The 288,358-nt window shown below is 39.5% G+C and overlaps 4 protein-coding genes across 10 annotated transcripts in view; 2 read left to right on the forward strand and 2 right to left on the reverse strand.

Moving 5' to 3' along the window:
• The first annotated feature begins 5,964 nt into the window (after nt 1-5,964).
• On the forward strand, nt 5,965-20,997 carry LOC127419239 (glutathione synthetase-like). 2 transcript variants are annotated; one of them, XM_051660491.1, is made up of 13 exons: nt 5,965-6,164; nt 11,567-11,705; nt 12,855-13,000; nt 13,126-13,201; nt 13,386-13,525; nt 13,738-13,854; nt 14,141-14,221; nt 15,673-15,750; nt 15,894-15,963; nt 16,281-16,475; nt 17,346-17,427; nt 17,509-17,698; nt 19,586-20,997. In XM_051660491.1, the coding sequence occupies exons 2-13, from the start codon at nt 11,577-11,579 to the stop codon at nt 19,707-19,709; spliced, it is 1,428 nt and encodes a 475-aa protein (XP_051516451.1). In that variant the 5' UTR covers nt 5,965-6,164; nt 11,567-11,576; the 3' UTR covers nt 19,710-20,997. The 2 variants fall into 2 exon arrangements, with proteins under 2 accessions (XP_051516451.1, XP_051516452.1); XM_051660492.1 differs by lacking the exon at nt 5,965-6,164 and having other exon boundaries at nt 11,574-11,705; nt 12,895-13,000.
• LOC127419236 (zinc finger protein 704-like) lies at nt 20,342-129,807 on the reverse strand. Of its 4 annotated transcripts, XM_051660479.1 has the most exons (10): nt 129,346-129,807; nt 125,433-125,659; nt 62,331-62,431; nt 59,046-59,102; nt 56,640-56,875; nt 34,954-35,054; nt 32,713-32,968; nt 31,165-31,272; nt 27,032-27,150; nt 20,342-26,594 (listed from the first exon to the last, which is right to left on the reverse strand). In XM_051660479.1, the coding sequence occupies exons 1-10, from the start codon at nt 129,595-129,597 to the stop codon at nt 26,483-26,485; spliced, it is 1,569 nt and encodes a 522-aa protein (XP_051516439.1). In that variant the 5' UTR covers nt 129,598-129,807; the 3' UTR covers nt 20,342-26,482. The 4 variants fall into 4 exon arrangements, 3 of the variants coding, with proteins under 3 accessions (XP_051516439.1, XP_051516440.1, XP_051516441.1); XM_051660480.1 differs by lacking the exon at nt 59,046-59,102; XM_051660481.1 differs by lacking the exon at nt 31,165-31,272.
• A 9,429-nt stretch (nt 129,808-139,236) lies between these two features.
• On the reverse strand, nt 139,237-166,700 carry LOC127419369 (uncharacterized). The gene is made up of 8 exons (XM_051660723.1): nt 166,590-166,700; nt 165,476-165,642; nt 160,361-160,415; nt 160,184-160,271; nt 156,465-157,000; nt 147,218-147,337; nt 139,520-139,983; nt 139,237-139,270 (listed from the first exon to the last, which is right to left on the reverse strand). Exons 1-8 carry the CDS (start codon nt 166,698-166,700, stop codon nt 139,237-139,239), a joined length of 1,575 nt encoding a protein of 524 aa, XP_051516683.1.
• A 46,318-nt stretch (nt 166,701-213,018) lies between these two features.
• Nucleotides 213,019-288,358, forward strand: part of LOC127419246 (sodium/potassium-transporting ATPase subunit beta-1-interacting protein 3-like) — an 84,454-nt gene continuing 9,114 nt past the window's right edge. Inside the window, exons 1-5 of one of the 3 annotated variants that reach the window (XM_051660508.1) lie at nt 213,020-213,342; nt 241,880-242,017; nt 246,132-246,212; nt 261,477-261,674; nt 274,498-274,558. In XM_051660508.1, coding sequence (XP_051516468.1) covers nt 213,289-213,342; nt 241,880-242,017; nt 246,132-246,212; nt 261,477-261,674; nt 274,498-274,558 — 532 coding nt within the window. In that variant the 5' untranslated portion in view covers nt 213,020-213,288. Of the gene's footprint in view, nt 213,343-241,879; nt 242,018-246,131; nt 246,213-261,476; nt 261,675-274,497; nt 274,559-288,358 lie in introns of all 3 variants that reach the window. The other 2 variants (XM_051660506.1, XM_051660507.1) reach the window with 2 other exon arrangements.

Genomic DNA, 288,358 nt, shown 5'->3' on the forward strand with positions numbered 1-288,358 from the left:
CTGTTCAAGGAGGCAGTCATAGTGAAAAACAATAAATACGCAAGAAGAACTGCAGTTCCACGAGAGTCTTTCTTCTTTGTCCGTGTTTCTGTCGATGTTCATGACAATATTGCCACCCTCGGACTGCTACATTTTATTCAGGTTTGACAAGATCGTAAAATCCATTTTTTCTTCCTTTTTGAAAGCATTAACTTGGTTATGTTATGGGGAAAGTTATTAAACTTGGCTTGAAGGTTATTTCCGTGTTTAAATGTATTAATCTCAATTACGGTATGGATTAGTATTGGCTTTGCTTAGCAGTGGGTATGCACAATTTTGGTGTGTATCATATCACGTTTATAATGTCTTAGAAAAAAAAGATGAGATGCATGTACTACTGGTGCAAAATGTATATTTGAACTGCACACCCTCATAAACCAGTTTTAGATCTTTTTATCTGAAAAGCATCACCATCTAATTAACATCTGCTTAACATCTTAAAAAGATAAGATTTATAAACAATCTAAATCATACATTTCTTAAAGACATGATGAATGTCTTATTGACATCCGAGAGAGGAAACGTCTTATAGATGTATTGCAGATGAGCACAAAAATACGTCTTCCAGATGTAAACACACACATCAAATAGATGTTTGGGTGATGTATGTGTGCTATCAGGATGCTCTTTGTTTATCAGATGTTAATTAGAATATTATGCTTTCCAGATGAAACACTCTTAAACAGACATTTTGGAGATCCACATGTGCTATCTGGGATGTACATCTCCGAGATCTCTGTTTAAGAGTGTTTCATCTGAAAAGCATCGCATTCTAATTAACGTCTGATAAACATCTTAAATAGATCAGATATATAAACCAGATATAGAAATCTAAATCATAAATATTTCAAAGATATCAGCTGAATGTCTTATTAACATCCTAGACATACTTACTGACACACGTCCCAGATAGCACATGTACATCTCCGAGATGTTCTTCCAACCTACAGACAGAAATTAAAATCTGCTAAGCCTGTATTAAGGACTGTAAAGAGATGGACCAACAAAGCAGAGCTGGAACTACAAGCCTTCTTTGAATGCACTGATTGGAGTGTTTTTGAGGCTGCAGCCACAGAGCTGGATGAGCTCACAGATACTGTTACATCATATATCAGTTTCTGTGAGGATATGTGCATTCCTACTAGGACTTATTTAACATTTAACAACGACAAACCATGGTTTACAGTGGAACTCAGGCAGCTTCGTCAGGCCAAAGAGGATGCTTACAGAGTTGGGGATAAAGTCTTGTACAATCAGGCCAGAAACACACTGAATAAGGGAATTAGAGTGGCTAAAAGAAGATACTCTGAGAAGCTGAAAAACAAGTTTTCAGCTAACGACTCTGCATCAGTGTGGAGTGGCATGAAACAACTTACGAATTACAGGACTCCTACCCCCAACCCTGTAGGGAACCAACAACTGGCTGACGACCTTAATGTGTTCTACTGCAGATTTGAAAGGCCCAATCTCACACCCCACACCCACTCTGACCTTTACTTCACACAAACACCAACACCTCCTGCAACCCCCCTCCTCCCCCCTCCTGCTACTCAACCTGCACTTAAGATCTGTGAAGATGATGTGAGCTGCTTCGAAAACAAAGGATAAAGAAAGCACAGGGCCCAGATGGCATTTCACCTGCATATCTTAGATCCTGTGCTAACCAGCTGGCCCCCATCTTCACACAGATCTTCAACAGATCACTGAAGCAGTGTGAAGTCCCATGCTGCTTCAATTGTTCCACTATCATCCCCATCCCAAAGAAACCAAAAATCACAGGACTTAATGACTACAGACCTGTTGCCCTGACATCTGTGGTCATGAAGTCATTTGAGAGACTGGTGTTGGCCCACCTGAAGGACATCACTGGACCCTTTATAGATCCCCTTCAATTTGCTTATCGAGCAAACAGTTCTGTGGATGATGCAGTCAACATGGGATTGCATCATATCCTGCAACATCTGGACAGACCAGGGACATATGCAAGGATCCTTTTTGTGGACTTCAGTTTGGCTTTCAACACCATCATCCCAGCTATTCTCCGGACTAAATTACACCAACTCTTTGTTCTCACATCTATCTGTCAGTGGATTACCAGCTTTCTGACAGGCAGGCAGCAGCTTGTGAGACAGGGGACATTTACTTCCAGCACCCGTCCAATCAGCACTGGTGCCTCCTAGGGATGTGTGCTCTCTCCACTACTCTTCTCCCTCTACACCAACGACTGCATTGCCAAGGACCCCTCAGTCAAGCTCCTGAAGTTTGCAGACGACACCACTGTCATCGGCCTCATCTGAGATGACGATGAGTCTGCATAAAGAAGGGAGGTTAAACAGCTGGCTGTCTGGTGCAGTCAAAACAACCTGGAGCTGAACACGCTCAAAACAGTGGAGATGATAGTGGACTTTAGGAGGAACACCCCAACACTGACCCCCCTCACCATTCTAAACAGCACTGTGGCAGCAGTGGAGTCATTCAGGTTCCTGGGCACTACCATCTCACAGGACCTGAAGTGGGAGACCCACATTGACTCTATTGCGAAAAAGGCCCAGCAGAGGTTGTACTTCCTTTGCCAGTTGAGGAAGTTCAACCTGACACAGGCGCTGCTGAAACAGTTCTACTCAGCGGTGATCGAGTCTGTCCTCTGCACTTCAGTAACTGTCTGGTTTGGTTCAGCTACAAAATCAGACATCAGAAGATTACAAAGGACAGTTCAGACTGCTGAGAGGATTATTGGTTGCCCCCTGCCCCCCCTTCAAGAACTATACACTTCCAGAGTGAGGAAAAAGGCTGGAAAAATCACTCTGGACCCCACTCACCCTGCCCACTACCTTTTTGAACTGTTGCCTTCTGGCCGACGCTTCAGAGCTCTGAGTACCAGAACCGTCAGGCACATGAACAGTTTTTTCCCCCAGGCTATCCATCTCATGAACAGTTAAAACTGCCCCATTGAGCAATAATTAATGTGCAATACACAGCTTAGTCTTTTTATATTATCCAACACATCCTACTTCTTCTGCCGCCATTACATTCCCTTGCACTGTATATAACCAGTTTGTATTTAGATTTGCACTACGTATGTGTATGTGTGTGTGTATGTATGTATATGTATGTATATATATATATTCATATATGTGTATATGTGTGTGTGTGTGTGTGTATGAATGTGTGTAAGTATATGTATGTATGTATGTGTGCATGTATGTATGTGTGTGAATATATATATATATATATATATATATATATATATATATATATATATATATATATATATGTATATGTGTGTGTGTGTGTGTGTGTGTGTGTGTGTGTGTGTGTGTGTGTGTGTATATATTTATTGTCTATTGTGTATTCTATATATACTTTTTTCTTTTCAATATCTATTTTTTGTTCAATTTTAATTATTTTTTAAAAGTCTTGTTGCTGTTTTTGTATTGTTGTGTACTGGAAGCTGCTGTCACCAAAACAAATTCCTTGTATGTGTAAGCATACTTGGCAATAAAGCTCATTCTGATTCTAATTCTGATTCTGATTTAGACCTTTTCTTCTGGAAAGCATCACAATCTAATTAACATTTGCCAAACATCTTAAAAAGATCAGATTTACAAACACTCTAAGTCATAAACGTATCAAAGACATCTGCTGAATGTCTTATTGATATCCAAGAGAATACGTTTTGTAGACATATTGCAGATGAGCAAACAACCTAAAAAATTACATCTTCCTGATGTAAACACACACATCAAATAGACATCTGGGTGATGTACGTGTCCTATCAGGGGTCTTATAGACATACTGCAGATGAGCAAACAACGTAAAAAAAGACATCTTCAAGATGTAAACAAACACACCCAATAGACGCCTGAGTGATGTAGCCCATATGTGCAATCAGGGATCACTGTTTGATCACCATCATCTTGATAGCACACATGCATCACCCAGACGTGGGTTTTTGAAGTATATGTTTACATCTGGAAGACATATTTTTTCATGTTGTTTGCTCATCTGCAATACATCAATAAGACATTCAGCAGATGTCTTTGATACGTTTATGATTTAGAATGTTTGAAAAACTGATCTTTTTAATATGTTTAGCAGATAAAAGGACTAAAACAGACATCTCGGAGATGTACATGTGCTATCTGGGTATTTATTACCATTACTGTCCACTCTTTCTTTCTTTTGTGTAAAACAACCCAATAAAGTACTTTGAAAATGACATTTGAGAGCAAGAGGGAGTCACTTATAATGACTTATTGTGAAAAACAACTGGGATCTACTGAATAAAAATGACTCTTCATGTATGAATGCAAATGTGGGTCAAAAAAGACCCAGGTGGGATCTATGGATGCTTCTATTTTATATTAAACAACTTATTTTTTCAACGAAAATTTACAATAGCCTAATGATATTTTTTTTTAGTCATTCAAACGTTTAAATAGTTAGACATATTTTTTATTTAAATCTGAAGAGTTTCAGACACATTGACTTTTGGGTGACAGTGCAAAAAAAAAAAAAAAAAAAAAGCCTGTATAACAGAAATATGGGCACTTTCCTTGTTTGGTGGTAAAATATTAAATGTCTTAACAACCCTACCCACAAAAACACAAGCATATAAATACAATGGACTAAGATAAAATGTATATATATATATATAAATTAGCGATGAACTTTGCTATTCTAGTGATGCTATTCTTCTCACCACAATTGTACAGAGGTGTTATCTGAGTTACCGTAAACCTTTTGTGCTCTTTATTGCCATATGACACTATATTTATATATTACTCTTTGTAGCAAAATGTGTTGTTCGGAGCCCAGATAGCACACATACAGTACATCTCTGAGATGTCTGTTTTAGATATTTTCATCTGGAAAGCATCACAATCTAAATAACATCTTCTAAACATCTTAAAAAGATCAGATTTACAAACATGCTAAATCATAAACGTCTCAAAGATGTCTTTGACATCTGCTGAATGTCTTATGGACATCCGAGACTTATTGACAAACATCTTTTATTGCAGATGAGCAAACAACCTAAAAAATACGTCTTCCAGATGGAAACACACACATCAAATAGACGTTTGAGTGATGTAGCCTATGTGTGCAATCAGGGAATGGTGAGGTGTACTGAAAAAATAAAATTTGTAGGTTCAAATACACCAAGAAGTCGTCCAGTAACTAAGACCATAGTGCCTTTGACATGAACTAGGCATGTAACCTCAGGTTGCTCCTTGGGGACTGTCCCTGTAATAGCTATTATGTCAAGCACTTTGGATATAAGCATCAGCCGAATGACAACTACATACATATATACACATAAATATAAACGTGAACATGGTATTAAACATATTTTTAATTACACAACAAATGGAAACTGAAAACAATCAGTGTATTGTTCAATGCATTTAACTGAATCGCATTGGAAACACATATGGGTTGATTAGGACCCACATATGCATTCTAGGGGTAGTGATGCAAATTCTCTTATAATTTTAAAAATATTCAACTAAATGTTAAAAAGTCACTTCACAAGATAGAAGAAACCTTAATTGAGGAATACATGGAGTTTCAGATCATAAGACCACATAATGTAAAAATAAATAAATAAATAAAAACACATTATGCTCTAAAATCTAGACGCTGGTTCATTTTTGACTCCACATAAATGCATCAGACTGAAAACATGTGGGCGATGAAGAGGCGGTGCATCATAAAACCAACACTTCATGATGATTCTGCAGTTTCTCTAGGTCTCAATACAGTGGATATTATTTAATGTTAGCGTTAGGTGAACGTGTAATATTTTATTCAATTATTGTAAAGTAACTACTTATTAAATAGATTTAAATGGATATATTTACACGAATTAAACTTTTTTATGACTGAACCAAAGCACACAATGAGCCCTAGAGCGCTCCCTGTAGACTGTGCCTGCAGCGCACATGGATCGTGTCGTCAGCAGCTTCCTGCTCAGTGGTTGGACACCGGTAATGTATTTAAACATCGCACGTGTCGGTCAGCACGAGTGAAACTACTTCAGTCAAGCCTTGACGCAGAAATCGGACAAGAACAAGAATCTCCATTGCCAAAGGAAAAGTGATTATAAAAGCCATTTGCATCAGGTATGTCATAACTCGATAACTCATTCGGCAGCTACATTATCTAGTGCTTATGTCGTAAACACAGTACTTTCTGTAAATCACTGTACGGATAAGCCAGCGCATGCAATGTGACGTGTTTCGTTTGGAAGGCTGCATCATCCGGAGGTCGCATTTGTCGGCTGCATACGTCATCAAGGCTGTCTCGTTTCAGAAAAGGGAGTAGGACACTTGGAATGCAGCCTTCGAATGTGACCTTCATTCACGGGAATTCGGAGGATGCATGAGGTTTATCTTTCGTGGGCACTCACAACCCACAATGCTTTGCTTCAGCGGAAATGAACATCATTTGACTAAAATAAATGACGCCAATTTGCCCGTAAATATGATGTTCAAATGCAAGTAATGTTAATTCCCAAGTTGAAGTACCTCAGTAGACGGGTGCAGAACAGTGGCGTAGCCAAGGGTGGAGGACCACCCATAATATTAGAGATTATTATTTGACATCAAATATATATTTATAAAATAGTAAAAAAAAAAATGCATACATTCTGATTTCTGAAAATGTGAAAGATCTGTTGTTGTTAAGGAAAATTTGGTAAAAAAAAAAAAAAAAAGTACATCCCATACATTTTTATTGAGGCGCTCCCAAAAGTAATTTCCTGGCTACGCCCTTGGTGCAGAGTATATAATATGTATAATTATATTAATATATAATTAAAATAAAGTATTAGACTAAAAGGACACCTGTAAAATCTATTTTCTTTTCTCTTTACATCATTATAACTCTCCTAAAATGTACCTCATACATTCCCTTCTAAAGGGACTTTATTCCCTTCTCACTCACAGCGCTCACACTTGTTAAAGAGTGGCGTGCTGTCATAGCAACCATGTTACATTCCGTTTCCGTTTGTCCTACGAAGGCAGTCTCGTTTAAACGAGACTTGTTTAAAGGAGGACTCTCGGTATACTGCAGCCTTCAAAGGATGCATCCTAGCTAGAACGCAGCCTTTGAAATGAGACACAGCAATCGAGATTAGTGGCCGACCGATATGGGTTTTTAATGGCCGATGCCGATATCCAGAGAGCAGGGTGGCCGATACAATGCCTATATATCACACAATTTAATATAGTAAATAACATAAACATAAAATTGCTAAAAAAAAAAATTGGAACTCTTATATAGCACTATATTTACTCAATTTCACACTAAACTTTTTAACTTGTATAAAAAGAATCTAAAAAAATAATATTGTATTTAAAATGGTAGATAGCAGTTTCTTCTGATTTCTGTTTAGTCATCAAATTTAGTAAGCACAAGAAGAAATTGTTAATTTATTAGGAAGAAGGAAATAACAGTAGTCCAGCAACCATGGATGGTATGTCCACGTTAGAAGTCGCATTTACTAAAAAAATACAGAATTAAACCAATTGTGCATAGTGTTTAAGACATTTACTTATAGCACACTTGATGCGCTTTTACTTTGAAGTTGCACCAGAGATTATTTAGCAGAGATGGGCCACTTCTATTAAAATGAATGGGAGAAATTTGAACACCCAATGGTCCACGGATGTAGAAAGGAAGTCCTGCCTTACAGGTAAAAGAGCCAATCACCTTTTAGATACAGACATCACCTGTCAATCAACTCGAGAACGCGCATGCGCCTTTGCTATACGAGACAGGAAAATTGCGTTTTTTAGCGTAATCTGAGGTAAAGAAGCACCATTTATGAAACCAGCGTTGTCAGATTTTACTACTGATTTGAAATATGCTCTTTGATTATAATCTTGACCAACCATTTCTGAGATTTCGGTTTTTCCCATTCAAGTAGATAGCAGCTGCACTTTCATGACCTGAAATAGTCTCCTGAGAGCGTTCCAAACATGGCCGACAGTGAACTTACTTGCTAGAAAGACTAGTTGCACTCACGCGCTCATGCGAATGCACAACATTAAAACCACCTGCCTAATGTGTAGGTTCCCCTTGTGCTGCCAAAACATTCTGAGATTATATTTTCTCACCACAATTGTACAGAGCGGTTATCTGAGTTACCGTAGACTTTGTCAGTTCGAACCAGTCTGGCCATTCTCTGTTCAGTGTTTCTCACAGTATTTTGTGAGACTGTGGTGGATGGCCCTCGGGGGGTCTGGGGGCATGCTCCCCCATAAGAAAATTGTGTACATCTTAAAGTTAAATGCATCAGTCTGTTGCACTTTGAGGGCAAAATTAAGAGGCTAGATCTATGAAGAACGTTGTGCTCTTGTAAACAATTTTGTGCTATAGTAGTAATTTAATCATTAACACATTGGTTGTATAGATATGAATGGTGATGACACGGCAAAAAAGTCACACCCACAAGGCATAAATGAGACCGAGTTTAACTCAGTTCACAAATGGTCAAAACACAAAATCGACTAGGGCATACATTTGAGCTATCAAAGAAATGAAGCAAAAGTGGTTACCTTTGTAATAGCGTTAACGTTAGATCAGGGCTTGACATAAAGCATTGTCATGTGCTTGTGCTCCGGACAAGTAAATTGATCATTCACAAAAAAGTTACTTGTCCGGAGAGAAAAAAGGACATTTAAGTTACATGCTCAAGTAACATGTTAAAGTTTCTGTTGTATGTTTCCTAAAATTACAACTAATGACCATCCTAATAGTATACCTATGTAATCAACTTAATTCTCTGCAACAGAAATGTAAACTGCACTGTGTAGAGAGGAGGCTATTGTCATATGATAATTATTTTGTTATTTATGATAGTCAAATAAAGAAAAGCCTCCATCACCATCATTAACTGCAGAGGGGTGCTCACACTTCAATGGAATGAGATTTAATTTTTCATCATGTTATTGTAACAAGATCTACCATGTACAATAAACGCTATACATTATCACAATACTAAAATTTCAGTAGTCGGTAGTGAAATTTGACGATTCTCAGTACCAGCTTCAAAACCACAACAAATAATAATACTAACTAATATGTTAATTATGGAAGAATGGTTTCTAGTTCTTAAGTAATTATTCAAGACTAGTAAACAGTCAGTAATAAAATAACAATAAAAAACAGTAAATAGATTAAAAATAATAGAAAAAAAAATACAAATTAAGAAAATTCAGTGCTTTTTTTTTAACAGCTTTAAAAGGTTTTAACAGCAATATCAAGTATTCAAGTAAACATTCAGAATGAAATGCAACATAAAACTACTACTGGTCTTCACTGTATGATTATAATACATTTATACTTTTTAAAGCTACTAAAGTTACTCAGTCAAGAGCAGTGAGTTTTCTTGTTATGGATGTTTGATTATTATAATGACACTACACTAGACGACAGCAGGTCTATTAGCTTACATTTACACTTACAAGTCCGACATTTTAATACAAATCTGCTTTTTTCTCCGCTGTTTACGTTCACTTTAGACATCACTCTCTGTGTTTACATGAATACCTCACCAAGATGGGCATTTTAATATTTTAAAATAGGATGGGATATTTTAAAATATTTAAAAATGAAATATTATATTCAGCATTCTCAGATAACAATTTTTTCTTCTGCATTATAGCTGCTAAAGTAAATGTACATTGTTTTAAAGGAGTTTTAGATATTTATATTGGAAAACAAGCAAAAACAAAAACAAATCAAAAAATGAATTTTGTTGCAGTGTATAATGTGGTGAAGACTACCCTCTCTCACCTTTCTATTCACTTCAATCCATCTTTAACTCACAAAAAAACAAACTGTCTTATTAATAATGCTGCATACTGTCAATGTTCTTCACGATAAGAAACACACCGTGACACATGTATTATGATTCAATACATCGCGAGCCATCTCATTTTCATCTAGATGCAAGGATTGCCACTGTGTATGGTGTTACCGATTTTACTCGGTACAAGGGGGAAATATTATGAATGGAACTTCCAATATCAATACATTAATAGCTTAACGAATAGAATAGCCTTAAATAAAGAATGGTTGCCTAATGAAGAGTTTGCTAGCCATGATAAATGAACCTAAATAACGCATTGAAAGCCAGACATTCTTTACCAACATGTCAAATTACACAGGCAGCAGAGTACACGCACTGACAGAAGACGTTTAATTGAAGGTAGCGAATATAATGTGCATGGTGGGTAACTGTAAGACGTCTCGGATTCAGAATGACACAAGAAATGCTGTTAGACACAGACACGCACTTGAAGAAACACATTTTATTATATTTAAGGACAGATGACATAAAAGATGTCTATGCGTATGTATGACATGCTGTTTGTTCAGAGGCATGCAGTCTCGTGAAACGTGCGTATGTAAAGTGTTCGCAGTCTTTTTGTTTCAGACTTCTGAATTTTTTTTTGCAAGAATAGTATGCCAGTTTCGGTGTTTGTACTTCTTTACATGACCTGTTTCTTTATTATTTGAACTTTAATAAAGGATGCATATATATATATATATATAAAATGGAAATATTTTTGGTTTAATTGTTTCAATAAATGAATTTTAATTTTTCAAAATCAAAATTGTCCAGTAGATGTGAAGTGCATGCCGACACAATCACTGTTAAAACTAGACATGATTTGTGTGCCAGTAGATGAAAATGATTAATAATTCTTGCATTCTCTATAATTTAAGAGCGTTCGTCCAAATTATGACAAGAATCACATTTTCCACGTATGTCACTGTCTTAGAAGCATGTCACTGTCATAGAAATATGTTTTATGTCTGACAGTCATCAAGGACGCAGTTAATGCACGAGCGTAATTTTAATTTTAATTAACTGCATACAGTCCATCTACACTATCAACTTCTTATGAATGTGATGTCTTGGTTTTTATTGTTTGATAGGGTATGTAATATATAATAGGACACAACTGGTGAAAACCGGAGAAAAACCTCAGATTTAAATTGTACTTGACCCAGCCCATTAGCGCTTTGTGCGCGCTATTTCGCCAAGCCCACTTGCACCTAGACTTGGCTTAATTTCATGGCCATGCGCACTGACTTTGTGCTTATGACTTATGTCATAGCGCTGTGATTAACGGTAGCCCTCTTAAAATAGGGCCCGTTGTGTTTGTTAACATTAGTTAACTAAAAGTATTGTTTATTGTTAGTTATGTTAAATAATGTAAAACACTTATAATAGTGCTTAATGTTTATTTCAACATATGCAAATGTATTATGTTAAAAGTTGTATAAGTTACAGTATCTTTACTTAATGAAAAATGAACAAACTTGAACAAAGAATGATCATTCATATTTTGATTAACCAAGATTAGTGCTGTAAAAATTAATCATTGCTAGTTCATGATACCTAATATACTCACTAATGTTAACGAATAGAATCTTATGGTAAAGTGTTGCAGAATTTTTGTTGACATGAAGCATAGGTTGACCGCTATGTGCTTCATTCTGATTCTAGATTTTCTGCAATGTCTGCAATACGAGAGGAGGTCCTGAGAGATGAAAATTTGATCAGAAGTCTAGAGGAGATAGCAAAAGACACGGCTCTTTTACATGGGGTGTTGATGCGGACCAAAGAAACTCCAAACTCTCCTGAAGTAAGAGCACCATCACTGTTTTCATGTGGCCAGATGAAATGTTTATATAACTCATTCAAGGTTGTAGAAAAGTAGTAGCACTGTTCATCCAAGCCATGAAACCCACAGAGAGTAGTTTTGCTTTTATGATAGGTAGAAGATTGGGGAAGTGACTTCAAATTAGAGGTCGACCGATAGTGGATTTTGCCGATACCGATAATTAAGGTGGTGGAAAAGGCTGATAACTGATTAATCGGCCGATACTAGTTTTAAAAATCGATTAATAGAATGTTAAAAATAAGTATTTCCTTCTATTACGGGCACAAACATAGATGCTATAAGAGTCCAAAATAAACAAAATCACCAAAGCAGTTTATTGTTCAACCAAAATCCCAATAATAACCAGAAAAAAATGAAGATTTGGTGAATAACACGGGACTTTTAACAGTAATCATGCCAGAAACGAATTGGAGACTCTTATTTTGAAATGACAGACTTGGGCTCGTTACAGTGCAATATAGTTTAATAGGCTATTTACCAAATTATTATTTTTTCTTTTTTTTCTTTTTTTTAATGTAGCCTGTAAATTCACCAGGTTTTTGTGTTTGCATATTTCACCAGATGAGGAATAAGGTGTATTATTACTCACAAGATATGCTGAACAAGCTGCATAGTATAAAACATAAGAAACACATTGTATGCGCTAACAGAGCACATTTCCATATAGTTAAATTTTTCTTTAGTGGCATAGATATTTGCAGATAACCGATAGAGTTCCTTAAAAACAACTATCGGCACCGGTTTATCGGTAAAACCGATATATCCATCTACTTCTGATTCATGGTGTACATTTCAGTACACGTGTGACTTAAGTTATCTATCTTTGAACTAGACTCATAGATAGCCATTATTGCATGCCAACAAAACTGATTTCAAAGAAGTATCACACTGGAAATGTATCCGGCATCTAGTCACAGAGGTGCGGTTAATTCACAGTCATGTCTGGAATTCTGTCGCTCTTGTGGCCATGTTTTGTTTCTGGATTAAAGCGTGTCTGTTCTGCCTCGTTGAGTAAACTCTGACCAAAGACTGTCAGCTCAAAGAATCAGGAATGACCGAAGTGTTCTGGAGGTGTATATGCATGTAAAATAAATTTATGTTTGTTCACAGTTGGTGAGTTATGCACCGTTCACATTGTTCCCCACTCCAGTGCCTACAGCACTCTTTTATCAAGCACTGGCAGTTCAAACACATTTTAACCGGTTGGTGGACCGGGTCAGCCAGAATCCAACCTTTCTAGAGGACACTCTGGCCAGGTACTGTATGATCGAACTTAATTGAGTGTCTTATTGCTTTTTGCCTTATTTAGTACATTTTAAATTAAATCTTTAGTAATAATTATGGTGCTCTGATTTAAATACATGCTACTTTGCTTCAACAGCACCATCAAAGTTGACGATTTTACAGCCAGACTTTTCAGTATATACAAACAAGTTCATCAGGAATGTCAATCCCAGGTATAATGATTCACCAGCCATTTGTTGATTAAATGAAATAAAATGCCATGTTAGCACATATTCTATTCTAAGTTGTAACAGACCACTTCTTTTCCATAAATGTTTTTATAAATGTAGCATTAATGCTATTGTAAAATAATTTCAAGTCTTTTTCATTTAAACTATGGTTCATATCTTCCCCAAGCCAATAGTTCTGGGTCTAAATCGTTCAGACTACATGTTGGACCAGAATCCAGATGGTGGGACATCTTTAAAGCAGATTGAAATCAACACTATTGCTGCCAGTTTCGGCGGTCTTGCTTCACGGACACCAGATGTGCATCGGTAAGTGTGTGACCAAAATGGTAAACAAAACAAGTTCCAAACTTTGAGGCCTGAAACCATCTGGTGGAGAGTTTGCATTAAAAAAAAAAAACAAAACAAAAAAAACACTTGCTCTTATTCTGTTTTCCATTTCATGGATTCATCATTCAGTGCCTTCAGGCTGTGCATAATGTAAAGGTAAATGACACAGTGCTGTTTCTTATTCCTGTAAGGCACATTCTGAAGGTTGCAAACCTGTTAGATGAGTGTGATCATATTCTTGACAACAACCCAGCAGCGGGTCTGGCGAGAGGTTTGGCAAAAGCCTGGGAGCTCTATGGATCTGAGAGGTGTGTTTAAACATGTATTGTTCTGATGGTGCCATGTCAAGAAATACAGGAGTGCCAAATAGTGGGGTGGGGGGCACTGTATGCTCTTTTCTTAGGGAAGATATCAAAACAGTCAGCTGATGATCATTTAGGAACTCAAGCTCTTAAGATATATTATTTAAAAGGTCTTCTCAAAATGATTGACATGGTGAATGCTGTAGTCATTGATGCTTTATCATTGTTTACATGATGACATGAAATGGTTAAGTGGCCATTGTCCTCATGTCTGTTGTATTGTGAATTACAGGGCAGTGGTTATGTTTCTGGTTGAGGACATCCAGAGGAATATTTATGACCATCGATATGTAGAAAATGAGTTGTGGAAGAAGTAAGTGGTCAAATGGTTTTGCTATAGTCAACACTTGTTTTAAAGGAATAGTTCACCAAAAAATGAATTCTCAAATGAAGAACTCAAATGAAAAACACAAATGAAGATTCTTAGAAGAATATTTCAGCTCTGTAGGTCCATACAATGCAAGTGAATGGTGATCAGACCTTTGTAGCTCCAAAAATCATATAAGGAAACAGAGAAGTAATCCATAAGACTCCAGTGTTTAAATCCATATCTTCAGAAGTGATATAATAGGTGTGGGTGAGAAACAGAACAATATTTAAGTAATTTTTTTACTCAAAATCTCCACTTTCACTTTCAGATGTGAAAGTGAATCCAAACGGGCACCACATGTGACTTTCAAAAGGACCCCACACCTATTATATTGCTTCTGAAGATATGGATTTAACCACTGGAGTCTTATGGATTACTTCTATGTTTTCTTTGTGATTTTTGGAGCTTCAAAGGTCTGATCACCAATAACTTGCATTGTATGGACATACAGATCTGAAATATTCTTCTAAAAATCTTCATCTGTGTTCTGCTGAAGAAAGAAAGTCATACACATCTGGGATGGAATGAGGGTGAGTAAATGATGAGAGCATTTTCATTTTTGGGTGAACTATCCCTTTAACACAAATTCTCAAGATTGAGAATTTGTTTCCCAACTACCCTTACCCAGCCATTATATGTATAACTAGGACTATAATATTAAGAACTATATCAGATGTTAAAAAAAATAAAAAATAAAAAATACCCCTACATTTGTCATTATTTTCTTTTGTGGCATTTTTGCCCCGAGCCCCCTTAATTTGTTATACTGGTGAAAAGTAATCTCATTACTAATTACTTTTAATTTACATTTCAAAACCCTTTTCAAGAAAGTTTTTCCAGCTCAACGAGTTCAAAATATTGTCAGTATTTCCTCCTCGTCCATTGTCGCACTCCCTTCACCTAGCACAGAAATGCAAACAGTTGTACATATGAACATAATTCATATTTTAAATGTAATATACATGAATAATCTTATTTTAGAAAGGTGTAACCCTAGTTATGTACTTAAAATGGGTTACACTACTTTTTGACTTGCTGTAATTAGATTACAGTAACAAATTACTATGTTATCAATTAACACCCAACACTTGTTGTGAAACAGCCTATTATTACACATTGTTAGTGCTGTTCTACTTATTTATAGTAATACTGTATATAATAAATGTAACATGGACTCTGTAATTCAAAGTTACAGTTTCTTATTAATGACTTTGTGAACTTACTACATAAGAACATTCAGGAGAAGTTTTACTACACTGGGAGGGTGTTGCTTAAAAAAAAAAAAGTGTTCTTGAATTAGCCAGTCATAATTATTGGCAAAAATGGTCAATTTGGTTGCCTTGTGATGATTTTTCAGGGACTGAAGTGATGGTCTGTGCTCTTTATATATACAGCAATATTCCTGTTGTAAGAAGACGGTTTGAAGATGTTTGTAGAACTGGATCACTGGACCAGCAGAAGAGGCTCTTTGTGCAAGTGTTTATGGCTCAATATCACAAATATTTCTAACATTTCTTGTCTTAGGTTGCACATTAAAATTTGTGTTGTGGAGATTATTGGGTAGCATGTGTCCCTCTATAATCTGTTTTTTTTTTTTTTTTTTTTTTATCTGTAGAAATGGGCAGGAGATCGCCATTGTTTACTTCCGTAATGGATACATGCCCCAAAACTACACATCAGAGCAGGTGAGGGCACTGCTTTATTTTTCATGGGTTTAAATGCTTTTATATAAACACTATAAATTAACTAAGACCATCTCAAATGTTTGCAGCATCAGCATCACGTCATTTCAAATATATATGGCTGTTGCAGTTTACCGTACAAAGCTGATGTCGCACAGTTACACTGAGGAATTTTCCTCCAGTCGTACTTGTTCTAAACATGGTGGCAGCAGAAGTCATGTGACCCACGACTATTCGGCACCCAACGTGTGGATCAGTGGCTTAGTTGATCTATCAGGGTTCAACCCCTAATATTGGCTAATGTTTATTGGCTGTTTCAGAGCTGGGAGGCACGGCTGATGATGGAGCGCTCTCTGGCTGTGAAGTGTCCAGACATCAGCACACATCTTGCTGGCACGAAGAAGGTACAGCAGGAGTTGGCCCGGCCAGGGGTTCTGGAGCGCTTCTTCCCTGATGAGTCTGAAACAGTTGCTCAGATTAGGGCCACGTTTGCTGGACTATACACCTTGGACAAGGTAAAGGAATAACATCTGGGGTGCTCAGTCCTGCTTGTGAAGATGTACCATCCAGCTAAGTGTAGCTCCAACTCTTTCAGGTTCAGGTTTTGGAAGTAGCGTTGGAGCTACACTTTGCAGAAAACTTCAGAAGCAGGATGTTAATAATTATTAAAGGAATAGTTCACCCAAAAATGAAAATTTTCCCATCATTCACTCACCCTCATGCCATCCCAGATGTGTACGACTTTCTTTCATCTGCTGAACTCAAATGAAGATTTTTAGAAGAATATTTCAGCTCTGTAGGTCCACACAGTGCAGTAAAAAAGCTCCAAAAATCACATAAGTCAGTATACAAGTAATCCATATGACTCCAGTTGTTAAATGAATATCTTCAGAAGAGATATGATGGTGTGGGTGAAAGAGAGAACAATATTTAAGTCCTTTTTTACTATGAATCTACACTTTTACTTTCACATTCTTCTTGTGTTTTTGTTGATTCACATTCTTCATGCATAGTGGCCCCTACCTGGCAGGGAGAAGAATTTCAAGCAAAAACTGACTTAAATATTGATCTGTTTCTCACCCACACATCATATCTCTCCTGAAAATATGGATTTAAACTCTGGAGTCTTATGGATTACTTTGTTTCCTTTGTGATTTTTGGAGCTACAACAGTCTGGCCACCATTCACTTACATTGTGAGGACCTACAGAGCTGAAATATTCTTCTAAAAATCTTCATTTTTGTTTTGCAGAAGAAAGAAAGTCATACACATCTGGGATGGTATGAGGGTGAGTAAATGATGAGAGAATTTTCATTTTTGGGTGAACTATTCCTTTAACAGTATTTTTGGAACTGATTTTGAAAGGTGTACCTGTCTTTCCACAGGGAGAAGAAGGTGATAAAACGGTGGCAATGGCTTTGGCCAATCCTGATCAATATGTGCTTAAGCCTCAGAGGGAGGGAGGTGGTGAGTAACCACTCAATTCCTGTGTGCACACACTCACACACATGTTGATCTTGCTCTCATTGGTCTCCTGCTGTACCACAGGTAACAACATTTATGGAAAGGAGATCTGTGAGGTACTGGAGAACACGAAGAGCTCCAGTGAGAGAACAGCCTACATCCTGATGGACAAGATCCAGCCTCGCCCCGTGCAGAACTACCTGCTCAGACCAGGAGCTCCTCTGAAACTGAACTCCTGCCTCAGTGAACTGGGTGTGTTTGGAGCGTACGTCAGGTGGGATATTCAATATTTGCAACTTAAAAAAAGGTTTACTCCCACAGCAGTAAGCGTTTGATGTTGTTTTGAAGAGGTGTGCTGTGCTACTGTAAATGTTTACCGCTTAGGAAGGAATTAAAGGAATAGTTCACCTGAAAAGGAACATTGTCATCATTACTCACCTTCAAGTTGTTCCAAACCTATATGACTGTGGAACACAAAAGGAGGGCTTATGAAGAATTTTCAAGCTGATCTTTTCCATACAGTGTGCGCAGGCAGTCAAGCTCCAAGAAAGACAAAGCACCATAAAAGTAGTCCATCTGACTTGTGTGCTCTATTCCAAATCATCTTACCATATGATGATAAAGCCATAAATGTTTTTGTTTTGTTTTTTGCTTAAGGAACAGAACAAAATTTAAGTTGTAAAAGGAATGTTCCAGGTTAAATACAAGTTAAACTCAATCGACAGCATTTGTGGTGGCATGTTGATTACCACAAAAATACTTTGATTCGTTACAATGTTTTGTAAACGAAATAAAGGCACTTGCAACGGAAGTCAGTGGGGGCAGTCCAGAAACATTAAATTACACACCGTTTTAAAAGTTTAGCCGCAAGATATAAACATTATACTGTACATGTTAACATGATTTTGGTCTGAGAAAATCTCTTTTCTACATGATATTAGTGTGATAAAATGGCTTGCAGGGTTTACCGGCATTGTCGTCATGGCCACAAAGTACAGTGTAACTTCACACTGATATTAAGGTTAGAATTAGAAAGCATGTTGTTAATATGTTAACATGTTTACGTCTTGTGGCTATACATTTGAAACTGTGTATTTTAACATTTGTGGACTGGCCCCATTGACTTCCATTGTAAGTGACTTACTGCAACTGCGATTTTTGCTTTTTTTTTATAAATGAGGGAAGAGTCAATTATTTGTTGTGGTAATCAATATTATGCCACAAATGCTGTCGATTCAGCTTAACTTGTATTGAACATTCCTATAATCACTATTCTGAAAATCTTGCCGTCATAGCTCTCAAAACTCATTACATATATTTAAACTTGCCACATTGCGATTGATTACATGCAACAACCAATACCGTTTGCCGTCATTCACTGCAACCCTGCTGGAGCCAAGATTTTCAGTGAATAACAACTAAAAATTGTGTCTTCCTCGAACAAAACTATAACTCGTGAGACGCATAGACTATTTTAAAGGAATAGATGACCTAAAAATGAAAATTCTCATCATTCACCTTCATGCCATCCCAGATGTGTATGACTTTCTTTCTCCTGCAGAACACAAAGATTTTTAAAGAATATCTCAGCTTTGTAGGTCCATTCAGTGCAAGTGAATGGTGACCAAAACTTTGAAGCTCCAAAAAGCACATAAAATCAGTATTAAAGTAATCCATAAAACTCCAGTGGATAAATCCATATCTTCTGAAGCAATCTAATCGGTTCTGGGTGAAAAACAGACCAAAATATGACTTTTTTTTTTCTTTTTTTTTACTGTACATACTTTACTTGATATCAGCAGTCTCTAGCCATGATCGTGATTTCGAGCTCGATTACACTTTCATTGTATGGCAAAGAGTGTGAACATTTTCCAAAACATTTCCTTTTTGAATTCCATGCAAGAAAGAAAGTCACAAAGGTTTGGAACGACATGACTGAGTAAATGATGACAGAATTGTTTATTTTTGGTGAAATATTTATTTTTAATAAAGCTCATACCACTGTAGTTTGCCATTTGTAGGATAGATAATTTTTAGTAGTCCTCCAACAAAGCTTTAGGTTGTATTTTACCTTTTCATAACAATTGCTACACATTCACTCCATTTGTAAATCATCTGCAAATCATGGTAACCTTTCCCTACTTCTCAAACTCGCACACAGGAAAGGCAATGACATGGTGTTTAATGAATGTGTGGGCCATCTGCTGAGGACCAAGAGCTCTGAGCATGCTGATGGGGGCGTGGCTGCAGGAGTAGCAGTACTGGATAATCCACTACTGGTCTGAACTGTACCACCCTCTAGTGGTCAGGAGGAGAATTCACACAGTAGAGACTGGGAAGCTTCATCCCCACAAGATCCCCTTTCTGGATGGCTGTTTTATTAAAGATTCTGTGTGTTCAGCATCTCCATCACGTGCGGTAGAGCACTTTTACATGCAGTGAAGTCAAACTGACTACAGAACAGAAGTGCATATTTTTCCTGTAAATGTATTATACCTAATTTAAGAGCAAATCTATTCCAGCATGACATAAGTAGCTATTACTCATGTGAAAAATTTGTAAAAGTTTTTTTTTTTTTTTTCTGTTAATTTATTTTATAACACATTAATAAAGCACACTGGTAACATTTCAATGGACAACAACGCTGACATCAGTTTCCAAGGCCAAACATAATGAGACTACTCTTGTCACATTTATCTGTCTGTAAATTAGTTTCAAGCTGTTTGTGCTGTTTTAGAATGACCAAAGCTTAGCGCAAATGTAAGCGTTACATGAATTATATGAAAAAGTGAAAACAGTGTCAAGTTGTGGGGCCGATTCATGGATTTAGCTCTACTGGAAATGCTCTTTAGATCATTTTAGATAATAACCCTTTTGCAGAGATGCAAAGACTAAAAAAAAAAAATGTAATCAAACATGTCGTTCTGAAATCCACTTTTATTTAAATCACATTACAGCCAAAGAAACCAAACTCTCATCACGGCCCAAGTAAACACCACAAACACCTCCATCCTCTCAGGCATTCATGCAACTCTGGAAACATAATGTCAACCTCTGAAAAACAATTTAGTACAAAGATGACACAAGACATGCATCAAATATCAACCGATGAGGAACAATGGAGAAAGAAAGGAAATATACAGTCAAAAAAGGAGCTTGACAAAACTTCAAGACCTAAATGGTAAAAGAAACACAAAAAGGGAGAAATAGTTGTTTTGAAAAATCCTGCACTGAAACAGTTACGTAGGAGAATCTTAAAATGGTCTTGATTACTGTGAAAATCCTTTTTAAATTTTTATTAACACAAACATTTGAAAGTGTTGAGAGTTTTTAAAGGTTTCTTGTGTGGTTAGCTTAATGTCCTTGGCAAGAACCAACAGGCAGTCAGAAAAGTTAGAATAACAGGAAACAGATTGATAAAGGCTCAGACGAATGTAAAATCATCTATCGGAATGTGCAGGGCAGAATGACATCATGATCCACATAGTAACATCCATCCAACCTTACAACAGTACATACGTCATGATGTACAGACTCACTTACAGACAGATATTTCTGATCAATGAAATCATATCAATGCAAGGCAGATTTAAAGCACGTCAACTGAAAATGAGAACTAAAAGGAAAAACAAAACACTGAGTGGTTCTAGCTACTTGATATGCAAGAAAAAAAAAAAAAATGGACAGAAGTTCATGTAAGACAAGCAATAACAAAAACCAACAGCCGTGACAGATTACAGGCAGATTATTTTGTTTTGTAGATTTTACATTCATTGTTGCTTCTTTTCCCCATTTACCCTCAGTCTGAAATATACAATGAATATATACATGTTTTATTCACTACAGACTCTCAATTCAAAAACAAAAAAGGCAATCTTTCAATTTCCTTTTATGGTTTCCATTTTATATCGTCTATAAAGTTGGCAAAGAAGCCAAAAAAGTGATTGTTTTTGTGACTCCACGCTCAAAACGGACACTACAGAACTTATTTAAAATGTCACTGCCTGACTCATTAGATTTTTGATGGTTAAAGGGATAGTCCACCTAAAAATGTCAATTCTCTCATCATTTACTCTCTCACCCTCATGTTCAAACCTGTATGACTTCTTTCTAGGGATGTTCCAATTTTCATAATCAACCTGTCGGTCAGTTGTTTGAATGACTAGTCTGCGTTAAGGATAGTAATGTATAATTAGTCTCCGTTATGTTCACGTGACCCCGATCAGACATGTTTCGGAATGATATATGGATGCTAAGCACAGCACTTTAACATGGTAATGGATATTCCACAAAAATATAGGCTAAGTAACAATAACATCTTATTGCACAAAACTATCAAAGAGAAGAAATAAGAAAGGCTCCGCTTATGCTCATCCTGAACGCAGAATGACGCGCTTCAATGTAAACAGAGCACTTGGGAGTCTCAGGATGATCCTCGCTGCACATTCAAAAGTGCAGAACTGCAAGATAATATTGCGGGTGAGCAGTTTAAACTTTTTATTTTAGCAGAGTCAGAAGACTTAAATCTCTTGAAAGCACATTACAAATACAGCAGAGGATTTAACGTCCAACAGTGATCGTCTTGTAATGTATTGTTGATACAGAGCTTGGATGGCTGAAACAGCAGTGGTGCATAAATGGACTGAAGTTGAAGCATTAAAAGGAATATTACGGGTTCAATAAAAGTTAAGATCAATCGACAGCATTTGTGGCATAATGTTGATTACCACAAAAATGTATTTAGACTCATCCCTCCTTTTAAAAAAGGAAATATCTGGGTTAGTGAGACACTTACAATGAAATTGTACAACATACAATGAATACAAATGATTTGCTTGTAAAAATGATTTTAGTGGATAAAATCACTTACGAACCTTTTCTGTGTAAAGTTATAGCCTATTTTACATCTTCGTTGCCATGATGATATTATGCTGTAAACCCTAAAACGACTGTAAAAATGATGATTTAAACAACTTTACAGCTCAAAGAATGCATGAGTTTTATCAGAAGAATGAAAGTAAGTGCTTTTATAAAATTATAAGCTTCACATTTCTGCCTTAAAACCCTCCAAAATTTGGCACCATTCACTTCCATTGTAAGTGCCTCAGTGTAACCTCGAAATTCAGGTTTTTTTTTTTTTTTTTTTTTTTTTTAAAGCAGGGGCGAGTCAAAATTTTTTTTGTGGTAATCAACATTATGCCACAAATGCTGCTGATTGAGCTTAACTTGTTCTGAACCTAGAATATTCCTTTAAGAAGCTAAACTTCTTACAGAAGGTTTCACTCTGCTGACTATTATTCACTTTTAAGCGCAGCAACCTATAATCACGGAAAAAAAAAAAATGCTCTTCAATATGTTGAGTCTCTTAATTAATTTGAGAATTGTGTCTCCCATTAAAGCAAACACCAATAAAAATATTAATGTTAGTAGTTGATCCCACTAATCAACTAGTCAGTTGTTGGACAACTAGTTGATTAGTCGACCACCGTGGCATATCCCTACTTCCTTACTTAGAACATAATGTTCCATTTGTTAACATTAATTTATGCATTACAAACAAGGAACAATATTTTTAAACCGCATTTATTAATTGTTGTTTGTGTTAATTGATAAAAAACACAATTGATCTGTCTTAGTTCATGTTGCATTAACTAATGTTAACAGCACTGACAGCCATTCATTTTCATTGCATCTTTTTTTCATACAATGAAAGGAATGGTGACTGAGGCTTAAGTACATTCTGCCTAACATCTCTCAAAGCTAAGTAAATGATGACCAAACTTTCATTTTTGGGTGAACTTTTCCCTTTAAATCCAAAATCTACCCATGACTTGTTCCCTATGGAGAAAAAAAGACAATGTTTTATATGGGAAAACTAGACAAGTCATCAAAAAACCAAGTCAGCGACATTCCCAAGAATCAAAGGAGCCTAAATGATTGTCACCGATTTAAGCCTGCAGTCAAATTGCTGAGGACAAAAAGCTCCCTGATGTGTTCTGCAAGGCCCAAACTAGCACAACACCATAAAGTACCGCCAAGTAAGCTTATAGTTGGGAGGTCTGCGAAAAGACCTCATCCCTGACCCAATGACAATTGAAAACGATGGCGGTCACCATACGACCATTAAGCATTTTCTTTTAAAAACTTCAATTTCTCTGTATAAAAATGGTACATAAAAATATACGTTTTGTGCAGTACAAGTTAGTGCAATTAAATGTTTTCCCTCTTGTTCTTCTCATTGGCACTTACTGAAGGTTATGATCATGAGAGGGACACTCTTTCTTTTCTGACCACTGGAAAAGAGAAGACAAAGCTGCTCTAAGCTGTAATTGGACAATATGCCTTGACATTTGGTCATTTGGCATTATGCACCAGCCCAATTGTTTCTTTGATATCCATGATTTATAAAAAGCTTTTTGAGAGAGTGCTACACACATTTTTTTGGGAGCTACACTTATTGATTGTTTTGTTTGGTCTGAAAAGGTAAACTAACATTATCTCTTCATACCTGCAAGGTGGAATAAAATTGTCAAATTTTCATTTTTGTGTGAACTATCGCTTTAATGTTCTCCAGCCTTAATGATCACATTCACGTATACAGCCCATATAGGCCTAGATGACACAAGTGTTATCAAGGGAAACAGCTCAGAGCTGGCTTTGGGGACAGAAAGCACAGTGTATACATGAAGACATCATATGATCACCTCGATATGAAGAGAAAGCGAAAGACTAACACAGTGGAAGACATGGCACAATCTACATTCACACACGTCTACATGTTGTCAGAGTAAGCATTTCCTTGTAAGCCTGCAAATAATATGTACATATGCATTGTAGCCATATGTTGTATAAGAAACACACTACTCCTTTGGAAGCACAGCATGGCCCAGATTAACCACACCGACTCTGCAAAAGCTACAAGTACAAGTTATGCATCTGTACAAAAAACACTAGTTTTAAGGTACTATTTAAGTGGATCATATGAAACTGGGATGTCCTGTTCTAGCTTAGTTATCCAGACACAAAAGGCTAGGGTGTACTTCGTTTTTCCGCGTGCCGTCACATCTCGCGAACAGTTGCACGTCCTAGTATAGTCAATTGAGCTAGAGCGAAACAGCTGCATTTGACGCATGTGCACTTTGTGATATTCTTTTGTACAGATGATGCGCACAGTGTAAGCAAGGCTTAGGGCCCAAACATACTACACACAAGTACGCAAACATAGACACGAGCGCTTTGCCAGCACGTGGTCCCGTTATACATACATTACGTGCGCTCTTGCGTTGCTCTGGTGGTTACAAACCTCGGACCACAATGGGGCGAAATAGTTTTTTAGGCAGCACGAAACCGGATGTGGTGGAGTCAACATGTTGACAGTTGAGGAGTGTGCTTTTGTATTTGCTGAAAAGATGACAGAAAAATATGTTTGTATAATCTAATTTGTTCGGCAAGACTCTACTCAAATTGCTGCTCTGCTATGACAGTTGTTGATTGAAAAAAGAAAATCCGCTGTAGCGCCCCTTGCGGCAACACTGAGAATAGAGCGCGTACTTGTGTTAGGTTATGAATTGTGCTCTGACACATTTCACAACGCAACGACACGTGAAATCATGCTTGCGTAGCAAGATGCGTCTGTGTTCATGTACTTGCGTAGAGTATGTTTGGGCCTTTAGAGTTGCCAACGGTCTTGTATTAGACAGGATGTGCCATATTTTGGTCAGAATTACGACGTCCTGTACGAGACGCAAGGATTATCTTCTCCCCACCCCCTTGTATTGAAGGCATCGTGATCTGTATTGAAGAGAAAAAAAATGGGTAGACTTCGCTTTTCTGTGTGCCTTTACGTTTCACGCACGGTCACGAGTTCTCCATGCGCAAACAACGCACACAGGCACAAGTACGCAAGGCGGACTGTGTGGATGAGGGTTTTAGAAGCACGCAGAAAACCAAAGTATCCTTTTAACACTATGTCCTATTGGGCTAACTGACTTCTCTAAACAGCAGATTGTCTTTGTTAAATTTTAACGTGAACTCATGAAAGTCGCTGTAAAATGTTGGCCAACTGAAGAGCCTGCAATTAAATGAATACTGCGGACTGATAGGAATAAACCTCATAGCTTATAAAGAAGCATGCAGTTGATCTGTGAGGGACAGAGGATTTGTTTTTCTGGTGCTTTAGTGCAGAGAGGCCATTTTACATTCCTGCACTACAACTATTCATGCTGAAGTACACAGCGGGCTCTCTCTAAAAGGCTCATTCTTGTTTAGAGGTATTAGGAGACGAAAAATCTAGCAAAGAGTGTTGAAATAACTAAACCAAAGGTGCGAGAATGCATTACGCAATTCCTAATAAGAAGCAGCAATGCTAAACTGTATTCTGCTTTAACAAAATAGAAAATCTAATTATTTTCATGGCTGTTAAAAAGTGCTTATAGGCAAGATAAAGCGTCCAGAAACAGTTTGAACAGGTGCCAAGTTAGACTGTTTGATTTAAGTTTAAATGATGTGAAAGGCCAGGTTTCTTTTTTAACTGCTTTTGAATTTGAGTCGCTGAATAAGTGTCACCAAAATTGGTTAACTGTTCAAAAATACTCTTCAAAAAATAGCTTACAGAGTTTGATAACAGTAAAAACTGCCACGTATAAAGTCTGTCACAATTAAACTCATGGAAAATGTTCAGCTACTGTATTCCAAAGAACACACGCACAATGTGAAAGTATAATAAACTGTAAAATCAGCTTAGGAAGTCTTGTGTCTTTTTGCCTTAATATAACAATAAAGCAAAAGCCAATATGCGTTTTTTTCTGAAAACTTTTTCACTTTTTTGATTTTTTTTTCTTCAGTTTTTCTGCACAAAATCTCAGTGTTCCACTATGGAAGCTGCAGGAAAAGAGCCCCCTCTTGTGGCCTGGAGAAAACAGTGACTTCTAATTGGCCACACCTCTCCGAGTCAGCTCTTAATGAAATGTCCATTCTGAGAGCATGGAGGAGTTTATCAGTTGTCAGTCCATGGAACAGACAACAGAAGAGCACATTTTGATGGAGTAACAACTAAAGCTCAGTCAGTGAAACGCTGGCAGGCCTTCTTCCAGCGACATGCTGTGCACCACAAATCTCTTTTCTCCATGCCATAGACCTTTCTGCACTTCTTCGCTTCACCACGGGGTTTCCTGGGGAAATATTTGACACATTTTAAACCAGTGTCAGAATTTTTTTAATTTTTTTATTAAGGGGCAATATTGAGGGTAGCATAATAAAAATGATAACATTACAAATGTGCATTAAATTATTACCAAAAAAATATTTTAAATTGGAATTTATTTATTTATTTTTCCTAGATTTACTATGCTAAATTAAGGCATAAATGCATCATCACAGTCTGTGAAAGGGGTCCATACAGATATCTCACAGCTACAGGTCACTTCGGTATCCAAAACATGTGGTTTAGTGTAATATATGACATGTTAGAGAAATTCACCACAGTGCTGTTTTTGCCCCCACTTTTTAGTCATTTTTTAGTTGCATTTTTCTCCAAGCCTTGGTAAATTCAAAAGCATCATGCATCACTCTTCCATTACGTCCCCAGACATGTGAACACACAGGATACCTGATTCCATTGGTGGGTTTGGAAGTGGAGGTGCTGATGTTCGTTTTGCTGACAGTGGTGTGGTTAACAGGTTGTCTCTTCTCACCGATGCTAACAGTGCGGATTTGAGTCATCGGGCCCTGCAAAGGTATTTCATGTTAAACGTGACCTAACTCAATAAAAGCCCAACCAAATATACAGGTTAAGCCATGCTAAGCCATTGCTAGCAATTCACATGTTTCAGTCATCTTTTCTTTCTTTTTATGCTGTCTCAAAGAAAAGATGAATGTAATTTTAATTTATTTTCATCACTGATGTATCATGTAAAATGACATGAATGTATCAGCTGGCTAGCAAAAAGAAAATACACAAAATTATTTACTGCCCTCAAGTTGTCGCTCATTGTTTTTTCCCCTATGAGAATCTTAACACAAATCTTCATGAATCCTAACGCTGACAAAAACATATTGTATGGAAGTATTGGAAAAGTTCATATTGAAAAAGTAACAGCATATGAACAACATAAGGGTGAGTAAATAACCTGACAAGGACATACTCAAAATAAAATCTCCTAAAAGTAGACTCTTAGGAGATGATATGGAGATTATATGAAATTATTTAGAAAATCTTAAATTGATGGTTAATTATTACCTAATAATATTTGCATTAAAAATATATGAGTGTAACACATCAATGGAAAGGAGGAGGCGAGAACCGGCTTGACAATATAAATAATATTTAATGATTAACTAAAACAAAAGCACAAACACACAGGTGTCGGACAGCTGTCCATAACTCTCTCTCTCTGACACATTGCCGTCTCCGGTCAGCCTTATCCCTCTCGGGCTTAATCAGCCTTATTAGGGGCCCGGTGTGCGGAATCACGACCCGGCCCCGCCCTCCGCCCTGCTACATTCCTCCCTCGTTCTCTCAGGCCGGGGAGCCCCCGGCATGACGTACATCCCCCCTCCTCTTTCCCCGGGGGGGGCGTGCTATCCGCCCCGTCTGCCGGCAGGTCATCCCCGCCTACCTGGATGAGGGAGGGGACAAGGGGAGGGAAACAATAACAAAAAAAAAAACATGGTACATACACACCTTAACGGTGCCGGTACCAACTTAAGTTAATATAAATAATATTTAAAAAGAGAGGGAAAGGCCAACACGGCGCAGCAGCGGAAGAGAGAGAGGAGAGAGAGAGAGAGAAAAAAAACCAAACATTTTACTCACCGGTTCTCTGATACGCCATAGCTTGGTCCTCAGCCACTCCTCCACCCTCTCGTGGATGACAGCTGCGCCTCCCCAGGCGGATTGGAGGCAGTCCTCCGGCCCCTGGCGGACGGAACACCCCGCCGTGTTTTTGGTGGACGAAAGGGGTCTCCCCCGCCCCTGGCAGCGGTTCTCCCACCCCAGGCGGTCAGCCAGGAGCCCCTCCCCGCTCGCGGTCGGCGGTCTCAGACCCCGCCGCGTTTCAGCGGCTGGTAGGGGTCTCCTCCGCCCCTGGCAGTGGCCCTGACCGCTCCAGGCGGTCGGTTAGGAGCCCCTCCTTCCCTCGCGGTCGGCGGCTGTTCCTCCACTCTCAGGCGGCCGGGCGACTCCGTCCCCCGGTGGATGGCCACGGCTGCTCCGTTGAGGTGGATGGTAGTGGCAAGGACTCTACTACGGCGCATCCCTCCTCCTTCCCGGGTTTCGGCACCAGTGTAACACATCAATGGAAAGGAGGAGGCGAGAACCGGCTTGACAATATAAATAATATTTAATGATTAACTAAAACAAAAGCACAAACACACAGGTGTCGGACAGCTGTCCGTAACTCTCTCTCTGACACATTGCCGTCTCTGGTCGGCCTTATCCCTCTCGGGCTTAATCAGCCTTATTAGGGGCCCGGTGTGCGGAATCACGACCCGGCCCCGCCCTCAGCCCTGCTGCAATGACACTGTCCTTTCCAAAACCTAAAAACTCAGTGGAAGCCAGAAGTCACAGGTGTAATGTTGTAGTTCTAATCTGATGGGTGATAACGCTCTACTTTGTGTTTTATAGATCATTATCTGAGACAATGTCAAGTGAATTTTCTAAAAAGCTACTTCAAAAGACTGTCAGATTACCACATTCATTAAATTCGTCTACAATATACACACATTCAGCCTTTGTCTTGCGCCTGATATGCTGAAAACTACTCTGTTAATGTTTTCACATTCACAATTATGAATGTCCTGTATCTTGTACTGTAATTACATATTTTCAATTCAAAATGGGCAATTTGGCCAAATGGTGAATATAGTTTGCACCCTTGGAAATTACTGTCAGTCGGTACAACATTTCAATCATAAAACAGTGGGCAAATATTGCATGTTTAGTTAGATAATTTCACCTTACATGACACAAACACTCTTAACATGAACACTTGCTGATGCGTGGCGCTGGAATAATCCACGAGATTCCCGTTTAGCTTCTTAAACTTGAGTCCCGCCTTCATCGATTTGATTGGCTATTTCAAATGACATTGACTAGCGGTGTTAGACTACTGAGCACGCTAAAACATAACACTTTTTTTAAACCATTATGTTGTTCCTGCACCAACTTATTGACAATTAGACAGCGGTGCATAATGTATTGTTGCAGAACAGCAACAAGGATTTCAATTATTGCGGGGGGGCAAACACAATGTGGCCATATATGATTATTGGAGGGGACTTGTCCCCCTCAGTGTATATTGTGGTTATGGTAATATATTTCTTATCAGCTGTTTTTTTGTCTGCCAGGTGTAGCTCTGGTAGTAAGGACTAAATATGGGCCTGGTTTGGCAAATATTGAATTTAAATATTGTACAATATTATTTAAGGCGGTTAAGTAACAGTAATCTATCTTCTCTACAGTACAATTTAATGTTTTGATACCTGATTTTGCATGTATAATTCTAGATTTGAGCCTTTAAGGGATAGTTCACCCAAAAATGAAAATTCTCTCATCATTTACTCACCCTCATGATATCTGAGGTGTTAATGACTTTATTTTTTCACAAGAACACATTTGAAGAAAAACAGAAAAGTATCTCAGTTCAGTGGGTCCTTAAAATGCAAGTGGATGGTGATCAGACTTTTGAAGCTCTAAAAATCACAGACAGTCAGCATAAACATCATCGATAAGACTCCAGCTGTTAATGTCTTGTAAAGCGACATGATCGCTTTTGGTGCGAAAAAGATCAACATATAAGTACTTTTTAACTATAATCCAACGCTTCCTATAAGCTTCACGAGAGGGCTGAGTTTATGTGGTCTCTCGTGTGACGTATTCACGTTGGCATATTATGTACGTAATCTCCCGTTCTTCTCTCGGTTGAGATATCCAGGATGAGCACACAAACGCTGCTCACCTGAAGTACGATTTAGAGTTAAAAAACTTACATTTTGATCTTTTTCACACCAAAAGCGATCATATCACTTTAGAAGACATTAATTTAACAGCTGGACTTGTATCAATGATGTTTATGCTGACTGTCTGTGATTTTTGGAGCATCAAAAGAGAAATCACCACTTGCATTTTAAGGACCTACAGAGCTAAGTACCTTCATGTTTTTCAAATACTATTTCGCTTGAAATCAAAGTTTATAATGGTGCAATTCACCTCAGAGCTGGTTGGTTTGGTTCACGGCTTAGAATGCTTTTATGAAGGCTTTTCTGAAATCCCTATTGAAAATATGAATGGAAATAATACCAAAACGGCTGAAAAAGTGGGCAGGCACTGATGTGCACTATTGTCTTTCTAAAACTTTTCATAAACAACACATACAACATTATAGACCTATAGATTATCTATTGATAGATAATATCGTCTAATAACAATATATGCTCGAAACTAGTTTAGATTTAAAGATGTCTTTTTGAAAGGTAAAATAACTCTGCAGTCTCTATCACTGTCAATTTGTAAGAGGTTTAATGGCTATTTTCTGTCAAGTGTTTTGCTAAAGGATCTGAAACAGGAAACCAGAAGCCATGCATGTGCAACTTCTGAAAAGACCCCAGCAGACAGAGAAAGACAAAAGCAACTCAAAGATCAAGGCTTACAGGATGACTCCTCTGTGAACTTTATATCAGTGAGATCTGCATATTTTAGAAGGTGACAAACATTGAATGAAGAAAGAAAGAAAGACATCTCACCGGTGGGCCTTTAAATATGACAGGGGGTGACTGCCAGGATACACTAATCCTGTCCTCACTGTGAGGCAGCTCAGAGGGCATGCTGGGAATGCTGACAGGGTTTGTAGCCTGAAAAACAGTGTGTGTGTGTGTGTGTGTATAAGAGGCCATATTAGCAAAGCCACGCAAAGAGAGAAAAAGAGAAAACAGTGTAAAGCACAACCACACCCCATTGATTTTCCTATTAGCAAAGAAGAGCTGTCCCAAAAACTAAATCCTGAGAAGCCAGTGGGTGCAAAAGCATTAGAAATAAGGTTAAAACAGACTGTGTCAGCAGCGAAGGGAAAATTATCTATTGAACCTGGTCCTGAAATCAGGTCTTTTCCCAACCTCTTAAGTCAAGGGTACATTGCATTAACCCGTAAAACATAAAAAAATAAAATGGATTCCAGCCATTAAACAGACATATGTGTATGCAGTGGTCTAGGCAGGATATTTAACAGGTCAAATAGATCAATCTTTGCCTGTTTTAGAGATTCCAGAAAGGAATTTGGGAAAAGGATGTTCTAGAAACTCAAAAAAGCCACATAGGACAAGGAATTTGGGCCGCTTTTTTAATCATTAATTGTATTACTTTACTTGATTTTATTACCCAGCTTAATTATTTGCTTAAAGTGGTCATGCCATGAGGAATCAAATGTTCCTTGCTCTTTTGACACATAAGAGGTGATTTACTGTAAAAGCACACTTTTAGTTTCAGAACTCAAATCTTCCTCACTGCAAAAAGAGCATTTGTTGAAACCAAGCTTCCAAAATGACTTCTTCTCTACTTCCTCCTTATTGTGATGTCACACAGTGGTAGACATTTGCATCTGACCACCTCTGACCACAACAACACATCATCAACGCCTACTTTACCTTATCACTTCTGTAGCCCCGCCCAATAGTGGTGAGCAGTGAGAGAGCAGGTCAGTCAAGAGCAGAGAGCCAATCATAACAGTGGGCGTTTACTGTCAAGTCTTAAAGGGGAAGAAGCACCAAAACCGAGTGTTTCTGACAGAGGGTCAGAATGAGGGTGGAAAATTATCATGTTTTAGTTTTTGTGCAAAAAACTATACAGATATTTTAAGTGAACCTCAAGGAATATATTAAAATAATATAAAAGGCATGTCATGACCCCTTTAACTAAGTTCCTAAATTTTTGGTGAATCAGTACTTTTTGTAGCTTTTTTTTTTTATATATATAAAGCTTTGTTGACCTGAAGGAGAGAGGAGTCTTAAATTGCATTAATGACTAATTAAGGGTCTTATGTGGGGAATTTGAATGAATATGATGTTTCTGAAGTAAATACACACATGCACCCAAACAGAATTATAAAGCCCTGCTGGAGGGAGTCACTGGAGACTTCATCACAAATCAAATATCTCTAAACAATAATATAATATGAGTGTTCCACTGTTTGCAGATGTAATTAGCTGACCAGAGACTGTGTTTGAGAATGAATAAGTATTGTATAAGACTGTGACCTGGACTGTTTTCAAGAATAGGGTTAATGTTCAGATAGTTACCTGGTAAGCGTGGTCAGTGCGGATGTGGCACAGTGCCGACGGTGCTGACTGGCTGAGAGGGGTGTGGATCATGTGAGCAGGCTCGGATCGAGAAGCATCACAGGTCAGGACAGGGAAAACAGGGGGCGGCCCGGATGAAGTGGGTGAGGTGGGTGTGAGGCTGGACAGCCCCTCCGAAAGTGTGTCCATGTTCACCTCAATTTCAGAGTAGTAAAAATCCTCCTCACCATCACTGTAGTCAGAGTCTCCATTTCGCCTGAAAACGCACACACACGTTTTTTGAGAAGTGATATTTTTTATTTGGGGGAATCTCAAAGTAAATTTAATGCAATTTTTTTTTTTTATCAAATTCTCTTTACTGTAATATGAAAGAATAAAGTGTCTATATATAAACTGTTAAGTATTTATACATCATGGTATTATTTAATGTACTGGCTTTAACTTATGCTGATTTTTTTTTTTTTTTAAATCATTGTGTCCACATTGGATGATTTCAACTGTTGTATTACAGTAATGAGATTGTTTTCTATTGCGGTAATGAGAATTTCGGAGAAAATGTGCTTAACTGTCACCAAAATAATGCCACAATGCAAAAAAATAAAAATAAAATATCAACCTTTCATTTCTTGACAGGGTTACAGTACTGAGAATATGTTTTTTTTCTCTTTCTCTATAACAGTAATGAGAATTTGTGGGAAAATGTGCTTAATTGTTACAAAAATAATGTCATTTTTTTTATTACATTTTGTAATAAGTAATATGATCTGGACATTTCTTTTTTTTTATTTTTATTTAATTTGATCCCCTTTTCTCCCCAATTCCCACTACTTAGTAGGTCCTCGTGGTGGCGTGATTACTCACCTCAATTCGGGTGGTGGAGGACAAGTCTCAGTTGCCTCCGCTTCTGAGACAGTCAATCTGTGCATCTTATCATGTGGCTTGCTGTGCATGACACCGTGGAGACTCACAGCATGTGGAGGCTCATGCTACTCTCCGCGATCCACACACAACTTACCACGTGCCCCATTGAGAGCGAGAAACACTAATTGCGACCACGAGGAGGTTACCCCATGTGACTCTACCTCCCTAGCAACCGGGCCAATTTGGTTGTTTAGGAGACCAGGCTGGTGTCACTCAGCACGCCCTGGATTCGAACTTGCGACTCCAGGGGTGGTGGTCAGCGTCAATACTCGCTGAGCTACCCAGCCCCCCCAACCTGGACATTTCTTGACAGTTTTACAGTAATGAGAATTATATTTTTTCTGTATTACGGTAATGAAAATCTAGGGGGAAATGTGTTAAATCATCATGAAAATAATGTCACATTGCAAAAAATGTTAATGGTTCTACAAAAAGGATTTTCTTCATGTAAATAAGAAATATGACTGACATTTCTTGACAGTTTTCATGAAATTCTCCCATTTAGATGAAAAATGCAGTGCGAGGCTAAATATAACTATTCCCAACTGCTCTAGATGACATTAACCACTACTATATACATTTCATATAATATACTGTATATATATATATATATATATATATAATATTTATATTATACTACTATATATTTATTCTGTATTTATACTACAATATATATACACATAACCCTATACAAAGACAGCCTAGCATTATGTATGTGGAATGAATTACCACAAAATAAATTCAGCACGATTAGCAACCAGAAACTTCATCTCTTACAGATCACCAAACAGCCACCAGAGGGCAGCAGTGCCAACATCATAACTGAATATTAAATGTGCACAGTAAGGTCAGGTAGCAACAAGAGGCTATAAAAACACTCTTACTACAGCCATCAGAATGTGATTCCCTCTCTGCCTCCTGTTATGGTGCTCAGTAAGGGAACAGTACACTAGAGATGTCCCATCTTTAGAGGCTGACAATGACAAACTGCACCCTGCAGATGAATCAACATTTTTGCCATTTCAAAATCAGCACTACTTTGCTTTAAAAGTTAAAGGAATATTCCAGGTTTACACAGAAGTTAAGCAGAAACTTTTTCCCACTCATACCTCAGTTTCATTAAACAAACAACTTACAATGGAAATCTATGGGGCAACTTTAACCTTATGGTATCTGTCTCCTTTTCCAGTGTTTTCTTGCTTTTAAATAGCCACCTGGATGAACATTTGGATGGCACACTTGCCCACCTGTTTCTGGCGTGTTTTGTCTGGAGGACAAATGTGTCAACCTGTCCCTGGTGTTGGTGTGATTGACACTTACCCCAGGTGGACGGTGCGGATGTGACGCTGGATCCCTGAGGAGGTGCTGAGGACTTTTTCACAGTTCTTCCACAGACACTTAAACATCACCTTTATGGAGTTCTGGAACAAACAAACAAAACCAGATCTGAAGGAAATACCACTGGTTGTAGGCAGCAAAATATTGTTGTGAAAGTTGAAGATAAGTTTAGATGAAACGCAAACAGTTGCGCTGATTGGATAAGACAGTAAGGATGGTAATAAAGGTGTTTATGCAGGGAGGGTAGAGTCACGTTGGGTTAACCTCCTCGTGGTCGCTATAATGTGTGGTTCTCGCTCTAGGTGGGGTGCGTGGTGAGTTGTGCGTGGATGCCGCGGAGAATAGCGTGAAGCCTCCACATGTGCTATGTCTCCGCGGTAACGCGCTCAACAAGCCACGTGATAAGATGCGCGGACTGACAGTCTCAGATGCGGAGGCAACTGAGATTCGTCCTCCGCCATCCGGATTGAGGCGAGTCACTACGCCACCATGAGGAAAGCGCATTGGGAATTGGGCATTCCAAATAGGGGAGGATAAATATACAAAAACTAAAAATATCTAACACAACAGGTCTGCAATTATCTATAGAGCAAAAAATAAAAAATTGTATTTAAGCTGATGTGTGCAATATTTAAAACAAAACTCTTGTATCCCAGTTTAATAAGCAGAATCTATATGCAGAAACGTTATAAATAAGCCTTTTGTAGGTTGATTTCACCTAAACGTGTAATACTGTATAGCAATCAAATTACTCTGTTTGTTTGAGCGGCCCATCCAGCCCGACACGTAACATTGGCCTGACCAATCATGTGAGCTTCGGGTGGGACTATCTGTTTGTACAACCAATGGAGGACACATATGGAGGGCCAAGTCTGCCATTATTATAAATAAATAAATAAATAAATAGATACAGTATATATTTGCTAATAAATGTAAAAAAGTGTACATATACGTAAATGGATAAATCAATTTTCAGTATGATATAAAGAGATCTGCTTTATTTGCAGACAAGAATTCCCTACAGTCCAGGACTGCCCCAAAGGCACCAAAGCTTTTCAATGCTGCAAAGAAACAACTATGAAAGCACTTCAAAAAGCTAATGAAGCTGCCAGGTGAGAGCATATGTCTCATGTGTGGGAGAATCACACCTCCTGCACTGTATTCATGCTGTTCTTTCACTAAAACTCATATGTGTCTTCACATCTACGAGTGATTAAAGCAATGAATCACTTTCTCACACTGTTTTTGTTCTTTAAATCTGTGTTTAGTAATAGCTGAGAGTTTTCAATAGTGTGAGTAAATTACCTTTAGTAGTGCTTGGTAAGACAATTCATCATCATGAATGATACCTCAAATTGTGTGACTTGTTGAGAAGTGTACTATTACTAACCTGGTCTCATAGAATTGTATTATTTTGTGCAAAATCATTTTTAGGTGGCTCGTGGTACGTATTATGGCAGTTTTACTGGTGAAATAATCTCTAGAGCCCTTAAAAAAACAGCTGTATTCCCTTTTAGTCTCTTTCACACAAATCAGGAGTAAAAAGGGCAGATTATCAGTTCATAAACACTTAGTTTTTGCCCTGTTCCTCACACAATCCTATCTAATGACATCTAAAACTTTTACTACGATATGATATATTTTAACATTTGCATTACATAACCAACTACATTGACAAGCTTGTTTGAGTGCGATAAAATTGCACGGTAGCTCAACTGATAGAGTGTTGCACTTGTGATGCAAAGGATTGGGGTACGAGTCCTGGAAAGCATGTTGAAAAGTGTCATTGAAGCACCACAAAATGATGTGGTTGCTCTAGTAATTGCACTTTTCATCAACATTTGCTTTTTATGACACTATCACTTAATTTAAGTTTAAGGATTAATGTAGGAAGATAGGTTTTGTTAGGTTTAAAACTCGATAGAGAATAAACCTTAAAGGAGTATTCAAGGTTCAATACAAGTTAAGGTCAATCAACAGCAATTGTGGCATAATGCTAATCACCACAAAAATCAGTTTAGACTGGTCCCTCCTTTTCTTTAAAAAAAGCCAATGTGTAAATGTCAAAATTCTCACTGTTTCAAAAGTAAAGCCACAAGACATAAACAATAAGCATGTAAACATGATTTTAGTATGATAAAATCACTTACTAACCTTTTCTGTGTAAAGTTATAGACAATTTTACAACTTGACGATGTAATATCAACAAATCCTAAAACCCTAAAACGACTGTAAAAATGACAATTTAAACAACTTTACAGCTCAAATAATACATGAGCTTTAATAGAAGAATGAATGTAAGTGCTTTTATAAAATTATAAGCTTAACATTTCTGCCTTGAAACCCTCCAAAAATGATCTCCATTCACTTCCATTGTAAGTATCTCAATGTAACCTCCAGTTTTGCTTTTTATTAAAGAAAAGGAGGGACAAGAACTAGACTTGCACTAAAGGACGGACTTGAGCTATGGAACTAGAATATCATAGAGACTTCAGGGTGGACTTCTGACATGGCCAGTCAGCAACCACCAAGAACAACCCAGCAACCACCTAGCAACCACACAGCTGCATGCTAAAATCCACTGAGAACACCTTAGCAACAGTATAGCATAACATTTCATGTAATATCATATTTGGTAACATAATCTTATAGTTCAGAGAGAGAGAGAGTGCAGCTTGACAGAATGACTGATTAAACAGTGGGCCAAGCTTATTCATCATCATCATCAATATCATCATTATCATCGTAATTATCCACATTATTTCTGATAAACCCAACATAATTTTAATTTGTGAGAAAAAATTAGCACATTAACTCTGAAACTAAAACATGCCTGGACCTGTTCATTGCTGCCATTACAGAGAATGAGGGTGTGTGTGTCTCCTACTACACACACACACACACACACACACACACACACAACAAAACAAAACAAGCAAGTACTCGCAGCTGTTCTCAAGACTGATAATATTAACCCTTACCAGACATATCCTCAGATTACAAAAACCTGCAAAACATTTCCTGTGCTTTACAAAAAAACAAACAAACAAGCAAAAAACTTTCATTCCCTATCTGTCACTCACTCGACATTGTGTCGATGTAGTGACACTAGGGGTCACTCTTGGGAGCCCCAAACTAAAAGAACTGCACGAGGGTAGTTCTGACCTGGATTTGATGCAGGAACTGCGCTCCGCGACCGAAATCCCTCTCCGGGTGACAAAGGTCACAGTGCAGTCTCTCGGGCAGGCGATGTCCACCCTGGTGGTCCAGGAGTGCCACCTTTGGCTCAACTTGGTCGAGATGGGAGAAGCAGACAAGGCACGGTTCCTTGACACCCCCATTTCCCAGGTTGGCCTGTTTGGCGATGCCGTCGAGGACTTTGCCTAGCAGTTCTCGGCGGTGAAGAAGCAGACGGAGGTTTTACAACATATCCTGCCCCGGCACGGCTTAAGACCCCGGACCCTGTCTGCTCGTCGCCAAGGGCGTCCTCCTGCAGCAACAACACCGGCTCCGCCTTCTTCAATCTTCTGGACCTCTGGAATCTCCACGTCTGGCCCTTGGAAGGGACGTGAAGGACTTAAGTGGCCTACCGCCCGCGGTGGTAGACACGATCACTCAGGCTAGGGCTCCCTCTTCGAGGCGCCTGTATGCCTTGAAGTGGCGTCTGTTCGCTAAATGCTGTTCTTCCTGACTGGAAGACCCTCAGAGATGCGCAGTCAGATCGGTGCTTTCCTTCCTGCAGCAGAGGTTGGAGGGGAGGCTGTCCCCCTCCACCTTGAAGGTGTATGTAGCCGCTATTTCGGCTCATCACGATGCAGTAGATGGTAAGTACTTGGGGAATCACGACTTGATCATCAGGTTCCTGAGTGGCGCTAGGAGGTTGAACCCCTCTAGACCGTGCCTCGTTCCCCCGTGGGACCTCTCTGTAGTCGTTCAGGGTCTAAGGGGAGCTCCCTTTGAGCCCTTGGAGTCAGCTGAGCTTAAGGCACTCTCTTTCAAGACTGCCCTCCTGACTGCGCTCACTTCCATCAAGAGGGTAGGGGACCTGCAAGCGTTCTCTGTCAGCGATTCGTGCCTGGAGTTCAGTCCGGGTTACTCTCATGTGATCCTGAGACCCCGACCGGGCTATATGCCCAAGGTTCCCATGACCCCTTTTAGGGATCAGGTGGTGAACCTGCGAGCCCAGCCCCAGGAGGAGGCAGACCCAGCCTTGGCATTGCTGTGTCCGGTGCGAGCTTTACGCATCTATTTGGATCGCACGCAGAGCTTTAGAAGCTCCAAGTAGCACTTTATCTGCTTTGGTGGACAGCGGAAAGGAAGCGCTGTCTCCAAACAGAGGATCGCCCACTGGGTCATTCACGCCATCGCTATGGCATATCAAGCTCAGGACGTGCCACCCCCTGCGGGGTTACGAGCCCACTCTACCAGGAGTGTGGAGGCCTCCTGGGCAGACATCTGCAGATCAGTGGGCTGGGCAACACCCAACACCTTTGCAAGGTTCTACAATCTCCGGGTTGAGTCGGTTTCATCCTGTGTAGTGGCAGGCACAAGCACGTAAGTTCCGGGACAGCTGGCCAGGTGTACCGCTTGCGCATAGCGCCTTTCCCCTCCTTTGAGGGGAAGACGTGCGCTCTTGACTCCCAGTAGTGTTCACAGACTGTGATCCCTGGATGACTTCCTCCTTAGCCCTGTGGCAGTTGATTTTGCGGAGAAACTCGCTGCCGGCTCAGTATGTGTGCTGGTAAGGGCCTGTACTGAGGTAGGTGCTCCGCATGCGGTGGTTCCCCATAGGTAACCCTATGTGTTATATCTTCCGTAAAATTGTTTCCCTCTTGGTAAACTACGTCTTCCTTGAGCAGAGGGCCCTCTGCTCCGGTCGCCATGCTTGTAGAAACTCCTCCCCCCTTGGGTAGGACCTACCATGCGACTCTCCACATGACGTACTTCCGACAAGACTCGGTAAGACCATGTGATGTATTTCCACTTGAAGTACCCCCCCCCCCTTTTTGGGCGGGGTGTGGTCTCCGCGGTGTCTTCCCCTTGGGAGTGACACCCCCCCTGATGTAGACACTTAGGGCTCCCGGTCAGTTAACAAATTCCACTCTTTTTGGGGAGAAAAGAGAAGGAAAAGAGGCCTCAGCAGTCAACTTGTTCCTGAAGGACTGTTTGATGCTCATAAAGAGCTCATAAAGAGCGTTGGGGGAGGTTACATAATGGCCTGGTGCGCTGGCTACGAGGCACACAGCAGTCTGCCCGTCACACACCGCCACTTCACGTAACATCGTTCAGTTAGTTGTGGCGTTTTGTATAGGGACCCGTAGTGTCACTACATCGACACAATATCGAGTGAGTGACAGATAGGGAATGTCATGGTTACTTTCGTAACCTCCGTTCCCTGATGGAGGGAACGAGACATTGTGTCCCTCTTGCCACAACGCTGAACTACCCGCTGAAATGGCCGGGACCTGGTCTCGGTTCCTCAGCACAAAACCTGAATGAGTGGTTGCATACCAGCTCCTTTTATACCCGTATGTCCGGGGGAGTGGCATGCAAATTCCACTCACCAATTCTCATTGGCCTTTTTTAAAAAAAGCAGAGGTGTTTGGGGCTCCCAAGAGTGACCCCTAGTGTCACTACATCGACACAACGTCTCGTTCCCTCCATCAGGGAACGGAGGTGATGAAAGTAACCATGACGTTCTTTTTTTCTAGTTACTTCATGAATGGATAATTTATATTATTCTCCCTTTCTTCAAGTTTTCATTTTTTTTTTTTTTAAATTGTGACTTCAGAAATGATTTCTTTGAATAAATGACTTATCACCAATTTTCTATTTTTCCATTTTGGTGTCTCACAATTTGTGAGGTGGACTGTACCAATAGCATTTAAGAAATCTTAAGACACAAAACATTCTTAAGAAGCAAATTCTTCTTAAAGGAATATTCCGGGTTCAACACAAGTTAAGCTCAATCCACAACATTTGTGGCATAATGTTGATTACCACAAAAAATAATGTTGACTTGTCCCTCCTTTTCTTAAAAAACAAACAAAAATGGAGGTTACAGTGAGGCAATTACAATGGAAGTGAATGGGGCCAATTTTTGGAGGGTTTAAAGGTAGAAATGTGAATCTTATAATTTTATAAAAGCACTTACATTAATTCTTCTGTTAAACTCATGTATTATTTGAGCTGTAAAGTTGTTTAAATCGTCGTTTCTACAGTCATTTTAGGGTTTGTTGATATTACATCATCATGGCAACAAAGTTGTAAAATTGGCTATAACTTTTCACAGAAAAGGTTCGTAAAGCTGCTTTTCCACCATCGGGCCGAACGGTTCTGAGGATGGAACCGAACAGTTACAGTAGGGCTGTTAAGTTGGCATAGAAACTTTAAATACTTTCAAAATTCTAATTAAATTTGAATTTTAAAGTCAGCTGATTTTTAAATTGACGTTTTTTTTCCTTAGTCCACAAGAGGGTGCATTGAATACATAAACCATACAGCACCATGTTATATTACTGCAAAGAACAGAGAACTTTTTAGCGTTCAATCTGAAGTAATCGTTATTGCTTGGCACACAACCAAAAGTCGAATGCACAGTTTTAGCATTCTAATTTTGTTTTTGTTTTCTTAAATTTGACGAATATTCGAATTTCAAATTTTAATTTGACAGCCCTAGGTTACAGTAGTATTTCCACTGGAGCACGGTTCGGTACAGCACGATTATAAACCATTTTCGGCCTGGATAGCTAACCGTACTCGACCGTTCTCAACAGTGCTGGTGGAATGCCTTTAGTATGTGGCGACTCGTTTAGTATATGTTCATGATTTTTTTATGATGGTTTAACTAGTATTGTAGCCTACATTTATTTTTCGACATGCCTTTTTCATCAGGGAAGTAGATTACTCGCTCATTTAAACTCAAAATACATCAATACATTCTTACATACTATTTTCATGTAAAAATTATACAACCCCAATTCCGAAAAAGTTGGGACAGTATGAAAAATGCTAATTAAAAACAAAAAGGAGTGATTTGATAATTATATTCACCCTTTGCTATATTGAAAACACCACAACTACACATTATATGATGTTTTACCTTGTGGATTTCATTGTTTTCTGAAAATGTACAGTAATTTCTCATCAGATGATTGCAACATGCTCCAAAAAAGTTGGGTCAGTCGAGTGTTTACCACTGTGAAACATCACCATTTCTTCTAATAACACTTATTAAGCATGTGGGCACTAAAGACACAAGTTTGTTAAGTTTAGAAAGTGTAATTTTCCCCCATTCATCCATAATGCATGTCTTCAGCTGCACAATTGCACGGGGTCTTCGTTGCCATATTGTGCGCTTCATAATGCGCCACACATTCTCACTTGGAGATGGTCAGGACTGCAGGCAGGCCAATCTAGCACCCGCACTATGATTTGAAATTACTGTATATTTACAAAAAACAATGATGGTCACTATTCAGAATGTATTCAGAATGTATAGTAATTTGTTAAAAAATGTCCTTTTTCGCTAGTCTGGGAACCTTTACTTTTCTGTGTGTTTGTTTCCGGTGCTAAACAAAATCCCTCAGCAAATGATGGAAAACATCTCGCCTTTTCCTCTTTACTTTCCTTTTTACGACATGGTCCGTGTCTTTGCTGTTTGTTAGCAGAGTAAAACCAGGGGAAAAAAGCAGTCTTAAAAACTGGAATATGCGATCATCCTCACCTCTTAATCAGGGCTGATTGTGAATAGTGAATTTCTACAATGGCATCAGTAACTGAAAACTATTGATTTTAAATGATGCTGCTTCCACACTGCTAGGTGTCATTTCCATTCTGTTAGGTTCCATTCTGTTAATTTTCTTGATATTGTGAAAAAAATCAAGTTATAATCAATACATTTTAAGTTCCTGAGCTTTACCAGAGCATATATTTGAAAGTCTAGTATGCCCCTCTACAAAAAACACAGGCATATTCAGAAATTTAAAGAGTTTAAAAGGTACTGCAGAAGAGAAATGGCCCTTCTATCAAAGCATTAATTAAATTAACTCGACAACTATTAACCAAACTGACTCATGACTGATGACGCAGGGCTAGGAAGTGTTCATTTCCATCTGCCTTTATGAAGAGTTAGCATTCTCATTTTATATTTCACCCAGCTGCTCAACATTTGGTTTGGATCGGTTCATGGGACAATTATTTTTTCTCTCCCTTATTCACAGAGGTTTTTATTGGCTGTGAAAGGACATTTAGGCCCCTGGTGAACTGAATAATATAAGGAGTAGCCAGCGCTGTTGCTTAAGACAAGCACTAACAGTATGGGACACATCCATCTGATTTACAGAGGAGATGTCATCGTACACACAGAGGAGAAACACACTGTGGCTCCGCTGATATAAGGAATACATATCAGCCAACAATAAGCACAAAATGATTTAATTTGAGCACCGTCAGGAAATAAACAACTCCAGGATCTACTATTGGAGGAAATGCAGCCTATTCTTTCCTTAACAGGCTTCAAAGTCAAAAAGACGCAAAGTTATATATTCGAAATAAATGCATAATTCTATTTGCAGGTGGCATTGCCTGACTTAAAGACATCCAAGACAACTATGACTACATCCACATTGATCCAGATAGCCTAAATTCGAAAACTGTGTTTTTGTTTTGAAATGGTCTCCACACCCATCGCCATTTTCAAACATTTTCCAAAAGTTGCTCGTCCACACTGAAATGTCCGAAAAGCCTTAAATCCCCTTACTGCATGTGTGAGAAAAAGAACAGAAAACCCCACCCCCGCAAGAAGCATGGTCTGAAACGCAATTGTCCTTGTGTTCCACCACCGGACAGCAATTCCGAGTAAACTTTCCATCGCCTTTGAAGGAATGCAATGTGAAGGTTGTACAAAGGAACAATTCTCTTTAACAATGCTTTCAAAGTGGATAGCACACACAGCAACACTTTGAGGAATTGTTACACAGGCCTTACCATACAACGACCCAAAAACACAAAAAAATAGTACTATAAAAGTAGTCCATATGACTCATGCGCTATATTCCAAGTCTTCTGAAGTCATATGTCCATGTTGAGATTCAAAAGTTGCGCATTATTTCTCATATGTACTGTAACCAATCATGATGGTTTTTGAATTCTGGCAAGATTGGCAAGATAAGCAGTGAATAATGTATAGATGCTCCAATCTATTGGCCACCGATCAGTATCTGCCGATATTTACGTCCTATGACTCGGTGATCAGTAATTTGGCCAATCGCATAAAACAATCGCTTATGTCTCAAAAGATGCGTGAATACTTTAAGACTTCAGCCGCACTGTCATGGCATCACGGAGTGTGGGCAATACTGGTATAGTATTGTACAACAACAAACTTGATTCAGCAGTTAAGAACGATGCAGTGGGAGTAGCACCTGTAGAGTCCAGAAACATCTCTGCTTTCCTTTCATCTCTTGCCCTCATGAGATGAAGGCTTCACGCCATCCACCACGGCAACCACGCTCAACTCACCACGCGCCCCACCGAGAACGAACCACATTATAGCGATAACGAGAAGGTTACCCCATGTGACTCTACCCTCCCTAGCAACCGGGCAAATTTGTTTGCTTAGGAAACCTGGATGGAGTCACTCAGCACACCTTGGGATTCGAACTAGCAAACTCCAGGGGTGGTAGCCAGTGTCTTTTACCACTGATCTACCCAGGCCCTATGACAGAGATCTTGATAAAAGGTGAAATGATCGGGATCAGTAACGGCCAATCAGGTGACAAGAAGATCGGTGATCGGTATCGGCTGTAAAAATCCAGATTGGAGCATCCCTAAAATAGTGTCTTAAATTTCAGTGTGTTCTGCACACAAAGCTATCATATGTCTTCAGAAGACATGGAATATAGAACACAAGCAGACATGGACTACTTGTATGATGCTTTTTTGGTGGGGGTTTTGTCCTTTTTTGAGCTTCACAGCTGTGGTCACTATTTTGTTTTACAGCATGAGCTCTATAAATAAAATATTATACAAAAATGTATCCTTCTGAAAAAATAACAGCATATGGGTTCGGAAGGACATGAGGCTAAGTAAATTATGTCAGAATTTTCATTTTTGGGGTAAACTATCCCTTTAAACTCTGATATGACTAAGAAAGTTTGATTGTATTTCTGTCATGTACTTGCCAAATTATTTCTCTGTTCAGTATCTGAAATTGCGAAATCAGTGCATTGTGAAACATTTAGTAAAAGAAAAAAAAATGGGCTGAATAAACACTTTCCATTTTTTCAAAATGAAGAAGAATCTCACGATAAGATCTTATGACAAGCTCCATGTATACAGTATGTTACACTTGAGAGTTTTGTGAAAAACTTTTGTTATAGTGTGTGTAGCACTTTGTGAATAGGATAGGCTAAAGTATGTCTGTAATGGAAATCTCCCCATTTCTACCCACCTACGCACACATGCTCACACACAAACCCTCTGCCTCTCCCCATTAAAAAAAGGTGATCGGGTAGAAGGGCTAATGGCTTCCTGACACTGAAACCACATTCATGATCTGGAGTGATTCCATGCTTGTCAAAAAAAAAAAAAAAAAAAAAAAACAGTCAAGAAAAGCAGAGGAGACAATGAAAGTGAGAAAGAAAACATTCCATCACTTTGAGGGTGACAAGACTCACTGTGCCAGAGCCAAGCTGGTATATTTAATGGAGCTCTTAAGTTACTGAATGAGCATGTTTACAATCACTGACTCATTAAAGGTAAAGACTCAATATGTGGCCTCAAAGTAGCTGCTGGGACTGTACACTTCAGTAAACAGGAACACTGTTTGTAGGGGCTTAGCATGTTTTATAACTAATTCATACTGTGTCAGTACTGGGGGCAAGCTTGTACATTTATAGTGTATACTGCTGTCTGTTTTAAATGGAGGATTTAGGGTCTTTTTTAATATACAGGTTGTAACCAGGCGGAACGTGATAAAGCAACAAGCAGTAAAAATCTTTTCCACTGTAATCTGAGATTCCCCCCCAACCAGCCGCGAACGGGACAAGCGATAGTGTTTATAATACTGCACCATCACTCTTAATAGCCCCACCACTGTGAACAGTTGCTAAGGTGTTAGGTGTGTTTTCTGTACATCGCTATGTGGTTGCTAATATGTCTTTAGTGTTTTTAGTGTGTTGCTATGCATTTCCTAAAGTGTGTTTTTAGTGCATTGCTATGCGGTTGCTAAGACATTATGAGTGTTATAGTGCATTGCTATACAGTTGCTAAGGTGTAATGAGTGTTTAGAGCATTGCTATATGGTTGCTACGGTGTTATGAGTGTTTTAGAGCATTGCTATATGGTTGCTAGGGCATTATGAGTGTTTCAGTGCATTGCTATACAGTTGCTAAGGTGTTATGAGTGATTTATAGCATTGCTATATGGTTGCTAAGATGTTTTGAGTGTTTTAGAGCATTGCTATCCAGTTGCTAAGGTGTTATGTGTATTTTAGGGCATTGCTATGCGGTTGCTATGGTGTTAAGAGTGTTTTAGGGCATTGCTATATGGTTGCTAAGGTGTTATGAGTGTTTTAGAGCATTGCTATACAGTTGCTAAGGTGTTAAGAGTGTTTTAGAGCATTGCTATACAGTTGCTAAGGTGTTATGAGTGTTGTAGAGCATTGCTATATGGTTGCTAAGGTGTAATGAGTGTTTTAGAGCATTGTTATACAGCTGCTAAGGTGTTATGAGTGTTTTAGGGCATTGCTATATGGTTGCTAAGGTGTTATGAGTGTTTTAGAGCATTGCTATACAGTTGCTAAGGTGTTATGTGTGTTTTAGAGCATTGCTATACAGTTGCTAAGGTGTTATGAGTGTTGTAGAGCATTGCTATATGGTTGCTAAGGTGTAATGAGTGTTTTAGAGCATTGTTATACAGCTGCTAAGGTGTTATGAGTGTTTTAGGGCATTGCTATATGGTTGCTAAGGTGTTATGAGTGTTTTAGAGCATTGCTATACAGTTGCTAAGGTGTTATGTGTGTTTTAGAGCATTGCTATACAGTTGCTAAGGTGTTATGAGTGTTGTAGAGCATTGCTATATGGTTGCTAAGGTGTAATGAGTGTTTTAGAGCATTGTTATACAGCTGCTAAGGTGTTATGAGTGTTTTAGGGCATTGCTATATGGTTGCTAAGGTGTTATGAGTGTTTTAGAGCATTGCTATACAGTTGCTAAGGTGTTATGTGTGTTTTAGAGCATTGCTATATGGTTGCTAAGGTGTTATGAGTGTTTTAGAGGCAGAAACTGAAACAGGAAGCACCCACCCTCAGAACGACCCAGTGCTTGTCGGACCAATCAGACTCTACGCTACAAGACTGTTTTGATCACGCGGACTGGGAGATGTTCCGGTCCGCTTCTGATGATGACATCGAGCTTTACGCTGATAGCGTAACATGTTTAATCAGAAAGTGCGTAGAGGATGTTGTTCCGACCAAAACAATACGGATCTACCCCAACCAGAAACCTTGGATTAATAGCGATGTTCGAGCGGCACTTGATGCGCAGACCTCCGCTTTTAATTCCGGGAACGCGGAGGAGCTGAAACAAGCCAGTTATGCCCTCCGCAAAACTATCAGAGCAGCAAAATGCCAGTACAGGAACAAGATTGAAGGACAGTTTAACACCACCAACTCTAGAAGCATGTGGCACAGAATTAATATCATCACGGACTTTAAAGGGAATAAAAACTCCGCCGTGAACACCGCTGCCTCTCTCCCGGATGAGCTAAATACATTTTATGCTCGATTCGAGGGAAATAACACCGCCCTCGTGGAGAGAGCTCTCACGGCCGAAACTAAGAGGTTAGTTCACTCTCTGTCTCTGTAACGGATGTAACCCGATCCTTCCGACGGTTGAATATCCGTAAAGCCGCAGGTCCAGACGGCATTCCAGGCCGCATAATCAGAGCGTGCGTGAACCAACTGGCTGGTGTTTTTACGGACATTTTCAACCTTTCCCTTTCCTTGTCTGTGGTCCCCACATGCTTCAAAACGTCCACCATTGTGCCTGTACCAAAGCAATCCAAAATCACTTGCTTAAATGACTGGCGTCCTGTTGCTCTGATCCCCATCATCAGCAAATGCTTTGAGAGACTAATCAGAGATTACATCTGCTCTGTGCTGCCTCCCTCACTGGACCCATTGCAGTTTGCTTATCGCAACAACCGCTCCACTGATGATGCCATTGCATCTACACTACACACTGCTCTCTCCCACCTGGAAAAAAGGAACACTTATGTGAGAATGCTGTTTGTAGACTACAGCTCAGCATTCAACACCATAGTGCCCTCCGAGCTTGATGTGAAACTCCGGGCTCTAGGCTTAAACAGCTCGCTGTGCAGCTGGATCCTGGACTTCCTGTCAAGCAGACATCAGGTGGTTAGAATGGGCAGTAACATCTCCTCATCACTGACCCTCAACACTGGAGCCCCACAGCTGTGTTCTCTGCCCACTCCTATATTCCCTGTACACACATGACTGTGTGGCAACACATAGCTCCTTTGCCATCAAGTTTGCTGATGATACGACGGTGGTAGGTCTGATCACTGACAATGATGAAACAGCCTACAGAGAGGAGGTGCACACTCTGACACACTGGTGTCAGGAGCACAACCTCTCCCTCAACGTCAGCAAGACAAAGGAGCTTGTGGTGGACTTCAGGAGAAGAGAAGGAGAACACAGCCCCATCACCATCAATGGAGCACCAGTGGAGAGAGTCAGCAGCTTCAAGTTCCTCAGTGTCCACATCACTGAGGAACTCACATGGTCTGTCCACACTGAGGCCGTTGTGAAGAAGGCTCCTCTGCACCTCTTCTTCCTGAGATGGCTGAGGAAGTTTGGAATGAACCACCACATCCTCACACGGTTCTACACCAGCACTGTAGAGAGCATCCTGACTGGCTGCATCTCCGCCTCGTACGGCAATAGCACCACCCACAACTGCAAAGCCCTGCAAAGGGTGGTGCGAACTGCCAGACACATCATCGGAGGTGAGCTTCCCTCCCTCCAGGACATATATACCAGGCGGTGTGTGAAAAAAGCTCGGAGGATCATCAGAGACTCCAGCCACCCAAGCCATGGGCAGGCGGTATCGCAGCATCAGGACCCGCACCAGCCGACTTCATGACATCTTCTTCCCCCAAGCAATCAGACTTTTGAACTCTTGATCTCTCACGATCAAATACATCAGCACTGCACTTTATTACTCTTATTATCTCACACTGGACTGTCATAAATTATATTCTCTCTTAACAACATATTGGCAACTGACTATCAACCGACAGCCTGAATGTCAATACAGTACAATACAACCTACTGTACATTTTATATATACTATATATAATATCTTTTATTGTATAATGTGTATTCTATATTGTGTGTATTTTATACCGTACATTGTATGTTATTATTTGTATATTGTGTTATATGTAATTATGTGTATATTAGATTTTAAATTGTGTTGTGTAAATCTGATATATGTCTCATCACTGTCATGACTGCTATGTTGCTCGGAACTGCACCCATTTTCACACACTATTGCACTTGTGTATATGGCTGTTTGACAATAAAAGTGATCTGATTTGATCTGATTTGGGTTATGAGTGTTTTAGAGTATTGCTATATGGTTGCTAAGGTGTTATGAGTGTTTTAGGGCATTGCTATATGGTTGATAAGGTGTTATGAGTGTTTTAGAGCATTGCTATGTGGTTGCTAATGTGTTATGAGTTTTTTAGAGCATTGCTATATGGTTGCTAAGGTGTTAAGAGCGTTTTAGAGCATTGCAATACTGTTGCTAAGGTTTTATGAGGGTTTTAGAGCATTGCTATCTGGTTGCTAAAGTGTTGAGTGTTTTAGTCCATTGGTATACGGTTGCTAAGGTGTTAGGTGTGTTTTTAGTACATTACTATGCGGTTGCTGAGGTGTTATTGTTGCTAAGGTGTTATGACTGTTTTAGAGCATTGTTATACAGTTGCTAAGGAGATATGAGTGTTTTAGAGCATTGCTATACAGTTTCTAAGGTGTTATGAGTGATTTAGAGCATTGCTATACGGTTGCTAAGGTGTTATGAGTGTTTTAGAACATTGCTATTGTAGGGCTTTACTGGTGGTTTAGATCAGTGTTACTATCAGAAATAATTAATACTTATTTCTGTAGTTATTAATTAATATTTAAATTAATCAATTGAATCTAACTCATTAAAACCTCATATGGGGCTCCAGTAAATGTAGTGTGCTACGTTTAGGAGCAAGTTTGGTTATTAGCAATAATTAATAATTATCAAAGATAGTTATTAATTATTAAAATCAATAGAACATTGATGAGAATCAATGTTAGCTTTTTAATCCTTTAAATCAACAGTTATCAAAGATAATTATTAAAAGTTAAGATCGATGAAACATTAATTAAAATTATTAAGTGACAGCCCTAAAGCCGACTTCGCGATAGTGGGAGAGAAAGCAGCTGTGTTCATCACTCAGAGACGCGGTTTTACGAGCGGGGCTCGTAAAAGTCCTGCGTTATTTGACTCTAATGGATGAACTCAGTTTCTGTCTCACCCGCGATGGTGAAATTGCACAATCCAATTTGGTTGGACCACAATACAGCAAAACAAATTTGTGATAATTAATACCCTGAGTATTAATAATGAGCGGACATGGCGATCCGTAAACTGTACAAGCAAAAACCTTGAAACACAAGAATAACACGCTATAATATTCTATCTCTGCCCAGACGTAAACCTCTTACTTGTATCGCATGAGGACACAGGTAGAATGTGTTTTCCTCCGTCCTTTAACTTTGACCCGGTTCCTTGAGGCTCGGGTGATGACGGGAGGCTGTTTCCTCGCTCTGTCGGTGGGCGGTACGGCTGTTGATTGTCGGCGGGCGGTACGGCTGTTGATTCTCGGCGGGCTGGCGGAGAACTCAGAAATGTCGACTTAATTGAAGATGGAAGAGAAATCTTTAATCTCTTCACTTCTGTAGGCAAACGGATGAAGATGCAAATTGCTCGGCGGTCTCCTTCGGATCCGTTAGAGTGTTTGGTTGAACACAGAGTAATCTCAACTCGTCCAGTGAGATGGAGATTGTATGGCTACAGTTTCAGGTCGGACATTACTTCCTTGTGCCATGAGGTTGCACCTGAGAGCAGCAAAGAGCTACGTCTATATTCGGTGAACAAAGTCGCTGGAAGTGAATTCTGGAAGCATTTCAGAATTATTTCAACTCCTGATGATGTCATGTTTGAGGGACTTTCTGTTGTGTGCCTCATCCAATAGGAGTTGAGAGTTCGATCCTTTAGTGAGCAAGGCTTCATGGATTTGTAGTCTGTTTTGGACTCCCTTTGTTTGATTTTGGTGCGATTTTTATCAGTAAAATTTACGACTTGGAAGGTGGGGCTTGAGTTATGTTTTTATGACTGTTAGGCCTGCCTTTGTCTTCCATCTGAATACATGAGGCCCAACACTATCTGGTTGCTAAAGTGTTGAGTGTTTTAGTCCATTGGTATATGGTTGCTAAAGTGTTAGGTGTGTTTTTAGTACATTGCTATGCTTTGCTAAGGTGTTATGAGTGTTTTAGAGCATTGCTATATTGATGCTAAGGTGTTATGAATGTTTAGAGCATTGCTATGAGGTTGCTAAGGTGTTTTGACTGTTTTAGAGCATTGTTATATGGTTGCTAAGGAGATATGACTGTTTTAGAGCATTGCTATTCGGTTGCTAAGGTGCTAGGAGTGTTATTAGTGAATTGATATGTGGTTGCTAAGGTGTTATGAGTGTTTAAGTGCATTGCTATACAGTTGCTAAGGAGTTTGGTGTGTTTTATTGCATTTAACAATAAAATGTGGTTGCTAATGTGTTGAGTGTTTTAGTCCATTAGTATAAGGTTGCTAAGGTGTTTTGTTGCAGAGTTGTTATGAGTTTTTTTTACTGCGTAACTATGTGTCGATGTAGTGACACTAGGGGTTCGCTCTTGAGAGCCCCAATCACCTTTGCTTTATTCAGAAAAGGCCACTGAAAATTGGCGAGTGGAATTTGTATGCCACTCTCTGCCCCAGACATACGGGTATAAAAGGAGATTGTGTGCATCACTCATTCAGACTTGTTCTTCGGAGCCGAACGCATGTAATTTATATATAATTAATAATTTTCTTTATTTATCACACATTATACATTTTGCACATATACGGTGAAATTCTTCTTTTTCACATATCCCAGTTAGGCTGGGGTCAGAGTGCAGGGTCAGCCATGATACGGCGCCCCTGGAGCAGATAGGGTTAAGGGCCTTGCTCAAGGGCCCAACAGTGGCATCTTGGCGGTGCTGGGGCTTGAACCCCCGACCTTCTGATCAGTAACCCAGAGCCTTAACCGCTGAGCTACCACTGCCCTGCATGTGTGTATGTGTGTGTGTTCGTCCTGTCACCTTATCTTCTGCTGCTGGACTTTACGGTGCATATCAGTGGTCACCCACGCACGGTCGAGTGTTGTGCTTCCCCTGGGCGCTTCGGCGGCTGAGTTCACAGGTGTTAAAAGAGTATATTCCAAAAGAATATGTTTTCTCTAAAAGAGCTCGCACAAACAATTGGCATCTTTTTAAAGATGTCCTTTTGCCTTTGTGCTACTGGGTGCGGCCGTTATCTCTCCCCACCGGATGGCCATGAGATCTGTCTCGAGAGCTTGGGTCGCCAGCACGCAGAGGCAGCTTTCGCGGAGGGGTCATGTTCTCACTGCGAGAACATGCCCATGAGAATGTTGTGGTCGTGGCTCTCTTCCTTCTTCGTGAAGCAGAGAGCCATCGCGGCTGCTTCCCGACCCGGTCCGTCCTGGGTTGAAACTCAGGATATGGGAGTGTTTCCTCCGCCTCAATCCCCACGGACCTCCCAGCCCCCAGCATGCTCGTTCTGCCCGGTAGAGTTCACGAGTGAGGTAGGCGGTCCACCTCAGGGTGGATTTAATATCTCGTTCAGGGCTCACAACGAGGATGAGTTATCGGTTGCAGCATCGGTGGGTGGGCTTCTGCTTTCGGAAGTGGACAAATCTTCTGAGCTCCCGCTCTCGGCCGGTAGATCTCAGGATGAGGTGGATGCTGAGTTGGCAGGGGTTCCCTTAGAGCAGGTCCCGAGGCGCGTCATGGTCACGACAGATGCCTCAAATTCGGGCTGGGGTGCTGTGTGCAATGGGCAGGCAGTATCGGGGCTCTAGACAGGGCCCCGCCTGCAATGGCACATCAACTGCCTAGAGTTGCTGGCAGTATCGTTGGCCCTGCGGAGGCTTCGGCCGTTGATTCACGGCAAGCACGTGTTGGTCCGGACGGACAACACAGCATCTGTGGCGTACATAAACCGTCAGGGCGGGGTACGCTCACATCGCATGTCACAAATTGCCCGCCGCCTCCTCCTTTGGAGTCAGCAGGCGTTGAGGTCTCTGCAAGCCACTCAACTCCTGGGCATCCTCAACCATGCAGCGGATGTGCTCTCACGGTAGGTAATGCTACGCAGAGAGTGGAGACTCCACCCCAGTGCAGTCCAGCTGATTTGGGAGATTCAGAGAGGTGCAGGTGGACCTGTTCGCCTCCCGAGAGACCTCTCACTGCCCCCTTTGGTACTGCCTGTCTGAGGCTCCCCTCGGCATGGATGCCTTGGCACACAGCTGGCCTCGGAGGCTGCGCAAGTACGCGTTTCCCCCAGTGAGCCTCATTGCACAGATGTTGTGCAAAGTCAGGGAGGACGGGCAACAAGTCCATATGGTTGCACCATATTGACCCAACCGGACTTGGTTTTCAGACCTGATGCTCCTGGCAGTAGCCTCTCCCTGCTGCATTCCCCTGAGGTAGGACCTTCTCACTCAGGGGAAGGGCACGCTCCAGCACCCGCGGCCAGACCTCTGGAATCTCCACGTCTGGCTCCTGGATGGGACGCGGAGGACATAGCAGGCCTTCCGCCAGCGGTGGTAGACATGATCACTCAGGCCAGAGCCCCCTCCACGAGGCGACTGTACACTCTGAAGTGGCGTCTCTACGCGAATTGGTGTTCTTCTCGTGGGGAAGATCCACATAGATGTGCAGTCAGGTCTGTGTTGTCCTTTATAATGGAGAGACTGGAGAGACGACTGTCTCCCTCTACCCTGAAGGTGTACGTGGCTGCTATTGCAGCATATCACGATGCACTGGATGGGAGACCCTCTCGAAAGCACGACCTGATCACCAGGTTCCTCAAAGGTGCGAGGAGATTGAATCCCCCTAGGCCGCACCTGATTCCCTCTTGGAATCTCTCTGTGGTCCTACCTGCCTTACAAAGAGCCCCCTTTGAGCCCCTGGAGCAGGCCGAGCTCAGCACTTTGTCCCTGAAGACGGCCCTCCTGGTGGCGCTCACTTCTATCAAGAGGGTGGGGGGCCTGCAGACGCTCTCTGTCACCAGCGAATACCTGGATTTCGGGCCGGCACACTCTCATGTGATCTTGAGACCCCGGCCCGGTTACATGCCCAAAGTTCCCACCACTCCCTTCCGGGATCAGGGTGAACCTGCAAGCGCTCCCTTCAGAGGACGAAGACCCGGCCTTGTTGTTGCTGTGTCCAGTTCACGCCCTGCGCATCTATCTGGACCGCATGCAGAGCTTTAGACGCTTGGAGCAGCTCTATGTCTGCTTTGGAGGGCAGAAGAAGGGGAAAGCTGTCTCCAAACAGAGGTTGTCCCATTGGATTGTGGATGCTATTTCTCTGGCTTACCACTCACAAGAACTGCCATGCCCTTTGGGAGTCCGGGCGCACTCAACCAGAGGTGTTGTGTCCTCCTGGGCACTGGCGAGGGGTGCCTCTCTAGCAGACATATGCAGAGCAGCGGGTTGGGCTACACCCAATACCTTTGCGAGGTTCTACAACCTGCACATAAAATTGGTTTCGACCCGAGTGTTACGGGGTAACAACAGCTAGGCCGGGCGGCCGGTTGGGTGTATCGCTTGCATTGCGCCTTTCCCCTTTTGAGGTGATAATGTGTGCTATCTTGTCCACAACAGTTCCCTGTAACTGGTGAACACTGGATGCTTCTTTAATTCCTTAAGCACTATTCGGTGGCAAACTCGGTGGAGGAGTAACACCGCCAGGCCCAGTACTTGTGGTATGCCCCTTTTCAGGTGAGCCCGTGTACTTGGGCTCAGTGCTCCATACGTGGTGATTCCCTGCTCGGTAATCCCGTATGATGAGTTTCCACTGTTCGGTTTCCCCTCAGGTGAACCCTGTGTTTCCCCTCGTCAGAGCTCCGTAGATAGGGTCTTCCCTAGTGGTATCATTCCATATGTGAACTTCCCCATCGGTAAGCCCATGTGAGGTATTCTCCACATGTTAACCTCCCTCCGGTAGGATGTGGTCTCCGTAGTGCTCTCCCTCCTGGAAAGGGAAGAGCACTTCCCCAGCACTATTCTAGCAGGTGCTCGGCAGGAAATTGCTTAATACAAAAATCAGGAAAGGCCACCGCCTGTAGCTTCCTCGGGTAAGTCCTCCTCCCACCCTTATTGGGACCCAGGAGACGCCTTACCTAACTCGCTAGAAGGTCACAACTCACGAGGCACACAGCAGCCTGCCCGTATCCGCTCCTAGGAACCCCTAGTGTCACTACATCGACACAATGTCGAGTGTGACAGACAGGGAACATCTTGGTTACTGATGTAACCTCTGTTCCCTGATGGAGGGAACGAGACTGTAGAGCGGAGGAGGGTGGGGCTGGGCTGGAATGATGCACACCCGGTCCCCAATCAGCCTTATGGGGCGTGCAAGGGATAAAGGTGGCCGGGGACGACAGTTTGAGAGAGAGAGAATTACAGGCAGCTGCCCTGTGTGTGGTTATGTTTGTGTGTTTTTGGTTAAGTTGATCATTAAACTATTATTTATATTCTCAAGCCGGTTCTTGCCTCCTCCTTTCCCTCTAACTCCCTTACAGAGACATTGTGTCCCTCCTGCCTCGGCACTAAACCGACCACTGACATGGCCGGGACTCTCTCTCGGCTCCTCAGCACAACTCTGAATGAGTGGTGCACGCCATCTCCTTTTATACCTGTATGACTGGGGCAGAGAGTGGCATGCAAATTCCACTCACCAATTTTCATTGGCCTTTTTTGATTGGGGCTCTCAAGAGCGAACCCCTACATCGACACAATGTCTCGTTCCCTCCATCAGGGAACAGAGGTTACATCAGAAACTAAGATGTTTTTAGTGCAAAGCTATGCAGTTTCTAAGGTTTTTTTGAGAATTTTTACTGCATTGCAGTTGCTTTAAGGCTTCTGCTTGGGTGTTTTTAAGGTGTTTTGGGTGGTTGCTTACTAGCCCAAAATTGCCCATTCCCAAGTCTCTAAGACATTCTGGCTCATAGATATGACTCAGGTCACTCTTTCAATCTAAGTTTGTGAGATTTTTGGCTTTTTTTATCCACCGAGTGAAAATGGTTTTGAACCTTAAGTATAAGCAACAGTAAAAGTAATGTTTGCCTCAACAAGCACCACTAACTCCCTCTAAACAAAAACCCTTGCCCAATACTTAGAGTCAAACTGTGCATATTGTTTTGAAATAAAATTCCACACTGTTACCAAGGTCCAATAATTCAGTGAAGTCCACTTTAACACATGCCATGACCCGTACCCCTACCTTTCGTTTACGTGGGATGGGATCCTCAAACAGGAAGTGTGTACTCTCTGTCTCCTCAGTGTTGTCATCACTCTGGGAGGAAAGCAGGAAGCTCTTGCCAACTTCGTTGGAGAGGGGCGGGGACGGCGTGGAGGGCACTGATTGGTCACTGGCGTCCCAGCTCCAGTTCCCACTGGTGGAGCTGCTATAGCTGGCCGACAGGCTCTCCTTCCAGCCCTTACTAGCCAGCTCTGCACCTGAACACAAAAAACATGATTTAAATAGGAGAAGACATTTGACAAATAGCCATTCCCTATAGTACTATTACTTAGCCTGTTACTTACAGTGCATGCACTCTTTAGATTTTAAAGCTGAAATGTGTCATTTTTGTTCCACTAACGATACCAAATGGAATTACAATACTAATGACTTTTCAAACAGGTTTCCCCAAGACTCCCCCCATCTGCCATTGGTCGGGCAAACAGATGGTCTCTCCCCAAACTCATGCTATTTGTTGAGCCAATGTTGCTGTGTCTGGCTGGTCAGGATACTTAAACAAACAGAGTAATGTTTTGATAACCCCCAGAGTCACAGTGTTTACCTTTTTTTTTTTTTCACAGGAAACAACCTATGAATGACTTCTAGTTGTCTTTGTATATTTTAGCTGGGATAGGAGTATAGAGTATAATATAAAACAAAATACACATATCACATAATTAGAAGTGCAAAAAAATATATCAACAAAGCATTAAAGGAATAGTTCACTCTAAAATGAAAAGTCTCTCATCATTTACTCACCCTCACGCCATCCCAGACTTTCATTCTACAGCAGAACACAAATTAATATTTTTAGAAGAATATCTCAGCTCTGTAGGTCCATACAGTGCAAGTGAATGGGTGCCAAAATTTTTACGCTCCAAAAAGCAACTAAAGTCAGCATAAAAGTAATCCATATGACTCCAGTGTTTTAATCCATATCTTCTGAAGCGATATTATGGGTGTGGGTGAAAAACAGATCAATACTTAAGTCCTTTTTTGCTATAAACCTTCCCTGCCCAGTAGGGGGTGATATGCATGAAGAATGTGAATCACCAAAAACTAAAGAAGAAGAATGTGAAAGTGAAAGTTAAAGCGGAGATTGACTGAGCAGGGAGGAAAATATATAGTAAAAAAGTACTTAAATATTGATCAGTTTCTCAACCACACCTATCATTTCGCTTCTGATGACATTGATTTAAACACTAAAGTCATATGGATTACTTTTACGCTGACTTTTGTGATATTTGGAGCTTCAAAATGTTGGCACTCATTCACTTGCAATATATGGACCAAAAGTGCAGAAAAATTCTTCTAAAATTTGTGTTCTGCAGAAGAAAGAAAAGTCATACACATCTGGGATGGCATGAGGGTGAGTAAATGATGAGAGAATATTTTTGGGTGAACTATCCCTTTAAGCCTTTTCATACCAAGTTGGAATTTTTGGCATGAAAAGCTTGTGCAACGTGATTTTAAAACTAAACAATGTATCTCCAAAAAACTCCACCCAAGTATAAAATATCATATTGCCATGATTGTTTTGTTAATTAGAGGTAAATTTCAAAGACATCATTCAGGTATCCTTTGTTTCAGGGAATGTCAAGCTCAGACTTGGTGCGAGTGGTGTTGAAGTCAAAAATTGTTTAAATAGTTGCTTTAAGTTCAAACGTTAAGGCTGTGTAAACACAGGATACAGATACAACATAAAACTATGTTAAGCTAAGTTAAGCATCAGGATAAGCTACACTGTCCAGCTGACACTAAGCAATACATGCCTCTAAACACAAACTTAAACAACTAAGTCACTCAGCTTAGACATGTCACACATCCACGAGCAACAGTACATGCTTCTTCATGCTTCTTTGACCCCAAACATTAGAACCAACTCCATTCCATGACCCTTGACCTTTAAGGATTAGGGTCTGGGCTCTTCCAGCCAGTGTGCACTTTACTGTACACTAATTATAAGAACAGAGCCCTGAAGTAACATGGTTTATGGGTTAAGTGTCTGGCTCAAGGGCCAAATAGTGATAGGAAAGATTTGCCACTAAAGTAGCCTTATATTTTCTTCATGAGTCTGAACCTGCAGCTTTTCAGATAACAGCCCAGATCCTTAACCTCTGAGATACTAGTCTCATCATCAGACAACATGCCCATAGTCTGTTCACTGATTGTCTGATGCATATTCCTATTGCATAAAAAAAGCCAAATGCTGGCTGAAATGACCAGTTCCAATCTGACTGGCACACAGATTTTGTTTAATTAGTCTGATTGAAAACAAAGTTGTGCTAAAAAGTTACCAGGTTGATACAATGAAAGCTTTTGAAGAAAAATCACAGCTTTTGCCAAAGCTCTCAAGGATAGAGGCATCCAATCTTTGTAGTAAGTTACCTAGATATCCATGAGCAGAATTGTATATTCTCCTTTGTTTTCTGAGTTTGAGTTTTCCTGTAAAATAATCAGAACTTATTACTTATTGATGGACAGAAATTCTGATCTTGAAAATGTTCATATAATAATTTCTAAAATGTCACATAGTTTTCTATTATTGTGGTATCTGTTTCAGATAACCCCACCTCTAAATGGCATGTAAAAACAAAACAAACTGTGATTGGTCACTTTACATGTTGGTCAGACTGTCTCTTCCTGTCTAAGAGGGTGATTCTTGGCCAGAATAAGCTGCAATGAGGAACAGATTTTACACCCAACGTTTTGCAAAGTCAGACTACTGAGTTACCACCCGCATATTTATTTAATTTTCCCATCTATCCATTTCTGGTGGAAAAATGGAAAACAACTATTCTCTATTATTCTTGCAGTCACTATGATAGCAATATAGTATAATAAGTCTTTACATTTGCAGACGGGCAATGATTTTGCATTGAAGATAATACAAAATGACAATTTATTTATTTATTTTTATTCAATCCCAAAACCGAAGTCATAGATTAAATAGTAGGCCTATAAAAACAGTGGGTTAACAAATAGATCCATCATCAGTATTAGAACATCACCAATGGGTACAATATCATCAGATCAGTGGCATAAACTTAGAGAAGGTCAGCTAAAGACCATCAGTTGAGTTGCTCACAGACTGAAGGAACAAGCAAGAGGGAAATTTCTCACAGAAAGGGTTCAAGGGTGCCATTCAAATATTCTGTTCCTTCCAAGATATAACTGAGAGGGACTGTGGACTGGGACATCAGTATGACACAGCTGAACAATAGTCTCACTTTGCATTTGGTTCAAGATCATTAAAAAGGTCACAACATCCGCTATAAGAGATTGCTTTCATCACAGTCCTGTGAACATTTAAATCCTAGAATTCTAAAATCTTTGGTAACACTTAAAAGGTGAACTGTAATTTTTACAGTGTTAAAGCAACAAAGAGGCAGATTTACTAAAGAGTTGTGCACCTTTTGCGTGTGCTATTTCAGCACAAAAACATGCATCTTATTCACTAACCACCCGCAATCTATTTTATCAGGTGCAATCAGCACTAAAATTGTGCTGCGTCATCAGTAATTAAATTAAGTCACTGTCATTCCTTACTATGCAAAAACGCTTCCTTTCTATGTAAATTAGGCTCATTGTAGATTGCAATTCATTCACAAAAGTTGCCTGGCACAATTTAGATTGCACTATTCCCGAGAAAGATAGTAGGCAGTAAAATAAATAATTTAATTTAAAAGAGATGTTTGTGAACATTTTCAACCGATCATATCGGCAGTAATTAAACAAATAATCATCAAATGATAGAGAAGAGCATTGTAACATGACATATCAGATAAGTGGTGTAGTCAAGTGCACTTTCAGCATGTTTAAGAGATGATTCAGGTGTCTGGATCACAATGATGCTGTACCGTCCTGGCAGGGTGACAAATACGGTGGTCTGTGGCATCCTCTGCTATATAGCGTTCCGAATCGACCCTCAAGATCAGAATTGCGTTCAGCAGCGATTTTGTGGCCGCGTTTGCACCATTGCCTGATCTCCATAATTCCTTTAGTGAATCAGACACTTAACAAGCGCAGACAGCGCATGCAAATAAACATCACTTTTACCAGCTGCAATTCATTCTTAATGAATCTGCCCCTGAGTGTTCAGGAAACCTATTTGAAAAGTCATTACTTAACCAGTTCAGTTTGGTGCCACTAAAAGCATAATTATACACTTCACTTTTAAAGACAAAACCTGTGTCTATTCATCATCAATGAGAGAGGGCAAGCATTCAGGATGGACTTAAAATAAAAGACAACGGGCTCTATTTTCATGGCTGCGCTAAGTCTAGTGCTATGCACAACGACTGTGTGCTACGTTTGATCAAATCTTTGTGTGAGCGCTAATTCTAAGTGCAATTTTCATGCGAGCGCAAAGCGCAAGTGGGTGGGAGTGTTTGCGCTATCTGTGGGTGTATGTGCACAAACTGTGGGTGTATTGTATGTAAATGAAGTGGAGCAATTTGCTTTTTTCCTGAAATAAGTCAATGCGCTAATATGTTTCAGGAGCAGGTCTGTTTTCAGCCCAAAATCTAAACTCAGTTTCTGCATTTGCAATTTGGAGATTCCACCAGCAGGTGATAATAAAGTTCATGACCAAACTCTGAAAATATAGTGGAACATCAAATTATGTCCCTGACAATCACTGTTGTAGCCATTTTATGAAACAAAAATGTATGAGATTAGGTCATGGTTTATTTTTCAGTTATCATTATGTTTGTATGTATGATCTAATTTATATTGGTATTTGTCCACTTGTTGTCTTAGAGTGATTTTTAAGTCACTGCAAAAGGAGCTGGTGAAGAAGGTGGAGGGAGTAAAATGTTTGGATTTGGTATGATTTTTCAGACCACTTCATAAATATTTTTGTTTTTCGCACAACAGAACGTACTGTAAGTCCATATTTCAAATTAATTGAATACAGTACATTTACACAACCAACTTCTTATGAATGTGCTGTCTTTGTTTATATAGATGGTGCTTGACAGGGTATGTACTATATAACTGGATACAGATGGTTAAATAATCGGAAAAGAACCTCCGAGTTAAATTGCACTTGACCCAGCCCATTAGTGCTTTGCACGAAATTTCGGCAAACACACTTGCGCCAAGATTTAGCACATACTTGACAGAAAATACCAACTGACTTTGCTCATATAACTTAAAGCAGAGTGCTGCACTAAAGCTCTTAAAACAGGGCCTATAAGATTACAGAGACAAAAAAAAAATTAACATCAGATTGCTACAGCCTACACCGTCTAGACAGTGAAGGACATTTCACTGTTAACTGTATGCATCTCCCCAGTCAAGTTTGGAATATTTGGCACATGTATATACATTTATTGTAATGCCAGAGCAGGACAGGCTCAACCAGCTGTTAGGCTGGTAAATCACATATCTGCTGTTTTCCTATTTATCCTGTGTCTTGTTAATAATTTGCATATTGTTGGGCCTATGCAGTTGAAGGTCATTTTAATAAATCATGTATTTGAAGGTTCATTTCACCTAAAAGTGTGACACTGTGGCGCTATCAAAACATTGCTCTGTTTGCTTAAGCAACCCGTTCAGCCCGAAACAGCAACATTGGCTCAGCCAATGTGTAAGTTTAGGGCTAGACTATCTGTTTGTACAACCAAAGGAAGACAGGGGAGGTACACAGGGATCAGAGCAGAGTATGACCTGAGACATTGGTGGAGGGGTTCAGCACCAGCGGGCTGGTGGACAGTGTGGTCAGGACGGTGGCGGCCATCACTTCCTTATCGGCATGACCAGAGGGCCTCCTGTTCAAAGAGAAAGAGAGACAAATGAGGTTTACAAATCACCAACACCTTAAGGCCTGAATCAACAAAAAACAATTACATCAACCAGACAAAGAGGATTTGTGCATTCTAACATAGAGCTGGGTGATGTAGTTCAAATCTTGATACTTTCAGCCTTTGCTGATATTCTATATACAGTATATCTCAATATGTAATGATTTCAAAAGGTTAAAAAAAATTTTTTTTAAATGAATCAAGGCATGTTTTCCACTAAATGAACACAAGGAAGAATGATTTTCTTTCAAAATAATGTTTTATTGATTGTGAGTATATTGTGAATATTCAATATACTGTATTATCAAACTCTACTCTCACACTAACATCAAACAACACACATCTGTTTGGTGGGCCGCACATCTCGGCCCTGTATACCTCGAGCCCACAGTAAAACACTCGGCTCGATCGTATCACTACAGCGCTGAACTCATCACAAGTAATGGAAAATTCCACGGCAGTTATAAACATTAACTGAGCACTAACACTTGGCCTCTGGAGTATGCTCACACAGCAGAGCTAGATTATCAACTGTATTTATTCAGTGTGTGTGTGGGAGCCAGTTTACTCATGTTTGTAAATCAACATCAGGGTTTAGTGTGTGGTTGAATGAAACACTCTGTTAACCATTAAGTGGCTGCGCACAGGTGAGACTGAAGTATTTCTGAACTATGAGCTGTATATTTATACAGTACTGTATACACATGATTGATGGGTGTTATTTTTGATTGCAGTGAAAGAAAGGGAAAGGGGGACTAGAGAAGAAAAAGGATTTACATGACAGTAAGAGAGAGAGAGATAGAGAGAGTCAACAGACTCTAAACTTCAATATTTATGCAAATTAAGCTTTTTTACATGTAAACGATGAAATAAGCCAAATGTGTCAGTGACATGTTAAGTCGATAAACACAACAATATTACAAGCACGTCTTCAGATGTTGTAAGTTTGTCTCGTGTCAATCGATAAAAAATCTTCCATCTACCATATTCTTATCTTGTGAGATCTGAGTGCACTTCCTTTTTTTACGTGGAACACAAAAGGAGATATTAGGCAGAAAACTGCTCGTTTCAGTATAATGACAGTGAATGGCTGTCAAGCGAAAAAAATAAAAATAAAACCATCATAGTGTAATAAAAGTAGTCCATACAAAATCTGTCCGCGCTTTGTGTATGCAGCAGAATTTAAGTCATTTATAGGTGTTTTCGGGCAATTTCATGTCCTAGGGGTCGATTTTTATTAAAACAGATTTCAACTATTTTTTTCTTTTTGTTACATTATCTAAAAGAAGAGTGAAATAAACATTAACCATTTAAATATTTATTGTGTGAAAATGATTTCTATCAATTTTTCTAATTTTCCAAAAGTACATACACACCAAATAATTTTGACCCTAATATAGATGTTAGTGTACTTGTTGATTAAGTCAACAAAAGTGTCAGTGAAGAGTGAACTTGAGATGAAACATAAGACAAGGATGTTTGAAGAAAAAACAAAATAAATCAAATAAAGGTAAATGTCACTTGTGAGCAGAGTATTTTATGTAGGATACATAAAATGTTAACTATTATATTAGTCTGATCAAGACAAAGGTGTCAGACATTTTATTTCAGAAATGTTAAAAATGTCATTCCCATCACCGTCATCTCCAGCACAGAATTCTATTGAACACAATACAGAATTTGAGATGTGCTGAAAATGATGTGCAGGGAATTTTCATGACTTTCAGAAAAAATGACATAAATCCCCTGTTAAGCATGTACATACAGTATGTACAATGTTGGACATTGTTAATGGACCAAAATAATTGAGAGTGTGAAGAAGCCCTAAGTTGAAAAAACACCCTCAATTAGTTTTTTGGAAATCTCCCCCTCCACCGCAGCTCTAAAATCTTGTTAAATACACAATATAAGACATTGATGTCATTAAAATCAAACCTGATGCATTGGCTCTTAAATGTAATATTTAAATGTAAACAACACAAATGAGATTTGAGAACTACGGCAGAAGGGAAGATTGTCATGGACTAACAACTTTGAATATAAAAATATAACTTTGATTATAGCTTATATATAGATATAGATTATAGCTAAGATTTACGATATTCCTGTACGTATGCCCGAGTCGATGGACTAATTATTATACTTTAATGGTGCTTTTATCAATTTTTGGAGCTCAAAAGTGTCCATCCCCATTTACTTTTACTGTATTTTGTGTTCCATGGGAAAGAAAATCATACGAGTTTGGACTGACATTAGTGTTAGTAAATGATGACAGAATTTCCATTTTTGGATGAACGATTCCTTTAAGGTCAAATATCTATTGCAACATTCTCAATTATGTAATTTTTGACCCATGCTTGAGTATCACGGGTTATACAGAAGTTCTGATAATGACATTCTTCCCTCTGTCCGACTCTCCACATCCTGAACACAGCTGCACTGATCTAAGAACAGAAAAGCTGTGTCTCTGTGTTATATAATCAAAAAAATCCCACTCACACTCCCTCATATTTTCATGATATATGTTCTCTCTCTGCCCGACACACACACATGCACACAGATGCCGGGTTTCTCCTCCCACCCCCTGTCTGCTTTGGCAACTCTACCAGAGCAAACTGGTTTGGAGTCACTCTGAAAGCCAAGCCCAGAGACTTGGCAGGGTTGTCAAACTTTTTTTTTTTTTATCTGGGTCAACTTCCAAAAATCTCTCTATCTCTGCAAAAAGAGAAAGAATGAAAATAAAGAGAGCACTGGATTAGAAGCAGACAGACTGAGGAGCATTCATAAAATATGTTAGTTTTTGAGAGAGGAGAGAGAAATGAGGGAGACAGAACAAGTTACTGACAAACCATACTGTGAAAATATGTCATATCCAACTTCATAAGGAGTTTTGGAAACAAAAGAGGAGAGGAGATGAGAGGAGGAAATATTTTTTTCCAAATCCTGTTTTCCATTTTATTTTATTCTGTATTATTTCAAGTTTTAAAGTTTATTTAATTTCATCATCAAAATAGTGTTTAATCAAAATAATTCCTAAAAATGTTAACAAATGAACATAGAACAATTACTTTAAACAATAATATTATTATTAATAATCATTATTATTATTGATTATTTATTAATATTATTACAGTGAATATTACATTTTACTATACAGTTGCAATCTCTTTTATTTCAGGTCTAGCTTTTATTTTGAACCGTGCTTTTATTTTGAATCAAGCTTTTATTTTGACGTGTTTTTGACGGAAGCTTCACTTGTCTGGATAAACAGTTGGCTACATAGCCCAGTGTGATCATTAAAGTGCAAATGCTATGTCTGTGATTTAATTATATGAATATACAGTTTGCATGCGCTGTGCGCTTCACAATGGATGAGTGCTCTGCTTTGTCATCTTATAACACACAGCAGATAATTCTGTGGAGTTTAGAGTTAGGAGCAGTCTGCTTCACACATTCATTTAAAGTACATTGCTCATCCAGACTAAGATTGCAGTCTTTTGCGGTTTATAATCACACTAGGACATTTCACGGTTTTAACTTTATTAACTGTGCATTCATTTTTTCCCCCCAAATATGTCAAATTTGTCTGTGAATATTTGAAAGCAGTCATGTGTCAGTTAGACAGTGCGCTGGGACCGAATTGAGTCAGTGCTCAGGACTACCTCTACTGCAGAAACACTGGTATCGTTACATCTTTTTTATTTTAGTACTGACGTGGTACCAAAGTACCGGTACTTTTGACATCACTACATGACACAATACCTAAATGAATATTTGAAGGAATGACATTGTCACCTCTGCCTTTCAAAGCATGCACACAACTCAGAGGCTACATTTGGTCCGATTTAAGTGTATTGGACAAAGCCAAGCAACAACTGCATTATCTAAGTCTGTTAGTCCGACTGGTACAATTTCAGTCAGACTAATGCGTTTACATAACATTTTAAAAAGACAAATGATTGTTTTAGTCTGACTGAAACAAAACATATCTACATATCCACATTGCATGTATGTTCCACACACAAACTTTTACTGTACCTTGTTATCTAAATGAGGATATATCATAGACTTCTATTGTTTTTATAAAGCTAATTATAATTAATATAGAATAACTCAAACTCTAACCCTACCCCCCTTTATGAAAACTTACAGTTTTAGAATACAAAAACACATTATTTACTTTATTAATCATTTTTTACCTTCAAGGACATCCCAATAGGGAGGCTTTTGTTTAGCTCACTTTGGTACAGCTAAGTACATACATGCACATGTTTATTTAAATAACTAAATAGGGTCATACTTAGACTATTATTGTTTTTAAATAAAGCTAATCATACTGCAGACTAACCCCAATCCTGATACTAACCCTAAAAGAAAAAAAAAAATGTATTATGGAGCCCCTTAGAGGACATTGAGAAAGTTTATTTATTTATTGCATTCCCTCGCAATAAAATTAACCATGGTTTTACTATAGTAATATTGTAACATTACAGTAGTAACCATGATTAATTTTTGGCTACTATGGTTTTACAAATACCATGGTTAAACTAAGACTATTGTAACTTTTGTAAGGGTTAGCCATGATTTTTACTACACTGTAAAAAAATATTCAGTTAAATTTAAGGTAAATTTATCCTACTCAAGGTTTACTATAGTAAAGCCATGGTAAATTTTGTGGTTGCTATGGTTTTAGTACAAATACCATAGTTCAACGATGGTTACTGTAGTAAAACCATAGTTAAGTTATTGCGAGGGAATGCAAAACTTTTTGTGAGGTAATGCAAACTTTTCCTGAAAAAATAATTCCTCCTCGTCCTCTCAATTTTTTCTTCAAAGTGTAGCAAATTAAACACGCATTCAAAATAATTTGAGAGCAAGAAGAGTGAGAGGATTTCACAGGCCCACCGTTTAAAAAGATTACAGCACCAAATATGCTTGGGATCTTTTTTTCTGAATGTTTCCCTCTCACTGTTTCTCACACTCACACTTACCGCCTGCTTTCCTGACATTGAGCCTTCCCGCTTCTCCACGCTTTTCCAGATAAAGCTCTTTATAACATTCAGCTGTATGATTCACACTTAACCATATTCACACACACACACACACACACACACACACACACACACACACACTTTGTCAAGGCGAGAGGAGGGCTTAGAGAATCAGTCAGTGTGTGGTTTGAGTGTGCGAGTGAGTAAAAGAGATAAATGGGACTTTCTGAAATTTAGATTCCAGTACAAGAAACACAATTTGAGCTTGTGTGTAACACTGTACCAGTAACTGTTATGAATTAACTCACACCCTCCAATCGCAGCTGTCGACAGCATCTGCCAGCCTGTTTAACACCGTCACAACGCGGCACAACAAAACAAAGTTGTCTACACTTGTAATAGCAATGATCTAGTTTGTCCACTGTAGAGCATACATGGTGTAACACAGTGTCCTAACCAGATGCAACATGATAAAAGTGACACACAATAAAATGTTTGACTACATCCACATTAATCTGGATAAATTTGAAAGCGGCATTTTCGTTTCACAGCAATTCTTTTTTTATTATTATTATAAATAATAATTAATTTTCTCCCCAATTTGGAATGCCCAATTCCCAATACTTAGTAGGTCCTCGTGGTGGCACGGTTACTCACCTCAATCTGGGTGGCGGAGGACAATTCTCAGTTGCCTCCGCTTCTGAGACAGTCAATCCGCGCATCTTATCACGTGGCTCGTTGTGCGTGACACCGCAGAGACTCACAGCATGTGGAGACTCATGCTACTCTTCGCTATCCACGCACTACTTTCCACGCGCCCCATTGAGGGCAAGAACCCCTAATCACGACCACGAGGAGGTTACCCCATGTGAATCTACCCTCCCTAGCAACTGGGCCAATTTGGTTGCTTAGGAGACTTGGCTGGAGTCACTCAGCACACCCTGGATTTGAACTCAAGAATCCAGGGGTGGTAGTCAGCATCAATACTCACTGAGCTACCCAGGCCCACAGCAATTCTGAGTAAACATCTCGTTGCCTTTGAAGGAATGCAATGTGAAGGTTGTACGAATTTAACATTTCTCTTTAACAACACTATCAAAGTGGATAGCAGGCACAGCAACGCCGCTACTGGCCACTATCTTGATTGTTTGGGTTGAATGGATCACATGACTGTGACACATGACAACAAATACGTCATCATTTTCAAATATCTGTTTTTCCTGTCCACACTACAATGTGGATAAAGCGTTTTCAAATTCCAAATTTGTGCCATTCCTGAGACGTGTTTAAAGGTTGAATGTTCTTTTAAATTGACACAGGGTCTAAAACATGCTGCAGTCCTGCACGAAACACTGAAAAAGAAACGAGACGCAGCGCAAAGGTCGAAGACGTCTGTCTAGAGTGCGCTTTCGGAGAGAATGGCCCCTTAGGTGGAGGTTTTTGGCCATTGTGTCTTGCTGTATTATCGGCATCTAACTTTAAAAGCATTAGGTATAGACATACAACTGTGTTACTGTGGTACCTCTGTTATTATGAAGCTTGAGTCCGTGGTACACCAATATAGGCTCCTGTGCAACACTAAGTTAACACAGAACCGTCAAGATTTACATAGAAGCTCCCTTTTACTTTTTTACTTAAGATTTGAGAATAGGAACTAGCTAAATATTTTTATTTGACACATTTTTGTTAACAGCCAGAATTTTTGTTTTTGCAATAAAAAAAATCGCTATAACGTGACACTGTTTGGTTAATACTGATTCATTGCACCCTCTTGTGGATTTAGGAGACAATTTTGTTTTAAAAATCTGCTTTTTCCCCCCACCAGAAACAATGTCTTTAAAATTCGAATTTAATTCATATTCAAGTGAAAAATTTGAATTTAGTTACTCAGTCCTGTTGACAGCCCTAGCTCTTTTAACAAAAGTGGAACGTGCCAAAAGTAGAATGTTCCCATATTTGTCCAACAAAGCCGTCTACACTGTAACTGCACAATAAATATGGGAAACATTCTAGTTGTGGCACGTTGTTTCTTGCACTGTAGTCAGTGTAGCAAATCCACTGAGCACCACAGAGATGATCATCAGCTCTATGCTCATCAGGACACCCCATACTCTTTAGTACAGACAAGGCTTGTTTGTACCCACGTCTGAATTAAAAGTACACTTTCCCCCAATCTGAGTCCCATGACTCTCAGAAAATGATAAAAATTATTATGATTAAAGAGCATCTCCATTTGGGATTTTCTCTTGGTTAGCTCTAGGTTATGTTAGATGAGAAGAAACAGCTGTGGATTGCGTTGTGCTACTTCTAAGTGCCATTGTTAAACCGGCTTCTTTGGCCATGTAAACGCATAAGCAGCATTCTAACCGGTTTTTGATGAGTGCGCACGTGCGTAAACAGACGGTGATAACAAACGTCATAGGATGGAGCCCAGCAAGTCAACACAGTGGAAAGAATTCAACATTTCTGGGAGTACAGTGGGAAAAGCGCATATACTATAAACTATACCCATACACACCCATGTTAAATATTGACTGTCCCTCACGTTTGCGTATATGCGCATATACATTGGAGGAATCGCGCAGTTTTATGTAAGAGGGAAACCCCACTATTGCATCGCAATTCAGCTTCAGGTCACAATAAAAAGTAAAAAACAAAACAAAACAAAAACACAGCAACAACTCTGGAATATCTGGATATAAACTGAAGCAATGGAGAATAAAATAGCAAAGTCTTCCTCGAATACCATGTTTGGCATTTACACAAGCATCGTGGGGAAATTAAGTTGCTGTGGAGAAAGCTGCTTACTGACCGAGCTATAGAGGAGTAAGGAGAAAGCCGCAAACACATCTCATGCGAACGGTAATGCCAATTTCTCACAATAAGCCGCTTTCTGTCATCCATGTAAACATAATCAATGTGTCATTTCCAGCAGTATAAACATTGCTTTGATTGCTTTGTAACATTGATTCAACCAATGGGTTTGAGGCGGGGCTATCTATTTGTTAAAACATTGAAAAATATAGAGAATGTTCGGGAAAGCTGTTTGAAAACAATGACTACTCTTTCAGTTCTGTTTAGTGGCTCTACATTGGTGCAAAAATTTTCATCTTTAGTACTAATTAATCATGCAACAGAGTTGTGGTAGACAAAAATGCATGCTAGAATCTGCAGCCCGACTCTTAGCAGCCCAGCATATCAATGACTCAATGACTTAATTGAGTGATCAATGGAAAAATGAATTTTTTCAATGCAAAATATATTACATTACTTATTTTTGTTTAATACAAATTATATTATCAGCATAACAAATTGAGTGGAAAGTTGAGTGAAGACATTCTCATTAATGTCCCCTTTTGCCTTATTGACAGGATGCACTTGAGCTGGCATGGAGTCCCCAAGTTTGTGCAAAGCCTGATATTCCATGTTATCCAGCAAGATTTGAGAATTAATCTTGTGTGTTTCAATAGAAGCAAAGAAATCTGAGTTAACATTGTCAATGTAACAAATGTGTTTATTTGATTAGTAACAAATGGTGCAGAATCTTATTTCTTTTCATTCATTTTTGTGTTTCTGTTGAAATGTATCAAAATTCTAAAACTCCACTGTATGTCTCTGAATATGTAACGTTTGCTTGTGTGTTTGTGTGCAGGACATAGCAGGCAGAGGGAAGCACAGCTATAACTCCCATGCCTCTGTGTCTGTCTTTGTGTGTGTGTGTGTGTGTGTGTGTGTGTGTGTGTGTGTGTGTGTAGTCTCCTCCTCTCTAACCTAGGCCTGGCTGCACATGTTAGCTGATAGACGCTCAAGTAAACAGAACTGGCCCTGCCTGATAGCACTCCAGAGAGCAGCTCCATTACTGACAAACACCCGCTATTGGCTGGAATAAAGCCAGCATCTCACTGAGAGAGAGAGAGAGAGAGAGACTTCAAGGAATATTCCGGGTTCAATACAAGTTAAGCTCATTCGACAGCATTTATGGCATAATACTGATTACCACAAAATTCATTTTGACTTGTCCCTCCTTTTCTTAACAATAAATAAATAAAATAAAATAAAAATCTGGGTTCTAGTGAGGCATTTACAATGGAAGTGAACGTGGCCAATTTCTTAACATAAAATAATATATAAAAGTATAACCACAAGACGTAAACAATATGTGTTACAATGATTTTAGTTTGATAAAGTCTCTTACTAACCTAAAGTTATAGCCAATTTTACAACCTTGTTGCCATGACGATGTAATATCAACATACCCTAAAACCCTAAAACGACTGTAAAAATGACAATTTAAACAACTTTACAGCTCAAATAATACATGAGTTTTAACAGAAGAATTAATGTAAGTGCTTTTATAAAATTATAAGCTTCACATTTCTGTCTTTAAACCCTCCAAAAATGATCTCCATTCACTTCCATTGTAAGTGCCTCACTGTAACCTCCAGTTTTTTTTTTTTAAGAAAAAGAAGGATGAGTCAAAATACATTTTTGTGTTAATCAACATTATGCCACAAATGCTGTCGATTGAGCTTAACTTGTGTTGAACCTGGAATATTCCTTTAACACATTTCTCTACACTGTACCATCATTCCAGACAAGGGGTTGCGTGATAAAGGAAAGTGCATTGAATGTGTATTCTGTGTTGTTGGTTTGACAGTAAACATTTATTTGTGAGGACTGTCAAACTCTCCTAGCGTCTGTTTACAGTTGGGGACTGTGTGGATGTGGGTCATCTCATTATTTATAACATAGCCTGACTGTGTGTGTGTGTGTAAATAAGGTAAGCAATGTCATCCCGCATGACAGAGGCAGACACACACACACACACACACACACACCCAGTTGATCCGTGTCCTCAAATTGCTTGAGAGACATGCATAGTTTTGACTGCACAGGTTTATTTGAAGCATGCACTAAGGGAAACGAAACTCTTGATAATCACAAACTTTTCAGGCTGTAATATTTAAGTGTGACTTAAACGGCCAGATGCTTTTATTGGGATACTGTAAATGATACTTTTCATTCCACTGCCCCAACCTTCATTTGGTTTTGACTCGTTCGTTCAGTGTGTTTATCAGGAAGCAGATACGTATGTCATGCCACTTGGCAGCATTTCAGACAGGGGGAAGCTATCTGGCCTGCTGAAAAGTGCACAATGAGCACTGAACATTGTGAGTGGTATGCTAAACTTAGCAGTGCGTAAACACACACATCTTTCTTCCTGTGGTCTGCTGAAAGACGCTCTGCCGCTGACTTGTGCGACTGTTTCAGAAGTGCAGTTGTCTTCCAGTTGCAGACTGCTGATTCAGGACCCTAATATTAAAGTATTTACAACCATTCTCAGATCAGTGATGATTGCAAAAATGGTCCTTATTCATGAGTAAACTTTGCAATTAATAAACAAGATGAGTGGCATGGTATAAGTTGAAGGATTGGATAGCCTATTACTTTGCACAGATAAATTGGTAAATGATTCTGGTGAACTAGCCTCATGCTAATACCTGTAATGTGTAAGTGTTTAAGGAATATTCTGGGTTCAACAGAAGTTGAGTTAAATCGACAGCATTTGTGGCATAATGTTGATCACCACAAAAATAAATTTAATCTCGTCCCTACTTTTCTTTTAAAAAAGCAAAAATCGAGGTTACAGTGAGACACAATGGAAGTGAATGTGGCCAATGTTTGAAGGGGTTGAAATGCAGAAATGTGAAGCTTCTAACTTTATGAAAGCACTAATATTTTTTTATATTTTTATCCCTTTTCTCCCAGTTTGGAATGCCCAATTCCCACTACTTAGTAGGTTCTTGTGGTGGTGCGGTTGTTCACCTCAATCCGGGTGGCGGAGGACAAGTCTCTGTTGCCTCCGCTTCTGAGACAGTCAATCCACGCATTTTATCACGTGGCTCGTTGTGCATGACACCGCGGAGACTCACAGCATGTGGAGGCTCATGCTACTCTCTGTGATCCACACGCAACTTACCATGCACCCCATTGAGAGCGAAAACCCCTAATCGTGACCACGAGGAGGTTACCCCATGTGACTCTACCCTCCCTAGCAACCGGGCCAATTTGGTTGCTTAAGAGACCTGGCTGGAGTCACTCAGCATGCCCTGGATTCGAACTCGCGGGGTGGTAGTCTGCGTCAATACTCACTGAGCTACCCAGGCCCCCTGAAAGCACTAATATTAATTATTCTGTTAAAAATGTTGTATTATTTGAGCTGTAAAGTTGTTTAAATCCTTTTAACAGTCATTTTAGGGTTTACAGCATTACGTCATCATGGCAGCACTGTTGTAAAACTGGATATAACTTTGCAGAGAAAAGGTTAGCAAGTGATTTTGTCACACTAAATGCGTGTGCATGGTAACACACATATTGTTTACTTCTTGTAGCTATACTTTTAAAACAGTGAGTATTTTGATGTTCAAAAATTGGCCCCATTCACTTCCATTGTAAGTGTCTCACTGTAACCCAGATTTTTGCTTTTTTTAAAGAAAAGGAGAGATGAGTCATAATTAATTTTTGTGGTAATCAACATTATGCCACAAAGGATGTCGATTGAGCTTGACTTGTATTTAACCCAGAAAAGTCCTTTAATATGGTTAAATATTTGAAACAGTTTTATGGTTAGCATTTTTTAAATTATATTTGTGGTGCTGCCTGCTTGAGAACAGCACCACAAGATCATTTGGGGTATAATATTATAAACATGTTTTGTGTTTGCTTATACAAACTGATGGACAAGTCGACATTACTGTCTGTGTTATTAACAGCATGCTATAGATGTGGATTTGGCATTAAGTTGTGTATAACCAGAATATCCCATTAATAAATGTTGGTCCAGGCACATGCCCAGTGTTGGTTAAAAGATGTACTTTAATGCTGCTCTGAGAACAGCAGACAAGTGTGAAAACTGAATTCCCATGGGCTACACACTGAATGTGTTTACAAGCACTTTTAAAGTCTGATTTCAGTCGGACTTTCAATCTCTCCTCAGTCTAAATGTTCTTATTACGCTTTACATGAAGATTAAAAGGAGCTCATATAGCTAGAACAATCCAGTAGCAAATTGTGTCATCTTCTGTCTTCAGACATCACCATAAACACAACAGATAACGTACAACTAATCTGCACCAAAATCAACATGTAAAGAATGTAAGAAATGCACATGGCTGTATAGTTTTCCATGTTATTGTTGTGACTGTTGTGTGGGTCTCACTGTAGCTAACTTTTTCGACTCGCTACTTTTGCATAAATGGTCAACTGGAAAATGTCTACCTCACTTCTTCAGCTGATGTCCTTTCTTTGGCGATTCGATTGCGCATAGTGTCACATGTACTTGGACAGAGAAATGAAGACTGCAGCTCGACAATGCAAAAACCCACAGTGGTTCGATTATAACTGTCTATGCAAACATACTCACTGAACTCAGAACAAACTAGGCAAGAAAAACACCACACAAGGCAGGACTAGTTGTCTAGTCTAGTCAAGTCATTAAAGTTGCATGTCATTCAACCGAGGTGGATGACAAGTGCATCTAAATGTCCTTTTGTCTGAATGTTTGTTTTTTAGAGAGTTTTATGTGTCTGCCAACCATCCTTGTTGTGTCAACCAGAAAAGGCCTTTGAATTTAGCATGTATGTATGTGTGTGTGTAAGCACGTTTGCTTTTTTCACCATATGACCTTGGCAGAGTTATAAAGTGAGCAGCATTCCTCTGGTGCACACACTCCCTCGAACTCCCTGATGTTTCATAAGCACGTTAACATTTGAAAAGTTAGCAGTTCCACGTGAGCAGCGAGTGTTTCATACATGATCTAGCGCTCTCTCTCTGACATGTGTTTTCGTTTGTCTGCTCCCCCCTGCGAGACTCCTCTCTCATTCAAGCCATCATTTTCACTCCATTCTTCACTTTCACCCACGAGCGGAGCCACAGCCCCCCCAAATACCCTCTTGCCCCATGCTGATTGAAGGATAGTCACGGATGAGATCCGGCAGAGTGTTATGATCCATTAGGATCCACTTAAACACATCTTATGAGTAAACAGAGGCCTGTGCTGATATCCACAGATGTGCTTTTCATTCATCACCACAATCTTGTTTTGTGTGCAGGCCTCTTCTCTGTGTAATGTGATCATGTTTTTTCTCTCTCTATATTGTAAAACAAAGATTATACAACAGTTAGTTCTAGTCCCTTTAATCTGATTGGACAAGTGCTGTTTCGAGAGTGCTGATATTTAGTATAACAGCATTGGGATACTTCACTGTTTGGATCACTCCACTTGTTCCTGACAGGCTGTCAGATCAACACACAAAGATTGATCCAACTTTGGCTTTGCTTTGAAATTTTCAAATTTTTTGGAGTAAAAATAGACAAAACAACTGGCCATCTTGAGTCAGGGCAGTCTCATAAGCGAGATGTCACCATAGCGGCATTTTTCCAGCATCACGAAAACGTCATGGACAGAATGGTCTTCCTTCAGTGCAGACAATTCGGTCACAGGCTCGGCAATTCAATTTTCGAAAATGATTGTGTGTTTAACCGCAATTTTTTATTTTACTTATAAATACATTATATTAGTTACATTATTTAGATCCCCTAAAGGCTCGGGTATACTTCGTTTTTTTGCATGCCGTTTCATTCGGCGTATGGTCGACCGCTTAGCTTTTCAAAGTATACTCTTTTGACCACGAGTGCATACGGACGCGTTTGACGCATGAGCACTACAACTGTTGGTGATGCTCTTTTAACACAGTCAGTAGTAGATGATTGTGCCCACGATGCACACAGACAAGATCTGTCCGCGTGTCTAGAAAAGTAGGCTGTGTGCGAACTGTTCTGTTAATTTCTGGCATGTGGAAAATCAAAGTATACTTTGGACTTAACCCAACCCCATTCCTAAACCTAACCAATTACTAACAATATAACGTCATGGTTACTGGTGTAACCTCCATTCCCTGATGGAGGGAACGAGACGTTGGTGTCGATGTAGTGACACTAGGGGTCACTCTTGGGAGCCCGAGACACCTCTGGTCTTTGATAAAAGGCCAATGAAAATTGGCGAGTGGTATTTGCATGCCACTCCCCCGGACATACGGGTATAAAAGGAGCTGGTATGCAACCACTCATTCAGGTTTTATGCTGAGGAGCCGATATAAGGTCCGGCCATTTCAGCGGGTAGTTCAGCGTTGTGGCAGGAGGGACCAATGTCTCGTTCCCTCCATCAGGGAACGGAGGTTACACCAGTAACCATGACGTTCCCTATCTGTCACTCACTCGACGTTGGTGTCGATGTAGTGACACTAGGAGTCCCTATACAAAACGCCACAAGGCTGAACTGTGTTACGTGAACTGGCGGTGTGTGGTGGGCAGACTTGCTGTGTGCCTCATAGCCAGCACACCAGGTCGACACGTAACCTCCCCCAACACAGTTATGAGTGTCGAACGGCCCTTTTTGGGGACAAGTCGACTACCCAAAGATAGAGACAGGCTTAACCCAGTCGTGGCCTCTTTTCCCCTTCTCTTTTTCCACTCCCTAAAAAAGAAGGGGGATTATCTGACTGGGCCGCCAGGTCTAGTTGGGGGGTGTCCCTGCCAAGGGGAGGACACCGCAGAGATCACACCTCGCCCCAAGAGAGGGGGGGATATTTAAGTGGAAGAATACGTCACATGGTCTTTCCAACCATGTGGAGAGCCTTCAAGGTAGATCCTGCCCAATGGGGGAGGAGTTACTACAAACATGGAGACTGGGGCAGAGGGGCTTTGCCCAAGGAAGACGCAGTTTGCCAGCAGGGAAACGAATTAGCGGAAGATATAGATCGCATGGGGTTAGCCTTACAGGGAACCGCCACATGCGGAGCACCTACCCCAGAACTGGGCTCTTAGTTAGCGCGTGTACTGGGCCGGCAGCGAGTCTCTCCGAAAACTCGACTGCCACAGGGCTCGGAGGAAGTCAACCAGGGAACAAATTTTGTGAACATTACTGGGAATTAACGGCGCACGTCTTCAGCTCAAAAGGAGGTGGAAGGCGCTATGTGCAAGCGATACACCCGGCCGGCTATCCCGGGCTTATCTGCTTGTGTTGCGTGCCACTACCTGGGATGAAACCGGTTCCACCTGGAGGTTGTAGAACCTTGCAAAGGTGTTGGGTGTTGCCCAGCCCGCTGCTCTGCAAATGTCTGTTAGAGAGGCACCTCTGGCCAGGGCCCAAGAAGCTGCTACACCACGGGTAGAATGGGCTCGTAGCCCTACCGGGGGTGGCATGTTTTGGGTGAGATATGCCATAGTTATGGCATCAATGAGCCAGTGGGCGATCCTCTGCTTGGAGACAGTGCTTCCTTTCCGCTGTGCACCAAAGCAGACAAAGAGCTGCTCAGAGACTCTAAAGCTCTGCGTGCGATCCAAATAGATGTGTAAAGCGTGCACCGGACACAGCAACGACAGGGCTGGGTCTGCCTCCTCCTGGGGCAGCACTTGCAGATTCACCACCTGGTCCCTAAAAGGGGTGGTGGGAACCTTGGGCACATAGCCCGGTCGAGGTCTCAGGATCACGTGAGAATAACCCGGACCGAACTCCAGGCACGTTTCGCTGACAAAGAACGCTTGTAGGTCACCTACCCTCTTGATGGAAGTGAGCGCAGTCAGGAGGGCAGTCTTCAAGGAGAGTGCCTTAAGCTCGGCTGACTGCAAAGGCTCAAAGGGGGCTCTCTGTAGACCCTGAAGAACTACGGAGAGATCCCATGAGGAAAAGAGGCGTGGTCTGGAGGGATTCAGCCTCCTGGCGCCTCTTAGGAACCTGATGATCAGGTCGTGCTTCCCTAAGGACTTACCGTCAACTGCGTCGTGGTGTGCTGCTATGGCAGCAACGTACACCTTCAAGGTGGAAGGGGACAGCCTCCCTTCCAGCCTCTCCTGCAGGAAGGAAAGCACTGATCCGACTGAGCATCTCTGGGGGCCTTCGTGTCGAGAAGAACACCACTTAGAGAATAGACGCGACTTAAAGGCATACAGGCGCCTCGTAGAGGGGGCCCTAGCCTGAGTGATCGTGTCTACCACTGCGGGTGGTAGACCACTTAGGTCTTCCGCGTCCCGTCCAGGGACCAGACATAGAGATTCCAGAGGTCTGGGTGCGGGTGCCAGAGGGTGCCCCAACCCTGAGAAAGAAGGTCTTTCCTCAGGGGAATTCGCCAGGGGGGAGCTGTCGCGAGGAGCGTGAGGTCTGAGAACCACGTCTGGGTGGGCCAGTAGGGTGCTACCAGGACGACCTGCTCCTCGTCCTCCCTGACCTTGCACAGAGTCTGTGCAAGCAGACTCACTGGGGGAAATGCATATTTGCGTAGTCCGGGGGGCCAGCTGTGTGCCAGCGCGTCTATGCCGAGGGGAGCCTCGGTGAGGGCGTACCAGAGCGGGCAGTGGGAGGATTCTTGGGAGCCGAACAGGTCCACCTGTGCCCGTCCGAATCGACGCCAAATCAGCTGGACCACCTGAGGGTGGAGTCTCCACTCTCCCCTGAGGGAAACCTGCCGTGACAGCGCGTCCGCTGTAGTGTAGAGGTTGCCCGGGATGTGAGTGGCTCGCAGCGACTTGAGGTGCTGCCGACACCGGAGGAGGAGATGGCGGGCGAGTTGTGACATACAGCGAAAGCGCAGACTGCCTTGGCGGTTGACATATGCTACCGCTGCCGTGCTGTCTGTCCGAACTAACACGTGCTTGCCCTGGATCAACGGCCGGAACCGCCGCAGGGCGAGCAGAATTGCCAGTAACTCGAGGCAGTTGATGTGCCAATGCAGTCGCGGACCCGTCCAGAGGCCGGCAGCTGCGTGCCCATTGCAAACAGCGCCCCAGCCCATTTTGGAGGCGTCTGTCGTGACCACGACGCGCCTGGAGACCAGTTCTAGGGGAACACCTGCTCGTAGAAATGAGAGGTCAGTCCAAGGGCCGACAAGACGGTGACAGACCGACGTAATGGCCACGCGGTGTGTCCTGTGGCGCCATGCCCGTCTCGGGACTCGAGTCTGGAGCCACTGCTGAAGCGGCCTCATATGCATCAATCCAAGCGGGGTGGCCACCACCAAGGATGCCATATGCCCCAGGAGCCTCTGAAAAAGTTTCAGTGGAACCACTGTTCCCTGCTTGAACACCTTCAAACAGGTCAGCACCGACTGGACGCGCTCGTTCGTAAGGTGCGCCGTCAAGGAGACTGAGTCCAACTCCAAACTGAGAAAAGAGATGCTCTGAACCGGGAGGAGCTTGCTCTTTTCCCAGTTGACCCGAAGCCCTAGTCGGCTGAGGTGTGAGAGCATCAGGTCCCTGTGTGCGCATAACACGTCTCGAGAGTGAGCTAAGATTAGCCAGTCATCGAGATAGTTGAGAATGCGAATGCCCACCTCCCTTAACGGGGCAAGGGCAGCCTCTGCGATCTTCGTAAAGACGCGAGGAGACAGGGACAGGCCGAAAGGGAGGACTTTGTACTGATACGCCTGACCCTCGAACGCGAACTGCAGGAAGGGACTGTGTCGAGGAAGGATCGAGACGTGAAAGTACGCATCCTTCAGGTCTACCGCCACAAACCAATCTTGATGCCGGACGCTCGCTAGAATGCGTCTTTGCGTCAGCATCTTGAACGGGAGTCTGTGTAAAGACCGGTTCAGTACTCGTAGGTCCAAGATTGGCCGCAACCCACCACCTTTTTTTGGTTCGATGAAGTAGGGGCTGTAAAACCATTTCTTCATCTCGGCTGGAGGGACAGGTTCTATCGCGTCCTTCTGTAAGAGGGTAGCAATCTCACCAAGGTGAAGTGAATACCGCTGAACCTGGGCGGGCGCCTGGTGAACTGAATTGCGTAGCCGAGTCGGACGGTCCGGACCAGCCACCGCGACGGATTGGAAAGCGCAAGCCATGCGTCCAAATTCCACGTGAGGGGGACCAAGGGGACAACGTCGTCGGACATACCGGCAGGTGGGGCCTCGCGGCGGGGCGGAGCGTGAGGTGCCACAGCACGTCATGGCCATGCTAAGTCTAGGGACATCGAAGCACTTACCTGGCTCCTTGTGACCACCCCCGGAACAGCCTGAGACTGGGGAGGAAGAGGCCTGTCCTCGTAACCCGTGGAGGCTGTCACATCGGGGGCGGCTGTGTGCCACAGCTGGGCGCTCAGGGGCGGAAAGGGCACTGCTGGAGCGCCAATCCTGCAAGAAAAAGCCTGTGGACGGTAGTCGTGGTGACAACCGTACACACCGGGTATGTGACCCAGGGAGGAAGGAAGCCGCTCTTTTGCTGAACTGTTGGGTACCGCAGCCACTTGGGCGTGCGGCGAAATCAAACGAAAAGGCAACAAAAGATTTTCCACCCGGCCCTCCACCGGGGGATGGAGTGGTCTTCCTACCAGCTCAACGTGAGTGGGTTCCCTCGTCCCTGGGTTGCCCGTCTCAGGGGCGCTTCGAGGACCTCCGTGGGTTCTTCGGCGCCGGCTGTGAGACGGATGGCGTCGGCTTCCTGCGGTGGGCTCCACGCCGGGGCCGGGCCGAAGGGGCGGGCTGCGGCGGAGCCGGTGCAGTCACCGCAGGGGGACGCCCTTGGCGACGAGCAGACGGGGTGCGGGATCTTGAGCCGCGCCGGGGCAGGATGTGCCGGATTGCTTCCGTCTGCTGCTTTACCGTCGAGAACTGCTGGGCAAAGTCCTCAACGGTGTCGGCGAATAGGCCCGCCTGGGAAATGGGGGCAGCAAGGAACCATGTCTTGTTGGCCTCGCCCATCTCAACCAGGTTGAGCCACAGGTGGCGCTCCTGGACCACTAGTGTGGCCATCGTCCGCCCGAGAGACCGCGCCGTGACCTGCGTTGCCCGGAGGGCGAGGTCGGTTGCCGAGCGCAGTTCCTGCATCAAATCTGGGGCGGAACTACCCTCGTGCAGTTCTTTCGCAACCAGGAATAACACACGATCGGAAAGGCATCTTTATAAAGACGCTTCTTTAAAAAGATGTTCCGTGTGTGCGCTCTTTTAGAGAAATATACTCTTTTAGAGGGGAAAAATGCTCTTTCAGAAAATATACTCTGTAGTTTTTCTGCCGAAGCACCCAGGGGCGTTCTCTGCAGTGCACCAGTGCAGAGGAGGGAGAAGCCGCTGAAATGCGCCGTCAGATCCAGCAGAGGTGAATGAACAGTGCTATTCAGCTCAATGAGCATGACCGTTTGGCTCCAAAGAGAAAATCTGAATGAGTGGTTGCATACCAGCTCCTTTTATACCCGTATGTCCGGGGGAGTGGCATGCAAATACCACTCGCCAATTTTCATTGGCCTTTTATCAAAGACCAGAGGTGTCTCGGGCTCCCAAGAGTGACCCCTAGTGTCACTACATCGACACCAACATCGAGTGAGTGACAGATAGGGAACACATGTAACAGGTAATTTAGAATATTATGAAAATTACCTAACCCCACCCTTACGCCTAAACCTAAACCTAACCAATTATCAACAATACAAAAAAAAATAACAAGCAGTCACAATAATTGATTTAAAAAAATGACAAAAAGCACTATAAAAGTATTTTCATTTATACAGAATTTTTAAATCATTGAGTATTAAGGTAAGGTAATCGCAATTACCTGTGGCTGAATCACAGCCAAACTGATATTCAGTACAAAAGCACTCTTGATTTTACTTAACTAATTTTAAGTTTAAATCATTGCTTGAATTAAGACCACAAAAAATCTTTGGTTTGATCATTTGTATAGCTAGGTATTCCCAAAATGCATTCATTGTAAGACTTACAGTATGCACATAGAAATTAGACTAAATGTATTTTAGCTATTTCGAAGGAATAAAAGTAAATTGGATTATTCATATATTCATAAAGTCAAATACACAATCTTAGAGCTTTCTTATAAAGCAGGGGTCCACAACCTATGGCACGTGTGCCAGCACTGGCATGCAAAGGGGTAATCACTTGCACGCCAGCAACGGTGTGAGAGGAGAAGACTATTTTATTTATATGAAATTCCGCACCTGCATTCGAGTTTGCATCTTGATATAATCCTTCCTCATGATCACGCAGCGTGTTTTCTTCAGCTGAATGGGAGGCTAAAAAAAAAAGTTCAAATGTGATGAGACTGCAGTATACCCAACAGACTCATGCAGCGCGTGCAAGCCATTTGCGCTTCACTTTCGGTTAATTGCGTGAGTAAATGCGCCTGCTTTGCTTCGGTCTGGCTGCGCTGGATGACAGCCTACATTCTGTGTTTCATTTGTTTCATTTTGTTTTCAGAACATGTGATGTAATAAGGAAAACATCATTATTAATCATCATCATTTCCTACCCAGCATACAGGTACACCCTCCTTAAACCATAATCACACTCAAAATTATATTAAACAATTAAAAGACAAAATGGGAAAGACAAAACATAAAACATAAAAATCTGAATCTATTCAAAATATAAATGAAACCTGGAAATAAAGTTTTAGGATTTTGCAGGTGCGATTCACCTAAAAGGGCTAAATAGTTGATCGGCTTGTGATGCGTGAATGATTTGCACGTGCAAGACGAGTCTCGTCACACTTTAATAGTGTTTATCCTCCCATTCAGCTGATGAAAACATGCTGCATGATCATGAGGAAGGATTACATCAAGATGTAGATTGGAATGCATGTGCGAAAAACTTCATATAAATAAAATAGACTGCTTCTCTCTCGCTATTGCTTGTGTACTAGTGATTACCCCTCTGTGTGATTTTGAAAAATGTATAAAAATATTTATAAATAAATATTTATGATTTCACACAATTTTGTGATCATTAATCAAATAAGCACATTTGTGACATTAACTGTGTTAACTCATTTTGTAGAAAAGGGCAGGTTTTCTTTCATTAAAGCACTTTCACAAGATGCTCTGTGAAAATTAATATGCAGGATCATGAATATATCATAAAAAAAAAATCACTCAAACTGTTATGCTGATAATATAATTTGTAATGAAAAATAAATGATTAATTTTGAAAAATTAGAAACATTTTCAAAAGTGGATTCAAACTTCGGAAAATCACATACATGCACACATATACAGTTGAAGTCAGATGTTTACATACACCTTAGCCAAATACATTTAAACTAATTTTTTTCACAATTCCTGACATTTAATTGTAGAAAACTCTTAGGATCCCTACTTTTTTTTAAGAATGTGAAATGTCAGAATAATAGTAGAGAGAATGATTTATTTCAGCTTTTATTTCTTTCATCACATTCCCAGTGGGTCAGAAGTTTACATACACTTTGTTAGTTTTTGGTAGCATTGCCTTTAAATTGTTTAACTTGGGTCAAACGTTTTGGCTAGCCTACAACAAGCTTCTCACAATAAGTTGCTGGAATTTTGGCCCGTTCCCCCAGACATAACTGGTGTAACTGACTGGTGAGTCAGGTTTTTAGGACTCCATGCTCGCACACGCTTTTTCAGTTCTGCCCACAAATTTTCTATCTGATTGAGGTCAGGGCTTTGTGATGGCCACTCCAATACCTTGACTTTTTTGTCCTTAAGCCATTTTGCTACAACTTTGGAGATATGCTTGGGGTCATTGTCCATTTGGAAGACCCATTTGCAACCGAGCTTTAACTTCCTGGGTGATATCTTGAGATGTTGCTTCAATATATCCACAGAATTTTCCTTCCTCATGATGCCATCTATTTTGTGAAGTGCACCAGTCCCTCCTGCAGCAAAGCACCCCCACAACATGATGCTGCCACCCCAATGCTTCACAGTTGGGATGGTGTTCTACGGCTTGCAAGCCTCACCCTTTTTCCTCCAAACATAACTTTGGTCATTATGGCCAAAACTGAATGAAATTGGTTTCAATTTTTGTTTCATTAGACCAGAGGACATTTCTCCAAAAAGTAATATCTTTGTCCCCATGTGCACTTGCAAACTGTAGTCTGGCTTTTTTATGGCGGTTTTGGAGCAGTGACTTCTTCCTTGCTGAGCAGCCTTTCAGATTATGTCAATATAGGACTTGTTTTACTGTGGATATAGATACTTGTCTACCTGTTTCCTCCAGCATATTCAAAAATCCTTTGCTGTTGTTCTGGGATTGATTTGCACTTTTTGCACCAAACTACATTCATCTCTAGGAGACAGAATGTATCTCCTTCCTGAGCGGTATGATGGCTACGTGGTCCTATGGTGTTTATACAGATGAACGTGGTACCTTCAGCCATTTGGAAATTGCTCCCAAGGATGAACCAGACTTGTGGAGGTCCACAATTTTTTTTCTGTGGTCTTGGCTGATTTTTTTTGATTCTGACAAGACCAGCCATTAACTAGGAAAATAAAAAATGGCACTCCATGTCAAAAAGGTTGCTGACCCCTGTTAAAAAAGTATGTCTTGCTCTTAAAACAAGGTTGTTTAATGCTGGAAATTTTGTATTATTATTTTTTTATCTAAATAATACATGCAAGATATTCTCTGAAAACAAGTCTTTCATAAATTCTGGTATTTTGCTTATTAAGTGAATTAATCTTTTTAAGGACAATCAGATACTTTTACTGAAAAACAAGACACAGATACTCAATAAGAATAGAATTTTTTAAGCGTAGATGAATAACTCCCTCATTATTTCTACATTTCTGTCTTTCTACACTTTGACATGTTGTTTGGCTTCTGTCAGATGCATATCAGCAACAAAACACACTGCTATCTCTCCTTTTCATCTATATTTTCATCTCTCTCTCTTACTGTAGTGGTTTGAGGCAGTTCTCTAATTATAGACTTCCCTACCCCCTCCTAGCACACCCAGTCTATCTCTGCCTTTTCCACCACACTGTTATGTAATGCTCTGCTCCACTCCAGATCCACACACACACACACTGGTAGGAGATCCATGTTTACCAAAGGATCAGGCTACAGCACAGAATGATAGATGACTGGACTTTAATAGCCCACAACATTGTGATATATAAAAGCCCTTCTTACGCAAGTTACTGTGTGTCTGACAAATGGCACTGCCTTTAAATCAGAGCACACTGTCAAACTCTCTCTCTCTAAAAAGAGCACATTGTCTCATACAGTTATGTAATACACTTTAGAATAATGTAAACAATTTAAAACTGCTCTCTTGCAAGTTTACTTATCCATTTCCAAACAGAAAAGCTGTTTGAAAAGACACAAGAGTGTCTGACAATATCTGTTCACGTTTGATTCATTAGAAATAATTTCTGAAACTCTATATAGCCTACAGCTCTATTTAACTCTCTGTATGTCTGTGGTTGACTCTATTATTGCAGATAAATGTGTTATTAGTTGTAATTGCTAAGCTGTATCTATTGTAAGTTATATCTAAGGACCAGAATATCATAGAGACTTGAGGGTGGGCTTTTTTGACATGGGCCAGAAAGCAACTCAGAACACCCTACCAACCTCCATAGCAACCACCTTGCAACGGCATAAGTGTTTGGGAGTAGTTAACTAAACCATCCTCTGTCTCTCATGTAGCATAGGAAAATCCAAATAATTAAAGTGAATCGGTTCTTTCAGAGAGTTCATGTAAATGAACCTGTTCAAATAAACGATTCCCTTAAATTTAGAAGGGATGAGACGATATATCGAATTACGATATATCATGAAGCAAAAAAATGACAAACAAAATCGAGGCAAAACTCTGTATTTCGAAATTTGCAACATTGTTTTCTGTCCATGTGATCATAAATAAAATGACCAGTCAAACATCATAATCTCTCTATCGCTTGATTTTACCCCAACTACACTTTTTTTTCTACACTGTTTACATGGTTTGCACAAGGTCCTTGAAGTGCTTAATTTGCTTGAATTTAGCTTTTAGGAATTTAAATACTGTAATACCTGGAAAATGGACTTGTTTTGTAGAAAAGTGCTTGAGATTAAAACGGAACATTTCTTCCATGTAATGTGTGTCCATCATAGATGAGTTCCTGCACTCCACTTTCATTGAATAATGTGTCTTTTTATATCCTTTCTGTTCTTTATAATCAGATAAAAAGCAAAAAGGAATACTAATTTTAATCACAAATAGCACAAATAGTCCTTTTTTTTAACTATAAATTCTCCTCCCTGCATGGTGATACGCACGAAGAATACAAATCGCCAAAAACACAAGAATGTAAAGAGTGAACGTTGAGATTTATAGTAAAAAAAGGACTTAAATATTGATCTGTTTCTCACCCACATCTCAGTATCACTTCAGAAGACATTGATTAAACCACTGGATTTGTATGAATTACTTTTATGCTGCCTTTGTGTTTTTTTGGAGCTTCAAAGTTTTGGTCACTTGCATTGTATGGACCTACAGAACTGAGATATTTTCTAAAAATCTTCATTTGTGTTCTGCAGAAGAAAGAAAGTAATCCACATCTGGGATGGCATGAGGGTGTGTAAATGATGAGAAAATTGTCATTTTTGGGTGAACTATCCCTTTAAAGGGACTTTGCCTTCTTATTTGAAGTGAAATATTTAGTCTATTGCTGCTGTTTTCACTATATTTCGATTCAGTTATATGAAATGGTTTTATATTTATTATTGTATATTAAGTATAAACTTATGTTCAATTCAATGTTGTCACCCTATTTGTTTAGCCCCTTGGTTTTTACTATAGTAATCTTGTAGTAACCATGACTAGATAGTAACCATGATTAACTGATTAAATGATGGTTAACAAATACAATGGTTAAACTATGGTTACTACAGTAAAACCATGATTAATTTTCATAAAGGAATGTCACCCTAATTAAAAATTTATTATTATAAATATTAGGTGACATTTTTTGAATTCTCCAATCAGAACTGATAACAAAATTAAATAATATCATTCAAATGTTATATATCTAATAAATGAATAAATAAATAAATAAATAAAATCTTCTATGAATAGCTTCAATGTAGTTAGCTACTTTTTGTTAGCAGCTTGCAGTGTAGCTAACTACTTTCTGTTGTTTATGTAGAACATAAAAAATATGAACAATAGAAAAAAGAAAGAAAGTCAAACTATAATCTATTCTCCAGCTAAGAGGAAGATCAAAACAAACCCCACAATAGACAAACAGCAACAGAGACAGAAATTTGCACCCACATAACAACGCACCACTTCCTCATGCATCCAAATTTAGTTTGACATGTCAGAAGAGAAACATTCCACACGTGCTAAAACTGAGAGCGCTCTGAGCCACACCATCAATATGATTGTAAAATATTTATGGAGCATGACAACTGAACTGTGCATGTTGAAAAGAACAGGAAATTCTATAATGTCATTTCTTTTTCTTTTTCACCAGGTAGAATGAACACAATGAGGGCGAGGAGACACACTTTGCTATTTGAGTGTTGAAGCAAACCACACAAAATGGAGGCTATCAAGTTGGGGAAACAAAGTTTGAAAGGAGTCCGCTGAGGGCTGATTAAATAAACTCTGCAAGCTGTGAGTGTGTGTGTTTGGGTGGACATGGTACATAGAAACATGTTTGTAACAGGTAAGGATGGGCAAGGAGGAGGCGGGAACCGGCTGAGCAGTCAATGTAACTTTAATGACATAAACAAACTTAAACATAACATAAAACACACAGACAGCACAGCCGTGTGCGTCTCTCTCTCTCTCGAACTGGCGTCCCCGGCTCCTCTTTATCCCTCTCCCGCTGATTGGGCTGATTCAGCGCCGGACATCCATCGTTATGGCCCGGCCACGCCCTCCTCCTCGTTACACTCCTCCGCCACCCAATTCAGGCCGGGGAAACCTCCAGCATGACGTACTCCCCTCCCCTTTCTTCCTGGAGGGGAGGTGTTGCCCTTCCGGCCGTCCTTCTACCGGCAGTTCTTCCCCGCCTCTCTGGAGCCCTGGGAGAAACGAGGGGAGGGAGAAGGGAGAGGGAAAGAGCAAGGGGGAGAGACAGAGAGAGAGAGGAGAGAGAGAGAAAAACTCGCCTGCTGGTCCCTGGACATGCCGTCGCCTGGTCCTCAGCCACTCCTCCGCCCTCTGGCGGACGACAGCCGCTCCTCCCCTGGCAGACGGCAGCGAGTCCTCCGACCCATGGCGGATGGAACGGCCCCTCCCCTTCCTGGCAGATGGCAGCGGTTTCTACGACTCCCGGCAGCTGGCAGCAACTCCTCCGTCCCCTGGCGGACGGCCGCGGCTCCTCCCCTGGCGGACGGCAGCGGCGAGAACTCCACAACAGAACATCCCTCCTCCTTCCCATGTTTCGGCACCAATGTAACGGGTAAAGATGGGCAAGGAAGCGGCGGGAACCGGCTGAGCAGTCAACGTAACTTTAATGACATAAGCGAATTTAAACATTACATAAAAAACATAGACACACACACACACACAGCGGCCGCATGTGTCTCTCTCTCTCTCGAACCGGTGCCTCCTTGTCATAATGTTCTATTAGAATCTGAATATCAAAGGAGCAGCTTTTCTTAACACACACGAGAGCACAAAACAAGGCTTATTTTATACCTCTGAGAGGAGACGAGCTTATCCTATCATACCTTACCTGACAACTGAGATGACGTCCAGAGCAACATAACGGCCTTAATAGTCCTAGGGGCTTGCACATCAACAAACACATAGACACAGAAACACACACACACACACACAGCGAGGCAGTTAAAATGCAATGCAATATATAAAGCTCATCAGAAATGAACTGAAACTAGTAGAAAGCCCCCCCCCAACCTCATGACCTTAAACACAGTACGATTCACAGTTGCTACAATGTGCTAACTCCCAGTTGCGGCTTTAGCAACATATCTGATGCCTTTAAGAGATGACTGTATAATAAGCCATCTTTGGCCAGCTGTGAGTGAGGGGAAACCCCACGTTGGGTGTTTTTGTGTGTTTGTGTTTGTGCAATCTGGTCTCATTGAATCGCATTATCATACCTACATTTTTGCAAAATGGTTTCCTATGGCTTGCAAGAGTTTCCATTTGAATAAGTTGAAATGAGATTTACAACAACATTTACTTCTATTCACTTTCACTCAAATCAAGAGTAAAATGGCAGATTATCAGTTCATAAACATTTATGTTTTGTACTGATCTTTACACAATGCAATCTTATGACATCTAAACACTCTTACTATAGTGCAGGACTTGTAAGGCAATACATTTTAATGTTTGCAATACATAACCACATCCATACATAACTAACCACATTTACAAGCATTTTCAAGTGTGATCAAGGTGCACGGTAGCTCAACTAGTACAGCGTAGCACTTGCGAAGTAAAGGTGTTGAGGAGCTGGCCCTCCATGCGCACGCATCAACCGGGCTTCCTGCGAAACGTGAGCTCCAGACCAGTGACAGGATCGCTGCGAGCACGTCAACCAGGCGCTACTTAATATGCGAGTTCTCGTGACAAACGCAGAGCGGTTCACATGTGCGATTAATTCGGACTTCCATCTATATCGTTGCGCATGTGACCCATTTGAATTTTACATGATAATTTGCTATTTAAAAGTACTATGGAGCAGTTCAACCATCATGTGAAATGTCTTGACAACACAGCACTAACAAGGGAAAGAGAAATCACCTGCTGCTCAGCTCCAGCATCAGTAATAAGACTTTACACATCAACACATCAACACCCTTACTAACATTTATCCCAGTTAACTGTAACAGAGTTTTTCATTACAACTGTGGAAGTTGTAGCCAAGAAAACCACTGATAGCACGGATAGTTGGAAACAAGTGATGGGTATGTAAGTATTTTGAATTGGATTAAACTGAAAAATAAGCTGTAATCAAACGAGTGATGATCACTTGTGTGTGACGTTATTTTTTATATTATTGTATGTATACTTTTTTCAACATCTGAAGTACCTTATTTTGTTGTGGATGTCTCAATGTGGATACTAAATTTGCACTTTTCAGAGAGCTCAATAAAATATTCTAATTATATTTTGGTTGCATTTGAGGGCAAACATTTGTTATTGATTGTGTAAAATAGGCACATAATATCGGAATATCGATCGCAGGGCCCTGAATCGAATCAAATCAAAATCAAATCGCGGCAGTCTTTGAAGTACCGTCAAATATCGGATCGCAGGTCAAGAGAATCGATATAAGATCGTATCGTGATGAAACGTCCGATTTACACTCCTATCATCTGTGTCCTTGCATGTTGATTTCAGACACACTGAAGAAAATCTGTGAAGTTCTCGTGTTTGTGTATGTATCCACTTCAAATTTTCCAATCGGATGGTTATATCATTTTAAAATCTCTCGTAACCGGCAAAGTTTAAACTGTTGTTCTAGCACAGTGATTGATTGACAGGAGGTGCTTCTCTGCTGCCAGGACCATTTAGAATGGATTAGCATTTACAGCTGAAATGTGAAGTGGTCACATGCGATTTTGACTACCTCCATATGTGGTTTTTGTGATCAGATCACAAAACATTTCAGACCCCGTTTAGACCTGTATTTAGGGCTGGCCACATGGATCACCCGAAATGCATTTTAACACCAAATGTAAGCGGGGTCTATGTTTAAAGGGGGTGGTTAGCTTATTCAAGGCTCCACATAAATTGTGTTTGTGGTGAGATTTGGTCCTCAGGTTATGCACACACATACACACACACAAACACACAAAATCACGACTTAAAAACCAAAAAACCTCTTAAGTTTCATGGTCCCAAATTAAATCTGGTCAAAAAAAGGTACAGTTGTGTTTTTTGTTAATCCTAATTTTAGTATCTGACCACAATGACAATTAACCTTTATAATCCACCCTTACGGAAATAATGTGAACATGTCTAATTCTGTTCAAATATGTGTATTCGTGGCCCCATTTGTGACCCCAGCAGACACAGCTCCAGTGTGTAAACACGGCACAGGAATAAATAGTGATGAAAATATATGAGACAAAACAGTTGAACTAATTAAACAAAAAGGTCTTTAGTAAACCTCAGTGACCACTTCCCGCAGAGAGAGTGTGAGAGAGAGAGAGGGAGAGAGAGAGAGAGAGAGAGAGAGAGAGAGAGAGAGAGAGACAGAAAGAGAATAAGAGACATACACAAACAGCAAGTTTGTAGGAATGAAAAACTTGAAGTGAGTTGAATGTTTAAAATGTATCTGTTTGTGGATTTGCTACAGCCAGTAAAATTTCTCAGTGTTTTACTGGGAAGTCTTCAAGTTCAACAGTCTCAGCCAGTGTTGTTTTTGCTACAGGGCAAAATGGCTGCTATAGAGAGCACTTTGACTTGAAATCATTCCAATTTAACAAACAGATATACTGGGCCATTCTTAAAGAGACAAGAGACCCATAGTCAGGCCCAGACAGAAACTGCTGACTTTTTTGCTTTTTCTGCTCTGATTTTGGGGCAATATTTGCACAGTTCAGTGAAATGGATTTAAATATGGTAAAATGTGTTAAACAGAGCTGAGATTCCAACACTCTTATTAGTAGCTGAAATCATAATTACATTAGCCAGAATGTTTGATGTGGGTGATGTGTAGAAATTTTTCAATCTTTGGGTGTGAATAACCCTAAGAGTTAAGTTTCTTCCTGTAGAGATTCAATTTCCTGCAGCCCTGACAACTATTTTAGGCCAAAGTGTGAGCATAATATGCCCTCAAAAGTTTGACGAAAAGAAAAAAAAAAAACAAGACGGAAAAGGATTTTGCATAGATTGGTGGTTGACAGGTTTCAATACACAAATTCAAATACAGTTTGCTGTGGTGTCTTTTTTTAAAGCATGAGAGGCACAAATCTATTTTTTGTTGTTGTGAGAACTATTAGATACCTTAAATAAAGTATTATTTAGCATAAAATTAATCCAGCATGAAAACTACCTCGTTTTAAACACATAACATGTCTGTATACTGTATTCTCTTTCAACCCTGTTACCCAAGTTATGGTATTGAAAATGATATTGAAAACAAATATTTTTCTTACATTTATGGAAAATATAAATTTACAACAACTACAAACTAACATTTGGCCCTGAACTAGCTATTCACTACAGACTAACAGCTTAATTTCAGTTAAATCTGCAACACTGCTATCATTTCTGGCACAATATACAGTATATAGGGGATACTGGGGCTTGTTTTCACTTTTTAATAGGTTTCCTTTTGAAAATTATTTCTGCATGGCCACATACCTTTCTTGGTTAAGAGAGAGAGAAAAATAAAAATATAAAAAATTCCAATATTGCCAAACATACAATTCAATGAACACATGTTGATCATTTGTGACAACTTGCCCCAATAGCCTATTACAGGCTTTTCAGAAAAATTTAGAGTAAAACAATTATGAGGCACAAAACGATTCATGAAACAACAAAAATGGGAAAAGTTTTGTACAAAAATATAAAAACATTGTTTTGGCCAACTCATCTGGAAATTGATAAAATGTATACTGTAAATATATACAGTGTTTCCCCTACGTATATGCATTCAGCAGCGGTGCACTGCTGCTGCTAAATTATGAGCACCGCTGTTGAAATTCCACACTGTTCATTAATATTCTTTACGCAATGTAACACTTGCTAGGCCCAGTCAGCTGTACACTTTCTACACTGCACGCTGTTGAATGGTGATATGAAACGAAAGGAAACACACACACAAATACATCCACTTACTCACAGTGATGTCACCGTTTAGCAGTCCAACAAAGTCTGTTTGTGAGTGCGTGTGCACAACAGAGAAGTAGGATAGCCGACAAATTCGGTGCGGGGTTGCGCGCAAATTTAATTATCCTTGCATGTTCCATGTTCATATTGCAAGGAATTCCCGCACACTTTTATTCACTTAAACATTTATCTGAGAATCGGTAAACCAATCCATACAGACAAACAATTTAAATCAATAGTCTTGTCTTTGTATCAAACTGTAATTCCAGAATTTGTGCAAGTAAATCAGCTCTACTGCATCCAACTGTCCCGCTCTCGTGCAGATCATGAACGCTTGTTGAGTTTAATGTAAGCGCGCGGAGAGAGGTCACAAGTAAGTTTGTCGTCGCTCCTGTTTATAATCAACAAAGCAAAGCTGTTAACATATAAACGCGCTACGTCAGAGTGATCTAGTTTTTCTGGCTTTTATATCGCTGCATTTTCATATCGCTCCCACATATTACAGCACCTATGACAAGAAAGGCAGAAACAGCAAAAATGCTTTGTGTAAAATGCTACAAGAACTACTCTGGGTGAAGTGAACCTACTGCCAGCCTGAACTCATTAATATACATAGCTATTTGTACGTTAATATTTGTAACATTTAAATGTATATGTTTGTACATTTGGATAGACACTAAAACTTACAATATGGACATTTGAAAACATCTAAAACGTAAACATTTGTACATATTTACAGCATCAGAAACTTAAAATATTGACGAATCCAATTCAAATATATTTTAATACACAAATCAATTATAAATATAAAGTATTTGCACATTTTTGCTGTTTTATAGATATTTTTAGATCCCTTAATCCCACCCCAACCTCTAAACATAACCACATTTCAACAATATAAAAACATGTAACAAGTACATTAATGTACAGTAGCAATAATTTGTGTTACAATATATTAATTTATATATATTTTACCTACTCCTAAACCTAACCATAAGCATTTATTAAGCATATAAAACACGTAAATTTAATCACAATAATGTATTCAGAAAAATGGCAAAATTCAGTACAAATGTAGTCCAAAGGGCGATGTGCTGCATCCGATGTGCTCCCTGACGGCATACAATAGCATTGTGTGAGGTGGAGAGTAGAATTTAAATGATTAATCTCTGTAAATCTTCTTCTGATGCACACCGTATCATTGCTGTCATATCTCATTCAAACATATCCATCACTGAATACGGCATGTCGCCAATGAGCATTCGACATCACTGCTGTAAAACCGCTGGTCGTAATGCTCGAGACGGCAATTTTTGAATTTTGAAAACAAAACCAACGCAGGTTGATGGTTACAGCGGGAGACTGAGATTGTTGATTAAAAGGCTTGAATTTGGGTCTGTGAAGATTTGGATTATAGCTAACACATTTATAGATTAATATTTGTTATTGTTTTATGGTGCTTTTCAGAATCAGAATCAGAATCAGCTTTATTGCCAAGTATGCTTACACCTACAAGGAATTTGTCTTGGTGACAGGAGCTTCCAGTGTACAACAATACAAAAACAGCAGCAAGACATAGATAATAATAAAAAATAAAAAATAAAACTAATTATACACATATATACAGACACACACATACATACATACACACATACACATGGGTAGTGCAAATCTAATACAATCTGTTATGTACAGTGCAAATACAAATCTGTTATGTACAGTGCAAATGTTTTTGTTGGTTTTTTTTTTGGTTGTTTGTTTTTTTTTCAGAGGAATGAAATGGCTGAAGAGGTTGGATGTGTTGGATAAATATAAGAAAGACTAAACTGTGTATTGCACATAGCTATTGCTCAATGGGGCAATTTAACTGTTCATGAGATGGATAGCCTGGGGGAAAAAACTGTTCCTGTGCCTGATGGTTCTGGTGCTCAGAGCTCTGAAGCGTCGTCAGAAGGCAACAGTTCAAAAAGGTATTGGGCATGGTGAGTGGGGTCCAGAGTGATTTTTCCAGCCTTTTTCCTCACTCTGGAAGTGTATATTCCTTGAAGGGGGGGCAGGGGGCAACCAATAATCCTCTCAGCAGTCCGAACTGTCCTTTGTAGTCTTCTGATGTCTGATTTCGTAGCTGAACCAAACCAGACAGTTATTGAAGTGCAGAGGATAGACTCAATGACTGCTGAGTAGAACTGTATGAGCAGCGCCTGTGGCAGTTTAAATTTCCTCAGCTGGCAAAGGAAGTACAACCTCTGTTGGCCTTTTTCACAATAGAGTCAATGTGGGTCTCCCACTTCAGGTCCTGTGAGATGGTAGTGCCCAGGAACCTGAATGACTCCACTGCTGCCACAGTGCTGTTTAGAATGGTGAGGGGGGTCAGTGTTGGGGTGTTTCTACTAAAGTCCACAATCATCTCCACCGTTTTGAGCGTGTTCAGCTCAAGGTTGTTTTGACTGCACCAGACAGCTGTTCAACCTCCCTTCTGTATGCAGACTCATCGTCATCTCAGATGAGGCCGATGACAGTGGTGTCATCTGCAAACTTCAGGAGTTTGACAGAGGGGTCCTTGATGATGCAGTCATTGGTGTAGAGGGAGAAGAGTAGTGGGGAGAGCACACATCCCTGGGGGGCACCAGTGCTGATTGTACAGGTGCTAGAAGTGAGTTTCCCCTGTCTCACAAGCTGCTGCCTGTCCATCAGAAAGCTGGTAATCCACTGACAGATAGACATGGGAACAGAGAGTTTGTGTAATTTATTCTGGAGTATAGCTGGGATAATGGTGTTGAAAGCTGAACTGAAGTCCACAAAAAGAATCCTTGCACATGTCCCTGGTCTGTCCAGATGTTGCAGGATATGATGCAATCCTATGTTGACTGCATCATCCACAGACCTGTTTGCTCGATAAGCAAATTGAAGGGGATCTAGAAAGGGTCCAGTGATGTTCTTCAGGTGGCCCCTTGAGTTTGCAGAGAAACTCGCTGCCAGCTCTGTAAGTGCGCTAATGAGGCCCTGTACTGAGGTAGGTGCTCCGCATGTGCTGGTTCCCCCGAAGACAACCCCATGCGATATTTTTCCGCAAAATCGTTTCCCTGTCGGTAAATTGCGTCTTCCTTGGGCAGGGTGTGGTCTGAGAGAGACACAAGAGGTTGTGTCTCTCTTGCCACAACGCTGAACTACCCGCTGAAATGGCTGGGACCTTGTCTCGGCTCCTCAGCACAAAACCTGAAAAAATTCTCATTGGCCTTTTTTCAAAAGATCAGAGGTGTTTCGGGCTCCCAAGAGTGACCCCTAGTTTCACTACATCGACACAATGTCTCGTTGTCTCCATCGGGGAACGGAGGTTACGAAAGTAACCATGACGTTCTATCAGGAAGATTTGCAGACTTGAGTGAAATTCAAGATGACATTTATTTGATGAATATTAAACAGAAAATGTAATGTCTCTCTTTGGCATAAGCCTCGTCTGGCGGTCCGAAGTAGTTGTACTCAGAACCATCATGTCCTGCCGGAGATAGGAGGCAGGGGCGAGGAACCTACCCCCATGTAGGATGGGATTCAACTAGTGGTGGTGGGGTGGTGGAGGTTGCCATTTTAGCACAACTGAAACAGCAATGTGATAATGTGAGCAGACTTATAAAGCAATGGCTTACATGTGATTGGCTAGGAGTTACCTAGCTAATGGTGCGATGATGTACAGCTGCTTGTCTTCCGCTAGAACTACGCTGCGCTTACATTTCCAGATAAAACCTTTATGACATTCTTCCATGGAACACAAAAGGAGATGTTAGGGAGAGTGTAAGGTTCAGTCACCATTCACTTTCATTGTATAGAAAATAAATAAATATTCAGTGACAGTGAATGGTGACTGGAACTAACATTCTGCCTAATATAATCTTTTGTGGTCCACAGAATAGAGTATAGAGGCTTCAGTGTGAGTAATGGTGAACTGCCCTTATCTGCCAAAAACAACAACATAAATGTAATTCAGCATATGTTGCATCATGTCTTGCTGAGAAACAATTGACTGAAGAGAAGGACCATAATTAGGCTAAATACTTCCATACTTCCTATATACTTCCAAAATCATTCCATGTGAATAAAACTTGAGGTAAAAATTGAGAAGGTAGACCCCCGTGAGATTGTTATAAATTTTCAGATGTTTTAATACATTTTATTTACTCCCTCTCAGTAAATAAACACACACATGACAAGGAGAACATGAATAACCCATCTATAATGATCCTAAAGTCATTTTACGCTATTGCTCCACCGACGTGCGTAAATATGGGTCCGGCGTTACGGACTCTATATATAAACTCAGCAAAAAAATAAACGTCTCTTTTTCAGGACACTGTATTTTAAAGATAATTTTGTAAAAATCCAAATAACTTTACAGATCTTTATTGTAAAGGGTTTAAACAATGTTTTCTGTGCTTGTTCAATGAACCATAAACAATTAATGAACATTCACCTGTGGAACGGTCGTTAAGACACTAACAGCTTACAGACGGTAGGCAATTAAGGTCACAGTTATAAAAACTTAGGACACTAAAGAGACCTTTCTACTGACTCTGAAAAACACCAAAAGAAAGATGCCCAGGGTCCATGCTCATCTGTGTGAACGTGCCTTAGGCATGCTGCATGGAGGCATGAGGACTGCAGATGTGGCCACGGCAATAAATTGTAATGTCCGTACTGTGAGATGCCTAAGACAGTGCTACAGGGAGACAGGAAGGACAGCTGATCGTCCTCGCAGTGGCGGACCACGTGTAACAACACCTGCACAGGATCGGTACATCCGAATATCACACCTGCGGGACAGGTACAGGATGGCAACAACAACTGCCCGAGTTACACCAGGAATGCACAATCCCTCCATCAGTGCTCAGACTGCCTGCAATAGGCTGAGAGAGGCTGGACTGAGGGCTTGTAGGCCTGTTGTAAGGCAGGTTCTTACCAGACATCACCGGCAACAACATCGCCTATGGGCACAAACCCACCTTCACTGGACCAGACAGGACTGGCAAAAAGTGCTCTTCACTGATGAGTCGTGGTTTTGCCTCACCAGGAGTGATGGTCGGACTCGCATTTATCATTGAAGGAATGAGCATTACACGAGGCCTGTACTCTGGAGCGGGATCGGGTTGGAGGTGGAGGGTCTGTCATGGTGTGGGGCGGTGTGTAACAGCATCATCGGACTGAGCTTGTTGTCACTGCAGGCAATCTCAGCGCTGTGCGTTACAGGGAAGACACCCTCCTCCCTCATGTGGTACCCTTCCTGCAGGCTCATCCTGACAAGACCCTCCAGCATGACAGTGCCACCAGCCATACTGCTTGTTATGTGCGTGATTTCCTGCAAGACAGCAATGTCAGTGTTATGCCACGGCCAGCGAATAGCCTGGATCTCAATCCCATTGAGCACGTCTGGGACCTGTTGGATCGGAGGGTGAGGGCTAGGACCATTCCCCCCAGAAATATCTGGGAACTTGCAAGTGCCTTGGTGGAAGAGTGGGGTAACATCTCACAGCAAGAACTGGCAAATCTGGTGCAGTCCATGAGGAGGAGATGCACTGAAGTACTTAATGCAGCTGGTGGCCACACCAGATACTGACTGTTGCTTTTGATTTTGATTATATATATATATATATATATATATTTGGGGACCCCAATGGGACCGCCTCCGCCGGGTATCCCCCCATGGACCTCCCATTCCCCAGCACGCTCGTCTTCCCCGATCGGGCTTCTGGGTGAGTCCGCCGGCTCGTCTCACGGCGAGTTCGACCTCTTATTCGGAACCCGCGAAAGTGATGAGCTCTCGAGCGCAGCATCGGAGAGCGGGCTCGTCCAGTTGGAAGCCTCAGCTGGGCTCCTCCCTTCGGGGTCGATCGCCCAGTCACAGGCTGATGCGGAGATGACGACATGCTTTCCCGAGCAGCCGCGAGCGTTGGTTAGAGTGGATTTCACCGCTCTTAACTGAACCCTCGCGGCTCGGTGATTGGTTCCTGGGCTCGCGGTGCCGCTCAAAGCCACGCCCCACCCCGTTCCTTTCTTCCCGGAAGTGCATGAAGAGCTGACAAGGTCGCGGGAGGCACTTTTTACTGCCCGGTCCCGATCTTTTCAGCTTCCCCGCTCTCACTACCCTCAATGGTGGGGCGGCCAAGGGTTATTCGGCAATCCCCAGGTGGATAAAGGCGCTCACGGTGCACCTATGCCCGCAGAGCGCCGCTACCTGGCACGGGTGCCCAAAGCCACCATCCAAGGCCTGTAGGTTTACTGAGCTTTGGCTCAACCTGGTCGAGATGGGTGAGGCCGACAAGACACGATTCCTTGCTGCCCCCATTTCCCAGGCGAGCCTATTCGGCGACACCGTCGAGGACTTTGCCAAGCAGTTCTCGATGGTAGAGCAGTAGATGGATGCTAGCCGGCATATCTTGCCCCGGCGCGGCTCAAGATCCCGCACCCCATCTACTCACCGGCTCCGCCGCAGCCCGTCCCTTCGGCCTGGCCCCGGCGTGGAGCCCACCGCAGGAAGCAGACGCCACCCATCTCGCGGCTGCCCAGAACCCGTGAAAGGCTTTAAAGCGCCCTTGAGACGGGCGACCCATGGACAACAAAACCCGCTGCTCTGGACCTGGTAAGCAGATCTTCATCTTTTTGTTACCTTTTGCATTTAATTACGCTGCATGCCCAAGTGGCTGCAGTACTCAAGAGCTCAGCAAGAGTGGTTTCCTTGTTCCCTGGGTCACATATCTGGTGTGTACGGCTGGCATCACGACCACCATCCACCACTCCATTTGGCAGGTTGGTGCTCCAGTGGTGGTCTCCCGCCCTGAGTGCCCAGCTGTGGCACAAATCCGCCCCCGATGTGACAGTCTCCACGGGTCACGAGGACAGGCCTCTTCCTCCCCCGTCCCAGGCTGTTCCGGGTGGTCTCAAGGAGCCAGGTAGGTGCTTCGATGTCCTCGGACTCAGCACGGCCACGACGTGGTGTGGCACCTCGAGCTCCGCCCCGCCGCGAGGCCCCACCTGCCGGTACATCCAATGACGTTGTCCCTTTGGTCCCCCTTGCGCGGAACTCGGACGCATGGCTTGCGCCTTCCAGTCCGTCATAAGGGCTGGTCCGGACCGTCCGACTCGGCTGCGCGATTCACTTCGTCGGGCATCCGCCCAGGTTCAGCGGTGTCCACTTCACCTTGGTGAAAGACCTTGCGCAGAGATCGCTACCCTCCTACGGATGGACGCGATAGAACCTGTCCCTCCAGCCGAGATGAAGAAAGGGTTTTACAGCCCCTACTTCATTGTACCGAAAAAAGGCAGTGGGTTGCGGCCAATCTTGGACCTGCGAGTACTGAACCAGGCTTTACACAGACTCCCGTTCAAGATGCTGACGCAAAGACGCATTCTAGCGAGCGTCCGGCATCAAGATTGGTTCGCGGCGGTAGACCTGAAGGATGCGTACTTTCACGTCTCGATCCTTCCTCGACACAGACCCTTCCTGCGGTTCACCTTCGAGGGTCAGGCGTATCAGTACAAGTCCTCCCTTTCGGCCTGTCCCTGTCTCCTCGCATCTTTACGAAGATCGCAGTGGCTGCCCTTGCCCCGTTAAGGGAGGTGGGCATTCGCATTCTCAACTATCTCGATGACTGGCTAATCTTAGCTCGCTCTCGAGACGTGTTATGCGGACACAGGGACCTGGTGCTCTCACACCTCAGCCGACTAGGGCTTCGGGTCAACTGGGAAAAGAGCAAGCTCCTCCCGGTTCAGAGCATCTCTTTTCTCGGTTTGGAGTTGGACTCAGTCTCCTTGACAGCGCACCTTACGAATGAGCGTGCCCAGTCGGTGCTGGCCTGTTTGAAGGCGTTCAAACAGAAAACAGCGGTTCCACTGAAACTTTTTCAGAGGCTCCTGGGGCATATGGCATCCTCGGCGGTGGCCACCCCGCTCGGGTTGATGCATATGAGGCCGCTTCAACACTGGCTCCAGACTCGAGTCCCGAGACGGGTAGAACTGGTCTCCAGGCGCGTCGTGGTCACGACAGACGCCTCCAAAACGGGCTGGGGCACTGTTGGCAATGGGCACGCAGCCGCCGGCCTCTGGACGGGTCTGCGGCTGCGTTGGCACATCAACTGCCTCGAGATACTGGCAATTCTGCTCGCCCTGGGGAGGTTCCGGCCGTTGATCCAGGGCAAGCACGTGCTAGTTCGGACAGACAGCACGGCAGCGGTAGCATATGTCAACCGCCAAGGCGGTCTGCGCTCCCGCTGTATGTCACAACTCGCCCGCCATCTCCTCCAACGGAGTCAGCAGCACCTCAAGTCGCTGCAAGCCACTCACATCCTGGGCAACCTCAACACTTCGGTGGACGCGCCGTCACAACAGGTTACCCTCAAGGGAGAGTGGAGACTCCTCCAGCTGATTTGGAGTCGATTCGACAGGCACAGGTGCACCTGTTCGCCTCCCAAGAATCCTCCCCACTGCCCGCTCTGGTACGCCCTGACCGAGGCCTTCCTCGGCATAGACGCGCTGGCACACAGCTGGTCCCCTGGCATTCACAAATATGCGTTTTCCCCCAGTGAGCCTGCTTGCACAGACCCTGTGCAAGGTCAGGGAGGACGAGGAGAAGGTCGTCCTGGTAAGCACCCTACTGGCCCGCCCAGACGTGGTGCTCGGACCTCACGCTCCTCGTGACAGCTCCCCCCGGGCAAATTCCCCTGAGGAAGGACCTTGTTTCTCAGGGAAGGGGCACCATCCGGCACCCACGCCCAGACCTCTGGAATCTCCATGTCTGGCCCCTGGACGGGACGTGGAAGACCTAAGCTGTCTCCCACCTGCTATGGTAGACACGTTCACTCAGGCTAGGGCTCCCTCTACAAGGCGCCTGTATGCCTTTAAGTGGCGTCTGTTCGCTAAGTGGTGTTCTTTCCGTCGGGAAGACCCCCAGAGATGCGCAGTCAAATCAGTGCTTTCCTTCCTGCAAGAGAGGTTGGAAGGGAGGCTGTCCCCTTCCACCTTGAAGGTGTACGTTGCTGCCATAGCAGCACACTACAATGCAGTCGACGGTAAGTCCTTAGGGAAGCATGATCTGATCATCAGGTTCCTAAGAGGCGCCAGGAGGCTGAATCCCTCCAGACCGCGCCTCATTCCCTCATCGGACCTCTGTAGTTTTTCAGGGTCTACAGAGAGCCCCCTTTGAGCTTTGCAGTCAGCCGAGCTTAAGGCACTCTCCTTGAAGACTGCCCTCCTGACTGCGCTCACTTCCATCAAGAGGGTAGGTGACCTGTAAGCGTTCTCTGTCAGTGAAACGTGCCTGGAGTTTGGTCCGGGCTATTCTCACGTGATCCTGAGACCCCGACCGGGCTATGTGCCCAAGGTTCCCACCACTCCTTTTAGGGACCAGGTGGTGAACCTGCAAGCGCTGCCCCAGGAGGAGGCAGACCCAGCCCTGTCGTTGCTGTGTCCGGTGAGCGCTTTACGCATCTATTTGGATCGCACGCAGAGCTTTAGAGTCTCTGAGCGGCTCTTTGTTTGCTTGGTGCACAGCAGAAAGGAAGTGCTGTCTCCAAGCAGAGGATCGCCCACTGGCTCATTGACGCCATAACTATGGCATATCTCGCCCAAAACATGCCGCCCCCGGTAGGGCTACGAGCCCGTTCTACCCGTGGTGTAGCGGCTTCTTGGGCCCTGGCCAGAGGTGCCTCTCTAAGAGACATTTGCAGAGCAGCGGGCTGGGCAACACCCAACACCTTTGCAAGGTTCTACAACCTCCGGGTGGAACCGGTTTCGTCCCAAGTAGTGGCACGCAACACAAGCGGATAAGCCCGGGATAGCCGGCCGGGTGTATCGCTTGCACATAGCGCCTTCCACCTTCTTTTGAGCTGAAGATGTGTGCTGTTAATTCCCTGGTTGACTTCCTCCGAGCCCTGTGGCAGTCGAGTGTTCGGAGAGACTCGCTGCCGGCCCAGTACACGCGCTAACTAAGAGCCCGGTTCTGGGGTAGGTGCTCCGCATGTTGCGGTTCCCTGTAAGGCTAACCCCATGTGATCTATATCTTCCGCGAATTCATTTCCCTGCTGCCAAACTGCGTCTTCCTTGGGCAGAGCCCCTCTGCCCCAGTCTCCATGTTCAGGGGCAGTGGTAGCTCAGCGGTTAAGGCGCTGGGTTACTGATCAGAAGGTCGGGGGTTCAAGCCCCATCACCGCCAAGATGCCACTGTTGGGCCCTTGAGCAAGGCCCTTGACCCTATCTGCTCCAGCCGTATCATGGCTGACCCTGCACTCTGACCCCAGCCTAGCTGGGATATGTGCAAATGTATAATGTGTGATGTGTGTGTAGTAACTCCTCCCCCATTGGGCAGGATCTACCTTGAAGGCTCTCCACATGGTTGGAAAGACCATGTGATGTATTCTTCCACTTAAATATCCTCTCTTGGGGCGAGGTGTGGTCTCCGACTAGACCTGGCGGCCCAGTCGGATAATCCCCCTTCTCTTTTAGGGAGTGGAAAAAGAGAAGGGGAAAGAGGCCACGACTGGGTTAAGCCTATCTCTATCTCTGGGTAGTCGACTTGTCCCCAAAAAGGGCCGTTCGACACTCATAACTGTGTTGGGGGAGGTTACGTGTTGACCTGGTGTGCTGGCTATGAGGCACACAGCAAGTCTGCCCACCACACACCGCCAGTTCACGTAACAGTTCAGCCTTGTGGCGTTTTGTATAGTGTCACTACATCGACACCAACGTCGAGTGAGTGACAGATAGGGAACGTCATGGTTACTGGTGTAACCTCCGTTCCCTGATGGAGGGAACGAGACATTGGTCCCTCCTGCCACAACGCTGAACTACCCACTGCGAGCACGCCAACCGGGCTTCCCGCGAAAAGCGAGCTCCAGACCAGTGACAGGATCAGTGCGAGCACGTCAACCGGGCTTCCCACGAAACGCGAGCTCCAGACCAGTGACAGGATCAGTGCGAGCACATCGACCGGGCTTCCTGCGAAACACGAGCTCCAGACGCTACTTAAAATGCGAGCTCTCATGACAAACGTGGACTGACTCACATACGCGATTAATTCAGGCTTCCATCGATATCGTTGCGCATACGACCCATTTGAATTTGACATGATAATTTGCTAATTAAAAGTAACATGGGCAGTTCAACCATCATGTGAAACGTTGACAACGCCGACATTCTGAACAGCACTAATGATGGGAAGAGAAATCACCTGCTGCTCAGCACTAGCATCAGTTATAAGACTTTACACATCTACACATCAACACCCTTACTAACATTATCCCAGTTAACTGTAACAGACTTTTTCATTACAACTGTGGAAGTTGTAGCCAAGAAAACCTTGGATAGCACGGATAGTTGGGAACAAGTGATGGGTATGTAAGTACTTTGAATTGGATTAGACTGAAAAATAAGCTGTAATCAAATGATTGATGATCACTTGTGTGTGATGTTATTTTTTACATTATTATCTGTATAATTTTTTCAGAGAGCTCAATAAAATATTCAAATTATGTTTTGGTTGTATTTGAGGGCAAACATTTTTTTATTGATTGTGTAAAATAGGCACATAATATCGGAATATCGATCGCAGGGCCCTGAATCGAATCAAATCGCATCGCAGCAGACTTTGAAGTATCGGCAAATATCGGATCGCAGGCCAAGAGAATCAATATAAGATTGTATTTACGCCAAGAGAATCGATATAAGATCGTACTCTATAACAAACAGAAAAAACCTTGCAAAATGGCTTGATGAGTGCAGTTTTCTTTTCTGTGTTTATGTATTTTCTATTGAAACAGGATGTTTGGGCAGGAAATTTCACAGGGCTTATAACTTTTTTTCTATATAGCCAATAGGCTTTAAGTACAGTATGTCACAGCAGTGAACCAGGATGCAGGTGGCAGAAAGCATCTGACTGGACAAAAATCTGTGTAGTGCAAGATCAGCCATCAATTTTTTTTTTCTGTTCTCACGAACATTTTGAGTAGGTATAACAGGCTAATTTCATCAACTTTCAGAAGCACACTAGCACAGATGGCTTCAAAGCAAACAGACAAAACTAAAAGCAACAAAACTCTCATTTTAGTTTCATGGGGTCTTGAAAAAGAGACCATCTGTCTTCCCAACAAATATGTGCAACACCCAGTTTTTAATATCATCCAACTGCTGAATCAAGCTACTGCCTTATTTTCCCAGCAAACTAAACTTTTGGCAAAAGTGGTCAACCTGGTCTCATAGAATCTCGTTACTATACCTAGATACTACACCTTGCAATATGATTTTCACATGGCTCATTTTATATCGTAGCAGTTCCCTGGTGAAATGAACACTAGAGGAGCTACAACAACAATGACATTTGTTCACTATCACACAAATCACGAGTAAACTGTGCGGATTACCAGATCACTCAGTTCCTCACACAATGCTATGTTATGACATCAAAACACTTCTACAATAGCGCATGACTTGTAAGGAGATATATTTTAACGTTGTTGCATTACATAACCAACTATTTATTCTTATTCAAGCAATAGCTTACAGTATCCGATAGAGCATTGCACTTGCAATGCAAAGGACTGGGGTATGAGTCTAGATGAGCAAGTCGACGCGTTTGCCAAAAAAGTCATACATGCACCACAAAATGACATGATTGCTTCAGCAATTGGGTTTTTCATTTTACATTTGCTTTTCTGAAACTTTTGGTTAGGTTTAAGGTAGGGAGGTCAGTTTTGTTGATTTAAAACTCGTTATTAACATAAAAAACCTCATATGTTTTGGAGAACATGCCACACAGTAGACATTTACCTCAGAACTGCCGCAATACGTGTAAGGAACCATGTCATTTAATTTTGCAAAAAAGTCATGTTGTAAATGTTTCGATTTCACTCACCAGTAATTGTGTAGTATAGTGATGGAGTGTTCAGCAGAGAGATCCTTTCACTGCGTGTTGAGAGTATAAGTTATTCTGTGTAATGTATGTCCAAAGACGAGTTCCACACAACCCATTTGTCATTGAATACTGTCTCTTTTAATACCCTTTCTGTTCTTTACAGTCAGTTGTTGATCAAAAACAACAAAAAATAAACATTTCATTCTAATCATGCATAGCAGACATGATGTAAAGCCATTTGAGTCTCTCTCGTTAACATGCGCTTATTTACAGATGCTTTTTACAGAAATGCTGGTTTTCTTAAAGAGACAGTACTGGTTTTAGCATGTGTTCAACAAATCAATGTAAATACTTGCTAATAGTACAAATTATACAAATAAACATATATTAAACATATAATATATGAAATACTGTATATATACTCTATACATTTCACCAGATGAGGTTTCTTTATGAGGAATATAAAAAAGAAAATATTGCTGATAACCGATAGTTTCAAAAAGCAACCATCGGCACTGATTAATCAGTAGGCCTACCTCTAATACAAAATTGATCAGCACACTGTATGGGGAAGTGTAAAGGAAATCAAATCTGCAGAAGGGTTTAGAGATGACAGAAATGTTAAATAAACATTTGAGCCTTAATATCATGATGAAGCTGGACTTTTAAAGGGAAAGTCATCTTATTATGACTGTCTGTTATGGTAAAAATTCAATCCATTCCAAAATCTAGGGGCTTTTTGCTGAATGAAAAGCTACAGTAGTTTAGTATTGTCACATTAATTGTCAAAATATTCAATGTAATTTTCAAAAGTCCCCACATTCACTGTGGAAGTCCCAATATATGCTAGGCGAGTATATCCAAAATGGATTTCCCAGCATTATTATAATAATATAATCATCACAAATTCATGGGTAATTCAATATACTGGGACAAACCAAGTCCCTTTAAGGGCGGTCCCCGTGCGGCTATTTTCTATGTAAGCAATAGGCAAATAAACATAGCTCATATGAACTTGAATGTGGAAACAAAAAATCTCCAAAACTGTTTGCTAACATAATTTTTCAATAACATAATTTCATAATCTGCAATAAAATATCACAACAATGATTTAATCTGACCAGGGTTGTGCTCGGCCCATACACTGACCTCATGGTTACAGGAGAGTAGAAATTGAAAAAGTCAGGTGGCCAATTCAAGTTAGTTGGTGCTTGCTGATGGTATTAAGCCAAGAAGAACAAGTGTTATTTTTATTAAACAATTTAAACTGGCTTGATTAGTTCATCTATGGTTTGGCCCACCTACACAGCAGACCTTGACCCTTAATCCAAGGCCCTTGCATGCAAGTCACGGTGCAATGTGGTCTAGCGTAGGTCTAGTGTGTTTTTGAATCTTGTGGTTCAGGCAAAGCAGTTCAGCTTCCCTAAATCCGCCACACTGGGTGTGGCCGTAAATACCGCTAACGTTTTCTAGGAACTCAGCAACTAAAGAATGTATTTAAGAGTGTTTTTGTGTGTGTGTATAATGCATTTTGCTGGTATCACAAGACCTAATGTTTGGAGCAAAAGTGCACAGGCAGGAGATAAAGCAAACAGTGGAAGCGGAAACCAGCCAAACCACCCCGACTTGTTCCAAACTCGACAATGGTCCGCAGTCTCCAAAGTGAAGGGTCAGAGCTGAGTTAGTGCAACAATGCATATTCAGTGCAGACAAACCAAAATTGAGGACAACCAACTCTAAAAGCTCATGTCAATTATTCCTCAAAGAAAATAGATTTTCAAAACAATCATGTACCCATTTTAAGCAAGGATCAGTATGGTGTTGGAATAGTCCTGTCATCATTTACTCACAATCATGTTATTCAAAACCTGCAGGACTTTCTTCCATAGAACACAAAAGGAGATGTTTAGCAACCATCCAGAGCACCCTAGCAACCATATAGCAACACCCATATCTCAGCACCAGAACATTGTAGAGATATGGAGGGTGGGTTCTTTCAACTTGGGGTAGGTAGTTAAAGGGACATAGTGGTGACATGTTCCATGAACAACAAAATAAGCACCATAAAAGTCACTTAAAAATAGTCTGTACAATTTGTGTGCCATATTCTGAGCTGTACGATACCTTTGTGTGAGAAAGAGACTCAAATTCAAATATGGTGCTTCAAGACGAGTCACGCGAGGTTTCAGGTCAACAATAAAACACACGTGAACCAATGACGTTTGGTCCTGGCGCAATGAGTCTTGACGCATCATATTTAAGTTGGTTGCAAGCATAAATAATATTTGACAGCTACGGCAGAGGGGAAAATGTTCAGTGAATAATGACTTAAGTTTTGTCAGATCTTTCTCACACAAAGCCATGGCTTGGCTTCTGTCATGTGTATTTTGTTGATTCATGTCTTTTATTTTGAAATGTTTAGTTCCTGTTTCCCTTGTCATGTGATTTCTGTTTTCCCTCCATGTTCATGTGTCATGTTTTCATTGGTTTATTGTTTAATTAGCTTGTTATGAGTTCTGTTTGTTCATTGGTTTATGTTCTCCCATGTCTTGTATTTAAGCCCTCATGTTTGCATTGTCTTGTTGTCAAGTATTGAATGTGATTGTAGATGTTTAAGTCAAGCCGCGTTTATGTCAAGCCATGTTTAAATCAAGTCAAGTCAAGTCAAGTCATGTTTATGTTTAGTTTAGTTCACGTGTAGTTAGGGTTTTGGATTTCATGTTTATTTAATAAATTGCACTTGGGTTCTCACTTCATCGTCATCATCATTGCCTATGCCAGCAGCCAGCACACGTTACAGAATACTTGACCGACTATGAACCCAGCAATCCAGCTCCTCCGCCTACATCAGGGGAATCGTCCCCTGGAGGACTATGTGGAGGACCACCCCTACCGGGTGGATTTTAATGAGGTGGCCCTCAAGGACTGTCTCCGATTTGGACTTTATGAGCCCATCTCTTCTCTGATGCCAGGCGGTAAGAGTACCCTTACCCTCGCTCAGTATATCGACCTCGCCTGCAGATCATTGGTTCCACGTTCACTGTGGGGGAGGCGGATGCCGAGCCAGAGGTCCACGACATGGCCGCCGCCGAGCCAGAGGTCCACGACATGGCCGCCGCCGAGCCAGAGGTCCACGACATGGCCGCCGCCGAGCCAGAGGTCCACGACATGGCCGCCGCCGAGCCAGAGTTCCACGACATGGCCGCCAATCCAGAGTTCCTAGTCATGGTCGCTGAGCTAGCACCATCTTTTGCTCCATGCCACGTCACAGCAACGCCTCAGCCTGCTCCATGCCACGTCACAGCAACACCTCAGCCTGCTCCATGCCACGTCACAGCCACACCTGAGCAGTTGGAGCTGGAGATGGTTCCCACCCTTATACCCACCCTTCGTTCTCCTGAGCAGGCAAGGGGAACTTTCGGCCCTCCGACCCCGCCTGGACCCTCCGAGCCCTGGACTTCACCTTGGCCTGTCAGTCCCTTGACATTGCCTCAGCTCTGCGTTCCCTCGGCTCCACTGCGGTCCTTCAGCCTGTTGGCTTTGCCGGGGTCCCTCATCCCTCTGGCTCCTCCTTGGTCTGTTGGTCACCTGGCTCCGCTTTGGCTCTCCGATCCTCTGGCTGTGCCTCGTCCCTCCGATCTGTCAGCTCCACCAGGGACCTCCTTCCCTATGGCTCCACCTTGGTCCTCAGTCCCACCGGCTCCACCTCAGTCTTCCATTCCCCCAGCTCCGCCTTGCTCCTCCGAGCCTCTAGCACCGCCTTGGTCCTCCCTGCCATCGGCTCCACCCTGGCCTTTCGAGTCTTCGGCTACTCTCCGGGCACCAAGTTCCATGGCTCCCCCTTCCATGGCTCCGCCCCTCGAGCCTCTCATGGCTCCACCCTCCACGGACTCTGCCATACCCCATGCCTCAAGACACACACCCCTCCCCCACCAGCTCCCTACAGAACTTTGAATTGATGTCACGTTTTACGTGTTTTGTTTATGTGTTGGGGTGTCGGGAGCCACCCCTTAGTGGGGGGGATATGTCATGTGTATTTTGTTGATTCATGTCTTTTATTTTGAAATGTTTAGCTCCTGTTTCCCTTGTCATGTGATTTCTGTTTTCCCTCCATGTTCATGTGTCATGTTTTCATTGGTTTATTGTTTAATTAGCTTGTTATGAGTTCTGTTTGTTCATTGGTTTATGTTCTCCCATGTCTTGTATTTAAGCCCTCATGCTTGCATTGTCTAGTTGTCAAGTATTGAATGTGATTGTAGATGTTTAAATCAAGCCACGTTTATGTCAAGCCATGTTTAAATCAAGTCAAGTCATGTTCATGTTTGTTTAGTTTAGTTCACGTGTAGTTAGGGTTTTGGATTTCACGTTTATTTAATAAATTGCACTTGGGTTCTCACTTCATCGTCATCATCATTGCCTCTGCCAGCAGCAACGTTACAGCTTCACACAAACTTGTCATATTGCACACAAGTCGTAAGGACAACTTTTATGGTTCTTTCTTTGTCCTTTTAGGGGATTGATAGCCCCAATTCCTGTGTATTTTCATTGTACGGAAAATAAAACTCTAAATATTCTGCAATATATCTTCTATTGTATTACACAGAACAAAGAAATTACAGTGTGTAAATGGTGCTAATTTAAATTTTTGGGTAAACTAAATATTTAAAATGACTTTTTCAGCAGTAAAATGGAGTGCGCACTAACACATGTATGCAATAGGGACTTGTTTCCTAGCCCTGTCTTATATCAAAGCCTGTTTCTGAGGGAATACTATGTCTTATTGCTGAAGACTGAACCAGAAAGCAGAAATTATTTCACATATTAAGTGCGCATCTCTGTGCAAGTGTGTGTGGGTTTGTCATGAAAAGGGTGTAAGACAGTGTGGCGGCCTTGATCCTAGAACAGGGCTCTCATATTGTGGGGATTTGGGCTGGATCTCGGGCCATGACCCAGAGCAAAGAGCACTGAGAACTGTAGGTCAATGCACAAAAGCATAAAATACTGAGATCTTATCAATTTTCTACAATATCTTCCAAACTCTAAACAAATCAAAGACCATATCCTTTCCTGAGCGTCATGGAAACCCAAAAAGAAATCCATCAGGCATTTTATTAGACTATGGAGGATGTTGGAAGCATGACAGATTCATCTGGAAAAGGGGGAATTGACAGAGGGATGAGAGGAGGAGACAAGGGGGGATCTTGGGAGAGTTGCAGCTGTTGCTACAAGTTGGAGAAGGCTACCATTTATTCCCAACTCCAAAAAGAAGTCGATGTTCTTCTAACTGTAATATGGGTGATTGCAAAAGATAAGACGATACGCATGGGCATGTGAATTTCAAAGATGAGAAGGCCTCAAATGTGCTTTTAGTTCCTGGATTCCTATTCAGACCATCACAATTTCACAAAGGCCAAGAACCGTTATGGAATGACAACTGTGCTGGGAGTAGTACAATCAGTAAAGTTACCTACACATTCACATAATAGACTTGTTATGGGATTTGGGGTGTCAAAAGTATCAGTACTTTGCTACCAAGTCGATACAGTAGGCTAAATTATTTATTTTATTTTATTTAGTTTGTTAATATTTATATTCAAATGTAACTTTTTAAATAAAGGTGCATGCTCAATAGCACATTTGTTTTTGCTGTTGTATCGAATTGGTATCGAGAATCAAGAAATTTCACTAGTATTACTATTGACTTTTTATAGAGTAATTTATTAAGAGGACCAAATATTGCTAAGAATATTTCTTCAACCTCTTTCTTGCAGTTCTTGATCACAGAGAAACCATTTGGCAACACTCATTAAAACTTCAATAAAGTGATAAACAATGTGCCTAGGAGAGAAACATGCATACATGAGCTAGAGCTGGCCGTTTTTTTTGTTTTTTTTCAAAATGAACTTAACAGGCTAACAACATGGAGACTGATATAAAAGACACCGGTAATATTTCCAGTGCGATTTTAAAGTGTGGTTGAAGCTCAGCTTCGTTCATCATGCATGTTTACACTGGTTTAATCAGAACTGGCCTCAGCATTTTGTGCATGTTGATGAACGCTCTCCTTTCTATTCTTTTAATACCCATAATAAAGCCTTAGTTAAGTTACAGGTGCTTCATATCAAATAATATGGATAGGCTATAAATGTGAGAATCAAAAATCAACCGCTCCATTTTTTACCATGATGATTTAGATAGATCGCTAATTATTGCTTTTATTTTTGATGTGTTTTAAGTGTACTGCTGAGATATTTGTTTCATTTAATATTGAGTACTTTCAGATGGAAAACATTTATACATATAAATGATGCGATCCAAAGTGCATTTGAACAGCGGTGAAACACTTTCTTATGATGTGTTACATTCATACGAGCAGACAGAGCAGTAAGTTTGAAGTAAGTTTGGAGCACAAGAAATAGAAATAAACCTTGTGTAAATTGTAAGCTTTAGATCATAATTTATTTTTTCTAGTATAATATTTGATATTAGGGCAAAAATCGTATTCTTGATAATAATTTTTGCATTGTTTTCCTGTAAAAATATCTAAAAATCCTTAAAACAAAATCAGTTTGATTTATCTTGTTTTAGAAACAACACTGCATAAGATATTTAGGTTTTTCAGAGAATGTATTTTTAACGTGTATTTTGTCTTACTGTACTGGCAGAGTTTTTATTGTCAAAACAAGTGAAAAAATCTACCAGTGCTGAAGAAGTAATCCAAAGTATTTAGAATACGTTACTGACCTTGAGTAATCTAATGGAATACGTTACAAATTAAATTTTACAGCATGTATTCTGTAATCTGTAGTAGAATACATTTCAAAAGTAACCCTTTCAACCCTGTCTATAGCCAACATTTGCGGAGCAATCATTTTGACAAACATCACGAAATGAATTGTAATGATAAATCATTTCAAATTGCTGCGCTGCTCAGTGTGTACAGCTAGAGGGCGCCACATGCTCACACAGCACTGTCTGAAATAGTGAACGCAGATTATCAGATTTTAAAACACAGCCTTTTGCTGTTAAGTAATCACGCAGGGCTGTATTGTGTTTTCCATCTTAATTCAATCGATCATGCAGCCTAAATGGATACCATACCCATGTTTTAGAGGACAAAGTCTGCAGGTTTCACAGAAACCTTTTTTCCAAAAAATACAAATTGTTTGATAAACAATTACTTTCTAGATAAACTTGATCATTTTTAGTTATTGATTTCTAAATAACTTTCTAGCTGGTCTTGGTTAAATAAAAAAAATAAACAAGTATTTAGCAGTTTTCCCATTTTATACTATTATTTCTGAGCATCTGGATTATTTTAAATAAATTAGACTAATTTATTTTACATTAAAACTAGGTTGACAACTTCCTGTGTGGTGCCCGTTTTGTGCATTTTTCTTGGACATCAATGTTTCATATAATGAAAAGAATTTTGATTTCTCTAACAAGGTTGCCATACACTCTAATAAAGAACATGTTATTTGAATCATGTTGGAGTTATGTTTTTGTTGAGAACATTTAAAAGTTGAAAAAAGTGAATGGTGAATAGTCCTTAAGTTTGAAAATATATCGCCCAGCCCTAACATGAGCTGTTGAACACAACCAGAAGTATCTCTCACTCTGTGCAGCAAACCACAATCTGCAAAGAAGTCATAATGACGAGCAAAACACCACTACAACTATAATCTAGAAAGTAAACAAAATAGCTTGGAGCGATCGAGGCAGTATAGCCAGGAAAACATTTGATTAACTGGCTCTTCATTTCCCTTCATACAAACAACAAGTCCACAACCAGCATTCCTCATCAAAAGAGTTCAGGTCTGGTACAAAAAACAAACTTTTTCTTGCACACTGTCCATGTGCGCTGGACAAACCACTCTGATGTTTATGTCAGCAGAGCGTCTGGTATTGAATTTATGTAATCCAAATTATATAATTCTGCCAGAAATTTCAAAATTGTGACCACAACCTCATCTTGGACCATAAAAGTTTCAAAACTGTGTTTGGTAAATTCACCAGCCAGATAATACAGCTTTAAATGTACTGAGCGATTTCAGTTGGGTAGCGTTAATTGCGCAAGTATCAGTCATTGCATAAACACAGAGAACAAAATACGTGACCAAGAGTTTATATGATAACAGAATAATAGTGTTTTTTGCAAGTGATTGCAACTTTTCATATTCCACTCATCTCAGCATTGCCTCAGATGGTCCAGTTGAATGACAGCATAATTAACCTCATACTGCAGGCTTTCATATTTTTTTGTATGTTGTGGAGGCATGCAATGAAACCATCAGTTTGCGGCAGGAAGCTTTTTTTTCAGACAATCATAGACAGTCTTTTGGACAAAACATTCTTGTTTGGGTGAAGAATAACATTGTGCCAGAGGTTGTTTGAGGCCTAATATATTCATATGGGAACTGAGGTCAGTTCTGTTCCTTTAGAAAAATTGCTGTTGTCTTTGTATTTTTGTATATTTAGGGTGAACTATAGGATTTTTATAGTAGGGGAGGCCAAGGCTAGCTGTCACACTTTTTACTCCTTTTTATAATAAACAGCCTATAATAGGCTTTTTAGCAAAAGTTAAAAAGTGGCACAAAGGCACATTGTTTTAGCCAACAAATATTGTCATTGATAAATTAACTGACATTTAAAACATAGTTGACCCTTGTCTAAATGTATACCTGTGTGGTTTGGTTATGTTTGCTTATTTACCTATAGCAAAAATATGAGCTATAACAAAAATATGGTGATAGTAAATAAAATGTAACTTCTGAAATTTACATTGGAAATTATTCGAATTAACTAAGGTTTAACTGGTGTTTGAAACCAACATACAAAACATCTGATAGAGAAAACACACATTTGTGCAATTTGACTTTTAACTGTTTGGGAAAGTACATTAGGCATGCAACTAATGATTATTTTGATAATCAATTAATCTAATGATTAATTAGATTAGAACGATTATTCGACTATTCGGCGATTATTACAAAGATTAATCATTAGCTCTTAACCGATTATTCAGCTTGAGCCCCAAATTCAAAGGTTGTATTAAAAGTGCTTACTAACAATAAAGAGGACAAAATCATCTTTTAAAAATACCTCTAATTGACATTCACTGAATTAAAGTGAAAAAATACTTTTTTATTAAATTTAATTCAGTAAAGAAATTCACTGCAAAACTTGTTATCAAGTGTTTTTGTCTTGTTTTCCATTTAAAATTTTCTAAAAATCCTTAAAACAAGATACATTTACTTGAGAAGCAACATATAAGATATTTGGACTTATGGAGAATGCATCTTAAATATAAGTGTATTTTGTATATAAGTGTATTTTTTCACGTGGTTATACTTCTGCAAGTGCAGTAAAGACAAAATATACTTCTATTCAAGATCTATTCTCTAAAAGCAAGTCTAAATATCTTATATGCTGCTTCTCAGGTCAATGCATCTTTTTTTAAAGGATTTTTAGATATTTTAAAATATTTGCATTTTTAGTATTATATTCAGTATTCTCAGATAAAAAAAATTTCTTCTGCATTATAGCTGCTAAATAAATGTACATTGTTTTAAAGGAGTTTTAGATGTTTATATTGGAAAACAAGCCAAAAACAAAAACAACCCATTGTTGCAGTGTATGATGGGGTGAAGACTACCCTCTCTCACCTTTCTGTTCACTTCAATCCATCTTTAACTCACAAAAAAAACAAACTCTCTCTTATTAATAAAGCTGTGTATTACCAATTTTCTTCACGATAAGAAATGCACAGTGACACACATATTATGATTCAATAAGTCGCGAGCCATCACGTTTGAACTTTAATAAAGCTATAACGCATTAAATATAACTGCATTTAAGATGTAATGCTGGGGTGTTTCCTTTAAAGATGCTCGACACACAGGGGCCTGGGTAGCTCAGCGATTATTAACGCTGATTACCACCCCTGGAGTCGCAAGTTCAAATCCAGGGTGTGCTGAGTGACTGCAGCCAGGTCTCCAAAGCAACCAAATTGACCCGGTTGCTAGGGAGGGTAGAGTCACATGGGGTAACCTCCTCGTGCTTGCGATTAGGGGTTCTCGCTCTCAATGGGGCGCATGGTAAATTGCGTGTGTATCGCGGAGAGTAGCATGAGCCTCCACATACTGTGAGTCTCCACGGTGTCATGCACAGCGAGCCATGTGACTGTCGGATTGACTGTCTCAAAAGCGAAGGCAACTGAGACTTGTCCTCCACCACCCAGATTGAGGTGAGTAACCGCGCCACCATGAGGACCTACTAAGTAGTGGGAATTGGGCATTCCAAATTGGGAAGAAAATGGGAAAGAAAAGAACAAAGACGCTCGACACGCAAGTTTTGCTCCAGCTCCACTTATTCCATAATGAGAGTGCTTCTGTATTTACTTATTTTGTATTTTTGCATTATAATTCCCTCATACTTTGCGATTCACAATCCCTTGAATCAGTTTGTAAAGTTTGGATTGCATCTGGACTGTGAAATGTGTAATTCTTCCTCTCCTCAGTCAGGCGCAAACTGCAGTGCTGCTCTCGTGCGTCAATGTTACGTTAAATGAGATCAAGCGACTATTTGACAATGAAAATTTTTGTCAACAATTTTTTATTGTCGACGTTGTCGATAACATCAACTAATCATTTCAGCCCTAAAGCACATCAAAACAAAGCTAATATACTCTGTCAGGTTGGTATGGCTTTAAAAAAAATAGTCTGATTGAAAATTTGAAAAAGTCCATAAATATACATGCACAAGACTTCAAAGAACTTCTATGGTATGCCTGACATGACACACTGGAATAGTTAGTGATGTATGTAGTCACAGAATCAGAGACCCTCCCCTAGAAATTCTTGGCGAAATCCGATCACATGTGGTCACTAATCTTGTTATTGCATCACCCAAATGTTAATGCCAAGTGTGAACGGGACCTAAAGGTGGTACTGATCTCCCTTACTGTTTGAGAAATCAAATCCAACTGCAGTCCATGAGATCATGTCAAAGATCTAAAAATATAATTGATTCCTCTATCTTGGGTTTCTCTGTGTTACTTCTCAATAACACATCACAACACAGCCAATTAAACTGCAGACATTTGAAGATCGTCCCCTCAAATACCAGCTATGAAACTTTTGGTTCCTCTTTTCAGTTTCAGAGACTCTCATCCTTTGCTATGTAACATGAGCTATGATAAGCATGCCGTTTAGACTTTTATCTGTTGTGGCTTCTGATAGTATCAACATAATGAGTCATAATAGAAGTTAATAACACAGCAAATATATCAAGTTGAGGCACAGAAAATCTATCTTGTTGCTCTTCAAGATCACTACGGTCAAAACTCATTCTCAAGATTCCTCGCACTCATCTTAAATGCAAAGTTGACCACGCTTTTTCTGCTGCTGCTCCAAGACTGTGGAATGGTCTACCGTTTTCAGTGAGGTTTTCGACCTCGGTCAAGATGTTTATATCTCATCTTAAAACTCACTTGTACTCGTTAGCTTATCCAATGCAATGTGTGTCATAATTATTTATAATACATTTTATTTTATTATTGTATATATATTTGATTTTATGGTTGTATGTTATGCCTTTTATTATCTTGATTGTACAGCACTTTGGTTTACATCACAGTTTTTAAAGTGCTCTATAAATAAATGTTATTGATTGTTGGTGTGGCCATAAGCCACAGCTCTGTGCACTTGGAAAAGTGGGGGAACATTATAGGCGAGTTACCGATTTGACCAGGAATGTGCCTCCCCTTTACCCCCCTGTTTCATTCAGATTAATAGCTTGTCAGCTGGCCGGGATGGGAGATGCACACTCGTTGCCATGAAAACATGAGTCATTCTTGTGACTTCTACATGAGGCAGCCTTTGACCTCAGTGATACTGAGAGCAAAGGTTATGACCCATTGAGAGATGTTTAAGCATGACATGGTCAGTCAGCTGGAGTTTAGTACTCTTGAGTAAACACCCTGGCAGTATTGAATGTAAACTCAAGTTATGCTCAAATGACATGTGCAGGCAAGAAAGAATGGATGGGATGGAACTGGGGTAAAATGTGCTTATGCCCAACCTCTTTTGCCAAGTAGGATGTTGTGGTGTAACGACCCTCCACTCCCTCATGTCATCATCGCTAGGGGTGGGTAAAAATATTGTTTTTCTGATTAATCGCGATCTTAATTTGAACGATCTCGATATCGGTTCTTAAATCCCAAGATCAATCTTTCTCTCAGTGTGCAACCCTCCACTACAATGAGAGGAAATCACTCGCATTTGCAAACAAATTTTGCGCTATGACTAAAGTGAATATATTTGGCAACTGGCCAAATATGTTTACATTTCACTCACCAGTAATTGTGTAGTTTAGTTGTGAAGTTTTCAACAGCAAGGTCCTTTCACAGCGTGTTGAGAGTCAAAGTTATTCTGTGTTCAAAGACGAGATTTTAACGATATTTTAATACCCTTTCTGTTCTTTACAGTCAGCTGTTGATCAAAACAACTACAAAAAAACATTTAATTCTCATCATGCATCGCACAGATGAGTTAAAGCCATTTGACTCCTCTCTAGTTAACATGTGCTTATTTAAAGGCACTGTTTACAGAAATGCTGTTTTTTGTTAAGGAGACAGTACCAGTTTTAGCACATGTTCAACAAATCAACAAATCACCTCTTTTGAGCCAGGCTCACAATGGGAGCGGGCAGGAGGGAGGAGAGCTGCAGTTTAATAAGCCTCGTTTGGCAGGGGATGATGAGGCGCACCTTATGTGAATAGAGCCTCATCACAGCTGCATTTAAAACGCAGAGCGCACCTCTCCTCTGGGGACCGTTCTCTATCTCCCGTGCATGCACGCTTCCTTGCAGGTCCAGGAGCAGAGCAGGGAAGGTACCGTCCGAATTAGATGTATTGCCAGACCCGCTCCCTGGAATCCCCCATGGGGGTTAGATGAGTTGCCAGGGAGGAAAGCACACATTGCGGCTGAGAGGCCAGGATGCCAGGCCGCCATTCCCCTCACATGCCATGGCCCAGGGAAGCCAGGCCACTCCAGAGAAGCCGCCGCCCCTCACGACCCGGACCTTAGAGGAGTGCGCATTCAGAGAAAGTACATTTAGAAAAATCTGGCCGAGATCATTCAGTGCTCGAGCACTTTGCTGAAGATTAAATTTGCGCCAAACGTCCTGTACGCGTCTAAACAAAGTATACTTTGGGCTTAACTGTTAAGGGACTAATTGTGAGCAATTGAGTGGGTCTCTATGGCCTATATGGGACTGGGAGATGTTCTCTCTTACTCTACAATGAGTTCCAGATTGAGCAGAGTGGGCTATGGAAAGGGTCCACTGTACTTCTGCCACACATCTCACACTTAACATGGGGGATGGGGGATTCTTCTCCTGGAGCACAAACCCGTTCAGTTCCCCTCAATCTGCATTATCATAAGCCTTGGTTTTCCTGAATGACTGCCTAGGAAACTTTTTTGTAAGTAAAGAGGCTGCATCCCATTCCACATACTTCTACCCAAAAGTATGTTTTTCGCTAATAATTGGAAACTACGCACTTCTGAGTATGAAGTAAGGTTGTATGCCAGTATTGAGGCATAGGCTATGTTTGGAATACTAGTGTTCTGCTTCCTGCTAAGAGTATTGCACACAGTGTACATGGCAGTATGTTCTTTTGGACATAGCCAGAGTACCATAAGATTGCATCTTGATGCTGTTTGAGTTTGCATGTAAGAGTTAGCACTGAGCTTCAACCTTGCATTCCTCACCATTTTTCTACTGAAAAAGTAAAAAGAGAACCGTAACAAACTCCACTTCCAGGAGGGGTTTCAAGGGATTGTGGCCAATATTAACCCAAAAAGCATGTCCCGATTAACACTTTGAAGATCCACCTGATATAGTTGGCTATACTATTCAGGCTCCTTTGGCATAGTGTTTTCAACATTTGAAATTTTGGGATACACTAATCATAATCTTGCATACTAGGACGAGACTATGCGAATTGGGATGCAGTCAAAGTGTCTTCTGCAATGAAAAGCTCCTCCAATAACAGACAGATTTTAGAGACAGATGTCCAGGAAGTCCATGAAGCATTGTACATTGTGAATGTTGACCATTATGACTGCATGATTGATTTGGACTTGGATTTTGACTTCTGTATGAAGACAGGCTTGAACAAGCAGAAATGAGGATTTGAACATTAAAAAAGAGAGAGTTTCAATTGCTTGAACTTTCTACTTTCCACCTTAGCTTTTGTCTTTCAGTTTAATTAGATAAATGCTGATAAGAGAAGAATAGACTCAGGTGTAGACTTGCTGCCAATGTGAGCTATCAGCCTCAACATAGAAAGAGAAAAATTTTACTGATTTCACAGGCAAGCCTGGACATGTTAATAAAAGACTAATGCCTGTAGACGTGCTTAAAAATTGCATGGTTACCAGTCCTTATCTTTTTAACAAACATCCATATACAGTGGGGTCCAAAAGTCTGAGACCACACTGAAGATCTGGAATAAAAATCTAACATACAACTGAAAATAAACAGAAAATATCTGTATTTTTAATAGTTTAAAATATATAAATATTTTGACAAAATGAATAAGAAATATTTAAGATCCAGCACTATGTCTAGGTCACAAATCAAAAAAGCAAATTTGTACTAATGATCATGTTAACTCCTTTGTAAAAGAGATCAGAGAGCAAAGATGCTCTTTTGAACATTTTAATTTTATACTGGTATAAAATGGATCATCAGTTTTTGCAAACACTTGTGGAGTATACAGAGCTTGTAGAGTGTATGCATTATGCACCAAATAAGAAAATGTGTATTCTGTATTAAATTAAAGGGATAGTTCATCCAAAAATAAAAATTCTCTCATCATTTACTCACTCTCATGACATCTCAGATGTATATGACATTTTGCAGAACACAAATGAAGATTTTTAGAAGAATATTTCAGCTCTGTAGGTCCATACAATGCAAGTGAATGGTGGCTAGAACTTTGAAGGTCCAAAAGCACATAAAGGAAACAGAGAAGTAATCCATAAGACTCCAGTGGTTAAATCCATGTCTTAAGAAGTGGGTAAAAAAAAAAAAAAATTAAGTCCTTTTTACTATCAATCTCCACTTTCACTTTCTTCTTCTTGTGTTTTTGGTGATTCACATTCTTTGTGCATATCACACCCTACTGAGCAGGGAGAAGAATTTGTAGTAAAAAAAAGAACTTTTATTGAAAAGAACAAATATTGATCTGTTTCTCACCCACACCTATCATTTAGCTTCTGAAGATGTTATAGATTTAACCACTGGAGTTTTATGGATTACTTTTATGCTGCCTTCAAAAGGTAGCCATTCACTTGCACTGTATGGACCTACATAGCTGAAATATTCTTCTAAAAATCTTCATTTGTGTTCTGCAGATGAAAGAAAGTCATACACATCTGGGATGGCATGAGGGTGAGGAGATATTTTTCATTTTTGCATGAACTATTCCTTTAAATTAGAAATAGAAGCATTTTCACATGTGATCTCAGACTTTTGGACACCACTTCCTACTAAATTATTTAAGTACGTGTTCAGTGCCTTAAATATACTGTATGTAGTGGTGTGTAAACTCGAAGTGCCCCATATTTGAATGGTGAGGTCCAAATAGGTTTGCCAAGCATAATCCATCAGATTTATCCATCTCTTTCAAAAGCAATCATGTCTTGATTGCTAAAGGAGATAGTATGAGTCACAGCACTTTTTTTTACAACTAATCCTCCAAGTAGAAGTAACGGCCTAGAAGGCATCAAATTTGCAAAAAGGTGTTGCAAAGTGAGGCAGATGCAGTCACTCAAGTACAATCCTTTTGCATATTGACCATACTGCATACTGCTTGTATACTGACTGCACACAGTAGAATAAATAAAGTATAAAGAATAAAGTATATTTCAATAGCCATGGAATAGAAAACATTATCTTACACAGTTATTAAAGTGCACCTATTATGATTTTTAAACATGCCTAATTTTGTTTTAAAGGTCTCATACAATAGATTTACATGCATCCAAGGTCAAAAAACACTTACATTTTCTCATAATTTAAATTGCAGCATTACCTTTTTTTTCCTAGTGTCAAAAACGACTCGTTCAATGAACCGTTCTAAAGGATTCATTCTAAACTCCTCCTTTCAGAGAGCCTACTCTGCTCTGATTGGTCAGATGTCCCAGTCTGTTGTGATTGGTCTACCACTTACAGCGCGTGTCAGAAAGGAAACAGCCACTACCATATCCGAGTTTCAGCTCCGTCTGAAAAAATGTCTGTTTTACCTTACCAATTTGAGCCCGAGTCCGATAGTGATACATCGGAAGATCAACCCAAACCACCATCGCAAGCATGACGAGAACAGGATGTTTCTCAGTGGTAAGTTTATATGTAGTTTGACAATAATGCGAGTTAGCCAGTTAGCAGATGCTAACAACTGTAGGGGCAGTGGTAGCTCAGCAGTTAAGGCTCTGGGTTACTGATCAGAAGGTCAGGGGTTCAAGCCCCAGCACCGCCAAGATGCCACTGTTGGGCCCTTGAGCAAGGCCCTTGACCCTATCTGTTCCAGGGGCACTGTATCATGGCTGACCCTGCACTCTGACCCCAGCCTAGCTGGCATATGTGAAAAAGAAGAATTTCACTGTATATGTGCAAATGTGTGATAAATAAAGAAAATTATTTATTATTAACTAACAGGCTAACAGCCTGCACTGGCTGTACATGTAAATAGACCACAGGCAGGTTTTTTGTTACCAGATTACGGAGGTTAGTACAGGAAATAATCTGGAATTACTAACGACTCATTTCAGGTGTTCAGAATCGGTTCTTTCTTTTGGGTGTCAATAACTCCATATTTCGTACACTTTGATTTTTGAAACTTTGCAGACTTTTTTACATTCACAAACAGCTATATAACACATTACATGAAAGGTAATATTTGAAAAACCATAATAGGTGCTCTTTAATATTAATGGGATTATGTACATTAAATGAAATAATCTGACTCAAATCCATTTTTAATTATCATACATTATTTGAAACAATATACTGTGGTGTTCTGAACAAATATAAAAGGTGATTAAAGTCTGTAATATTAATATCAAGCAGAATATTGATAGATAAATGGCACCTTTTTACTTTTTTTGTACACGTGTTTTTCAACTTGTTTTTCCTTTTCATTTTTAAATTTTTTGCAGAATTTAAACCATGTAAACTTGAAAACATGATTATGATAGTAGATAATGAATGGAAAATTTATCTTGGTGTTTTTCATGTTCATATGCATATACGTAATAATAATACAAAATTGTACAGTAAATTCTCTCTTTAAAGCTTTGTTAGGTCATAAAACCCAGAGATACTTGCCAAACCATATCATATAAACACACATCAAAGTCAGCAATGTGACATTTGTCTAGCAGGGAAAGAAGGCCACAGGTGTATAAAAGTGTTATGGAATGGTCATAAAATGCGACAGGTGGAACTTGTTTATCTGTCAAGCATCAGCTTTTCTCACTGTAAGACCGCAGTGAAGGGAAGAACCCATTTGCCTGCATATCTAAAAGTTTTGCATATATTTACAAACCTTAAGGGGGTGCGAGTTCCAGGTATCATTTTAAATTAAAATCTAGGCCACATTGACATGATGTAGAAATACAAAGTGACAGCTGTATCTTCACAGTTATTACAATACTGTCTATTGACATAATCCTATGTGGGACAATCAATTCCTTTCAAATGATTAAACAAAATTATGAAAATGTAAATTAAATATGAAACAACGCAATGAAAAATGTGAATCACACACCAAACTTCTGCATACTGAATGTTAAAGAAATAAATTTGGTGAGCATTTTGAAAGCCTCATTGTGATTAAAGGCATAGTTTTTTAGCTGAACTTGACACATCAGCACATTTAGTTTAACACACACACAAATACATTGTTCATTCACGCCCTGTAAGCAACCCATACACCCCTATTGACTCAAACAGTAAGTTCTTAAAGGATGCTAAAATACTTTCTCCTATCCCAGCTTACTATGCAGAACAACCCATGGTAATAATACATTTGAAGTGGGAGAGAGAGATACAAAATGAGAAAGGACTGACAAGTTGCAAAAACACTGACTGAATGCTGAACAAGTGGCTTCACACAAACATCTTGTGTCTTTACATTAGTATGCTAATGGTCACTGAAGCCATTGGTTTCAGTCAAACTTCTGCCTTAAAGGGATAGTACACCCAAAAATTAACATCATTTACTCACCCTTATGCCATCCCAGATGTGTATGACTTTCTTTCTTCTTCCGGCCACAAATTAAGATTTTTAGAAGAATATTTCAGCTCTGTAGGTCCTCTAAATGCAAATGAAAGGTGGCCAGAATTTTGAAGTTCAAAAAGCACATTAAGGCAACATAAAAGTAATCCATACGACTCCAGTGGTTTAATCCAAGACTTCAGAAGAGATATGATAGGTGTGGATGAAAAACAGATCAATATTTAAGTCCTTTTTTACTATAAATTATCCTCACTGCCCAGTAGGTGGCGATATGATAGAAGAATGTGAATCACCAAAATCAAAGAAGAATGGGAAACTGAAGATTGATAGTAAAAAAGGACTTAAATATTGACCTGTTTCTCACCCACACCTATCATATCACTTGATTTTATGGATTACTTTTATGCTGACTTTATGTGCGTTTTGGAGCTCCGAAGTTTTGGTCACCATTCACTTGAATTGAATGGAAATACAGAGCTGAAATATACTTCTAAAAATCATAATTCATGTTCAGCAGAAGAAAGAAAGTCATACACATCTGGGATGGCATGAAAGTGAGAAAATGAGAGATGAGAGAACTTAAATTTTTGGGTGAACTATCCCTTTGAGAATTATGTAAGAATGTATTTCTTTTATTTTGTAGTTCATCGTAATGGCATGAAAACTACTGTACACAAGCAAGCAGTGTGACAGTTTAGCCAATGAGCGAATTAGAACATGTTCAGTCAAGCAAAGCTTCATTCCTCTTTTGAACAGCATAAGCCATTAAACCTATATATGTATATATATAAAAAAAAACTTGACAATGAAACCAGCGGAAGTACAAGTGAGATCTAAAATGATGACTTATGTAAGGCATAAGTCTTTAATGTTTCCCTTAGGCCTAATGTGCTTGAACAGCATATAACAATGTGATCAACCACAATCAGTCCAACACTGCTAAACTTTCTCTATTGAAAGTGCATTAAAAAAAAAACACTCTACACTAACACTCAAACAAGACTATCTTATATTGTAGCTTCTTCAAAGTTGCCACCCTTAGCCTAGATTACAGTTCTGCACACTCTGGGCATTCTCTCAACCAACCGCTTTTAAAACAGTATTGAAGGAGTTCCTATTTATTCTGGTCTATACTATATCATTCAAACTGTGGTATTCTGCACAATGCTCTCAATGGGGCTGAGATCAATGAAATGATCTGACCTGTCATATGGGACGAGGATGATGGAGGATGCGTGCAGGTGCGGGGCCTCGGGAGATGGTAGGCAGCATCCTCGCTCCTCGGGCACTCTCACTGAGGTCCAAGCCTCCATATGGGTTTGGTCTTGTAGCCTGTGGCCATTTAGGACCAGGCGATGAACAGGGCAGCCTTGTTTGAGGACCCCACCTGGAGCTAAGCTTTGTTCGTCCTCCTCTCTACTGCAGGTAAACTGAGAAAAAGGCAATTGAGAGTTAAAATTCTGCTTTATCAGTGAGCGCATGAGATTGAGAAGAGTTCCTGCAGCTGTGTGGTCAATAGGAGGCAGAGACCATCCATACACCCTCCGAATTTCACTCAACTACATACAAAATAGAAGGATCAGAGAATTGTGTCAGGGCTATTATGTATCAATCATATAGAAATATTATTTTGAATATACGCTAAGGGTTGGGTTAGGTGTTTTACTCAAATCTATGCCAAAAATGAAAGGAACAGTTCAAACAAAAATTAAAATCTGTCATTATTTACTCTTAAACCTGTTCTGAACTCGTATGACTTTCTTTCTTCCATTTAACAAAACAACATGAATTTTGCTGCTCTTTTTTCATGTAATAAAAGTTAAAGGGAACTGAGGCTATGAAGCTCCAAAAATACAAATAAAGTGTATGACGTATGCACTATACATTGTGTGGTCTTTTAAAGCCATACAATGGTGATAAACAGACAGAAATTTAAGTCGTTATTCACTGAAAATCTTGCCCTCCACTGCAGCTCTTAAATGAAATATTTGAGGATTGCGTGAGGTTTGGCATCAGTGACTTCTCTTGTGCCATGTGAGTCATGATCGAACATTATCGACGTCAAACCTCACATGATGTGTCTAATGGCACCATTTTGTAATTGAGAGCTGAAGTGGAAGGCAAGATTGTCAGTAATATTGGCTCAAATTTTGGTCAGTTCGTCACACAAATAACATTAGTTGTAATAATACATTATAACAATAAATAATGAAGTTGTAATAGCGGTATGGATTACTTTTAAAGGAATAGTTCACCCCAAAATGAAAATTCTCTCATCATTTACTCCCCTTCATGCCATCCCAGATGTGTATGACTTTCTTTCTTCTGCAGAACACAAATGAAGATTTTTAGAAAATATCTCAGCTCTGTTGGTCCATACAATGTAAGTGTATGGTGACCAGAACTTTGTTGCTCCAAGAATCACATAAAGGTATCATAAAAGTAATCCATAAGACTCCAGTGGTTCAATACATATCTTCAGAAGCAATTTAATAGGTGTGGATGAGAAACAGAACAATATTTAAGTCCTTTTCTTACTCTAAATCTCCACTTTCACTTTTACATCTGAAAGTCACATGTGGTGCCTGTTTAGTTTCACTTTCACATCTGAAAGTGAAAGTTAAAGTGGAGATTTAGAGTAAATATTGTTCTGTTTCTCACCCACGCCTATTATATTGCTTCTGAAGATATGGATTAAACTACTGGAGTCTTATGGATTACTTTTGTGATGCCTTTATGTGCTTTTTGGAGCTACAAAGGTCTGGTCGCCATTCACTTGCATTGTATGGACCAACAGAGCTGAAATATTCATCTGATAAATCTTCATTTATGTTCTGCTGAAGAAAGTCATACACATCTGGGATGGCATGAGGGTGAGTAAATGATAAGAGAATTTTCATTTTGGGGTGAACTATTCCTATAAAAAATTTTTTGTCATTTTTGGACTTTATCCTGTTTATTTCATGATATGGAAAAGAGCAGCCAGGCCAGTAATACAGTTGAAATAGAGTTGTAATAACAGAGCTATTTACTTATAAAGTCAGAATGCACTATTTATTTTAATAATTAAAATGCAATGCAAATTAAAAGGGCAATTACTTTCATTGATTTTATACCATAGAATACCATTTAATAATTCTTTATATTTGAATTGAAAGCTGCAGCAGAAGGCAAGACTTTCAGTAATACTGGCTTAAATTTTGGTCACTTTGTCACACAAAGCTATTGTATAGCATCAGAGGACATGTGCTGCGTCCAAATATCCATATTTCCCTACTATATAGTATGCCAAAAACAGTATGCCAATGGAGTAGTATGTCAGAATCCTCAGTATTCATCAAAGAGTAAGCAAAAAATACCCGGATGGCCTACTATTTCCAGGCGAGATTCTGAAGTGCAGATCAACTGGACAGTGGACACTTTACGATCCCATAATCCCTCGGGAGCTGAGGTGACATCACGTTCAAAACGCTGGATTTAAAAGAACGGCGATGAACCGCGAGTCAGACAGCTCTTCTAAAGTGTAAGTAAAATGCTGCTTGTTTAACATGGCCAGAGTTGATTATTTTGCGGTTGTTGTTATTTCTTCATATATTCAGGTCACAAGTCGATGCCCATGACCCCGGATGAAGTATGTCTGAAATCTGTTCATACTATTTGCATGCATACCTAAAGAACATACTGGCCGAGAAGTGCGTACTTCATCCAGTACTGTGCATACTGTGACAGTACGCTATTTTAGACAAGTTGTGCACTACATGGACTCATTTTATTACTTTTATATTATGTTTTGTTTTTTGTTTGTTTTTGTTTTTTGTCATTTTTTGATTTGCCCATTTAACTTTCATTACATGGATAAGAGCATGCAGCATATTCTTAGTATATAGGATACTGCCAGGATATTGAGTTCCACGTAGTAAAAAGAGAAATTAATAAAAGTCCTACGGGTTTGGAATCGCATGAGGGTGAGTAAATCATGGCAGACTTTTTATTTTTGTGCGTACGATTCCTGTGAATTTAAAATTCCTTCTCGAATTAACGAGGCCTACTGTCTTAGTAATTTGGTGACTAGTGACTACCCCTGCAGCAGACCCACCAATAACCTGACCTCCCCTTTCCTCATCTGCCCTGTAACTAGTAATTTATTGTAATGTCTAATATTACCTTCATGTTTACACGTAATTCCTTTTGATACTGTTGATAGATCTGTCAAGTTAAGGAAACCAAGTGCTACTAGCCATCATTTTCTTAACAAAAACCTAAGTACTACACTAATTACGTCATTTTTTAAATTTTTATTTAAATTTACTAAAAAGCACTCTCGTCCCAAAACTTAGTCCGAGCTGCTTTTACTGCGCAGCTCTTGTCGGTCAAGTGCATGCTCGAGATGCGCTGCATTTAACCCACATCAGAGCAGACACATTCTATGACGCGTCATAATGGAAGGGGGCGTGTCACCCGCTCCAGCGCTACACTGTAACAAACACTTTGAAGGCCTTTCATATGAACACTAGGACCTTTTGAAGGAACTGAACGATCCGCACCATTACTTACAGCTTGTTATTAATACATTAGAATCATTGTACTTCGTTTTTCCTAAGCACAACGCTTGCTGCACATGGAAATGCTACTTTTCATTTCAATCAACGTCTTTTCAATGAATAACCGATAAAGTAATAATGCGTTGCTGTGAGAAAACCCGTATAAACTGTACAAACAAACCCCATTCCACCGGCTACAGCTCGTGTTAGATACGCTATGGGGGGTGGGGTGAATCGGTTAAATGCACCAACCCCGCTGCCTTTTTTTTTTTTTTTTTTTCCTTTCCTTTAAACTTTGAACATGCAAGTTAAGTCGCCATTTTATAATGCACGCATTTCAGTTACCTTCTCGCTGCCTTAACCCGGATGACAGTTATGTTAACAGTAAAACTGCAACGATTAAATTATTTTCGATTACTTTCTAAGCGCTTTCTCCATCGAAAAGGAAAGGTCTCGTCGTAAAACTGCACCATAACTGCAGACAACCATTATAACGTGTCAATAAATACGTTCATAAATGTCATAAACCAAGCGCGTGAGTGTACGCAAAAATTAAATGAGTAGCTGTCACTTACTTTCTTATGGATGTAGTGCCTCTCTCTCGTTGTTGGGGTATAATGATGTCCATTCGGAGAGATTTCCTTGCCAGAATTCCTTAAAGCACCTTCATGCAACGTGTTTGTTTGAAAAGCTTTCCCGTTAAACGCTCCGTTCTCGCGCGCTGCTATCATCAGGACACTGACAGGCTCGCGTTGCCCGGTGCAGCCCCCCGCGTGCGTGCTGTCGCCGGCTCGAGACTGCTCCAGAAGAAGACGTTTGGAAGTCATTTTCAACCTGGATCAAATGTAACTAAAGCACAATCGCCAGCTTTCGGTAGATTTTAGTGCTGAACAGGATAAGATACATTTAACAGTACTGTTTATTATAACTCCCTGCTGTCGCACTAATGGGGAAAGACTGTTTCACTGCGGTCTATAGATGCCCCTAAAATCAGCCGGTGAAGGGGATAAAAAATGATTGTTTTGCTTTTTTCTCTAGCCGAGATCAACGCCACGCCCACTCCATCCTGCGCGTGCAGCCAGGCGAGATTCACTCGGCCCCGCCCCTCATTGATTCTGATTGGCTCTCAGCACACATAAACATTCTCTTTAGGCACGCGGCCATCGCAGCGCTGCAGCTGATTGGTCGTTTGTGGAGTTGAAGAGGTGTGTCTCTATGCTTTGCCGGCCGGTACAGAGGAAGGGAGAAAAAAACAGACACCGGTTACGTTTAACGCACTCTTTGAAAAGCAATATTTTTCAGCTTTAATGTGTCTTTACGGTAAAACAAAGCATTAAATAACACACTTTCAAAAGGAGTAACAATACTAAATGTAGACTACAATGAATTCATGCGTCAAAAGCACTTTAACTCGCTAGAAACATGCGTATCAAACAAAGAGCGATCGGATTGTATTTAGAATAGTCAGACGTTTTTACTTAAGTTAGAATGCACTATTTATTTTAACAAGATGCGCAAGGCAATTACTTTCATTGATTTTATGTATCACTGAATACCATATAATAATGTAATAACACTTTACAGCAAGGTTGTGTATGTTAAAATTAGTTTATACAATATTTATAATCAACTAAGTATAAAAAATACTTGTACAGCATTTATTCATCTCCGTAAACGTTAATGTCTGCACATTTTAACATTAAAAGTTGTATTACCTTTAGCTAATGCACTATGAACTAACAATGAACAACATTATTATTATTTATACATTCACATTAACAAAGATTCATAAATTCTGTAAATAATAATAATAATAATAATAATAAAAATCCATTGTCATTGTTAATTCATGATACCTAATGCATTAACTAATATTAAAGGGTTAGTTCACCCAAAAATAATAATTCTCTCATCATTTACTCACCCTCATGTCATCCCAGATGTGTATGACTTACTTTCTTCTGCAGAACACAGATGAAGATATTTAGAAGAATATTTCAGCTCTGTAGGTCCATACAATGCAAGTGAATGGTGGCCAGAACTTTAAAGCTCCCATAAAGCACATAAAGACAGCATAAAAGTAATCCATTTGACTCCAGTTGTGTAATCTGTGTCATCAGAAGCGATCCAATCAGTTTTGGATGATAACAGACCTAAAAATGACTCTTAATTGATCTCGACATCAGCAGTCTCCTTGGTGATCACTGAAGCTCAATTACACCTCCTCTGTCTAGTGCTCTGTGCATGCGTCAAGCAATAGGAAGTGTAATCGAACTAGAAATCATGATCGTGGCTAGAGACTGCAATGGCAAAATATACAATGAAAAAGGAGTTACATTTTGGTCTGTTCTCACCAACTGATTGGATCACGTCAGAAGACATCATCTGGATGAAAAAAAAAATACTTGTTTGAACTCTAACCTGTCTTGGCTAGTACTTTTCTAATACAATAGAAACTTTGTATTGCAGCACTTATTATGTTACTGTCATTTTGTAAGTCGCTTTGGATAAAAGCATCTGCTAAATGAATAAATGTAAATTGACTACATTTATGCTGCCTTTATGTGCTTTTTGTGGATTCAAAGGTCTGGTCACCATTCACTTGCGCTGTATGGACCAACAGAGCTGAGATATTCTTCTCACATCTGGGATGGCATTAGGGTGAGTAAATGATGAGAGAATTGTCATTTTTGGGTGAACAACTCCTTTAAATAAGGGACGTAGACATTTTTTGTCATTTTATCATAAATGTCCCCGATATTTTAGATATGTCTATATTCCTCCTATAGATTTTTTTTTTCCAAAGCCTTGAATGTGGCTTAATGTGCAAATTTCTTGAGATTCATCCAATAATAAATACTGTATATATGAGCTATGTTGCAAGTTGTAGGAAAGTCAGCAGAGCACACAACCACTCATAAGGTGCAACTTTATTAAAAAAGTAAAAACAAATATTTATATGAATGATGTTGATAGAAAACATTACAATCTTTTGCACAGAAAATTACTAAACAGAATTTATTTTTTTTTTATTATTATTTTTTTTTGTATACACCATACACTTTGACTGGACCACACATAAGTTCAATTAAGCCAAGGACATTCTGTATGCTGGGGAAGCAGTGTTACTATGTACACACTTCACAACATACAGCCTAAACAAAGTATAAACCTTTCATTGCTTTAGAAAACATCAATACCAGAGCTTTATATATATATATATATACAGTAATATAGTTAGATTTCATTCAGGATTCTGTATATACATGCGATTTGGTCTCACTGTGTTAAAATGTTTTTGTTTAAACATGACTGACTGGGTGAAGAAGTATCACATCAATACACACTACCAGTCAAAAGTTTTGAAACACTTACTCATTCTTTATTATAATTTTTTTTTCTTCGCATTTACAATAATAGTAAAGTCATCAAAACTATGGAATAACATAAATGGAACTATGGGAATTATGTTGTGACTAAACAAAATCCAAAATAAATCAAAACTGTGTTATATTTTAGCATCTTCAAAGTAGTCACTCTTTGCCTAGAATTTGCAGACATGTACTCTTGACATTTTCTCAACCAACTTCTTGAGGTATCACCCTGGGATGCTTTTTAAACAGTATTGAAGGAGTTCCCATCTATGTTGGGCACTTATTGGCTGCTTTTCTTTATTATTGGTCCAAGTCATCAATTTCAAAAACTTTTTTTATTTTTTATTAAATTTTAGTTTTATAATGAAATAAATTAATATGGTGGCACAATTATATTTTTGTCTACATAACTAATTTCAAACATTTAAGCATATGCCTTTAGATCAAAAGATTTTTAAGATCATGAGAAACATTTCAGTCAAGTGTTTCAAAACTTTTCACCGGTAGCGTATGTCAACAGTACATCTGTAAAACACAGATAGGTGGATATATATATATATATATATATATATATATTAGATCTTTTATTTACATATTTTCCAATAAATGTCATACTTTGAGCATGTAATTTCTCTGCCTCTTTGAAGAATAAACATAGTTGAAAAACCAGTAAACCTTTGTGCAATCTGTACAAATCACATCCTGAAAGATCTCAATTTGACATTCGAAAACAACGTTTGGCTGGACCATTGGTTCTCCCGGCCTCTCTCAGAAGCGACGACATCAAAATAACTGATCAGCCCCACAGTACAATGCAAACTCTGTGCTAGGAAGCACAGATTCAAGTGGGAGGAACCGCTGAGCCAAAGCTAAAGTGGAGCACACTTCCTCCCTCAATGTGACAAACATCAAGTCTCAAGTACACACATTTACAACGGGAGGGTCTGCAGTTGCTTTGAGACCAAAGCCCTGCTGTTTTGGCCAAGTCCTGGACCAGATATGTGCTTCGTGCTCCCTGAGAAGAACTATAACCTCTCAGCGGTCTGTGGTGTCTTCACTCAGCCTAAGTGACCAGGAGCCGTATTACATAAACATTCTGACAAGTTCAAGTTAGGATTTAGAGATCGTCATGGTTAATAAACTGACGCGATAGGGTTCTACAGTTAAGATGTTTTTGTGATACTGCACCAGTACAGTTTTTTGGCACTATGTCTTATAGTGTGAGGCACAGGTATGAATTATACACCATTATATTTGATGCACCAGAGAAGATTAAAAAAGAGCAAGAGCTTGTGTTATCAGATGCATGCATTGCAAGCAAGGAAATATTTGCAGCTTACTTGAACAGAACATTGGAACATGTGTGAATGGCAGTGATAGCTTGTTTTGAACACATTGCTACAAGTGGAAACAAATGAACCAATACAGTTTCATAAGAAAATAGAGTGCCATAAAAAGATTTCATCTTAGTAAATATTAAAACTGACATGATAAACCCAACGTTTCTCATCACAGGTTGCAAGTGACATGAGTGAGGACAGTGTCTTGATTATTTACCCTAAATAAACTTTATCTATCTATCTATCTATCTATCTATCTATCTATCTATCTATCTATCTAGCTATCTAGCTATCTATCTAGCTATCTATCTATCCCTGAGCTGATAATTTGGCCTTCTCATATACTTTGACCCCTTTTCTGTACCCTGCCATAGACTTAAAGGTGATGTGTGGAATTTTTAGTGCCAATTCCAGCTTAATATGCGGAGACAACTATATGTAAGTCATTTGTTGGTTGATTCCCCAGAAAAGTGTAACACTGTGGCGCTATCAAAACAATCTGTTTTTTTAAGCATCCCGACTAACCCAACAAAGCAACATTGGTGCAACCGATTGGCATGAGTTTGGGGCAGGACAATTTGTTTAAACAGGAAACATGTTTAAAAATAACCATGACATTTACAATGCAATTTGACGATGCTAGTGGTGCAGAAATTAGGCATTTTGCCTTTTAAAAGTATCTGTATGCCATCCACTCAATGTAGTAAAATCACAAACTATCTATTTAAGTTGATATGTGCTGATGGGCCTTGGAAGCTAAGTCTTCAAGGATCATCTAGATTGGTTTCACCTTGCAGAGGATTCTCCATTGTGCTATTATTTTTCCAAATCCTAAATCCAACCTACCCTAATGCATGTGGGAAAGGCATTGTTTACAATAGGATCAAGTCGCAGAGACAGCCCAGAATATGAGACGTCCTTCCAAAAGACATGTACTAGCAACCAAAAGCCTTGTGCTGCATTTTCCTTGGACACTGTCTCCATGAAATGCTGCTGATAGCTAAGCCAGCCGGAGGCCCAGTGAGCCGGGGAGCAGTGCTGGCACACACTGACCTGAGAACTGTGGATGGAGAGTGGACCCGGCCAAACTAGAAGCCTTTATTGCACTCCATACTCACACCACAATGTTCCAGCACCCAGATATTACAAGCCTCATAAAGTCCCATGTTAACAATGGCCATTGAAAATGACATGTTAACGTCCCAGGCTGAGGCATCCCTTAGCATTTTTTCCCCCCTTTTTGTGGTCCATTCCTTTTTTTGGTGGAAAGATTGAGGCAAAAGTTCACTGTCAGTATTGCAAATATTTTTGCATTGTGAGACGTGAGTGCCATCCACTGAAGCTACCTGACATATCCAAAGACTGAGCGGAGGTGGCATGCTTTTGAATAAATAACAGAAAATGTAAATTGTGCAGCCATTTAAAAGAGCTAGATGCCCTTACACAGACATAAAGTGACCTCTACGTTATGAACAGTTGTGCTCAAAAATTTGCATACCCTGGCAGAAATTGTGAAATTTTGGCATTGATTTTGAAAATATGTCTGATCATGCAAAAAAACTTTTATTTAAGGATAGTGATCATATGAAGCCATTTATTATCACATAGTTGTTTGGCTCCTTTTTAAATCATAATGATAACAGAAATCTCCCAAATGGCCCTGATCAAAAGTTTACATACCCTTGAATGTTTGGCCTTGTTACAGACACACAAGGTGACACACACAAGTTTAAATGGTAATTAAAGGTTAATTTCCCACACCTGTGGCTTTTTAAATTGCAATTAGTGTCTGTGTATAAATAGTCAATGAGTTTGTTAGCTCTCACGTGGATACACTGAGCAGGCTAGATACTGAGCCATGGGGAGCAGAAAAGAACTGTCAAAAGACCTGCGTAACAAGGTAATGGAACTTTATAAAGATGGAAAAGGATATAAAAAGATATCCAAAGCCATGAAAATGCCAGTCAGTACTGTACAATCACTTATTAAGAAGTGGAAAATTCGGGGATCTCTTGATAGCAAGCCAAGGTCAAGTAGACCAAGAAAGATTTCAGCCACAACTGTCAGAAGAATTGTTCAGGATACAAAGAAAAACCCACTGGTAACCTCAGGAGAAATACAGGCTGCTCTGGAAAAAGACGGTGTGGTTGTTTCAAGGAGCACAATACAACGATACTTGAACAAAAATTAGCTGCATGGTCGAGTTGCCAGAAAGAAGCCTTTACTGTGACAATGCCACAAAAAAGCCCGGTTACAATATGCCCGACAACACCTTGACACGCCTCACAGCTTCTGGCACACTGTAATTTGGAGTGACGAGAACAAAATAGAGCTTTATGGTCACAATCATAAGCGCTATGTTTGGAGAGGGGTCAACAAGTATTGTGCTCCTTGAAACAACCACACCGTCTTTTTCCAGAGCAGCCTGTATTTCTCCTGAGGTTACCTGTGGGTTTTTCTTTGTACCTCGAACAATTCTTCTGGCAGTTGTGGCTGAAATCTTTCTTGGTCTACCTGACCTTGGCTTGGTATCAAGAGATCCCTGAATTTTCCACTTCTTAATAAGTGATTGAACAGTTCTGACTGGCATTTTCAAGGCTTTGGATATCTTTTTATATCCTTTTCCATCTTTATAAAGTTCCATTACCTTGTTACGCAGGTCTTTTGACAGTTCTTTTCTGCTCCCCATGGCTCAGTATCTAGCCTGCTCAATGCATCCACATGAGAGCTAACAAACTCATTGACTATTTATACACAGACACTAATTGCAATTTAAAAAGCCAGAGGTGTGGGAAATTAACCTTTAATTGCCATTTAAACCTGTGTGTGTCACCTTGTGTGTCTGTAACAAGGCCAAACATTCAAGGGTATGTAAACTTTTGATCAGGGCCATTTGGGAGATTTCTGTTATCATTATGATTTAAAAAGGAGCCAAACAACTATGTGATAATAAATGGCTTCATATGATCACTATCCTTAAATAAAAGACCGGTTTTTTTTTTGCATGATCAGTCATATTTTCAAAATCAATGCCAAAATTTCACAATTTCTGCCAGGGTATGCAAACTTTTGAGCACAACTGTATGTACCAAAAACCGACTACACCTACTGTATCTACACCTCCTAAACTGTCATACAGCATGCAGAATGTTTAAAGAAATAGTTCACCTGAAAAAATGACAATTCTCACCCTTGTGTTGACTTTACCCCTCATCCTCAATGACTTTTAGCAGAATGTTAACACTGCTCTTTTCCATACAATGAAAGTGAATCGGGATAGATGCTGGAGATAATAATAATAAAAAAAAAAAGCACCATGAAAGTAGTGCATGTGACTCATGAGCTATATTTCAAGTCTTCTGAAGCCTTACAACACACTCAAAAAGTTTATTTTTCAGATTTACGCAATTTTCATCAAATTACAGTCATCTTTAAATAGTATATATATAATTAATTCAGTTTAAATGTAAAGTATTTATTAAAAATTTACAAAACAAAAAGTTTTAAACAATACAGTTTGGTAAGTGGCAAAGCAGCTACATTTGCTTTGGCATTAAATGAAATAATTTTGTACTTCACAAATTAACAACATAATCACACGAGAAATCGGCATGTTATTTTAGAGAGTTCCGGTACCCTAGGATTGGCCATATTATGCCGACTCACCAACAAACGCCATCTCCCATCAGATATTTTTGCATCGGCACCATGTTTACCTTGCCCTGTGGTGCAGCTGGAAGCATGTTGCGTCAGCAGTGTGGGAGTTTCAGGTTCAGATCCTGTGTCGAATCCAGGAAGCAATCGCGTTCGCATAATCAGTGACGAGCGTGATTCAGAGGTTGTGCTTTCCCTCCTAACATTACATTTTTACTCCACTGATAGGTTTAGGTTTGGGGGTACAGTCTTTAAAATATGCATTCCTCTTCACTCTATTACATCCTGCACAGCAGAAAACAACTTGATTTACAACTCGCTTTTGGCGCCCCTCTGTGGACACCTTCAATGCCCAACAACACTTACCGCTTTTGCCACTGGGGGCAGTGTTTTGCATTTTGGAAAGCACAGACCAATTTTAGCTAAAGATAAGTCAACACAAGTTAAGCATATTTAAATAAAACCATATTAAACCATTTGTTTCATTCTTTCTTTTGCAAAGAAATTTTTTTTGAGTACATGTGAAGAACAGACTAAAATTTGACAATGTGAAAAAAGACAAAAACTTTTAAAGACTAAAAGTCATTATTCACTGAAAATCTTCCCCTCTATTGTAGCTCTCGTAACTCATTTGTGTTTCTGCATAGTCAAACCAATGGTGTTTGACATCCTCATGCATATTTGAATAAATGCAAATGAGATATGAGAGCTGTGGTAGATGGGATGATTTTTAGCAAATAATAACTTGAATTTTGGTCTATTGGATTAAGAATTAATTTTAAGACACTTTTTTACTTTTTGAAGCTCGACTGGCACTGTTACCATTCACTTTCGTTGTATGGAAAACCAGCAGCATAAATATTCTTCAAAATTTATTTTCTTTGTTCAAATGAAGAAAGTCATATGGGTTTGGAATGACATGAGGGTGAGTAAATGATGACAGAATTTACATTTTTGGGTAAAACTAACCCTTAATGGTGGAAAAAAAATTAGTAATAAACCAGGTATTCAGTTGTTTCAGCTAAACTAACACCGGTGGTGGTGGCCGGCAGTCTCAAGCTGAGAGAACCAGTCAGGTGGGTTTTCACAGTGGGGGTTAAGCTGACATCTCATGTCATTCCTGTGTTAATATGCAGGTAGTGCTCACACAGAGCGGTAGGGCTGATTGGTTGATGAGAAATAAAGGCAGTTGTTCATTCTGATTTCATACAATCAGATTCAAACTCTCCTGTGCTACAGAGTAAAGGAATATTCACACGGGACGTGTTGATGCATTATAAACAGCTAGACGGAGCACAAGGAAATGAAAAAGAGGGTGAGTTTATAGGCATATTAACTCCCATACAATGTTACTAATATAAACACACAAAACCCTCGTCCATATATAAGTACAGTATGCTTAACCCACCCTCGGATTTATCTCATTGGTCCACTGTTTTAAAACTGATATTGAGCCGCTGTGCTGCATTCCAAAAGTTGAACAATTTTTTTAGATTTGACTTCTTAAAAACAGGGTGCAACATGCTAAAACTATGCAAAAAATATAGCGCTAAAAAACACTAGCGCAGTGTTTCCCAATCCTGTTTCCGTAGTACTCTCAACATTAAGGCTTGGTCAAATTTCACCCTGCATGGTGAAGTGTTACCTAAAGAACAAAATTTATTAACAGCAGAGAAGTATGTTCTTTGTCAAATGCAGTTCATAGTCTGAATGCACGCAAATTCGGACTCAGCTCAGGATTGGAGAACTCTGATCTAGTGCATGTTTAATTAGACCAGCAATTAATACATAACGCAGATTGAATGCTAGAATGCCTCCTGTGTGAACGGTCCATAATGAGTCTTACAGTGGTATTGACTTTCACCCTGCTGTAAACTAAGTCTTTCATTAGTGACTGCAGCATGGTGGAAAAACCTGTTTAGATCCCTGGATTCTGTTAGCATGCATGCTCGCAAACAACAGCTCGGCTGCAGGCCTGGTTCAGCCAATTCAGTGTTTTTCCCACGCGAGTGTTGCAATTGATTGTGCTCTCCAATGGTAACAATAAATATGGTTATGGTTTTAGGGACGTATCCCTGCTGGAAAAAAATGCTTAAGCCTAAGCTAGTTTGCTGGACTCCCAGCCTGACCAGCTGAAAAAAAAACAAAAAAAAAAACAGCCAACAGACCAACCTGACCAGGCTGAAAGACCAGTTAAGACTAGCTTAAGGCTGGCTTTAGATGACTGTTTTCATCAGGGGTGTATATTGGCGTGTGTTTGGCAGCTATACGCTGTATCTTTTTTATCTGTCAGAACAAAAGGGCTCCAGTTTATTCTTGTCCCCTCTGTGGGTGTTTAATTTGACTGTTTTACTGAGGGTTTTTATAACCCCGTAACATACATTTCCATTCCGTCGTTAAAGGTAAAGATAGTGGTGGTGCTTGCTGCATTTGCCCCTTGCTTTAAGTCACTGATATTCTCGTAAAAGTTCTCACAGGTCATGTCTCTTCCTGGCCCCTGAGGCGGACCCCCAGGCTTCTTTTTGGCCTTCAGTGTGTTGCTGGCCAGCTTCTCCCGCTTCCGGTGTGAATCAATGGTGGCGTAAGCCGGGTCTGACTCTAGTGCCAGGCCATGGGGCCACGTCTTCTCGCCCACTGGTTCATAGCAAGGCTCTTCCTGGGGGCAACTCCTCCCCCATGCCTCTTCCCCCGAAGCACCGCCAGCGGGCCAACCCACGGCGCCCCCCGAACCCCGCTCCACCCCTTGGGATGCAGTAGAGGCCGTCAGCCTGTTTTCCTCTTGGCTTTGGCCCTGTTGGTGTCTCCTCTTCAGGGTCTTACAAACAGTAGAGTACATGTCAGAGATCTGAGGAGAGAAAACCACAAAATGAGAAACATTTGAAAATGTGCCAAAGATCAGCTTTGCCAAAGTGGATTTCATAATAATAACCGTTCTGGGGAGCATACTTCTCATGTTACAGTTATAGTGCTAAAAGAGTTACAAAAAACAAAGAGTGTTTAAATGAAACACAAAGAATCAGCAAACTTTCAAAGTTAATTTTCACCAAAACAAGTGAAGAACATCTGTTGCCACACACATAACTCGCCGTCATAATGCTAAAGTGTAGGAGTGGTGGTTGCCAGGGCAATGCTACGCAGTTGCCACGGTGTTCTTAGTGTTTTTCTTTCCATAGATATACTGTACATACATAGATGCTACATCAGCAGCTGTTCCTATGAACGGCGATACATTGGCGCGTCCACCATATTGGAGAGGTCAAGAGCCATCCGTATTGACAAAAATAGAATTGACAGATGCGTTTGCAATAGTCTGGAGTCCTTTCCAGACAGTTTTCATTACATTTGTTTTGTTTCACAAAGTAGGTTTTATCCATAGCCTATATATTATAAACCAAAACATGGGCTATAAAACTATTAAACTAAATTAAACTTAAAACTATCTATTAATTATTAATTTAATGATTATTTATTAAAGATAATAACTGCAGTGCAATTTATACTCTATGAAAATGCTTTCAGAGTTTTACAATAGTTAGCACTGTAGTCTTGAGACTTCTCTTCTAAAAGAGTGATTTTGTCATAGCAAACTCCAAATAAAGTGCTCTACAAATAAATATATCATGACAAATATATTGAAGATTAGCACCCAGGCACTGAATTTATTATATGAAGAACTTTTTCCAAACAAAAACGATTTACGCAGCACTCTGAGGCATCTCCTCCATTGACTTACATTCAAACAGGTCTCCTTGTTGACTGTTCCAGCCAAGTTAGATGTCTACGTATGGTTTTTACATGTTCTGAATGGTTGCTAGGCCATTGCTAGGGTACTCTGGATGGTTGCCAGGTAGTTGCTTACTGGCCCAAGTCAAAAAAGCCCACCGCCATGTCTCAATGATATCTGGTCCCTAGATATGGCTTGGGCCCTTCAATGTAAATTTATTAGATTATTTCTCCTGTTTTATAGTATAATCACTTAGACAAGTAAAAGCACACATCTTCTCAACATGCCGCATGATTTGAGGTATCATTCATGTCCATAGTACCAATAAGTAAGGTTGCTGTTTAACCTTGTAAGGTCCAAAAACTAAAAGGAGACATGAGGATAGATAATACCACACAACATCTAACATGCCTGAAGATGTAGTATATCTAGATATGTGCAATATCAACACCCACATTGGTGAGTATTTGAATTGTGTGGAGCAGTGCGTGGTAACAGGACTCTGTTTGCACACAGCAGAAACATGACCCACTTTGGCCGTGATCGACAGAGCCAGGGTAAACGTTCTTATCTGGCTGAAGAGAGCAACAGTGTTACCTAACCTGCAGATAAGCCTGTTAAACTTTCACCACAGCAACCCACTGAGACAACATTAACCCCACTAACCAGACAGGAGCTGAACAGGTGGGAAGACTTCCCACAATCCTTCTTTAATGTCCTTGTGTGCTTCCACTGGGCCAGAAGTAAGTGATTCAGAAATGAATAGGCCTAGTTGACCTAAAAATGAAAATTCTCTCATTATTTACTCACCGTGTCATTCCAAATCCATGTCATTCCAAAACTGTATAACCATACGGTATAACTTTCTTTCTTTGGCAGAACACAAGAGGAGAAGTTTTGAAGAACATTCTGGCCACTCTTTTCCATTTAATAAAAGTGAATGAGGACTGGGGCTGTCAAGCTCCAAAATGACAGAAAAGCACCGTAAAAGTATCATATAAGTTGCCCATTTGATTTGAGCAGTCTATTCCAAGTCTTTTGAAGTTGATACAATATGATAGTTTTCTGTGAGGAACATACAGAAAGTCATTATTCACAAAAAATATTCCCCTCCAGTGAGCTGTTAACCACTGGCACCTGATCAGTGAGTCAGTGAGTTGAACTTAAGAACATCATTGAATATCATGAACAAATCAATAAGACAAGTTTTATAAACTGATTCATTGAAAAGATCTGACTAAAGAGAAGGATTCGTTAACAAATTGTTCAGACTACTTTTGTGAACTGGAACAACTGATTCATTGATAGATCTAACTAAAGAGAAAGATTCGTGAACAAATCATTCAGACTAGTTATGTGAACTGGAACAACTGATTCATTGAGAAAATCTGACCAAAAATAAGTATCCCTCAACTAATCATTTATACAGGTTTTACAAACTCGAACAACTGCTTTATTGAAAAGATCTGACTAAAGAAAAGGATTCGTGAACAATCATTCAGACTAGTTTTTTAAATTGGAACAACTGATTCATTGAAATGATCTGACTAAAGAGAAAGATTCATGAAAAAAATCATTCAGACTACTTTTGTGAACTGGATAAATGATTCATTGAAATGAACTGACCAAAGAGAAAGATTCGTTAACGAATTGTTCAGACTAGTTTTGTGAACTGGAACAACTGATTCATTGATAGATCTAACTAAAGAGAAAGATTCGTGAACAAATCATTCAGATTAGTTTTGTAAACTGGACAACTGATTCATTGAAAAAAATCTGACTAAAGAGGTTTCATTAACAAATAATTCAGACTAGTTTTGTGAACTGGAACAACTGATTCACTGAAAAGATCTGACTAAAGAGAAGGATTTGTTAATGAATCATTCAGACTAGTTTTGTAAACCCGAACAACTGATTCAATGAAAAGAACAGACTAAAGGGAAGGATTTGTTAACTAATTGTTCAGATTAGTTTTGTGAACTGGAACAACTGATTCATTGAAAAAACCTGAAACCTTTTTCTCAAATCAGATCTTTTCAGGCAGACTGTCCGCACTATTAATTGCAAGTGATCAAATCAGATTTGTGTGTTCAGACATAACCAACCTATTTGGATATGCAAAAAATTTGATTTTTAGTGGCAGTCTGAACATAGCCTTAGACAGGTTTTACAAACTCGAACAACTGATTTATAGAAAAATTTGACTGAAGAAAAGGATTCGTTAACAAATTATTTAGAGTAGTTTTGTGAACTAGAGCATACATTTCATTGTAGAGATCCGGCTCAAAAGAAATTTTAACATTTCATTATCAAATTGGACAGCACTTCTTCTCTCATTAAAGCATGAAGGCAGATTTCAGGTTTTTCAGTACATAATGGCCTGAATTTCAGTCTATTCCTCACACAAGGGTATTGCATGGCTTCAGATGACTTGGGCCCCAGATAACCCCACATGCCCTCTCTGTGGTAGATGACATTCAGTACTCATATCTGAATGGCATGTGTGAAATCCCAAAGAGGAATTCAGCTTGGCGCTCCAAGTCACATAGTGACCTTTATGGCATTCATGTGTAAAAGCAGTGGGAGATGTTAGAGATGCTACAGCATAGACAGAGCTGTGGATATCACTGTGTTTGTCATGTTAACACCACCAACCAGTCTGAGAACACACTGCAGTATTCCTGCAGTATTTTGTCCTGGCATGAGGCGCAGCATGTGTCTGAACGCAGACATGACTGAACCAGCTGCATTTAAATTGTGCTCTTAACTACCGAGAAACAATGCAGCTCCCGCTGTCTGTTTCATGTTGTTTGACACTCCCAAATGCGTCTGAGCCATGCTGATATCTTCTCTCTGTGTGGAGCATTGTGTACTGTGTGTTGTGCAGTACTTTGCACAGAGAGAAAGGAAATCAAGATGACGGGGGTTTCAAAACTCTGCAGCTGTTGAGAAAGCCTTGAGAGTTTTTTTTTTCTTCCTCTTGCTCCCCCGCTCACTCTTTCTCTCTCCCTCTTTTCTTTCCCCTTCATATATCTCTCTCTCACACTCTTTCCACTTTTTCTCATTTCCCTCCTTACAAACGCAGTCTACTAAAGCAATTTAACCTAACATGACATGCAGCATATGTGTGCATGCACATGTTCTCACGGGTGTGTTTGCATGTGAACACAAAAAGTACTTTGAGAATTAAAAGTTCGTTTTGAGATTTCAAATCAAATAAACACATGATTAACATTATATTTAAAAAAACATCAAGAATGACCGTGATCTATTTAATTACAGTTTTAGTTGAAAGACAATCAAACCTTAAAGGAATATTCTAGGTTCAGAACAAGTTAAGCTCAATCAGCAGCATTTGTGGCATAATGTTGATTACCACAAAAATTTATTTCGACTTGTTCCTCCTTTTCTTTAAACAAAACAAATATCTTGGTTACAGTGAGGTAATTACAATGGAAGGGGGCCAATTTGTAAACATTAAAATACTCACTTTTTTAAAAGTATAGCCACAAGACGTAAACAATATGCGTGATAACATGGTTTTAATGTGATTAAATTGCTTACTAACCTTTTCTGTGTAAACTTACATCCAATTTTACTACTTTATTGCCATGACAACATAACTCCATAAACCCTAAAACCCTAAAATGACTGTAAAAATGACGAATTAAACAACTTAACAGTTCAAATAATACACAAGTTTTAACAGAAGAATTAATGTAAGTGCTTTTATAAAATTTTAAGCTTCACATTTCTGCCTTTAAACCCTCCAAAAAATTTTCTCCATTCACTTCCATTGTAAGTGCCTCAATGTAACCTCCATTTTTGCTTTTTTTAAGAAAAGGAGGGGAGAGTCAAAATACATTTTTGTGGTAATCAACATCATGCCACAAATGCTGTCGATTGAGCTTATTCTACTGAACCCAGAACATTCCTTTATGAATTTAGCTATGCAAGAGAATTTGAATAATTACTAAATACCAAATCTGATAATTTATGCTTAGATCAATGATTTGAGATATAGTCCTTTAAAAAAAACTACTTGGATTAATCTGAAGAAAAAAAAAACAAGGTGCAAATTTTGTTGGTGTGTTGCAGTATTGAGATAAGTTGTATATATTTAAAACTGTTTAGTGAGTAATGACAAGAGACAGGCCACTTCTATTTAAATGAATGGGAGAAAGTGGAATGCCCAACCAAGAAGATCTAGCGCCCAACAATCAACGGATGTAGAAAGGAAGTCCATCACCTTTTAGATACAGACATCACCTGTCAATCAACTCGAGAACACGCATGCGCATTAGCTATACAAGACAATTTTGTTTTTTTAGCATAATCTGTGGCAAAGAAGCACAATTTATGATACCAGCGTTGTCAGATTTTACTGCTGATTTGAAATATGTTCTTTAATCTTGACCAACCGTTTTTGAGATTTTGTTTTTTCCCATTCAAGTAGATAGCAGCTGCACTTTCATGACTGGAAATAGTCTCCTGAGAGCGTTCCAAACATGGCCGACAGTGAACTGACTTGATAGAAAGACTTTGATAATGATACATTTTTTTTAGAACCTCTACTAAGGCCACATCCACAGTTATCTGTTTTCATTTGAAAACTCCATTTTCAGTTCCCTAACATCATCATTTTCCAAAATACGTAGTTATTGAGAGAGTTTTCATACATTTTCGGTGGAGGAAAAAGCCATTCTAGTGTGCATGCAAGGCGTAAACATTGCAAAATTAATGCATTTTCAAACAAAATCGTATTGGTGTGGAAGTGGCCTAAATGTTGCCATGAAAAGTTCAAATACATTTTTATTATTTTTCAAAAACTGAGCTTCTCAGATTTTCGGCCATGGTTTGTGTGTTCTAGTAATGAGAATTTATCTGAGCATGCTCCAGAAAAAGGTTTCAGAAATGTGGAAAAATGTTTAAATATGTCTTGAAATCATCCTGTTTACAGTGATTTCAGACTTTCCTTTCATTTTCAAAAAGAAACAAAATTGTAACTTAAAAATAAAATCGAGTGTGATATGAATGAAATCAGTATTTTGTGAGAATTGCCCCAATAGAAATGAGTAACTTCAAAGAAAAATATAGATCTAGAATAGAAACAATTTAAGTTGATGGTAAATATACACATAAAATAAAATAATAAAATATGATGAATTTATATAAATTGGGAATGTCTTGACAGTCATCAAAAAGTGCGGGGTTTACCTGATTTCACCCTGTATATGCAGTATAACGTGTTAGGTGAAGTGGAGCATGGGGCCAGTGTCACACCCACACACTCACACACCCACCTCACCACATGAAACTGGGCGTGTCTGGACAGGAGAAGGAATGAACAGTGAAGAAAGACAGTGGAGTGCAGAGAGTGTGGAGAAGTCTATCCAGCACAGCAGATTGGGTAACACTTTTATCTCTTTATCACAGCTTAATCCTCAAGGAGTTGAGTTTACTATTACACTACTGACGAACAAATCCAAGTTGAAGTGTAGAAATTCATTTTTAAGTAAATGTAATGTCTTCTGAGGTATCGATATTAAAAATGGCATGTCAACTAGCCATTTCATCTTCAAATGTAACGTACATTTGTCAACTTTAATGCAAACAGCTGAACACTAAATGTACGTTTTGAGTGCCCACAAGAAGTTGATTAAACACAAGTTGACCCAGAGTCCTTCAGATTGCCAATCTGTCCTGACCTCTGCCCCCCTCCTCCTGTTCCCCCCTCCTTCTCTAACACTAACCCATGAACTGACAGTCAACAAGCACAGTCCACTGGCCTTTGACCTGCCTGTTAGTCATTTCATTCCAAGCCAGCGATAGACTGAGAGAGAAAGAACAGAGAGGGGGAGGGAGAACCAAAGGCCAAAATTTTCGTTAGATATTATGGCAGCACTTTATTTTACAGTACTGTTCTACACTTACGTACTATATAATTACAACAGTAATTACTTAGTACTAACCTAAACCTAACCCCAACCCTAAGCTTAACCCATATTAAGTACATGTAGTTACCTAATATTACTCAATACTTTCTTGTGTAAGTACACTGTAAGTATACTGAAAGTACACATACTGTAAAATAATGTGCAACCGACATAATTTATCTAAATGCAATAAACCCCTCTCTAGGTCGCAACCATTACTCTACTCAACACCTGAGCGAGAAGACTCTTTATTGATGTACAAAGGTCTGACTAAAGAGATCCAAAATGTACAAGAGTGGTCTTGAGTTTTAGAGGTCAGCGGTCAAAGTCTGAAACCTGATCCCTTCATGCAACCTTAGAGCAATGTCATGACCCCGTCTGCAATGCTGGAATAGCAAGAGAGCGGGTGGAGACTTTACCTCCATTGCAGTAGGATGGCTGTGCCCATTCTCCAGTGGAGGGACCCCCGGCATCATGATTTCATCCTCTTCTGGTGGTTTCCAAATGTACTGCTCACCGTTGCCCATGAACACTGCCTCCTGTTGGCCAGAAAGGGAACAAGAAGGCTGGTCAGATTTCCTCATGCACTACAGCAGATCATGGAAGTTTTAATTGTCCCTTCGTTAAGCTCCGCCCCCCTTGGTTACAGTTGCTCGCTCTGACAAGCTCTGCAGAACTCCCCATAGGAATGAATGGGAGATTGCTGTGAACGACAAAATATTCTCATAAATGGAATGGTTAATATTGTTATGTGGGCTGGTATGAATATATTGTAATGCAAATTTATCTGAAGTTTATTTGTAAAATAATTAGTTAAATTACACAGTAATTTGATTAAAAACTGTGGAGATGGTGAATCAGAATCAAGGCAAACAATTATTACAGTCACTTGAAAAGAGAAAAACTTCATTTAATTACACATCTAATAACATAAGCATAAGCGAACTGAGCTGTTTACAACATCTCAAAACACACTCATTCTGATGCTGTAAACTGTTTAATAACCATCCCTTTTACTATGACTTGACTCAATACATAAATGAATTAACGTTCAGTTAATAGCTTAATTTACCTTGGAGCAAATGTAGGTGTCGTTGCAGATGTTATATGTTCATTTGGGAATGAGGGCTGACACAGTTTAATCCAGAACATGCTCTTCTCCAGATTTATTTAAAGATTATTTTGAGGGTATTGACGCTGACTACCACCCCTGGAGTCGCGAGTTCGAATCCAGGGTGTGCTGAGTGACTCCAGCCAGGTCTCTTAAGCAACCAAATTGGCTAGGGAGAGTAGAGTCACATGGGGGTAACCTCCTCATTGTCGCAATTAATGGTTCTCGCTCTCAGTGGGGCGCGTGGTAAGTTGTGCGTGGATCGCGGAGAGTAGCATGAGTCTCCACATGCTGTGAGTCTCCACGGTGTCATGCACAACGAGCCACTTGAGAAGATGACGGTCTCCAAAGCAGAGGCAACTGAGACTTGTCCTCCGCCATCCAGATTGAGGTGAGCAACTGCGCCATCACAAGGACCTACTAAGTAGTGGGAATTGGGCATTCCAAATTGGGAGAAAAGAGGATACATTTTTTTTTTTTAATTATTATTTTGAAAAAAGAAAGAAAAACAATGCGTGTATCCTCTCTGAGTAAATCGTGTCACTACTACAAATGACCCGACAACAACGTGTTTTACATTTTTTTGGATTATTTTGATAAAATCCTGCTGAAAAAAGTACTCAAACACACATTACTCCCATAGGCTGTAATTGGAAAATAGCAAACGTGTGTCAGAGTAATTGCAGCAGGGCAATAGTTGCTAAGACAGGATTGGTCAGAAGCGCTTTTTACATTAAAAAATGTAAAATACATTTTTTAATTGTTTAATTGATAATCATCATAGGCTATACCTCTTACAAGCAAATTAATTACTATTAATCATTAACTGATCATTAGGACACTACAAAACTGAAGCCGAAGAGCCCGTTCAAACCAAAATTCTCTAAATATGATTTACTCTGCAATAGATTTTATTTTTTTTTTATATCTATGTCCCTCATTTCACCTGTTGTTGATTGCTCAATTGGAAACATTTTAGTCTCAGATCATGCCCTGGTGTGTTTAGAGGTGTTGCCACATATGAAGAAAAGGAAATCATATAGTTGCCGCTTTAATGTATCCCTTTTGCAAAATCCTGAATTCCAACAAATGATAAAGGCTGAAATCAATGTCTATATGGAGACCAACTGATCCTCAATATCCTCTGTGGGCATGGCTTGGGAGGCACTTAAGGTGGTTCTTAGGGGCCGGATCATACAGTATGCCGCATTCACCAAAAAATCCAAAGCACAAGAACTCATGGAATTGGAAGAGAACACTAAAAGTGCCGAGGCAGAGCAGAAACACCGAATGTCTTCTAATGGCCTCAGAGAATTGACCCGATTGAAATACAGATATAATACTATTTTGTCGCGGAAGGTGGAGTTTTGGCTATTTAGGGCAAGACAGTCATACTTTGCGTCGTGGGACAAAGAAGGGAAGCTTCTGGCTAGATATATAAAAACAGAGAGAGTCTTTTTCTACCATTCCCTCAGTGAAATCTGCTGGTGGTGAAATATTTACCTCGGCCATTGATTTTAATAATGCCTTTAAAGAATTTTATCTTGATTTTTATAGTTCCACATCTTTATCTACTGACGGGGATATTAGAAACTTTGTGGAACCATTAGAACTTCCTAAACTGTGGGCTGAGCAAAACAATTCTCTTGATTCTGAGATAACCTTGGAGGAGCTTGGTAAGGTAATTAAGGCCTTGCCTACAGGCAAGGCTCTAGGGCCAAACGGCTTTGCCGCTGAATTTTTTAGATCTTATGGTACAGAACTGGCTCCACTTTTGCTAGAAGTTTATAAGGAATCTTCCTCCAAACATGACACAAGCCCGGATCAGTCTGATTCTTAAAAAGGACAAAGATCCAAGCAAGTGTAAGAGTTACCGTCCAATTTCCCTGATCCAGCTAGATGTTAAAATATTGTCAAAAATATTGGCTAACCGATTGAGTAATGTTATGACATCTCTTATACATATAGATCATGTGGGGTTTATTCAGAGCCGTAACTCTTCTGATAACATTAGGCGTTTCATTAATGTCATGTGGGCAGTGGTGAACGATCAGTCTCCGGTCGCTGCCATCTCACATGATGCCGAAAAAGCATTTGATATAGTAGAATGGGATTATCTTTTTAAAATTTTGGAAATGTATGGGTTCGGGAATACTTTTATTGGGTGGAATAAATTACTTTATAGACACCCTGTAGCGACGGTTCAAACAAATGGGTTAATTTCAGATTATTTTACTCTGGATAGGGGCGCCCGGCAGAGTTGTCCTCTTTCCTCCTTATCGTTCTGTCTTGTCCTGGAACCATTAGCAGCCGCAATAATAAAGGAGGATGATTTTCCAGTGGTGGTGGTGGGAGGTGTGGTGCATAAGCTTTTGCTTTATGCAGATGATATTTTATTATTCGTCTCCGACCCTACTAGATCTATGCCTTGCCTTTTCTACGTTTTCAGGATACAGGGTTAATTGGTCTAAATCTGAAGCTATGGCTCTGACAGCATACTGCCCAGTAATGGCTTTTCAGCCGGGCGCCTTCCAGTGGCCCAAATAGGGCATTAAGTATTTGGGTATTTTATTCCCAGCAAATTTGTGTGATTTATTTAGAGTTAATTTTGACCCTTTAATAAAGGGTTTTGAGCGATGTGGCAGGTAGGCTTCATTACATGTATCTATGACTGGGAAGGTTAATGTTATTAAAATGAATTGTATTCCAAAATTCAACTACCTACTACAATCTCTCCCTATAGATGTCCCCCTTTCTTATTTCAATCAATTTGATAGCATAGCGAAGTCCTTTATTTGGAATGGTAAACGTCCCAGATTACACTTCAGTAAGTTACATAGGCCGATTGATAAAGTTGGGCTAGGCCTACCCAAGATTTTGTTTTATTATTATGCATTCGGTCTCAGACATTTGGCTCATTGGTCGCTTCCACCTGAGAGAGCCCCTCCCTGGTTTTGTATTGAACAGGAAGTTCTTTCCCCTATCTCGCCAATGCAAAGCCTTTCTATCAAACTAACCGGAGAAGTTAAGTTACATCCTGTTATCTCGCATTTGCATGCGGTATGGACAAACGTGTCCAGAATGTTTAATTCAGACATTTATTTAAATGTTGCTTCGAGCATATGGCTGAACCCAAAATTATGTATTGATAAGTTCCCTTTCTGCTGGACAGAGTGGATTGTGAGGGAGGTTAATATGCTCGGTGACCTATATGAGAGTGGATTGTTGAAATCCTTTGAAAATATGGTTCAACATTTTGGGATTCCCAGGTCTCAATTCTTTAGATATTTACAACTGCACCACCTGCTCTGTACTATTTTTGGGAGTAGCATACACCCTCCTAAAGTGGCAGATACTTTGGGAGTGGTGATTACTGATTTTGGAAAAGGTCATGAGGCTTCAGTGTATTACTCCCTGCTAATTTAGAGTTTGGGGGACGGAGCTTCAACTTCTCTCAAGAGATTATGGGAGAAAGATTTAAACTTGGTATTGGAGAAGGGAGTGTGGGCTAGGATTCTAAAAAACGTCAAGTCTGCCTCTAGAGATGCAAGGGTGCGCCTTATGCAATTTAAGATTTTACATTGATTCTGTTGGACCCTCTCTAGATTATATAGGCTTGGTCTTAAAGACACACCCACCTGCTGGTGATGCCAATCAGAAGATGAGGGCTTAACACACCACCAAAAAACATTGGTTGCGTCCTCATCTTCTGATTGGTTGAGGATTCAGAGATTTAAATTTAATCTCAAATTTAATTTTGCCCCAGACTGTATTTTAGGCGATAGGGCGGTCATTAATATAGGGGATAAATACATAAGAAATTGGGTTCTAGCCAGTGTTATGATTGGCATACAGATTATCCTTAGGGGATGGAGGTCGGCTGGAGCACCATCATTTTGGGAGTGGTGCACGGAGATGGGCAGAGTGGCAGCATCTGAAGAAATGTCAGATAGAAGGCTAGGCAACCAGGGGGTATTTAATAGGAAGTGGGGCAGTTATTTGACCATTTTGGAAGTGGTGCTCCAAGGGGCAGTGGAGAGGGATTTATAGTTTTAAATGCGTGTGATTATTATATATATATATATATTTACTTGTGTGTGTGTGTGCGTGCGTGTGTGTGTGTGTGTGTGTGTGTGTGTGTATTTTAGCTTTGAACACAGGGATGTTTGTTGGGGGTCAGGGTGGGGTTGGTGATTGGAAGAAGGAAAGGGAATAATGGGGGTTTAAATTTGATTCTGTACATATATTTTTTGTTTTTCTGTTTCAATAAAAAGTGTTAATCTGAAAAAAATAAATAAATATCTGCGTCTTGCTTTATTAACACAAGAACAGGTTAGGTCTGAACAGCCCCTAACACAAACAGACCTTAGTCATGGTAGATGCTATAGTCTCTTTAGTTTGATGCGAATGAAAAAGATTTATCATATTATATATCTCTCTATGTGCCTCTAAAAGATAAAAAGCTTACCATTTAACAACTTTATTTGCAAGCACAACAAAACTCTAGGTTATATTAGTATTTGCTTCTTCAATGGAAATGATCTGCAAGTTAATCATTAAGGGAGCAAGTATGCACATAGAGCAGATCAAAGAGTCAATGATTAATGAAGGGGGAAAACACGCCTCCAGTATGAATGATTAAGACTGGGAGATGAATGGCTTCAGTGTGTGCTGCTATTTATTTCCCTGGCTGAAGCGGCTACCTGCTCCGTGGTTCCTCCCTGATGCCTTTAACCAAAAAAAAAAAAAAAAAAAAAAAAAAAAAAAACACGGCTGGGCGGGCATCCTTACAGCAGATCTTACATAATCCAGCCCAGTGCACTGAAGTGACACATGTGCTGCACAACTGCGGTGTGTGCTCACTCTCTCTGCTAATTTTTGCTATAGATGCAGACTGGGATATAATGCAGGTCAAATTAGACACACACACACACACATTGACACTCTAATTCCCCTAATTTAGGGAGGGATAGACACCTTGCCATGCATAAACATCAAGTGACATAAGTGTGCAAATGCACAAATAAGTCGGGCTCAGAAAGATAAGTATGCACACACAACAGCAAATACAATAGCGTGCCTGTGTAAACAAGGCATCAATCAACAAAAACCTGTAACAAAGAAGATTTTAATCTCCATATATAGAGTACAAATTGCATGTATACACACACGCACACACACACAAAGACAAGTAGAATGGAGCTGTGTTAACAGGAAGACGGGATAATTATCTGATCATTGTCTGTTTGTTTTCCATTGTAAAGGCACCATCATTCCCATGGCTGTTCGCCTCTCTGCAAATCTTATCTGTTCTTGAAATCCACAAGCCACACACAACATCAACACATATCAGCTGACAGATGGATATGAATATAGGTGAAATGGGAACATACGACAAACAAAAACAGATCAGAAGAAGAGTGTGATCAGACAGACTCTAGCTAAAGCATATCAGAAAAGACATTGCTTTCAATTATTGGTATATAATTTATTTTTTATCTTTAAAGGGATGCTTCAAACCAAAACAACTGAGATCAAGGATGTATCGAAATGTTCAAGATGGGGGGACTAAAATAAAACATCAATGTTGGATTACAAATCTGAATATTGTGGTGGATGCATCCTCCTCAATATCTATGCTGGTTGCTAAACTTGCTAATGTTTATTTTTATCCCCTATGAAAAAACAATAAGTCTTATAACCTGGCATTTAATCTGGTAGGACATCGAGATTTTTGAAAGATATACCTGTAAAAGTCTAGTCATGTCAGTAATTTTAGTGGTCCTGTCCTCTCAAAGTCCTCTCAAAGTTCTTGAATAGCATATTTTAGATTTTTTATTAATTTTAACCTTTATAATTTTTATGTACTATTTACATATAAAATAGTTTTATTACTAATATTTTGTGTTTACACACTTATATTTATACACAATTGCAGTGCAAATGATAAAAACAGCTTGACTTGACAAGATAATGCTTAACCATTGCAAATGTAGAGGATATTTTTATGTGATACAATGAACTCTAGTGGACAAATGTATAGCTGCACTACTATTTCAAGCACTTCACACTCGCATTAATGCATTTGGAAGATCTATGCTTCTTTCAATGCATTTAGTGTATACATTTGATCAGTATTTGTGTTTTCTAGGTATTGAACACATTACCTTGCCATTGCTAATGCCATAGGCCTAGTTGCAAGGAACCCCTAAGAAAACCCTTACTTTAGTGAATTGGCACTGAGAGTTTTCTTAATTTATAGGGATAGTTTACCCAAAAATGAAAATAATCTCATCATTTACTCACCCTCATGCCATCTTGAATGTGTTAGACTTTCTTCTGCAGAACACAAATTAAGATTTTTAGAAGAATATTTCAGCTCTGTAGGTCCATACAACGCAAGTGAATTGTGACCAGAACTTTGAAGCTCCAAAAGCACATAAAGGAAACAGAAGTAATCCATATGACACCAGTGGTTTAATCCATATCTTCTGAAGTGATATGATAGGTATGGGTGAGAAACAGATCAATATTTAAGGCCTTTTCTACTGGGCAGGGAGGAGAATTTATAGCAAAAAAGGCCTTAAATATTCAGTATAGTTTCTCATCTACACCTATCATATCACTTCTGAAGTCATGGATTAAACCACTGGAGTTTTATGGATTACTTTTACGCTGCATTTTATGTGCTTTTTGGAACATTCACTTACATTGTGAGGATCAAGAGAGCTGAAATATTCTTCTAAAAATCTTTATTTGTGTTCAGCAGAAGAATGAAAGTCATACTCATCTGGGATGGCATGAGGGTGAGTAAATTATGAGAAAATTTTCACTTTTGGGTGAACAATTACATTTATGAATTTTGCAGATTTATGCTTCTTTCAGTGCATTCAATGTATACATTTCATCACGATGTGTTTTCTAGGTATTGAACCCATGATCTTGCCATTGCTAATGAAATGGTCTACCCAGGACCGCATTAATGCATGGGCTTACCTGGGTTGAAGCCCCGGGGCCCCTGGTTGCAGGGGGGCCCCCAACTTCCGGGAGCTTGTCATGTTTGTAAACGTTCACATGTAAATGAGCTTTTGATTTGCCACAAATTATTGCCAGAAATTTGTCGCTCTTCACCAGTAGTGTTGAACTTTCAGCAAACCTTTGGCAACAATGGACAATTTGCCACTGCTGGCAAACACAAAGCTTTGCCAGATCCGATATTGTATTTAAGCTGTGTTAAGCTGTGTTTAGCTTTGTTTTTAGCAATGTTTTTAAGTGTTAAAGCTAGGTGGTTGCTAGGGTGTTCTGAGGTGCTCTGAGTGTTTTAGTGACATTTAGCTGTTTTTTTTAGCTTTTTTTTTTGTGTTGCTAGGTGGTTGCTAAAGTGTTCTGAGTGTTTTTTGTTTTTATTTTTTTTTTTTGTGCTGTGTTAAGCTTGATTTTAGCTATTTTTTGTGTTACTATGTAGTTGCTAAGGTGTTCTGAGTATTTTAGCTGTGTTTAGCTTTGTTTTTTAGTGTTGCTAAGTGGTTTCTAAAGTATTTTGGGTGGTTGCCAGGGTGTTGCTAAGGTGTTCTGAGTGGTTTTTTTTAGCTGTGTTAAGCTGTGATTTTAGTAATTTTTTGTGTGTTGCTATGTAGTTGCTAAGGTGTTCTTTTTTTTTGTTTTTGTTTTTTTTTGGTGGTGGGGGGGGGGGGGGTCTTTCTTTTATTTTATAGGACAGAAGAGTATGACAGGAAAGTAGGGTTGAGAGAGAGGGGGGGAGTTGGATCAGGATATGACCCAGGTTGGACTCGAACCTAGGTCCCTGTGAGCAAACATCTTTTATATGTCTTGAGCACCACAGCACAGCCCACTGCACGGCTCAGCTCGGACGTTGCTAAGGTGTTCTGAGTGTTTTTAGCTGTGTTTAGCTTTGTTTCTGAGTGTTGCTAAGTGGTTGCTAAGGTATTCAAGGTGGTTGCCAGGGCGTTGCTATGGAGTTGCTAAGGTGTTCTGAGTGTTTTTTATTAGCTGTGTTAAGCTGTGATTTGAGTTATTTTTTGTGTGTGTGTGTGTTGCTATGTAGTTACTAAGCTGTTCTGAATGTTTTTAGCTATGTTTAGCTGTGTTTTTATCTGTTTTTTTTTTTTGCGAGGTGTTTACTTACTGGCCAAGGTCAAAAGACCCCAAACCAACTGATATGACAAGCTAGTCCATAAATATGGCCCAGGTCCCACCTTTAATGCTATGTTTTTCCACCTTTTTTATCGTCCGGCATGTGAAAATCATAAGTCCGATATCTTAGAATAGTAAACCAGCACATAATTTAAGTTACCATGGTATTTAACCAAACTCCTATTAAATTTCATGCTGTACCACAAATGGTGCAGGACAAGTGAGTCGCTGAAGTTTAATAGGGGTTTGGTTAAATCCATAACCCTCAGTATGAGCAATAGCAATAGTGATTCATGCCTTAGCAAGCACCATTATTGAGGCAAACAGCTTTTGCACTCAGTTTGCTAGTGTGGATAAAATAACTATTTTGAACCTGTGTATCTGGACTGCTTCATATTCACCTTTGGGAAATTGGGCAGGTGAAATGGCTCGACTGTTTTCCTGTGCAAAGTGCTGCTGGAGGACTCAGTGCTGGACACAATGTGCTGCTCCTGCTCATCTTCCACCACTTCCTCCCTCCTGCTGCGCTCCAGCTTCTTCACCTTCCGTATGGAAGCGTACTCTGCCGTCACTGCCTCCTGATTCGCACCATTCATACCTTCCCTGCCTTGGCTGTTCCTACTGAGCGTCGGGCTGTGGGCGTGGCACTTGGCGGGCATGTTGGTTAATGTCGGGGGAGGAACAGGAGGCGGGGCAGCTGCATCATGTCCTGCCCCCTTGATCCCAACACTCTCGTAAAGGCCATCGTCTGTGAGGGGGGGCTTGGGAGACGGGCGACGGCAGACTACGGAGTAGGTGTGTTCACGCTCCTCATTCTCAGAGGTGATGGGCACTCGAGGCATCTGGCGGGCAGAGCTCAGGGGGTGGAGGTCAGAGTTTGAGCGGCGGGTGTGCAGGAGAAGAAGGTCCATGCTGGCCGGTCGGCTCTTAGGGGCGCCTGTCAATCAGCATCAGAATAACACTGATTAAGGCAAGAGTTGGGATTAGATTCAACAGTGGATTAAGATTAAAGGCGGAGCTGGAGAATTGATATTATAGCAGATAAAGATAAGAAAATACACATACATACTACAAAGGGTCAATATAACACCATTTCTTATACACACAACATGTCCTTACGTACACTGGACCAAAGTATGTGGACACCCAAACACAGTACATGTTTGTTGAGCATTTAATTTCAAAACTATTGCCATTAAAAGGATATTTGCTCCCATTCAGACACAAGATACTTCACACAAGATAAGACTTTTGTCCAATTTAGTTAATGTGCCACCTGGTGTTACTCCAGGCAAACACTAGAGGGCAGAGCATTACTGTTGGAGTGACATGTTTTCAATTTTAAAATTGCATATTTTTAAACCTGCATTCCGGTTGTTAAATGAGTTTAATTCAACATGAAATGACATTCACAACCCATCACAGCATTACTTCTGTAATTTAAGTATTTTCAAGTGAAACGGGATACAGTATTTGAGAAAAAAGTGTGGGACTTGATTTTATCCTTCAGACATTGTTTGGATCATGAACTATATTTCTCAACTTTGGTGAGCAACTGTCCTCCTGAAACACCATAGACAACCATTGATTGACACTTCAGAGGCGGCGCACGTTGTTACATTTTGCTAAAAAAAATTTTCCTTTGGAATAATGTGTACCGATAAAACATTATTACCATATTACCTGGAACATGTATTTAAAAAGTATGTCTATTTTGACTTCATGTTATCGTTAAACAGATAGTTCACCCAAAAATGAAAATTCTGTCATAATTTTCTCACCCTCATGTCGTTCCAGCCCCCTTTGACTTTCTGTCTTATGTGTAACACAAAAGAACAATTTGTAATGACTATCCTGATCCGTATTTTCAATATACTGGTGGTGGACAGGGACTCATGAATGTGCAACCGACGGCAATATTTTCACTGCAAAATTACTTCAATTTCAGGTTGTTTCTCATCAAAACCTACACTATCAGAAAAAAAGTACAGTTTAAACGGATAGTTCACCCCAAAATTAAAATTCTCTCATCATTTATTCACCCTCATGCCATCTCAGATGTGTATGACTTTCTTTCTTCTGCAGAACACAAAGATTTTTAGAAGAATATCTCAGCTCTGTAAGTCCATACAATGCAAATGAATGGTGATCAGATCTTTGTAGCTCCAAAAAACATAAAGGCATTATAAAAGTAATCCATCAGACTCCAGTGGTAAAATCCATATCTTCAGAAGCGATATAAAAGCTGTTGGTGAGAAAAAGAACAATATTTAAGGCCTTTTTTCTCTAATGGGGCTTTTCCACTGCACGGAACGGCTCGACTCGACTCTGCTCGCTTTTTGGGGGTTTTCCACTGTGGATAGTAACTGGTACCTGGCACTTTTTTTAGTACCACCTCGGTTGAGGTTCCAAGTGAGCCGAGCCGATACGATACTAAATGTGACGTCAAAACCCTGCAGATCACTGATTGGTCAGAGAGAATCGTCACTACCAGCATCACTGGATTTGCGATACGGGACATCAACCTGCTAGTTTTACAGTTAGCAACAGCGATAGCAGTATCATTTGTTCACGCGACTTTTGAATTATAAAAAGAAATGGCTGTGCGCAAAACCACGCCGTGGTCAATAAACGAGGTGCAGACGTTCCTCTCGTTAGTAGCCGAGGAGAAGATCCAACTAGAGCTGGATGGGGTGACGCAACTATGACGATCAGCCTATAATCCCACCCACGTTGAGGCTGCACTAAACTGCAGTGGAAAAGCAAGCTCAGAAAAGTAAAGCGAGCAGAGTCGAGTCGAGTCGAACCGTAAAGTGCAGTGGAAAAGTGCCATTAATCTCCAAGTGAAAGTGGAGATTTAGAGTAAAAAAGGATTTAAATATTGCCACTGTGTTACTGTTTTTCACCCACACCTATTATTTTGCTTCTGGAGATAAGGATTTAACCACTGTAGTCTTATGGATAATTTTTCTAAAAATCTTTGTTTGTGTTCTGCTGAAGAAAGAAAGTCATACACATCTGGGATGGCATGAGGGTGAGTAAATTATTTTAATTTTTTATTATTTTGAACTATTCCTTTAAGGTACAAGGCTGTCACTAGCGTGGTACCCTTGTTTTGGATACATATTTGTACCCTTTTTAGGAGACAAAAAGTTATGATTTTTGTTCTCAGAGGTACCTTTAAAAGATAGCAATAGGTCCTTAGTGCACAATTACGTAACCAAAACGAGTTATACATTTTACCTAGAAGTACAAAAAAAGGTCCTCTTGAGGGTACCACACCAGTGACGGCCCTTGTACCTTAAAGTGTCATGCAACCTCCTAGTTGAGCACCAATCGTTCACACCTCAGACCGAAAAAAGATTTATGAACTAGGCGTGAACAAATGTGGGTGTTACGGGTGAAGAAGGGAGGGGGTCAGGAGCTTTATTTTGAGAGTGTATTGAATACTTTAAGACTACTGTTATATTACTTTTGGGTTCTTTTTAAGCTTTAAGCCTTGTTTTTGTTTAAGTTACATCCATTGTGTTATGTGTCAGACTGACCCACACAGTCTAAATACACTCAAAAACAGCAAAGAACCAGGTTAAAGTGATGCACAATCAACAATGCAACAATGCAATTGTATTGAAAAGACGGACCAGAATATTCATTAAACATTCTCATACGGGTCATTCAGGTTTGGAACAAAACGAGGGTGAGTAAATTATGACAGAAATTTTGGGTAAACTATTCCTTTAAACAGAAATGGGACTTTATTATTATCCTTTTGATAATACGTGGTTTTTGTGTCTTCCCACACTTATTGCATGAGCATCCATTGGGCTGAATGTAAAAGATGAGAAAACTGATGTAAGACATTAATGTTTGTGTGTGTGTGTGTGTGTGTGTGTTGCGTGTCACAGCCAAATGAGTGTCTATCTCAGCCTGGCAGATCACACGTTGGTGGCAGTGGGAACATTAACTAATAAACATCTTACCATGACAAGCCTCTAGAGACGTCAGTCTTAGCACGCATGAGCGTAGGCCAGTACATATGTGCGTATGTTTGTGTGGAAAATGTGCATGTGCGAGTGTCTATAAGGATCTCTGTCTTTCTCTCTCTGTGTCTCTCTCTCACCATTGGCGTTGCAGGGAAACCGGTTCATGTCATACAGACGGGTGTCAGATTTACTCAAGGAGTTCAGCTTGGAATGGCGCAGAGCAGCCTGCAACACAAACCAATATCATTAGCATGAATATGCATGCAGACACATTGCGCATGTAAGTGTGTTAGCTTGTGATTTTATTCACTCACTGTTTCTGTTTTCTGACCCCCTCCATTGGTTTGGGCATGTTTTCTTTTGCTTTTTCTGTGGACAAAAAGAAAAAAGCACTCAAATTTTCTACATAAGATGCAGCAAATATATAAGGAACTATTTTACCCATTATTCTTGTGTGCTCTGTATTGTTTGTGCTCATTACACTGTGCCCTAAACAGGCACGACACAATAAAAGCTTTTTCATGTAGAGTTTATTTTGTGTGGATTTTCTCCCCTTTTATCCCCAATTTGGGATGCCCAATTCCCAATGCGCTCTAAGTCCTCATGGTGGCGTAGTGCCTCAATCCGGGTGGCGGAAGATGAATCTCAGTTGCCTCCGTGTCTGAGACTGTCAATCCACGCATCTTATCATGTGGCTTGTTGAGCGTGTTACCGCGGATACCTAGTGCGTGGGGAGGCTTCAAGCTATTCTTCGCGGCATCCACACACAACTCACCATGCGCCCCACCAAGAGCGAGAACCACATTATAGCGACCACGAGGAGGTTACCCCATGTGACTCTACCCTCCCTAGCAACCGGGCCAATTGGTTGGAACATTCTCAAATCACGCTAGATAACATGGATGGAATCAAAATAATTTAACATGGATGATCAGGTTTTGCACACACTTGTGGAGTCCATGCCAGCTTGAGTGCATGCTGTCATTAGTGAATGGTGAATACATTTCTGTCTGTACCTCACATAAAGTTATCGTATGGCTTCAGAAGTCTTGGAATATAGCATGCGAGTCGTATGGACTACTTGTAAGATGCTTGGTCTTTTTAGGAGCTTGACAGACTATGAAGTGTTGTTTTAAGGGAAAGAGCTGGATAAAAATTCTTTAAAATTTCTCTTTTTGTGTTCCATGGAAAAAAATAACATATGAGTTTGAAATGACATGGAGGTGAGTAAATAATGAAAGAAGTTTCCTCTTTACAGCAAAAGTGGGACATATCAAATACTAAGAAATTCTGAAATTAATGAAGATTTTTCAATTCAACTTCTTACTAGGGCTGTCAATCGATTTAAACTGATAAATTAAATTGATATGCCAATTAATTAATCGAATTTATCACAATTAATCATATAACAATATTTGATGAAAAAGGCCCCCAATTAAGGAAATATACAATATATAATAATCAAAATGATTATGAAAATAATAAATATAATTTTCCTGATAATTCAAAGACATTACATTATTGTGGCAGACGAGTAAAGCACTGATTAGATCTGCAATCTGTCTGAAGAAGATTTGAGGTGCATCCCAAACCGCACACTTCAGCACTATTCTACGGCTTTTTGTTGTGTAAGTAGTGCGAGTAGTGTGTTTACACTGAAAATGCAACAAAAAGAAGTGTTTTAAGTTCCCGGATCATGCACTTTGTCAACCGTCAAAACGGAGTGTGAAATGTTGGACACTACATGCACTCAGTGCTCGCAGCTTGCCATACGTAACAGATGGGGCGGAGTTACCTGGCTGCATTGCTGATCTGACAAAATAATTGTAAATAATGGAGCAGCTAGCGAAACCTCAATAAAGACAGCAAATTACAAATGTGAGTTAAATGCTTTATCATCACCCCATGCTGTGCGAATATGTACGTTGTTTGAGATACAAGTGTTGAACTGAGGTTGGCTAATGCGGTATTGCTAGCACATGTGTTTGAAAAATCAATTCCGTCTGCTGTTAAACGGCGTATGCTTCCGTATAAAAAAAAACAGTTAAGTATTCCATTTGGGATGATACTACACTTTGACAATCCAACTCACTACATGGCTGAGTGCATAGTGTATATTGTAAGTGCATATATTGTTAAGTGTGTCATTTGCACACTTGGGCTCTTTTAATTATATATCTGTAGATATCTGTACAAGTATCAGACAGACGCATTTAGATCGTCTCACTGTGGTTGCATCGCATTTCACTGGTTTTCAGCATATATAGCCATAAACACTGCATTTATAGGAGGCTGTGTCAAGTTAAATGTAGTTTGAAACTTTAAAAATTACATCTCCAGCACTGATATATAACATGGAACTGGATTGCCGATGACGTTATAACAGTGAAGCCACTGTGCCGCCATATTGCTGTGTCCAAACATTCTATTGTGCCTATTTATATAATAGAATATCATCTAATTTCAGCAAGTAAACATTAATCATTCAGTCACCGAAATCTATTTTTTCTGTTCCTTGAAAGCCCGAGTGAGTTATGTGTATCTACTATATATCAAACAGTATCCACCTCTATCAAACTTCATCAGCGAACAGATCAGCTGAATGTAAACAAGTTCACTGAAACTGAGGTAAGATACAAACAGACGTTTTCAGACTTATTTATTGTGAATATCGAAGTGTTTGTTCAGAGTTACTTGTTTTATGTTTTCATCAAAAGTGCCTTTTTCTCGCGGTCACTTGAATAAGAGCGCATGCTCTCTCTCCCTCAATCTCTGCACGCCCGCTGCACGTGTGATAGAGGGAGAGAGCGCATGCGCTCTTATTCAAGTGACCGCGAAGCAAAGCTGGTTAAAATTAAACTGATACGCTAGGTTTAAATGACAAACGAACCCATATTTATGACATGTATCCATGTATGACTACAGAGAGCACTTCAATATGAAAACAAGCAAATCCCAAAAACACACATTTAAGGTGATTTAGAAATCCCGGTCTGACTTTTTTAAAGTCCCTTTTGTGGGTAAGGACGTATTGTCACCCTAAAACAAGCAAATATTACAGCTTTTCCTACTTACATTACAACTTGTGGACAGTTTTGCCACTTCCTTTGGTGATCGTTGTGCTGTACTGATAGACTGAACACAGGGGCAGGTGAATGCTCTGACATCGCAATCCGCATATATCTTCTCCCTCGTAACGAATATTGTCCATGACGTACAAATTAAACATAAAACATGATTGTCTCTAGAGGGCAAAATGCAACTGTCATACCCACAGGTCGAAGATGGTGAAACGGAGGTGTTTTCGCCTGTCAGTCACTGATGCTCTATGACAGTTTGGGCATACCAATATGGCCGCTCAAACACTTCCGGTGGCTTCACCTCCTGCAGGCAGTTTAACATTGTGTCAGCGATCCAGTTCTATATACTGTAAATATCAGTGGTCTCGAGACCCCTGCTCCATTTAGCTGTCTTTAAACAGCTGTCAGTTTGTTGCCTGTACAGCTGGAGTTGCACTGACTGCCCCCTGATGACTGTGAATCGCAAAAATAAGAAGGTGGTACTTCAAGCTTGGTTTGCTCTGTTGGCAGTGAAAATCCTTAAAATGAAATTTACAAAAGGTCAAGGGGCATGTTACTTGCGTTAATATTTTAATAAGTTATTTTTATATAATTAATCACAGTGAATTAACATGTCAAATTTACAGTCTCTCATCTTAAATTATGTCGGTAATATAATTTATAATATATAATATACATAAAAAGTATTAAATTAAAAAATAATTTAAAGTAGCATTTTTTACTATGTTCCTAGACCCCATGTACACTATATGCCTCATGCAACTCTGCCCGCAAGGTTGTGAGTCTGCAGGAGTGTTGACGGTAATGATGAAGTCTCTTGTTTGTTTGTACTTCTGAAGGGCTGTATTGCTCTGTTCCCCTGTGAAGGTCAGAAAACTCAGGAGAACGAAGGACACACATTTTCACCTGAGGTTTGAGTGACCCTGTACATACTGCAGACCTCACACAGCAAAATAACAGCTGCACTGTGCTACTGAGTATGCAATCAGAAATACAGCTTTAGCATTGCAAGTTTTAAGTTCCTAGAACTGAGTACACTTTTAGGAATACTGAGTTCTCATTAGATTACTATATATACAGAATAGTTCACCCTTAAAATGTATACCCTCATGTTGTTCCAAACCTGTATTTTCAGCGAATAACAACTTCAAAACAATTGTATGGCTTCAGAAGACTCGGAATATAGTGTTTCCTTTTGTGTCTCACAGAAGAAAAAAAGTCAAATAAATTTGGAACGACATGAGGGTGAGTAAATGATGACAGAATATTCTTTTTTGGAGTAAACTAAGCCTTTAACACTTTATTTTCCCCATCATACAGATGAAAACCACTGTCATCTCTGAGCTGTTGTGATCTTCTTTGCCCTGTCTTTATCTGTTCAGTATAATGAATTGCCGAACAGCTCTCTGGAAAGTCTTGGGCACAAAATATCAGTTGTATCTGTGTCTATTTTTGCTGTTGTAATAATACTAAAACACAAACACACTTGACTTCTGTACAACTTGCTAGCAATCCCCTGCTTTTGCAATTGACTGCAAAAACATGACTTTGTGGTAAAAAAAATCCAACAAACTAGTATAACCCCTATTCATCTCTTCTTTGAAACATTACACAAAACAGAAATAGAAAGAAGCCTGAGAGAATATGAAACTGATTTGTTAAAGGGTTTCATTGCTTGCAATATCCCTAAGCAAAAGTCACAAATGAGCATCCGATGCAGAGCTTAACTTAAGGCTCTTTCCCAGTGAAGCGGCTCCTACAAAGGGCACACAATCTGCTGAAGGAGTGATATTAGCATTCATCAAATTGCTCCACAGCAGGGAAGTAGCGATGGAGACAGAAAGAGAGATAGAAGTGAAGAGAAAGAGGAGGCGGTGCCCTGACACAAGAGTGGTGGAGCGTTTTTAAGAAGCCGACACATTTCTTTTGGAATATGAGTGGGGCGCGACTGTAAAGAAAGACTTTTATGTGCAGAGGAACAAACAATTCTGGAATGAAGTATTATATGCAGGGCTGACAATTAAATGCATATACAGTATGTATTACAATTATTCATTAAAAAAAAAATGTAATAAAGAATAATGCATTTAATTATGCCTCCTGACCCATACGCAGGATCAGGAAAATATTAATGCAATTAATGCTTAATTAATGTTTTTTACAAATCGGATGTGCTGTACCTTTGTCACATTCATTCAAAGAAGTGAAAGAGGGCAATTTTGATCCCAGTACTGCAGTACCATCTTAATAGCGTGGATTAAATGTAATTTTGGATTACATTAATTGACAGCCCTAATTATACTGTATGTAAAATAGGTATACAATCTGTGTTTGTGTGTGTGTTCTCACCTCTGACACCCCACACACACCAGTACGATGAGGATGGTGACCACAAAGGCAGAGGCCGCAGCGATGGCCCCCAGTATCAGCACCTTAGGGAGATCTGAAACCATCCCACTGAGCAGCACAGACACACATACACACAAACTTCCTGTCGCACGGCTCTTCCAGTGCACCTACATAAAGAGAGAGAGAAAACAGAAAAATCATAAGTATAACGAGGTTAGAATGGAGTAATCTGAGCATGAAGGGATGTTTTTAAATTATTCAAAACTGAGTTTGAAATGTTTTACGAACATGTAAGCCCTTTATAAAGTGATTGAACATGTTTTCACTTGAATTGTAAGGTCAGGTTTGTCATGTTCCATGTTTACTAAAGTGAGCCATACAGTCTGAATCACACTGGACAAGCTCAACCAATACAACAGAGGTAAACTAATCTTAACGTGTATTTCGAGATTATATAAAATAATATTTTTGAAACAAGATATATTGGCCCTTAAATGTATTTGTACACATAAAAAATTTATGAATTAGATAAATATGAAAATAAAAATGTTTTTAACTACAAAGTTTGACTGAATTGATTCATTAAACAGGGTTACAGTACACAGAGATGTCTCACTCCAATATTTAGAGTAAACACCTTTAAACAATTCCAACCACCAATATACCTACAGTCAGAGGAAATGTAATCTTGAAAAACCTGTGTTAAATTTTTCTACAAACACCTCTTAATTGCACGCAGTAATTTTGTCCCCATTAACAATTTGACTCCTAATGAAATGAATTGTAATTTTGAAACATATGTATAAAATCATGACCACTCACATGAGGTGAGGACTCTAGTCATATCAGTAACCTTATAAAAGCTGTTTTATTCTACATGAAGAGGGTCCCCTCATGGGAGCTGCAATTTTAGAATCACATGACCGAGAGTCACGTGACGCCATGCAAGGTTCAGATGTGTGAACGGCGAGCTCTGCGCACTTTGCTAGTTTTAAAACTTTTCATGTCATAAACCGGTGAGATTCGATACACTCTGATTCTTGACTGTTCTAGGAAGACACTATGTCAAAGAATTCAAAATCCTTGGGCTCTGGAGACATTAAAAGACACTTACGTACTCAAGCTGACGGCGAAATAACGCCCGAATTGTTGGAATTCCTGAAGATGAAGAAGGTCGAGATATGGTGACATTTCTGGACGGACTCTTTCCGAGTCTGCTCGACATAACAGGCCATAAGCTGGAAATCGAGCAAGCTCACAGGGTTCTGGCTTAGAGATCCGTGGAGGGAGGCAGGCCCCGATCAATTCTGGCCAAATGTCTGAGATCACCCGATAAAGATCTCGTGTTACGAGAGGTGAGGAGTAAAGGAAGGCTTTCTTGGAAGAACCACAGAATGTTCTTGTTCCCAGACTGTGCAAATTGACAAGAGAGAAACGTGATCGATTCAAGGAATGCAAGAAACACTTACATCAATAGCCTAGTTTCCATCTACTTTTTTGGTTTGTTATCGACAAAGTGAAAATGCGTAAAAAATGTTTGCGAAATTTGCCGTCTTCTGCCTGTTTCCATTCAAATGGCCTTTTAAAATAAAAATGGTGTGCGTGATGACGTCATGCCTAAAAAAACACTTTGTCGCATATGTTTTGGTTTAGCGCAAAGAAATCTGCCCTGAAGCCGTTTCCATTCAGAAATGTGTGTTTATCGCTAATTCGCCTGGCAGATGTCCCTAATTTTTTCCTCCGAAGTTTTGGTAAAATGGGGAGAGTACTGAGATAATTCATTGAAATTAGCCAGCTTACTGTCATTTTAATTTCACAAATAAACGCAATCAGATGATGAGAAACTGCAATCAAAAGGGAGCAGTTGCCCTTCTGATAGGACTGTAATATTGGTCCTGATGTTGCACCTATCGCAGGTTGCCACCGGTTCCGACCCGAAAACGAATCGTCATGGCCCTGTTCAAGCTGGCAATCTGCACCATGTAGTGGGACATTTTCGGTCTTAGTATAAGGACCATCCATCGATGTGTATATGCTGTGTGCACAGCTATTAAAGAAAAATTGATGCGGTGTAATATCAGGGTTTACATATGATACATTCCTGATATTCAACAGGCTATTTTTTTTTTTTTTTTTTCACCCAATTTGGAATGCCCAATTCCCAGTGCGCTTTTAAGTGTGCTCGTGGTCGCGTAGTGATTCGCCTCAATCCGGGTGGCGGAGGATGAATCCCAGTTGCCTCAGCGTCTGAGACCATCAACCGCTGGTTCCGCCTAGCGGCTGGAGTTTGTTTTCAACATCTTATCACGTGGCTTGTTGAATGCGTTGCCACGGAGACATAGCGCGTGTGGAGGCTTCACGCCATCCACCGCGGCATCCGCGCTCAACTCACCACGTGCCCCCACCGAGAATGAACCACATTATAGCGACCACGAGGAGGTTACCCCATGTGACTTTACCCTAACTAGCAACCGGGCCTATTTGGTTGGTTAGAAGTCCTGGCTGGAGTCACTCAGCACACCCTGGGATTCGAACTAGCGAACTCCAGGGGTGGTAGCCAGCATCTTTTATCACTGAGCTACCCAGGCCCCTAATAGGCTATTTTGAACAATCATCTAATCTAAAGCATTGCCATCACAACTGCATTATGTCCTGCATATTTGTCCAGCAACTTTTAATGACCAACTGAACTTGATTGTCATCTAAAATAAATTTTAGCATCATAATGCAATTTACATTTTCTGAAGAAGCTCAGCAAATGCAATCCGAGGTAAAGAGGGTTAGATTTAAAAAATGTAAACGTTTTAAAAGGTTCAAAAGCTGGTTTTCTGAAAGTGAACTCATTGGACAAATAGTTCTGATAGTTTATAAACTTGAAGTGTAGAAAATGTCATTTAGCTGACTTCATCTACAGAACAGGGTACGGCTAATTTAAGTTTGTGTAAAGAAAAGGCATATATAGGTCTAAAAACAATTTTTTTTTTTTTGTTTGGTAATTAATTTTTTTAATTTAATGCGTTTTTCGTTTGGTAATTTATTTAATTTAATATAGGGAATTTTGCCAGCATTTTTTCAAAAGCTAAACAATAATTTTATAGAATTGTGCTATATGTTCTATAAAGCACACTGAAGCTTTTCTCCTAGTATTGTGTATTTATTTTTAATTTAAAACATCTTTGTGCACAGAAATTATATGTTTTTTTTTAATTCTATAAAAGTCGCTTTGGATAAAAGCGTCTGCCAAATGCATAAATGTAAATGTAAATTCCATGACTGCTGTCTATTATTTTGAATGGTGTGAAAAACAACTTTAATAAATAAACGGATGTCTACCGCGATTACATTAATCACAAACAGTGGCCATTAATTTGTTCTCCGTCCACTTGTCCATGTGCATGATACGAGATATTTGTGTTGGTACTCCTGGAAGTGTCATGTTTGCAGTGATCGGATCTTTATGCCGTTAAGATCAATCCATAATCACGTACAATAAATTGGCTTTCAAAGATCCTATACCTTGTCGTCATGATTAACACAGGCTAACGACTGGGGCAAATTCTGTCATGTGACACTACATTTTTGTGTTAATGACAATTTCCTCGACAAAAATTGTTTCCAAATCAGTTTTTCGTGACATTTGATGTATCGACATCGAGTTTATGCGCTAGAGTCAACCGGAAAAATTTTATGTCGACACTTGTGAAATTTTAGTGATAATTTGCTTTTCCATCAGCTTAATTTTGATGTGCTAAAACTTTTTTTGCAAAAAATCCATGGATGGAAACATAGTTAATGGAAGGTCGCTTTTGCTCTGATGTTCCAGCCCAAATTGAGAATAGATGCTAAGGATGCCCGTAAAACATTTACATGCCCACAGCGAGCATTGTCCTTCATAAAGTCAATGGAGTGAGTAAATTATTTGGTGATACTCAGGTTGCAGCCGAGTGGGCCTGACTCGCTTAACATTCACTTCACCGTCCAAGGAAGCTGAGCACCTTTTTTGTTTCTTTTTGTGCTGGTTCCACCTAGCGGCTGGAGTTTGTTTTATGTAATAGCACCAGTGTTGTGGATGAATCTGCAAGTTCTTTGTGCTTATGCCTCCTTTTGGTTGGAGTTTGTTTTGTGGAGTATTTCTTGCAGGACATTGGAGTGACTGGGTCATCTGATGCACTCATGTAACAGTTGAATGGGCCGGATCACTGAACATTTAAAAAAAAAAAAAAAATTTATTTATATATATATATATATATATATATATATATATATTTTTTTTTTTTTTTTGATTGTTGCACTAATGTTGGAATGTGGTCTTCATAATTTTATTTTTGACACACAATCTATTTTTTCGAATATGTCAAAATGTCAAATGTTAGTATGAGTGGATTGTCTCTCTCCACGAGAATGTGAATGGGTTGGGGCACCCCATAAAAAGAAGGAAGGTTATTTCTCTTCTTAAACGTAAGAAATATGACATTGTGTTTCTTCGGGAAACGCATCTTTCCCCGCAGGAAGCTGAAAAATTTGGGAAGATATGGGGTGGACATGTTTTCTTTAGTGCTGGCTCAAGTAAGAGTAGGGGAGTCATTACACTGATAAGTAAACATCTACAATTCAAATGTCTCAAACAGATTAAAGATAAATTAGGAAGAGTCATTATTGTTTTAGCAGAAATTCAGGGGCAAAGTCTGAATTTGGCTAATATTTATGCACCTAACGCTGATGATCAGGGCTTTTTATAGATCTTGAAGGGAAGTTGCAAGTCGCAGGCACCCCTCATGATATAATATTGGGAGGAGACTATAATCTTTTGATGGACTCAGTCCTTGATCATAGTGAAGCAAAAGTGTGTAAGCCCCCTAGCGCAACCCTGATGCTTCACAGGATGTGTAAAAATCTTGGTCTTACAGATATTTGGAGACTTTTTAACCCATCCGTTAGGGACTATACATTTTTTTTCATCAGTCCATAAAATTTATACTAGAATAGATTTGTTTTTTATATCAAAGTCCCTCATTTCATCTGTTGTTGATTGCTCAATTGGAAACATCTTAGTCTCAGATCACACCCTGGTGAGTTTAGAGGTGTTGCCACATATGGAGAAAAGGAAATCATATAGTTGGTGCTTTAATGTATCCCTTTTGCAAAATCCTGAATTCCTAAATAGACAGTCTTTTTCTACCATTCCCTCAGTAAAATCTGCTGATGGTGACATTTTTACCTCTGCCATTGATATTAATAATGCTTTTAAAGAATTCTATCTTGATCTCTATAGCTCCACGTCTTCATCTACTGATGAAGATATTAGAAACTTTGTGGAACCATTAGAACTTCCTAAACTGACGGCTGAGCAAAAAAATTCTCTTGATTCTGAGATAACCTTGGAGGAGCTTGGTGAAGTAATTAAGGCCTTGCCTACAGGCAAGGCTCCGGGGCCAGACGGCTTGCCACTGAATGTTTTAGATCTTATGCTACAGAACTGGCTCCACATTTGTTAGAAGTTTATATGGTTGAATGGGATTATCTTTTTAAGATTTTGGAAATATACAGGTTCGGGAACACTTTTATTGGATGGATTGAGTTACTTTATAGACACCCAGTAGCGGCGGTACAAACAAATTTATTAATTTCAGATTATTTTACTCTGGATAGGGGCACCCGGCAGGGTTGCCCTCTTTCCCAATTATTGTTCTGTCTTGACCTGGAACCATTAGCAGCTGCGATAAGAAAGGAAGATGATTTTCCAGGGGTGATAGCGGGAGGTATGGTATGATATTTTATTATTCATCTCCGACCCCACTAGATCTATGCCTTGCCTCCACAGAATTATTAATTCCTTTTCTAAGTTTTCAGGATACAAAGTTAATTGGTCTAAATCCGAAGCTTTGTCTCTGACAGCATACTGCCCAGTAACGGCTTTTCAGCTGGGCGCCTTCCAGTGGCCCAAACAGGGCATTAAGTATTTGGGCATTTTATTCCCAGCAAATTTGTGTGATTTAGTTAGAGTTAATTTTGACCCCTTATTAAAAAGTTTTTCGAGCGATGTGGGCAGGATGGCTTCATTACATGTATCTATGATTGGGAAGGTCAATGTTATTAAAATTAATTGTATTCCAAAATTCAATTATCTGCTACAGTCTCTCCCAGTAGATGTCCCCCTCTCTTATTTCAAGCAATTTGATCGCATAGCAAAGTCCTTCATTTGGAATGGTAAGCGTCCCAGATTACACTTCAATAAGTTACACAGGCCGATTGACAAAGGTGGGCAAAGCCTACCCAAGATTTTGTTTTATTATTATGCATTCGGTCTCAGACATTTGGCTCATTGGTCGCTTCCATCTGAGAGAGTCCCTCTCTGGTTTTGTATTGGAAAGGAAGTTCTTGCCCCTATTTTGCCATTGCAAAGCCTTTCTATTAAACTAACCGGAGAAGTTACACCCTGTTATCTTGCATTTGCATCTGGACAAAAGTGTCCAGAGTGTTTAATTCGGACATTTATTTAACTGTTGCCTTGAGCATATGGCTGAACACAAAATTATGTATTAATAAGTCCCCTTTCTGCTGGACAAAGTGTATTGAGAGGGAGGTTAATACACTCTGTGACCTATATGAGAGTGGAGTGTTAAGATCCTTTGAAAATATGATTCAACATTTTAGGTATTACAGCTGCGCCATCTGCTCTGTACTATTTTTGGGAGTAGTATACACCCCCCTAAAGTGGCAGATACTCTGGAAGTGGTGATTACCACTGGAAAAGGACATGAGGCATCAGTGTATTACTCCCTGTTAATTCAGAGTCTGGGGGACGGAGCTTCAACTTCTCTTAAGAGATTATGGGAGAAAGATTTAAACTTGGTATTGGAGGAGGGAGTGTGGGCTAGGATTCTAAAAAACATCAAGTCTACATCAAGAGATGCAAGGGTGCGTCTGATGCAATTTAAGATTTTACATAGAGTCTATTGGACCCCCTCTAGATTACATAGGCTTGGTCTTAGACACACCCACCTGCTGGCGATGCCAATCAGAAGATGGGGACATAACCCATGTTTTTTGGGGAAGTGTTAAGATCCAAGAATTTTGGTTGAGGGTTCAGAGCTTTATGTGTGACGTATTGGACACTCAATTTTCATTTTGCCCCAGACTCTGTATCATTAATATTGGGGATAGTCATTTAAAAAGTTGGGTCCTAGTCGGAGTTATGATAGGCAGACAAATTATTAAAGTGTAATTTACCATATTTTGAACACCTGTCTCTGCAAACAGGTTTTATTTATGATGTAATGTAGAAAATTGGACTCATTGATGGATATTATTTAAAGAGGCCCTATTATGCTTTTTGGAATTTTACCTTTCCTTTAGTGTGTATTATAGCTGTTTGTGCATGTAAAAGGACTGCAAAGTTACAAACCACAAAGTCCACGCCAAAAGGAGTTACTCTCTCCCACTGAAAACACTGCTCCTGAACTGCCTGAAACACTTGGTTTGCAGTCCAGCCATTACTTCAGTGACATAGCTACGTCACTATGTAACACATTTGCATAATGCCCTCGTGGTCGCGTAGTGATTCACCTCAATCTAGGTGGCGGAGGATGAATCCCAGTTGCCTCCGCGTCTGAGACCATCAACCCGCGCATCTTATCACATTGTTAATCGCGTTGCCATGGAGACATAGTCTCAGGAATGCGCTGCTCAGGAAGCCTCGGGAACTGAAACTGTTTATGGTAAGGGGCGTTACATTTCTGACACACGCTCTAATCGGTTGACCAATCACAACAGACTGGGCCAGCTGACGAATCAGAGCAGACTGGGCTTTTCAGAAAGGTGGGCTTTAAAGAGACAGGAGCTAAATCAGAGAGTTTCAGACAGAAGGTGAAAAGAGGTGCTGCAGCAATGTACAGCATGAGAAAAAGAATGTGTTTTTTGAACATTAAAGCATGTAAACCTATTCTAATAGACCCCCAAAATAAAATTATTAACCTGTAAATGAGCATAATATGGACTCTTTATTTAATTAAATGTGAATGTTTAGATCAACTTTGTACATCTCTCTGCATGCCGACATGTTTGCGCAATGTTACACACCTGCATCTCGATGAAATCAGAGTTGAAGATTTGCGCACGAGTTTCCAAGATGGAAGTCAGACCTCAAGGGGCATTCCATTGCATCTTTCCAAATAGGAAGTTGGAAATTCCGACTTTCCGCGTTGAATGGAGCACAGCATTAACCCATGATTAACTTGCTGGCTGGTTGCAGGGGGAGGGACATTCTCATTCTAGAGAGCATTTGACTGGACAAAAATGTGTATAGTGTAAAGTGTGCAAGATTGTTTTTCCATGAAGAGAAAGACTTTTTAAAGAGATTTTTTTAAATGTGTGTATCAGCAAATGTTTATACTAATAGCAACAAAACTCTCATTTTGATTTCATGGGGTCTTTAAATAACCAACATCTCAAGATTTTTGCTGAATTACTTAAATGCAATTTTATATGTATGTATGTATTTATTTATTTATTTTGCTAGTAATTTTTTAAAAGAAACAGAACCTGGACATTTGTCATCACGTCTTTAAAAATGCCAGCCTGGCACATGAAGAAATCTGTCAGGGCATGTGTATGTTGGTGAGCACATATATCATGGACTAAAGAGAACAGTGATGATGGAAGTGAAGCTAGCTGGACTCTCTCACCTTTACACACGGGATCTCATATCAATATTTTAAAATGGTCAGAGCTTTACCCTCTACACACATACACGCACACACACACACACACACACACATACACACAAAATAACACACACAGCCAGGGGAGAAATATGGCCAAAGCTCAGGATTAGGCTGAGAAAGAGAGAGAGAGGCAGAGAGGGAGCGGGATATGACAAAAGACTGGCTCAGGAAAGGAGGTCATGGAATCCAAAAAGCGCTCACCAATTTTTATGATTGTGCATCTGTGGGTGTAAATTGCGTGTGTGTGTGTGTGTGTGCATGCTTTACAAAACATGCCTGGTGTGGGATAAATGTTGTTTTCGTGTTCTAGGAGATATTCTTGCATCCTTCTACCACCCCAAAAATTCAGAACCATCTCTCTCTCTCTCTCTCTCTCTCTCTCTCTCTCTCTCCTCTGTTTGATGCTGCTGTCAGCACATTTTGTAAATATTCCGGAGGATCCAGAGAGGCAAAAAAAGCAGAGAACTAAACGAGGGCAGGCAAATGAGGAGAATGTGGAATAAATGGAGGAGCAGAGATATGAGAGACAGTGTTAGGCATTTGGAGGAGTCTTTAAACAGTTCTTTAGCTGGGAAAGTATTAGGAGGAGTGTGTTGTTTAACGGTTTCCCATGGGAAGGTTTCTCTAGCAACAATTCGTACATCTCTGTTGTTCCCACCTCTCACCATAGCAGCACTGATGAAAGCACAACATATAAATAAATGCATACACATGCACATGTTAGTTTTACTAAATTAGTGAGGACATCTCAAAGATGAATGTTTTTTTATAAGGAGTTGATGAAATTTACTGTACCCAAATCCTAGCAGACAACTCAACCTTAACAGAAACCTTTTGTTATCAGTAGATTTAAAATAAATAATGATTTGACAGATTTAGCCTTTCAAAAAGCGCAGACCATAACAAATGTCCTCACAAATCGGTTTTCAACATGTTTTACAACATTTGCAGTGACATTTTCAAAAGTTCAGCCCTTATAAGTATAGCCAAACAAAACAAAATATATGTAATATGTAAACACACAAACACACATATGCTCATTTAGCTATCTACGGTAAATTGGGAAATTTGTCAAATTTAAATCACTAGTACTGTAAGTACACACACACACACACACACACACACACACACACACACACACACACACACACACACACACTGTATCTGATTTGTCTTGTAGTTGTACATATCTTTGCACAGAGGAAATGGCAAGTTTGCAGTGCATAGCAGGGCCATGAGCATTTTCTTTGAATTTCTACAAAAACAAAAAACCAAAAAAAACCTTTTCTTTAACTCTTCAACTTGCCTGACCTGCACTCTCAGCACATTAAATGTGTCATATAAAGAAATACAACCACAAAAAACTAGGCCTAGACATAGAGGTTTGAGTATAAAGAACAACCTTATTTAGATGGAAATAAACTACAATGATTCTTTATGACAAGGGTTTTATTAGAGTAAATGTTCATGTTGCTTTATTTACAAGCATACAAGTTTCAGGGGCCAGTCCTGCAGTTAAACTCACACATCACTACTAAATAACACCCCTGCCTGCCTTTGCGTGCTTTACCAACATAGTCCCTTAAGGCAAACACAATCCAATTCCCATCATACAAATATTCATGCACACATGCTGCATCATTATAATCACATTTTGAAACAACATAGGGATGAGCTCTTCCCTCCCTGCCCAAACCTTGCCTCTCATCATCCTATAATGGCACGTGGATTAGGGCAGGATTAGGGCCTGCCACAATTTCCCTAATTGTGGCCAAGAATTGATAAGATGCCCTAACCCTATGTATAATCACACAACACAAAAAGTCTACATTATGCACATAAATATTTATGTAATGAATTACCAGATAAGCTTACGTAGTGATACTCTAATACATTTTATTTTTAAATAAAAAAAAATAAAAAAACCAACATTAAAAGCATGCTTATTTTTACTTAAAGGGATAGTTCACCTCAAAACTGTTTTTGTTTACTCACCTCTGTGTTGTTATAACCCCATATGACTTTCTTTCTTTTTCTTAACACAAAGGGAGAAATTGTAAAAAAAAAAAAATGTTGTGCTCAGTGATGTCATACAATGGCAGTTTATGGTGACCACCTCTTCAAGCTTCAAAAGGACGCAAACGTATAATTCAGAAGTCCAATAAATTATACCATGAGACTCATGATTGTAATGAAAGCATATGATAAGGTTTGGTGAGAAACCAACCGTTGCTCTCCTCTGCACATTCATGATGAGACTGCACAAGAGAAACAATTCACACAGCCCCCTCGCAACATGGGGTGTTCAAGAGAAAACACATTTTGTTCTCTAAAAACAGGGCCACTACAGTGATAGAAACAACAGAACACAACACAGCTGCACACAAACCAGAGAACTGAACTTACTAAATATGTCTGATGAGTTTGTAGTTGGAGAATAGATGCATTTCTATGCCCAGCCTAATTTGTTTATTGAAGCTGCATCTCACTAGCCGGTTAAAAACGACTTGATTTTGGCCAAGAATGTTACACCAGCTAAATTGCAGCTCTTGTGCTGTCTCATGAACGCACATAGGAGAGCAACAGTCAGTCAACAATTTCACTAAATAATACATTCGATTTCGGTTTGTTTCTCACCAAACCTTATCGTATGCTTTCATTACAATCATGAGTCTCATGGAATAATTTATTAGACTTCTGAATTATACTTTTGCATCCTTTTGAAGCTTGAAAAGGTCACCATAAACTGCCATTGTATGACATCACTGAGCACAATATTTTTTCACAATTTCTCCCTTTATGTTAAGAAAAAGAAAGAAAGTCATATGGGATTATAACAACACAGGGGTGAGTTAACAATGGCTGAATTTTCTTTTTTGGGTGAACTAACCCTTAAAGCAAGAGACAGTTTAGCAGAGACAGGCTACTGGTATTAAAAGAAATGGGAGAAATTGGAACAGCTAACAGATGTAGAAAAGTCTCACCTCACAGGTAAAAAAGCCAATCGCCTTTTGATACAGACATCGCCTGGCCTACCAGCCTGTAAAATGGTGTTTTTTCAGTGTGATCTGAGCTAAAGAAGCTCAATGTTGTTAGATTTAACTGCTGATTTGAAATATGTTCTTTATTGTAATCTTGACCAACCGTTTTGGAGATTTCTGTCTTTCCCCACTTGTATCCATGGAAATAGCTGCACGGGAGCATTCCAAAGATGGCTGCCAAGCGGACGGACTTGCCTTGAAAGGGACTTTGACTGATACCATTAATCTATTCTCTTGTGTGGTTCCTGTAGCAAGAGCTATTTACATATCTAGCATGCATTAGTGACTTAGCAGAGCTGTTGCCCATGAAGAGTGAGTAGAATCAGAATGTGATTCTATTTCAGTTAGGATGCTGACATCAGGGCCGTTAACACAGAACGTGTTTTTGTGTAAATGTCTTGACCGTTGCTCCATGTCTTGCTTTTTTTTCAGCATCTTTCATATGAGCATCACTTTTTTAGACACCTTGTCAAGTCAAAATAACTTTAAAAAGTGCATCTCAAAACACCTGCATTCTGTTCCATTCATTGCGCTGTGTCAAGTTTGTTTTTAACACAAGCATGTGTTCTTTAGAAGGAACCCACCTATCAGAGCTATTGGAGTGTATTGACAGTAAATTAAATGGTGAATGGTCAACATGATCACACTGGAACCTGATATTTTGTTACCAAATGTTCCAGTACCCTGGGGACATGCACAGACGTTTTGAGGGGCAGTCACTTTAAAATTGTCCATGGTGGGGGGCTATGATCTCGTCGGACCAGGCGTCCTCAATTTCTTATTCGCAATAATTATTTTAAAAATAATTTATAAATTATCACTATAAATACATCCTGTGTTGCGTTTTTATGCTCAACTAAACAAATTAATATCACTTTTATCAATGGAGTAGTTAGGCCCGTTATTGTATCAAAATATTAGGCTTAATGATTAGTAATTGATTAGAAATTCAATTAAATGATCTTGTCTTCATAATTATTTTAGACACCCGGTAGCGGCGGTACAAACAAATGGATTAATTTCAGATTATTTTACTCTGGATAGGGGCACCCTGCAGGGTTGCCCTCTTTCCCCATTATTGTTCTGTCTTGCCCTGGAACCATTAGCAGCTGCGATAAGAAAGGAGCATGATTTTCCAGGGGTGGTGGCGGGAGTTGTGGCGCATAAGCTTTTGCTTTACGCAGATGATATTTTATGATTCGTCTCCGACCCTACTAGATTTATGCTTTGCCTCCACAGAATTATTAATTCCTTTTCTAAGTTCTCAGGATACAGTGTTAATTGGTCTAAATCCGAAGCTTTGGCTCTGACAGCGCACTGCCCAGTTAACGGCTTTTCAGCCACGTGCCTTTCAGTGGCCCAAAAAGGGCATTAAGTATTTGGGTATTTTATTCCCAGCAAATTTGTGTGATTTAGTTTTTGACCTTTAGTAAAAAGGTTTTTGAGCAATGTGGGCAGGTGGGCTTCATTACATTTATCTATGATTGGGAAGGTTAATGTTATTAAAATGAATTGTATTCCAAAATTCAACTACCTACTACAATCTCTCCCTATAGATGTCCCCCTCTTTTATTTCAAGCAATTTGATAGCATAGGGAAGTCCTTCATCTGAAATGGTAAACATCCCAGATTACATTTCAGTAAGTTGCATAGGCCGATTGACAAAGGTGGGCTAGGCCTACCCAAGATTTTGTTTTATTATTATGCATTCGGTCTCAGACATTTGGCTCATTGGTCGCTTCTACCTGAGAGAGCCCCTCCCTGGTTTTGTATTGAACAGGAAGTTCTTGCCCCTATTTCGCCATTGCAAAGCCTTTCTATCAAACTAACTGGAGACGGAGGAGTTGCTAACAGCTGCCTGGACGCGGAGGAATGGCCACCATCCGAGAGTGGAGGAGGGGTTCACTGCCGGCCGCCTGGTGTGGTGGGGCCGCTGCCAGGGGCGAAGGAGTTCTCTACCGGCCGCCAAAACGCGGCGGGGCCGGAAGAACGGCCGCCGTCCACGAGGGGAGGAGAGGCTCACTGCCGACCACCTGGAGCGGTAAAGCCACTGCCAGGGGCGGAGGAGTTCCCTACCGGCTGCTGAAATACGGAGGGGCATTCCGTCCACCAGGGTTTGGAGGACTGGCTCCGGTCCGCCCGGGGAGGAGCGGCTGTTGTCCGCCAGAGGGTGGAGGAGTGATCGAGGACCAGGCGACGCCGTGTCTGGGAACCGGTGAGTAAGTTTTTCCTCTCTCTCCTCTCTCTCTCTCACTGTCGCTCGGCGTTGGCCTTTCCCTCTCTTCTTTTTGTCGTTTCGTTTTTCCCTCCCCTTGTCTCCCTCCCAGGCCTATACGGTTCCTGCCTCCTCCTTTCCATTGAACCCTGATACATTAACATAGCCAACGTCAACAATTTGCTGATTTTGTTAGTGACCTAGAAATAGTGCAGAATATTAAAAATGTATTATTCATTTTACATCATAATGATTCTTTGTTTGATTTTATTTTTTTTTTATCCTAAAACTTTGTTTATTTTCAGATTTTCAGTGTGGTCTCAGGCTTTGGACCCTATACACTATCTTTAGCTACTCACAGCTTTTAACTGGACTTTATTTGAAGTTTACAGTCGCTGTAGGCTATGTCACTAAACCTTTATTGAGGTCTTTTCAAAACAGCTTAAAGACAGTCTACTGTAAATGCTACAAGTACAGTGTAGAAACCCCCAAATGGGATTTTTACGATGCAGACGGAATTTGTCTCCACATGTCCTAATGTATCAAATGTCTGCTTCAAGCAGATTAGAATGATTATAGTGCTTAACTTTAAATAAAGCGTCTTAACTAAACTAGTCTGCCCTGCTGCATCTGTGGGTTACACAACGCTTTAGCATACTTTTCTGTAATACTACTGCAGACTATGAGAAAAAGCAATGGAAATTCTCTCTCTTACTCATCATTTGAAGCATGTTGAGTGTGAGGCTGACAAATCCCTTCCCTATGCTATCTGAGCTCATGATGAATTTAGTGTCATTAACGCACAAGCATGTGAGGGGTGGCAATCAGTTTGATCCTTGACTAATCTCTTATTGTGCGTCCCAGTGCAGTCCTGTATAGAAATCTGACCCCTTGACATCAATAAAGAGTTTACACTCAGTGTATCAGCCACAGAGAGTGCAGTTTCACTTTACAAGACACCAATATGTGCAGAGACACAGGAAATAATAATAATAATAAAAAAAAAGAAATAGTAATAAAAAACGGTTTATTGCCAGCATTGTCTGTAAAACTGATATTGGTGGTTTAAACTCCATTTAAACTGATCTGAGTTGTTTAAATGCCATCCATAAATCAGTACATGCTGTGTGAAGTGTTTTTGTTCTTCATAGAACAAAAATATGTTGAGCTGTGGTGGTCCTGTGGTTGCACAGGTTTAAGTCTAGCCTGCAACATGGCCCGATCCAACTCCCCCCTCTCTCTCCCAATAATTTACTGTCCACTCTTCACTACATATTTATCTAATAAAGTGCAAAATAAGGCCAAAAATAAAGTTTAAATATAGCCACAAGCAAAATTACTCAGTCCAAGCAGTTTGGAAATTTGGAGAAAATTACCAAAATTGCTACATTTGAAAGAACAGATCTGTCACGGGCAATGTAATTTCATACTCTCTAGTTAAGTTGCAGACTTACAAGGATTAGCGAAACAAAACATATATACTGTATATATTTATATTTCATTTTCGTCCAGCATTTTGAGTTAAAAAAAATAAATAAAAAAATTCATTTAGAACATATAAGCAAATGAATTTTTTGGCCATGGCCCAAATTCACTTATCAACCTAAATCTTCTAAACAATCTGATGAATCAACAATGCGTGCAATTTTGTGCAAATTAGACCAACAATATATTTCTTCGATCAAATGATTCCAAAAGGAAATTCAAAAATGTAAAACAAAAAACAAATATGGAAAAATTACACAAATACATAATTGTCAACATAATTTCCACAAGCCCCCTATTGAAGATTAGCACACAGTGTTGCTGTAATACAACACAATGCACCCTGTCATCGTTTTCCCTGTTGATAAGCGATATTTTCACCCATCTAAAGGCAGGTTTCTATTTCTGCTCAAACACAGCACATTCAATAATTCATCACTCCTCCTCTGTACTCACAACTGTTGTGACAGCTCATAGAAAATGAGCAAGAGATGGACGCACATCAGGCTTTGGACTACAGAGTCCATCATGCTCAATTTAGTTAAGAGCCACACTGCTTTAGGAAGCAAAAGGATTGGGATTTTCAGCTGAACATTAATCCTGAAAGTGACGTAATCATTCTTTTTTTTTTTTTTGTAGCTGAATCAATGACGCAAAGGGATTGGTAACAGTAAAACTGCATAAAACAGCCTGATCTCATGATAATGACGTGACTGCGCAACATTTTTGCAAAATGATATCACGTGGTTCCTTCCACGTATCGCGGTAGTTCTGAGGTAAAAGCGAGTTACATTTTCTCCCAAACAGATAAAGGGTTTATATGGTTAACTCTCTATTGAGATAAAAAAAGAGAAAAAGAACAACTACCTCCCTTCCCTAAACCTTAAACCTAACCCGTAGTGTCCTAACAAGCAAATATAATATGAAAAATGCAATTGCTCAAGCAAGCAACCACGTCCTTTTGTGGTGCTTCCACGACACTTTCGGCTCATGTGTCGACTCGTGTGCTCTGCAGGTGCTTTTGCATCGCAAGTGACACCGTCTATCAGCTGAGCTACTGCAATTTAATTGCACTTGAATACGGTTGTAAAGTAGTGTTGTAGTTGTTTATGTAATTCAAATGTTTAAATGTATCACCTTACAAGTCTATAGTAAAAGTGATTTGATGTCATAAGATAGCATTGTGTGAGGAAAAGGGCTTAAAGTGTTTATGAACTGATAATTTGATTAGTGTGAAAGTAAATAAAAGTCGTTGTTGTAGCGCCTTAAACTGCCACGATACATACAGCAAGCTTTCTGAAAAGGCCATGTTCCAATATGATTGGCTGGCTTAAAACGGTTTCCAAAAGTCAGGGACATGAATTAAGTCACGTTAAGAGGAAGATCTATGCATGCATTCGACAGTGTTTGCAAGGTTCCTGGAATGGGTTTGTTTGTGTTCAAAAACAACAAGAGTTCCTTGAGCACACCTGTATTTTCTGCTTTGTTCATTCAATTCTTCATATTTACCCACCTCTTAATGGCACATGAAAACTAAACTGAACGTGGCCGGTCAATTAATGTCGACCAGACTTTATACTGATAGTCAAAGTTTTGGCTATATCTGTCCCAACAGCTGCCAGTCATTTTGAAAAAGTCACGTCTGCAACTGCAACAACTACAGTTAAACTGCAACTGTCTCTTTGATAGCATTTAGCAAATATTCTTGTTATCCACTGAGAATAATGAGACAGCTGTCCTGGAAAACCCTAGGATTAAGTGAGTTACTCAGGGGAACAGAGGTAATGAAAAGCCCTTGTGATCTTTTTCTTGCTCCAGGTTTGGTGCTTCTAGGGGATAGATGCACAATCCAGATCTTAAACTATTATGCTAACCCACCCTGATCTTATCTCCAAGGTCCATAGTTTTTAACCAGTGGTCCACAGATTAAACTAATCACAAATAATCACATTTGCTGATAAAAGCCCCCAAATGAAGATAACTCAAAGGCAGTAGGCTACATTATTGTGGACAATAATACATATATTATTAGACAATTTATAGATATTTCCATGTCATTGAAAATAAGCATATCATTGGGCAAGTTTGTCAATTATCCGAGTTGGACTTTAAAAAGCCATTCACACAGAATGCCTTCTCAAAAGTACTGGTACTTTGGTACCAAATCGGTACTGAAATAAAAAAAGATGTAACGATACCAGTGTTTCTTCGTTACCAGTAGTACTGAGCACCGACTTCATTCGGCACCCGCACGCTGCCTGACCGGCACACAACAGCTTTAAAATGCTCACACGCTTATTTGAGCGAGTGCTTTGTAACTCCATTTACACTAAAATGGACAATTAATCCAATTAAAATTGTGATATGTCCTAGTGTGATTATTAAACCACGAAGGGCTGCAATCTTAATAATCATGAGCTGCGTGCTTTAAATGAATGTATAAATCCGACCGCTCATACACTGGAAACTCCACAGATATTGAGAAACATTTACGTTGTATGAGATAACAGAACATGACACTCATTCACTGTAAAGCACGCAGCACATGTAGACTTTATATTTATAAAATTAAATCACAGCATTTGCACTATAACATTCACACTGGGCCATGTAGCTTACTGTTTATTCATTAGAAGAAGTGAAGCTTCCGTCAAAAAGCTTACGTTCAAAATAAAAGCTTTATTCAAAATAAAAGCTAGGCACCTGAAATTTAAGAAATTGCAACAGAAATATATTACAACTGTATATTAAAATGTAATATTCACTGTAGTTATATTAATTAAAATAATAAATAATTATCAATAAATAATAATAATAATAATAAAAATTAAACAATATATTACAAGCAAGAGTGCTGTTGTACTGAATAAAAGTTTGTTAAAAAATGCTTGTTGAAAAGTAATTGTTCTATTTTTTACTTGTTGAAAGTTTTTAAAAGTTTTAAGAATTAATTTGAAATTAAATTAAAGTTTTAAACATGGAATTCTGGAAAAATAATAAAAAAAAATTCAAAAAGGAAAAAAAGGATTTGAGGAAAAAAATAAAACAGATTTCAGTAGGGCCCTGCATAAAAACACTTAACCAGTGCATACTTAATTGAGAGACACCTGAAGGACACATGCATTTCTTTTAATTTATTATTTACATTGAAATGTAACTTTAAATAGGCAAAAGGAGTGTGTTCAATAGCATATGACCATATTAGCAATTTCTGCTGTGGTATTGAAATTGGTATCAAGAACCGTGAAATTTCACTGGTATAGGTACAGACTACTAACATTTTGACAACACTAGTTCTCACATATTTTTTTACTGTTGGTCTATGTGCACATAAGTAAGATGTCTTCAGGCTGTGTTTTAGCGTCTCATACAGTGCACACCACATTTTTAAGAAGCCATGTCAAGTTAAGTTCAACTTAAAAAAATGTGTCTCAAGACCCCAGTATACCATTTCTTTCCATCGTGGCTTTGCACTGACTGTTCTGGCAAGGCACATCACCTGTAGAAGCAGTTAATGCTGGGAAAAACATGTTTTCCCGATAAAAACTGCATTTGTTTGCACATTAATTATGGAGATCAGGCAACAGCGCAAATGTGGCCACAAAATCTGTGCTGAATGCAATTTGCACTGCGCAATTCCAACCTTGCGGGCTGATTCTGAACAACATCGCCCCACCACTGTGATCCTGGAACCTGAATCATCGCTTTAACATGCCAAAAGTGCACTTGACTACATCGCGCATCTGGATATATGCCAGGTTATAATGCTCTTCTTCAACATTTGATCATTATTTGATGAAATACTGCTGCCATGATCAATAGAAAGTATACACAAATATCGCTTATAAATGGTGCCTGGTGTCTACTTTCCTCGGGCGGTAATAGCATAATGTTAATTGCATGCAGATAGCACTGAGTTTTGTGAATAAAGCGCAATCTATAATGAGCCTAATTTACATTGAAAGGAGGAGTTTCAATTACTTGAAAAAGTAATTACGACAATTACATAATTGAAACACTCAAAGATGCAGAACTATTTCAGCGCTGTTTGTACCAGCTTCATCTAAATTGGGGGTGGTTAGTGAATCAGACGCAGGTTTTTGTGCTATATACCGCGAGCAAAAGTGGCACAACTGTCTGTTGTTATAAATTAACTTATTAAATAGTACTCGATGAAAGTTATTAGAGAGTGTTACTGGGTCTGACTTGGCTATGCTTAGTTGAGTGCTCTGAGATGCAACCTGGCAGTCTAAAGCAGAAAGCTGAAGTGATGAGAAAAAGATTTAACCTGAAAGACATTTTGGTCTGTTCACCAAGAATCTGTTGGTCTTATGGGTGTGCTCATGACTTAAACTAACTGACATTTTTCACAGTCTGACAACACCGCTGGGGTCATTTTGCTTTATAAACCTTAGTGGTCCGCCCCAACCACACACACATACACACGTCCAACAAGCCCTTCAAATAAGATACATCTCAAAACCCAATCCATCACCCCTCCCAGTGTCCTATCTGCTTTCATACGCTTATTCCGAGTCCCCATATTTCCCAAAGGAGAGCTCAAACGTCGAAAAGCAATTGGAGTGCTAAAACAGCCATACATGCAGGCTGCAAGAACCAATCCCTTGCTACAAATGCTTTTTCACTCATTCCATATCTAGTTTTTTTGTCTCCAGTCAGAGACACACACCCTGCTCTTTTGCACTGGGTGGCACTTCTCTCTTGATCAGAGCACAATCTCTCCATCTTCAGAGGCAGACTCCACTGGCAAGTGTGTGATTTTAAAAACAGCCCCAACAGCACAGACTGACAGACATATCTTCTGTTCTGTGACTTTGACAAGGTCACCTAGGAACCTGACTGCATTTTTCCGTACCCTTAGCTTTGAGATATGACAGACGATATGATGTGTATCCTCTATGGATCAAGAATCAAAATATGGTACAAAAGGTGGCATTTTTACACAAGAAACTCTTTTATTTGCAGGGTGTTAAGATAGGGGGCACAGAGTGCCATGTTGTCAGGAGGCCCAAAAATCCTTACGGCACCCTTGCCTTTGACTAAAATGGCAAAGGTCTGGACTGTTTTGCAGTTTAAACTGGCTAAGAACCGACCAATTAGACAGGAAGAGCCATCTAACTGACATGTAAAGCAATCAATCACAGTGGGTTTTGTTATGATTTATCGTTTAGTGGACCAAGATGGGAAAAAAATAATTTATATAATGGTTCAACAGTCTCCACAAGTGACTGCACAGAAAACACACAAAAATGAGTGGAAAATGTGTAGAGAGTCTAAGTAAAGCACAGAAAGCCTCATTTCATAGACATATATAAGAACAAAGCAGAAAATAAAGTTCTGCTCATGAATATCTGCTTTACTTGCTACTACGTGCCTTAAAACTATCTTTCTGATTTGATGTCACTAACTTGGCAAACTTAGCCAAATACAGTGATTATTTCATCCTCAGAAGAGCTCGAACACAGAACCTTGAGGCTTGCCAAGCTACAGTCTCAAAGTAGGAGCCTACCCTCGGTTTTGATTAGTGAATACGTTTTTTTTTTCTTCTTTTTTCCAGAAAGTATTTCAGTATAAAAAATGGCAGGTTAATCATTAATTAACCTGCATAATCAGGATTGAGTGTATGTATTTGTGTGTTGGCATGTGTGCATACAAAGTCCGCCCCAGAGTGTTCAAATCCGCTCTTGCTCTTGTGGTTTAATTTTGGATGACTCACCCACTTTCAACCTTATTGTGCAAAGGTGCAGCAACCTCCACCCTGCCTCCACATCAACGCACGAACCCACACCCACACATTACTGCAACTGGGACTCATCGTGATCAAACACACAAAACACACATAGGGCCTTTCGCCGCGCCATATCTCTTTTCCAGTTGGAGAACACAGCGGACTGATGCTTGATTGTCTATGGCAGTATAAAGTCTAACTATCATTTCCATCCACAATCGTATCTGTGAATCTGATGCTGAACCAACTCCTCTGAATTTTCTATGACATTTCACAATGAAGGCACCGTTACATAATTCTCACATGAATAATATATAACAGCCATGTGAGATGTTTGGAATTTACAGTATGCAATGAAAAGACAAGGGGATCTTCTTTAATAATCCCCCACTTAAAATCGCATCCAAACTTCAACCATCAGAAGATTTTGATCTAGAATAAGTTTTGTAAATAAAAGAATAGTTTTTACAAAAATGAAAATGTCGTTTCAAACCCATATGATTTTCTTTCTTCCGTCGAACACAAAACAAGATGTTTCCATTCAATTCCTTGCAATGATGCTCCAGAATGGACAAAAAAGCACCCTGTAAGCACCATAAAAGTTGTCTACAGTATATGATTTGTGTGCTATATTCCAAGTCTTCTGAAACCGTATGATAGCTTTGTGTGAGAAACAGACCAAAATGTAAGTAAATTTCAAAAGCTGCAGTTGAGAAGATTATCTATTAAATTGTTCCCCTCACAAAGCTAACTAATGATTTCAGAAGACCTGGAATGTAGCTCATGAGTTGTAAAAACAACTTTTATGATGCTTTTTGTCATTTCTGGAGCTTGAAAGTTCCTAGTCACCATTCACTTTAATTAAACTAATATCAAAAAACAGCATCACCATTGAGCAACATTTCTCCTTTATATATACATATGTATTTTAAACAACATAAAGGTGAATACAATTATGACAAAATAATAAATGACGACATCATTTTCATTTCTGGGTGAAGTGTTCCTTTAAAGAAATATGTAAGGGATAATGCACAGTCATTACTGCAAAATAAAGCCTGACAAGGTGATGAGGTGATATGAGAAACATAAAACTCGCACATGTAGGAAATCGGTTTCTTGGGCCAACGGTCGAATATAAAGTCATTACCCAAACAAATCTGAGCACAATTGACCAGTCAGAATCAAATATCCAGTTATTTTAAACTTAATGTTGATGTGTCTGTGTAAATAGAAGTTCCACCACATAGAAAAGTAGCTCCCAGACCTCAAAGGATGATTTGGAAGTTACAAATATTTCATTTATTAAAAATCAAGCTTACCCTTTCTGATTTTTAAGCCTTCCTAAACACTTGCCCCATAGACTTCCATTTTTTTTAAATTACTGTAAACACATTTTCCATTATGTTTTACAAATTCATGAACGAGTCTAAATTATTTGAGATAACTGACCACATGCAACAGATGAAGCCCATATACATTATGTTGTAAATATCCCAGATTATTCCTTAAAGATATATTGTCATGGCATAATGTGGGCTTTCTAAATAGAATGTTATCTGAGGACAGTCTCATTATGATTTCAAGTTAACAGGTAAGTAGACTATTTGAGGTATATGAGACATTTCTGCTATCTATTCTTTGTTTCTCTGATTCTTTTTTAATTTGTTTTAATTTTGTTAAAACACTGCTTTGTTTTCCATTTCTCTTTCATAGCAGTATAGAGTTCACATGCGGTCATGAACTATGGGGGGCAGCTGTGGAGAGAACCGGTGCAATTGGAGGTTAATGGTGCACTCATTGATTTTATGCTGCTTGAAAGCAGGAGAAGGTTTACGCCTGACATATTTATGAAAAATGCAGTCTCAGGTGAATATGACCAACTGCTCATGTGTCCATCCACCTTTCCTGAACCTCCTTCGCTCTCACTTTCTCTCTTTTTCTTGGTCAATCTTCAATATTCATATAATAACTGTGTGAACAAATGTTTAGAGAACAGACATGTTTGGTTAAAAAAACACTACTTTTTTACAATGCCAAAAAATTTGTTCATCCGGAATTCGAACAAAAGACTTGGAAAAATCCAAGTCTCTTGTTTCTTGACCATCAGATTACTCCATTTAATCAATAATTAATTTATTATGTAAATATAAAGTGTTGCTTTTGCAATGTAAAAACAGCTATTTAAGACAATTGAAACTTATAGGCGTCATTTATGGGTGGGTCGTGTCCCCTTTGCCAAATTTGTCCCCACCACTTATTGAAACAGCTTTCGTCAGGTAAGAGTCTAATGCAGAAGAAACAACTGTAGCTCTTCAGCAGGAGTTTCCATTCAGTTCGTGTGTGTTACAAGAAGTGGCGATTCAGCACTGGAATTTGATATTTTTAATTTTATGATGAGTGTTTGTTGCGGCTGTTATCAATACCGTTAAGTGATAGCGGGCGATGTTCTCTTGTGCATCCAGATGCACGCTCTATTTGCTCCACACCTCACACTCCTTTCCAGTTAAACCGCAATGCAAAATGCAAACAGAAGTGTCCCCACTCGTGATATGCATCCACTGACATACAGATGCAATCTTCATTTATTAAATGAGAAAGTTATATTAGGGCAGTTTAGGTTAGAACCTAAGAAGCAACAGTTCATCTAAATGTTTCATTGTCCCTCCCACATTAAAATGTATTAAGCAACATAAAATCGTAATGTACAAAACTGTAAAAACATACAAAGTTCAGTAAACTTAAAAATGTAAAGCAACCAGCTGCACAGCATTTTTGAGTTTACTCAACTTCAGGCAAATTAGAAGTACCAACTTAACAATTCAAGATGGATTGTAAGTTCCATGAACTCAATAAAATAAGTTCAGCAAACTCAAAAATATTAATGATTATTAAGCTCAATAAATGTCCATTTCTAAGTACAGCTTTCCATAATTTTCAACATTCTTAAAAATATCTACATAAAATCGTGTGTCACACAGTCAGCCCCACCAAGGTACCAAATAGTTGGTCCAACTTAAAAGATATAGGTAACAAGTAGCCTACTTCAAATTTTTAGAAGTTATTGTTAGAAGTCAACCTAATAACTGTAGAAACTTTATTCTGGGGAAGAATATTCTGCCACAAATGGCCTCCATCCAACATTGAAATGTATTAAGCAACATAAAAATGTAGTGTACATATGACTCTGTACATCAATAGTGAGTATTTTAATTGCTTTGCAATGTAACTCTCATAACAAAGTGTGTAAATTAGGGCTGTCAATTGATTGAGTTTTTCTATCTGTCCTGTTCTCACAGGATACGTTCTTATCGCCCGTCTGTGCTATTTTAAATTGTTGTCTATGTACATGTACATTAGACGGATGCTTTCAGCATCATAAACAGTGTTTTTAGAACGCTGTGTCAAGTTAAAAGTAGTTGAAACTTTGAAAAATCATGTCTCGAGAAGGCCCGTCTCCACCTCTAAGATGTGAGGTTGGCGGTAGAACTCAGTGGGTGGGCCGGCCAGTTAGGGAGTTGGTTGCTGGATGGTTGCCAGAGTGGGCAAACCTCATTATAGGGTGGCCAGGCCCACCCAGGTCCCCCTGTGAAGCCGGGCCTGTCTCGAGATCCATGCATTCTGTTGTGGTTCATCCAGTTGTCAAGAACCTGTCATGTGTGATCGGCTTTCATCTGTGGCTGAGCTGCTTGTGACGTTTGTTAAGGCAAATTTATATTACATCCATATGTTAATGTGTAATACTGTATAATGGGGAATTTGTGATTGGTTGTCGTGGGCTGAATGGGTCCTGGGCTGATTTTGAGTCCTAGTCCATCCATGGATATTGATATAACATTGCCATCACTTCTTGAAGAAATGCATGCTCATTAGACTGACCGAATTAACTGTTTTACTCAATAAATCATGAAGGTCAAGACACATTAAAAGTCTAGAAACTAATAACGCTGACTAACATTCACTGACCTTGCTCGCCATTAATCAGGTTGATAATAATGTTTACTTTATTTTTGATAAGGCAGCCAAGCATAATGGCTTGCATAATTCATAAGCTGTTTTTTGGAGCTAATTGGGTAACTAACAATCTCATTAGAGTTCTCTGTAGGTCTAAGAACACTCTACCTATTGATCAGAGCAATCAATTCAACACAAATCTATTCATCACATTCAATAAAACACAAGCAAGCTTAAACATGCAAGTGACCTTTTCATTCATCTGTAAAGAAAGAAAGAAAGAAAGAAAGAAAGAAAGAAAGGAAAAACGGACACAGAGGACTGAAGGCATTGTGAGAGGGCAAGTGAATGGGAGACAGAAAAAGAAAGAAAGAAAGAGAGAGAGAGAGAGAGAGCAAAAATGCCTCACATTCCTCAACTAATCAGTTACACTAGGGAATGAAGGATGCTTTCATGTGGAGGTGCATGCATAAATAAACTAAATTAATTCAACAAAGAAAACTCTAAAAATAGACCCTGCTCAATTCCTCAAACCAATTTGGTAACAGTCACCTGCAATAAGTAGGGAATAAAAGAGCTTTCTTGCAAAGACAAAACCAAGGAGTTATTTTAGTATCATAGAATAGCATCATGGTTACATTAAACCCTTCAATCCTCGGGCTGCACAATTATGACAAAAAACAAAATTGACGATTAGTTCCCTTGATACTGTAATTGCGATTATTGATTTCAATTGACAGAATTTACAATGAAGGATGTTTCTTCAACTTCTGCCACTTTAATGTCCCAGGAGTTGAACAGACTTTTTTTTTTTTCTTTTGTTAAAGGAAGGTCACATTAAAACTGATTTGGAAACTTTTGAACAGGTCTTCATCATTCATTTTTGCAACTTTTCAAATGCCTTGTATGTATAGATTTTATTGTTTTAACCAGACACAAACATTCAATATTACTTTATGAAAATCAATTTTAAAAATATGAATTGTTATACGTTTAAAACATTTCAACTGTTATGACTGTTTCCACCACAAGGAACAATTGTGCCTCTAACAAGTTTTTTTTTTTTTTTTCTCAAAAGTTTATGCATCTGTTTACTAGGCAGACACCAATGTTAGTGAAGAGCATACTTGAGGTGAAATATGAGACATTTTAATGGTGTTGCATTTCCTATTAAGCAGTAACTTTGTAAAATTATACCAAAAGTATGAAAATATAATTATTTAGGATACATAAAATGCTACATATAAAATCAGCAATAGCAAGACAAAGGAGTCTGCCTTTTGATATTAGTAAAAGTAATAATAACATTTATATTGTTACAGATTTTTCAAAATGACTATTTGCTTGCTTAAAATTTGGTACATTATTTTATAGAAAAGTCATGTTGAAAAGCATGTATCAATGAAATAACAGGCTTTGAGTTACAGTATATCTCTCAATCATCATTAAATTGCATTCATGTCTACAAAAATAACAAAACACTAAGCTTTGAAAATACTGACATATCATTTTTATAAGATATATAAAAAGCATGAACTGATATTTGTATGTATTTTTATATATGCAGCCTGCTTTGTCATCACCGGCATCTGAACCGCAGTCAATATGCAGATTGTGTTATGCACCCAATTTATACCAGACCAGCTTATAAGATTGTCAAAATCACTGTGACTGACTAGTTATCTACATAAATATTAGTCACAAACTGTCTCCTTACACAGTTTGAATGTTGACGTAATCAAACTAAAGTGATTCAAATCTGCTGGCACAGAGAGAGACTGGCCCTGCATTTCCAAAGGGGATAAATCACCCCCGAAGGGAACTTTAAATGGAGAACAATCATGAGTCATGCTGTAAGATCGCTTCAAACTGAATTTCCAATAAAATTACTTAAAATCACCTAAAATGACACCTTTCAGCCCTCCAAAGCTCTCACAGTGAATGGTAAAGTCTTCGAAGGGAATAGGGCATAGGGATGATCACTTGTTCATGATCAACATGTTTATTTTATGTAGGAAACATTAACTATGGTGTTATCTTATCATATTTACACTACAGTTAGAGAGAAATTGTTTATGAGGATACGTATATCATAGCATTTTCTTTTATAGCGGTATAAAAAAACTCACTATGGGGCATCGTTCAGGGTAGGCATATTTAGAACGCAAGTGCATAAATGATCGTTAAATATTTGTTAACTTTATCCTACACAGTATGCTAAGTTAACCCTTAACTGCATGGTAATTTTCCCAGATACTTACATATTCGGGTCGTTAGAGACCCGGCACTTATGTCTTTTAAAAACGGATGTACAAAATGCCCAGATAGTGTCACATTTTCAAAATACTTTCAAGACAATTAAAAACTAAATAGAAATATATTTTAATATTTTATTTTTCATAAATCAAAGAGATAATGCAACAAATCAGGACAAATCTAGTTAGTTAGTTAGTTAGTTAAGTTTATTTATAAAGCACATTTATGATGTTGAGCCAAAGTGCTGTATAATAATAAAAAGGTCAAACAATAAATAAAATAATAAAATAATACAAGAATAATAGCAACTGGGGGCCTGGGTAGCTCAGCGAGTAAAGACGTTGACTACCACACCTGGAGTCACGAGTTTGGACCCAGGGCATGCTGAGTGACTGCAGTCAGGTCTCCTAAGCAACCAAATTGGCCCGGTTGCTAGGGAGGGTAGAGTCATATGGGGTAACCACCTCGTGGTCACTATAATGTGTGGTTCTCGCTCTCGGTGGGGTGTGTGGTGAGTTGTGCGTGGATGCCGCGGAGAATAGCGTGAAGCCTCCACACGCGCCATGTCTCCGCTGTAATGCGCTCAACAAGCCACGTGATAAGATGCGTGGATTGACGGTCTCAGACGCAGAGGCAACTGAGATTCGTCCTCCGCCACCCAGATTGAGGCGAGTCACTACGCCACCAAGAGGACTTGGGAAGCGCATTGGGAATTGGGCATTCCAAAATGGGAGAAAATTAAAACAATTAATAATAGCAACAATAATAACAACGCAATTAAGTACTAAAAGAAACAAATGTGTTAACATCTCAGGCAAGCTCAAATGCTAAAGAGTAAAAATGAGTCTTTAAGCTAGATTTAAAAATAGCAAGGGTAGGAGAAGACCTAACATGAAGTGGAAGGCTATTCCACAATTTGGGGGCAGCCACTGAAAATGCCTGATCACCCTTGGACTTTAAACGAGAACGTGGAATGGAGAGAAATAATTGGTTACATGACATGAGAGATCTCGGAGCAGAATGTGGATGAAGAAGATCACAAATATACTGTAGGGCAAGACCATGCAAGGCCTTAAAAACAAAAAGCAAAATCTTAAAATCAACTCTGAAACTAACAGGTGACCAGAGCGAAGATGCCAGCACAGGGGTGATATGGTCTCTTTTTCTTGAACCAGTTAAAAATCTTTGCCGCTGCATTTTGAACCATATGCATATGTGCAAGGGAGGACTGAGGCAGGCCAACTATACAATGAATTACAGTAATCTATCTGAGAAGTAACAAGGGCATGAATAACAGTTTCCAATAACGATTTTAATTTAAAAATGGACCTAAGGTGGAAGAAGCTTCCTTTAACAACGGCACTAACCTGCTTATCATAGAGCATCGCAGAATCGAAAATGACACCAAGGTTCTTAACATTGTTATGCAATGAATTCATTATTTTCATACTGAAATTTCATGAGATGCAATTGGTTGTCAAACACATACTGAGCTACACATAACACATATGATACACATAAGCTACACATATGTTACACATATGTATTTTTTCAGGCACTTATTGAGTCTAAACAGATGCATAACTTACATAATTTCAGTAGTACACCCAAATAACAATTGTCATATCATATTGTTCATGTGTTACACTTGCTATAGTTTGCTTCCATGTTGTTTCATGGTCATAATCCACCGCTCTCTATTTTTTTCTTCATTCGGAAAGTTGTGTAAATGTAATAGTGGCATTTTTCTTTTGATATTGGAGTAAATGTGTAAGCAAAAATTATATTTGCTGTGGTGTCCCATTCACTGCTATGGAAGTTTAACCTGCAATTGTTTACCTCCGTGTTTCAAAACCTGGAAGCGTGAAAAGGGTCCATAATGATGTCATCTAAATACAACCTCCCAGCAAAAAAAAAAAAAAAAAAAAGCTTTACAATTTTGCTTTTATAACGTCAATATAGTTTTTGGTGCACATAAGTGTATGATAATATATATATATATATATATATATATATATATATATATATATATATATATATATATATATATATATATATATATATAGATTTGTCATACATTTCTATAGACCAAGGATAGGAAGTTGTCATGGAAACACACAAACAATTGGTACCTCTGAAAAGCCCAGGGATTTCCTACTGTGGCATATATGGGCTAAGAGAAACTTAAACAACCAAAGTTCTGTACTAAATGAATTTCTTGCTCTCAGGTGGTTACTGACCTTTAAAGCCTGATGTATAAAATATGACATAAAAAAAAAAAATAAAAAAAAAACACATGTAAAAAAAACAAATAAATGTATCTGTGGATCGGACTGCTTAAAACTCACTCAATAGGACCTTTTGTTGTTAGTGATAGCCCTTTAGACTATTCCGCCTATGATTCGCACAATGGAGATATCATTGGTCAATGCTGCAAACCGCTACAAAAAAATGTATAAATAGAAAATGTTGACACAACAGGAGTAGACCTAATCGGAATCTCGATTATTTATTCAAGTGCAGTCCTACCCTCCAGACTGCATGTACAGAAAACTTCAAATTATCAAGCCATATGTTGCATTTGCAATATGTTTCACATACATAACAAGTTGCAAAGATAGCTAACATTGCTCTATCATTGCGCCACATTTTAACATATGTGCTTGCTAAAAATAGACGTGCACTGGTGTCTGACTTTGGTTCATATGACACACTGGTAAAAGGGGGCAGTGCTGCAAAGGTGTGCCTGAATGCATCACTGTGTGTATGTGTGAGTGTGCTCCTGCATGGCAACATGTGTTTCTTCATATGCAAGACCACAGAGTCTTTGAACTACCACAACTGATTTCCTACCACACGCAGTCTTACTCTTTCACCTCCTGGCAAACTGCAGGCTGTTGCGACTCGTGTGTAGGTGTTGTTTTGATAAGGATGCAATTGCCATTTGCCAGGGCAATGGTGCAGAGATTCTGTGATTGTAAACACTAACTATAAATAACATTACATTACATTGTCTACATTGTCAATTTCCAATTGTGACATCACAACAGAAAAGAAAACACTCAATTTGTTTGTAGTCTGTTTCAAAATCATACATCCTGTCATTCTGCTCACTGTTACATGCCAAAGCATTTCAAATTAGTCCGTTTTAGTAACATAGTGTTTAAATGACTTGAATCTATGTAATGTCTGGTTTCCCTACAGACAGTCGGGTCTCTAGAGACACAGACAGGATCTGCTGTAGGGTCCTGTAATGGGGTCATGGAGTTATGAAGCTGATCCAGAAATTCTGCAGATGTCTAGGCTGGGTGGATTCTGGAACATATGTGTAAGGGAGAAGCAGACCTTGATGAATTATACTTTGTGCATGATGTGCATGAAGGCACTGAACATACTCTACACAATCCGGATTCAATTCCCGAATAATTTGGGTATATTTAAGTTATACTGTCCATTATGCTTACATATGAAAGAAATTCTCTCTCAGCTAATGCTGTTAATTATAAAGGATACCTTCTAACTTGATAAAATTACCAAAATATTACACTTTTTGCACTGTACAAATTCCATGTATTCCATCAATAAATATCATGTCTAGAAATTGCGTATATATATTGCATCTAAACAATTTGTTACATGTTTATTGTTTACATGCAAAATTTTTACTCTTTACAAGTGTTTACATTGATATGTAGAGCATGTGCTAAAACATTACTGTCTCTTTAAGAATAGCAGCAGTTCTGCGAGGGTCTCACTGAAGTGTTTTGATTGAGTGCATATTAACGACTTCTTTACCACATCCGTGCTGTGTGATTACAATTGAATGTTTCTTCTTTTGTGTTTTTTCATCAACAACTGACTGCAAAAACCCCCCCCAAAAAAACAGAAAGGGTATTAAAAGAGACATTATTCAATGACAAATGCATTGCGTGAATCTTGTCTTTGGACACACATTACACGGAAAGAGTTAAACCAAGCTTTTACTCTCAGCACGCAGTGAAAGAATCTCAGTGCTGAACTTCTTCCCGACTATACTACATAAACACTGGTGACTTAAATCTGAACATTTACCAGCCAGATGCTACTCACTGACATTTTTAGTCACATAGGGCAAAATCTGATTTACTCGCAGGGTTGTAGGCGGTCTGTGAGGGAATTTTCTGGGAGATTTCCATATGTCAATCAGTATTGAAGAATCAAACCAATAAAAGATCCAATGGATTTAAATATCAAGTTTTATTGCCCTATTCTGTATTTTTTGCTGGTAATTATGCTCCAGTTCACAAATGATCTTCACTCACTGATATCTTAAAATAAGACTTTTATAACTCCCAATGTGTTATAATCTTTTCAATCACCAACCCAACACTTGTCAATACAGTAAACGAACAGAACAAATCACGCTGTGGCACCTACAGAATACGATCAAGGTTTTCTTGCGTTGTCATATTTTTTTTTTTTTTTTTGTTATCAGTGTATTATTGTGTGCATGTAAACACACTCGCTGCTGGTTTGTGTTGATAAAGGGCTACTTGAGCCTTACCGATGGAGCTGCGGGAGCACATCATCAGACAAAAAAGGCTGGAAAACACTGGCCATAGACTATGTTTCTGGCCTCGTTCCACTTTCATGTTCCACCATGCCTCTCTCCTTCTGTCTCTCTCAGATCTGTGGCTGAGATTGTTGTATATTCAAGGCGGATGCTCTGCAGCTCGCAGGCACGCTGCACTTTTCCTGTCGAGCATTAACACTCAAAACTGCTGAGCCACACCAGACCAGGAACCAGGACTTGGCGTGGGCCAAAAGAGGATATAGAAAGCTGATCTCATACCATACTCAGACAAAAATAGGTCAATACGCATTAACTGCGACCATTTTCAAAAGTTCCTTCATTGGCACTGGGAAAACATAATTTGTATGTGTCCTCTCTCCATATTCGCTGGTCTGCGATCCAGTATTGCTCTGTTGATCTTTATTTCTTTTTCCTAGTTAATATTCATCTTCTGGCACATCACAATAACAGACATCTGTTTCAGAGGTAGGAACTATGAATGATAATCACAAACCAGTAGCTTCCTTTTATGCTATTGTCCCTTTCAATGGCTGCCTATTTCAGGTATACTGTAGGGCACTATTTTGCATTCACTATATAGGGAACGGTGAATGAGTGAACAAGTACTGTAAGTGATTTAGGACACAGCTATGGAGTAAACATACATGCATAACCAAACTTTTTGACAGACACAAGGTTTTTGGTTTTGCTTCAATACCCAGATTTTTCGTTGGACATCAAGCAGTTACTCAACACAGTCCCAAAATAGTTTATTTTAAAAAAAATAAACAAAACTTCTTTTTCATACTTTTAAAAAATGAAAATGTATTTACAATATGCAAAATTATTAACATGGCATACACCGAATAGGAGAATTGTCAATTTTGGTTTCTAAATATATCTTGAATTTTCATAGTTTCATGCTGGTTTTTTAGCAGTGTTGTTAAGCACCTTATCAGAACAGACCTGAAACCTATTTTTGGGTCATGACACACCAGTTAAGAACCACTCTATTAAGCTACTTTTTGACATAGACATCAAACAAACATTATTAAGAAAACTATAGGATAAGATACATGGCCAAACCAAAGTCTTCTAATTGCATACGATGAAAATATATGTAATTGTTTATGAAAATATTAATGTTCGTTATGCATTCTTGGGTGCATGAGAGAAGCTCACTCACAGTGGCTTGCATGTTCACACGAGAAGCGTTTTATTTTTCACTTAAAAACTGACTTAAATTGCTGGTTGTTCTTCACCAAAACCTATCGTATACCTTCAGAAGTATCGGAATATGATGCACGAGTTGCATGGACTACTTTTATTATAATTTTGGTTCTTTTTTTAAGCTTTAAAATGAGTCACTAAACACTGCCATTGTATCAAAAAGACGGGCCGTGATATTCATTAAAATCTTTCCTTTTGTGTTTCGCATACGAAAGTCATACAGGTTTTGAAAGACATGAGTGTGAGTAAATTATGACTAAATTAATATATTTTTTGAGTAAACTATTCCTTTAACACTAGAGAGGCTGTATGAAACTATCAGTGGACCTGCAGTTTGAGACCCCTGATGTTGCTGTTACATCACACTCATGCTCTTGATGTCAATGATGTCAAATACACACCATTCTGTAGACACAAATCACTTTATTTGCAGCGTTATGCTACCCAATGGAGATTATGGTGTTGGCATTTTAAGCGCACTCTTTAATGGTAGAGAACTGTCAAAGTGATTAGGCAATGAGCGTGATGAGTTAAAATAGATAAAGGCTATTATGCCCTTCGCCCTGAGGACATTAATCAGTATTGTGTAGTGTTATGGATGAAGCCTATTAGTCTAATGCATATCACAACAAGACCCGAAATACTCCTAAGTTCTTAAATGCCTGTTGAGTTTGACGCAGCCCACTCCTATTTCCTGACCATGTGATAGTCAGTGATGAGAAATAGAGAGAGAGTTAAGGGTTCCTGTCTTCCTGGATGAGAGGAATGGCAACATGAATCTCACTTTCTGTCATCCATGGTGGAAAGAGAGAAATGAGAGGTCTGTTCCTCAGGTCACAGCCTCTCCACCAGTCAGACAACAGAAGATAATGCCGTCAATGTACCCGACGCATGCAGTTGTTCTATTGTTTAATAGCTAAGGTGCGTTTGCACAAATACAGCTGTAAATAACAATGCATGCACACTCTTAAAGTTTCCAAACAACCTGAACCCATGGTAAACCTTTTTAAAGCTTCACAAAGAAACCCATCTATGTACTACTGGTGCTCTAATAAACCCAGAAACCAATACACTCAAATGTATTGACAAATATGGGTTTTTCAGTAACTGATGTTAAATTAAAGAGAACAAAGTGGCAGATATAAAGTGAATATACATTGGTTACATATATGAAATTAAAGTAATAAGCCACAAAAGGCATTACAGTGATTTTACCACAGGTAAGAGGTGTTCTTAGCCTCACGCCAAATGGAGTGGTCACTGCAACACATGAACTTGAGTGGTTTATTGCTTTTATAAAACAGCGGCAGCAACAATAAAATAAAAGACACCCATGTTCAATAAACAGTTCAATTTATCATTAATAATAATAGGAATAAACAATTCTTCCTCCAAGTAGGCTAATATAATTCATTATCATACCTGTCGGAGTGTGCGGTTGCCAAGTAACTTAGCTACTTGGCACATTAACATAGAATGAGTGGTCACATGTGTGAGAAAATGATATGAGCAAATGAGAGAACAAATTTATTTTACACAATATTTGTACATATTCATTCTATCAGTACATTTTGTAATCAACACACTTCTGTTAATCCCAAATGATGTCCAACTGATGATCGATAAAAATCAACCTAACACTAATACAATCAAAAATGGTTCTAATTAGCTCCAGATTAAGGTTCTTTCGCAACAACAACAGAACCATTTCTGCTCTACAGAACCCTGCTGTTCTAGCTACTCCGTGAAGCACAGGATTAAAGAATCTTAAATCTGAACGCAAAGAACCATTTCAGCATAAAAGTGTTGTGTAGGTGGATATGGTTCTAAATTGAGTTGGTAATATCATTAAAGAACCTTGAATGAAAGACTTTTTAGGGTGAAATGCTGATCTGAAAACACTGTAATGAAACATCAAGAACATCAGGAACACTGTAAAGAATAGAGCCGCATGCAACAATTATCAGAGTCTGAGCAGTTTGGAAAAATGCAGAAAATTACCAAAATTGCCAAATTTGAAAAAAGCACATCTGTCAGGGGCAAAGTAATTTAATTACTAAGTACTCTAATTACTTTGTAGGTATGACGTTTGCAAATATATGTCTCCGATTTAATTTCAAACCTACTTTTTCTAACTCCTCCTAGACTGTTAGTCCGATTATGAGCCCCTCATGACAAAAAAGTATATATATATTTTTATTCATCAATTTGTTTAGAAGATAAAAGCCAATGATTTTCTTTTTGACTGTGGCCCAATTTCACAAATGAACCTATATCCTCTGATCGTTTTGATACATTTTTGTCATGAGAGTCTCTAGATTATACATGCCAAAATTATGTGCGAATCAGACCAACAGTCTAGGAGTTAAAAATAAGCTTTGTTTTTTTGGAAAACTCAAAATTGGCAGAAAACTTATAGATATATACATTTTGTTTCCCTTGACTCAGGGAATTGGTGGAAAGTTTGATTCTAGACCATACGGTTGCGAAGATATTAGCATAAACGTAACAGTGCTTATTATAATACCACCTAGGGTCAGATGGGTGTGTGTGTGTGCACCCCAGTAATGGGGGAGATTTGGGACACCAAATTTGTTGTCTCTGGGACTTACAGTTTTTGTTGCCCAGACACTTTTAAGGCAGAAGAAGAAGAAGAGTATAAATACAATCGGGTCTCCTCACCTTTGGACCCCAAATTCGAAGATACTCCAGGCACCATTTAGGGTTTCTCAGCTGCCACAGTGGAAGAACCCTTTGGAGATAAAGTCCACTCTTATCTTACTCTTAATGCCTTAAATTTCTAAAGAACTCTCGACTATTCTTTCAGATAAACCATCATAAGGGAAAGGTTTTGAGGGTCTTAAAATATATCTTGAAGACAAAGATAGGATATTTGAGGATATTTGCTCCTTTAAAGTGTGCCTGGAGGTGAGGAACCCCAAATGGTGCCTCTAGTATCTTTTAATTTTTACAGTGTACAAAAGAACCATACAGCCAGTTATTGAAAAGAAGAGGATTCTGTGCTGCAAAGAGCCACTGAAGAGCTTTCATCTTGAGATACTGAAGTAAGCTCAGGTATCAGTGATCTTGGGGATCCCCTAACACTTCTACGGTTAATCAGTCAACCTGTGTAACATGTTGAACACTCTGCGTCATTTTCACAAACACTGCATTAGTAGGTTTCCCTTCATTTGTAGCCTTCATCTTATCTCCATTCCTCCTCTCGCCTCCTCTTGCCCTGTGTAATGTTAATTACTAAACGATTTTTATACAGTCACTGCATTTGGTGCCCTAAACCCTGCTTCTACCTACAGTCACACATATTCCACACTAATCCATGGGAACTATTAATTTCTCTCTCTCTCTTTCTCTCTCTCACTCTCTACTTCCTCTTTCTCTCTCAGCTCATATCTGTCTTAATATACAGAAGCGTATGAGTGTTACTTGATCTTGAATCTACTCTGGCATCAACAGTGGCAGGAGTGCATGGTGTGCATATTAAACCCACGCGTGTGCAAATTGTATGGAGGAAAGCGTCTATGCAAAATGCACATATAACATGCAAACTGACCCGTTTGATTCGTGCACCTTTCAAACATTTTAACCACAGTGAGCATGTCTGCATTATGCTGTTAAACCATGACAGAGTGTCACGTCACACAACACAGACTCAGGCCATGTGGTTAAATATGCAACCACTGTAGTCTGTCTGTAAGGTCTTGGCATGTTTAATATATTAAGAGTGAAGCAATGGAACAGAAGAAAGCTTTGAGAGACAGCTTTTGAGGGGTTTAAAATTGCTGTTTCAGACCATTTGGATGGACAATGCATCCACCATTGGTGGAAAAACAGATATACCTGTCCCAAACCGATGCCACTGGTTAACCAGTGGTTTTCTTATGTCTCAAAAAAATACACTGCATTTTATTATTGAAGAGCATATACACTTCACCTTGAAATCAAAACAATTGATATAATTAGGTGAAAAAGACAGTTCTGCATTCACTAACCCTTTGTAAATTGCATATTCTCTCTCTCTCTCTCTCTCTCTCTTACACACACACACACACACACACACACACACACACACACAGTGAGCTTGAGCTGCAGTGTAAGAGGATTTCATTCACCATATTCACTGTATTGGATTTTGGATCAGATTCTCTCAGTTTGTCGGTCAGCATGCACTGGGAGGCATAAGCTCTGGGTGTAAAGTTGGTTGAATGAAGTCTATCCCCCTGCGCCTGGAATAACTTAACACTTAGAGATCACACCGTTAATTGTGATCTCAGAATGCAAATAATAAACTCAACACACCGTGATAACATTAACCAGTCATGTCAATACATCAGATGGACCATTGCTAATGTCCTTGTTTAAAACGCTTAATGTGATCATAGTTAAAAGACCCTCTAAACTGCCTTTACAAAAAGGTAAGTGGCCTTACCATGGTACAGTACTGGTATCAGAATGTACTGTAATACTATGGTACTTTGATATATACTATGGAACTGAATGATTAAAATATTAATGTATGATGGCTGTAGTAATCCAAGGTACTTCAAAAAATACCATGGTACTACAAAAAAATAAAAAACATGGCAGTACCATAGTATCATGAAACATGTGACTACCATGGTATGTTCAGGAAATCATGGTAATACCATAGTATAGCCTACAGTACACCCACAAAAACATGGTAGGACCATGGTCGTTTTAGGCATGTTTAGTTAGTGGTAGAGGCCCACCAGCTTTTCATTCTAGACACACTTTTTACCTTATTAATTGACTTTTACCATCTTTTCCTTCCCTTTGCCACCCTTCTCAAGAAAATACAGAATCAATAAGAAACATCAATATGAGTTCAGACTACCCATTCAGGGATCTCAAGTCTACTGAAAAGTTGTCTAAACTGTCTTTACAAAAAAGCAAACTGTAGTACAGGTATCAGATTATAATACCATGGTACTTTGATATGTATGATGGTACTGAATGATTACTGTTATGGGACAGTCAGTCTACAACAATCAGTGTTTCTCAACAATCAGTGTTTCTGTTAGTCCTCTGTTTCGCTTTTCCCTCAGAGGGCCACCTGTGTCCCAGACATTGGGCAAGACCGAGGGGAGGACAGGAACTGATAGAAGCTTCTGGAACAAAGACTGTATGCTGTAGCCCCAAGGCTGTCTTTGAATGAATAATGTTCTTGTTCTTCTGTCTGTTTCCAACAAAATACAAAGTACCTAAGTGCTATTTCGGTTTCTACTGTTATCTCTATGTATGTGGGTTGTAAGTGTGTAGGGAGTCTCGTGAAATGTTCTGTGGCAAAATTAAACTGTTATCTCTTTTAGATTTGCTTCTCTTCTCCAGGTGTCTCATGGGTATAAAGCCTGTGTTCACAATCACTAAGTTGTCTCTTGCCTTGTCCAGGCTGTGCCGTAAATCTCAATAAAAGCTCACACATATCTTGGTCTTGTCATTGTCTTTGACTAGCCTACAACAATTGCCATATTCATGTATGATGAATTCATGATGAATTCATGTATGATTACACCATGGTTCTACTACCATGGTTTATGTCCAGAACAACATGGTATGTCCAAATAACATGGGAGAACCATGGTCGTGATTATTAAATAATCATCTGATCATGGTTATTTGATCAATAAAATCTGATTATTCGAGATAAGCGCGATTACTACGCACTTCAAATTCCAATCACATTTTAATGCCCAAATAAGGGAATTTTAAGCAAATATATAAATGCCATGAGAAGTTTGTGATTGACACACAAACATTCAGTTGAACTCCGAGCATCACTGAGCTGCACCGTGGATGTCAACCAGAGCAGCTCCTGTCCAGAAGAGCATGTGAAGTGCTTCTCAAGCAGAGACTCACTCCAAACTCTCGCGAAAATATAAACGAACATATATAAACTTTGATAGTGAATGCAAAGTGCTCTGGTTTAACTTTGAACGATTGTGAAATGGGAAATATTCCTGGTCATATTGGGTTCATACATGCAGTGTTACTGACACGCAGTAACACAGAGGAGGAGACGCACGCTTTATTTCTGTTGAGTGATCAAATTATTAAATGAAATCTTAAAAAAGTTTTTGTTTTTTCATGAGAAATATGGGTTCGTGGGTTTGATCAAAGAGCATTAAAATAACGTGTGACGGTAAAGAAATTAGGACAGAAAAATTTTACTATTGCGTAATATAATACAATATAAAATAACACTATATAATATAAAAATAATTACAAATATATATTTTTATATGAGCTCCAAAAACAACGTATGTAAAATGAAAACTAAAGTTAACCAAAAAGAGAGACATTTGAAGTATTTAGAAATATTCTGAAGTTTAAAACATTACTTTTCATGTCATTCATAAGTTTTTAAAGCCTTAAAATGAAATCATATATCCCTGTTTTATTATTTGATTTATATATTTGAAGTTAAATATGTAAATATTACTTCTTAAAGTGTATGAAGCACACATGCACCTTAAGAAATATTAAACTTTATATGACATTTAATGGTGAAAGCACTAAAAGAGACAATTAAAAGTCATAATCCCAGTAATTTGTTTGACAATTCATTGTCAGCAAAATTTCATGATCGTGACAGCCCTTCATGGTACAAAAAAACATGGCAGTACCATGATACAATTCCAAAATCCATGATAGTACCGTAGGGTACCATATCCAAAGAGCATGTATCAATGTACAGTACTGTACATACAGTATATAAAGAAGAAGAAAAAACACAGTAGGTGCCGTGGTAAATGCGCAAAAAATCATGGTGATACCATGGTGCTATTTATCCACAAAAACATAGTATTATCATGGTACTTTTTGGTTAGAAGTAGAAGCCCACCAGCTTTTCATTCGGGACACACATTAACCCATTTTTACCTTATTAATTGACACTTACCATCTTCTCCTTCCCTTTACCACCCCTCTCAAGAAAATATAGAATCAATAAAAACATCAATATGAGCTCGGACTACCCATTCAGTGATCTCAAGTCTAGTAAAAAAAAAGCTCTGAGCACAGACTAGACCAGATAAGGCTTATTGTGTAAGACATGTATAATGTTAAATAGGCTATATATAATGCTAGTTAGTTCTATTTAGTGCCAAACAGATCAGTCAACAATAAAGTTCCTTCCTATCAGCAGCCCACCATGCAATACATTTAATAAGCCTTTTCAATGGCAATTGGCAATCTTAAAGTTTACAGTTTTTCTGACAGAGTCAGTGAGGTAGGCTACTAGATAAAGGATGGATATGGAAACATGATGCGCTCTTACCGTCTGTGTTCACAGAGCCAGAGAGACAGATGCGGCGCGGAGCACCTCTGGCATCATCCTCTGTTGTAACACTTCTACTGTTCGCTGTTTGCAATCATCAAGTGAATGTTTGGAAGGACGCAGAGCTCATGATAACCTCTCCTCCAGTGCACAGAGGTGCGGGCTGAGCATCATGGCTGGTGTTTCGCTCACAGTTCAGCTAATGTGAAGCGCACGCAGTGCCGCTTACTCTGCACTGAGTTGAGAGAGACGAGAGGCTGCGATGATCGCTCACTTTCTCCGGGCATGTGAACCATGTGATGAAGAATCATCCCTCCATCTGCGAGAATCCGATCAGCGCCACCCAATGGAAAAAATAATGGCACAGTTTATGACTTCTGCTGTGGGGCGCCGAAAAAACAGACAGCCCAGTTTTGACTGATTTTGTAAGAAAAACGTTAACAAACAGATAAAATAGGTCTACATATGGCATAGAAAAATAAACATGTCAAATATTTAAATTTCACTTACACGTTTAGATTTTATATTTAAGATTGATTTTAAAGATTTGCATTTTACATTTAATTTGGAATATTATTAACATTTATATTTTGTATAACATATAGGCTGCTTATGTATATTTAAAGGTGCACTCAGTAATTTTGTCCCCATTAAAAAAGTTTTACTCCTAAAGAAATGAATTGTAATTTTGTAACTTAGGTATAAAATTATGAGCACTCACATGAGATGAGGACTCCAGTCATATCAGTAATCTTATAAAAGCTGTTTTATTCTACATGGGGCAGGGGCACACTCATGGGGGCTGCCATTTTAGAATCACATGACCAGCTGAATACTACTCGCTTAAACTCAGTAAACGTCCCATTATTTGACGCTTTCACTCTTGGATTAAATTAATCATGGTTGATTATGAATACTGAATTTCTACAATGGCATCTGTAACTGAAAACTATAGTTTTTTAATTTTTTAATTTTAGTTTTTTTTTTTTTTTTATGATGCTGCATTCACACCACTAGGTGTCACTTTAAGTCCAAGATGACATGGGCAAAAAGTTACTAAGTGCACCTTTAAGATTTAGACTTATATGTAATGGTTAAAGTTATCAAAATTATATAATTTTATTGAAATATGTATTTAACCATGTACACTGCACTTATTCTAAAGTAAATCTTTAAATATAAAAAAACCCGTATTTTACATATAACACATACAAATGTATATTTAAGATTTAGATTTATATGTAACAGTTGTATTTATTAAAATTGTGAATTTTTTATTAGATATGTTATATTACAATTTATTAAAGCACAGGCCTAAAATGACACATTTGAAAACTGTGCTTTTGTAAATCTGGTTTAAAAGGATAGTTCACCCAAAAATGAAAATTCTCCCATAATTCACTCACCCTCATGCCATCCCAGATGTGTAGGACTTTCTTTCTTCAGCAGAACATGAACAAAGATTTTCAGATGAATATCTCAGCTCTGTAGCAATTTAATGGGTACCAGAACTTTGAAGCTCCAAAAAGCACATAAAGGCAGTATAAAAGTAATCCACACAACTCCAGTGGTTAAATCAGAAGTGATATGATAGATGTGAAACAGATCAAAGTCCTTTTTTACTGTAAATCTAAATTTTTACTTCCACGTTCTGCTGTGGAACTGACTTTCATTCTTACATTCAGCATCTACGGGTTGGAGCTGGTCAAAGGTGGAGATTTATATTAAAAAAGGACTTAAACATTTATCTGTTTCTCACCCACACCTATCATTATCTCTTCTGAAGAGATCTATTTAGCCACTGGAGTCATATGGATTACTTTTATGCTGCCTTAATGTCCTTGCTGGAGTTCTGATTACCATTCACTTGCATTGTATGGACCTACAGAGCTGAGATATTCTTCTAAATATCTTAATTTATGTTCTGCAGAAGAAAGAAAGTCAAACACATCTGGGATGGCATGAGGGTGAGTAAATGATGAGAGAATTGGGGGCCTGGGTAGCTCAGCGAGTATTGATGCTGACTACCACCCCTGGAGTCGTGAGTTCGAATTTAGGGCATGCTGAGTGACTCCAGCCAGGTCTCCTAAGCAATCAAATTGACCCGGTTGCTAGGGAGGGTAGAGTCACATGGGGTAATCTCCTTGTGGTCACTATAATGTGGTTATTGGTCTCAGTGATGCGCGTGGTGAGTTGTGCGTGGATGCCGTGGAGAATAGCGTGATGCCTCCACACACGTTACGTCTCCGCGGTAACGCGCTCAACAAGCCACGTGATAAAATGCGCAGATTGACGGTCTCAGATGCGGAGGCAACTGAGATTCATCCTCCACCATCCGGATTGAGGCGAGTCACTACACCACCACGAGGACTTAGAGCGCATTGGGAATTGGGCATTTCAAATTGGGGGTGGAGGGGGGGGGGTGGAATGATGATGAGAGAATTTTCATTTTTGGGTGAACTATCCTTTTAAATCTGTTTTTAGCTCTCTTTTTTTCTCGCCGTCACATGTTCTATTCTATAACATATTTAATTGTAGGCCTGCATAACACTGTATATTTCATAGGATATTTTATTCTTGTTCTGATTGTTATCCCAATTTACATTGTATCATGTCCTTTACATTAAATTGCATACTCCATAATTACATTTCATTGTACAAAATACTGGTATTTTGTTTCACTAACTCATTTTTATTTCTATGCTACCGTCTAACAGTATCTCATTTTGGTTCTTCACTTGTACCCCAGTGTATGTATATAAATTCTGTATGACCAAAGTTGCTCCTCTGGGATTTATAAAGTTGTTTTGTTTTGTACTTCCTTCACTGGACTATATGGGCCTAACTCTTTCTTGTAATACACTGTGGAAATCAATACATTTAATCAAATAATAGATGTCACACTTTACATAAGTGTTCATGTTACAGTGTAATTACAGTACTGTTCAAGTAAGTACTGAGTAAGACTGATGAGCGACATGTGTTTAATAGGCCTGTGTGATTGTTTTCTGGAGCAGCCTGTAACTACACATTGTTATTGCACATGTAGTGTTTGTAATATATTGTAAAAAATTAAAGTGGAACATTAATAGGATAATATTTTTATCCAGGACATATCTGGCCCAGATATGTAATTCAACTAACACTTATCACAGCAGTTTTATGACTGTGGATCACCACCAAAAGAATCAATCAAACTCAGTTTCTCTGAGTGCTCGTGAGTTTGTGTGATGTTGGGCAGGTTTTATACCCTTTTTTTGGAGTCTCATTGGGGTTATTATTTATGTCTTTCTCATAGCACAGGTCTCGTCTGGGTCTGCTAACTGGTCTGTCAGTCTGCATTAGCTCTTGCTGTTTGAATGGTGCACAACAAAAAGCTTTGACCCTCCATTTAGTGGAGTACACATCAACACACTTTGTAACTGGAGGGTGGTGCTGAAAAGGAAACCTTCGGGATCCCATCAGGTACTCTTACCAATATAACACAATTTGACCTTATTTCCACAGCTGATGTCTAACCCATATGTTATACAGTATGTGTGTGTGTGTGTGTGTGTGTGTGTGTGTTTGTGTGTGAGTGAGTGGGCAGGTTTAAGTGGTTTACGAGGACTTTTTTTTAAGTTACAAACTGGTAATTACAAGGGTATTATGCTATAAATGTGGTGTATGAGGACATTTCTAGTGTCCCCATAATTCAAATCGCTTAAAAAACATACTAAATGACGTTTTATTGAAAATGTAAAAATGCAAAAAGGTTTCTGTGAGGGTTAGATTTAGGGGTAGGGTTAGCATTAGGGGATAGAATCTATAGTTTGTACAGTATAAAAATCATTATGTCTGTGGAGAGTCCTCATAATGATGAACGTGTGTGTATGTATGTGTGTGTGTGTGTGTGTGTGTGTGTGTGTGTGTGTGTGTGTGTGTGTGTGTGTGTGTGTGTGGCTGGCTGGCTGTGTAGAGACATTGGTGAGGTGTTTCATATCATATCTGAAAAGCAGGAACATAAATTTAAAAAAATTATATATTTTTAATAAAAGTAGTAAAGAAAGAGCACAAGTGTCTCTAACAGCAAAGCTTGTAAGTCATTGTTATTGTACATTAAATAAAAATGTACCTAAGAACAAGCTTCTTTACAGTGCAATATCTGTAGTACTCCCATCTAAAAAAATTCACCAAACTATTTATAGTAGTTTGTATATGAGCGTGTGAATGTGTTTGTGTGTGCGTGCGCGTGTGTGTGTGGGGGGGGGGGGGGGGGGGAGGCTACAATGATGTAATGAGAAGTGAAGTGTTCCATGGCAATGCAGGCTCAACTTGTAAAAGTTTCATCATTCTGCTTCATGTTCAGAGAATGGAAGGAGCTGACCAGCACGGGGGAGGAACTGCTTTTAAGGGCTTTTCCATAATGGATCAGCACAGACAGAGCCAAAGCTGTCATGGAGAGAGGACAAGGGTTAGCACAGAGCAAGTGACAGTGAAAGAGAAATATTTTTACTTGATATTCAAATTAACTTCCTCATTAATACCTTTATTGTATGCATGTGTGGTGTGTGTGTGTGTGTGTGTGTGTGTGTGTGTGTGTGTGTGTGTGTGTGTGTGTAGTCTTCTCGATGGTTTGCCAATGTAAGCCATTGGTTATCATGTAAACAATAGTTCGAATGTGAGAGCAGAATATAACTTTGGACATATCGATACAGTAAATGCTGTGTATTTCCAAACAGACTGAATATCTAGTTATGAAAAAACTTGCCTGTAAAATAATAATTGATGTGTATTGTATGTTTGCCCCAAAGACTATTGAAAGTGCATGAATATCAACGCGTTTAAAAAAAAACATTATTTTCTGTGGTATTCGACAGCATGCCAAATGCTATTATAAATCTCAACTTGTATTTAACTGGGATATCCCTTTAATATAAACAACAGACAGACAAGTCTGTCTGACAAAGAGGTGCTGTTTGTCCTCTGCTTTAACAGCCATTCGTCTCTAATAGATTAACTGAAACTATAAAATCATTCCTGTATTACCAAGATTGCATTCATAAATCAGTGAAAACACTGAAGAATGAAACTTGTGTTATGTACAACACTGACGGTATACTATATAAAATGGGGCCAGACAGGGTCCAGTTATATTCAAGGTTAACAAAAGTAAGATACCCTTTCAGTTAGTGGGGAAAAAGATTCGAAAACATTAACATTTTGCAAAAACCACCTTTGATGTGTTGAATGAAAATTATTGTGTCTGATTTCTTAAAGGAATAATTTGCCCAAAAATGAGATTTCTTTCATCATTTACTCACCCTCATGCCATCCCAGATGTGTATGACTTTCTTTCTTCTGCAGAACACAAATGCAGATTGTTTGAAGAATATTTCAGCTCTGTAGGTCCAAGCAATGCAAGTGAATGGTGACCAGACCTTTGAAGCTCCAAAACCAAATAAAGGCAACATAGAAGTAATCCATACGACTCCAGTGGTTAAATCCATATCTTCAGAAGAGATATAATGGTGTGGGTGAGAAACAGATCAATATTTAAGTCCTTTTTTTTAACTATAAATCTCCACTTTCACTTTCAAATTATTTTTTTCATTTGTTTTTATTTTTTGTGCATGTCAGAAAATATATAGTAAAAGAGGACTTAAATATTTATCTGTTTCTCACCCACACTTATCGTATCGCTTCTGAAGACATGGATTTAACTACTGGAGTTGTATGGATTACTTTTATGCTGCCTTTATGTGCTTTTTGGAGCTTCAAAGATCTGGCCATCTTGGTCCATCTGAATGGACCAACAGAGCTGAAATATTCTTCTAAAAATCTTAATTTGTGTTCAGCAGAAGCAAGTAAGTCATACACATCTGGGATGGCATGAGGGTGAGTAATTTCTGGGTGAATTATCACTTTAATGTGAGTAAAATTAGTGTAACATGACATCATAACCACACACCTCTGAAACAGTACCTTGCTAAACCACAGACATTGCTAAACAGTGTGAGGATGCACTCCTAAACATAAAGGTTCCACAAATGGTGTTTTGCAATGATGCTAAAGAAGAACTATTTTTGGTTTCCCAAAAAACCTTTCAGAAGAACCTTTTTGCTGTCCAAATTATTTTTATTTATACAGTATATAAAGCATATAACTGTACCAAAATTTTAATTGACAGGGGTGTTGTTATGATACACAACCAGCAGATGGCGCTTTGGCAATAAATTTCAATAATGTTCTCATGCCAATGTAGTGAACATTTTTGTATCAACAGATGAAACTACGCACTTCAATTTAAGATATAAGTGTATACACAATGACTGAGGCCGAGTTGGGAATGGCATACTACCATACTACTCTTACTATCTGTGCCATAGACAAACATGGCAGAAGTACGAAAAGTAGTATCGGTAGTATTCCATTTCGAACACAGCATGACTCACTATTTTTGCTGTCTTAGGTGCCGTTCACACCTAACACGTCCTTGAGCTAAAAAAAAAAAAAAAACTTGAGGCAGCGCGTTTTTAACCATTGAAGTTCTTTTTAAGTTGACACGGACGCTAAAAAAAATAAATAAAAAAATAAAAATAAAAAAAGAGCGAGACGGGTAAACACGTCCGTCCATCGCATATTTACATAGAAAAACAACTGTAATACAACGCGGGCGGACGCAGGAACGTGTTCGGTGTGAACGAACCTCAAGTTTGGACGCCTTGCCGTTACTACCCCCACAGACCTTTACAAAAATGTATCATGCCAAACATAGTTTTCGCCAGATGTCCTAACTGTTACAGTAATGCCCTAATACGGTGGAAGCTTGGCATTAATGGCATTCTGAAAGATTCTAACACCATTTGAATTATTTCGGTTTTGCAGCATGTGGCGTAAAATTACCATAGTAGGCCTACATGACAGGGAACCCTTCAAAGAACAAACACGCATCCACACTTTGTGTGTGTGTGTGTGTGTGTGTGTGTAGGGGAACTGCAATTTACAAAAGCGTGATTTAAGCACCCCCTCTCCCTACACTACTACACCCTCCCCTCTTGCCCCGTCTACCCCTTCTTTTTTCTGCCTCTTTCTTTCCTCTCATACTCTCCCCGCCACTCTCTCGCGCCGCGCCGCGCCGCTCGTGTCTTATGCTTCACACTTTCCACGCGTTTCATTGAGCGCTGGAGGAAACAATGGGAATGCACGCGCTTTGTGTCGGACAGCGACTGACGCGCTTCTCTGTGTTTGTTTAGAACTTTGTGCTGATATAAACACACATTCGGAATCACATTATCATCAAGCTCGAACACAATGGGGTGCTGCAGCGGACGGTGCACCCTTATATTTCTCTGCACGTTTCAGATGGTGAGTTTGTTTTCTTATTAATGTTGCATTTAGATGTGTTCTACTTTTTTTCTTTGCTGGTGTTGCAGTGTCGCTGTTGTTATGGATACACAGTGTGATACTACTAACTTTCCATTTGCTGTGTGTTTTAAACCCCTTTGTCTTCAGTTCATCTTAAACATGTTTAAGTGGATGACCCAAAGAGGCGCCTGCACTATGGAGTTGTAAAAGAGACTTTAATGGCCAGTTGCATGAGAGTTTCTATTCTTACACTAAAAAGGATTAGGCTATCAATCAACCAAACTGAGTACTGATTCTTGAGTACTGAGACAAAACAGGCTACAAGATAATAATAAAAGTTAATGTGCCAGCCAAGAAATTATTTAGGGTTAATCCAATGCGACCTCCAGCGTCCTCTGTTTTTTCAATAATCAGAATACTCAGCCAGATATGAAAATAATTTTTAGTGTCATGTCAGATATTTATTATAAATATGAACAAATCTAGCATTCACCTAATTTAATCACCGTATTGAGAAAATAAGATGGTTTTCAAGATTTTCAGGTCCATCTTTTGAATCGTCACCACCATCAGACTGACAGCATAACCATATTTTGCATTGCACACATGTAGCTGATACCAAAAAAGTTGGTGATGGAGTTGACATCATGGTTGTGAAACAGACAATATAAGGTATAGAACTCAACAGAGCCTGAGTGACCTTTTGAACTCACACAGCAGGTGAAATATGGCAAGAGAAACTTCATGATAATGGCTTACTTCAATATTACCCGATCTTCACAAAAGTTTTCAGAAATATCTGACAGTGTTGACAAGAAGTAGGGACATGTCTGTAAAAACGTAGAAAAATATGCAGTATTTTTCTTTTATATATTTTAAAGAATATTGTTTTCAGATGTAGTATATCTTTTTTAGGGTTGCCACACAATTAACATTTTTGATTGAATTAATTACATGAGATGCCGATTAATTAAACAAATTAATCACAATTAATTGCATATATAAATACTTGCCCAAAAAGCCCTCAAATAACAACTATTCATTAGTAATTATTAAACAATTATAAATAGTTGTATTTAAATAAATATAACTATAATGTATATTATAAATGTAATAATTCAGATTATTAAAATGCATTACATTATCATGGCAGACGAGTAAAACATTGATGAGACAATACAAAAAGTTGCTTTAGAAGGTTTTATTTCGTTTATTCCCATATTATTGAACATAAGCCTATCACTGGCTTTCAGTCCACAGCAATCCATTTTGCAATTGCATTTTGCACATGTGTGGACATTGTATTTTGGCTTTGCTATATGCAATGCATAATTTTAATTAATTTAAACCAACAGAATACTGTTCACAAGACTCTAGACGGTCATTTAAGGGTTAAACTTGTGGCGCAAGAGTCGCGTGACACAACAGCATGACGTGGATTTCTGTGAAGTGCTTCTATGGGCACATAGCCAACGAAAGTGCCTCTGGTAAGAGTTTTTTTAACTGAAACCTGTTTAGTTGTAAAGAGTAGTGTCTCTAGTTTCAGCTTTCATTTTTCACACGTCAGTGTGCTAATAAACATGATGTCCACATATGTGGATTTCGGGACATTATTCCTACAAAAGTTGAAATATTTTTTTATTTCAGTTTATACAGTTATTTTGAATAACTTTCAACATTAACACATCTGTGGGTAATTTAGCTTCATTTTAAATTAATTTTATATTTATTATATTTTGTTTTGTTATCACTGTACAATACAGTTCTGTTCATTAACATTAGTAAATGCATTGAGTATAAATGTATTCATGCAAAAGCTGAAAAATGTTGCTCTCAGAGGCTTTATATGGAGTTAGGATGAAAATAAGGTGCATTTCGAACTGTTCTGAGACCAGTGCAGACAGACAGCACACTGGAGATTAAGTCATTCACTAAATAGGGATCAAGGGAGCATCCTATAGCTTTCTAAGCAGCTAAATCATAATGCTAAATTTGATTTGAACATGGTTGGCAGTGATTTGATGATGCTGGACATTACTTTGAATCAGAATTATTTATTCAGCTTTATAGAAAATCAGCTGTACTGTCTATAACATCTCAAAAACATGAATAGCCAACACTTCTGGAAACATTTGATGAAAAAAATTCTGACTTTCTATAGTTTGGTATTATTTAAAATTTCACAACGTAATCCCGCTGTCCACGTTTTTTTTTTTTTTTTTTTTTTTTGCTTGTTTATTAGGTGCTACTAGTTACAAATCAAAAAGGGAAATGAAAAATGCACACAGCAGTCACGCTCTGGTCTCATGATGTTATTATACATTAAGTGCTTTTATAAGAAATGTACACAATAATTAATGTACACATGTGTCAGAAGGACATGTCTCACGTTGGTTGTGTCATGTCATAAACACAGTTTTTTTAGGTTTGAAACTTAGAAATACACGTTTCGAGATACCTGCATTCAGAATTGCGCTCCGTCCAGCTGTGTTTGAATGTTAATTTTTCTACACATTATTTTTTTTGCAATTAATTGCACTGAATTAACTAGTTAAATTGACAGCCCTAATATTTTTGTAAACTATAGTCAAGCCAACATAAATTTTTCCAAAACCCCTAAACCAAGACCAAACTTATACATAATTTGACTGTGTGCACAAACACAGGGGTTGGCACAAGCGTGCTACAACTGCTATGAGATACTGAACTATTTATCTTTAAGAGTTTAGACCCATAAAGATGTCTTTATATTCCTTCCGACTTGAGTTATATAAATGCAGGTATCTCTGGCCTCCTCATACACATGGTCCAGCTTCTTCTCCTGTTGTTTAGTGGCAATCACAACATCTTCTAGCACTTCTTTGTGACAACGACTGCTCAAATGTGAGTGTTGCCACCTTGTGGACCCACTAATTAGTGTAAATGACTCCAGCCACATGTGCGTTCTGCACGTTCAGAGTACGCACTGTTAGAAAAATCTGGCTGCATATGTTCAGTATTCGAGCACTCTGCTGATGGTGAAATTAGCATCACGTGTCTGACCAAAGACTACATGGGGGTTTACCCCTCCTAGAACTTTCAAGCTACATCTACCAAACTTGGCACAGACCTTAATACAGTTCTCACTTTGGTTATGACTTCTAGAATGAGTTATCTGTCTACATTATAACTACTAGCTAGAATACCATAGCAACCAGCTGAAACACCCTAGCAAACCAATTATTAATGCTCTGTCTGATTGACTTTCTGTCTGTGTGTCTGATTGTAAAGCCTTCAAACTATTTCAAACAAGGCTTTGTTAAGCCAGCATAAAAGTTTGTCTTGTCTAACTTTACCTATCTAGTATGTGATAGTGCAAGGTGTAGATCCTATATATCTAGCTGCATTCCACTTTGCACTAAATTTTAGGGCTGGGGAAAAAATCGATTGTGTTACAAATCGCAATTCTTGAGCCAAACATTTAAAAATTGTCTCCCTGATGAAAAATCTATTTTTTTTTTTTTTTTTTTTTATAAATAAAAAATATAGGTCTTTATCTTAATGCTACAATTATTAAGAGATAAATATAAGAAGCTATATTTGTGCAGATTTCCACACTAACAGGTTTTCTCTCTGAGACGTTTTGTCTCTTTAATTCTTCACCTTTAGTTCTTTAATGCACCACTGCTGCAGCCGTTAAGCACCTTTTGTTCATTGTCGGACGTCAAAGTCCTCTGCTGTGATCAGTGTTCTTGTTATTATGCGTTATTCAGAAGTTAATTTGAGAGGTGTTGTGGAGAGTATTTCAGAAGTCACCCTGCAGATTCTGTCTTCAATAAATAGTTTAGCTGTAAAAAGGCTTATAAACTTTTGGATGCTTATAAACTACATGTTGCGCCCCGCAGTATTTATCATGCGCTGTGGCGGGTAATTTTGCACATTTAGACACAAAGATGCATGCTTGAGGAAACACACCTGATTATATTTTGAAGAACAGACGGAAGACATCCCCGCGACGCACGTGTCTGATTCGCTTTTTTGTTCTGAAGTTCAGCAGTTCGATCGTGTCTCTGTCAGTCATCTGGGAGCGGTTTGTAAGAATAGTGTTGTCTATGAGAACGCTGCATAGGATCTTAGACTATCTCAGGATGCATATGCAAATAACATGCAATGACATTGGGATTACAGGTGAATTGTCATGTGTGTCATAATTCAGTAAAGCCCCAGAAATGGTTCTTGAACAAGTTTACTCTTTAGCCTCCATTTGTATGTTGCAGAATTATCATTATGATAATAGTAATAGCCTATGGTAATATATGTTATATTTTATATTCTAAAACAGCAAAATTAGTTTAAAATGATATATGTATATATTTCTTTGTTTAATACAAATGGACATAATGTAGCCTTATACATGGGCTCCTTATGGTCGTCTAGCTCAGACAACGCACTGACTGGTCGATTGGCAGTTATAAATTGGTAGTTTTGCACATCCCTACCTTTTACCTGCAAATTATATATTACCGAGTGAAAACAATTGTCATTTCAGACACAACTGTTTTTCAATAGACATTTCTTTTTGAGAAAAATTACTTACATTTTTTTTAAAGAAGTTTTTATATCAAAACATCAAATCGCAATACTTACAGAATCGCAATATCGCAATACAGTACATATTGAATCGACTAGGAAATATCATTGTAATATTGAATCGGGAGGTCTGTGGCAATTCCCACTTCCCAGACCTACTAAACTGATCTAGTTGCACTCTAGATAGAGTTGGTGGTAGCTTTCAGTGGTCAGTCATTAGTTAGATCTATCCATGTTCCTGTCAAAGAGAGAGGTATGCATTTCTCCAAGAAGCTATTATACTGTAGTTGTCGCTGAATCTTTATTGCAGTCTGCCTTGGTTCATTGGATACCCAGCTTAAGTGTTTCATAGAGGTTTTGTTTATCAGTGTAATGCTATATTGACTCAAAATTCTGCCATCGTGATTCAGCCGTTAGTGGCTGGTGTTCTCATTTCCATAAGAAAAGTTTGCAGCTGCTCCCTTTGCATTCTTTCAGTTAACCTGCCCCATCTGCAATCCCAGCCGCAACAACTGCACAACAATGTAGGCTAAACGGGCGTTGTACTGCTACGGCAAACAGCTGCTGTGTGCAGGAGACTGATTGCATGTTATTAAAGCATACTCTGTAGCACACTTCCCTGCTACACAGTATGCCGTAACAGGATGTCAAGTGTATAGGATGTCTGAATACTCAGTATTCATGATACAGTATAGGCCAACAAAACCTGGATAACCTGCATCTGCTGAAATTCTGAAGCGTGCAGCCACATTTTAAAAAGTTGAATTAAAAAAGAAATGGCAAAGAGCTCTGAGCCAGGTAGTTTTTCATGTGTAAGTGTAATAGGTACCAAGAAAGTTGTTACTCGTGGTTACCACCCTATTTACATGACATACTTCATCAACGGTAAAGATGTAAGTTCTTCCTCTGATTCAGAACATTCTCTAAAAGTACAGGAATTTGGATGCGGTCTGTGACTGCTGCTGATCTTCCCTGCTGAAAAAGATGCTGAAGAAGGTTTGCCAGTTTTAACTGTTTAAGCTATTCTCCCAACCTGACCAGCTGTAAAGTGCCCAAAACACCTGTAAAACCAGCCAACAGACCAGACTGACCAGGCAGAGAGACTGACTAAGACCATTTAACTGACATAGCTGGTTTTTCAGCAGTGTATGAGGTAGCAGCCAGTGTTAATATCATCAACAAAATTACTAATGAAAATGTTTGTTGACAAAGGATTTTTCGATTTTGTCAAAGATAACAAGGATAAGACAAAAAAGACACATCATGACGATAAACGGTTTTAAGCACTAGTCAGATTGTACCTAAATTGTGTTGTTAATCTGCCATGTTCTTAAAATACACTTAATCTCTTTAAAACTGTCTAAATGTGAGGAATTCACAACAGAGTATCTTCTAAAAAGTAGCTAATAAGTATCTTCGTTATTTGTTATTATTTCATTATACAGTATGTCATTGTTCTCTCATGTTGTTTAATCACAAATATTAAACATATACATTTATTGAATCATATTAATTAACATAATTAATCTTTATATGAATACATGTTTAACTAGTTTATAAATGTAAAAAAAAATACTTGATAATGTGGTTAAAGTTTGGTCTGCTGCAGTTACGTTTTTTGTTTTTTTTACTCTACACATTATTGTCAACTAAAATCATTTAGCCTACTAAATTTTTGTCGACTAAAATTATACACCATTTTAGTACGAGTAAAATTGAAAAAAATAAAAATAATGACGATTAAATATTGAATTTAAATTTAAAAAATATTTTTGTCTAAAAAAAATACGTAATATGACTACAATAAAAAACTCTGTGAAAATTAACACTGGTAGTCTTTTTTCCTACAGTCCCATGATGTGTCCCAGCCTGTGGCTCTCTGTCTGTAATGCTCAGTAGAGGTGCTACCCATTATTCCCAGAATCCTCTCTGAAAGGGGAATTATAAAGCTGATGACACCTGCCACCTCCAGACAGTCATGTAATACACCTTGGCCCACATGCATGTTTGCGCGCCACACGCACACTACTACTGTCAGATCTTCTGCCTTCTCTGAGCTTGACAAGGCCCGTCTTCCTTTCATTTGAAGCACCCTTGGGGACAAACATTATTTGGCTTTGATGTAGTTCTGCTCTGTGCCTTGCTTTAAGATCTTATTTTCTCAACGAGTTTACCAAACTAGTCGACAGTCATTGCTGTTCCCACAGATGTCAGAGAGAACATGGCATGAATATGACATTGTCAAAGATAGAACAATTTCTATTATCAGGCAAACATCACTATTACAATTCCTCATACTGAATGCACAATATACTTCATTGAAATTGAAGAACAAATAGGTGTGATGTCATTTCGAACTAAATCTGGCCATAAAGAAGTTGTTTTTGAGAGTGTTGCGGTGGTTTGAAACAGCTTGCCAGAATGAACTTACAGGAACACTTAAACGCCTTCATACACTGGTCCACGTGATCGGTGTGCGTGAACCGTTGCTCCACCTGCTTTGACATCAGCATCTTTTTTTGACTGTTTGATATGGATCTAATCATTATTCTTTTTGTCTGTATTCTTCCCATTGACACCCGTTCCCCTACCTGTCTGCCACCTTTTTATACACCCATCTTACATCCAGTCTGCAGTATCAGTGTCTTTAAAAAATGAGAATAAAATCCTTTTTGATGATCTTGCATGGATTCTTTTCACAAAATTCATCCTAAAATACAATAACAGTGGGTAACAGGTGCATGTAATGACCACATATAGCATATTAGCATTAGCACCATGAATGCAGAATGTAAACATGAAAAATTACACATTATGTACTGCACCAACCTGGTCTCATAGTAAACCATTACAATTACAAAATTTTTGCTAAATCACGTTTATGTGCCTCGTTCTATGTTTCGCTGCAGTTTTCAGGGGCAATATACACTAGAGGTGCTACAACGACTTTTATTCAATTAAGTAAAACAGCAGATTTTTCACTCTGTTCCCTACACAGTACTATCTTATTACATCGAAACACTTTACTATAACGCATGATTTGAAAGACAATATTTACTGTGCAAAAGTTTTAGGCACTTGTGAAAAATGTTGCATAGTGAGGATGTCTTCAAAAATAATGACATAAATTGTTTTCATTTATCAATTAATATCATACAAAGTCCTGTAAACATAAAAAAGCTAAATCAATATTCGGTGTGACCACCTTTGCTTTAAAACAGCACCAATTCTCCTAGGTACACCTGGTTTTTCTTGGTTGTTGGCAGATAGGATGTTCCAAGCTTCTTGGAGAATTCACCACAGTTCTTCTATCTATTTAGGCTGTCTCAATTGCTTCTGTCTCTTTATGTAATCTCAGACAGACACGATGTTCAGTGGGGGGTTTTGTGGGGGCCATGACATCTGTTGCAGGGCTCCCTGTTCTTCTATTCTATACATAACCAACTATATATAGTCTTCAAGCTTTCTCAAGTGTGAATGACTTGCGCGTTGGCGCAACTGATAGTGTTGGACTTTAAACCCTGACGACTGCGGTTCGAGACCAGCAAACCAGAGTTGACACGTGAGCCCAAAGTATTATAGAAGCTGCTTCAGCTATTTAGTTTTTCATCTCACATTTGCTTTTATGACACAATCAATTAGCTTTAGGTGTCGGGTTTAGGCTAGGGATGTCTGTTTTGTTTACCTTACGTTTGCTTTTAGCACACTATTGGTTAGGTTTAGATGCTGCATTGAGGGTAGGGACATTGGTTTTATTAATTTCAAATAGAAAAAAAAATATCATCTCGCATTTGCTTTTTAGGACACTATTGGTTAGGTTTCTGTTAAAGGTTGTGAAAACTCCATAGAGCACTAACCTCATCTTTTTGGGAGAACATCAAACTCGCTTTTAGCGCCCCTCAGTGGACATTTCACCTTGAAACTGCGAACACCTAATATAATTTTGCAAAAACGCTGCCACAGTCACGTAATTTTCATAAGATCAAATAAGATCAGTCTGTACTGCACATATATTATTTTAAATCATCATTGTGTGGTTTAAACAGGTTTTTTTTAATATACACGTTACTTTAAATCATCACTGAGTGGTTAAAACAGCTTTTTTTTATATACACATTACTTTAAATCATCATTGAGTGGTTAAAACAGCTTTTTTTTTGTACTGATTTCATGTGGATTCTATTCAAAGAATAAGGCATGTAGTAATTTAAAACACACAAAGTCACATTTTATGTCACATTGGTTAATGTTTTACATGTAGTCTGTTGACAGGACAGTGTGTCTCAAATTTAAATGATACTCTAAACGCCGTCCCCAGCTGTGTGGGCGCTGTCTGAATTTTCTAACAGTATGCTGTTGGTAAGCGGTTTCAAACTTCTTTCTAGCTCTGAGCAAAGAATGAAGAAGAAATTCACCATGAGTAGGCTAAACGACATGAGTAGGCCTTTAGTGTTGTATGGACAACTCACATTTTCTTTACATTACTAGTTGCAAAGTTAAAGTTTTTTTAAGGAAATAAGAGAGAAAGGAATTTGTTATTTGGTTTTAGGGTTGATCACAGCACATTTCCATAATCTCCTCTCTGTAGAAGATACATTTATTCTCTTTGTTTCTTTTCTATTCTATTCTCTTTCACCATATATTTTACCATATATGTCACCATATATTTTTTCTCATTGTGTATTTCTATATATACTTATATTTTCTATTCACTTTTTATTTTTATTCTATTTTTGTATGATCATTTCTGTCTTGTTTTATTGTTTGTGCACTGGAAGCTTCTGTCACCAAGACAAATTCCTTGTATGTGTAAGCATACTTGGCAATAAAGCTCATTCTGATTCTGATTCTGATCTTAACTACCTGTTCCTGTTCCCCTGAGAGGCAATGTTGTTTATGAGAGGTGTACACACCTGTTTCTGTGCAGGGTAAGGCAAGGAGAGGGTAGAGGAACCGATACACACAGGAGCATGAGAAACACAGGTGGACAAACATACACATAGAAAGTCATGTTTTGAACTTTACACCTTGTAGCTCTTGAGGGACATCTGGTTTAGTTCCTACTCCACACCTCTGTTCTGGAGGTAATAGGCAAGGCGTTTGTTTAAAGGCACATGAAGCTGTCAACAGCTGGTTTAAAGAGTCCCTGATGGGGAATTAATTGTCAGTGATTCCCCACATAGGCTTTAGGTGGAAGACTCTACATTTGGAGTAAATTGCAAAGTTATTATACAACGTAAATTGTAATTTTAATACAGCCTTTTCCATAAACCATCTCTCCTTGCCTTGTTTCCACATCTCATAATTCTTGATTAACTCTAATAATTGTTAAAAAATACTCCATTTTTGTTACCAAGCAAGAACAAGCTTGTTAACAAGATACACCGATCAGCCATAACATTAAAACCACCTGCCTAATATTGTGTAGGTCCCCCTTGTGCCGCCAGAACTGTGCCAATCTGCATCTCAGAATAGCATTCTGAGATGATATTCTTCTCACCACAATTGTACACAATTGAGATCAGCAGTTACAGAAATACTCAAACCAGCCCGTCTGACACCAACAGTCATCCATGCAATTATTTAATCAGCCAATTGTGTGGCAGCAGTGCAGTGCATAAAATCATTCAGATATGGGTCAGGAGCTTTATGATCTCAGTGATTTTGACCGTGGCATGATTGTTGGTGCCAGATGGGCTGGTTTGAGTATTTCTGTAACTGCTGATCTCCTGGGATTTTCACGCACAACAGTCTCTAGAATTTACTCCGAATGGTGCCAAAAACAAAGAACATCTAATGGGTGGCAGTTCTGTGGATGGAAATGACTTGTTGATGAGAGAGGTCAGCAGAGAATGGCCAGACTGGTTGGAACTGACAAAGTCTTCGGTAACTCAGATAACCGCTCTGTACAATTGTGGTGAGAAGAATATTATCTCAGATTGCTATTTTGAAATGCGGGTTGACGCTGATTTGGTGGCACGAGGGGGGCCTACACAGTATTAGACAGGTGGTTTTAATGTTGTGGCTGATCAGTGATATATATATTTTTATTTTTTACTTAGTTTAAAGGAATAGTTTACCCACAAATTAAAATGTCATCATTTACTCATGAATTAAGTTATCCTGTTTGACTTTCCTCTGTGGAAAATAGGAGAAATTTTGACGATTGTTCATGCTGCTATATTCTACACAATGAAAACATAGTTAAAGCACTCTTAAAGTTGTCCATATGACTCATGTAGTATATTTCAACTCTTCCAAAGCCATACAATAGCTTTGTGTGCAAAGAAAATCGAAATTAAGTCATAATTTCCTGAAAATATTCCCCTTCGCTATAGTTCTCAAATCTCATTTACATTAGAGTACATTCGAATATGGCATGTAAAGAAATGTAGAGCTTGGTTTTGATGTCAAGGACTGCAAACACCATTGGGTTACATTTGTCTCCTAACCAAAAGTGCCAAGTTTGAAGATGCAGAGTGCAAATGAAATTTAAGAGCTACAGTGAAGGGGTTAGATAGCTACTGTCTGGTTTCAGAAGACTTGAAATAAGAGGTCGACCGATAGCTAAGGTAGTAGAAAAGGCAGATAACATATGAATCGGCTGATAGTTTTAAAATCAATTTATAGAATGATAAAAAACAAAATATGTTTTTCCTTACTGTGATAAGTACACACATAGAGGCTACAAGAGTCCATAATGAATAATTATGAAAGAAAGAATGAATCCCTGAAGCAGTTTATTGCGCAACCAAAATCCCAATAATAACCAGAAATAAATAAAAATGTTATGCTTATCGTGTGACTTTTTACTGTAGGCAAGCCCTGAACATACCAGGGGACTCTTATTTAGAGACTTGGCTCCATTACAATGCTCCATATGTAAGAATTTACCAAATTAAGCTTTTTATAGCCTAAATATTCACCAGATGAAGAGTTTTGTATGTATATATTTCACCAGATGAGGTTTATTGATTAGGAATAAAAAATTAGGAATAAAAAAAAACTATCAGCAAAGATTTTTGTAGACAACTGATAGTTCCAAAAAGCAACTATTGCCACTGATTAATCTGTAAAACCGATACATCATTCTACCTCTACTTGAAATATGGCACGCAAGTGATATGCACTACTTTTGTGATTTATTTATTTATTTATTTTTACCTTTCGGAACTTGACATCCACTTGTCATGTCTGAAGAAAAAATGACATGAAGGCAAGTACTATTTTTAGTATCATAGGCTAGATGTCTGTGGTGGAGAATACTGTATGTATGAAAGTGGATGCACACACATACACAAAACACTTAATAATACAATAAATCTCTGGAATATCTATCTCTTAAAGAACAAACTAGGACAAAGAATGCTGAAGAGCTCTGAAGTGAGCAAGCAAAGGAGGACTAATCTTCAGAGATGGAGAGAAAGAGAGTTCTACTCGTGCATTGGTGACTACAGAAGAAAAGCATTAGAGAGATAGATGTGTAACTTAATGGTTTGCATGTGTGACAGCTGCTGAATAGTGAAAGTGATTGATGAAGGACTCTGGGTAATAAATGGTTGTGTCTTTGACCTCTTTATTGAAAAGTAGCAATGCTCATGGAGAGCTACGTTAATGAGCTCAGGATGAGGATGCACTCTGCTTCTTGACCCATGATCACACACATGTCAAATCAAAGCTGGAATGCTTGAATAGATATCACATACAACCTCTGTTATTGGCCACATGCACATTTTTCCCTTCCTTACTTTCACATTAAAGGAATGTTCCAAGTTCAGGACAAGTTAAGATCAAACGACAGCTTTTGTGGCAAAATGCTGATTTCCATAAAAAATTATTTTGACTCGTCCTTTGTTTATTTAAAAAAAGTGAAAAATCGCAGTTACAGTGAGGCACTTACAATGGAAGTTAAAATACTGTTTCAAAAGCATAGCCCACAAGATGTAAATATTATGTGCTAACATGATTTAAGTGTGATAAAATGAGGGATTTTTCAGTGTTTCCCCGATTACAGGGTTTACTACCGTTATGTCATCAAGACAACAAAGTTTAATATTAGATATAACTCTACACAGATAAGGTAGTAAGCGATTTTTATCATGCTAAAATCATGTTAACATGTATAATGTTTCTATCTTGTGACTTTACTTTGGAGACAGTGTGTATTTGAATGTTTATGGACTGACCCCATTCACTTTCACTGTAAGTGCCTTACTGTAGCAACAATGAATTTTTTTGTAGTAATCAGCATTATGCCACAAATGCAGTTGATTGAGCTTAATTTGTATTAAACACAGAACATTCCTTTAGGCATCTGTAGCATGCTGTTTAGCACTGATAATAATACTGACATGTCATTATTACATTATTGTAAAAAGATGTTTACAATAATGCACTTTGAATGAAATTTTATGGTGCAAGAGGTGCAAGGAGGGATAAAAGGCTTAAATGTGCAACGTTTTTTTTTTTTGTAAAAAAAAAAAAAACATTACATCTTCTGTACAAAAATGTGTGTTATTTGAGCTGTAAAGCTGTATAAATTGTCCTTTTAGTTGTAGGAACTGTTCTAGATGAAAAATGTTTTGGATAGAAATTACCCATGTAATTCCTGTAGCAGGACTTTTCTCCATATAAACAGTTATTTTTTGGAATCGTACCTACAATATTATGCGAAGTTACTGGATTTACCAGCTTTACATGGTCATGAAAGAAGTTGAAAAATTGGACATAACCTCACACAGACAAGGTTAGTAAGTGATAATGTACAGTCAGCCGGTTGTTGTCGCAAAATAAACACTGACAGAATGACCAGGACTCCGACGCAAAGCAGAGGCTGACTGTACATTATCCTGATTATTACACGGCTACTAACCAAATAAATAAATAAATACATTAACATAAAATATTGATTTGCATTGAAATTATGTAATTATGTGAGAAGAAATAAATAGCTGAACAGCTGAAATCAACCTCCGGTTCTGTTCTGTTAGTGTTTATTTTGTGGAAATTACTGTATCACTCCTCATTATCCAGCAAATTATAAGACTGGCCAAATAAATAAATAAATGGACATGAAACATTGATTTGCACTGAAATGATGTTATTATGTGAGAAGTAGTAAATTGCTGAACAGCTGAAATCGACCTCCAGTTTGGGTAGAAGTTCAGATGGTGTTCTGTTGCACATGAAACATTGATTTGAGTTGAAATTATTTTATTAGCTTACTAATAAAGATCACACAATCCGAGAAGCAGAAATGATGGCTTGCAATACCCGGATGAGCGGTCTGACACATGGATGTGCGGTTGTTACTGAGCAACATCAGATTGCTAGATGGCACCATTGACCATTCAGAATTGAGTGATAATCGACAGCATCAGAGCTTAACCAGAGCCTGAACATTCTTTTAATGTACACACACGCACGCACTGAATACAGCCCCCCTCCTCCCCACACACACACACTTTGTCTATCTAGACAGAGAAGTAAATTTGACATGTCATGTATTTTCACTCTTAACCCCCCACTGACAGCTAGACTATCTAAACAAACAGTGCTCCCTACGGAAACGAGAAGCTGCGGAAACGTGGACAAGCTGACTCCACAAAGTCAGAGACCCTCGTGGGAGGGTAGAAAACAGGAGGGGGCATGGTAATCTGTGGTTTAATTTGCTTGGGAGGTGCCATTACAAAGGCTACAAGGGTTCACTGGTTATGTTGATGAAAAGTTTTGCCCTCCTGTAAAGGTTAATTTGGCCCTGTTGGCTGTTTCACTACAGCTAGGGAAGATAGAAACAGACTTGATGGCCACCTCTGTCTCCCAGACAAATGGCGGCTGAGGCGCGTGGCTCTGTTTATCAGCTGATTTGCATATGATCCATCCATTCAAACCAACACCAAATGTGTGCGTCCCACAGCCAGACAAGCATATGAATATTTATAAAACAAAAAGACGCCACCTCCTCTTTTCTCTCTCATACAATCTGTCTTCCATATAACCAACTTTTCGTTAATGCACTGTTATTAAGTGTAATTAGCAGAATGAATCAGATTGAGACTGCAGAAAAAGAGAGAGACCCAATTTACACCAATGATGCTTGGAAATGGGATCATAAGCATACAGAACTGTCTGGTGAGGAATGATGGAGAACAGGCCCGATGAGGGATCCAGCTGAGAGGAAGACTGCAACTGCTCTTGACCAAGAGAATATAGTCATACTACCTCTGACAGTAATGAGAGCTACAGGACAATTGACATGAATGATATTTCTCTATGAATCTATAGTTATTTTCCAAACCCTTGTGAGCTACATTATGTGGCAAAAATTGTGTGGACACCTTTTCTAAGTAATGGGGTTTGGCCAGGCCCCTTAAAGTGGTAATTTTCCTTGATCTTTTAACATATAATAGGTCCTCAAAACTTCCTCCTCATTGCCAAAAGAGCATTTGTTGAAACCAAGCTGTCTAACCTTTATCTACATTTGCTAACACACTTACGTCCCATTGAGCGCATTGGAATGAAGTAACTGATTAAATGTTTTGTGTTGAAGAAGGCCTCTTTTTCAGTCTCTCAATCTCTGAAGTCACATTGGTCTGATGTACATTGAATGTGGCAAACTGATCAGACCTCTGACTGTGAAAATTGGACAAACAGGACTGTAAAGATTGTAAAGTCATCTAACAGCATGTTCAAGACACGCTTGGGTTCAGGGCCATTTCTAGGCATAGACGAACTAGGCACCTAGAGTGCCACCAGCAGGAGAAGTAGTAGATGTAGAAGCCACCCCATCAACAACATGGCGATCAACTGGGTCATCAATAATGAGTTTGCTCAGAGAGTCAGAAGCACCAATGGCAAGATTGCAGTGCAAGTTCAAACCCCCCAGCTGAATGGAAAGTCAGTCTTAACTGGACTTTTCAACTAGGTTTTAGGCATAAAATCTTATGACCATGATACTGAAGCACCAATTGAGAGAAGGTATCTGTAGATAGTTGAAAGTTATTCTGACCTCTCAAAAACTACAGTGTGGTGTGTTCACTCAGGTTTAGCTAAATTGAGCATTTTGTCATTTTAAATCATTACCCAGTCCTGTCAACTGACCCAGATCACCTGTTTGCTGAGTCCACAACAAAATGCCTCAGAATAGGGTTGATTGATGCCTTTACTGTGATTATTGACTGCACTGTGAAAAACTGAAGCCCCTGGCATTGAGTGCAACAGCATGCAAGTCATTCACCTAGAGGCTGATCAATAGCACTGAGGGGGAAGGTGACTCTGATCATAAAATACTCTAGTCTAAAGAGAAAAAGAGACATGGAGAGAGTGAACCCATGGGGGAAGAAACAAGCTCTAATTTTTTTGGTTTATTCTTCTTTTATATCCAAGAACAACAGAAAGAACACCCATCTTCACGTGTTGAGAGGACTCCTAATGTCTCATTCTTGTACTTACAGGAGAGACAGATACATGGTCTGATCCAAAACCTAGTGAGCTGCCTACCTACACAACAGAGTGCCATAGATGTTTTCGATGTGTTCTGACTCATTCTTTTCAATAAATTCTAACGCCATGTCTACACATCCATTTTCGTTCGAAAAATGACATTTTCCAAAGTATGCTGTAATAAAGATTGTTTGCAAAAGTCTCCGCTTTTAGTAGAGGAAAATGCCATTACTGTGTGGATTAGGGACAAAAATGTGGCAAAACCAATGTGTTTTCAAACAAAAATGGATTGCCGTGGATATGGCCCAAGTCAGTATCACATGGTTCCTTCACAGGTAAAGTAATCCCAAAAAGTAAAGTAAAAAATGTCAGTTAAAACAAATCCATGATAGCAGACAGAATTTAGAAAAATGTAGATCGCAAATATCAGGCCCGGATTAAGAACACACAGGGCCCTGGGGCTATAGCAATCCTAAGGGTCCCCCCTCATGGTCTATCGTAGCCCCTTTCACACATGCAACCAGGTAAATTACAGAAAAATTGTTGGGTTGCATTTACTGGCATGTGCTGTTCACACATAACATCAATATTGAAATTTTTCTATATTTTAAATATTTTCTCATTAAGGGAAATTGCTAGAGCAAAATATACCAGCATTTTCAAACACAACCTCTAACCTGAAAAATGCGATACATTTTCTGGAAAAGACTGTATGTGTGAAAGGGGTTGTTTGCTACAGAGTTTTTGTTGTTGTTGTTGTTTTTTTTTTTTTTTTACAAAACTACATTTCACACAAGCAGTGCTTGTCAAGCACAAAGCAGAGCAGCATTTATTATGCATACTAACTATTCCAGACACAGGAGCTCTCTCCTGAAGCATTTGTGACTGGCAATGTGAGGCATGGGAACCTGCAGCATTTCATCTGAGGTTACGCACAGAAATCTGACAAAAATACCTTTAATTCTAGCGGGGTACAGGGGCATGCTCCCCAGGTGAGACACACAAATCATTAAATTCTGGTGACTTTGAGAGAAGCATTTATTTTTCTAGGGTGTGGGTAGCATTCATGGAACTATTTAAGTTCTTTTTAATGTGACATGGCATCTAAACATGCAGCGCTCCAGTGAGAGATGCTAAAACACAGTGCAATGTGACGCAGTTGTCTAGCGAATGTTTACATGGTAAACAACTGAAAAACAGCGCAAGCGGACGCAAAAACACATTCGAAGTGAACAGCTCCTTGTTCACACAGCACCTGCTGAACTTTCTAAATGTTACCTTAAAACAGCCTTTTGTTTCAGATGATTGTAGGTAAATATCCACTTTATCCATCCAGCGCTGTTTGTTCTCTATGTTCGTAAATATCCTGATACTGTTTTAATGAGTGAGAAACTGCTCCAAAAGATTCCATGAGAGAGCGGTCCGAACAAATTGGACTGTATCACGAATCGATTCAGGACGTTTTGCAAGCTCATTTGGCCAATACACTGAAAAGAACCAACTCGAATGATTCATTTGCAAATCGGGCATCGCTAGTTCTTTTAAACAGCCAGCAGAAAGATGAGACACGTGATTATTGCTGAAATATTCTGAGAGTAAATGTTTCTCAGGTCAGTCGGAGCTCAAGGAATGCATGGATGTTCGGACTGCTCTCACTTTTTTGATAATTTTTGAACTCCGCTATTTCAACACGTTCTAGCCACATTTCCGAAGTACCAACGGGTAAATGAAAGAGGCGATCCCAGACATAATTCTGGCAAGTGTTCCGATCATCTCTTTTTGTGTTAAACACAGACAAACCATTTATGACTTGTCAATCAAGAATGCAACCAACAGTAATGAAGGACTCCTGCCCTCTGCAGCCAATCACAGGACCCCCGTTCTTTATTGGGCCCTGGTGCTTCAGCCCTGCCTAGCCCTTATGTTAATCCGGCCCTGCTAAATATGCTTGTATTTTAAGTACTGCAAAGAGCTGATAAAAATAGCTCCATAGAGGCCAATTAAAATCAACTAAATATTTCTGCATGCTGTGTATTTTTGTGCTCTAGCAGAGTGTAACATCATTAGCATAGCTACATGCTAATGTCTAACTCCGTTGGAATCAGCTGTAAGCCTCAGAAAAGTTTCTTGTGCACTTACTGTGAGTGGTGCAATATGAGTGATGTGTGTGACCATTAAGAGAGTTGCTGTCTGTGTAGAGCATTCCATGACTGTTAGGATGCTGCCTTAGAAGGGAGCTGCTTATATAGGTAATGGGAAGTTAGGCAGCTAAAAAAGTTTAGGAATAGAGACAGATGATGGAAAGCATTTAAGTATACTGTAAAGGTGGTCGCTCACCGGACGTGGCAGGCGGACAACATACAGCATCCTAAAATTAGAAACCATTGTTTTCCTTGAATATAAACACCGCCAATGCTGCTCTGCATCAATTGACAGTGACTAGCTAGCTAACATTGGCTATCTAAATAGATAGTTACTATGAAACTTGTACTTCAACTGCTACGTAGCTACCTAGAAAACAGGGACTTGTAACCAGATATTACCAGATATTACCAGATATTACCAGATGTACCAACATGATAATTCAGTGTTTAACGTTAACAGTTTTTGTTTTTTTATTCCATCAAAAATGTTCATCTTTCTTGGAGGAAGTGTAAAGTTAAAAATTACCCACTGCTTAATGATAGAAAACGAAATTAATACATAAACATTTTAACCGTATAAATGTAAAGGATACCCCCACATTACCGATTCTCTCTCAACAGAATCTGTGTCTGTCTCTAACTGTCGATTTGACTTTCTTCCCCTCCTTGAATGTGTGAATTATTGATTGGCGAGTGTGATTTATAGGATGGGCCAGGGGCTGAGAGAGAGACAGAGGGTGGAGTATTCGCACTTACCCCTCCTCTTCATCTCACCATCACACTTTAAGGACCAATTATAAATGTGAACCCTGAGACCAGTGGGCTCTCTTTTGCCTGTTAGCACTTTCTGATGTGTGTGGTCCAGTAGGGTGGTTCCCATGGCAACTCCCCAATGTTATGCAGTATAAATAAAGCTATCATGTGTTTTAACATGCAAAAAGATTAGGAGGGGTCTGTCGTTATGTAAAGGGGGTGTCTGATATTTGAATGAGAATGAATATTCAGATCAGTGCAGGTTAACATAAGCCCACTTTATTGTGTTAAGACTCTGTGAACTTCTACAGACCTCTAGATGCAGGTCCATTATCATTTCAGTGTCAGTTCAGTGCTTCATTGATTTCCTGCTGACCCTGAGGGTCACTGAACTCTGAGTTCTAAATCCTCCTTGTGCTCTCGCTAGTGTGGGAAAGTGTGTTTGTATGTGTAATGTTTATCAGGTATGAATGGCTTTACTTGCGGCAATAAACAAACCACTACCATGTTTCTTTTGTGAACACGCATCTGTGTTTGTCTTTTACTTTTCACAAAATTCCTTTCTTAGGGTACGTTCCATGCTTTCATAGGGTGTTCGGCCATTTTAAGTAAGATTCTATATTGTAGGACCACCCTTACAAAAAAAAAATCTAAACTAGCCGCAAATTTGACGCTCTTTATTTTCACATGAAAATGAGCTTGTGATTTACCACAAATGTTTGCCAGAAGTTTGCAGCTCTTCACCGGTAGTGGTGAACCTCTGGCAAACCTTTGGCAACAATGGACAATTTGCCGCAAGTTTGCAGCAAAGCTCATTTACATGTGAAAATTATCTGTGGTGAATTTGCGGCAAGTTTGCAGCAAATTTGCAGTGAAGTCTCAATTTTTGTAAGGGCATATACACTTTGTTTGAAGGGCACTGCAAATGGCATAGGGAACATGTGTACATCGATATATCACCACTGGAAATAGCGAGTAGAGGAATTGTATATATTTTAATATAAATACACTTGTTTTTGTTAAATGCTAAGTGTGTAGGGAGCCGTGAACACTGCGCTGGAACCCTATGAATCGAAAAGCAGCTTCAGTGTACTTCCATTAATGTTCTTTGTTTATCAGTTTTATGTCTTAGTTTATGTTCTGTTGTACATGCTGTAAAGGGGTGTTCTGATGTTTTAATTACTGGCTTTATCAACTGGGCAGCTGACCGTAAATTGAGCTGTTAATTACTTTACAGAAAATAAAGATGAATTATGATAGATTTTACAATGATGAATGCAACAGGGACTTAATTACAACACGCTTAGATGAAAACATGCTGGCAGCTGTTGCGTTTTTTGCTGTGGCTAGGAAAAAAAATGCAAACTTAGTGTTTAACTTCAAAGGGAATGTGTTAGGGTAGTGTTTCCACTGTTATCACAGTCTCTGAAATAAAATCAGTTTAGTCATTTTGCTTAGAATTAACGTTGTGTTTGAAGTGATTTCCAAAGATCCAGTTTGGAGCTGTTCTGTTTGTTGGTTTATTGAAATTAAATTGCTCATTGTTCAGAATGCTGTCTTTGTGTTTTAAGGTGATCAATGGTCTAATTGCCATAGAAGTGTGATATATATATATATATATATATATATATATATATATATATATATATATAAAACATTTTAAAGGTGTTAGATCTCAGTGAGCATATCTTGATGCAAAAGTTTTGAATGTATGCAAATGAGATTAGAGAGCTAAGGCAGATGGGAAGATTTTAAGGGGAGTAACTATTTAAATTTTGGTCTGTTGCTCACACAAAGGAATTGTGTGACTTCAGAAGACTTGGAATATAGTGTTGGACAACTTTTATTTTACTTTTTTAAAATAGTCAGTGTTGATCAATGTTTGATTGTTAATGTTGTTATGAAAAACTATTCTGGATGTGGCTTACTATTCTGGAAAAGATAGGAATGCTTTTGAAGCATTTTGGAGCAAATTGCGGTTGTTTATGCTGGGGTTGTACATTATGTACAGAAGGAAGGAAGAAATGACTTCATGGAATGGATTTTCAACTGAGGTAAGAGAGATGGAAAGACCATTAAATGCCTAGATCACACTGCTATAGCTTTCATCTATGTCTGTGTGTGATGTTTGTACAGCAGGCTTGTTATCAAGGATGGAAAACAGTCTCCTCTTTATCAGTAGGAAAGATGGGGCAGAAAAGAGGTGACCTCTCTAAGGATTTGACTGATCTCTCTGGTTTGGGTCACAGGAAGGAGGGAGGAATGGATGGATGAATGCAGTCATGGGTTATGATCAGGAAATCACACCCCCTCTATCGTTCTGAAAGATAGGGATGTAACAGAGAGAGTGGTATATGTGTGCAGGTCCGCTGTCCCAGTGTGAAAGAGACTCCTGTTCGGGCCAGCACTGCTTTGTTTGTACATCTCATGCTTTTTGATTATATACATTTGTGTATAATATATATTTAATGTATATAATAATTCACATTTTTAATAAATCTAATATGTAGGGCCTATAATATCTATAATATCTGATAATTCAGATATTCAGATTGAAATATATTGCTTTATTGTGGCAGATGAGTAAAGCACTGATTAGACAATACAAAAAGTGGCTTTATAAGTCAGTATATTGTATTGTTTTATATTAACAAATATATTGTTTGTTTTATTCTCATATAATTGAACTTGAGCCTACAGCAATCCATTTTGCATAGATTTTTTCAATCTGTTCTGCTCTCATAGGACACAATAGACTCTTTTGGAGTGTCTCACTGGATTTCAGGGTCATAAACGCTGTGTTTGTAGGGTGCTGCATCAAGTTAAAAGTAGTTGAAATTGAAAAGCTATTGTTCCAAAGTAGAAACCTAACAAATTGTTAACTGTTTTATTGAACGAATTTTTATGTAAAGAAAACTTTTAAAGAAAATAATGATCATGTAATTATAAAATGATATACATGTGTGTGGGTGTGTGTGTGTGTGTGTGGGTATACACCGATCAGCCACAACATTAAAACCACCTGCCTAATATTGTGTAGGTCCTCCTCATGCCGCCAAAACATTCTGAGATGCTGTTCTTCTCACCACAGTTGTACAGAGGAGTTACTGTAGACTTTGTCAATTTGAACCAGTCTGGCCATTCTCTGTTGACCTCTCTCATCAACAATGCGTTTACGTCCACAGAACTGCCACTCACTGGATGTTTTTTGAAAATCCCAGGAGATCAGCAGTTACAGAAACACTCAAACCAGCCCGTCTGGCACCAACAATCATGCCACACTCTAAATCACTGAGATCACATTTTTCACCCATTCTGATGGTTGATGTGAACATTAACTGAAGCTCCTGATATGTATCTGCATGATTTTATGCACTGCACTGCTGCCACATGATTGGCTGATTAGATAATCGTATGGATGATTGTTGGTGCCAGACGGGCTGGAGTTAAAAATCAAACAGATTACATGCATGTGAAGCTTATATTTTGTTTAAATCAAAAAGTTACCAAGAACGGTTTCAAAATATGATAACTTCAACATACTATGCTTTTCTTTTGGGAAAAAAATGAAATAAACAATATGCATGAATAAAAATGGAAAACAAAAAAGATTTTAAAATAAGAGTAAAAAAAAACATCTGCACTCACCAGGAGCTTACATAGAAACCATTATTGACAGCATGAGGGTAATGCACACATATAAACTCTGAGTCTACATAAAGGCTATCTCATTTTTATCATTTTACATTTTATTATTCAGAAAAACAAGTGATGAAAGTTGGCTTTTTATGAAATGCACTCTGCCGGCGTTCAGAGATTTAACACACGCACATACTGGTCTGTCGAGCTTCCGATTTCGCGTCGCATTTTCTTTCCACCATTAAAGCAGATCCTCATCTGTTGGTTTGCATGACTTGAATACAAATAGAACTGAATACAAATAGAGTAGAATTCAAGAATCAAAGTTTTGCTAAACAATTGCTTTCAAAAGCACAGATTCCATTATATCTTGTCCTCTCATCCAACACCTCCACGACACTTCTACAGTGCCCCCCAGTGGACTCAATTGTATCTGCATAATTTGGTGAGAAATTCAAAGGGAACCTTGTAATTCAGCATTGCACAAGGCAGGCAGAAAAATGAATTTGCGATATTCGAGTAGTGTTTTATTACTCGACTATCTGGTGCAGACGAGTACTCGATTACTTGTGCACATTCCTAACTTTAACATCAACAAACAAAAGATTATAAGCATTTATATGTATTATTTGCCTCCCTTTTAAAAGTTGTTAAACCTATTAATTTTTTCAATACCTGATTATATGGTTAGCATTTTGTAATTTGCATTTAGCATTGGTTTTTCTGCTCTCTGATACAAATCTTGATTCTGAGAGATTAGAATAGGTCTGTGACCCATTTTTGGCTCACGACCCACCAGTTGAGAACCACTGTCTTAGGATGTAAAATAGGAATTTCTCCCAAATGTTTACTTAGCAGCTGTATAGATTTATTAGAAGCGAACAAATGATCTTTTGATTGTTTCTTATGCTTTAGAGAGATGGAAAACTTCTCTCATTCTCTTATTAGTCCTCATTCCTAATCCCACCCACGCACACATAAGTGTCTTCTCCACATGATTTGAAGGATTACACGCACACTTTATGGGATTTACGGCAATTTAAACAGATGATTACTGCAGCGGAACACGGCCTTGTGGTAATGGATAGGACAAAAAAGGTGCATTACACAAGTTGATTTGTGGGCTTGCTGAAGCTAATCTTGGGGAAATGGCTGGTTTAAGGAGCAGGAGTGAACATGATCTGATGGAGATCAGAATACTTTGCCAGGAACCTCAGCTTCATCTTTCAGCCTCTAAAAGCATTCAGCCATTCCTGCACGTGTTAATGAGTCCCACAAGTGAAGAGAACGTTCTCATTCTTCATCATTAGCAGTTCGCTGTATGTATGAAACACTCACTCACCATCTCTCGACTCTTCTGTTACCTCTCACACTTTTGAATTTTTTAGGTTTCCATTCAGCCAGATACAGTGAGAATATAAGCATGCACTAGCAACCTTACCAGACTGGTGTGTGATTTTAACTGAAATGTTGGCTAATATATATTGGATATTCTCTCTTTCTGAGTTTTGTCAGCTCCAACAGTTATGAATGTGTCAGTTAGCGCTTGTCTGTTTATATTGTCCACTTGTGTGTCATTAGAGGTGATTTGATTTTTAGAGGCCAGTAGCATGCAAGTACTATAGTCGGTTTTGGTCGATATTTAACACTTCTCGAAGTAGAAATGACTGTAGGTCAGATGAACTTAGAGTAGTTATCCCCCCCCCCAAAAAAATTTCATAATTTAATCACCAAGTCATTCCAAACCCAACTTTAATATGCCGAACACAAAGGAAGAAATGTTCAAGAATGCGCACTGGATTCAGTGGCCACACTGTATTCCATAAAATGAAAGTGAATAAGGAATCAAAACTCCAAAATCACAAAAATGTTTTGTAACATCCTAAAAAACATCCTAAAAGTTGTCCATAGGACTTGTGTGCTATTTTCCAAGTCTTCTGAAGCCATACGATAGCTTTTTACAAGGAACAGACCGCTATTCAGTCATTATTCACTGAAAATCTTCTCTGGCAAAGCTCTGAAACGTAAGTCATATGGACTACAAAAATGCCCTGTCGATGCCGTTTGATGTCAAATGTGATTGGTTCTCATGTGTCTCGTGACACATGAAACGTTGTTGACATCAAATCTGACAGTGCGTCTACCGGCACCATATTTCAGTTGAGAGCTACAGCAGAGAGGAAGCTTTTCAGTGAACCATTTAAACTGTGGTCTATTATTCAGCAAAAAAAAAAAAAAAAAAAAAGCTGCCGTATGGCTACTCTTATGGCTGTCATATGTACTACTTTTATAATGCTTTTGTTTTTAGCATTATACAGCTTGTCAGCCTGAATCTCCATTCACTTTCATTGTATGGAAATGAGTGGCCAGTGCATTCTTGAACATTTCTCCTTTTGTGTTCACGAAGGAAAGTATGTCATACGGGTTTGGAACAACATGAGGATGAGTAAATGATAACAGAATTTTCATTTTTGAAAATAGGATAGGTTATAAAGATTGAGATAGGTAATAGTGGAACATAGGACAGGCAGTGGGAGTTTTTTATATGAGAGAAAAAATCTGTGCCACTTGTTTATTATTACCATTGGTCTTTTGTTCTACTTTGGGTTCTTTAAGGGTCTTAAATTTGCACTGTTTAACTTTTCAGGGATTTCACAATAGTAATAAGCTTATACTAAAAAGCAGAACTGACGCAGAAATAGCTTGATAATGCTGGAATGCCACAGAACATGTTACGTGATTACCTGAACATAGCCTTACCTCTGAATTTAGGTTAGAAATCAGAACATGTTGCACTTTGTTGAGACTAATGTAAAGTTTTTAATGGAGCCAGATAAATGCTACTAATGAATCATATGATGAATCATATCAGTGATTTCATTCTGTATTGTACATGGTTGACTTGGCAGGTGAATCCCATGAGGAAATTATAATGTTTCACCCCAAAGTCAAAAGAAGTAAATATTTCCGAATGGCTAAAAAGCACAGGACACTCCCCTGATCTTTTCTTTTTGCTGAACCATGATGAAAATCAAGCCCATTTTAGGACCATTCAGATTTTATTTTTCATTTTCATTACTGTAATAGAGTAAGTAAAATCATCCTGTTTGAACACTATTTTTTTGTTTTTTTGTTAAAATAATCATAAATTAAATTAAGTTCAACAAATACTACTATGAATATAAGTATTAATAAATAGATAAATACTTTACAACTGGATTTTATTGTTAATATTTCTTTACTTCCCATTACAGTAACAACAATGACATTCGTTTTTTTTATCTCAAGAAAAGGAATCTGGGGGCAAAGTGTGCTAAATTGTCATGAAGATATAGTCACAATGTACAAAAATCTTAATGGTCCAGAAACATGTTTCATTTTTAAATTTATTTAGATTTTGGGGTGAAATGTAACTAAGGCATGATCTTTCTATATAATCTATCTAATCTGTCTGTCTGTTTCATTTCATCCTTTCTCTTTAGTCTTTTCTGTGCTCATTCTCTCCTCGTCCATCACCCTCATTCTTTCTTTTTTGTCACAACCTGCCCCCTCCATACTTGTGTGTGTGTGTGTGTGTGTGTGTGTGTGTGAATGTGATCTCCTGTCTGCTTCACACATTTTCCAAGATGTTCAGCTTTGATCAAGCCATCCAGGCAGACGGTTAATTGTGTCTGCCAGGTCTGTGACGTGCCCCAAAGTCGCTCAATCGCCTGGCACTCATGCTCATGCTCTTTTGTCTGGCTGGATCTAGTGTTTTCTGGCATTTAGCTCTGAAATGTCAGCTAGACAGAAAGGCAGTAAATTGAAGAGGACTAGTTTGTTAGTGCAGAATCCAAGTTTTGATATCTTCTTATTAAATTACTTACTTTGGAAGGAGTTTACAAACACAGAGCATGACGTCTCCAGGCACAGTGTCTGTTTTGATAACTCTGTGCCACTTTGGCTGGAGATTTTTTTCATTGCTGCTTGTTGTTTTTGTTCTGGGAACCAGCATTAATTGTGCAACAACATTAGAATTTAAAATCAAATTGAATTAAATGTTGTCGAGCCTCTCAAACAAACCAAGCATTGTTGAAAGCACCACAACGTTACACTTTTAAAGGAAAAATCCACCTAAAAATGTCTTTCTTGCAGTTATCTCTGCAATTAGGGCTTATTTTAACATTGAAAAGCATGAAATAGAGCATTAAATGACAAAGTCATTGAAGTAGTTGTGGCCTTCTCTATCCCTCTTACATGCATATAACTGTCGGTATCATTTTTAACACTGTTATTCAATTTGACATTTAATTGGCATTTATTATTGCAGAAACATTCTCTGAGCAAATCAATCAAGGTGTAAGACAGACTTCTTTAATTAGATTGACATTAGAATTTCCACTTTATTAACATCTATCACAGCATTCTTTCCTCCTGCAAACAACGCAAGGTTTCACCTCTTCCCTCATTCATCATCTTACAGCATGCAGTCCTGCACGGCAAGTCCCAGAGGAGAAGGCGGGATGAGTGGACATGTTGGCAACTCGCCACCCTTGTGTTCTACATAATAGCGGACTATGTCAATACAGTCTAAGTAAGAGATAGAATCATAAAGATAAGAGGCACTTTGGGGATGTTTGATGAGAAAAAAGGTGTTTTTCTCTTTCTGAGGTCCTGCAGTGAATGAAGATCAAGTATCGGAGTTGTGGCACTCATGACATGTAACAGCTGTTGGCTTATGGGAACATGGGTTCGACTCTGGCTTGCGTCGTCTCCCAACCCTGTTACAGGAAGAAATATCCGCTTTCTCAATAATCCTCCCATTTAGGAAGGAAAAATGGGCCTTTCCTTGTCCTGCAAATATTGTTAATTTGCATACTCGAGCCAGTGCAGCACAAGTAATCACTGGTGAACACAGAACTCGATTTGATGATGTTCGGGATTGAAAATGCTGAATCATAACTGTATAAACCACACATAATCAGATTGTTTGCATGTATGCAGGTTTAGCATTTCTCATTAATACATTTTTGAGCATTACAGAGTCTGAACAAATGGGACACCTCGGTTTTACTTTCGAAGCAGTGAGAATAAAAACATTATTAAGCATTTATCATAATTGGACAAGATGCTATAGGGATGACCACTTAGTATTGTTTAACTCACCACTGAGCGTTGTTAAAATCAGTGGTGAATTTTTCTTCACCCTGGGTTAGTAATTTATCCTGAGTGATCAGGTTTGCAGATATCACACTATATATTTGAAAATCTTGAGTTAATGTTTTTATTTGCATATTCACAAGGTTTAATAACGTAGATTCGATGAGTACGGCATGCAATGAGCACAGATGTTTTAATAACTACTTGTCCATGGAAATTTCACCACCTAAATCCTCTATGGACGTCTTAAAGGATTATACAATCTCTTCATCTCTCCAGTAAATGTGTTTTCCTCGGATGCTGAAATGACTGACTGTACAAAGCACATGAATATTTAATGAGGCAAGCACTGTTTAGGTTATGATTGGTTGTTTATTGCTAAACAACTCACTGTAACATTAAAAAGACATTAAGCATAGTGTGAAAAGCCTGAAAGATGCAGATATAGCCTGATGACCTAAGTTGACACTGAGAGAGCACTGGCACTTGTGCTAAATCTGAATGGATCAGGTCATTTCCACTGGCCTCAACTGTGTGGTAATGTAAGTTACATTCTAGTCATGCTGTGCTTGAACTAGTCCCCACATCAGATGCCATTATTTTGCAGAACATTAAAGCTTGAAAGAATTATTACTGAGATATTCTGTTGTTCTATTTCTGGGAAAGTTTTGGAGTTTGACACATTATGAAGTCTCTGTGTCAAAAATTCTTTGATAGTACTTCAACCAAAATGATCTAAACGATCATATAAATTGTACTACCATGCCTTAATTATCATCATTCCTTATCTAAATAATTAATCTAAATATATGTCCTCTCTCTCTCTCTCTCTCTCTCTCTCTCTCTTTCAGATGGTGGCATTTGAGAGGCAGGTGTTTGATTTCTTGGGCTATCAGTGGGCTCCCATCCTCGCCAACTTCTTCCACATCCTGGTTGTCATCCTGGGACTGTTTGGCACCATTCAGTACAGACCTCGCTACATTGTAGTTGTAAGTACTGCAATTAATTCCTCTTTGCTATGGTAACTGGGTAAATCTCACCAAAAATGTCCAGGTCATTACACCCCAAAATTAAACACAATTTTAGAACCTAAAAACAAATTACCAACCCCCCTCTTAATAGTGATTCTCATTAGATTAAAGGGATAGTTCACCCAAAAATGAAAATTCTCTCATGATTTACTCACCCTTATGCCATCCCAGATGTGTGCAGTATAACTTTCTTTCTTCTGCTGAACACAAATTAAGATTTTTAGAAGAATATCTCAGCTCTGTAGGTCCATTGAATGCAAGTCAATGGTGGCCAGAACTTTGAAGCTCAAAAAGCACATAAAGGCATCATAAAAGTAATCCATAAAACTCCAGTGGTTAAATCAATGTCTTCAGAATTAATATGATTTTTTACTATCAATCTCCACTTTCACATACACATTCTTCTTCTTTTGTTTTATGGTGAGGCCAGGGCTGGTCAAAGGTGGAGATTGATAGTAAAATAGGACTTAAATGTTGATCTGTTTCCCAACCACACCTATCATACTGCTTCTGAAAACATGGATTAAGTTTGAGTTAAGCTGCCTTTATGAGCTTTGGAAATGGATTAAACCACTGGAGTCGTATGGATTACTTTTATGCTGCCTTTATGTGATTTTTGGAACTTCAAAATGTTTGTCACCTTTCACTTGCATTTTATGAGCTGAGATATTCTTCTAAAAATGTTTAATTAATTTGTGTTCTGCAGAAGAAAGAAAGTCATACACATCTGGGATGCCAGGAGGGTGAGTAAATGATGAGAGAATTTTCATTTTAGGCTGAACTATCCCTTTAAAGTACAAATGAAGAAATAGATCCACTCACTGTTATAATCTTCACATTTATTGATTAAAAATAATGTTTCAATCAAACTGATGTTTGTCAGGCACCAGTTTGATCAAAATATTGCTATTTTAAATCAATAAATGAGAATCATTTAACAGTGTGGTGATCTATCTCTTGGTTTGTATTAGATTCTACTTACTATGATACAGTGGTTTTAAATAAATCAGCATAAATTCTAATATGATATTTAAACTCTTGTGCACTGTTCATTTGTGAGTCACACTTGTGATGTCCATGGGTAAAAAATGACTTGAACATACATGTGTAATATTTTCCCTTTAAAAAAAATTGTTTCCGAACATTACAAGTGTTGCTTCTTTTTTTTTTTTTTTATGACCCCTTAGACTTATCGAATCAAGTCCAGTTTTGTGTGTGTGTGTGTGTGTGTGTGTTCAGATAGCTTGTGGAGAAAAGTCACCAAGTCTTGTACCACTCAGATAAAGAATAAAAAAAAATTATTAAAGAAAAACAAATCCAAACGGGTCAAAAAAGACCCAAACAGCGCACAAGTGTTAAACACTGTAAAAATACAAAATATACCATTATTGCTGCAGTAATAGGAATACTTTTTATTATTATTATTATTATTATTATTATGGTAATGAGAGTTAGGGAGAGAAATTAGGCTTTGTCTTGAATTTTTTTTATATTATCATTAAAATAATATCAAAATGCAAAAGTTTTTATTTTATTTTTATTTTTTTACACAAAACATATTTCCTTATCTCTTTCTTTTAATGTTTGTGTGAAAGATGACAGCTTTAATGAGATTCACTCAACCATGCTAGCTAACAATTTGTTTCACCCAATAACAGTGACCAGTTTATTTATTCTTTTATGGCATAAGGTTTTAGGCATGTTTACAGTGCATTCATTAAGTATTCAGGCCCCTTCATTTTTTCACATTTTGTTATGTTGCAGCCTTATGTTAAAATGATTTTTGAAAAATATTACATCAATCTACACTCCACACCCCATAATGACAAAGCAAAAAACAGATTTTTGATATGTTTGCAAATTTATTAAAAAGAAAAAACCTGAAATATCACATTTACATACAGTAAGTATTCAGACCCTTAACTCAGTACTTAGTTGAAGCACCTTTGGCAGCGATTACAGCCTTTAGTCTTTTGGGGTATGATGTGACAAGCTTTGCACACCTGAATTTGGGGATTTTCTGCCATTTTTCTTGAAAGATCCTCTCAAGCTCTGTCAGGTTGGATGAGGACCATCAGTGGACAGCCATTTTCAGGTCTCTCCAGAGATGTTCGTTTGGGTTCAAGTCCGGGCTCTGGCTGGGGCACTCAAGGACATTCACAGAGTTGTCCCTAAGCCACTCTTGTGTTGTCTTGTGTGTTCAGCTTTCCTTCAACCCTGACCAGTACCCCAGTCCCTGCCGTTGAAAAACACCCCAACAGCATGATGCTACTACCACCATGTTTCACCGTTGGGATGGTATTGCGCAGGTGATAAGTGGTGCCTGGTTTCCTCCAGACATGACACTTGGAATTGAGGCCAAACTGTTCAATCTTCGTTTCATCAGACCAGAGAATTTTGTTTCTCACAGTCTGAGAGTCCTTTAGGTGCTTTTTTGCAAATTCCAAGCAGGCTTTCATGTGTCTTGGACTGAGGAGAGGCTTCTGTCTGGCCACTCTGTCATAAAGCCCATATCGGTGGAGTGTTGCAGTGATGGTTGTCCTTCTGCAAGTTTCTCCCATCTCCACACATGACCTCTGGAGCTCAACCAGAGTGATCATCGGGTTCTTGGTCACCTCTCTTACCAAGGCCCTTCTCCCCTGATTGCTCAGTTTGGCTGGGCGGCCAGCTTTAGGAAGAGTCCTGGTTGTTCCATACTTCTTCCATTTAAGAATTATGGAGGCCACTGTGCTCTTGGACAGCAGTCTTCAATGCGGCCAAAACTTTTTTGTAGCCTTCCCCAGATTTGTACCTCGACACAGTCCTGTCTCTGAGCTCTGCAGGCAGTTGCTTTGACCTCATGGCTTGGTCTTTACTCTGATATGCATTTTCAGCTGTGACACCTTATATAGACAGGTGTGTGCCTTTCCAAATCATGTCCAATCAATTTAATTTGCAAGTGTAGAAACATCTCGAAGATGATCAGAGAAATGGGATGCACCTGAGCTAAATTTCAAGTGTCATAGCAAACTATGTCAGTGTGATAATACATTTGCAAAGTTATCAAAAATCTGTTTTTTTGCTTTGTCATTATGGGGTATGTAGTGTAGATTGATGTGAAAAAATGAAATAATGTAAAGCATTTTAGCATAAGGCTGCAACATAACAAAATGTTAAAAAAAATAAAGGGGTCTGAATACTTTCTGAATGCACTGTATATGCAAATAACGCTTTACATTTTAATCTGCTTGATGTTTATCAAAGGCAGCAGGCCACTGAAGCAGGCCCTTTGCTAATAATGTACTCTGGCATACAGGCCCGCAGACACTGGACTGGGCCTTACACTTTGACACATTATTTGGCATTTTAATCCCCTAAATCTGCAACTAATTAACATGAATACAGTTATTAGAGTCCAGCTCCCTTTAGTTCTTCACTGGGTTAATCCATGTTACAGCTTCACTTCAAGTTCAACATGGTGACCAAGCTTTTACTGTAGTCATGAGAAGGGAAAGCAAGCAATTTTTTTGTAAAGAATTTATATATTCAAGCACATTTTAAAGACTGCATGAAATGGTTTAAAAAGCACAGTTTTCTTTCCATTGTTGGATGTAGGCAGGTTGCATTAATAATTTAGGGGAGGGGAGGGACATGCTCTATCCAGAGAGCATTTTATTGGACAAAACTTTGTATACGCCCTTGCAAACATGATGAGTCATACAAATTAGGAATGTGCTTTGATATACCATGGTACTGAATTATTGCCATATTCATCATGGAAGTCATGGCAACCATGTTACTACCATTGTACTTATTGCTTTAGTCTGACTGAAATTTAACTTTTAAAATGCATTTAAACAGATGGTACATTGTCCAAAAAACATGGTAATACTGTGGTTTATTGGTAGGTTGATCTACAGTATACATACATCCAAGTTTTTTGGAGTCTTGGCTGAGCACCTTTAACAACATAAAACAGACTGAACAAAAAGAAACAGATTGGCAGGCTGTTGTTGTACACTGTTTTCTGTGTTAACATATAGCCTATGTTATTAACATGTTTAAACGTGTTTGATTTGGATCTTTTTGACAGTACGTTGCATGGACAGCACTGTGGGTGGCCTGGAACGTTTTCATCATCTGTTTCTACCTGGAGGTTGGAGGTCTGTCAAAGGTAAAAACGACTAAGGAGGTTACACAGGGGTCAGTTGAAATTTATGAGTACAAAGCATTTTAATGACCTTGTTTTACTGCTAAACAGGACCATTTGCAATGTCTGAATCAGCATTTGTTTACATGTGTTTGCGTGTGCCTGTGGCTTTGTGCCTTTTTGTTATTTTTGCTGGCAAAAAAAAAGCATCTTAAATTCTGCCTAAGCTGGTTTGTGGGTCTTAATTCGTTTAAATTGGTCTACCTGGTCTCCCATTCTGGTCAAGGTGGAATTTAGCTGGTTTAGCTGGTCTCCCAACCTCACCAAGCTGGTCTTTAGCTGGTCTGGCTGGTCTTGAATTGGTTTAGCTGGTCTTCAGCTGGTATAGCTGGTCTCACAGCCTGGCCAAGCAGATCTTCAGCTAGCCTAGCTGGTCTCCCAGCCTGCTGATCTACAGCTGGTTAAGCAGGTCTTCAACTAGCTGAGGTTGTCTCCAGCTGGTCTAGCGGGTCTTCCAGCCTGGTTAAGCTGGCCTTCAGCTGATCTAGCTGGTCTCCCAGCCTGGCCAAGCAGATCTTTAGCTGGTCTAGCTGGTCCATCAGCCTGCTGGTATTCAACTGGTTTAGCTGGTCTTCAACTGATTTAGCTGGTCTCCAGCTGGTATAGCTGGTCTTTAACTGGTCTAACTGGTCTCCCAGCCTGGTTTAGATGGTGTTCTGTTGGTCTAGCTGGTCTCCCAGCCTGTTTAAGGTATTCTTCAGTTTGTCTAGCCGGTCTCTCAGCCTCGGCAAGCAGGTCTTCTGCTGGTCAAGCTGGTCTTACAGCCTGGTTAGGCTGCTCTTCAGCTGGTTTAGCTGGTATGCCAGCCAGGCCAAGTAAGTCCTCAGGTGGTTTAACTGGTCTCTAAGCCTGGTTAAGCTGGTCTGTAGTTGATCTAGCTGGTCTCCTAGCCTGGCCATGGTAGTGCTCAGCTAGTTTACCTGGCCAGCCAGCTGGTCTCCTTGTGTTTCCAGCTGACAAGCATCCAAAACCCCAGGAATCAAGACCAGGTTGGAAGACCATCTACGGCCAACCATCTTAGGGTTGTTTAACCTGGGTTTTTTTGTTTTGTTTTTTAGCAGAGATGTGTCTTATGCTTGGCTTTGCATTGAGCACTCCAGAAAATGTTACATAAAACAACTGATTGTTCAGTGAAGTGTCTTTGTAGAGGAAATGAAATCGGGTTAAAGCCCTGATGTGTTCCTTTTGAAAAACGTTAGTTAACAGTAGCTTTAGAGCACTTGTGTGCATTATCCCTAACCCTGACACAAACCACCCATCCCAGGATACACTTCTTTCTACATGTGCTGACAGGGTATGAATACAAACATTTAGCCCCTAATGTGTTAGCAGTGAGAAACAAGCTCGCTGTATAATTTACACATTCTCCTCTCTGTGTGCATGCTTGTTTATGACTGATTTGTTTTCTGCTCGGCAAGTTTCCTTGACTCAGATCTCTTGTTCCTACAACAAAAGCACTTATCTACTTTCAGACACTGGAATGAGAGTGGAGGAGAACATGTCAAAGTCTCAGTAGGTACATACAGAGTAAAACAGAGATAATCTGGTACACTTGTAATGTGCTGATGTTATATCTGATTTAACCTCGTTTTCCACCTTTATCACAACTGCATAAGACAAATTGTGCCATGTAAAAGGGAATAACTGTTAAAGCAGCTTGCTAACTCGTTCAGAAATTGTATGCAGGTGATATTGATATGTTTATGTTCTATACATTGACGTGTATAACGTTTTCCTGAATCAACATCCTAATTGGTCCAGGAAAAACATTCCAATCTCCAACCAATCAGATTTTACAGTTAGAGCTGGGGTGGGGGCTTATGTAACATTCTTATCAGCCAATCGTCTCTCTCTGATTTTCAGTTTGTTTAGGGTTAGAGTTGGGGTTAGGACTGTTTGTTTGACAGTAATGTTGTTCCAGGACCAACAACAGATGTTGATCCAGGAACACATCTTACTCATGTGCAAGCTGCTCCTAAAGATCTCTTACACACACACACACACACACACACACACACCTGTAACACATCAGCAGACACAGCAGGATCAGACAAAGATGTGTAGAACCCAAGTGCAGTTTATTTACAAAGTGCAATAAATCCAAAAAATGTGAATCCAAAACAAAACATAAACTATGACGAGAACTAGACTTGACTATAAGCAAAACCATGAATAAGAAATAACACCAACATTACACACACAATACCTGACAAAGGACAATGGCAAATGTGAGGGCTTAAATACACAGACAAGGTAAACAAGTTAACAGGACAATGAAACATGAACCAATAATAAGACTAATAAACCAAGGAACCAATTACAAACTAGAACTAATAACAAGATTACCAAGAATATGAAACAAGAACCAATGGAAATATAGAACTAATAAACATGGTGAAACACAAAGGTTACATGACACAACCAGGAAATCACATGACATAACACAGGAACAGGAAGCTAAACTAATTTCAAAATAAAAGACATGAAAACAAAACATGAAAAAAAAATATCACACATAGACATGACAGATTCCCCCCTCTACGAGTGGCCCAACAATAAACAAACAACAACAAAACAGGAGTTCAATAGGGAACTGGATTGGGGGGGCTTTGGGAACCAGACAAGGCTGCAGACCACAGGGGACCAGACAGGGCTGGAGACCTCAGGGGACTAGAGGGAGCTGCAGACCATGGGGGACCAGAGGACACTACAGACCACGGGAGACCAGAGGGCCAAGGTGGAGCAGGCAGGCCAGAAGACCAGGGTGGAGCAGGCTGAGGGCCCAGAGATCAAGGCAGTCCGGATGACCAGGGCAGAGCTGGAGGAGGACCCAGAGACCAGGGTGGACCAGGCAACCAGGGCGGAGCTGGCAGAGGACCTGCAGACTAGGGCAGACTAGGCAACCAGGGTGAAGAGTTCGGAGATCAGTGTTGATCAGGAGACCAGGGCGGAGCTGGCAGAGGACCCGGACACCAGGGTGGATCTGGCAGGAGGCCAGGAAACCAGGGCAGACCAGGCAAGTGGCCAGGAGACAAGGGCGGATCCGGTAGGAGGCCAGAAGACCAGGGCAGACCAGGTGGACGGTCAGGAGCATGGCCTGACAGGACAGACGCTGGCTGAGAAGTAGGGTGTTGCGAGCCAGACGTTGGCTGAGGAGCTGCTGGAGACTCAGGGGGTGGAGCCACATGAGGCGGAGATACAGGGGGCGAGGTTGCAGGAGACGGAGGCTCACAGGGTGAGGCCGCTGGAGGCGGAGGTTCAGAGGGCAACAAGGGCAAGGTTAAGGCAGCCAAGGACACAGCGGTCAAGGCAGCTGGGGATTCAGGCAGAGAGGTCAAGGTGGCCGGGGACTCAGGCAGAGAGGTCAAGGTGGCCAGGGACTCAGAGGGTGAGGGAGCATAGAGTAAATCCTCAAATGAAGGTAAAACACTCTCCAGAGTGATGTTAATATATTCCATCTATGTGAGATCTCCCAACTCTGGCAAGTTCACATTATTATAATAATTTAGGCCAATCCAATATATGGACTTTAAACGTGAGTCCTTCCAGTTCGACTAGCTCGCTTAAACAAGAAAGCAAGCCGAATATTCCACAAGAGGAAATCCTGCCCGGCGTAGTTTCCCAAAAACAGCTGCTAGATCCATGGGATGGTCGGTTCTTCTGTAATGGACCAGACTGAAGATGTGTAGAACCCAAGTGCAGTTTTATTTACAAAGTGCAATAAATCCAAAAAATGTGAATCCAAAACAAAATGTAAACTATGACGAGAACTAGACTTGACTTGACTAGACTAGACTAGACTAGACTACAAGCAAAACCATGAATTAGAAATAACACCAACATTACATACACAATAACTGACAAAGGACAATGGCAAGCGTGAGGGCTTAAATACACAGACAAGGGTAAACAAGTTAAAAAGACAATGAACCATGAACCAATAACAAGACTAATAAACCAAGGAACCAATAATAAACTAGAACTGATAACAAGATAACCAAGAAAATGAAACAAGAACCAATAAAAAGAGAGAACTAATAAACATGGTGAAACACGAGTCACATGACACAACAAAAATCACATGACAAAACAGGAACAGGAAGCTAAACTAATTTCAAAATAAAAGACATGAAAACAAAACATGAACAAAAACACACATAGACGTGACAAAACCAAATTTATTGATACAGTTTACAAGAACAGTTTGGTCTATCACAAACTTTTAATAACTTTTTATCCTCATGATCTGCTGATTATCTGTACAAAATTGAAACTGGAAATTGAAAGCATGGTATGCATTTGACTCGACATGAGCCAAAGTATCAGAGGGCATTTCTTTGGTTTGTAGGCCACTCGGTTTAAAAGTTATAAGCTAAAACATAAGTGCAAATTTGAACTATTGGTAGCACTAGGGGGTTTGATGTAGAGACTCCAAAATTGACATCAGGAATGTTCAGAATCTCCCCTATCAGTGTGCCAAATTTTACAACTTTTTATAATACAGTTCTATGGGCTACCACAGACTTCACACATGTTAGAAGCAGAATAATAATAATAAGAAAACTAACAAATACTATAGGTACCTACTTGCCTTCGATGCTTGGCCCCTAAAAACAGTGATTATTTATGAATCACCTGAGCTGTTGAGACAGATATGCTGTCCAGAACACAACAGGTAGAACACCATTGATCCTTTCCTTCCTGTCACTCTGTGTGTTTGTGTGTGTGTGTGTTTCCTCTACTAGCCACTTATCCTCCTTCTGTCCATATGTAGCAGTGAGGCAGTGCTGTGTGTCCATCTGTCGGGTTAATGCCTGAATCAGGACTTTGCCACCTGCTCCCCATAACACCCTATTATTCAGCCCTGCAGAACCACACAACATTACACACACACACACCTTGCTTTAACATAGCCTATCTTAAAAAAACAAAACAAAAAAAAACACACATCTTAAACCCTCAATGAAACACCTGAAAACCCTGTCTTACTGCTGTCTCCGCTGTCGTACTGGAAATGATAAAGCAGATACTGAGAACCCCCACTAGAAATTTAACAGCAAAATGCAGACTGCGCTCTAATATAAGAAATTATCAAATCAGATCAAGGTACTAATTCCGATATCCAGCTATGTTACATCTTTCATTTTATGAGAGTCATTCTAGCATCATAACAGTGTAGAGATTTGTATTACTGTAGTTACTGAAACTAGTTATTATTTTATTTGTGGTAAGACCATGAAGACTTCTAAACAATTGGGCCTTTCTACACAATGGGGCTTTATCACAGATGTCTGAAATTCCAAGTTTCATTACTCAAGTTTCTGCATATAGTTAATTTAATGCATCTGCTGGTCAAAACATAAGCTCCCCATTAATACTCTCTACGTTAGTTCATCAACATACTGTATTTGTTCACTATATGTGCTCGTGGTCGGGGCAGTAACATTTAGTAGCAGGTAAGTAAGGTATTTGTATGACTTTATTGGGAAAAAACTGTGCTGGCAGCATAATGTGCTGGTAGCACATATGTGTAGTCCAGGTGCTGCAACTGCGACTTGTCTTTCTTGCCGTGCAAAAAAGCGTCCCATGACACCGCAACTGCAGTGAGCTTTCTGCTACTGCTTCATCCACACATCCATTTCAGATTATCAAATTCAAGCTTGTCTATCCTCCTGCACTAGGGTCATCCACAATCCCAAGCATGGTTTTCCTTTGCATAGGCACTACACAAGCCTAGCTTGCCCTTATCGAAGGGCTCATGCACAAATGTTGTTTATCATTCAGCAAAAGGAATTGCTCAACAATGTCGAATCCTAAGGCCCAAATGCAACATTGTTCATCTTTTGGCAAAGATATTGCACAAACAATGTCCACCCTCATCGGAGGGCCCCTAATCAAGCATTATTTATCTTTCGGCAAAGGGTATTGCACAACAATGTCACCCTTATCATAGGGCACTCATGATAAGTTGTTATCCTTTGGCAAGGATATTGCACATATAACGTTCACCCTTACCGGAGGGCTTAAGTGCATATGTTGTTTATCTTTTGACAAAGGGTTTTGCACAACAATGTTGCCCTTATCTTAGGGCCCATATGCTATGTTTTTTATCCTCTGGCAAAGATACTGAACACTTAATATGCAAGCATGTTTATCCAGCAAGGATATCACATGAGACATACCCCCTTTATTGTAAGGGTTCATCAGTAAATGCAAGTACGGCTTATCCTATTGCAAAAGTACTGCACAAACCATGCCAGGGATATAGCATAATTCATGCACAATGAACAAATTCAAAGACACTTCCCATAAGCAGCCTACCCTTCTGCAGGGTACAGCACAATAGAAGCATGTTGTGCAGCCATATACGACTTACGTTTGCATCATTCATTTGTTTTTCTTCTTCTTTCAGATTTTTCCCTCACCTTCTGAAGACCTGGTTGTTGCCCTGAGTCTATTGTTTGGTTTTGCATTTTCTTTTGTGAGCACAGGATAATTTAGGTTCTATTCCTTTGGGCTAAGCTCCTCTCTCCTGCTGCCATTGCTTCCTGCAGGATCTGACGGTTCAAGCAAGCATTGGTACTGAACCGTAGGACGGTTTATACCAAATGATATGATTATCTTTTTGTTTATATTAATTCCAATAGTCTTGAGTCTTTCTGATAGAAATGAAAGCGTAAGCGTAGTTCCAGCAGGAAGATCTTGGAATTCATTCTATCAGGCATCCCATCAAATCGCAATACAGCCTGTGCTTTATAAGCCTGCAAGCTGTATCTCATTGTTCGCATGCTTCCATTTTTTTCACCCCCCTCCCCACCCCATCACCACCAGTTTAGGTCCCGTCCTGAGCGGGGGGTAAGCTCTGCTCCCCTGCCATCATCGCCTTTGGCAGGATCTGACGGTTCAAGCATGCATCAGCATGCTGAACCTCAGGACGGGGCTTATGCCAAATTATATAAGTATCTTTATTTTCGTATTAATTCCAATAATCTCGAGTCTTTCTGATAGAAATAACATCTACTGTAGATCTAGAGACTTACTGTATTTTATCGCAACACAAGTGGTCTGTGTTTTGTTTCTGCGAGTTGTGTGCAATTTTGCCATAAATCAGCAACATGTTAAATTGCAGGGACAGTCCAGGGTAGTTAATGATTTTTATAACTTAAAAACTATTTTCCATAAAAACTAACAGTGCAACATAATTAGTTACTTTTTTGGAATGCATGGCTCATCTAATGTAAATAGCTAAGCATATCCCTTTTGCTGTTAAACTAAGATAGTGGCATCCAGCTGATGGCGAGAAAACATAAAACAATTGTAACATTACATGTTCCTTTCCATAAAAATTAATAATCCAACATAATTAGTTACTTTTTTTGGAATGCATGGCTCTTCCAATATAAAAAGCCAAAGCATATTGCTTTTGCTTTGAAAGTGAGAGAATTGCAGTCATCTGATGGCGAACACTTATCGGAAAAGCAGCAATGTGTTACTTTCCATAGAAATTAACTATGCATCATAATGAATTCCTTTTGGGGTTTTTTTGGAATGCATAGCTCTTCCAATGTAAAAAGCCAAGCATATCGCATTTGCTTTGAAAGTGAGAGAGTGTCAAACAACTGATTGTGAGAACACATTGTGCAAAAAATAATCTAACATATTACTTTCCATTATAATTAACTATGCAACACAATTAGTTCCTTTTGTGGAATGCATGGCTCTTCCAATGTAAAAAAGCCAAGCATATTGCTTTTTCTTTGAAAGTGAGAGAGTTTTAGTCAACTGATGGCGAGAAAATGTAACACAATAGTAAGTTAATGTGTTACTTCCTATATAAATTAACAATGCGATGTAATTAGTTACTTTTTAATGCATGGCTCTTAAAATATAAAAGGCCAAATGTATCACTTTTGATTTGAAAAGTGAGAGGGCCTTAACCCTTTAAAGCCTGTGCCCAAAATTCCAAAAAATCCATTCTGTACAAGAATATCAATAAGATTTCACACAGCAATTTTTACAAAAATCTTCTCCGGTCACCATACTTCATCAGACAACTGCATTTTCAACCATTTTAATTACAAGCTAGAGGGAAACATCATGGTTACTGGTGTAACCTCCGTTCCCTGATGGAGGGAACGAGACGTTGGTGTCGATGTAGTGACACTAGGGGTCACTCTTGGGAGCCCGAGACACCTCTGGTCTTTGATAAAAGGCCAATGAAAATTGGCGAGTGGTATTTGCATGCCTCTCCCCCGAACATAAGGGTATAAAAGGAGCTGGTATGCAACCACTCATTCAGGTTTTACGCTGAGGAGCCGATATAAGGTCCGGCCATTTCAGCGGGTAGTTCAGTGTTGTGGCAGGAGGGACCAACCTCCATCAGGGAACGGAGGTTACACCAGTAACCATGACATTCCCTATCTGTCACTCACTCGAGGTTGGTGTCGATGTAGTGACACTAGGGGTCCCTATACAAAATGCCACAAGGCTGAACTGTGTTACATGAACTGGTGGTGTGTGGTGGGCAGACTTGCTGTGTGCCTCATAGCCAGCACACCAGGTCGACACATAACCTCCCCCAACACAGTTATGAGTGTCGAACGGCCCTTTTTGGGGACAAGTCGACTACCCAAAGATAGAGACAGGCTTAACCCAGTCGTGGCCTCTTTTCCCCTTCTCTTTTTCCACTCCCTAAAAAAGAAGGGGGATTATCCGACTGGGCCGCCAGGTCTAGTCGGGGGGTGTCCCTCCCAAGGGGAGGACACCGCGGAGACCACACCTCGCCCCAAGAGAGGGGGGGATATTTAAGTGGAAGAATATGTCACATGGTCTTTCCAACCATGTGGAGAGCCTTCAAGGTAGATCCTGCCCAATGGGGGAGGAGTTACTACAACATGGAAACTGGGGCAGAGGGGCTCTGCCCAAGGAAGACGCAGTTTACCAGCAGGGAAACGAATTAGCGGAAGATATAGATCGCATGGGGTTAGCCTTACAGGGAACCGCCACATGCGGAGCACCTACCCCAGAACCGGGCTCTTAGTTAGCGCGTGTACTGGGCCGGCAGTGAGTCTCTCCGAAAACTCGACTGCCACAGGGCTTGGAAGAAGTCAACCAGGAACAAGTTTTGTGAACACTACTGGGAATTAACAGCGCACGTCTTCAGCTCAAAAGGAGGTGGAAGGCGCTATGTGCAAGCGATACACCCGGCCGGCTATCCCGGGCTTATCCGCTTAAGTTGTGTACCACTACCTGGGATGAAACCGGTTCCACCCGGAGGTTGTAGAACCTTGCAAAGGTGTTGGGTGTTTCCCAGCCCGCTGCTCTGCAAATGTCTGTTAGAGAGGCACCTCTGGCCAGGGCCCAAGAAGCCGCTACACCACGGGTAGAATGGGCTCATAGCCCTACCGGGGGCGGCATGTTTTGGGCGAGATATGCCATAGATATGGCGTCAACAAGCCAGTGGGTGATCCTCTGCTTTGAGACAGCGCTTCCTTTCCGCTGTGCATCAAAGCAGACAAAGAGCTGCTCAGAGAGTCTAAAGCTCTGCGTGCGATCCAAATAGATGCGCAAAGCACGCACCGGACACAGCAACGCCAGGGCTGGGTCTGCCTCCTCCTGGGGCAGCGCTTGCAGGTTCACCACCTGGTCCCTAAAAGGAGTGGTGGGAACCTTGGGCACATAGCCCGGTCGGGGTCTCAGGATCACGTGAGAATAGCCCGGACCGAACTCCAGGCATGTTTCGCTGACAGAGAACGCTTGCAGGACACCTACCCTCTTGATGGAAGTGAGCGCAGTCAGGAGGGCAGTCTTCAGGGAGAGTGCCTTAAGCTCGACTGACTGCAAAGGCTCAAAGGGGGCTCTCTGTAGGCCCTGAAGAACTACGGAGAGATCCCATGAGGGAATGAGGGGCGGTCTGGAGGGATTCAGCCTCCTGGCGCCTCTTAGGAACCTGATGATCAGGTCGTGCTTCCCTAAGGACTTACCGTCAACTGCGTCGTGGTGTGCTGCTATGGCAGCAACGTACACCTTCAAGGTGGAAGGGGACAGCCTCCCTTCCAGCCTCTCCTGCAGGAAGGAAAGCACTGATCCGACTGCACATCTCTGGGGGTCTTCGTGTCGAGAAGAACACCACTGAGCGAATAGACGCCACTTAAAGGCATACAGGCGCCTCGTAGAGGAGGCCCTAGCCTGAGTGATCGTGTGTACCACCGCGGGTGGTAGGCCACTTAGGTCTTCCGCGTCCTGTCCAGGGACCAGACATGGAGATTCCAGAGGTCTGGGCACGGGTGCCAGAGGGTGCCCCGTCCCTGAGAAAGAAGGTCCTTCCTCAGGGGAATTTGCCAGGGGGAGCTGTCGCGAGGAGCGTGAGGTCCGAGAACCACATCTGGGTGGGCCAGTAGGGTGCTACCAGGACAACCTGCTCCTCGTCCTCCCTGACCTTGCACAGAGTCTGTGCAAGTAGGCTCACTGGTGGAAACGCGTATTTGTGAATACCAGGGGGCCAGCTGTGTGCCAGCACATCTATGCCGAGGGGAGCCTCGGTGAGGGCGTACCAGAGCGGGCAGTGGGAGGATTCTTGGGAGGCGAACAGGTCCACCTGTGCCCGACCGAATTGACTCCAAATCAGCTGGACCACCTGAGGGTGGAGTCTCCACTCTCCCCTGAGGGAAACCTGCCGTGACAGCATGTCCGCTGTAGTGTTGAGGTTGCCCGGGATATGAGTGGCTCGCAGCGACTTGAGGTGCTGCTGACTCCGGAGGAGGAGACGGCGGGCGAGTTGTGACATACAGCGGGAGCGCAGACTGCCTTGGCGGTTGACATATGCTACCGCTGCCATGCTGTCCGTCCAAACTAGCACATGCTTGCCCTGGATCAACGGCCAGAACCTCCGCAGGGCGAGCAGAATTGTCAGTAACTCGAGGCAGTTGATATGCCAACGCAGCCACGGACCCGTCCAGAGGCCGGTGGCTGCGTGCCCGTTGCAAACAGCACCCCAGCCTGTTTTGGTGGCGTCTATCGTAACCACGACGCGCCTGGAGACCAGTTCTAGGGGAACACCTGCTCGTAGAAACGAGAGGTCGGTCCAAGGGCTGAAAAGACGGTGACAGACTGACGTAATGGCCACGCGGTGTGTCCCGTGGCGCCATGCCCATCTCGGGACTCGAGTCTGGAGCCAGTGCTGAAGCGGCCTCATATGCATCAACCCGAGCGGGGTGGCCACCGCCGAGGATGCCATATGCCCCAGGAGCCTCTGAAAATGTTTCAGTGGAACCGCTGTTTTCTGTTTGAACGCCTTCAAACAGGCCAGCACCGACTGGGCGCGATCGTTCGTAAGGCGCGCCGTCAGGGAGACTGAGTCCAACTCCAAACCGAGAAAAGAGATGCTCTGAACTGGGAGGAGCTTGCTCTTTTCCCAGTTGACCCGAAGCCCTAGTCGGCTGAGGTGCGAGAGCACCAGGTCCCTGTGTGTGCATAACACGTCTCGAGAGTGAGCTAAGATTAGCCAGTCATCGAGATAGTTGAGAATGCAAATGCCCACCTCCCTTAACGGGGCAAGGGCAGCCTCTGCGTAAAGACGCAAGGAGACAGGGACAGGCCGAAAGGGAGGACTTTGTACTGATACGCCTGACCCTCGAACGCGAACCGCAGGAAGGGTCTGTGTCGAGGAAGGATCGAGACGTGAAAGTACGCATCCTTCAGGTATACCGCCGCGAACCAATCTTGATGCCGGACGCTCGCTAAAATGCGTCTTTGCAGGGACAGGCCGAAAGGGAGGACTTTGTACTGATACGCCTGACCCTCGAACCCGTAGGTAGGAGGACCGAGGCGGGGAGCCGCTGGGGTGGCTTGCTTCCTTACGAAAGCAAGCTGCGACCGCAACGTTGCCATGGTCATGTTCTCGCAGTGAGAACATGAACCATTCATAAACGCTGCCTCCGTGTGGGTCGTGCCCAGACACGAAAGACAGCGATCATGACCATCCGAAGTTGAGAGAAAACGACCGCAACCAGGAATAACACACGAACGGAAAGGAATCTTTAGAAAGACGCGTCTTTAAAAAGACGTTCCGTGTGTGCGCTCTTTTAGAGAAATATGCTCTTTTAGAGGAGAAAAACGCTCTTTCAGAAGATGTACTCTCTAGTTTTTCTGCCGAAGCGCCCAGAGGCGTTCTCTGCAGTGCACCAGTGCAGAGGAGGGAGAAGCAGCTGAAATGCGCCGTCAGATCCAGCAGAGGTGAATGAACAGTGCTATTCAGCTCAATGAGCATGACCGTTCGGCTCCGAAGAGAAAATCTGAATGAGTGGTTGCAAACCAGCTCCTTTTATACCCGTATGTTTGGGGGAGTGGCATGCAAATACCACTCGCCAATTTTCATTGGCCATTTATCAAAGACCAGTGGTGTCTCGGGCTCCCAAGTGTGACCCCTAGTGTCACTACATCGACACCAACGTCGAGTGAGTGACAGATAGGGAACTTAGAGTGTATGAAATATACACAATTTTGTGGGCAATGTAGAATAGCAGACAGATTAGAAATATAATCTATTGTTTAAAAGTTATGACCATTCTAGTGATAAGTAGGAAAACGGAATAAAACAAACATTTAGAATGTTAAGATACATTTCACATGACCACTCCTCAAATACTCCTTTTGAGCACCTGTAATAATAAATTGAGATTGCATCTGAAATTGAAGGACACAAACACTGAAATATACATTTTATGTGTTCAATAAAACACACACTTTATTTAATTTGAACATTAGAATTACACACAAATTACACAGCAAAACATACAAAATCAAACATTTAGAAATATCTACAGTAAATAAATTTTTAATAAAGAGTGCAGGAACAGAATATATATAAATTAACTCAACAACTGCAATACCTGTGGAGAGAAGAGAGGGGAGGGGGAGGACAACAACACCAGTAAACACAGCCCAACCTAGGCCTCTTCGCGAAACTGGTCACACTCAGCTGAGTGCCAAGACTGAAAACAGTTCCTATCGCGAACCAATTAAAGTCTTTTGCCATTACATTCCGGTGTGCAACAAGCTACTTTAGTTTTATTTTCAGTCCTACTTTTCCGATAGCGTTGCCAACATCTCTTAGAGGACTCTTCAAATTTAGAGACATGGGCTGTGGGGAGTGATGACGAAGGAGGGACTACAGGCTTTAGTTTATGCAAAGTGAAACTTGCGTGAATATCGATACCTCCCAGCTGACGAGCCAGGTTTTCTCTGAAATCTGTCTGGGTTAAGTTCACCAGTCTACGCTCATCCCCTGGTGCCGCATGAATGTGTTGCCATTCCTTAAACAGTATGAAACTATTGACAATGGCAATATCTATGAAGTGGAAAAGAAGAGTATTCCACCACTTCTGAGTTTTTTGTAGGACGTCGTATGATTTATCATTTGGTCTGACCTATCAACACCGCCCATGTTTTTGTTATAATCGCTGATGACAGTGGATTGGAGGGCTACGTCTTTTGTCCAGTTGCCATCATTTTTACAAACCTAGTAATTTCGGTTGAGCCATTCGCATTGTGGAAATTGGAGAGGCATGTAACTGCACGCGTGTCCTTCCACTGAATTACAAGTATATTCCCCTCAATACTACACCACCTCATATCCCCACGAGCTGTCTTGCGTTCCCATCTTTTGATGTCTTTAAATTCTGCAGGAAACAGTTTACGATTCACCCTGCATGTCCTACAGGCGTTAGTTCCCATTTCTAACAACTTAACCATAAGAGCTGGGGACATGTAAAAGTTGTCAAACCAAACATTGTGGCCCTGGTCTCATCTCCATCCAAGCTCCTTGGTAGCTGGAATATGACGGACAGTTTAGGACGAGCTCCCACCCCTGATGGTTTGTAAAGCTGCATATCTCAGCAACTACAGCCTGAGTAAAAAACAGCATGAAATAGTCAATTTCTAACAACATCGTATTGGAGGTTGACCGCACAGCCTGACACACGCTACCTAAGCCAATACTGAATGGATGGCTAACTTGTCTTACCTCGAAAGATCGCCTCAGTTTTCAATTTGAAGCAGTAAGTCCAACACTGGAGGTAATCTCCTGGCGTATCCTCTCTGGCTCCGCTCAGGCAAATGGAGGATGACGATGATGACGATACATTTATTATTCACGCCCAGTAACCCCTTAAACAATCATATGTGCTTTTAGCTTATATTGTCATGAGTATCTGGCAGTTTTCAGAAATAAAATCGGTGATTGGATGGCGAAGATACTGAGACAGGAACCATGGGAATAATTGTTCCCAAATCTGAATGCTCTGGCTGGTAAGGATTAACCAGCTGATTGCGAGGAAAGTAACACAAAAGTAATTTAACGTGATACTTAATACCATAATAAATTATCGTTTTTTATTTAAAAAAAAATTTTTTTTTTAGGAGTAATGCAATATTATAACGTATTACTTTTAAAAGTAATGTTTTACTGTATTACAGTAAAAAAAAAAAAAACATGCTGTTGTATAATGATTTTTTAAAAATTAAAATCAGCGAAAATAAGAAGCAGTACCAAGGAGTACTACTATGCTGTTTAAATGCTGCATAATTTTTTGTACCACCATTGTGGTAATGAGAATTTGGGGGTAAAAAGTGTGGAACTGGAATGAAAATAATCTCACAGTGAAAAAAAATCTTAATGGCCCTAAAAATAGGCTTCATTTATTATATGCAAAATATAATTTACTTTTTTATTTTTTTATTTTGGAGTAAAATAAGTCATTTTCTTGACAGGTTTTCTGAGAATAAACGTTTGAATTGAGTTACTTATATTTCTAACACTATATGACCAGCTAATTTTGTGTATATATGCTCCACCAATGAAAATGGTTTAGATACAATGTTGCAAACCATAGAATTGGAATGCACAGACAAGTGGAGTATTACAAACAGTGAAACTTTCCCATCCTGTGATCTGAAATATCAGAACACTTGAAACACCGCTTATCTTGTTGTACAAATAAATATTGATGAAATAAATTTTTTGTGTGTGTGTGTTTTTGTTTTTCCCCATCTTTCGTGTTGTATACATGTCATTCCTCCCTCTCTCATGTCTATGGAACAGATTTTTTCTCTGTGTTAAATTATGCATGCCTGTTTTTCAGTGTGCAGACCCGCTGTCACTCACACCCTCATGGGTTTTATTGACGTTTGGCTGAATTTTATGACATCCCCTTCCCTCTCTCCTTTTAGGACAGTGACCTATTGACCTTTAAAATCTCTGCGCATCACTCCTGGTGGAGCGAGCACGGGCCAGGCTGTGTTCGACGAGAGATCCCTGCCAGCGTAGACCGTGGTTCAGATGCACAGTCCTACATATCAATCATGGGCTGCATGCTGGAGTACCAGTACATCGAAGTCCTCCACAGCGGATTCCAAATCCTTATCTCTGTGAGTTGCTCCAAAAAACACATACACCAACAAACAAATAATACGCCGTGAGGAATGGACCCTTTTTTCCCTAGTTCCTAACAAGACAGCCCTGCTTTAACTATAGCTTAAAGTCACCACACTCTGTATACTGTATATACTCTTACTGTATGTGCACTTATACAAGGCAAGAACTAAAAGTGTTCCCATAATACACTTTTTCCAGATCCCAGTTCATAAAAAAAGTGCTCTTTCATTACCGTAGTTACTCTTTGTCTGTCTGTCTATTCTCAACCGGTCCTTGAGAGTCCTTAAAAACCTCACCATCCTAAAGTGTACCCTGTGCATGTGTGAAACGCCCCTCTCCAAGTACAGAGGCTGTGTTATTGTGGTGAAGTGGCCCCTTGAGTTGAGGTCTGGCACGCCTCCAGGTTTTAGTCGAGCAAACTTAGCGGATTATAATCAGTAGACAACAAAACCCTCATGGTCATGCAGAAAGGCTGTGAACTCATATTCTAAAGGGGATTTGTTTTGTTGGCTTATGTGTGGCTTATACAGTGCCCCCAAAATATTTAAACTATTTAGCCACACTTAAGAAGTATGAATTTCATTGCATAGATAGCAAAATATCAAAACAAATGACATCTGCAAACAAATTATGCATATTCGCAATTACGTTTAACCAAAATGTCTTTTTTTTTTTTTTTTTTTGCGAAAGTCAGTTACCATTAAGTGTCCATTTGACAACCGCAGAGTGTCTAATTACTTTTTGTCTTCATTTTGTAAAAGTTGATCTATTGTTTTAAAGCATTTAAAACCTAACACATTTCTAATATGTGAAATATTTGATTGGAAAGTATATATGTGCTATGTTTCTTTAAAATAAATGCCACTTGGTTAGATTTTTTGTTATCTAACTCAATACCATTCTTGCATTAAGTATGGCTAAATTTTCCAAATAGTTTTTGGGGTCACTGTTTATAAGGTCATCTTTATAAAGATATATTGCAAACCATCATACATACAGTATGCAGTGTTTGTTCATGCTTGTTTTACTGTCTTTGTCAGAGGACTGAGCAAATATCAATGGAAATATAAACTGCATGTTTGGGGTAAATTGGGGGTAAGGAAGGAGTGCCAGAACGTTTTTTAAAGTGATGATTATCTGCTTATTCCCAAATAATGAAGCGCTAACATCACCATGAGCGTTGAGCAAAGTGGCCTGCAGGAAGTGAGAGCTTATACATATACAGTCAAGTTCCTACAGGCTTTTCAATGTGAAATACAGAGATTAGTTATAAGGATGAATATAACCATAGATCTGTGTAGATATACAATATCTGTGTGGCTATTAGTGGGTAAGGGGAGTTGACATTGCTTCATGGTTGTGTAATACTGCATATAAACCATTTTCCCATTCCAGTTTCCATTGTTGTATATACATACCTGTGTATATATAGATTCCTTATACCATATATATGTATGTGTACTGTATGAGTGTACAGGTAGACAAACAGACAGACAGATAGATCGACAGATAGATCATGATTTCTTGCTTCTGCGAATTTCAACACAACAATCACAAGGGAGACCAATAGAGAAGACAAGTGAGCAACTGAGAGAGACTTTACCAAAGCTTCATGTAAATCCCTCGCTCAATGACAGCTGAGAGATGTGTGTGTGTGTGAGAGCGCCATCTGTTTTTCCCATTAGTGTAACCCGTGAGGGAGTTTACCTGTGGAAACTCATAAACAGCTCATTAGATGTGACCTCTTCTACAGTTTTTCATTCTTCATCACTGTCTGTGACCTGTCTGGAGTGCCTGTTTGAGCCCACTATTACTCTTTTCTGTCGTATTTCTCTCAGAAAGAGATGTTTTGTGCAACAGGCACACAAACAGTGTTTTTTCATGCTGTACCGCTGTCACAGCTAGTCTGAAGTTTAGTCAAAGCTTTTCACTCTCTTGTGCACTTTGCCATTTTCAGCATCAACAGGGTGGGTGAGTTCATTCCTCCTCTATCTTTGTCTTTCGCTGTCTCTTCCTCTTTTTTCGTCTCTCGCATCTCTCGTCTCATATCTCAGTTGTCTTCAGTAAAACACTGAAGTGAAGATAAGGCAGCTGCTTTAGATGAAGGAGGATGTGGTGTCAGAATAGTGTGGGAGTTCATCACTTCTTTTCCCATAGCTGTAAATAAAAGGAAAGTTTTATCCAAAATTCAAATGTTCCTACTTATGGAAAACATTGGAATTTCTTTGACAGGCCTATTTATACAATGTATATCTTTAAAAACTGTGAAAAGTCAAAAACCGAGGACTCCATTGCAATTTATTTAAAAGAGAAGAGAAATAAAAGAATTACATATAATGATTATAGTGTTAAAAAATAAGAAAACAATTATAAAATAAATTAAATTAAAACAATAAAACAACTAAATACTAAATTAAATAATGATTACAATTGAACAATCTTCATTACAGCATAATATTATACAGTACGATACGCATATACGCATAATAACATTTCTATGAAGATAATTACACTTATTGATTAAAAATAATAAATTAAATAAAAATAATAAAACATTATATACTCTTAATTACAGCATAATATTATACAACAATATAATGTGTCATTTCTATGGAGATATTTGCACATACTGGTAATAATGTTAAAAATATAGTAATAGAATATTTTTTTTTAAAATAAATAAATAAATAAAAAAACAGGGGGAGTGGGCTGATGATCATGTGTTCGGTTATGCAAATGAGTACTTTTAAACGTGCTTATGGTGATATAAAGCAAGATTTTATACAACCCCAATTCCGAAAAAGTTGGGACAGTATGGAAAATGCTAATAAAAACAAAAAGGAGTGATTTGTAAATTATATTCACCCTTTGCTATATTGAAAGCACTACAACTAAACATTATATGATGTTTCACTTTGTTAATTTCATTGGTTTTTGAAAATGTACAGTAATTTCAAATCAGATGATTGCAACACGCTCCAAAAAATTTGGGTCAGTCAAGTGTTTACCACTGTGAAACATCACCATTTCTTCTAATAACACTTATTAAGAATTTAGGCACTGAAGACACAAGTTTGTTACGTTTAAAAGTGGAATTTCCTCCATTCATGCATAAAGCATGTCTTCAGCTGGACAATTGTACGGGATCTTCATTGCCGTATTGTGCGCTTCATAATGCACCACACATTCTCAATTGGAGATGGTCAGGACTGCAGGCAGGCAAATCTAGCACTGAAATATCACTAACAACAGTCAAAAATGAGCGAACAGTCTGTGTTTACTTAATGTAAATCCCTTTCTCACTAAAGGCCGCGTGTGGACATTCGGTTTCGACGGCAATCCCTTAATAGATAAGTACACAATCACATACAGTTGCTGGGCTCTAGTGCTCTCTGCACGTGCCCTCTATGTGTGTGTGTGTGTGTGTGAAAGAGAGGGAGAGACATACAGCACGCAAAGCGTGAGAGAATTCACGTATATGATGCACTAGATTTAATTATGTTTTTTGTTGAGCAGTTCAATATGAAAACAGCCAAATCACGGACATTTAGGGAATCTAGAAATACTGACTGGTTCGAAAAAAGAGGAAACATCTGTGAAAAGAGGACGTATGGTCATTATAGGTTCCATTTAAAAATCTTCAGATTTGAGGCACGTACCTTTGCATTATTTCTGCATTAGCAAGTGCCGACTTCTCACGCACTCTGCTGAGAACAACTCTCCCTCATTCACATACACTCACAGCGCGACATGAGATATTAACCTTGTAAAGATGATTAATAAAACAAAGGCTTGGTTTAAATGTTTTTCTTCTTTGTTAGCTTCCAAAATGATGGACAGTATTTGGAATTATCCTTCAATATATAAAAAAAAAAAAAAAAAGGCAAGTGATGGAGAATTAGTTTAATGCAACCTCTGATTATAACATCTGGTTCGACTCAGATTGTTTCAGCATTGGCAGCTTTTGGGGGGCTTATCGCTGTGACATTCATTTTCCAGTAGTTTTTAAGCCACCAGTAACGTTAGTCTAGCTGATAACAACAACTAAACGGAAGTGTGGAGCATCCAAGAGGAAGTCTCTCGCCGCAATGGCGCCGCCCATGGAGAAGTCAGGAGAAAGGTGGATTCGGCCAGTATGTGGTTTGAAGTTGGATGCAGCGGCGAGTGGTGTTGACTAATAAAGGTTTACTAAAGTAATCCTAAACCCATGTTCATGATATCCATTACAGATGAATGACGTTTTTTAAGACAGTGACGTCTGAGGGATCAGAGATCACGCACATTCAGAAGTGGTTTTCGTTTTGCCCTTTGTGCACCGAGATTTGACCAGATTCCTTGAATCTTTTAACTTTATTGTGCACTGTAGAGGGTGAAATGCCCAAAATCCTTCCAATTTGTCTTTGGGGAACATTGTTCTCAATGTTTTGGATTATTTGCTGAAGCATCTGTTGGCAAATTGACAAGTCTCGAATGATCCTTGCTCTTGAAGGACTAAGCTGTTTTTAGAAGCTCCTTATATGCTATTACACGATTGCTTCATCTGTTTAACATCTGTTTCACATTGCCTTGTTATTTCAACTCGTCAGATTGTTTTTAGTCTTAAATTGCCCCTGTCTCCACTTTTTTTGGAATGTGTTGCAATCATCTGATTTGAAATTACTGTACATTAAAAAAAAAAAAAAAATGAAATTCACAAGGTAAAACATCATATAATGTTTAGTTGTAGTGTTTTCAATATAGCAAAGGGTGAATATAATTTACAAATCACTCCTTTTTGTTTTTATTAGCATTTTTCATACTGTCCCAACCTTTTCAGAATTGGGGTTGCACACAAATAGCAAGGTTATGAGAAGAATAGTCATTGAGGGCACTTTTATTAGTGTCCATGTTCCATAATGAGGATGATATGCTTCCGTAACTAACATAGTAATAATAATAAAAAATGAGTAGGATCAAGAAGTTTTACAAATGAGTTACACAGTAAGTACTTATAGTTTAGGAGTATAAATCAGAACTCACGTATGTAAATACACAGTAACATGAACACTAATACGGTATATAAAGTCTACCCTCTTCATTAATTTGTCCAGTAATTAATTGTTTATGGACTGTGAGGTTTTATTGTTTTTTATGTGAAGCAGGTCTCTCAAAGGTCTGCAGTAGCTTAAACTGATAGTTCACCCAAAAAGTGAAAATTCTCTCATTATTTACTCACCCTCATGCCATCCCAGATGTGTATGACTTTCTTTCTTCTGCTGAACTCAAACGAAGACTTTTAGAAGAATATTTCAGCTCTGTAGGTCCATACAATGCAAATGAATGGTGGCCAGAAATCTGAAGGTCCAAAAAGGACATAAACGCAGCATAAAAGTAATCCATGTGACTCCATTGGTTTAATCCATGTCTGATGTGATCCAATCAATTTGGGTGAGAAAAGACCAAAATGTGATTTTTACATTTGCAAATGCGTCAAGCACTAGGAAGTGTAATCAAGCTTGAAATCATGATCGTGCCATGAGACTACAATGGCAAGATGTACAGTGAGAAAAGAGTTACATTTTGGTCTGTTCTCAGCCAAAACCAATTGGATCGCTTCAGAAGAAGATGGAGACTGGAGTCATATGGATTACTTTTATGATGCATTTATGTGATATTTGGACCTTCAGAGTTCTGGTCACCATTCACTTGCATTGTATGGACCTACAGAGCTGAAATGCATACTGCCTGGATTACAAGTGCATGGTTGTGTGAGCAGAGAGTGCGGGTGTTAGATTGGCCTGCCTGAAGTCCTGACCATCTCCAATTGAGAATGTGTGGCGCATTATTAAGCACACCATTTGGCAACGAAGACCCCGTACAACTGTGCAGCTAAAGATCTACATAATGGATGAATGGGGGGAAATTCCACTTTCTAAACTTAACAAACTTGTGTCTTCAGTGCCTAAATGCTTAATAAGTGTTATTAGAAGAAATGGTGATGTTTCACAGTGGTAAACACTTGACTGTCCCAACTTTTTTGGAGCATGATGCAATCATCTGATTTGAAATTACTGTACATTTTCAAAAAAACAATGAAATTCACAAGGAAAAAATCATATAATTTTTAATTGTGGTGCTTTCAATTTAGCAAAGCGTGAATATAATTTAAAAATCACTAATTTTTGTTTTTATTAGCATTTTTCATACTGTCCCAACTTTTATGGAATTGGGGTTGTATTATGTACATACGTGTTGTTGCATTGTAATTACATTTAAAGTACCTGCATTTATTTACATCTGTAGTATCTGTAGTTTTTCTTACCTCTAATCCTAAACCTAACCCAACCCCTAGCCTATACCCTAACCTTTAACCCTAACCCTACTTTTAAACCTGCCTGTACCTTAACCTCAGCAGCAGCTAATGTTAATCTTGTAAGAATTTTGCATAACAACATGTAGTTACACAATAAACATTGTATTTTATGTATTTTAATGTTAGTACATAGTAATAAGAGACACCTGCTAAGAAGTGGGACCCTATATTCTTCTGTTCTACAAACAATTCTCGAATCTTTCTCTCTCTCTCTCTTTTACTTTCGGCTAGCTTTCTTGACAGGACAAATTACGCTAGATAAAAGCAGATAATGAACATAAGCAGAGCTTTAGAACTAAAGCTAGGGCCTCGCTGAGAAAGGAGACTGTTTTCTTTGCTCAGCTCGTTTATCCAAGGCTTTATAATGATATGAGTGGGGCTCATCAAGTTGTGTTTACAGGATTTGTCTGCTTTTGTATCTTTACAATTAGTGGCGCTTGCTATGGCTCACATTGCTACTAAAATGGCTCATAATTGGGGTTAGGGATTTGAACAAACCTCTAACACTAATTGTTAAACGTCAGCACATCACTCATCCTGCACTTATCTAAAATCATATCTAAGCTTATTGATCAGAGGTGTGCTGCTATCTATTAATATGTATTTTACTTCTTGTGAAATGGATTTGTGAAAGGATAAAACTCATTATTTGTGTGTAGATCCAGGCACATATCAGGCAGTGCTGCCTGTTCAGGCTCTTATACATCACAGTTCAGATGACAGAAGCAGGTCATCTGCACAGGCGTTTGATCTCTGAGACATGCAGAAAGAACGTCTCTTTCATTCTCTGGGTTTCTCTGCACCATGTTATTGGTTGCAATCTAATTCCCTTGCATTACTCTTTATAATAATTTTTGAGCAGAGTCTGCACAAATAAATGTTAGAGTTATCTAGTTAACCAAGAGATCAGTAAAAAGACAGATAAATAAAAATATGGATATTAATTGATATATATATATATATATATATATATATATATATATAAAACATTAAAATGCAAGCTAAGCATATGTAGATTGCTTCAACACATCTCTTGTATGATAAATGTGCTTTCAGTTTTGGAATTGCAAGCCTATAACTCACTTGAGATTGTATAGAAGAAAATCACATTAAAGGCCTAAATTCCTAAAAGAGAACTTTATTAATTAGTTGGGCATGATGCTTGATTATAGTTCCTAGAAAAAGTACTAATTAATGAAGAAGTTTTGTTTTAACAGTCTTTGTTTACTATTTTTAACAATACAAGTCATTTCAGGTTTGGCACTATTTTTAACAGCCTGAACTCATTAATATACGTAGCTATTTGTACGTTAATATTTGTAACATTTAAATGTGTATGTTTGTACGTTTGGATAGACACTAAAACTTACAATATGGACATTTGAAAACATCTAAAACGTAAACATTTGTACATATTTACAGCATCAGAAACTTAAAATATTGACGAATCCAATTCAAATATATTTGAATACACAAATCAATTATAAATATAAAGTATTTGTAAATTTGTGCTGTTTTATAGATATTTTTAGATCCCTTAATCCCACCCCAACCTCTAAACATAACCACATTTCAACAATATAAAAACATGTAACAAGTACATTAATGTACAGTAGCAATAATTTGTGTTACAATATATTAATTTATATATATTTTACCTACTCCTAAACCTAACCATAAGCATTTATTAAGCATATAAAACACGTAAATTTAATCACAATAATGTATTCAGAAAAATGGCAAAATTCAGTTCAAATGTAGTCCAAAGGGCGATGTGCTGCATCCGATGTGCTCCCTGACGGCATACAATAGCATTGTGTGAGGTGGAGAGTAGAATTTAAATGATTAATCTCTGTAAATCTTCTTCTGATGCACACCGTATCATTGCTGTCATATCTCATTCAAACATATCCATCACTGAATACGGCATGTCGCCAATGAGCATTCGACATCACTGCTGTAAAACCGCTGGTCGTAATGCTCGAGACGGCAATTTTTGAATTTTGAAAACAAAACCAACGCAGGTTGATGGTTACAGCGGGAGACTGAGATTGTTGATTAAAAGCTTGAATTTGGGTCTGTGAAGATTTGGATTATAGCTAACACATTTATAGATTCATATTTGTTATTGTTTTATGGTGATTTTTGAGGTTTATTTAGTTTTTTGGTATATTCTGAAAACTCCTTTTGTGTCCCATGACAAACAAAAATGTAATGAAATGCTCAATAAATGATTAAACAATTACAGAGTTTTTATTTGTTTTAACATTTTAAAGTTTAGTCTTGGTTAAAGTGATATAATCCTTTAAAACAGCAGAAATCACACAGAACTGAATTAAAATGTCATATTATAATGTCAACTGCGTTAAATAAATGTGATCACATTTAACTAATCTCATTGATTATAAATTAAATGTAATTAACTGATTACCACTCGTGACTATGCAAACATAAGAGAATTTACATTTGCTAGAACCAAATTTTATGTGAGAATGCATATGTATTCTCTTGAGATCACGTTGTTTTTAAAGGCTTTTCTCATATTGGCTGAATTCCCAAAATAACGAAAAACTGAAATTGATCAGAATTTTTATTTTTATTTTTTTATTTATTACATTTACATTAAAATGTTTTACTTTTATTATGCCATGGCAGCAAATATATATTCTAATGAAGAGATTTGTAATCTGGAAACACATCAAGGTTAGATCCTAGTTTCAGGCAAATTCCACAATGATTATTAAAATCAATTTTGAAATAATTCCATTTTATATTTAAGGTATTATTAAGACTAGACAGAGAGAGATTGAAAGTTGAATTAGCTGGCATGAGAAACACCCTGAGGGACTTTTATGGCCAGTGACCCAGAAATCCTCCTCCCTCTCTCTCTCTCTATCTCTCTCTCTCTCTCTCTCTACTGCAACATTACCCTTTAACCTGAAAGACCAGACCATGAAATGCAGCCTAAGCACTGTTTAACTCAACCTGTCACCCCAATCACTTTATATTACAGAGTGAGGGAAGTTCAGGTTACATCTACACCTCTTTGCTTTTCTCAGTCAGAGGCGATAGAGGTGCTGAAAGTCTACAGCAAAGCCTTGAGCCAGAATGATTTCTGAATTTATTGAGTCTGAGTTTTCACGTGGAGAAAAAATGACCTTTCTAAGAGAGGTGAACTCATCAATAATGGATTTAATCTTAATTACTGTATAATAAGATATAAAATACTGAAACAAACAATGCTGAGAATAGACTATGTTTCAGTATAGAACATGTCTATACAGTGCCCCAAAAAAGTTCAGGTACCATAGGGTTGGACACATTATGCCGACTCACTGACAAGTGCAATCTCCTGTCAGACATTTTTGCATCGGCTCCAGTGTGTTTACCTTCCCTTGTGGTGCAACTGGAAGTGCGTTGCATCAGCAACATTGGAGACCTGGGTTCGGATCCTGCATTTAAACCACATTCGCATAGTCAGTGACAAGTGCGATTCAGAGGTTGCATTTTTCCCTCTAACACTACATTTTTACTCCACTGATGGTTAGGTTTAGGTTTGGGGTTCAGTTTATAAAATATGCATTCCCCTTCACTGTATTACATCATGTACAGCAGAAACCAACTTGCTTTTGGCACAGATTTAAGGTTAATGCAACATGTTAATGAAGCCAGCTTCCACCCCTTTAGTCGGCAGTCTGGCTGTTGACATTTCCTCTGATGTGATCGGTATTTCACAGCTCCTTCAGTAAAATAAAATGTGACTCTGAACCACTTTAACCTGCACAGAGAGAGCTACAGCTGTGTTTGTCACCTGTGCTGTTGTGTTCAGCATGTGCCTGCATTCAAAAGCTTAAACACAGACTCTGCAGCCTCTCAAAGGCATTCAAGATTTCATAGGCATCCGTTTCTGTCTCTCTCCCTCTCTCTCTCTCATGCACAGATGCAAATATATTGCATTGATGTTTTCAAGGTAGGTGCATGCAGGGCAGTCTGCCCAATGACGGATTAATTACTTTGGAGTAGTGCCAATTTCTGTGAGTTGAGTGTGCCCTGTGTGTGTTTTGGAGCAGAGCTGTGCCATCTGCCTCTGTGGCACTGCCATACTCATCAATATGCCCGTCTATGAAGGTAAAATAGTGTCTAAATGATTTGCATGCGCAGGGTACGTTTTGTAAAAGTGTAAATGAAGTTACAAGCGTGATAGAACAATTTGCATGCGCAGAGAAAGATTTGTGAATGCATAAATTTTAGATTTTAATATTAATACATACACGTTCTTTTTTCTTCAATTAACATTTGTATTGATTCATAGACATATAACAAATAAAAAACACAACATATATGTATATATACACACATTGAATCAACATTTAACATTTAACCCCCCCGATACCCCTCCCCAATCACCAACCCCACCCTGACCCCCAACGAACACACCTGTGGTCACAAATAGAATACACACAAAAAAAGAAAACAAAAAAGAAAATATAATAATCATATATAATTAAAACTAAACAACTCTCTCCACAGCCCCTCCCCGGGAGTCCCCCCAAAACACTAATTGCCCCATTTCCTATCAAACAAATTCCAAAACCCAAGCCTTCTGCTTGCCACCTCTTCAAAAGCTGCCACACTCCCCATCTCCGCACACCACTCCGGAAATGAGGGTGCTCCATCCGACTTCCATCCCCTTAAAAACATTAGCCTGCCAATCATAATACTGGTCAGAACCAAATACCACAAATTGTGACCCCAAAAAATGACCGCCCAATCGAGTCTGGGGCAGAATGAAATCTGAGTGCCCAAAACGCCACACATACAACTCTGAACCTTCAACCAAAATTCTTGAATCTTAACACACCCCCCAAAAAACAAGGGTTGTGTCCCTATCATACATACACATTCTTTTATTGTGAGAGCAAAGTTGAGCAGACACCATTTATTGATATAAATATGATTCTCAATCTGGTTTTCAAATGTTTCTTCTTGTTTCTGTACATTATTTTATTTATATTTACTTTTAATTATCATTGGCAAGGCATTTTGATGAATTAGCTGGTATCATAGAACTCATGCTAGAAAACAAATTAATAGAGTAAGCCATATAAAACGAAACTCTCTGAACAGATAGATAAATAGAGTTTACTTATATCATTTTCTTTTCTAGAATGAGTTGTATGATATCTACGAGTTCCTTCCATCCATCCACCCATTTGCCATGCCAGTGATAATTGAAAGTAATTAAAATATAATGAAAATAATGAACAGCAACAAGAAGATGATTTTATGTTTAATATTTAAAAGAGGAGAGATACCCAGAGGAACGATGCTTAGCCATATGTAAAAGAAGCTGTCTGTCACGTTATTAAATCAGGTCAGAGTAAACTGGTCAAGGAAAACCTCATTCGATTGGTTACTTGAAGCAGGTAGAACCGCCTTCCCCCTTGCGCTTGCAGAACTCTTTTCAGTGAAAAATTTGTGCCAAAAATGTGAGCGCAACAAAAGGGAAGACAGAACAGTGCATATCGGATTATTTTTGGAAAATATTTATGCCACAAACACAAGTCATTTACACATTTGCAGTAGTTTATTTTACACATACAGACTGATTCTATGTGGTCAATCAGTTTTGCTGTTCATGACACCCTTTCTTTGCTTGCATATCGCTGATTGCAGGTTTGCAATGTTTTCGGTCATGTTTAAGCGCAAAAACAGTGCCAAAAGTTTAAGTTCGAAAAAAAGAAAGTCAGAAGAATACAGACCACATTTACTTCGTGTTAATATGAAATTACTGATCCGCAACACATAAATTACACTTATGCAAAGCATTAAAGTATTGCTAATAATTTTTTTCCTACGCCTGCAACTTGATTTACACCTTTACAAAACGTTCTGTGCGCATGGAAAACACATTTCGCTTGCAATTTGATGTACGCTTTCACAGATCTCACCCTGCGCATGCAAATCATTTAGACACTATTTTACCTTCATAACGTTCATATACATACACACACCTATCCCCTCTGCACTTGGCAAAGGAACTTGCAAAACTATTGCTCATAGTTTGTATTCAAATTTGGCATGCATTTTGTACTGCACTGTTTGTGCTACGCACATGAACAATACCTAAAATTGTGTGGCTTCTTGATGTGAGGTATGCTATTACTTTTCTAAGTGATCACACGTAGAATTTTTACAATACGAACAATAAAATGGGCAAGAAAATCCTATAGACTTGCATTGAAAGAGAGGCTTGCACTATTCCAAATTAAACAATATTGGTAAAACACTCCTATAAATAATGTTGATCATCAGAGCACTGCCTGATGCTTGAAATAAAAGCAGTGGTACTAGTGATTGTCCTGGAGATGTTGCTGTGTTCTGGTCTGACCTCTCTCTGTCTCTTGTCTGTCTCTTGTCTTGTCTCTGTCAGCACACTGATGTGTTTGTGTTTGTCTCCTCAGCTGCTGGGTTTCATCTATGCCTGCTACGTCATCAGTGTCATCACAGAGGAGGAAGACAGCTGTAAGTGTCTTTATCTCTCTCTGTCACTCTCTCTCTCTTTGTCTGTCTAGTTAGGTCGGAATTGTATATCTGTGATGAGAAAACAATGGAAATCTGTCCAAACAACACAATCTTTACTCTAGAAAAGACAGCAGACACCTTAATCAATATTATTGAACTTCTGTTTGTGCTTTTACATAAGCACTGTCCACAGGAGAGGATGTCTTTTCCTTTCCATATTGTTTTATTTTTGTGTGGAAACAACGAATCAGAATAGATCTGAAGCATATGAATTATCAATGTTAAAGAATATGAAATATTGATTTAAAAAGCAAACCAATTTTGATCTGTGGGAAGTGGAGCACACTGCTGGATGTAGTTCGTTCCCCTGTGAGAAACACTTTATGTGTAGCGTCACTCAGCTCACTTTGTAAAATGTGTGTGTGTGTGTGTGTGTGTGTGCGTGCATGCGTAGTCATATTTAGCTATTGTTTGGGTACAAAATTGTCCCCAAAAGTGAGCTATATCAGACAAACCTCGCTTTGGGGCCAGTGTTATTATCGTTAACAAAAACTAAATGAAAACATTTTTGTTAACTGAAATAAAAACTGAAATTATTGGAAAAAACTGAAACTGAACTAAAATACTTTTTCATAATTCCAAAACTAACTCAAATAAAATAAAAATGATCTTAATGATCACAGTAGGGTGAATATGTGGCCAAAGTGGGAAATATTTGAAAGTTGTACATTTTTTGTTACTTTTATATATGATCCAAATGCCACATAACCTGATATTATACCGTCATAGAAAGCTTAGGATGTATCCTGCCATAGTCAAAAGAAAAAATTAAGAAATGCTCAATACTGGGAAGACAAAACTTTGGAGACCCACTTTTGGCCAAATCCCAGACTTTCTGTGCTGGTAAAGTGGGACAGAGGACAAATGATTCTATAGAAAATATCTATAAATGATTTGAAATATATATTTTTTCTTACATGCTTTCACATCATAAATCATCATATGTAACATTTACAAACATTAAGTCAACCTTTACTTTTTTATCACCTTAAAAAGATTTACCTCAAATTTGTCATTTTCTTTACCATTGCTTTTCCCAGTGATGGTCATAAAATGAGCTCTGACAAACATGCTGATGTAAAATCATCAATTTTAAACCTCAAAAAGTTAATTGTTCTCTTCTCAAAGATTAGTTTAGTGATGATTTTTAACCATTTAAGGAAATACATATGGAAACAATAGGGATCATGCTCAGGGATGTGCACAGACATTTTGAGGGGCACTTTATTGTCTAAACCTTTTTGAGGGGCATTCGCTCAAAATGTAGGCCTGTTAATGTATCAAAATATTAGGCTTAATAATTAGTCATAAAATTCCATTAATTATTGTTTATATTCATAATTATTTTATAAAATATGCTAAAGACAAATATGTAAATGGAGGGATGATTTGCACTATACAGGACAATTAAAAAAACAATACCTAGATTTAGGTTACATTCACTGGTTTAAAAGTGTAACTGTGGATAAGAAATAATGCGTAATACATTGTGTTGAACAGAAGAATGCACAACTGTAGAAGATTCAAAATCTTCAAATCTTCCATAAAAATAAAATAAATAATTTCATTTGAGTGTGCAAGCTTTCATTTTGGGTGGCATTTGCACACCCTGGAACACCTCAGAGGAGAACCTCAGCAAAAGGGCTGGGGCTCGAGCCCCTAGAGCCACCCACTCTGCAAGTACCTGGTCAAACTTAACTGTCCCACTTTACACCATCTTATAATGTGCAATAGTGAGACAAACAGACTTAAATGCAGAGGAACAGTTCAAAGTATTTATTTACAATAAATATGAGCAGTCACTGTGGATGTCAAGGATCCCGGCACCGGCTGAAGCAGTGGGGAGAGATGACAGAGAAGCACGCTGTGGCCGCGCCCGGGGCAATCCGTGAAGAGTGTGTTCGTAGACTGAGTGTGTGCGTTGTGGAAGACAGGAATAGATTCGTGGAATCCTCCGTTGAAGCTTAGTGAGGTGCAGAATGACGCCCAGCAGGGTAGGGCAATCTAGCTCCTGGCACGTAGGCGAAGACAAGTTATCCTCCTTGGAAACCCAGCTGACACGCAGCGAACTGGAAGGCAACCACACAACTGATGAGCGGGCAACCAACAGATACACGAGACAGGACCAACTAGGCAGAGAGAGTGAGGTTAGTTACTTCACACCAAACAACAATCTCAAAAACTCAGTCAACACTGAGCAACATTAAACATTCAACATCTAACTACATTTAACAATCTAGCGCCAGATATGACACACGAGGGGATTAATATAAGCATGAACAAACAAGAGGCAGGTGCCGCTTGCAGCTTTAAGTTGGCATGATCAGCGTTCCCATGGAAACGATCAGGGTTCCCATGGAAACGCTGATTCCGTATGCCAGTGGCACCTGAAATACATGAGGGCAAAAATGTCGACACGCATGGAACAAAACAAACGATGATGCCACGGTCCTTGTCAGACAAAAACCCAACCTGACAAGGTGACAAGACCATGACATCACCAGAGAGCGCACGGCGGTAACTTGCGCACGGCGGTAACCAACAACCGGACCCGTGCACAAGTTACCGCCGTGCGCTCTCTGGTGATGTCATGGTCTTGTCACCTTGTCAGGTTGGGTTTTTGTCTGACAAGGACCGTGGCATCATCGTTTGTTTCGTTCCATGCGTGTCACAAAGATCGTACACGAAACATGAGACAGAAAGGGTATGATAATGCCACGGTCCCGTCAGACAGAAACCCAACCTGACAAGGTGACAGGACCGTGACACATCTTCACTATATTATAAAATATTTAACATTTACAATCTACCTTGAAAATGAAAAAAACATGAAACATGAAAATGTGACTAGATAGAGATAGATGACGTTACACATTTTAAATGATACCAGTGAAGTACTTTGGCAGCCATAAAATACTAAAACTTAAATAAAAACTAAACTGAAACTAGAAAATTAGAAAACTAAACTAAATTGAAATTACAAATTTAATTTAAAATAGAAATAAAAGCAAAATTAAAAATCCAAAACTATAATAACCCTGTTGGGGACATTCAGAGCAAATACAATTAATTTTATTAAAATATATGTTTGTTTGCATTTTCTATTGATCGTGTCAGTAGTAAGTCAACAAATCATGATCAAATAATGGGGAAGAGCGTTATAACATGGCTTATTACACGGCTCTCTGGAATACTCGATTCTGATTGATCAATGGCGCCATCTAGCGGCCTGATATTTCTCTGTAAAAACTGCACATCCACGAATTAGACCACTCATCCGGATTTTGAGAGCCATCCTTTCTCCTTCTTGGATCACTGTATGATCTCTAAAAGTAAGCTAATAAAATAATTGAAACTCAAATCAATGTTTCATGTGCATTTATTTATTTAGCAAGTAGTCTTGTAATAAGATGCATAATGAGCAGTCACATGTTCATTAATAACAAAGTAAACACCAACATATTTCTTTGTTTTACATGATTACATAATTTTAATACAAACCAATATTTTATGCCCATGTATTTATTTATTTGGTTAGGAGCCATGTAATAAGCGGGATAATGGACAGTCAGTTGGTTGTTATTGCAAAATAAACCCCTTCAGGCTGATTTAAGAGTCCTCCGCTTCGCGTCAGGGTCCTGATCACCCTGTCGGGTTTATTTTGCGATAACAAACGGTTGACTATGCATCAACCCTTACATATATCCAGATCTGTGGTGTAGTCAAACGCACTTCCAGCATGTTAAAGAGATGATTCTGGTGTCTGGATTACAGTAGTGGAGTGATGCTGCACAGTGCCTGCAGAGTGTCCCATGATCATGGTGGTCTGCTGCATCCGCCTCAATATAGCGCTCAAAATCAGCCTGCAAGATTGGAATTGCGCCTTGCAAGTTGCGTTGATTAAAAATGTGGTGGGTGCGTTTGTGCCGTTGCCTGATCTGCATAATTCCTTTAGTGAACTGGTCGCTAAACCAGCCCAGTCAGCCCGTGCAAATAATTGGTGTTTTTACCGGGCACAATTCATTCATTCTTGGTGAAATCCCCCCCTCTATCTGTAAAAACCTTTTCAAATTTGTAGCGGACCAGAGTGAAGCCAAGGGGGTGAGAAAAAGACCCAGCCCTATTTGTACAGGTCAAACAGCAGGCCTCAACTGACTATTAAAATGTTTGCATTGTTGCACTCTCTTGGCCCAGAAAAGGGGAATACCATTATTTTATTTACCAGCACTGAATATTCCTCAGAGTGCTGAACCACTCTGACATGAGGGAGTGGACACCACAGAAATAACGGACTTTTATTTTTTACAGATACTTCCTGTTTGCTTTTGTGTTCTGATGACCTTTGAGCGTCATCCGTCGGTTGGGAGCGTGTCTGTTTGACAGCAGGGGGTCTGAAAGGGGGTCATTATGCACATTGATGTAGAATGTGTTAAAGGTGAACTCTATAAAGCACTGTACAAATTTACCAACGTCAAAGTGATGTTCGAAGTGTACGTTCAAAGCGCAAGCATGTGAAATCCAATGGTTGCAAAGGAAGTGGTTGGAATTTATTGATAAGGAAATAAATCAACACAAGAGAGAACACTGTTTAAATATCAATTCTGTCTCAGATGTTTCTTCTAAAATTTCCTAGAGAATTAAAGAAATTAACACAAATTAGACAGCTGATTGGTTATCAGATGGTTTCTTGGTAAATCTGAGCACAGTTTGAGACATTGGTGAGATCTCTTCTGAAACTTGAAAAATTTAAGAAGCATAAGACTTTAGCAAAGTCTCCATTTATTCTTATTGCTTTTTTGAGAAACAATTACGATTAAAGAGATCTCATTTGTTGTTTTGCTTTCCTATGTATTTCATGTGTGTTTTTGTGTTAAGGCGCCAATTAGAGCCCGACCGCTATGGGATTTTTGAGACCGATACTGATACAGATTTTAGAGAGGGAAAATTCACCGATTACCGATATGGTGGCCAATAAAGTTAATTTTTGAGCTGGAATGAAAACAGATATTTTCTATGTGGATTTTTCACCGATTTTGCACCGATATGACTGCAAATGTTCTCAGAAGGCTGCTTTCTTAATCAGATATTTTTATCAAAGAATATTTGACATTATTATTATTATACATTGTCAACAAATTCTAGAAATGAACACTGAGAAAATAAAGAATAAATAAAAATACAATAAATAGCTAAATAAACATCAGTACTGTATGTTTAGTATCAGTCAAATGCTGACCATTAAAATAAATAATAAATAAAAATAAAATAAATAGCTAAATAAACATCAGTACTGTTTAGTATCAGTCAAATGCTGACCATTAAAATAAAGAATAAATAAAAATAAAATAAATAGCTAAATAAACATCAGTACTGTTTAATATCAGTCAAATGCTGACCATTAAAATAAAGAATAAATAAAAATAAAATAAATAGCTAAATAAATATCAGTACTGTTTAGTAACAGTCAAATGCTGACCATTAAAATAAAGAATAAATAAAAATAAAATAAATAGCTAAATAAACATCAGTACTGTTTAGTATCAGTCAAATGCTGACCATTAAAATAAATAATAAATAAAAATAAAATAAATAGCTAAATAAACATCAGTACTGTATAGTATCAGTCGAATGCTGACCATTAAAATAAAGAATAAATAAAAATAAAATAAATAGCTAAATAAACATCAGTACTGTTTAATATCAGTCAAATGCTGACCATTAAAATAAGGAATAAATAAAAATAAAATAAATAGCTAAATAAATATCAGTACTGTTTAGTGTCAGTCAAATGCTGACCATTAAAATAAAGAATAAATAAAAATAAAATAAATAGCTAAATAAACATCAGTACTGTTTAGTATCAGTCAAATGCTGACCATTAAAATAAAGAATAAATAAAAATAAAATAAATAGCTAAATAAATATGAGTACTGTTTAGTGTCAGTCAAATGCTGACCATTAAAATAAAGAATAAATAAAAATAAAATAAATAGCTAAATAAACATCAGTACTGTTTAGTATCAGTCAAATGCTGACCATTAAAATAAAGAATAAAAAAAATAAAATAAAAAGCTAAATAAACATCAGTATTACTGTTTAGTACCAGTCAAATGCTGACCATTGAAATAAAGAATAAATAGAATTACAATAAATAGCTAAATAAACATCAGTACTGTTTATTATCAGTCAAATGCTGACCATTAAAATAAAGAATAAATAAAAATACAATAAATAGCTAAATAAACATCAGTACTGTTTAGTATCAGTCAAATGCTGACCATTAAAATAAAGAATAAATAAAAATACAATAAATAGCTAAATAAACATCAGTACTGTTTAGTATCAGTCAAATGCTGACTATTTTAATACTGCCGAGACAAGAGATAAAAGTGGCAGCGGTGTTACACTGTATTCTGCTATACAAGTTTAGGAGAAACATTCAACGGTGGAAAACCAGACTTTTAAATATTACATTTTGTAAATGCAACGACTGGAATTGTTCGGTTGAAGGGGGTACCAAACTGTGAATCCTGAACAAAACAGTTTGGTGAATACATGTTTACACATTAGCGTCCACTCAGCTGACAAGCAATGAAAGCAGCTACATGGTTAGCTAGTTAGCCGGAGAGTAAAAGACGGATGTTGTTTATTTTACTTTCCAGCATTGTGTTTCACCAACTAGGTAACAACACAGTGTGAAATCAACACTCATCAGACACAATCCACCACCGCACCATTGTCTGCTGAGCTGTAAAAAGGTGCTCTGATGTTTACCTTTCAATCTGCTACATTACTGACTGCACTGACAAACTATAGCAAAGATAAACATGAGTGACATGGTTGTCAGGGACAGGGTTAACGTTATATTAGTTATATAAAATGATGGGGTAATTTTTTATTAACTTTCCAGTATGTATTTCACAAACTAGTTAGCAACGTACCGTGATGACACCGCTTAACTCCGCCTTGTCAGCAGAGCCACCATCAGCTCAGAGTCAGCTCTGTAAACAATGGAGTCGGAGTGCGCTCTGCTGCACAAACTATGCTATGACACCAATTCTGAAGCATTGTTTTCTGCATTATATTTTCTGAAAAAAAGTTTTCATATCGGTAAACATATACGCCAATACCGATATATCGGTGAAAGGCAAATATCGGCTGACCGATATATCGGTCGGGCACTAGCGCCAATACACTTCTAGTGAAATAGAAGAATAAACGGGTGTGACGCCATTTCTAACTAAATCTGGTCCAAAAGAAGGTGTTTTTGAGTTTGTTGCGGTGGTTCAAAACAACTTGCCAGCACAAACAGAAAAATATTAAACGCCTTCTTGCTGTCATTTTTTTAGATGAAGTCTACGAAGGTCTATATAATAGAATACCAGAGGGTAAACAGTGCAGATAATAGCCACATATAGCGTGTTAGCATTAGTATTAGCCCCATGAATGCAGAATGTTAACATGACAAATTACACATTATCTGCTGCATGCAAATTATTTTAAATGATCATCGAGTGGTTACAACAGCTTCTTTTACTGATCTCATGTGGATTCTAGTAATAGAATGAGGCATGTTGTCATTGATAACACATCGGATTTACAGTACATGTAGTCTGTACACTGGACAGTGTGCATCTCAAATTGAACTGCTAGTCCCAACGTCGTGAGGAGTGTCCAAATGTTCGCAAACAGTATACTGTTACTCGACTGTTTAGACCTTCTTTCTAGCTCTGAGCAAAGAACGAAGAAGAATTTTCAACACGAGTTAACGGAGCCTTTAGTGAGAAGGGTGTGAATTTACCTACTAAAGCATTTTATCCTCATGCTACATTGGTGTTGGAAATGAGGGTATGATTGTGTGCGAGTATGTGTGTGAGCAGCCCAAAGGGTCTATTTTCTATCAAGCAAAGCGGTGTGTGGTTCATTTACATGCTCATTTGAAGTGGAGGATTTAATTTCTCCACTGCACTTTGTCCTCTCTGAAGTTTATCGTCCTCTCTCTCTCTCTCTCTCTCTCTTTCTCCACAGGTAATTTGAGTAATAATGCATCAGGATTCATTTTATCCATGGATAATACGCTCTCTCTCTCTCTCTCTCTCTCTCTCTCTCTCTCTCTCTCTGTTTTAAATGACTTGCATCCATAATTAGTTTGTGGTCTCAGTGCCACTGTTACTGCTGGCTCATTAAAAGCAGTGTAAAGGCCTTTGCACCAGCCAGCCTAGTTTACACTTAGAAAACTCCTGATGTTGTTATAACAATGCAAAAAGCACTTACCAATTTGCTTGAAGTGAAAATCAGCCCCCCTTTCCTGTTTACATCTCTGGTTTTTAAATCCATTCTTTCTATCTCCACTCTTTCTCAATGGTGAAAATACATAGGCAAAAAAGTGAATGAGAATGAAATGATGAAAAAAATATTGATTTATTAGGCATGTTACGCTAGCAGAGAAGGCTTTGTTGGCCACTGATTAAACCTGACAAAATGTAAACGCTCCAAGAGTCTATATAATGCAAGCAACAAAACACAGATCACGCCAAATAAAACCTATCTTCAGTCTGACCCATTATTAGATACTTTACCAACGACAGCTTTTAACATCTATTAACAACTGCACAGCAATAACGATTTTGTGGAGGCACTACCACGTTTTTTGGTATACAGAGGCATTTTGAATACAAAGACATTCAAGTCTTGCACTGAGAGTCACAGCAAAAGTATTGGCAAAGATAAACACTAAAGGGCCGTAAAGTTGTTTAATAAAAAAAGGTGATGCAAAGGCAAAGATGCCGCAATATATATTATATTAGAGATAAAAGAGAACTCATGTAAGTTTAAAAGTAAAGGCAAAAAATGCAGCAGTGTGGAATAAATTATAAAGACAATCCACATAAGATCAGATAATTTTTAAAGGGGATGCAAGTCACTGGGATGCAGCAATATCATCTGATGCAAATTAAATACATGTCCTCACTGCTGGTTCAGGATTGCTTCCTCGAGTTCCTTCAGTATTTAATGTCGGTTGTCAATAAAGCTTTTTGTGCATTAACGTCACCTGTTATGCTGGTTTTGGTAACTGCAACAACTTCTTACACATGATCCAAAGCTCATACTTTATTGTTCAGGGCATTTCATTGCCCAGCGAAAAAAAAAAAAAAAAATCAACACATTTGGCATAAAAAAGCCTTGTTTTGTCGGTGCGAATGTTTGCTCCAGGTGTGAATGACTTGTTAGGAAATCATTGTTTCGATTCAAAGCGTTTATCGCGGTAAGAAATCGCCTAATGACAGCAGACAGGCCAGCCCAACTGCCAGCTCTTAGGTACTGATCTAAGCCTAGTTTCTCCTCTCTGGCTGCATTTACTCTGCAAGGCCTAATGGACAGAGCCAATATTTTGACACATATCTGATTTTTTCCTCACTTCCTGCAGCTAAAAGTGGCATATATAAATGTAGGGGTACATGCTTGACTTGACTGCACATCCTAGCACAGAAACTGATAGTGTGGAGCAGTGCTCGTTTGTTCATTATACGCAATGCATGGTCCGGGCATAATAAACACAGGAGCAGATTTACTGTACGGAGAATGGAGACTTCACCCACAAGTGATGAAACAGGTGTGCGAGAGATACGGGCAAGCTGCCATATCTCTTCCCATCACTTGAAAAGGCTTTCATCTGAACCAGTTTCGAAAACAAAACCCAGCAGATAGAGACTAAATGGCAGCCAGAGAAAATAATAGTTTTGAGATTTTAAATTTCAACAAATTAAACTTCAGCATTTAATGGTTTTATATCTGTATGCAGGGCCGTAACCACAATATACACTGAGGGGGACAAGTCTCTCCCAATAATCAGATATGGCCAGAGTGTCCCCCCCCAAATAATTGATATCCTTGTTGCTGTTCTGCTACAGTCCATTATGCTCCACTGTCTTATTGTCATTAAGTTGTTGCAGGAATAACATAATGGTTTAAAAAAAGTGTCATGTTTAGCATGCTCAGTAGTCTAACACCTCTCATCAATGTCATTTCAAATCAATGAAGGCGGGACTCAAGTTTAAGAAGCTAAGCGGGAATCTCGTGGATTATTCCAGCGCCGCACATCAGCAAGCAGTTGGTTAATAGTGTTAGTGTCATGTAAGATGTAAGTTTATAACTAAACATGCAATATTTGCCCACTGTTTTATGATTGAAATGTAGCCTACCAACTGACAGTAATTTCCAAGGGTGCAAACTATATTCACCATTTGGCCAAATTTGCTTCTTTGAATTGAAAATATGTCATGTATAGTACATGATTCGCATGTCATTCATAACTGTGAATGTGAAAACATTAACAGAGTAGTTTTCAGAATATCAGGCTTAAGACAAAGACTGAATGTGTGTATACTGTAGACGAATTTATTGAATGTGGTAATCTGACAGTCTTTTGAAGTAGCTTTTTAGAAAATTCACTTGACATTGTCTAAGAAAATGATCTATAAAACACAAAGTAGAACATTATCACCCATCAGATTAGAACTACAACATTAGACCTGTGACTTCTGGCTTCCATTGAGTTTTTAGGTTTTTGGAAAGGATAGTGTCATATATTTTTAATGCAAATATTATTAGGTAATAATTAACCATCAATTTAAGATTTTCTAAATAATTTCTTTATGTCTTCAATTAATTCTGAATTTTGTACATCATCTCCTAAGAGTCTACTTTGTAAAAGAGACCATTTTATTTTGAGTATGTCCTTGTCAGGTCTGTGCTCAAAAAAATGAGTCACCAGTTAAAGGAGTAGTTCACCTAAAAAAAAAAACTCATATACTCACCATTATGTTGTTCAAAACCCATAGGCTGTTCCTTTTTCTTGGAACACAAAAATAGATATTTTTAGCAGCTCTATTCCATAGAATAACAGTTTATAGTGAGCAGGAGCTGTCAAGCTTCAAAAAGGACAAATACTATAAAGCACTATTAAAGGTTCAGTATAAAGACATCAAAGCAGTAGTCCATATGCCTCGTGCACTATATTCCAAGCTTTCTGGGGCCATACAACACAAAGCTGTTGTTTACTACTTTTATGATATTTATTTTTTTTTTAATTCTTTGGACCTTGACAGTAGTGCTCAATATGAACTGTTTTTGTGTGGAAAAGAGCAGCGTAGTCAAGGGGGCCAGCTGTGTGCCAATGCATCTATACCAAGAGGTGCCTCGGTCAGGGCGTACCAAAGCGGGCAGTGGGAGGATTCCCTGGAAGCAAACAGGTCTACCTGTGCTCGACCGAATCGACTCCAAATCAGCTGGACCACCTGAGGGTGGAGTCTCCACTCTCCCCTGAGGGTAACCTGATGTGACAGCATGTCCGCTGCGGTGTTGAGGTCGCCCGGGATGTGAGTGGCTCATAGTGACTTGAGGCGCTGCTGACTCCAGAGGAGGAGACGGCGGGCGAGTTGTGACATGCAATGGGAGCGTAGACTGCCTTGGCGGTTGATGTATGCTACCATCATTGTGTTGTCCGTCCGGACCAACACGTGCTTGCCCTGGATCAACAGCCAAAACCTCCGCAGGGCGAGCAGTACTGCCAACAACTCTAGGCAGTTGATGTGCCAATGCAGCCGCGGGCCAGTCCAGGACCCGGCGGCTGTGTGCCCATTGCATACGGTGCCCCAGCCCGTCTTGGAGGTGTCTATTGTAAGCACGACGCGCCTGGAGACCTGCTCTAGGGGAACCCCTGCCCATAGAAATGCCAGGTCGGTCCAAGGGCTGAAGAGGCGGCGACAGACCGGCGTGACGGTCACACGATGTGTCCCGCAGCGCCATGCCCATTTCGGGACTCGAGTCCGAAGCCAGTGCTGAAGCGGTCTCATATGCATCAATCCGAGCGGTGTGGCCGCCGCTGAGGATGCCATATGCCCCTGAAAGTGTTTCAGTGGAACCGCTGTTCTCCATCTGAACGCCTTCAGACAGTTCAGCACCGACTGTGTGCACTTGTTCGTGAGGCGCGCTGTCATCGAGACTGAGTCCAACTCCAAACTGAGAAAAGAAATGCTCTGAACCGGGCAGAGCTTGCTCTTTTCCCAGTTGACCCGAACCTCCAGTCGGCTGAGGTGCCAAAGCACACGGTACCTGTGTGCGCACAGTAACTCTCGAGAGTGAGCTAGGATCAGCCAGTCGTTGAGATATTTGAGGATGCGGATGCCCACTTCCCTTAGCGGGGCAAGTGCTGCCTCTGAGACCTTCGTGAAGACACGAGGGGACAGGGACAGGCCGAAGGGGAGGACCTTGTACTGGTACACCTGGCCTTCGAAGGCAAACAGCAGGAAGGGTCTGTGTCGAGGTAAGACCAAGACGTGGAAATATGCATCCTTCAGGTCTACCACCACGAACCAATCTTGATGCTGGACGCTTGCTAGAATGCGCTTTTGCGTCAGCATCTTGAACGGGAGTCTGTGCAAAGCCTGGTTCAGTACTCGCAGGTCCAGGATTGGTCGCAACCCACCACCTTTCTTTTGGTAAGGGCTATAGAACCCTTTCTTCATCTCGGCTGGAGGGACAGGCTCTATCGCGCCCTTGCGCAGAAGGGTAGCGATCTCCGCACGCAAGGTAGCAGCATTCTCGCCCTTCACCGAGGTGAAGCAGACGCCGCTGAACCTGGGTGGGCGCCTGGCGAACTGAATCGCGTAGCCAAGTCGAACGGTCCGAACCAGCCATCACGACGGGTTGGAAAGCGCGAGCCACGCTGGGGATCTCGTCTCACCGCGCGACCGGGGCAAGCGAGCGTGCTGGGGAATGGGAGGTCCATGGGGGGATACCCAGCGGCGGTGGTCCCATTGAGGTCCCCTAATCGGCACAGCCTCATACCCGTAGATAGAAGGACCGAGGCGGGGAGCCGCTGGGGTGGCTTGCTTTCTTATGAATGCAAGCCGCGACCGCAACGTTGCCATGGTCATGTTTTCGCAATGAGGACATGATCCATCCACGAACGATGTCTCCGCATGGGCAGCGCCCAGACACGTGAGACAGCAATCTTGGCCGTCGGAAGCGGAGAGATAACGAACGCAACCAGGAATAACTCACAAACGGAAAGTCATCTTTAAAAAGACGTTCTGTGTGTGCCGCTCTTTCAGAAAGAAAATATACTCTTTTAGAATATACTCTTTTAAATGTGCTGCCGAAGTGCCCAGGGGCGTTCTCTGCAAACCACAGATGCAGAGGGGAAGAAGCCGCTGAAATGCGGCGTAAGATCCAGCAGAGAGAGAGGTGAATGAACTCGGAGGATGAATTCAGCTCAATGAATAGAACCGCTCGGCTCCGAAGAGAAAATCTGAATGAGTGGTTGCATACCAGCTCCTTTTATACCCGTATGTCCGGGAGAGTGGCATGCAAATTCCACTCGCCAATTCTCATTGGCCTTTTATAAAAAGATCAGAGGTGTTTGGGGCTCTCAAGAGTGACCCCTAGTGTCACTATATCAACACAACGTCGAGTGAGTGACAGATAGGGAACAAAAAAACCCGAAAAATTAGATCCGGGGCTATAGAAAAAACATTCGGTGCTATAGCCCGATAGCCAGGGCCTAGTCACGCCCCTGACAATGACAAAAGAAAATGCAATCCTGGCCTCACATCAGAGACACATCAGAGCTGTGTGTGTGTCAGAAGGACAGAGATGAAAGAGTGTGTGTGGGGGACCATGAATGTCTGCTTGGTTATCAGTGCTGAGCAGATTCCTTTGCACACTCAAAAAAAAAGC

This window comes from Myxocyprinus asiaticus, chromosome 28, assembly GCF_019703515.2.
Source record: "Myxocyprinus asiaticus isolate MX2 ecotype Aquarium Trade chromosome 28, UBuf_Myxa_2, whole genome shotgun sequence".
Classification (NCBI taxonomy): Eukaryota; Metazoa; Chordata; class Actinopteri; order Cypriniformes; family Catostomidae; genus Myxocyprinus; species Myxocyprinus asiaticus.

Coding starts and splice junctions, on each gene's coding strand:
- LOC127419239 (XM_051660491.1), top strand. CDS start 11,577: ATGTCTGCAATACGAGAGGAGGTCCTGAGAGATGAAAATTTGATCAGA. Junction 11,706..12,854: donor AAACTCCAAACTCTCCTGAA/GTAAGAGCACCA, acceptor GTTTGTTCACAG/TTGGTGAGTTATGCACCGTT. Junction 15,751..15,893: donor CAGCAGAAGAGGCTCTTTGT/GCAAGTGTTTAT, acceptor TTTTATCTGTAG/AAATGGGCAGGAGATCGCCA.
- LOC127419236 (XM_051660479.1), bottom strand. CDS start 129,597: ATGACTTCCAAACGTCTTCTTCTGGAGCAGTCTCGAGCCGGCGACAGC. Junction 56,876..59,045: donor TTCTGCTCATGGATATCTAG/GTAACTTACTAC, acceptor TTTTGTGTTCAG/GTGCAGAGCTGGCTAGTAAG. Junction 32,969..34,953: donor ATCCGCACCGTCCACCTGGG/GTAAGTGTCAAT, acceptor GTGCGTTTTCAG/GCGAAATGGAGACTCTGACT.
- LOC127419369 (XM_051660723.1), bottom strand. CDS start 166,700: ATGTCGAGCAGACTCGGAAAGAGTCCGTCCAGAAATGTCACCATATCT. Junction 157,001..160,183: donor GTTTCCCTGCAACGCCAATG/GTGAGAGAGAGA, acceptor GCTGATTGACAG/GCGCCCCTAAGAGCCGACCG. Junction 139,271..139,519: donor TTTAACGACGGAATGGAAAT/GTATGTTACGGG, acceptor TTTTTTTTTCAG/CTGGTCAGGCTGGGAGTCCA.